General features: G+C 41.6%; 4 protein-coding genes and 1 long non-coding RNA gene across 14 annotated transcripts; 2 read left to right on the forward strand and 3 right to left on the reverse strand.

Annotated features, from left to right (window-relative positions):
* Positions 1 to 20,161: 20,161 nt before the first annotated feature.
* LOC144616005 (uncharacterized) lies at positions 20,162 to 157,460 on the reverse strand. The gene is made up of 5 exons (XM_078445098.1): positions 157,225 to 157,460; positions 90,117 to 90,189; positions 54,723 to 54,824; positions 27,795 to 27,897; positions 20,162 to 20,405 (listed from the first exon to the last, which is right to left on the reverse strand). The coding sequence occupies exons 1-5, from the start codon at positions 157,239 to 157,241 to the stop codon at positions 20,377 to 20,379; spliced, it is 324 nt and encodes a 107-aa protein (XP_078301224.1). The 5' UTR covers positions 157,242 to 157,460; the 3' UTR covers positions 20,162 to 20,376.
* Positions 157,461 to 166,554: 9,094 nt separating this feature from the next.
* Positions 166,555 to 178,840, reverse strand: SPCS3 (signal peptidase complex subunit 3). Its single transcript, XM_081795651.1, has 5 exons — positions 178,581 to 178,840; positions 177,045 to 177,120; positions 174,718 to 174,792; positions 171,071 to 171,186; positions 166,555 to 170,132 (listed from the first exon to the last, which is right to left on the reverse strand). The coding sequence occupies exons 1-5, from the start codon at positions 178,721 to 178,723 to the stop codon at positions 170,000 to 170,002; spliced, it is 543 nt and encodes a 180-aa protein (XP_081651777.1). The 5' UTR covers positions 178,724 to 178,840; the 3' UTR covers positions 166,555 to 169,999.
* Positions 178,841 to 215,101: 36,261 nt separating this feature from the next.
* ASB5 (ankyrin repeat and SOCS box containing 5) lies at positions 215,102 to 270,546 on the forward strand. 10 transcript variants are annotated; one of them, XR_014137653.1, is made up of 9 exons: positions 215,102 to 215,451; positions 257,276 to 257,355; positions 259,514 to 259,621; positions 260,929 to 261,079; positions 261,242 to 261,376; positions 263,608 to 263,799; positions 265,065 to 265,193; positions 269,528 to 269,598; positions 269,886 to 270,546. XR_014137653.1 is itself a non-coding variant. In XM_081795653.1 (9 exons), exons 1-7 carry the CDS (start codon positions 215,256 to 215,258, stop codon positions 265,190 to 265,192), a joined length of 990 nt encoding a protein of 329 aa, XP_081651779.1. In that variant the 5' UTR covers positions 215,102 to 215,255; the 3' UTR covers position 265,193; positions 269,528 to 269,573; positions 269,886 to 270,546. The 10 variants fall into 10 exon arrangements, 2 of the variants coding, with proteins under 2 accessions (XP_081651779.1, XP_081651778.1); XM_081795653.1 differs by having other exon boundaries at positions 269,528 to 269,573; XR_009615806.3 differs by having other exon boundaries at positions 215,105 to 215,451; positions 265,065 to 267,878; positions 269,532 to 269,598.
* LOC145715459 (uncharacterized) lies at positions 250,914 to 257,336 on the reverse strand. The gene is made up of 3 exons (XR_014137654.1): positions 257,253 to 257,336; positions 252,655 to 252,817; positions 250,914 to 250,979 (listed from the first exon to the last, which is right to left on the reverse strand). It is a non-coding gene; the product is annotated as an uncharacterized LOC145715459 (long non-coding RNA).
* Positions 270,547 to 272,992: 2,446 nt separating the features above from the next.
* SPATA4 (spermatogenesis associated 4) lies at positions 272,993 to 285,369 on the forward strand. The gene is made up of 6 exons (XM_060652847.3): positions 272,993 to 273,250; positions 274,092 to 274,221; positions 274,575 to 274,693; positions 274,799 to 275,019; positions 282,130 to 282,246; positions 285,143 to 285,369. The coding sequence occupies exons 1-6, from the start codon at positions 273,033 to 273,035 to the stop codon at positions 285,247 to 285,249; spliced, it is 912 nt and encodes a 303-aa protein (XP_060508830.2). The 5' UTR covers positions 272,993 to 273,032; the 3' UTR covers positions 285,250 to 285,369.
* Positions 285,370 to 288,358: the final 2,989 nt, after the last annotated feature.

A 288,358-nucleotide genomic window follows, 5' to 3' on the forward strand; every position in this document is an offset into this window, starting at 1 on the left:
ATATAATATAATATATAACTATAATTTATATAATTACATATAAATTATACAGATAAATTACATAGATGAATTATCTATCACTTATAGTGTGTTTACATCATCTATAATGTATAATGTGTTGGACACATTTACCTTGAATATTGAAAATAATGTAGGGGCGCCTGGGTGGCTTGGTCGGTTAAGCATCTGACTTTGGCTCAGGTCATGATCTCACAGCTTGTGGGTTCGAGCCCCACATCAGGCTCTGTGCTGACAGCTCAGAGCCTGGAGCCTGCTTCGAATTCTGTGTCCCCCTCTCTCTCTGCCCCTCCCCTGCTCATACTCTGTTTCTCTCTGTCTCAAAAATAAATAAAACATTTAAAAAAAAAAAAAAGAAAAGAATGTATATTCAGTAGGAAGCTCCAAGTTTAGTTTAGGACTAGTGAGTGGCTCTCATGGAGACTGACACAGAAGCCAGAGCCGAGGGCAAAGCCAAGGCATAGCACATGGTGAGAGGACACCAGCCCTGGGAGCTGGCACTTGCAGATCCCTTCTTTAAGGATGCACAAAGGACGATGACTCTGAGGAGGGGGAAGGATCTGTCAGAGAAACAGATGGAGACTCTGGAGAACACAGGGTTAAGGAAGCCAAGACAGACAAGAGTGCTGACAACGAGATACAGAAAAATGAGACACACCATTTCAAAAAGCTGAGTCTCAAATATCAAAGTGAGAGCACGTTGGAGGGGAAGGTGAGGCATGTCTGTTGGATTTGGCCTTGGGAAGATCCCCTCTGACATCTGAGAAGGTGGTTGAAAGAAGCCAGGCGTCCCGCAGGGAGGGCTGGGGGTGCCGAGAAGGGCAGGTGAGGAAGAGGGTCACCTTTCTCTGACAAAACTGATTCTTTTCTGATGAGTGAGCTCCTCTCTTCCTCAAACCCCACAGTGGAAATACTACAAAGCAAGAGCTACACTCTTACAGGGACATTCAACACACTCCTAGTCTAAGAGAGGTGTTTCTCTCCTTTCAGCCTAACAGAGGCTCTGAATGGTTTTGTTAAAGAGAAAACAGTGGTGTTTTCTTCCTCTGGAGGGTATTCAATTGGCCAAAGCCACTGCTGGCTTGTTTCTGCCCCTTGACGACTCAAACACAAGCTCCGCAAAGCATCTGGGCCTGCCCAGCCCCACGTCTTTGGGAACCACGTCTGAGCAGAAAGGGCCCAATCACAGAGGCTCTTCCTGGGTGGAGTGGGGGCCTCCTGTCATTGGCTGGGGGGGGGGGCCTGCCATTTTGGGGCAGAGCCGTAAGGACACCAACATTGGCTGGAAACTCAGAAATGACACGCAAGGAGGCACAGCTGAGGAGAAGGAGGACTTTTAACTGGGGCTGAGACACACAGTTTGGAATCCTCACCGTAAGTCCTGCAGTGAAGGCTCTGAGGTCTGTAATGGCTTCTATTGGGCCAATTTTAATTGTGGATGGGCCAGCCCCCTTAGATTCAGGGCACATCTGGGTCAATAAAGGCAGACTGTGGTATATTTCTGTTTGGGAAAGCACCTGACTATGGAGGTAAGTCTAGACAGGCCTTGACAGAGATCCATGAGGCAGTGAAAGGCGTCAGCAGGCACGGGCAGTTTCGAAACAAAGTTCTTGCTTCTTGACCTTGAAATACACGTGTATACAATACATGCATGCACAGCCCACAGCAGATGCCAGCCTCTGCAGAGGACAGCTGAGGCAAGACTGAAATCATAGACACAACTGGAGTTTTTCTATAAATTTGTGGACCCTGATATAAAGTTGCTTTTAAACTACCGGGTGGCTGAATTTCACAGGTGAATGGAGTACTTGTGAAGTTCTGTCTTTACCTTCTTGGTGTGAGCCTTTACTAAGCCCCAGTGGATCAATGATCAATTGCCCTGAATTATTCTCTCTAGCCAGGGTCAAGAAAAGGACTGTGGATTTATGAGGATGTCCACAGGCTCAAATGGAAACTGCTCAGAGCAACAGAGGATAGGTTCCAAGGTGATAGAGTTACTGTATGGGACTTTCAACGGTCTTGCTAGATTATGAGGGAACCAGGCTGAGAAACTTCCAGAATCCACAAGCAGAGGAAAGACGGTGTCCTGAGGAGCATATGGCAGAGCCCAAGTGGCACAGGCTTCAGAAGCATGCACGCGAGTTTTATCTCAGGAAAATGTTGCAAATATTTTTTCTGGTTGAAGTAAATACAGGGACAAGATGTAAAGCCATCACTAAGAAGCAAATTTCTTGGGCTTAAGCAACTCTATCACAAGAGGCAGCTGCATCAGCCACTGTGGCACAGGACTGAAAATGTGTTTCTACAAGATTCACGGTGGCTATACGACCAGAGTTCATTGTCTACACAGCACCTAAGTGCCAAGAACACAGCACTCAAAGAGGAAATGGAGATTAAGAAGCTATGCCTGGGCAGATCTCTCTACCAGAAATGGTGGGTGCATTGTACTAAATCTTTTTGCTGGAGGTTTACCCCTATTAAATTTAAATTAACAAGTCATAGAGTCTACTATACCCACTGACCAGCGGCATCTTGGTGAGAATAAAAATTAAGATTTCTAATTAAGATTTCCTTTTTTGGGGGAACCAGTACCCAAGACGCCCCCCAGTGTTCCCTGCCTCCTAGTACGAAAAACCTTGTATAATACTCTCTGTTGAGGGTATTACTGTACTGAGTCACTCATTTCTTTCTTTTTCTTTTTAGAGAGAGAGTGTGTAAGCAGGAGATGGGCAGAGAGAAAGAGAGAGAATCTTAAGCAGGCCCCCCTCCTTAGCATGGTGCCCTACAGGGAGTTCAATCTCATGACCATGAGACCATGACCTGAGCCAAAATCAAGAGCCAGATGCTTAAGTGACTGAGCCACACAGGCACCCCGAGTGACTGATTTCTGAGAAACCGATTAAGACAGAAGACAGAGTGCATGATTCAGAAGTTAGGACATAAATGACGTACAGTATCACTCTTCCTCTTCCTTTCTCCCAGACCACTGGCTCTGAGGGAAGCCAAGTGCCATGTCCTGAGGACACTCTGGCAGCCTATGGACAGGCTCAACGTGAGGTGTGTGGCCAATGGCCGGTGAGAAGCTGTCGCCTGCCTGCTGCCACATGAGTGAGTTCGGAAATGATGACTACAGCCCCGAATGGCAGCTGGACACAGCCTCATGAGAGCCTCTGAGTCCGAACCAACGAGAAAAAGTGCTCCTGGATTCCTGGACCACAGACACTGGGAGATGACACATTGGTTGTTTTAAGCTGCTAAGTTTTAGGGTGATCTGTCATATAGCGATAAATTATTGTGTCTTCTTTCATTTAGAAAGAACTGAGCTTTTACTGCAGTTTTAGGTAATATTAAACAATGAGTTCGAGGGACTTTTACCTGGGAAAAATGTGCTAGTGGGTAATGTAATTATAGACCCACAGGTTCTAGTAACTCTGTGGACTCTAGAGAGAGCAGATACCCTGTGTTAAATTAATAAAATATACGAGATCCTGAGGAAATAACCCCCATTCTCATCTATCCAGATAAATTAAGAAAAACATCTAGCAGAATAAATATTGGACATTACTTTAAATTCTAGCTTGTAACTTATATTATTAAGAGAATTAAATTTTAGGGGCACCTGGGTGGCTCAGTCGGTTAAGCATCTGACTTCGGCTCAGGTCATGATCTCACAGTTTATGGGTTCAAGCCCCGTGTAGAGCTCTGTGCTGACAGCTCAGAGCCTGGAGCCTGCTTCAGATTCTGTGTCTCCCCTCTCTGCCCCTCTCCCACTCACTCTCTCTCTCTCTCTCAAAAATAAACATCAGCAAAAGAGGGCTTCTATCGGTTTTCTGGGATATTATTGTAGTGTTTGTATATTTTATTTTTAATAATGTCAGTAAATCTCAGTGTAAAACCAGTGATCTGTTAAGTTGGACGGCACGGCTAGACATAACTTGGGATGGAAAATAGAAACAGTGAGTAAAAATGTTCAACTTTAAGAACAGCCGTGGGGTAGATTAATTAACCAAGTAGAAGACTCATTTCAGAACCTTCTCAGGGCAAAACGTACGTTTCCTATGAGTGGTGACAAGAGGATAGTAAAGGAACAGTGATTCGTCTTTGACAGAAGGTAAGGGGCGGCCTTGTGAACGTGGTTAGCAGCTCATCTCCTGGACAGAGAAACCCCCATAACCACACACAGGCTGAGAAACTAAGCCAGTTTGGTAGGGGAACTAAAACAAGACAAACCTGGAGGGTGTTAAAGGGAATGCTACGTTTCCCTCCTCTGAAGGTAGTTCCATTATCGTAAAACCTATCTCATGTCTGACCCTGTACTCTGCCCAGAGCGGATGGACTGCTTTATCTGACTGATACACTTCAAAAGCAAGCACTGGGTGGGCAAAGCCGGCCCAAGTTTCCCTCCTGAGAGCTACTGGCTCCCAGCTGTAGACTCTCTATTGCTCCTGGGGTCAGGCTTTCCCCTAAAATCGGTGGTCCCTAATGCTTTGACTGGGTGGGTAAGTCTGATTAATTCTGGACTCATTTACCAGGCTTATTTAGCCCTTACAACTTAGCCTTTATCACTTTTTGGGTGTTTCTGGTTGTGATTGTTGTTGTGTTTGGGTTTTGTTTTTTTTTTTTTTTTTTTTTTTTTTGGCGGGGGGTGGGGGGTTAAGCAACATTTTCTTTTTCCGTATACATTACTCTTCATCTGAGTTCTCAATTTGTTTTGAGCCTGGACAAGGAAGATGGCAGTTAGACAAGGAAAACCAACATGTCCATCAAAATTCAAATCACTGAAAGGATTTACCCTGCAACATCTAAAGGTAATGATACAAAATTCCCTTTCAATGGTACGTTTCCATCCCCATCTAATAATAGATGATTCAAGTGTTCACAGGATGTCCCCTTGGCGTATATATTTTCCTCGTGTACAGAGCAACAAAGAACATGGGGAAAGTGGGGTAAATGTGGCCGATCTATCCTGTAGTCACATCCAGTTTTGGAGCAGGTCTGGATGACTTCTTCCTCTTCTTTTTTTTTTTTTAACGTTTATTTATTTTTGAGACAGAGACAGAGCATGAGCAGGGGAAGGGCAGAGAGAGAAGGAGACACAGAATCCCAAGCAGGCTCCAGGCTCTGAGCTGTCAGCACAGAGCCCGACGCAGGGCTCGAACTCACGGACCGCGAGATCATGACCTGAGCCGAAGTCGGCCGCTTAACCGACTGAGCCACCCAGGCGCCCCACGGTCTGGATGACTTCTGACCCCAGGTCTGGCAAATCACAAAACCTCACTGAAGCCTGTTTCTTCCTTGCATCCACACCTTCCTGTGTTCAGGAAGGATCAGCGGCTGCTCTCCAGGGTGGATGCGAAGGCCGGAGGAGACACAGTGCCCATGCCATGTCAAGCAGGAGCGCAGTATGTGACATGCAGCCTGTGCCCAGGGTCTAAGAGCCGTGACAATTGTATCCTAAGGGCTATTTGCTTTCACTGCATAATAATTCACCAGGGGCAAAACCTCACACCATTTTTTTACCCAGAGGACTGTTACATCGTAAAGAAATGTCCTGAAATTGTGATTTCCTTAAGATAGCTTTATTCCCACCAACACTTTCTCCGTTAAGCTTGCAATTAGTGAGTCCGTAACTTGAGGCAAGTGCGAATTCACCTTCTTTCCTTCTGCTTTATGCTCATAATGTGTCGTCTGAAGGTAAGTCAAACATTTTGTCAGCTTCCACCACTTAATTTGTATGAATGTGAGATCCAGGGGCAAAGTAAGGTCAAGGAATAAAAGTCCCTGTGGATATTGCTGTAAAAAAATCTTTTAATACTTTTAATATTAGATTTGCTTGTAGAATGTCCATGGTCCAATTTAATAAATTCTGGGTTTGTTGCCTCAGTAAAAACTGTCTTGTATCAGTCCTTCAGGACTTCTTTGGATAGATTCCCTTTTTTGGTTAAATTATCCCATTAGCTGAACTGTCCACTGTTGAGAGACACTGCTGTGAAAATGAGACTTTAATAACTCTAAGTGTCTAAAATTGATCTCTGTCCCTGCATATAGATGCCAAGCTATAAAAGAATCCTTACCTCGCATCTTGTGCCCAAGGGAATCTTCTGGGCTCAACTTTCCAAAGTCGCTCATAGGTACCCTGTAACATACTTCACTTGGGCTCCTGTGTTTGCACTGATTGTATAGACTTAAATGCTCAGACATTTCCCAACTTCCAGCTTTTTCTCTTCTTCCAGCAGCTCTCCATTTCTCTTTGTTCCGTGCCCTAAATCCTCGGGCAACACAAACCACTCTCCAGACAGGTCCCTCTTACAGAGTTCCCTGGGACCACACTCAGTGTGAGGGAGGAAGTGCTTATTGAATGCGGGAAGGCTACATTTCTACCGACAAATTTCCAGCATAATGCCATTAAAAATGATAAACAACAGTACTCAAACCTGGACTCCATCGTACCAGAGCATCTTATTTGTATTTTTTTTCATTTCAAACCTTTTGCTATACGGAATGTAATAATATTTAGATTTAGGGCTTTAGGAAATGAATGTTCCCTTTCAAAGAAGGAAAATCAAACAAAAGATTTCCTCATTAAACATTAAAGAGAATATATAAAAGGAAACGTACCTGATATTGGAACTGTAATGTATTCCTTAAACTCTGAGTTACTATAACATAGAACACATTTTATATTTCCCTCGCAGAATACACAAAATCTTTTCAGATATTGAAAACAAGTCCTTGCCAGAGGTAAACTTACTCAATGGTAGAAAGGAGCTGTAGAATTATGTCAGGGGCACCTGGGTGGTGCAGCAGGTTGAGTGTCCAACTGTTGATTTTGGCTCAGGTCATGATCCCAGGGTCATGGGTTCAAGCCCCACATTGGGCTCCACACTGAGCACAGAGCCTGCTTGGGATATATTCTCTTGGGATTTTCTCTCTCTCTCTCTCTCTCTCTCTGTCTCTCTCTCTCTCTCTCTCTCTCTCTGTCTCTGTCTCTCTCTCTCTCTCTCTCTCTCTCTCTCTCTCTCTCTCCCAGGCCCCCACTTGTGTTCTCTCTCTCTCTCTCTCTCTCTCTGCCTCTCTCCTCCACTTGTGTTCTCTTTCTCTCTCTAAAAATAAAAAAAAAGGATATCAGATGCTTTCTTTTTTTTTTAATTTATTTATTTTTGAGAGACACAGAGGAGAGAGCAGGGGAGGGGCAAAGAGAGAGGGAGAGAGAGAACCCCAAGCAGGCTCCACACTGTCAGTACACAGCCCGGTGTGGGGCTCCATTTCATGACCATGAAATCATGACCTGAGCCGAAATCAAGAGTTGGACCCTTAACTGACTGAGCCACCCAGGAGCCCCGAATTATGGTAAATTTTTAGTGGTAGACTTTCCTTACAGAGCTGAGAATGCCGGCACGCTAGTTTAAATTCAATAACTTGATTGAGGTAGAATCATGGATATGGCTATGAAGCGTATGCCAATCCTGCAAGTTCCCCTCCCCCATTTCATTTTAAACATACCTGATGAATCCGAACAACAGAAACAGTACACGAGAGGGTGGTTACCAGTCAGAAAGAATCCTGGGTCCAGTCTTACTTCTCTGCTTAAAAACTCTGTGACCACTACTTCTCACTCTCTCATTGCTAAACAAGAATTAAAATAAAGTTTCTACCTCATTAGGTTGCTGTGAAAATTAAATGGGAAAATATGTAACGTAATTGGCACAGTAGCTGGAATATAGTAAGTGCTCAATACACATGAGCTCTTATCATCAGAAAAAGGGAATGTTTAGTAACAGGTTATGCTGTAGACACTGAGCAAGAGGGCTTATAAACTATCTAATTTAGTCCTGTATTGGCCATATTGAAACAAATTTTTTTTTCAGTTTAATTTCCTTTGAACACAGTTGTTCTACAAGCTCAAACATGTACACTGAATTCCTCGTGACATTTCATTTACTATGACATTCCTTGGGCTAACAGCAGGTTTTTAATCTCAAACAGATTTTCCTGCCTCAATCATCCTAAAACATTTGCTGAAAGTAGCATTAAAAGAAACTAATATAGCAACACTAACATGCTTTAGATAGAGATTTTCATCCCACACAGTGTGGGAAACAATTTTTGATCAGACCATTTTCAACCTAAGGTACATATGGAACCAAACAGATTTATTTGGGGGCTCTCGTAACAGCTTCCTTGATAACAAATTCAATCCCTGCCCGGCTTCTAAAGTTAACCAGAGGCAGTATCATTTTTCCACTGCTATTTAAGTTTTCTTTCTTAGTTTTTACTGTTCAAGATCTCGGGTCTCACAGAAAAAAACAAACTGCTTCCATTTCAACCAAATACTCTTTAATCCCAGTGGCCTAGATACCTCATTTAATTTCCATGTTTTCCTTCTGTGTTATCTTCATCCTAGAATCTTTTAACTTCGTAAAACAAGTCCTGTTTATGTTCTCTCTTTTTTTAAAAAAAAAATTTTAATGTTTATTTTTGAGAGAGACAGAGCAAGCAGGGGAGGGGCAGAGAGAGGGGGAGACCCAGAATCCGAAGCAGGCTCCAGGCTCTGAGCTGTCAGCACAGAACCTGACATGGGGCCTGAACTCACAAACTGCGAGTTCATGACCTGAGCCAAAGTCAGACGCTTAACTGACTGAGCCACCCAGGCACTCCTGTTCTTTCTTTTTAATTGTTAAATATTATCAAAACCACTCTTGCCACTGCTTTCTGAAGCTTCGTTCATGAGTCTGTTCTTTCACTTCCACATAAATATGAATTACTTTGTGAAGTCTCATCACTGTCAGTTTTTAATGTTTATTTTTGAGGGGGGGGGAGAGAGAGAGAGAGAGAGAGAAAGAGAGAGAGAGAGACAGAGAGAGAGAGAGCGAGCATGCACGAGTGGGGGAAGGGCAGATAGAGAGGGATACAGAGAATCTGAAGTAGGCTCCACCCTGTCAGCACAGAGCTAAATGTGGGGCTCGAACCCACAGTCCACAAGATCATGACCTGAGCCAAGGTCTGCTGCTCAACTGACTGAGCCACCTGGGAACCCCTTGTAACCATCATTTTTATCTTTACCCCCAGAAGTTGGTCCTTTCCTCTTAGATTCTCCTCTGACCGTGTTCTTCTCCAATCTTCCAGCTGACTCTCTAATTAATTTCTAGTGCAAAATAATTGCTATTGCTTTATATTTCTAGAGTACTTCATTTAAATCTCTAATTATGCTCCTAACACGTATGGCTTGGTATTACAGTTGGTTGGACTCAAGTTTACCTGCCCATCAGATGATAGCCCTGTTCAGTATAGCGTTAGAATCACTATACCTCCTACAGCCCCTAGCACATGATTTGAAATAACAGACACTCGTTCCACGTTATTTGAATTGAATATCCTCGTTGACATGAATATTACTGAATCAGCTCCTTATGTTTCCTGGCCACATATTATGTGCCAACCACCTTACTAGGGAACAGTGCTCTAACATAGCTAATGCTCTAACAGCGGAGTTACAGGGGTAAGCTCAACAAGCATGGTTATCGATCTCCTGGGGGTTCATGGGCATCTCCTCTGTGTCCAACTTTATCCAAAATATTATTGCAATGTTTATAAGTACCTTCGAGGTAATTAAAGGAAAGCAAATGAGGGCTTCTACATTCCAATTTTTTGTGCCAAAAATGTTTCACTCTAATTCCCAGTCTCCTCTGTAGCTGGGATCGGTCACACTGTACAGTTCCAGACAGAACACAGGTTAATAGACGAAGGGAGCTTCTGGGAAATCCTCCATTTATTTATTTAATTTTCTGCTAAAAGGGACAGGCATCAGTGACATCATTCCTTTACCCCATAACCAGCCTTGAACACGGATACAATGTCTGGAGCTGTGGTAGCCACCTTATAATGGTGAGGAAAGGACACCCTCATCCCTGGAGTCACTGCCCGTGATTGCCCAACTCCTGACTTGTAGTTGCTAGAAAATGAAACCCTCATATGCTTAAGTTGCTCTTTCTTGAATCTCATCCTCATTCACAGAAAGGCATTGTTACCCTGTTTTCTCAAAAAAGGAAAGAGTGACTCAGAGAGGCTAAGCAGAGCATCTAAATGTCTAAGTCTGTGCATTTGTTGTGCGGTATGGTGGGGCAAAGTTTAACAAGGAATGCAGAACTTGACTTTTATACAAACCACTATTCAACGGTTCCAGACGAGAAGTTGGGCAACCTGAACACTATGTATACTTTCTTATATGTTGTAACATTTTATAGGAGTTGCAACATTTCAAGCCACTCACTGCCCAATCTTACCTTTGAATCTTTCCCTTGGGGTATAATTTGTTTCTTAACCATGTTCAAATAATGTGGCCAAGCAAGGAGTGTTAGAAATACATTTCTTTGGACAGCAACATGCAGAAGGTTGAAACTAGACCACTTTCTCACACCATTCACAAAAATAAACTCAAAATGGATAAAGGACCTGAATGTGAGACAGGAAACCATCAAAACCCTAGAGGAGAAAGCAGGAAAAGACCTCTCTGACCTCAGCCGTAGCAATCTCTTACTCGACACATCCCCAAAGGCAAGGGAATTAAAAGCAAAAATTAATTACTGGGACCTTATGAATATAAAAAGCTTCTGCACAGCAAAGGAAACAACCAACAAAACTAAAAGGCAACCAACGGAATGGGAAAGGATATTTGCAAATGACATATCGGACAAAGGGCTAGTATCCAAAATCTATAAAGAGCTCACCAAACTCCACACCCGAAAAACGAATAACCTAGTGAAGAAATGGGCAGAAAACATGAATAGACACTTCTCTAAAGAAGACATCCGGATGGCCAACAGGCACATGAAAAGATGCTCAACGTCGCTCCTTACCAGGGAAATACAAATCAAAACCACACTCAGATATCACCTCACGCCAGTCAGAGTGGCCAAAATGAACAAATCAGGAGACTATAGATGCTGGAGAGGATGTGGAGAAACAGGAACCCTCTTGCACTGTTGGTGGGAATGCAAACTGGTGCAGCCGCTCTGGAAAACAGTGTGGAGGTTCCTCAGAAAATTAAAAATAGACCTACCCTATGACCCAGCAATAGCACTGCTAGGAATTTACCCAAGGGATACAGGAGTACTGATGCATAGGGGCACTTGTACCCCAATGTTTATAGCAGCACTCTCAACAATAGCCAAATTATGGAAAGAGCCTAAATGTCCATCAACTGATGAATGGATAAAGAAATTGTGGTTTATATACACAATGGAGTACTACGTGGCAATGAGAAAGAACGAAATATGGCCCTTTGTAACAACGTGGATGGAACTGGAGAGTGTGATGCAAAGTGAAATAAGCCATACAGAGAAAGACAGATACCATATGTTTTCCCTCTTATGTGGATCCTGAGAAACTTAACAGAAACCCATGGGGGAGGGGAAGGAAAAAAAAAAAAAAAAAGAGGTTAGAGTGGGAGAGAGCCAAAGCATAAGAGACTCTTAAAAACTGAGAACAAACTGAGGGTTGATGGGGGGTGGGAGGGAGGGAGGGGAGGATGGGTGATGGGCATGGAGGAGGGCACCTTTTGGGATGAGCACTGGGTGTTGTATGGAAACCAATTTGACAATAAATTTCATATATTGAAAAAAAAAAAGAAATACATTTCTTTCACTTTATCTATGGTTTGTCCTACTTCAAACGAAAGCACACTGGAAATTTGACCCACCAAGGCAAAATCAGAATGCCCCCTCTGGAAACTTCCCTTCAAAATGGCAGAAACCAATGTCATAAAACAATGGGTGGGTGTTATTCCCATAGATAAGGCCCTACTATACAAAATGCCATGTACAAATTTATCTACAGCCAAAATGTTGGTTTTCCCTCATGAAAACACTGCCCCTGAATTCCAATCGTTCTGAAAAACAATTAACCTGTCAAGTTAAAAGTTTTTGTTCATAATTTGGACTGTATCCTGCCATTGATATTTATTTTAATCTCCTACTGATTTCTGTGGGAATTCTTCTTGTAGAATTTAGGCAGGATATAGCCCCAAAGGAATTTCTGCAAAGTAGCTTCCCACTTTCAACTCTTTGTGTTTGATTTTTATTAAGTTTAGGTCATGACGCTGTATATCTAAAAATAGGTCTATAATAAAGTCTTCTATTTATAGAATCAGGCTGAAAGGTCAATGAGAACACTAAAGTCTCACAGGAACAAATACATTACAAATGATTTTTAACCATATGTTTTTGGTCCAGTTTTAAAAAAAATTGGAATATATTATTTAAAAATGTCTTTTTTACTTTATATGTTCCTAAATGTCTATCTGCTATGAGATTCATTTTTAAAATGCCCATTTAAACCATGCTTAAAATATTTGAAAAGAGTAGATATCATAGAAGATAGTCATTAAACATTATAGTAATGACAACTATAGAATTATGGAGCTTGGAAATTCTTTAGAATGGTGTAGAGTTTTTAAAAAGCAAAGTAGAAAATGATATATACAAATATTTGCAGTAACGTAAAAAATGTACCTAAATAAAGATTGGGTGTTAATAGAAATTTAAATTTTGTGTTAAACACTTAGTGAATTTTATGTCTTATCGAATTTCCTAATGTTTTGGATTTTATATATTAAAATTAAAATGCCAACAAATAATATCATTCCCCTTAAATTAATCAAATTCATGTGAACTTAAAGTCATGACAAAAACTGAAAGAAATGTGGGGTGCCTGGGTGGCTCAGTCGGTTAAGTGTCCGACTTCGGCTCAGGTCATGATCTCACGGTTCGTGAGTTCGAGCCCCACATCGGGCTCTGTGCTGACAGCTAAGAGCCTAGAGCCTACTTCAGATTCTGTGTCTTCCTCTCTGTCTGACCTCCCCCCACTTGTGCTCTGTCTCTCTCTGTCTCTCAAAAATAAATAAATGTAAAAAACAAAATTAAAAAAAAAACTGAAACAAGTGAGAGAAATGTCACTAAGAATATGGTGGTAAGCAGAGCTTAATGTATAGACTTGTCAAATCACTATGTTGTTACCTGAAACTAATGTAACATTGTGGGTCAACTATACTTCAAGAAAAGAAAAAAAGAATGTGCTGGTACGTCAGTAATTTAAAAAAAATTAGTGCTCCCTGGATCACTTCTAGAGCAACTAAGGGCATCTCTGGTCGTGTGTTAATCTTTTTTTTTTTTTTTTTTTTCCCCGGTGTCATGGAAATAACTTTAGAAGTTACAAGATACCCATAAAAGTTGCCCAAGAGAATTTTTGCCACTGCTCTGTCTACCTGATAGGGTTTTCTGTGGACCAGATGAGATGATGTTTATCTAAGCACTTTGAAAAGTACACACGAAAAGCAGCAGAGTAATTTTCAGCATTACCCCAAATATTTTCCAGATTAGATCTGTAATTTGATCTCAATTGTATAAGGAAGAAATAAGATGAAATGAAACAACTATGAAACAAGTCTCTGAAGAGTCATTGTAACACAGACTCACACTGTTCTTTGTCCCTTAAGAAGAAACAGATGCTAAAATGACTTATTATTTTGAGGGAAACCTGGGTGGCTCAGTTGGTTGAGCATCAGACTTCGGCTCAGATCATGGTCTCTCAGTTGGAGAGTTCGAGCCCCGTGTCAGGCTCTGTGCTGACAGCTCAGAGCCTGGAGCCTGCTTTGGATTCTGTGTCTCCCTTGCTCTCCGCCCCTCCCCCACTCACATTCATTCTCCCCCCCTCTCTCTCTCTCTCTCTCTCTCAAAAATAAAACATTAAAAATTTTTTAAATAAAATAAAAATAAATAAATAAGATGACTTATTATGTTGAGGTCAACCTCCAACACAGGCTTGGTTTGGGAAGCTCTGATGCTACAGAGGCAACGTCCTGGGTCCATTATACAAACTGCAGATGGCCCTCACGGAGTGGTCAGCAGACGGGGTGGCCACCAAGGCCCCTAGTGTCAGGATGCTCCCGCATGACGACGGATGTTGGAGCGAGGCTCAAGTACCAAGTCCTCGCCGCTTCCTGCCGACTGGCAAACTGTCTACCAGGAAGACCTTGCTCTGGAGCTCCCCACTGGCTGCCAGGGATTCTGTCAGATTCATCAAGGCCTGACGGCTTCTGCAGTTCGACCTCGCTTCCTCTCCCCTCTCACAAAAGCCTCCAGTAGTCCTGTTTCCATCCCAGCATCTGCTTCCCAGAACCCAACTGACTCCAAGAATAGTCCAAGAAAGATGGCAGGAGAGACATGGTTCCCAGACTGGACCGCCAACCACAGGTCGGATGCTGAGGACCCCATCCCAAGCTGTGTGTGAGCCACGCACGGACCCCCACACAAAGAGATAGCCCAATTACTAAAGAGTCACTGACGTGACTCGAGAGGCTATTCTTGTGGCAGGAAACGCCATGACTGGGGAATCTACCAAGAATTGGAAATGGCCTGCAAAAGAACAGTGGAATCAGTTGGTTGCCACTAAGTCATGGCAGTGTCCTTCCTAATGAAAAGCTGATACTATTTAACAAATAATTGAGAATCGAGTGTAAAGACCAGGGTCCTTGGTGGGAGCCTAAAAGACATCGATTTTCTCTCTTGCAAGACCATAAAAGGCCTAAGACAAAACTGAGGAGTTACATTATAGTCACTTGTCTTCAAACAGTCGAAGCCTCGGCTGAAGCAGGTCTGTCCTGCCGAGCTTGGAACCCAGGCTGGGTACACCTGGAACCCTGGCAACTGAAATGAGAATATCTGGGTAGATGTCCCTTGAGGTTTGGGTTCCAAAGACCCTTTACATTAATAAGCTTAATTTTTTAGAGTACTTTTAGATTCACAGCAAACTCGAGGGGAAAGTACACAATGTCCCCATGCATACACAGCCTCCCCCATCAACATCCAGACCCTTCTGAGCTCTCAGAGCCTACCCAGGGGAACCACCCCTTTCCAGCAAAACCTAGCCCCACTCCCAGGGAGGAAGAAAGCACAGCGCTGGTCCTCTGCAGAGCCTCAGGGGTTCTCTCATGATGTTGACCATCCCAACAGGTAAGCCACAGCATAACCCAACCAGGGACATGCTAGCTGTCCCAAAGGTAGGAAGAGCCTCTGTCACGAAGGAACTCGAGACTTAGCCAGCACATCCCAGCAGCACACTGGTATGCTGGGAGTCAGGGATTTTGTGGCTAGTCCGTCCACAAAACATCACATGGATCCACCGTATGAGTGACAATATGCTAATTTGACGAGATGAGCAAGGAGGCTTGGTGAAGACACAGAATCTCTCCAGATTGCTTTCAGGGGTCTCTTGATCAAGGGGACTGGAAACTAAGGGAGAGTTTCCTGACTTAGAGCATTCTCTTGTGATACGGGCCTTAACACCCTGCCAGAGCCCCCTGGGGAAGATCCAACCTAGGTGGTAGGAGCCATCCTAGGTGGTGAATGGTGGGTGGTGAACACAACTGAAATTCCTGAATGGCGACGGTAGATTGTGGGGAACTGATTAAAAGGCTCAGAAACGTGACCATGCTAGAGCGGTAATATTGTGGTGAGGCCAGCAAATCATTTGGTGTTGTCTCCTCCTCCCCCAACCGAGGAATGTTCAGAGTCACAGGAGACTGAGAGGCTCAAGAATTAGCTGATAACACAGGCAACAGCTTTGCTAAGAGTCAGCAGTGACTGCCCCATGCGAGCCAGGTCTGAGAGAGGAGAAGTGGTAAGAGAACTGGCCTCACCAAAAGCAACAGAGATGCTGAGGCCAGAAGCAATGAAGCCAGGGGCTTTTAAATGTGTATTACATTTATTTTTTTTAAGTTTATTTATTTTTGAGAGAGAGAGCAAGCGAGCATGGGAGGGGCGGGGGGAGGGGTGGAGAGAGAGAATCTCAAGCAGGCTCCAGCTGTCAGCTCAGAGCCTGATGCACGGCTAGAATTTATGACCCGTGAGATCATGACCTGAGCCAAAACTAAGAGTCAGACGCTTAACCACTTAACTGACTGAGCCACGCAGGCACCCTGCTAGAGGCTTTTAAACACCAGAATCTAGGAGGCAGGGGCTCACAATGATCATAATAACCATCCAGGTCACAGTGGCAGCTGATGGGGTTTGCTTCACGGGGAGGTATGGAGGTGATGAACACGACAAGGCTTCCTTAGCAGAAAGACAGATGTGCAACCAATGAGGTCACGCTCCCACATATAATCAAAAGCAAGCAAGAACGGATGAGTAGAGGATGGTCACTGCCTGTAAAGAACCACAATCCTGAGGCAGTTTTCAAAGCTGGGGGCCATTAACTGAAGAGAGAGCTGTGTCCATAGGAGGCAAAACCCGACAAAAACATGGCAAATGCATATTGTAACCATGCCTCCACTTGTTCCCCAGAAGAACCTAAAGCAATTTGCTCAGGTAACTGTTCACTGAGGAGGGGGCAATACGCAGGCATTTCAAGGACTGGTAGCCACAGGTCTGAATTGATATGGATACCCAGATGACTAAACTATCTGCTCGCCCCCCCATTATAATGGGAACATAGGGGGTCTAGGTAATAAATGGACTCCCGGAATAAATCCAACTTACAGTGAGACTATGGGTCTACAAATCTACCCGAATAAATCCAACCTATAGTGAGACTATGGGTCTAGAAATCTACCCGAAGTTCTTTTCTAAAGTTCCCAAGTAGATATTTGACTTGCTTGAAAATCAGAGTAACCTTCACAATGGGTTCGTGGGCTGTGTGGTAAGAGCTATGATATCGGGGAACTCTCCGACATCACTCCCACCCAGTCAAGAGAGTCAACAGAAGATACATGCCAGAAAAGACAACAGATTCATGCCATCTTCACAGATCTAAAAGACAGCGAGGTCCTGGTGACTATTACAGCTCCATTTTATTTGTCTGGCTGGATCCTGCAAGTAATGGATGGATCCTGGAGAATGATTACAGACTTCAAGTCATAGGCTGACCAGCTGCCATGACAGGGTTAGCATCATTGCAAGAGCAAATATGGCCTCAACTATATATCATGCAGCTAGTGACTTAATTAATACATGCTTCCTTTCCCAATCAACAATGAAGATCAGAAACCATTAGCTTTCCCTTGGAAAAAAATAAGTTACAACATTCACAGTTTTCCCCAAGGCTTTCTTGACAATCCCCCTCTGTCATAATATGGTCCGAAGAGATCTGGATTTTGTGGGTAGTCCACAAAACATTACATGGATCCACTGTATCAGTGACATCATGCTAATTTGACAAGATGAGCAAGGAGATTTCGTGAAGACACAGAATGGCTCCAGGGGACAGGGTGGCGATTCCGTGAACATTCAGAGACCTGTCCCTGCAGGAAAGATTTGGGGGCTCCAGGGATCAAGCATGTGCCAGGACATTCCCTTCAAAGTAAAAGGCAAACTGTTGCATTTTGAACACCTACCACTCGGAACAAAGGACGGCTCTAGGTAGGTGTCCTCATTTTGGAGGCAACATGGCCAATACCTGGGAACACGGCTCTGCCCATTCGTGGGGCGAGCCAGACATCGATGAGGAAGGTGCCCCACAAGCCCTGGAATTAACACCTGCAGGCACTGCAGCACCAGCTCAAGAGCAAAACTCTGTGAGGATGGGCCCCCATCTTCCAGGACAGGCTACTTACACTGAATTAGAAACTTTTATATGGCGCTGTGGACCCCCATATGAAGAGTACATGGGCTTGGGTGCAGGAGTGAACCATCATCATCCCCAGTGTTCACCCTTACAACTCTGGGCTCTACAGGGTTACGGGTCCTGTTCCTCCAAGGAGAACAGAAATTCTAACAGTTAACATTTAATAAACCCTTATTATATGCCAGAAACTATTGTTTGTGGTCTGCAGGTGCCAAACCATTTAATCCCATCAAAACATTGAGGAGTATTTACTATCGTCAACCTCTGGTTAATGTGGAAACCAAAGCACAACAAGGAATCTTGCCCAAGCTCACATACTTACTAAGTGTAAAACTCAACCACTATGAATACCAAAATTTATGACACAGTGAGTCAGATAACATTCCGCTGATACTGGACAGCCAAGATCTAACGGTCACATGAGACATTACTGTCAGGCCTTGACTATGTAGTCAGGCTCAGAGGCAAGTCAAGAGCTATTTACTTGTAGCAAAGCCATGTCATGCTTCCAAAATCATCAGAGCTCCCTCTGTCTCTCTTAGCACAGGGCCTATACAACATGTGTAGGACCCACTGAGCCAGAAGGGCCAGATGTAAGGGTTGCTTGCATGGCATCTGCACCAATTGGGGAACATTCCTGTTTTCAGGTCAAACTGGCAGTCGTTTGGAGCCACTGTATATAGGTCAGCTTCATTTTTATGCTTCATTTTTCTTTCAAAATCAAAGAGGTTTTTTGTTTGTTTGTTTGTTTTCCATTTTGAAGAGGAGCTACCTTAGATCATAGGACTCTCATAAGCTTTATGGAAGCGAAATATCCTTGCACTTCTGTGACATTTATTTTCCAGGTTGGGTACTCATGTATCTTACCAAGGGAATAGGGACCCTATGTTTCCATTCTATGTGTCAGTAGGGTGATGGCCAGGATGATGTCCTGAGCATTGATGAAGTAATTACTTATCCCTGCAGAATGACTTGGGACACAGAACCAGACAAGTGATACCACCGTGTGACAAGGCAGTGAAGATGTACAGCTGTCTGTGTCACATGAAAATAAACTTTCTGTGATTTACTGCTTTTGGTGATAGAGAAAAAACAACGTTTGTCAAATCAGCGGGTGCTAAGGAAGGGCCATATTGATTCATTCCAGTGAAGAGACCACATCTTGTACAAAATTGCAATATTGAATCCCCACTTGATTAAACTTCTGATAATCTACTGTCGTTCTCTGTGATCTATTTGTCTTTTTCACTAGCTGAACTGGACAGCTCAGAGAATCTCCACCCCTACATCTTTCAAGCCTTAAATGATATTGCAAATATTTGTAATTTCTCCAGGTCTGCAGTAATGTCTTTGATTTATTCCCATTGTGGGTGGGGAAAACCCCAGAAGCTTCCACTTGGCTGTTCTTAACAATAATAATAGCAAAACTTCCATGATTTTTGGTACTATCTATACACTATCCATACTACTATCCATAAATTAAGAAATTTACCTATATTAATTCATCTAACCTCAAAACAACCTGAGAGGTACGTGGTATTATCATCCAATTTCACATGAGGAATTATAACAGGTCAAGGAAACAATGTGGATTCTATCCGTCAATGGAAACACCTTCAGTCAATTCTTGTTATTCATGGTAGTTTATAAAGTTGCCCTTGGGGTGCCTGGGTGGCTCAGTGGGTTAAGCACCCAACTATATATGAAGGGTGAAGGATCTAAGACTATGTACAGTAAGGCTTCAGAGACAGCATTCACTGGACAAACCCCAGGGTAAAGGCAACAGCAAGTGTATGATCTTCTGTGGCCCTCTGAATTCTGGAACAGCACAGATAGATCTTACAGGACCCAACAAACAATATTAAGAAATGATTTCTGACTCTGAGACTCTTAAGCTCCATGATTAGAGAAGTACCAGCCTCAACCCTGGCATAATCAAAGGCTGATGTTCAAGCCTTATAGTTATGGTAATATAACAAAGCAGAGTATTGGCGTCCAAGTTCCCACCCTGGTATGATCAGGGACCTGGAGACTAGAAGTTGTAGCCTGAGTCTACTTTCTCAGTACTTACAAGCCTTAATTTCTGGGAAAATGTGACTAGAGCAATATCCAGAGAGATCTGCAAGAGGCTAGTCTATAAGGAATAAGGGTTAAACAGGTTAAAACTTAAAGATATTCTGACCATAAAGATCGAGGTATTTCTCTTTTCCTCTTTCTGGGTATTCTTGAGATAACCATAGAGTCCTCTGAGGAATGCTAATCAGGAGATTCAAAAAATATTATTGGGTTGCTATTGCACAGCTTTTTGTATGCACTCCTGGCTTCTCCTTCAAACAAAGGACCCTGAGTGTGGAATCAAAGGAAGGGTCGCCATTACAATTATGTCCATGCCAGAGCTCTGCTCACCTGACCTGTCCTTGCTCAGATATACAAATCAAGTAAGACCTTAATGGGCTCACCGTCTGTTTTCACCCTCAGAATCTCAGGTGATGCAGCCACCACCATGGATGGACCTTGCAGACCAGACCAGAGCACTGTGATGACCAACCACACCACGCCTGATGCCTGTTATGGTAAGCACATCTATCTTGCTTTGGGGGATTCATTACGACAACTTGGTTTCCGTCACTTCAGCAATTTACCTTATCCATTGCAATCAGGGAGTCGCTTCAATTGTCGTGTCTTCCTCCGGCGGCTCGAGCCGACAGACAGCTGGGAGCAGAGCACCTCTGAAGGCGCTCACGAAGGCTGTGTCTTCAGAGCCCTCTCTGGCCAAAGCGAGTGGGGAGAAGTGAGATGCATATGTTAAACTTACTCCAACATATTTTATCTCCCAAACCTTGGGATTTCTTTCCTGATTCCATCCCAAGAATTTTCTGCCTTCCCAGTCTGATTTGGCAAGAGCCACCTGAGACTTTATTTTAGTTACTCAACCAAACCATTATCATTACTGCCAGGTGTTAAAGCCACCCTGCACCCAGAATTCTGGCACTCGTGTGGATCGATTCAGCCCAATCTGAAACTCTGTTTCCCCTCTTTGCTCAAGCAGGCCCAGACACGTTCCCCAGATCCTTCCTGACGTGAGTCAGAGTACCGCTCCAGTTCTTTCGGTGGGTAAGTCACATCCTACCAGCCTTGACTTTGTTATCCCTCCTCCCATCCCCTGCCCCCTAGTTATGGGATCTAATTTAGTCGTATATTTAGATGTAATACCGTGTGATGAGGAGGTTAACTGGTTTCCCACTGCAATAGAATTCCCTCCAGCCGGTGAGATTCTAAGTCTTTAAACGAGGCAGGACCAGGCTCTTAGAAAGGAGCAAGGGGTTATTTCACCTGGTATGGAAAGTTTGTTTGGAGTTAGATGCCTCGATTCCTTTACTCCTCTAAATCCATCCTGGATAAGTCCATTCCACTGTCAGGAGTTCCATTACCACCACCCTTTGCCCTGGCTGTCCCGTCAGATTTCTGCAGAGGTTGTAAAGCATGCTGGTGTGGAGATCCACGGCTACAGAAACATACGGTACGGGTGCTTTTTAGCTATTTCGGTGCTCGGGAAAAAATGAGAGAATCATTTAGCAGTTGTAGGAAGCCCCCGAGATTTAGTCTGCACATTGAGTCAAGAACTTGAGAAATTCAGCTCATCGTTTTCTTTCTTTAATCTTTAATCTTTTCACTGTCGCTAAAAGCACAACAAATGCTGTCTCTTGGCAGGGCAGCCCAGCCCCTCACATCCTAGCCTTTGATGGATACCTCAGATGATAGTTGATTAAGCTGTTTACCACTGTGTACCATGGACAGTCACGCCTCCGCCCCTGGATACTATGTAGACGCCATCTTGTGCCAGAGTAGAACCCCAGGGAGTAAAGCTGAATCATGTGGAAGCATTTTGTGACCCAATAAACCCAGGTCAAGTAACTCCCAGTTTTCCGGGGACTTCGGACTACAACTGTAATATCCACTTCTAACTCCATTAACATAGTTGCATCTGGAAAAAGCAGAAACTCCTACAATGCTAGTGCCACTATCATAGGATCTCCCATAAAAGGAAATCTATCAGGAGTGTGGGCTTCGGAATCATTCAATCCCACAGAACAGGGGTGGCAACCAGGTCTCAGACTATTTGTTTCTCCTCTCCGCTTTGCACAGTGCTGGATCCATCTTAAGGCTGTTTCACCTCAAGCCTCCAGGAAGTATGCCAATAGGAATCAATGCAGGCCATGGGGGAGAAAGAGTGGCTTTCCTTGGCACTGTAAGCCTCGATCCAGCAGAATTCCCTCAGGTTTTTTGCCATGTGGACGAGTTAAAGTCTTTAATGTGCATTCACAATTATGGATTCTGCTCACAGGTAATTTTTTGCACTTGAAACAACTCTCTTTCCTCTCTGGATTTTTGACTCTGGTACTACAATAAGGCCAGGTTAGGATAAACTCTATGAAGACAGACTCTTAATTTTATAATTTTTTTTCACTGCGATGTTTCTCGTGTTCGGGAAGCACTCAATAAGCATATGTGCAATGGGTGAGAAAGACTCCCTTTGAGAAATCTTCCCTGTGGCAGCCGGAGATGCCTAAGGATAGACAATCCTAGCCGATATCGGCGGTGCTCTGGATTTTGGAGTATAAAATAATCTTTCCCTCCGTGTCATTTTTGTTAGCTTTATTTTCCTTTGCCTCTTGTGATCTGAGTGGCCTACCAGTGGCCAGGGTTTGGATGTGGATAAAAAGAAGTAAATAAAGCCTGTTTTTAGCCTAGACTCCCTTAATCTGTCTAGTTTATACAAATGAAGTCACCCAGGCTCTTAGGTTTCCAGCAAATGAGAGATTGATCTCATGCAGGAGTTGCATTAAGCTGAGACTCCAGGAACACTGAAATCCCCTGATTCCTGCCTTGGCTAGCCATGCTTCCTCCTCAAAAGACCCTGTACGTACAATTGTGGCAATGTAGGAAATACAGGACTCTCCCATTAACTAGGATTTTGTGCCAGAGTAGAACCCCAGTGAGTAAAGTTGAATCATGTGGAAGTATTTTATTTTTCCTATACTAGTTAGGTGTAAATATTCCCAAATCAAGGAGGCCCTACGCCTGCTGTTTTTCTCCCCAAGCTGGAACCAGAGTCTCAGAATTTACCATAACAATGAAAGGCAAAGCCCTTGCCCAAATGAGAAATGGAGACCGTGTTTCCTTCGCAGATAAGTCACTGCCCCTAGGCAGGTGGCTTCAGTGAGCACCCCTGCAATCTCACCAACCCAACTCTTTGCCTTTCCTCCTTAGGGCAAAGATGAGACTGGAGAAAGGATAGGGTTTCCTCCCCCCAGGAGCCAGCACAGGCCAGCTCGCAAAAGCTGAGCCCTCCACGCTGAGGACTGGAAGCCAAAAACTTAAAATAGTAAACAGCATACTCGGTTTGCAGTTTCCCTTCCCGCCGTCACCTTCGTGCACCCGGACGGATGACAAAAGGCAGCTGATGGAGAATCCGCGGGCTCAGGATTCCAGCCGCACCTCTCCTTGGAGTCACATCTCATAGGAGAGATCGATTCCCATTAAAATGTGCGCAAAACCATATTGCCGTGTGTTTGGAAATGGAAGGACGTGATGCAAGGTAGTTTTGAAGTGCCACGTCCAGCCTGTGCTCCCGCTCCTGCCCTCGAGTCCTTCTGAAAACCTCGTTATGTATAATTTCCCTCGGGCTCTGGAGTCAAGGGGAGTCTGGGGTTGTGCTAGAAACAGATGCTGAGAGAGGGACTCAAGGGCAAGTTGTTGATGTGGGACGTGACCTCGGGAGGGAACCGCAGCGCACGGAGAAGTGAGGCAGCAAAGGGGAAGATGGTGCCACACACAGGGCGTGTTAGTGACCAGGTGACTGCTGAGGACCTTCGCGGAAATGCTGCACTTCCTCTTCCTAAGGAGTGAGGAAGTCGGGCTATTTGCCCCCCAATTCCTTTCCATCAGGGCCCACAGTCTGCTCCAGGGGCATCAACTTCTCAAGCCTGAGCATTCCAGGGAAAGCCCTTGGGCGGAGATTTCCCTGAGACTCTGGAAGGAAGGTGAGGCCGGGAATGTGGACGGGAGCATCAGCAGCTCCTATTACAATATATAAACTACCCCTGGGAAAGTCCTCTTGGAGGAACACTCTTCACCAGATCAGCTCCCTAAAATCTGCGTGAAATCCTTTCTAAAGTCTTTAGAAGACTATAAAATAATAGTTATATTTTTCAATCTTCATCAATAGAATGACATTTCTTTATGTACAGTCCCTGGAGATTATCATGCCTCTTCTCATCCGTTATGAAACATATTTATAAAATGCTAATAAAGACCATCTCTGCCACGAACCTGTATTATTTTTTTATACTATTTGGTGATATGCAGCATTTCTTCTATCCCCTCTCCTGACAAAAAGGAACGTTGGGTAATATTTTTTTGAAAACTTACGACATCCCAGGCACCGTCTTGAAGGGCAGGCGTGATTTAAATCACTAAATCCTCACAATAAACCAGTGAAGGAGGGGCCTTCATTCACAGATGAGGAAAATAAGGAAATGAGGGGCTAGTTCTTAGAGCAGGAAAGAAGAATCCAGCAGGCAGGCTGGCTTCAGTACCTCCTGCGATCATCATCTCTGGCCTATTTCACCAGTACAAGGGTCGTGCCGCTGACTCTGAGTTCTGTTCTTTATATGAAATGTCACAGTATGATTCTTATACTTTCTTGAGCTCAGTGCAGTTTCTGCGAGTCACGACCACAGATGGGCATCCTTGTGACTGAAAAGTCAGCCCTGTTGTATTTGTGCAGCCTGATGTATAGTAAGGGACTTTCCCCTTGGTCCTTATGATCTATGTTCTGTTTATATTTGCCAAGGTCAACAACATCTAATCTCTTTCGGTCGGCTTTTTTGTTGGTTTGTTTTAACATGTTATGTATTAGGTCTTCCCGTTCTGTGATAAGACAAGATTACCAGAAGGATCAGAGAAGCTTCTCTCACTATAATAAGTGCTCTTAGGATGCCCAGTGCTGCTATCTTGGGCTATTCCATTTTGATGATAATAGGGCTAGAATATTTATCAAACTGCTATTTAGTTCTTACGGATGAATCTCTGGGATTAGAATTGGATTAAGAGATTTATGGGAAATGATAAGGGCTCCGAATCCCCACATTCACAGGAAGATAGTCGGCACTAGAATAATGGCAGGAAATAAAAAGGTTTTGAAGTATTGCATATAAAAAACAGAGTATCACCGATAATGTATTTCAGGAGTCAGATACCCATTATGTTTCATAAAATTTACTCATTTTTACCTTGATAACATTACTTACACTATACAAAAAAACAGAGTTGGATGCTGGGCTCTTGAGAAATGCAGTTTAATCTGAAGTGTATGTGATCCCCCTCACTAACCTATTTCTACATCCTGATAACAGAATGTGTAAACATTTTGGGTGGCCCCAGCGGTTTTCAAATTTCAAACCTTTTTGCAGGGATGCCTTGAAGGATTTTTAAAATAACAAATCCATCAGCATCCTGTTGGTTCCAAATGTTTTTGATTTATTCCCACTTTCAGACCAAAGGAACTTATCAAAACCTGGCAATCCTTTTACTTTGGACTTTTTTAAACAAATTTTTAAAAGTTTCCATGGTTATGGAAAAGGGCAGCGGTACAGTATTCTACCTTTTGCGGCCATTTTCTAAGTATAACAGGAATCAAAGTCTCCTCATTACAGAGAAGATAATGTGTCAGAAAACAGTTACTGTTTAGTTTGGGAAAAAATCAAGTAAAAAATCCAAAAGTATGGCAGCAGCTATATTTTCATAATGAACAGTGCAGTTGCTCGTCAATTTCATTCAGAAATCTTCCAAGAAACTTTCTGGCCCTTCATCCCACTTTGATTTAACCAGTGAAAGACAGCTGGGTTTATACACTAACGTGATGGGTTCTCCAAATTGTGACCTACCAGCATATCAAGGTAGGTTGTTTCTGACACCAATTCCTCCAATTTAGTTCCTATCCTTTCAAATACCATTGATTGTTCAGCCATTCACCAACAAGGCGATCCACATAATTTACGATATCAGAATTGTCCTCTGTTCTATTTCTAGTATATGTGTCCAGTGGTTTTCATTTTTCACTTTTTATCTTGCCCCTCACTTGAACAATTGAAAAATGACAAAACCATTTTTAAAATGTTTGCACTGATTGTTGTTTCCATAAGTCAGGCAAAGCCTGGAAGAAGATTCTGGGCAGTCAGGAATGACCCTCCAAATCCCAAGAAGATCAGCAAGTCAGGGAGTATTTGTCGCTACATCTGGAAGTGAACAAGGACCTCCACCTACAAGTGTGTGACAGCCGGGAGCCATCGGACAAAGGGGAGCCCCTCTGGGGTCAACCTTGTTACAAACCTGTGAACTCTGTTCATGTTTTATGACCCTGACAAGCCAAGAACTTGAGATGTCAGTTGAATGAAGGCAAGAGCAGGAATCTCTCCCTTGTCCACTTTGATCATCCTGAACACAGTTTTGTCTAATCTTCACACGCTGTTTAACTTCTTTCTCGACCCAGAGGACACAGGGCATTTTGTAATTTTAGATCTTGTTTATGGCAAATATCAAAACCTTAGTAACTGATTTAGAATCTAATGACATATAGAGAAAAGACTACCTTTTCCTCTTCATAATTCTTCTCCATAACAATAAAATGACTCATCTATTTGCATTGTTTAGCATTTTACTGCCACATTGTTATTAAGAATTTTTTTTCCAGGGGCGCCTGGGTGGCTCAGTCGGTTGAGCGTCAGACTTCGGCTCAGGTCATGATCTCACGGTTCATGGGTTCCAGCCCCACGTCGGGCTCTGTGCTGACAGCTCAGAGCCTAGAGCCTGCTTTGGTTTCTGTGTCTCCCTCTCTCTCTCTGCCCCTCCCCTGTTATGCTCTGTCTCTCTCACTCTCTCAAAAATAAAATAGAAACATTTAAAAAGAAAAGAATTTTTTTCCAACCAATATTTTTAAAATTAGCTTTAGGTTTTGATCGGGGTAGGAGACGGGTTGGTTAATTCACTTTTTGGTTTTATTATTTTGTAAGACATTGCAGAGCTCCAATGTCAAAGTAACATACAAACGTTCGGAGAAAGCAGCTCTCATTACTGTCTCTTCTTCCCTACATCCTCTCTCTTCATATGGGTGAATATGCTCATTAGTTTTTGGATTAACCTTCCATAGTTTCTTTTGGAAAATATAAGCAAGTATACACACACATGTGCACACGCACACTGATTGTATCAGAAACACTATTCTGAGCCTTGCTTTTTCATTTAATAATACGTCCTGGGATTACACAGAGCAACATATAAAGATACTCTGTGTCCCATTCTACAGGCAGGCACATATCACCATGTGAATGTACCGTCTTTTATTCAACCAGTCTCGTGATTATGGATACTGGGGTCGTTTCTTCTATCTTGCTGTTACTAATAATGCTGCAATACCCTGTGCCTGCATCAGTTGTTTGTTAATTTTCTGCCACTTCCAACCAACTTACACATATAATCTATGTGATTTGCAATTTACTCAGCAGATGATCTACATAAACCTAGTGGAACCATTTCAGAATTCGAGACAGAGATTTCACATCAAGCTTCAGAGAGCCCGTCCCACATGATAAAAGCACAAAAAGTGAAGCGGGTACAAAAAAAGCAACCAAGACTTTATGCATCTCCCTATGGGAAAACAAACCCTATGAAAGATGTGTCGTCCACAGCAGGCTGAACAGTCTGCAGATCCGATAGGCGTTAAGTAAGGACTATGACAACCCAAATGTTTAAAAATTATATTGTACTGTGATCCTTTATAATCCACCTTGCAGCAATAACTGGGAACTCAAACTGTGGTTTCTCCAATGTAATAAAAACAAGACTGAGGGACTGTGTTTAGAGAAAGTTCTGGTGATTTTTAGGACAGACTTTTGTAGATCCATCTCATCATTCTATCTCATTTTTACTCACTACCACATAAAATGGTATTTCGAATACAAGAACACAAACCTAAATGCTGCTGATGGGTCCACGTTTGGAGTTCTCTAAGAATGAAACTTTCAATTTAATTGGAGGCCACAGATGTACACAGGGGAGTGAGATTTGTAAATGTTGAACTACATCTAATCACTTACTTTGCAAAGTGGTGGGAAACTCTGAGTTGTGCTCTCCACGCCACTTCCCTGCTTCCTTTACCATCACATGCTTGTCACCCAAGACAACACGCCAGCTGAAGATCTACGAAAAATAAGCAAGATGATTGTATTCAGTTCATGGATGAGCCGATCTGCCCCACAATGTCTGTGCATCAGTACACTGGAAAAGTCGGTTAGAGCGTGGGCTTTGAACCCTTAGAGCCTGAAGTCACGAGGTGGTGATTCCAATCACAGTTTCAGCGCCTTTCCTTCGGAGAGTGACTTAGCACCTTGGCACCTCAGTTTCCTTAACTATTATCCTTATAATAGTAGTGCCTCTCTTATATTATTGTTCTGACAATTAAGTGAGCTAACATTTAAACCATTTGCTCTTGGAACAGATTAAGTGCTCCAAATTTAGCTTTTGTGAATTCTAAATTAATTATTCTGCTTAGACCCACCTAGGAAGGAAAATTGGTGGACCCCCCCCCCACATAAAGCGTATAGCTTACCAGCTTTAACCATGGGAACAACAATCTTCCAGAGTAATGTAGGCATAAGGGAGTCTAAAGACAAAGCCAGAAATTTCCCCAGGAAATAGGAAGAGAACATAAGGATGCATGGGGGAAAAAAAAAAAAAAAAAAAAAAAAGGTATTCTAGAATCTCCTAAATTCTCCAGCACACAAGATGGCCACAATCAGGTTGAACGACCAAATTGTAAGGTAGTGGTGTTGACTCACAGAGAATTAAAATGAAATTGCTATAACAGATTAGTTTAAAAACCTCAAGATTCAATACCCTTTAGTAAAATCCATTCTCTTATCTCATTGCCCCTCCCTTCCACAAACCTAATTTTGGTTTTTCTACTACATATTTCAGTATCAATGCATATATGATGTTTATTCTCTTTATATCAATGCTTTAGAGATGCTCTATTTTTCTTATTGTTCTTTTTTGAATTTAAAGATCCATGAGGGCAAAAATATTTATTCTGTTCACCACTGTTTTCTTCGTTTGTATTACTGAGGGAAATTGTTAAAAACATGACTTGTTATACACAAGTCAACTTTGGAGAATGTTTGAAATAGAAGGTGTTACAGTTACAAAACAATTAATATCCAAATATTCTTCTTTGACAATATCTAAAAACTAGAACCAGTTTTATCTCATGACCTATCTGGGCTCGTGCTGATAAAATCATACCATCAGAATCATGGGCAGCATAACTAATTGCCAGTTCTCTGTGCCAAGAACAAACCTGCAGGAAATCTGAGCAAAGCTTCTAATAACATCATTTCATAAAATGGAGGAATCAGAATTTGTTACATCAGTGTGTTGTCATCTCACTAAGTGAATACCTCTTGTCAACCAAGATATTAAATCACAAGATATTAAATAGGAGACAACAAGCCCCACGTAGAAGTAACATAATAGGTATTAAATGAGACTTTTCCTGCCTTAGAATTGCAGCTGAAGAAAACACAATCAGTCCATAAATAATCTCACACTGAGTGCTAGACATTTCTGTTGGATTTTCTTCAAAAGAGAACCAAGCTACATAATCTGTGCCCTATCTCTAGCGTTGGGTGCCATTGCCTACACAAAATATGGACCGGAAGTGAGGAGGAGAATGACCAGACGAGTGGTGCAAATGCTCCTGTTGGCCTCCCTTCTCCGTGTGAGGGGGGCTTTAGCAGAACCCTCCACGGACAGCGGAGCTGCTGCCACAGGGGAGGACACATCCCCCGCCCTCCGGGGGGCACACTGGCTGAGTTGCGGAAACCGGTGAGGAAACCCGCGAGCGTGGCTTGTGCTGCTCCAGGCGCGAAGGTTACTGAGGTCTTTTCTCTCTTTCCTTCCAGGGGGAGCTGTCCCTGTGAAGGAGCCCAAAGCCAGGCAGTCAGAAGTATTTAATCCTGACTATCAGGATCAGGATGAAGCAGGCACTGAGGATGTTGGGAAGGATGCTGATTTCCCTGAGTGGCAGGAGCTCTGTCTTCAGAGCGGCCGCAGGCTGGCAGGTGTCTCGGCTTCCAAGAGGAGATATGGGAAAACAGGAAATTAAGGCGTACTTTCGTTTTCAAGGTAATGTAAAAGGGTCCCTTTCTACCAAGAGTTTCCCCCAAATCATTTGAAAGTCCAGTTCTGTAAGAGTTGAAGAAACAACAAGCAACTGTCCTAGTCAAATTTTTTGAGTGTCAGATGTGTCTCCCTTAACAACTGAGACACAAACCTTCAAGGAAGGATGATATTGATGCACAGAGCAGGTCAAGAGGATAGCCACGGGACAAAATGAGGGCTCTGGGCCCCTAGGGGGCCAGGAGAAGAGAGGATAGTAAAAGGTATCCACCGACAACCAGGCAAAAGGTTTCTAATTTTACCTCACCTTGGTTTTCCATCTCTTTTTCCAAAGACTAAAAAGGAAGGATCCATCCACAGTTAAGAGTCGTTACTCTGTCTTCATTTTAGGTCCTTATACTACCCAAGACAGCAAGGAGGTAAAAAGTGGAGTCCATGTAGGTTTTGGGGTGCTAGCCTTTTTTTTTTTTTTAATGTTTATTCGTTTTTGAGAGAAAGAGAGACAGAGCATGAGTGGGGGGAGGGGCAGAGAGAGGGAGACACAGAATTGGAAGCAGGCTCCAGGCTCTGAGCTGTCAGCACAGAGCCCGATACAGGGCTCAAACCCATGAACCGTGAGATCATGACCTGAGCTGAAGTCTAACGTTTAACTTACTGAGCCACCCAGGCGCCCCTAATGGTGCCAGCTTTTAATCTACACCCGTAAGGAGGCTTGTGGGTGATACTAAGCCAGTTCTCTCTGGATGTGAAGGAGAAATTTTATCCCTGGAATTTACAAAAAGCTCCCTGGAATTAACAGTTGGCTCATAGTCTAAGGCTGCTTTGTAGCATGCACAAGGACACGCGCACGTGCACACAAGCACTGCTGGAGGACCCTGTGTGACTTAACACTACCCCAGTGAAAAGTGCTGCTTCTTTCTGACGCCCTCCGTCAGCAGCTCCTGTCCTCCGTAACAGAAGAGCGTTTACTTTGTGCACCTCATGGCCTTCTTGTTGTCCATACTCAGCCTCAGATAACTTTGCTTTCTCACTCTTTTCACTGTGTCTTGCTTTTAGGAAGACAGCTGGGAAGGTGTCAGCGTGGCCTCAGGCCTCAAGCTTGGACAGACGCCGGGAAGAAAGGAGAAGCAGGATCCTGGACAGAATTCCTCGCATATTCCCTTCTGAAGAATAAAGATATAAATAATATAAATATAAATAAAGAATAAAGGAGGACGGTAAAGGAAAACATATGGAGTATTAATGAGGGAAGCAGAGAAATGTGTTAATGGCAAAAAAGAATTTGCTGGTGATTGATCTAGGTATTATATGTAGCATTTTATTCTTAAATATAGACTTCATGGTTGATGCTCTGGGGGAATTTAGTTAAAAAGGTAATGATTAATGCACTCGGAATTCTGAATCTAGCTGAGGCAAGTTTTAGATAGGAGCAGTTCTGATACATACACTCAGCTCACAAAAAAGTCAAGTCCATAAGCACTGCTGAAAACAAAAGCGGGTCAGAAATATTAAATCAAGGAAAACTTCCCAGAAAAGGAAAACTTCACATGGCTCCTGTAAGCAATGGCGAACGTGCACTGGACACAGTTTCAGGTGGTGGGGAGTTTGTGGGTGCGGAAAACTCTTGACTTGCATCATCTCTTTCTGTCCTGCAGACACCCCCCCCCAAGCGCCCGTGGGCACGTGCACCCCACCGCCTGGCTATTGGGAGAGGATGAGGAAGGTGCGATCACTTTCCTCTTTCCTCCTCTGAGAACATTAAGACTCTGTACTCAGAGAATTGTAGATGATTATTAATATGTTCCATCTCTCAAGTTCTACATTTGCTTTTTACCTGGCCTTCTGAAGATGGTGCCTTCGTCCATTAAGGCCAGTCTACTGGAAGGACTGGAGGCCCTGTGTGAGGGGCAGGCTGCAGGCTGGCGGGATAAAGTACATCGCACATTTCACATCTTGCCTGCGTCTGGTCAACCCCTTAGCTTATGAATGTGTAGGGCTCAGGCAATTAACACAACGTGTTTTTATTGAAAATCAAATAGTTAAAATATTTAAAGTGAATATTAACATACCATCCTTTGAAAAATTAAAAAAAAATAAACTAAGTAAAAAAAATGGAGTTATCTCCATTCCTTTCCCATAGATTTAAAAAAATGTCTTGTTGGAACATTGCATTTTAAACTGTAATAGGCATGAATATTAGATGAGGGTGAATATTTCTCTTGGGACACAGAAGGCAGCCCCCTGTTATCACTCTCATGCTAACAAAAGAATAGCTTTAACCTCCATCATGATCAGAACCCAGAGGTAAGACGTCCCGGCTCCTAGCTCAGTAATGTATCCTTTGAATCAACTTAATAATCAACTCACGTAAATTTAATCCTGCATAAAGCCAAGTCTTATTATTAACATGCAATTTTGCTTATTTATTTCATTTCAATTGAATTTACGTTTAGACTTTTTGTTCTCAAAAGTTTCTTTAGGGAAGTTGTTTTGATTGTATCATATTAAATACTGTGATTGAAACTCTAGAAATATGTATATAGATGTAATATATCATCATATAAAGACAAATTTTTAAACTTCAGCATGAAAGAGACAGAGAGAGAGGAATTCTAAAGCCATATACTTTAACAGTGGCAGATCAGAATTGATCCAAAATGTGATGGAAAATACTGAAGAGCTGATCTGATGTTTACCTGCTGTCCTGATACAACCTCACTAGTTAAATTAATCCCAATGGTGAGATGGTATCCCCAGGCTCTATGGAAAAAGTTTCTGAGTGTCAGATACCTGTTATAATTTGGATTCATGTTTATATAATCAGATTATTCATCTGCTTTCTATCTCACTGACTTCTGTTTATTATTTTCTCTTACTTGGGAATGGGTGGAGAGAGATAGATAGATAGATAGATAGATATCTCTCTATATAAAATCATATCAAGCTAGGATTCAATGTATTTTTTGTTATGGATTCTTGCATCTACGTTAATGAAGAATACTGGATTTTTTTTCTTGTAATGACTTAATTAGGTTTTTAAAATAATTTTTTTAATGTTAATTTATTTTTGAGAGAGAGAGAGACAGACAGAGCATGAGTAGAGAAGGGGCAGAGAAAGAGAAAGAGACATAGAATCTGAAGAAGGCTCCAGGCTCTGAGCTGTCAGCCCAGAGCCTGATGCGGGGCTCACACCCATGACTACAGGATGGTGATCTGAGCCGAAGTCAGATGCTTAGCCGACTGAGCCACCCAGGGGCCCTCTTAATCTGGTTTTGATATCATAAGTATGCTGGCTTCATGAAATGGATTGGTAAATATTCCCTTTCCCTCCATTTCCTCTAAGAGTCTGTGTAGGATGGGTACTGTTTCCCCCTAACATGTTTGATAGAATTCACCAGTGAAGCCATCATGGCTTGAAGTTTCATTGTGGAAACGTCTTTATTAATGAATTCAATTTACTTAATGGGATAGGGTTCTTTTGACTTCCCATTTCTTCCTGCCACAATTTTGGTAACCTTTGCGTTTCAAAGAATTTGTCCATTTCTTCGAAGTTGTCAAATTTGTTGACGTGAAGTTGCTTACGATAATTACCTTCTATAGAATCGGCATGATCTACTTGCTGCATAGACAAACACTTAGAAGTTTAAAAGAAATCTTTGAGATCTCACAGGTCCCTGGATTCTGGGTCAGGAATTTGGAAGTGTGTTAGCTGGGTGCTTCTGGCTCAGGAACTCTCATGAAGTGGCAGTCAAGATGCCAGCCAAGGCGCGGCTGTTGGAAAGGCTGACTGGAAATGCAGGATTGGCCTTCAGGGAGGCTCACACACCCTGATTCTGACAGATTAGGACTGGTTGTTGGCAGGAGTTCCTTGTCACATGAACCTTGTCACCACGCCTCTTATTTGTGGTCACGACATGACAGCTGGCTGCTCCCAGGGTGAGCGAGCCAATGGCAAACAAGGCGGAAGACACAACGTCTTCAAGACTTGGCCTTGGGAGTCCCACTTGGTAAATTCCACAGTATTTTTTGGTCATGCTTGTTGTCTCTATTAATGTAAAATGGAAATACCCAAAAGTATGAATACCAGGATGTGGGGGTGGTTGGAGTCATCTTTGAGGCTGGCTGAGATCTATCATTCAAGATGTATCATCCCTGGTATTTGTAATTTCTGCCCCCTAATTCTTTTTATTATTTTTCTCTCAATTGGCCTAGCTAAAGGTTTCTTTAATTTTATTGATATTTTCAAAGAACTACTTTTTGGCTTTAAGTCTCTTGATTATTCATCTGCTTTCCATTTCACCGATTTCTGTTTATTTTCTTCCTTTTACTTTCTTTGAGTTTATGTCCTTCATCTCACTTTTTGAGGTGAAAGCTTCCACCACTGATTTTACAATCCTCTTCAAATACACACATTTAAAACTAAATTTCCTTTTAAGCACTCTTTTAGCCATAGCCTCCAAATTTTGTCATCCGATGTCTTTATTTTCATTCACTTTAAAATATTTTCTGACTTCTCTTGTGAGTACTTCTTCAAGCCATTCACTATTTTAAAACATGTTCTTAATCTTCAAGTATTTGGGGATTTTACTAATATCCTTCTGCTATTAATTTCTAATCAATTTCATCGTGCTCAGTGAACATATTCTGTAGTACTTAAACTTTTTAACTTTATGGTGTCTTGGTTTACGGGTAATTTACCACGTGCACCTGAAAAGAATGTGTTCTGCTACCATTGAATGAGTTGCTCTAGAAATATCAATTATGTTACATTGGTTGGTTAAGTGTTCTATATTCTTAATGATTTTTTTTTGTCTACTGTTCTGTGATTTACTGAAAGAATTATTGAAATCTCTAGTTATGATTTTTTTTTCTTTTTTATTTAGGTTATGTGTTTTGTTTGAAACTTTGTTTTTAGGTGCATGACCATTTGGGTTTGTTATTTCTTATTTATTTATTTTTTTTTAATTTTTATTTTTTGAGAGAGCAAGCAAGTATGGGGGGGAGGGGAGGGAGGGAAGGAGACAATCCCAAGCAGGCTCCACACTCAGCACAGAGCCCGATGCAGGGTTCTATCTCATGACCATGAGATCATGACCTGAGCCAAAATCCAGAGTCAGATGCTTAATCAACTGAGGCATCCAGGCGCCCCCTGATCATTATGAAGTGTCCCTCTTTATATCCAGTAATACTGCTTGCCCACTTTTTCTCCTACTAATACAGCCACTCCCCACTCCTTCTTCGTGAATAGTATTAGCCTGCTGTATTTTTTTGTACCTTTTTATATTGTAACCCTTGTATTTCTTCATATTTAAGTAGGTTTCTTCAGACAGAAAAATAGGTTGTTTTCCTCCAGTCTGACTTCTGCATTTTGCTTCTATTAGTAGCATGTCTTCATTAAAGAGGGATACCTGGACCAGACTTGGCAAACAAGGGGCAAATTACCAACCGAAAAGGTAGATCAGGCCCGAGGGATGTGAGGGCAGCTGATGGTCTGCTGAGAGGAGTCAAGGAGGTCAGGAACTTGCAACAGCTCGGGGAGGGGGGGTGGAGGGGGCTCAGACTGTGATTTCAGATGCTGGGCCACCAGCCATTCTGCAGGGGCTTGTGGAAGTGTGGAGCCCGCCAGGGGTCTCCTTGACGCAACTTCTGCCTGATCGCCCTAATCCAGGATGCCGCACCATTTTCTGTAAAGGGGCACACAGTAAGGATTTTAGAGTCTAGGGGCTGGATTTGGCCCATCGAACCAAGTTTGCTGATCCCTGCCCTAGAGTATTCCATGGTCCGGGTCTGAGTTCTGGCTTTTCATGCCCATTTCATCTGTTCTCCATCATAAAGAGACTCGCTGGAGTTATCTGCCCCATCCGTACCCTGCAGACACACAACAGCCTCCAGGTCCCCCCCTGCCATTCTCTTTGTCCTCACCGTGCTTTTGTCCCCTGCCACTGTGCTGCTGCGGGTCCGGGTGCGGGGCGGCGGCCCCCCAACGCCTCCCTCACGGTGGGCACGACGCTGCTGTCTGTTCCTGCAATTCTCTCAACTTAGGCTACTGACTGCTGTTCCTCCCAGTGCAGCTCTGCCTCAGCCAAACGCGTTCACGATAGACGAAACCACAGCATCTCGGGAACATGAGGGGAGACTGAGGAAAGTAAACTGCCGGAGGCAACTCCCTGTCAGCTTTTTAAGTATAACATGAAGGTTACATTTAAGTTTGATTAATTTTCATTGTGGTTGGAATGAAGTCTACCATCTTGCTATTTACTTATATTCTGTTTGTCATGTTTTTTGTTTGTTTCTTTTTTTTTTTTCCTGCCTCTTATTTTTTGGGGGGGATTGTTTCTGGATATCACACTTTTTCTTCTCTGTTGAATTCTTACTTACTCTAAATTTTGTAATAGTTGTTTCAAAGTCTATAGTAACCAGCTTTAACTTACAACTGTCTATATCCAAATAACATCACACTATTTTATATCTAATAAAAAAAGCTTTATAGCGATACACATCCATTGTCCATATTCCATCCTTTTGCTAGAGTTGCCATGGCTCACTTCTACCTCCACTATAAAATTCAACATACTTTGTTTGATTTAAACAATCAGTTTTGAAGATATTTATTTATTTACTTATTTATTTATTTTTAAAAATTTTTAAGTTTATTTATTTTGAGAGAGAGAGAGAGAGAACACGAGCAGGGGGTGGGGACCAAAGAGAAAGGGAGAGAGAGAATCGCAAGCAGGCTCCATGCTGTCAGCACAGAGCCTGATGAGGGGCTCAAACTCACGAACCATGAGATCATGAACTGAGCTGAAACCAAGAGTCAAACTCTTAACCGACTGACACACCCAAGTGCCCCTGAAGACATTTAAATACTTACCTACATATTAACTTCTCGTGTTGGTTTTCCAAATTTCTGTTTATCATCCTTCTTTCTCCTGAGAGAAATCCTTTCCTACTTCTTATAGCACACATTTATGAACAACACCCTCTGTCAGCTTTTTTGGTCTAAAAAATAATTTCTTTCTTTCTCCTGAATTTGTGAAAGACATTTTCATCAGATATAGAATTCTACATGGACTCTTTTTATTTCAAAACCTAAAATGATTAATTCATCAGATTCTGGCTTCCACTGTTTCTCCTAAACATTTTTATCTTTGCTTCCCTATAAGTAGCATGTCTCTTTCTGGCTTCTATATGAGTTTCCCTTCTCCTGAGTTTCCAGTTATTTGATTATGATATGACTTGACATTGTTTATCATATTTGGGATTATTTAGCTTCTTGCATGTGGAAATTTTGATCATCATTTCTTCAATTTTTTTTTTTCATTCCCCCTCTTCTAGATCTCTATATTATATCACTTCATATTTAGACACAAGTAATTTTGGCTCAGGTAAAATTTTTTAGTCTCTTTCTCCCTGTGCTTTCTTTTGGAACTTTTTCTCTTTTCATATCTTCAGTCTCACTGGACTTGTTTTCCTCTGCAATGTCTAATTGTCTAGTCAGTCCATCCAGTTGATTTTTCATGTCGGACATTATATTTTTCTTCTCTAGTAATTCCATTTATTTTTTAAAAACCCATCTTCCATTTCTCTTATTATTTGATCATGATTTTCTCTAAATCCTGGAGCATGTGTACAATAACCACTTTAAATCCCTTGACCTCTACATCTACTATCTGTCATCTCTGGACCTGTTTCTATTGATTGATTTTTCTCCTGCTTATAGTTCATATTGTCCTCCTGCTTTCCATGTCAAAAAGAATGTGACTGGGTGGTAGATATTCTTAATAAAATGATATTGCTGACCAGAATATTTTTGTCTTCCTTTAATGTGTGTTGACTCTGTTTTACGAGCAGACAAATGCTCTTCAGCGGAAAGCCACGGTAGTGGGGCTCGCCTCGCGTGTTCCTCTTTTGTCAGGGCTCACGGTCCTGTGTTGCCCATTGCCCACTATCTAAAAACAGGGTTTTGATTTTCTTCTGCATTTTTTCCATTTTTCTACCTGTTTATGGTGAGAGGGCAAGTCCTGTACCAGTAGCTCCACTGGAAAGGTTGGAGGCCAAAGTCTTAAGTGCATGATTGAGTTATGTTCTGGCTAAGTAAAACCAATCTAGTAGTCCAGCATAATACTGTACAGCCTGAAATTTGAAGATACTGCTTCATGACTACCTTTTTTTTCTGTGTTACCACAAGATTTGAAAGTTCCAGCGGTGTTTGGTTGTGAATCTTCATCTAGTCAGCTATCTACGGCAGCTATGGCATCAGTTAGCACATCCCTTCTGAGACAGGGCACCTTGGTTAAAGACCCTTTGTGACACTCATGACCTTGGGTAAGTTTTTTAATTTTTCTCTTCCCTAGTGTCCCACTATTAACTTTGGGTAATCATAGTACCCACTTCAAAGGGTTGTTCTTAGGATTAAATGAGTGTCTACATATATAGTGTTTTCTAAGGTTATTTAGCATCTCCATGCCTTCTTTTCCCATCTGTGATACTGTGATAATCATATTACCTACTTACTTCATAGGGGGTGTATTGAGGGGCAAATATTAGTTCTTGAACGTATCCATATTTTTTTTGGCATTTTGAGTTTTTCAATTTGAAATTGTCTCTCATTTTTCTGGGATGGATTTTCTCTCTTCTTTTCATATTCCTGATAATTAGGTATTATAAGTTTTTAATATAAAGGAATGGAGAATAAATATTTTAACCTTCGACAACCAGATGGTCTCGGTTGCAATTATTTGTTTCTGCTATTGCATTGTGAAAGCAGTCCTCAGTAATATGTAAGTGAATGGGCGTGGCTGTTTTCTAACAAAATGTTATTTACAAAAATCAGAAGTGGGCCAGGCTTGGCCATAGGCCGTAATTTGCCAACCGTAATTTGTAAACTATAGTTTAGTCGGTCTGTCACCTCCAACTCCATTTTAAATTCCTGGAGTTGAGAAACTGTGTCCTTACTTTGTTTGTATTTTTATATCTCTACCCAGTGCCTGGCATAAAATAAGTGCTTACTTGGTGATTTTCTTAAAAAAATAATTATTTATTGAACTCCTACCAAGCACCACAGCACCAATAAAACGCATATCCTGAGGTAATCGCTGCCTACTCTTGCTTTTTTACCCAACGAGGCAAGATGGAAAGGCCACCTGAAGAGTTAAGAAATAATGAGCCTATTCTAATATAAACAACCCTGCTGCTAAGCTTTATTTTTTTTCCAGCATTTGGGTCATTTACGTTTCCTCTGCACCTTGCAGAAGTAGTTTAAGCTCTTCACAGCCATTTTTTGAATCCTCATTATCTGGCCACATTCCCTAGACAGGACATTACAAGTTTCCTTGATGATCATTTCACTTTGAACCTAATGGAAGGGTGGGTTCGGTTTCTGGCCCTCTAAGTGTTTGAGCCAGGACAATTTGTATAACTCTGCTACGTTAATGACGAGGAAAGCGATGTCTGTTTGATGAAAAGGATATCCTGTCCCTGCCCTATCCCCATCCCCGCCTCTACATGCCTATCACGCAATTCTGCTTACCTCAATAAATACACCCTGATGGGACTTAGGTCACCAAGGTTCATCTTTTATCTTGGTTTTATAAATCTCTTCACCAGGATAGTGTAGAGGAAAGAGTAAAAAGTCAATCTCACATTTAACTCTTTTTATAGATAAAATAACGGTATCATGATGCTATAAAACGGTCATTTTTACTCAAGAGAAAGGGGGAGCCATGGCAAAACAAATTAATTTCATTCCTATCTCTGCCAATAAAGCAAGGATATTTAAACCAATATACATCTTCTGTGCATGTTCCTTTGTGGGGGGAAATGTAGATGGTCGCATCACAAACACTGAAGGCCCCTGCCCCAGTGTCTCCGTGTGTGTGTGTGTGTGTGTGTGTGTGTGTGTGTGTGCCCGCGCGCGCGCGCGCTAGTGAGAGAAGCTATAATGTAAACACACGTACAAATCATTACATCTGAATTGCATCAGGATTGGCACCACTTGACTGTCTCGGGTCATGTAAAAACCACTACTCACCCTTGTTTAAAATCAGAGCTTCCGACGTTGGCTGCAGATGAGTATTCCATGGAGAGAAGCAAACACAATGAGCTGATAGCTGAGACATTAAGGGGTGGGTGTTGATGAAAAGATTTCCTTGTATTATTTTCATTAGGTTTCCTGCTTGCCTCATCAATGCTTGATAGACCGAGGTGCCAAAAACTAGAGATTACTTTTATGGAGCATCTTGCGAATTTATTTCCTCTAAAACTTGATGATATTCACCTTAGTGATCTAACAGAACACGGTCTTTACTGCAATTGGAAACAAATGCACCGGGATGTGCGTAATCACTAAATGCCCTAGGGAAACTGGTCCGAGGCAGTCAGATAAGCTCTCGCCCATCTGTGGTCATTATCGTCCAAGTTCACACATGATGCCGCCCCGCGCCCCACCCCCCACCACCGGTGCACCCCCCTCCACCCCGTGCTGTGTTGCTACTCCCGTTACCAGTGCTCCTGAAGATAGCAATCTCTGTTTCAGTATGTGAACAGGACGTATTTCTACTTCATACTGGTGGCCCCTGCCTTCACGTTCTGTCTGTGTCAGCTCTGCTTTGCTTTCCTGGCTTCACCCCAACATCTAACTAGCTCTATTTGCTCCAAGTGAGAGTTTCTCAACTGCATCATTTTTGACATTTTGAACTGGATAATTCTGCTAGGAGGAGCGGTGGTTACCCCATGCATTGCAGAATGTTTATCAGCACCCCTGACCTCTAACCACTAAATGCCTAGCCCATCCCCAATCTGCCAGTTGTGACAATCAAAAGTGACTACACAGGGGCGCCTGGGTGGCTCAGTTGGTTGAATGTCCAACTTCAGCTCGGATCCCCATCTTAGGGTTCGTTGCATTCAAGCCCTGCATCAGGCTCTGTGCTGACAGCTCAGAGCCTGGAGTCTGCTTCAGATTCTGAGTCTCTCTTTCTCTCTGCCCCTCCCCGTCTCATATTCTGTCTCTGTCTCTCTCCCAAAAATAAACAAACATTAAAAAGTTAAAAAAAAAAAAAGTGACTACACATATTGCCAAAGTTCCCCTGGTGGGGGTGGGAGGTGAAGGGTGCAAAATTACCCCTGGTTGGGAACTTAACACTAAATAGTAAGTTGATTTTACTACAGTGGTCGCCATAATCACATAAATCCTGCCCTATATTCTAATGTAGTTTGTTCCTAAGTGAGCATTCCTTTCAATACATCATTTTAAAGATAAGGAAATGGTGGTCCAAGGTAATGAATTCAATTAACCAGGATGACACAGCTCACTGATGACAAAGCCAGGGTCAGGCCTTATTTTATTAGAGTGCTTCTTCTAACCCGGCCCTGCTCCCATTTACTCGATCACAGAGAGTTGTCAGCATAGAGGTACTACATCTTCTGCTCTGTGCTGTTCAAGCAACCATCATTAAGTAGCTAATTAGTTATCCATTCATTCATGCATTCAACAAATATTTGAATGGCTTCTTTGAACCAGATACTGTTGGAGGGTCAGGAGATATAGTAATGAGCAACCAGTCTGTCTCTGCCCTCCATAAAATAGGGCAGGTGGAGAGAAATATAAGTCTGTCTCTGCCCTCCATAAAGTAGGGCAGGTGGAGAGAAATATAAGTCAATTGCGAGAGGGGTGTCTGGGTGGCTCAGTCGGCTGAGTGCCTGACTTTTGATTTCACCTCAGGTCATGGTCCCAGGATTGTGGGATCGAGCCCCATTTCAGGCTTTGCACTGGGCATGGAGCCTACTTAAGATTCTCTCTCTGTCCCTCTATCCCTTTCTGCCACTTATCCATGCTCTCTCTCTAAAAAGAAAAAAAGAAAAAAATATATATAAAGAGAGATTGGGAACCATGAAGGGCTTTCTATTCTACTCTATTCTACTCCTATTCTACTTCTATTCTATTCTATTCTATTCTATTCTATTCTATTCTATGCCATCCATCAGCATATCTGAGAGACGAACATTCCAGGAATAGGAAAAGCAAGTCCACACAGGCTCTGAGACAGTCATGTGCTCAGCATATTTAAGAACTGGTAAGGAGACCAGTATGCCTGGAACAGAGAGAAGTGAGTGTAGGAGATGGACTGGACAGCAGCCAGAGGCAGATAATCTAGACCAGAGAGACAGGTGGTGATGTTGATTTACTCTTAAGATGGAAAGGTGATTGTCAAGTTCAGATCCCAGCTCTGCTACTTCCAGTTTATGACCTTGGGAAGTTACTTAATCTCTGTACTTAAATTCTCTCACCCTATAATGTGAGGAGATTTGACGATATTACTTGATAGGGTTGTGCGAAGTTTTAAAAGCTAACATATTCAAAGTACTTAGAATAGTGCCTATAAGTACTGAAAAGAAGTTACCAGTTATATTATTGACTGTCTAAATGATCCTTCTGGCTGCTGAGTATGAAACCAATTAGGGGTGCAGGGGTGGTGCAATGTGAAATCAAGGAAGAGTGAGGGGTTTGTTACAACAATCCAGAGTATTATAAAAGATGTTTGAAGAAACGGCCTGAGTATTCAGAGTATAGTTTGAAGATAATACCCATAAAATTACTGATGATGTAGAGTCTAAGAGACAATGAGAAGTCAAGGGTGATAGCAGGTTCTTTAACTCAGTCAGCTAAAGGAATAGAGCTACCAGTTCCTCAGAAAGGAAAGATGGCAGAAGAGACACATTTGGGACAGAGAATTTAGACAGAGAATTTGGGGGCATCTTAAGTGTGAAATGTTTGTTTGACATCCAAGTAAATATGCTGAATAGTTGATATGGTTCATAAACTGGGAGGCCAGGAGAGAAACCCAAGCTGGACACGTACATGTAGAAGCTGTCAGCATATGGGAGCTCTTGGAAGCTGTGAGGCTGGATGCCAACACCTCTAAGTAGTGGTGTGGATACACAAGGGTGGGGGGGAGCGCATGGGTGGCTCAGTGGGTTAAGTGTCTGACTCTTGATTTCAGCTCAGGTCATGATCGCAGGGTCTTGGGATTGAACCCCACATCTGGCTCTGCACTGGGCACAGAGCCTGCCTGGGATTCTCTCTCTCTGCCTCCCTCCGCCACTCACATTCACGCTGTCACTGTCGAAAGAAAGAAAGAAAGAAAGAAAGAAAGAAAGAAAGAAAGAAGAAAGAAAAGAAAGAAAGAAGAAAGAAGAGAAAGAAAAAAGAAAGAAGAGAAAGAAAAAAGAAAGAAACAAACAAACAAAAGAGAAAAGAGAAAAGGAGAGCACCAAGGGATGAGCTCAGGGCACTTAGTTATTTGCAAACTGGCAAGATAAGGAGAAGCAGCAGAGGGGAGGGAGAGGAAGGTGTGAGGAAGAGGCCTTAAAAGGGGCAAGTGCTACTCTGGAATCTAGTCGAAGGAGAGGCCCAAGGCGCAAGGACCTCCAGCTCCAGTAAGGGAAGATGAAATGTCTTACATTAGGCCAACCCTACCTTTGAGAGAAACTCTGAAAGCTAGACCAAAGATAAAAACTATCTTCTTACAAGCATTAGAGAGCTGAAAAGAAAGTGGAAATTGTTTAATCTGCAGAGATACTTTTTTCTTCTACTTATGAACGTTTGATTTTTTTTTTATTTACTAAGCCATGATCTGGGAAGAGAATCAACTCCAAATGATGAGCCCAGAATCTATGACCCCTTTTACCATGGGCAAGGCCTGACTCCGGAGAAGGTAGCTGAGAGGTTGGGAGGCAGAATACTCTCCGAAGCCCAAACCAAAGCCCAAGGCCCTCCAAGAGGAAGCCGAGTGCAGGCGAACTCTGTGTGCGTGCTCAGAGCACTAATGAGCTATGTACCAAGTTATGATTCCCACAAGGAATCCTCTCAATTTCTAGGGCTGTGCTCAATTTGTTGCTATAATCATTAATACCATATTTGGCACACAATAAAAAATAGCCTCGTGCACAAGAAGACAACATTTCTTTTTAACAGCAGGATTAAGTGACAGTAGAAATAGATCCACAGGGGCTGTGAGAGTGAATATAAAATAATTATGCTTCTGACATTCCATTAAATAAAGGACAGGATAGAGAAACAGGGCATATGAGTGGAAAACATAAAGGAAGACAAGGCACAGTTGAGGGGTGCCTGGGTGGCTCTGTTAAGCATGTGACTTTGGCTCAGGTCATGATTTTGCAGTCCCTGAGTTCAAGCCCCACATCGGGCTCATCACTGACAGCTCAGAGCCCGGAGTCAGCTTTGGATCCTCTGTTCTCTCTCTCTGCCCCTCCCCTGCTCTCTCTCTCTCTCTCTCTTTCTCAAAAGTAAGCATTAAAAAAAGTTTTTAAAATAAAAATAAAATAAAAAAGCAGAGTTGAAAAAAAGACCAATTATAGTAAAACAAATAGGTGGGTTTAATGGCAGATTAATTACAGCTAGAATTAGTGAACTGAAAGGTCAGAAGCAGTATCCAGAAGGACAAAGACATGTGAGGTTGAAACGTAGAAGAGAAGGTGGCCAGCTCAGAAAACACAGAGAGCAAGTCTAATAAACAGAGTGAGAAAATCAGGCAGAATAAAATTTGAAACCAGGCTAAAAATTCTAAAACCTTCGAAGCATAAACATAAATTGAAGCAGGATCCACAGGTAGGACAAATGTTTTTGAAGGTACACATGGGAGTATCATGCTAACATTTTTCAAAACAAGACAAAGATAAAACATGAAAAGCAGCCAGAGGGGTGGGGGGGAAATGCAACTTTTCTTCAAAGGAGCAAAAACTGAAGGAAAAGCTGACCTCTCAGAAGACACAATGGAAGCCAAGGAAAAGGTAGTGCTAAAATAAAATTATGCCACCCTATAATTTTGCCAGTGAAGATGTCCTTCAAGAATGAGCATGAAAGAAAGACACGTTCATATAAATAAAAACAATTTACCACCAGCAGAAGTACTAAAGAAATATTCAAGGGACTTGATCAGAAGAGTAAGTCCACAGTCGCAAACAAGGAAATATAAGAAGGAATACAGAGCAGGTGCAAAGGATAATGACATGGTAAATGGTAATTTAATGGCAATTAAAGATGGTAGTTGGCGGGGCACCTTGTGGCTTAGTTGCTTAAGCGCTGTGTTCAGCTCAGGTCATGATCTCACAGCTCATGAGTTCAAGCCTCGCATCAGGCTCTGTGCTGACAGCTCAGAGCCTAGAGCCTGCTTCCGGATCTGTGTCTCCCTCTCTGTCTGCCCCTTCCCCGCTCATGCTCTGTCTCTCTCCCAAAAATAAATGTTAAAAAATCTTTTTAACAAATAAAAAAATACAAATAGTAATTGGAGTGGGTTCTAAAGACAAAACGAGGAAAGAAAAAGCAGACAACAAATACAGACAACTTTTGGGGGGAACCTTTCCATAAAAGGGAGCCGAGCTGCAGTTGAAGGTAAGATCAATGAAGAATTACTTTTTAACATGGAGGACGGTATGGGATGTGTGTGCTTGTGGAAATGATCCTGCAGAGGGAAATCCTATTACGCTGGGGATGTCTGGAGCATGATGTGGATTTTGAACAAAGGGACGCCATGCAGGGCACAAAGAAGGGGTTGTCCTTAGATACAGGAGATGACCTGGCCATCAAAATAGGAGTGACAGCACATGGCTGCAGAGGCAAGTAAGTTGGTACGTGAGGATGGGACCGCGGAGGTTCTTTTCTGATTGCTTTGATCTTTCAGTAAAATAGAAAGGAAATGGAATAGAATTACCAGGCAGCACTAAGATCATCAATATAAAGTGAGACCAGCCAGCAGAACTGCATGTTTCTCTTTAATGGCCTGGATGCAAATACAAAAGAGAGGTGGATTTTGGCAGGTTTGGAATTATTTCAGATGAGGAGGGGGAGGGAATGGCTCTATAATATAACATAAACTGGGCAACGAGAGAAGATCAGCAAGGTGAGGAAGGGACGATGAAAAGCTGGTAGAATCAACAGAGTATAGAGCTGATGAATCAAAGACTCACTAGGGTTCAGGTCTTTGGAGTTGACCTGGAAACGTGTGAGGTGGGACAGGGAGAGAGGCGACCTTGACGGGAGACAAGAGGTAGCTAACCAGAATGCCAGCACGAGGGTCTAGTCAAAGCAATCAGTGAGCAGGCAAATCCACGAACCAATTACTCTTAGAATTCATCAACTTATATTCATTTAACAGGTTTTCAAATCATTCTAAAATTCAAACCTGATCGTGCTGTTATTGAAAATCCTTTAGACTATGCCTCCCAATCTCTGAACTAGTTTTCAGTATAAAATTCACCCACAGGAGGTCGGCACGAAAGTTCTTCCATTAATTGGTCTCTTCTTACTTCTCCAGTGGCAGAAATAACTTCCACCCCCCTACACACCCTCCCTGGGCTGAGTATTACGTCCTTTTGAAGTCCATCTTAGGGTGCTACTTTTTCTGAGACCTAGACCTGCAACCACGCTCCAGTGGACTGAGTTTAGACATAAGATACGAGTTTGAACACTTGTCGCTAGCACTGCACTATGATGCCTTTTCACTATTAATGGCTTCCCACAAATCAGAAGGTCTTTGAGGACATAGAGTCACTTATCTGTAATCCCTCCTCTCCCACTCCTACTTCATATATTTGGACATGAACTTAACTACTAAGTAAATGAGAAAATAAGGAATCAATGTGCATCCTACTTGAGGCAGAAACCAAGCTAAGGGTTTAGCCTTGAGACTTCAGTCAGAAATACACACTCCGTTGTTCAGGTGAGAAGGAGTCTGCAGGGGACCAGGGGTGGGGGTGGGAGGTGGGAAACAATTGTAGGAAGAAACTTACTTATCAAGGCATCTCAGTTCCTAAAAACATAGTAATATGTTAGTAACCAGTAGCCCAGTGAATGGAATTGAAAATTTATGGGTGATTCCAAAAAGTAAGTTGGCATTCAAGTTAAACAAGAAACTAGAATGTGGTTTCAGGATAGACTCTGTATAAATGTTGGTCACCTCTGATAGCTTTGCCAATATGTTAACCATTCAACATTTCTGTTCATTTTTCCCCCAATTTTAAAGTGGCTGAATTATAATCTCAGTTGTTTATATAAAAGAGGTAATTAATGTTTGGCAAGAAACTGGAAACAATGACGCTCAGCTGTACCTTTATTTAAATTCTGTTCAACATCTTTGGTTTCTATGTTTGGCTGTTTATTGGTATCTAGGTAGTTATTTAATTAGCTACTTATTTAATGAAGCCATTTATTACTGCCCAGATAGCCATAATCAAAGGCATAATACAAATAAAGTATGAAAAAGATTAAAATCAATTCATCAGCCAAATATGAGCTCCTATACAATGGAGAGATTTAATTATTTCAGGTCTGGTGTTGAGATTAGCCTGATTGACTTTCTGGCTTGGATTCAGCGATCTATTATCTCATTTTGAGATCAAATCTGGCGAGAAACAGTCATATCATTTGTTTTGCAGGCACGATGAAGGAAAGGTATATTCATTTACCTCCCATGACAAAACAATTAGTGCAACAAGATAGAATGTATTACAGTTTTTACTCATTAAGCTTCATTCTGCACTCATGTTGTGTGCTGCGTGACGTTCGAGGAAGACCAGAGTTTTGGGTTGTTTATGTTATTTAGATAGAGAGCAATTTCTTTTACATTATGGCATGCACCAGAAACCACGTTGCTTTGAAAATGCTTACCTATAAATTACAGGAGAAAAAGACTTACTCTCTTAGTTTTTTCAAAAAATAGAAAAAGGGAGAAATGTAGATGGAAGAATAATTAAAATATTACACAATTTTATGAGACTCAAACTGAAAATATCCAACATGTGGCCAAAATGTGGCCATTTAAACAATGCCTGTGTTAGCAAATGCTTTTAAAGTTCATGCAGAGTTATTTCCACTTCTTTGGCTCCCAGTTGCATATACGATGACATCTGCCCTCCTCATCATGGCATATCTGCCTTTCTTTCTTCTGACCAACACTTCTCCAGGTGTTCCCTCCTCCAGGAGCACAAAACACTCAATCCCCTCATACGTGTCCCGCCCCTTTCACGACGGCGCTGGCTTCTACTGCCCCACTCAAAATTGGAGTTATTTCCATTAAGCAGAAGAGGTGTTTCCCGAGGAGGAAAAGAGCTGGGATGGAAGTGCAAGAAATTAGGAAGCAGAAACCCAGGTGGTGGAAGAATTAGCATGTGCTGAAGTTAGAAACCAAACAGGAAAACCCAAAGGAGTTGAGCTTGATTTGAGCACATTTTATTTCATGTGAATTTAATTAATCAGAAGGCTTTGGCCCCTAGCAAACCAAACAATCATAGAATGTACGTAAGGTTGTATACACTGCAAGTGATTTTTTTCACATGCAAACCTTTAGTCTTTTTACCAGCTGGAAATCTGGGTGCACAATGCAATGTTCACGGCATGCCGTCACTAAATGAGTTGGCCAAGTTCAGCATAAATGATGCCACTCAGAGGAGAGGACTGGATTTTCCTGTAGGAATTTCTAGTAAACTGTTAGACTGAGGTATTAGGAGACCAAATGAGTGAGCTGACAGCTTTTGATCTCAGGCTTTTATCTTCAGGTAATGGCTTCAGAAACGGAGAATATGGCACGAATTGTGTCAGGAAAACGATGTGGCAGGTTGACATGGTTTTATAACCATATTCATGCACCGAGCTCAGCCGCTATGGAAATGTGGTCCCTCCCCATTTTATATCTTTCTATCCCATGTAAACCATGTCTAGAACCCAACTTACTGGATTTTATTCAAAATATATATTAACCACAAAATTTCATTATTTAATTCAGATTTATTTTTGTATGACAACCTAGCAGCTGACGGTGGGCAAGTCTATTTTTCCCTCAAAACCACTGCACAAAATGAAAAAGCTACTGACTTCTAAATTTAGGATAATTTCTTCCACAGTCACTTAAGTTCTCATTTATACTTATAAGCTCAGAAAGCTGCCCCAAACAAGTTCCCAAAGCCCTGCTACAGAAGTATTTCAAATCCATTCAACGAGGATTTCCTGAACGACTGCTGTGTGCTGATCCCGGGGTTGGATATGTCAGGAAAATACAAGGGAATTATACGCCTGGTCCTACCTTCGAAGGTTTGTTATCTAATTGGAAAGATGGAGCATATATATGGATGATTCAGTTTTATACGTGTTTATGCGTTGAGTACCAGGTGTGGGGCTGTAACAGAAATGAATGTAATGGTGTGCCTGAACAGAAGTTTAAGAGACAGGAATTTATTTCAATCTGGGGGAACTCGTAATAGAAGGAGAAAGGTGAGTTATGAGTATTCAAACGACAAAGCATCAAGTAAGATACTCTATCATTCAAAATTGTAACAGATGAGATCAAAACCAAACCAACGAAAGCCAAGAAAATGGCACAGAGTCTCCAGAAATCAAGAATGTGCCACCAGGATAAACTTGACCTAACAACAGGTACGAATGAAGTTGTAAGTGCAGGAAAACCATGTGCTGCTGGTCTTGAGATCGGTTGGAAAAAGGGATAAGATCTTAAAGATTGTAAGGTGAAAAGAGTATTGTAGAAGAGAAATTAAACAAGCACACATTACTTTAATTATCCTGTGACCCTGTCTCATAAAACACACTGAAAATGTGTGACTTTTCTGAAAAGACTCCCACTGTTCCCACCGAGTAGGAATATATTCCAGCAACTTAGCTTGAATAGTTGAGAAGGAATTTTTGTCCTATAAATGATTTCTTTCAGAAAAAAAGAGAAAGTAAACTTGGAGATTCAAATCATTTCAAGAATGGAAAAGGTATCATATAAGGCAAAGGCATCTAGGGCTGAATGCAGATTTATTAAATTGGACAAGTCAGGTTTTTAATTTGGACTCAAGGGTATAAAAACAATAATGACGATATGTACCACATGCTATTCCAATATATATATTAGGTCCTAATATATATATATATTATATATATATATTCTATCTATAATACCTACTATATTCTAATATATTTATAATATATATAATAATATATATAAAGTAATTTTAAGGGTTTAATAAATTAGTATATACTAATCCTTAATATTATGATAATAGCATTATATATTAATGTATTTATTTAATATTTATATAAACTAATACATACACATACACATATATATATTCCTTAATGTAAGTCTTGAACGTAAGTGCTATGATTACCCCCATTTACAAAGGGAAGAATGTGGTCTAGAAGCCGTAAGCAAAGTGCCTAAGGTCACAGAACTAGTATGTGTTACGACTGGGGTTGTAAAAAGTGTGATACTCCACAGTCGGCATCATGTTCTCATCCATATTTGAGCTATTGCCTCTACTGAAATGTGCCTCCCTCTCGTCCTTTAGGGTTCATCAGGCTCTGCCCACTTTTGGATCTCAGGTCAAGTTTCAGGTCCGGCATCTCCCAACTCCCACATCTGTTTCCTCAGGTGCAGCTCACATGACGAATTCTTTTCCTCAGAACATATATCAATTCATATGAATATGGTACTTTGCTTAAAAATCTGTCTCCACCATATGACTGCATTATCCATTAGTATAACACCTACCACCATAACATAGTAGGAAGTCTGAAATATTTGTTGAATAAATCAGGGAGGGAGGGAAGGAGGGAAGGAGGGAAGGAAAGGAAAGGAAAGGAGAAAAAAGGAAAGGCAGTAAGGAGGGAGGGAGGAAGTAAAGAAATGAAAAAAAGAGAAGTAAAAATTTAAACAAGGAAAGAAACTAAACATATTTAAGTTCACCCATTCTTTAAAGCTGTATACCTTCTCCAGGAAGCCTTCTGTGGTTTCCCCATCTGGAACCAATCACACCTTCCCTGTGATCTCACCTCCCTTGTACTCTCTTTCTTTTGTCTTCCAGGTCTGCTTTCCGTCCTCTTTAATTCATCCATGTCCACCTCCCTCACTATAATAAAAACCTCTGGAAACCATGAAAGCGTTCCTACTTGCCTTTCTGTTTTCCACAGTGTCTACAGCCTACTGTCTATTTAACACCAAAGTCACTGAGTTTTTTACTGAACTCAATTAACTAAGATGATGATAGCCTTCAGGCATAATATATCCTTTTCTGGACCCAAAACTTGGAAGGAATCATGATGGAGAGCCTAAAAAGAATCAATGCTTTGCTGCAGCTAATTCAGAAAAATGAAGCTCTATACATACCTTTCTTGCACATGCTATCCGACTATTGCAAAAGCCCCATTTAACAGAGAAAATGTCTAAGAAAAAAAGAGAACATGTTCAAATATGCACACTAACTACACGGTCTTCTGTCTGTAAAATACAAACCACATGCTTTTTACGTTTTCACAGACTCTGGACCCCATCAGCAACAATGAACCCAGTGAACCTGGAGTAGCCCCAGGTTGGGGATTTCAAATGCACTGCTGGTCATACACATGTCTTGACCCATACTAGGAATTCTTACTGCCTTCCCCAGAGTGGTGATGAGGTTTCAGGGTTAGCCCCAACTTTCTTACCTCATTCTTTCATGAGCCAAAGCATCTGGGAAGTAATCACCAAGCTGGGTCCACAGCCTGTGGCTATGGGGGGGAAAATCACCTTCTACTGCCCCACGTGGAGGCAAAAACTTGCCAAACCCACTAACAGGGTCTCATCAGCACCATATCCTTACAAAGTGGGCCAACACAGGCATTCTAAAGTCATTCAGCAATCTGCAGGAAATGCCATCCTAGAAAATAAGCTCATCAAAGTCCCAAAGAGAGACTAAAAATGTGGGATATTTTTGGCAGATCCTAATTGACAAATAGAATTTGAAATTATGGAATTAAGATAGCAAATGCTATACTCTATGCTGTTAGAAGTAATGTTTTCAAGAGATGACATTTTTGTCTTATTACTACCAAATTTCACCGAGGTCAGATCTAAAAGAGATCATCATCAGATGCTTGCTGTCCAAGGAACCAGGAGCAGAGCAGTCCACAGTCTGCTCTGTATCCTTTGTTGTTTCAGAACCTCCTGGCAATGGTGAATTGCTCTCAAGGGTTGTGACTGAGAAAATTGCATCCCATTCATTTTATTAGAGCGTATCATCCTGCACTTTGATCTCCCCTCCAAGGTCCAAGAGATGGAGGTCTACTGAACGAGGGGAAGGAGCTAATCTCAATCTAATCTACCCTCTCACTCAAAAGTAACCTCCCTTCCCTCAGGACCCTCCCGAGGTCACCATCACCTCCCACAAGAGGCTCTGCCTTAACTAGGGCTTATTATGTCTTTGCCTACTCTCTGTGAAGGCTACGAAGTATAATTTTCAAATGCTAAGTATGGAACATTAGAACCCTGCTTCTGCTCCAAAAATAAATGAACGCCTGGTTTCCTGGCACCTACAAAAGGAGAGTTAAAGATCGTGTGATAGTTCTAACGGGTATGCACGTGCATCGATTGATGCATTATATAAACTAGGATTAATTTAAAAAGACAATGAGAAAGGGGGGAGGAATCTCAGCTACGAACCAGTCTAATCACTTCATTTTACAGATGAAGAAATCAAGATTTAGAAGACTTGCATCTGGGCTTTCACAGCTAGCTGTGACACATGGACTAGAGTCCGTGTGCAAGACTTTGCTGGCCCCAGACTCTCTCCACAACCCTACAATACAATGCTCACTAGCAGGCTCTGCTGGCAGATAACAAGCACGTAGCTGCCGTTCCTTGAAACAAGACCTCACGAAGTACGAACTAGAGAAAGGCCAAGGGATATGTGCAAAGTAAAAGGGTCATCTGTAGCAGAAAGAGGACTGGAATTCAAGCCTACTAATTCTTGCTGTTTTTATACAGTGCTGAGTTTAAGAGTCAATATATTTGAGATAGGTGTTTGGATCCTGACAGAAGTTGTGATCCAACTCCCAACGCCCAGAATAGACAACCAGTCAGGAGAGCAGCAAGCCATACACAATGAGGTTTGTAAAGGCTTACTTCTGTTCGGTGTGACGCATGCCACACCAATTCCCTTCATTCCAAATCTTGGAATCAAGACTCTGAGAATCTGCAGAATAATTTTTCTCATTAGATGCGTGATATAGGGGCGCCTGGGTGGCTCAGTCAGCTAAGCCTCCAACTCTTGCTTTCACCTCACGGTCACGATCTCACGGTATCTTGGGTTCGAGCCCCGCGTCAGGTTCTGCGCTGACAGTGCGGAGTCTGCCTGGGATTCTCTGTGTCCCTCTCTCTACCCCTCCCCCACTTGCAGCGTCTCAGTTTCTCTCAAAATAAATAACTTAAAAAAAAAAAAAGATGCATGCCATATTACTCCCGACCTCACATTTATCTCCAGATGGCAACGAAGCACTTATTCCTATTCTCCACCTCAAATTGGGAGTCCTCCCAGCAATCTGAGAGGACTGCAGGAGGAAGAAATGGTGAATTTATTTTACTAAACGAGGAGTCAAAATACAGGGTCGCATCCTTTCCAACCAAATACAGGAAGCTTGCTTCTCAAGGTTAATAACATCCTGAAGCCCCGACTGTACTGAGCCACTTCATTTTCTGGTCCACTAAGTACTAATAAAAATTATTGACAACATTATGTTGTGGTTTATCTAAGTTTGATGCCATAAACAAGATTTTCTGCAGCGAAAGAAAAGAATGATTGTACATAATGGTCATATGTTCATGTTACAAATGCTTAATTTATGATAAACATTTATGAGCAATTTTAGGAAATACTTTCTGTGAAACAAACAAAATTAAAATTAAAAGGGTACCTTATCCTTCCCACTTCCACATACAGTGAAACCATTTTAAACTTTTCAAGAAAAGATTTCAATATACTGAAGTTAGAGGTGAATATTTAAAGTTCTTTCGGCTCAAGAACCAAAATACATAAGAATGTAAATGGAATGTTATCTAGAAATACCTCATGGTACAAACATAACTATTTAAAATTTTTTTAAATGTTAATTTATTTTGGGGAGAGAGAGAGACAGAGTGTGGGCGGGGGAGGGGCAGAGAGAGAGGGACACACAGAATCCGAAGCAGGCTCCAGGCTCCCAGCTGTCAGCATAGAGCCCAAGGCAGGGCTCGAACCCATGAACCACAAGATCATGACCTGAGCCGAAGTCGGATGCTTAACCGACTGAGCCACCCAGGAGCCCCAACACAAAACTATTTAAATAGTTTGCTATTGCATTTCGAATTTTACTTCTGAATGTAAATGAACCTGAAAAACATTTTTTCTAGTATTTCTTATATAGTTATCTCAGAATAAGGTGTGTTCTGTCAGTCTGTCCACTTGTAAAATGTCAAGGTTTAAAATGACTAGCACCATCAATATTCTTAAGGAAGATGTTTCTTTAGGTTTAAAGATTTTTAGATTTCAGTGTCATTAGATAGGAATTAAGTAACATTTTCCTGGACTGCTTGTAGGGGGAAAAAAAGTGTTATCTCCTTTTAAACTTAAAAAGTGTTGGTTGGGGGCCTCTGGCTGGCTCAGTCAGATAAGCGTCAGACCCTTGATTTCGGCTCAGGTCATGATCTCAAGGTGTGTGAGTTCGAGCCCCATGTCAGACTCTGTGCTGACAGCAGGGAACACGCTTGGGATTCTCCCTCTCTCTCTCTCTCAAAATAGATAAACCTTAAAAATAAGTGTTGGTGGTATTTGACTTTCTTTTACTTTACACGAGTTACACTTACCTTAGGTCCATTGTAGGATAGAATTCTGGTACCATACGCAAAAGGAATCAAGATTACGTTTTTAAATTCCCACATTTATCACTTATTAACATCTAGAGGGAAAATTATCTTTGGCTAAAACAGCTCCATTACACAACTGAATATTGTTCTGCAATGGTTGCTGAGTATAAAGAACAACCTTACCAGTTGCTTCATCAAGTCTGAGTTGGATCCTGCCCGTACAAGTAGGGTATGTTTCTGGGGATCTAGGGTGGCCACACGACTCTCCCGTTCAAAAGAGAATACCTAGAAAATTAAAACAATAAATAAGGGAAAGAAATCAAAAACAATGAATAATCTCTTACAGCTCCTAAAATTTCCAGGTTTTATGCTTGTTAACTTGATGCAGAGTCAAGTACTTATTCATATGGAGAAGCTTAGTACATTCCAGGAAGTGGGGACGTGAATGGCAAAGGTACTGCCTGAGACCGTGTACAGATTAAATGAGATAGCACGTGCAAGGCACAAAAAAAATACCTGGCACAGAAATATATGCAGCCAAGAATTCTTTATCCAGCAAGGCTGTCATTCAAAATAGAAGGAGAGATTAAAAAAAAGTTTCCCAGGCAAACAAAAATTAAAGGAGATCATGATCACTAAATCAGCTTTGCAAAACATTTTAAGGGGGACTCTGAGGGGAGAAAAGAAAAAAAAAGACCAAAAGCAACAAAGACTAGAAAGGACCAGAGAACACCACCAGAAACTCCAACTCTACAGGCAACACAATGGCAATAAATCCATATCTTTCAGTACTCACTCTAAACATCAATGGACTAAATTCTCCAATCAAAAGACATAGGGTAACAGAATGGATACAAAAACAAGATCTATCTATATGCTGGTACAAGAGACCCACTTTAGACCTAAAGACACCTTCAGATTGAAAGCAAGGGGATGGAGAACCATCTATCAAGCTAATGGTCAATAAAAGAAAGCTGGAGTAGCCATACTTATATCAGACAATCTAGACTTTAAAATAAAGACTGTATCAAGAGATGGAGAAGGGCATTATATCATAATTAAGGGGTCTATCCACCAAGAAGACCTAACAATTGTAAACATTTATGCTCCAAATGTGGAAGGACCCAAATATAGAAATCAATTAATCATAAACATAAATAAACTCATTGATAATAATACCATATAATAGTAGGGAACTTCAACACCCCACTTACAACAATGGACAGATCATCTAAACAGAAAATCAACAAGGAAACAATGGCTTTGAATGGCACACTAGACCGGACAGACTTAACAGATATATTAAGAACTTTCATCCTAAAGCGGTGAAATACACGTTCTTCTCCAGTACACCTGGAACATTCTCCAGAATAGATCATGTTTTAGGATACAAATCAGCCCTCAATGAGTACAAAAATATCGAGATCATACTGTGGATATATTTTCAGACCACAATGCTATGAAACTCGAAATCAACCACAAGAAAAAATGTGGAAAGATAGCAAATACTTGGAGACTAAAGAACATCCTACTAAAAAATGAATGGGCTAAACAAGAAGTTAAAGAGGAAATTAAAAAGTACATGGAAGCCAATGAAAATGATAACACCACAATGCAAAACCTCTAGGACACAGCAAAGGTGGTCATAAGAGGGAAGTATATAGCAATCCAGGCCTTCCTAAAGAAGGAAGAAAGGTCTTAGGTACACAACCTAACCTTAAACCTCAAAGAGCTGGAAAAAGAACAGCAAATAAAACCCACAACCAGACAAAGACAGAAAACAATAAAGATCAGAGCAGAAATCAATGCTATCGGAAAAAACAACAACAACAAACAAACAAAAGAAACAGTAAAACACATCAATGAAACCAGGAGCTGGCTCCTTGAAATAATAAACAAAATTGATAAACCCCTAGCCAGTTTGATCAAAAAGAGAAAGGAAAGGACCCAAATACATAAAATCAAGAATGAAAGAGGAGAGATCACAAACAAGCCAGCACAAATACAAATAGTAATAAAAGAATATTACGAGCAATTATACGCCAATAAAATGGGCAATCTGGAAGAAATGGGCAAACTCCTAGAAACATATAAACTACCAAAACTGAAACATAAAGAAAATTTGAACAGACCCATATCCAGTAAAGAAATAGAAATAGTAATAAACAATCTCCCAAAAAAACAAGAGTCCAGGGCCGGATGGCTTTCCAGGGGAATTCTACAAAACATTTAAAGAAGAGTTAACACCTACTCTTTTTAAGCTGCTCCAAAAAATAGAAATAGAAAGAAAACTTCCAAACTCTTTCTATGAAGCCAGCATTACCTTGATTCCAAAACCAGACAAAGACCCCACTAAAAAGAACTACAGACCAATTTCCCTCAGTAACATGGATGCAAAAATCCCCAACAAGATACCAGCCAACCGGATCCAACAATACATTAAAAGAATTATTCACCATGACCAAGTGGGATTTATACCTGGGATGTAGGGCTGGTTCAATATCCACAGAACAGTCGATGTGATACATCACATCAATAAAAGAAAGGACAAGAACCACATCCTCTCAATAGATTCAGAGAAAGCATCTGACAAAAAGGAAAGCATCCTTTCTTGATAAAAACCCTCAAGAAAGTAGCAATAGAAGGATCATACCTCAAGATCATAAAAATTGTGTATTGTGGGGAATAAGCTTAGGAATTCCCTGAGCTTGCACCAATGGGTTATCAAGGCATAAAGAATTAGAAAGCCACAGAATGTACACCCCCAAATTTGGGTAAGCAAGATTAGGTAAATAAGATTAGGTAAACGGGGCAAAGGCCCCCAGTATAGGACAAGAGGGGCAAAGGTCCCAGTATAGGACAAAAGTATAGGAATAGGGAATCTCAGGATGAAAACATCTAAGATGAGGTAAACAAGATTAGGTATTCATGGCAGAAATGCCCGCCAACTTAGTACAATAGCAGAAAGCTGCTTTCACAGGAAGGAAGGACCAAATTAGGTAAACAGCTAAATAGGGCTATAGACTGCTACAGGGAGAAGTTGCCCAGAGCAGAGCTAATTAGCAAAAGAAAGGTACCTTGTTGACCCTAAAGTAGCATGCTCTGTCTTTCTTGTGCCCTAGGCCAGTTTAGGTAAACAGAGGTAGTCCCTCACTCCTGCTGTAAACAACCTTCCACCTGGTGTCAGGATTTTGTTTTATATTAACCCAAACCCCTAACACAGCATATCTTCAAAACCCTCTTTCTCTCATGCCCATGAGTTAACGTTCACTATTTGATTGTCTCTTTGTGCACGCCCAACACCACGTTTGTAAGCCGCCTGATCCTAATAAAAACGGAGCAAGGACCCTTCCTTGGAGCTCTTGTCTCCTCCCAGACATTAGCCTCTCTCACATTTTTAATCCTGCATCTTGCTTTCTTGCTGGACAAGACAGAACTCCAGACCCAGAGTCTATGACAGTATATGAAAGATCCACTGCTAATATCATCCTCAATGGGAAAAACTGAGAGCTTTCCCCCTAAGGTCATGAACACAACAGGGATGTCCACTATCACCACTGTTATTCAACATAGTATTGGAAGTCTTAGCCTCAGCAACAACACAAAGGAATAAAAGGCATCCAAATCAGCCAGGAGGAAGTCAACCTTTCACTCTTCACAGATGACATGATACTCTATATGGAAAACCCAAAAGATTCCACAAAAAAACTGATAGAACTGATCCATGAATGCAGCAAAGTCAAAGGATATAAAATCAATGCACAGGAATCAGTTGCATTCCTATATACCAATAATGAAACAACAGAAACAGAAATCAAGGAATCGATCCCATTTACAGTTGTACCAAAAACCATAAAATATCTAGGAATAAACGTAACCAAAGAGGTGAAAAATCTATACACTGAAAACTATAGAAAGTTTATGAAAGAAACATAAGAAGACACAAAAAAATGGAAAAATATTCCATGTTCCTGGATTGGAAGAACAAATATTGTTAAAAAGACAATATTACCCAAAGCAATTACACATTCAATGCAATCCCTATCAAAACAACACCAGCATTCTTCACAGAGCTAGAACAAATAATCCTAAAACTTGCATGGAACCAGAAAAGACCCCGAATAGCCAAAGAAATCTTGAAAGAGAAAACCAAAGCAGGAGGCATCACAATCCTGGACTTCAAGATGCATTGCAAAGCTGTAATCATCAGGACAGTATGGTACTGGCACAAAAACAGACACTCAGATCAATGGAACAGAATAGAAAACCCATAAATGGACCCACAAACATATGGCCAACTAATCTTTGACAAAGCAGGAAAGGATATCCAATGGAATAAAGACAGTCTCTTCAGGAAATTATGTCACTGAACAGTAACATGCAGAAAAATGAACCTGGATCACTTTCTTACACCATACCAAAAACAAACTCAAAATGGATGAAAGACCTAAATGTAAGACAGGAAGTCATCAAAATCCTTGAGGAGAAAGCAGGCAAAAACCTTTTTGACCTTGGCCACAGCAACTTCTTACTCAACACATCTCTGGAGGCAAGAGAAACAAAAGCAAAAATGAACTACTGGGACCTCATCAAAGTAAAAAGCTTCTGCAGAGTGAAGGAAACAATGAGCAAAACTAAAAGGCAACTGATGGAATGGGAGAAGATATTTTCAAATGACATATCAGATAAAGGGTGGGTATCCAAAATCTATAAAGAACTTATCAAACTCAACACCCAAAAAACAAATAATCTAGTGAAGAAATGGGCAAAAGACATGAATAGACACTTTTCCAAAGAAGACATCCAGATGGCCAACAAACACATGAAAAAATGCTCACCATCACTCATCATCAGGGAAATACAAGTCAAAACCACGATGAGATACCACCTTACTCCAGTCAGAATGGCTAACATTAACAACTCAGGCAACAACAGATGTTGGCAAGGATGTGGAGAAAGAGGATCTCTTTTGCATTGTGGGTGGGAATGCAAACTGGTGCAGCCACTCTGGAAAACAGTATGAAGGTTCCTCAAAAAATTAAAAACAGAGCGACCCTATGAGCCAGCAATTGCACTACTAGGTATTTATCCAAGAGATATGGGTGTGCTGTTTCGAAGGGGCATGTGCTCCCCAATATTTACAGCAGCACTATCGACAATAGCCAAAGTATGGAAAGAGCCCAAATGTCCATCGAGGGATGAATGCAAAAGAAGAGGTGGCATATATATACAATGGAGTATTACTCGGCAATCAAAAAGAATGAAATCTTGCCATTTGCAACTATGTAGATAGAACTAGAGGGTATTATGCCAAGCGAAAGTAGTCAGAGAAAGACAAATAACATAAGACCTCGCTCATGTGAGGAACTTAAGATACAAAGCAGATGAACATAAGGGAAGGGAATCAAAAATAATATAAAAACAGGGAGGGGGACAAAACATAAGAAACTCTTAAATATGGAGAACAAACAGAGGGTTGCCGGAGGGACTGTGGTAGGGGGGATGGGCTAAATGGGTGAGGAGCATTAAGGAATCTACTCCTGAAATCATTGTTGCACTATATGCTAACTAACTTGGATGTAAATTTAAAAATAAAAATAAACAAATAAATACATAAATAAAAAGAAAATACCTGACATATAAGAGGACTGAATAAATGATAATTACAATAATCATTTTCATTATTTTTACTATTATTTCTAACAATTCACAGCAGTTACCTTCAGTTGACTAACCAGAAGGAAGGTAAAAAGAGGGTAGTTCAGTTTCTAATTTACCATTGCTCTTACGCAGTCAGCTTTTTCCTTTTTTTCTTTTTTAAAATTAAATCTATATCCCACTGGGCTTGACAAACATGCAAACCTCTAAACTTCACAGAGATACTGATCTTGGGAAGTCTTCAAGGGAAATGCCGAACAAGAGAGAACAATCTAGAAAACCCCAAGTAACTGAGATAACGAGAATTTTTGTTGAATAGCAACACTCTACCTTTTTATGGTGTCTTTCAGTTTTCCAAGCACATGCTCAAACATATAATGTCGAATTTCAGCCCACTGCAGCCCTGTGAGGCCAGCAGGCCTGCTGTCCCACCTCCATTCAGAGGAACGAAGGAAGGGTCATGGCAGGCGTCTGAACTCACCTATCTAGCAATACCCAGGAGGACAACCAGGGTCAGAACTCAGACGTTCTCACTCCTGGACTCCCCATCAAACAGCCTTTTATGAAGCACTGGCCTCCATAACTATCTAGCCAATAAAAATTAAATTAATTTCTGAGCATTTGCCAAGAGGACAGAAAAAATGTATTGTTTCCAGCCGGCTTTATAACTGGGGAAACAATGCCAGGAGGCACACAGGCATCACTTTACTGCTTCGTGTGGCATCGCTAACCTCTTTCTTGAAGGAAACTACCCCAGACGCCACAATTCTTTCACTTTTTTCTTTGAGCATGGAGTTCTAAAGGAATAATGGAAGAACAAAGAATTCTGTAGAAAAATTTCAAGGTAGAAATTTAATAATGTAGGAAATTGTTTCTAAAGAAGGTGTTCTACTCTTTCTTTTTCTGCCTTTCTCCTAAGGTAAATCCTTTCAGTTCTCCCCTTTTTTGTAATATTCATGAAATAAGGAAAATGAAAGGAAAAGGAAAAAGACTTACATAAAAGGGAGGAAAGAAAGTACAATGTGTCAGTTTACCTGAATCTATTTTCTTTTTTTTTTTAAGTTTATTTATTTATTTTGAAAAGGAGTACACATGAGCAAGGGAGGGGCAGAGAGAGAAAGAGAGAGAATCCCAAGCAGGCTCCACACTGTCAGCAAGGAGCCCGACATGGGGCTTGAACTAATGAGATCATGACCTGAGCAGAAATTCAGAGTCACACGCTTAACCAACTGAGCCACCCAGGTGCCCCCCTCCTCCATTTCCTTTTTCAATCGAGCATAAATGCAAGAAGTGGTCTGTTTCCACAATGGTAGCACAACTTGTTGAAAGTATTTCCATCCTGCTACTCACAGAACACAAACAAATGATTTCTTATTACATCTAATCTAAGAGAGAAATGACTTGTGTTCCCCATCTATTTCTCTCCAGGTCATCATATTCAGAATAAACTACCACTATTTTAAAAATGCTGAATTACCTTTTTCATTATATTACTCTTTCTGGGTTTGACTTTATCTTTGCTTGGCTACATGATGTCTCCTCCTATTTTAAATTCCCTCCCCAAGACATAACCCTAGTTATAACAATAAACAGAATCTCCCTTATTTGAAAAATTTCACAAAGGCCTAAAAGGCAAAAAAAAAAAAAAAAAAAAAAAAAAAAAAAGATTTCTCTTTTATATATGAATACATTAGGAATTGATGTCTCTTAGTAATCTATTCTGGGGGGAAAAATCACACACATTATTTAAAGGGAGTTAGGTGTTATCGCTTTGGCATAAAAGTCATCCAACTGAGAAATTGCTTCTTGGTTATCTTAGTTTCTTCAACCTATTAATTCAGTTCATTACAAGAAAATACCCTACTTATAAAAGATCTAGCATTTGAACATACTTTTTCTTTTGAGTCTTGAGAGAGACAAAAGCAATCAAACTGCTTGGAATCTTAAAAAGAAAAAAACAAGAAGGAAAAAAGAATAGAAAAAGGAAGGAAACCATGTTGGTGAAGTCAGATAGTGAAAGTAATTACTACCAAAGTATAACTGCAATTCGGCATGAAGATGAGACTTGAAATGGTCTTTATGAGCACTCTGTGGACACAAGGCTGAGAACTTCTCAGGATTTGATTGGATACATGGCTATTTGACATAAATCTGCCCTTAACATTGACGCAGCAATATATTTTTCAAATTTTTTTTAACGTTTATTTATTTTTGAGACAGAGAGAGACAGAGCATGAATGGGGGAGGGTCAGAGAGCGAGGGAGACACAGAATCCGAAGCAAGCTCCAGGCTCTGAGCTGTCAGTACAGAGCCCGACGCGGGGCTCAAACTCACGGACTGCGAGATCATGACCTGAGCCGAAGTCAGACGCTTAACTGACTGAGCCACCCAGGCACCCCTCAGCAATATTTTTTTTAAAAGACTCTTTTGTAACATCAACTCATCCTTATTTTTAAAACAAAATTTGCTATTATAATTTCTCCTTAAGCAATGTGAGTAGAGATAACACTGGAAATCTTTCCCAAAGAAATGAGATTTCCTCTCATTGTGAAGATGAAAATATTCCCTCCTGTTCATGGTGAGGGCGGGGAGATCAGTCACTTGATTGTTTCTTGGTTTTAGATATGCTTTCCAAATTGGATGACAGTCACAAACACTCAGGATACAAGACAACGATTTCCCCTAAATAGTTCCTAAATGCTAAAATAATATAGATTTCAGAGATTACATTTGGTCCTACCTGGTGAAAAGTTGCATGTTAAAGAGGAAATAACATTTAAAATGATTCCTGATTGCTCATATGAAAATTCAGCAAATAAAACTAGTCCCAAAGAACCAAACTCAATTTTACTATTCTCAGTTAGGAGACATTGTCATTAAATTGACGTTTTGGTTTTAAAATAAGATAGAAGCGGGCGCCTGGGTGACTCACTTGGTTAAGCGACCGACTTTGGCTTCCGTCATGATCTCAAGGCTGGTGAGTTTGAGCTCCGCATCAGGCTCTGTGCTGATAGCTCAGAACCTGGAGCCCACTTTGGATTCTATGTCTCCCTCTCTCTCTGCCCCTCCCCAGCTCAACTTGTCTCTCTTGCCTTCAAAATTAAATAAACATTAAAAAAAATTTTTTTTAATAAGATAGAAGCTATCTTTGCAGTAAGAAGAAACTCATTTCTGTAATACAAATAAATGCTAAAGGGGTAGTGGAGAATTATACCAATTTTAAAGAATAAGTGATATACATTACCCAAGTATAATACTCTAATTTTGGGGGGCTTGTTCTATGGCCTAACATATTACTGACCTTGGAAAATGTTTCATGTGCACTTAGAAGAATGTGTATTCTGCTGTTATTAGGTATAATGTTCTATATATAGATGCATATGAGCTCTGAGTACTTCTCTGTATATATGTGAGATTTTAATAACATTTTTCTTAAAAAGAAGGAAAAACTAGGGTGCCTGGGTGGCTCAGTTAGTTAAGTGTCTGACTCTTGATTTAGGCTCAGGTCATGATCTCAGAGTTCGTGAGTTCAAGCCTCACTTCGAGCTCTGTGCTGTGGGATTCCCTCTCTCCCTGCCTCTCTCTCTGCCCCTCCTCAACTTGCACACACATGCATGCACTCTCTCTTTCTCTCTCAAAATAAACAAATAAACTTTAAAAAAAAAAAAAAGAAGGAAAAAAGAACACTGGGTTTTCATTTAAAAAGATCTCTAATCTGCTTAATAATCAAAGTGAAAATTCAAACAACTAGATTCCTATTCTTGTCTTAAAAATTAGCAAGTTTTTTTTATTTCCATTTTTAATGAAATACCCAGTACTGATAAGAGTGCAGCAAAACAGTTATACTTCCATAGTGCTGGTAGTAGTCTGATATGACTCGTTCAAAAACAATTTGACACATAATAATTTCACTTGTGGCACAAAAGTATATTACAGTATTATTTATCAAAGCAAAAATTAGAAATCATCAAAATGTAATTCTTTACAATGATATCTATGAAGAGTTCACAAAAAAACATGGAAAAAAAGCAGTAGACATTAACTATTATTTAAAAAGAAAACAAGACTGTTAGGAAACACACACACACACACACACACACACACACACACACACACTCACACACACACAATGCATCATTACTAAACAGAGGTTGTCCCCAAATGTAAGGATGCCTCAATATTAGAAATGCTCTCCCTGTAATTCACCATACTGTAGAATAACCATATTACTCCAACAGAATATTATAAAATGTTTAAATATTTCATTCTGGTTAAGTTACCTTGTGACTTAATGTACCTATAGAAACTGGATGGTCTAATCCTTTCCCTTTCTTTGGGACCTAAACTACATGCCTAGCAAGGCAATTGAGGAGGTGAAATGGGGCCACGGTCCGACCTCAGCTTCTGTGTACTCAAACTTGATCTTCCTTGCATAAAGACTTAGCAAATAGGGGTGCCTGGGTCGTTCAGTCGGTTACACTTCCAACTTCTGTTCAGGTCATGATCTCACGCCTGGTGAGTTAGAGCCTCATGTCGGGCTCTGTGATGCTCACCACCAGTGATGCTCTGGGTGGTTAGACGTTTCTCACTGTGGGTCCACTCCCAGTTATGCAGTGTCCAAGCCCAGGTGTCTGACTTTCTTGCACATGATACGTTCTACTGAACCCTTTTCTACTTCAATTGGCTAGAAGAGAATCCGTGTTCTGCCACATAGAACTGTAAATGATACTGCAATAAACCACAAACTCCAGCAAATATCATATTTAATGGAGGAATGTTAGAACCAGCTTGTCTTAAAATTAGATATATACAAAGCAACACTAAAAAAACAAAACAAAAAAAAAAAACATTATGCTGAACAGAAAAAGTAAAAATCTTTAAAAAGCTGATATAGGGGGCGCCTGGGTGGCTCAGTCGGTTAAGCGTCCGACTTCAGCTCAGGTCACGATCTTGCGGTCCGTGAGTTCGAGCCCCGCGTCGGGCTCTGGGCTGATGGCTCAGAGCCTGGAGCCTGTTTCCGATTCTGTGTCTCCCTCTCTCTCTGCCCCTCCCCCGTTCATGCTCTGTCTCTCTCTGTCTCAAAAATAAATAAACGTTAAAAAAAATTTTTTTAAATAAAAATAAAAAAATAAAAAGCTGATACGGACTTTTAACCACGTATGTAAATTAAATTTCATGCACAGGCACAGGCACGGTTTCATTCTGACACACACACTCAGCAACATACAGCAGACATGCTGCCCTGAAGGGGGCGGAGACATTGACTTCACAAGGACAGAAAGAGGCAGACGGAAAGATGAGAGAGACAGAGAGAGGGTTGTGGTCAGCTTTCGTGCCCTCAGTCTTCTCAGTCTCATCTGTGGGACCGGGGGCAGGGGGTGGCCACTTTGCCCTGTGCCTGCTGCTGGTGCAGAGCCCAGCCACATGAGACTGACCAGCCCCCACGGGACAACACGACGGCACCTCACATCACATCCATGGCATCCTCGGTTCCAGGCCATGAGCTGCCCAGTTAACACACAGCTGTACAAAACGTTACAGCACCCGAAAGTCAAGCAAGGGGGGTAGCACCTCTGGCTTTGACCAGGAGGAAATGCGAGTTGGCATCAACTCTTTCCTTTCTTCCCCAGGGAGAAGGTTCTGAGAAACAATCACCAGCACAGCTTCCTGGACGGTATACTCTACAAGAACAAATAGTCAAATTTCTGTGCCGCCCCTTACCAGCAATTAGTAACATTTGTGGGGTTCATTGTTCATACATGGAGCCACCATTACGGATCCACCAGAAACGTGATCAAGTTAACTTCTCTACCCGATGTTCAAGAAAGAAGGAAGAGCTGGTCACAAGGGGTGAGCAGAGAAAGTAATAAGCGGTGACACAGAAAAAGATACAAAATATTGGCAGAACACAAGGCCTGATCTTAAAAACAAAACAAAAGCCACTAAGATAAATCTTCAGCAAGAGAGACAAACAAGAAAAGGAAAGAAATTTAAAAGTAATGGGATAAATGACAGATTTTTTTTAATTATGAAAGTTTTTGTGCATAATGTGTGCATAAATAAGTCCAGATAAAATAATTTCTGAAGATTTTTTTTAATGTTGAGAATCAAAAAAAAAAAAAAAAGAACAAGAGAAGCTGAATCAAAGGAAGTATTAAGGAAATTGAAATGAAAATTAAAAACTTCTGGGGCACCTGGGTAGCTCAGTCGGTTAAGTGGCTGATTTTGGCTCAGGTCACGATCTCACAATTTGTGAGTTCAAGCCCCATATGTGGCTCTGGCTGACAGCTCCGAGCTTGGAGCCTGCTTCAGATTCTGTGTCTCCCTCTCTCCCTCTGCCCCTCCCCTGCTTGCTTTCTTTCTCTCTCAAAAATAAATAATAAACATTAAAAAAATTTTTTAAAGAAAATTAAAAACTTCAGTTAGAGAGCTCTAAGACCAGACTTTTCATTGGTGAGTTCTAATTTTAAAGAACAAATAATCCTTAATTTACAGAAACAGAGAATCTAGAGGGAAAAAGTTTCCCGTATCAGTATATAAAGCTAGTCTAACTACAATAACTGACCTAGATCCAGACGGTATGCATACACATAAAATACACGATACAACTTCTATATACAAACTCAAAATCCTAAATAAATTCTTAGTCGTGCAGATTAAATAACACTTTAAGTGGAATATATCCATTTAGAATTTATTACTGGAAAACAAAGATAACTTCGTAGCAGAAAATACATTGATGTGATTCCCCATATAATTGACTACAGTGAACACAACTCTGTTAACCATCTAAATCATTGAAGGAAAAGCAGATGAATTTTTAATTCTGAGATCAGAAGAGATCTGGCACGTTCAGGGTGGCATGGCCATAGACAGATGAATTTTAATTCAACACTCACTCATGATAAACATTCTAACAAAAAAGAAAGAAAGAAAGAGAACTTTCTTTACTTGTTGTAGACTATCTGCAAACTAAATGACAAGATATCACCACATTTAATGGAAATTGCTAAAATTATTTTTCCTTAACATCAAGTTAGAGATACCAGTTACCATTGCTATTGCTCAACACATTACCAGGAATCTTAGAAAATGGTTGCGAACAAGGAAAAAGAGAGAAACGTGGCTTGATTGCATAGAAGATTGAATTGTCCTTATTTGAAGATGACCTAGTCAATGCCAAAGAAATCCCATGAGACTCATCTGGGTCTCTCAACAGATAAACTTTCACTAAGTGTAACAAAGAGTCTGCCTCCACTGTGTGGTTTCTGATAACCTTTAGGCCCGACCCCTACCTCTTCCACGTGTGGCCCGCATGGAAGCGGATAAGAAGGTGGGTAAGAAAGCTCTCGCCTGTGGTTCTTGGCGGGAGATTCCAATGAAGTGAGTCCCTGCTCCTGCTCGGGAACCCTCACTGACCAGGCTCTCACCCGGGCTCTCAACCCATTTGGGACCTGCTCGGGAAGCCTGCCCTGCTGTCCCCAGAGACCTCCAGTTCATACTTTCTTGGTGTGTGTGTGGGATCATCAGTCTCAACGTTTGAGCCCACTTTGGGGTGAGGGTACATCCTGCGTCTTCAGAGTGGTCGCCACAAAAAGGGAGGCGGACAAGACAATTATACTAATGCCGGTAGTGTTCCTTTGCACCAGCCACGGCAAATAACGAACCAGCAAAGAAGATGTTAGCAAGAACAAAAAATTTACAAAACAGCTATTACATGTAAAAGAATACAGATCGTTTTTGAAGAAAATGTTAACTTTCTTTTCAAACACACAAAAGGTCGTGCTAAGCGGAGAAGTGTATCGTGCATGGCCACGGTGTTATTGCCTTTCTCCACCAGGGGCCCCTCCTGCAGAATACAATCCGAACAGCACTCCCTAGAGCTGTGTAACATTCGGGACTCCTCATTGTGTTCATAATGGGATTACAGATATTCACTCTGTAAATCGAAAAGTGCAATGCAGTTCAAATAAAAAAATCCCTGAAGGATAATGAAGAGGAATATAATGAAGTGATCTGAAATTTACTAGGGGAAAGTAAAAGTATAAATAAAAGTCTATATGAAAAGAGGACATTGCCATCATCCTCAAAATAGCATAAGAGTTCTTCTACTTCAGGTCAAGAAGGAGTAACAGAAACCAGACTTCACTTCCTGTCCAACACAACTTCAAAAGGCAAAATATCTGAAATAATATTTTTTCAGGATATGGGACATCAGGCAACAAAGGGGTGATTCCTAAGCGCTGGGGATGAGCGAGCACTGTGCTTTCCCGGCTGGCCTCCTGAGTGAGTCTCCAGGCCACCGTGCTGGCAGGGGGCCTGGGCTGAGCCAACATTCTCCCAGATCTCTGATGACAGAACTTGGTGTCCAGGGGACCCTGGCAGCTCATGTCTTTGGGGCCGAGGGCCAGAGAGAGAGAGACAGCTGCATAGAGAGAGCAGCTTAAGTAGCTCGTGCATGTGAGGCAACTACCTGAATCCCTGGAAAGAACCATCCAACAGGATTCGAGGCAACAACATCCAGAGCTCACCCAGGGCTGGAGATAGGGCCCTGCCCACCAGCCAGAATGGAAACTGTAATTCAGGGGGCTTCAGGTGGAGTACTCAGAAGGGTGTTGCCTCGGTGGGAGAAAATAATTTACCTTAAACACTGCCTTGATCCTACCTCAAATCTTGTAAAACCAAGACCTAAAAAGATCCGTTTCTGGCATCCTAACTGTATCCCATAACAAAGGTAAATATATATATCTATCTATAGATATATATCTATAGATAGATATATAGATATATTTATTTATTATATTTATTTTATATATAGATATATATCTATAGATAGATAGATAGATAGATAGATAGATAGATAGATAGATATCCGGGAAGAGACCTTCCTAACACTAAACTTGCGGCATCTGAAACATCCACCTGTCTAAGAACCATCTTTAGAACTTCTTGAAGCATTAGATTCCCCACCCTCAAATATTCTGACTCAGTAGTTTGGAATGGTGCCCCCAGGGTAGATTTACATCCCACTTTGATAATGCCGATGCCACTCTCAGCAGAGCACTGATCCAGATTAGAAGCACTGATCCAGACCACCCTCTTTAAGCTAGGGGCTGGGATCCCAACAGGAAGTACAGACAATGGGGCGGGACTGGATGGGAGATAAGTGAGTGAGTGTGGGTAGAAAGGCTAGAGTGCCCTGCTAATGCATTGTTTCTTTATGAAACAGAGCAAAAAAATTTGGGAGGGGATGTTCTTCAACATCATCCAGCTCTTTGTTCCCTTAAGCCTTTGGGCTTTGCCACTGAGCCAAAGGCCTCCTGGAAGCAGGGCCGCGTCCCTCTTGGGTTGAAGACAGCCACCCAGCAGGACAGTTCTGTACCTGCCTCATCAAGTGGCCTTCCCCACACGTCCATGGCTCTCCTGATGTCCTCTAGGAGCTTCTGTTAGGAACTCTACATTTGGCCCAGAGAAAACTGCGAAGTGGGTCAGAGCAGTATGTCAGATCAATCTACTTCAAATTCAATCTCTTCGCAAAGTCCCCACCTCCTTCCATGCCCCATCTGAAAGTAGGTCAAGCCGCATTTTCCAAAATAGCCTATCGGAAAGGGTGACCCATCATCCGAGTCTACCTGGGACAGAGGGGTTTCTGAGACGTAGGGCATTTAAAAAAAAAAAAAAAAAAACTTATTTTGAGAGAGATAGAGATACAGAGCCAGTGGGGGAGGGACAAAGAGAGGGGGAGAGAGAGAGAGAGAGAGAGAGAGGGAGAGAGGGAGAGAGAATCCCAAGCAGGCTCAGCACTGCCAATGCAGAGCCCAATGCAGGGCTCGATCTCACAAACCGTAAGATCATGACCTGAGCTGAAGCCAAGAGTCTGACACTTAACCGACTGAGCCACCCAGGCGTCCCTGAGATGTGGGACATTGTACTTTAAAACCAGAAAAATCCCAGGTAAACTGGGACAGGTTGGTCAACTTCTGCAATAGAATTAAATGACAGAAAGTGGGTATGCCTGGAATTTGGATATAAACTTCCTCCCAATTATCAAATTCCAAGGAAGAAATTTAAGTCAAAAAAAACAAAATTCCTTCTCAAGATACACAGGAAGTATATAGCAGGAAAAAAACAAAAACAAAAAAAAATAAGCCTGAAATCATTTCTCCCAACATTTTATTCTGCCCTGCCTCAGCCAGAGGATTCTCAGGGAAGCTGGCATTTCTTCAGTACATACAACCTGGGAAGGCTCTGACTAGAACGAATGGCATCTTTCGGGGCCTCAGAAGTTGTATTGTCCAGTTTCAAGACTCTCCTGAGACCGACTTGTAAAGAATCCAAACTGGTAGTGGACTCACATGATTATCCATGAGATTATCATAGCTACCACCTCACACTCGTTAAATTTAGAGCATAAGATAATCCGGAGCATCTGGGTGGCTCAAGTGGTTGGGCATCTGACTTCAGCTGAGGTCATGATCTCACGGTTTGTGAGTTCCAGCCCCGCATCGGGCTCTGTGCTGATGGCTCAGAGCCTGGAGCCTGCTTCGGATTCTGTCTCCCTCTCTCTCTGCCCCTCCCCCGCTCATGCTCTGTCTCTGTCTCTCAGAAATAAATAAACGTTAAAAATATATATATAAGGGGCACCCGGGTGGCTCAGTCGGTTAAGTGTCCAACTCCGGCTCAGGTCATGATCTCACAATTCATGGGTTCGAGCCCCACAGTGGGCTCTGTGCTGACAGCTCAGAGCCTGGAGCCTGCTTCAGATTCTGTGTCTCCCTCTCTCTTTGCCCTTCCCCCACTCTCTCTGTCTCTCAAAAATAAATAAACATTAAAAATTTTTTTAAATAAATTTTAAAAAACCTACATAAGATAACCTTCAGACTCAAAAACAATTATCCAAGGAAAAAAAATCACAGTCAGAACCCAGAAAGTTTTGCTGATAAAGCCATAGCAGAATCCTGTAGTTACTATAGTCAAGGATGATAGCCAGGACCGCTCTGGGGTCTCCATAAGGGAAGGTATCTGTAGAAAATATCTCAGCACCAGCTTTTCTAGGAGGCCAATCATTCTAGGTCAGCCACCCAGAATCCGTGACCTGTGAATCATTTGCTGTATTAGAAGGAATCTCTGAGCAAGAGGCAAATTTTGCCCACCTGCCTTTCCCATTTCTGTGGTTAAGATCACAGAGGCACCTGGGGGGTTCGGTTGGTTAAGTGTCTGACTCTTGATTTTGTCTCTGGTCATGATCTCACAGTTCATGAGATTGAGCCCCACTTTGGGCTCTGGGCTGACATCACGGAGCCTGCTTAGGATTCTCTCTCTCTCTCTCTCTCTCCCCCTCTCTCTCTGTACCTCCCCTGCTCACTCTCTCTCTCAAAATAAACATTAAAAAAATAAAAAGGTCAACATGTGCTTACTGCCTTCCGTCTCACATAGAAAGAAGGTGCTGTTGCCATCATGGGATGTTTAGACATTTGCAGAAGGGACTGTTGGTCGCCAGTCTCACTTGAGGTGCCTTTCTTTTCCACCCATTACATTAACGCCAGCTTCTTTCCCATTTTCCTGGAAGGCGAGTGTCTCTGCAGCCCGCGGTATCAGCCTCTACACTCCTGCCGTGGTGTTTTTCAGATCCGCACCACAGTGGCTGTTTGCACGGCTTCTTCTTACTGCCGTGGCCTAAGAAACCGGCTGTGGGGTGATTCCCCCTCATCTGCAATTCACCCTCTCCATCTGAGAGAGCACGGAGGGGCCTGCCTCGAGAGCCACCGTACGGCCACCTAAAGCCCACGCTTCTTCTTCACAGCTGGCTCCTCGACCCCGCAAGCAGGCTGGGTTTGGTACAGCCGATCCAGTATTGCTTACCCAAGCTTGGCACTAGTGGTTGGAAACTAAAACCTCCCTGAGCCTTTGTTCCATGAAGGTTTGATTTCTGCTCTCACTCGTCTAGAAAAACAGCAACTTTCCTGCAGAACAGAGCTGTCATAAGATGCAATCACCTGCCAAGGTCAAAATCTCACGTAGCCTAAGATTTAAAACCATCCACCCAGGCGCAGGTAATCATGAGGCCACCACAGGGCATCAGCACAAAGTTGCCCTGTACAAAATGAGCTGCAGCAAACAGCCTTGGGCCAAGCCTACTTTGCCTCCCCCCACCGCAGGTCTTCCCATCTATGTCTTAAGTTGCCCTTGCTGCAGGAAAACCCCATCAGTTTCCTAAATTTTTGGAGGAACCCTCAAAACACTTAAAGCTCACCCACAGCTTAGAGAAGCAGAGCAGAACCGAGAAAGAAAGGATGCCGGAAATGTTTCAGCGACCTCAAGTGGGAAAGCCTTTCTTCGAAAACGTCCCCTGCTATTGCCTGAGTGAGAACAAGCGAAGGGAGGGAGGAGAAACAAGCAAAGAAATACAGGAGGAAGGGCATCTTGATGACGTATGTTGTTAAGACGATACAGTAGAGCTGTTAACGTGAGTTTTGAAACACGCAGACTTACGATTAAGAGAGTACCTGGGGGGAGGTGTTAATTAAAACACTTAAACAGTTTTCACTGTATGGATCAAACGATTCAAAGCACAAAAGAATGGATGCATCCATTTTATGTGGATTGAGAAAGGAGCTCTGAGGTCGCTTGAGCAGAGTTCAGATGGCTTTATATGGACTCCAGAAACCGGAAAGAATGGGGAAGCAGTCTCATTGGACAAGACTGGTCTGAACTCTCTTCCTCTGAGGTGATGAACAAGGGTAGTCATCAGGCGTCGACTGGCCAAATACTTGAACATTTTTAATTTTTCCAGGAAGCCGTTGCAGAAAAGGCAATGGTACAGTAATTGTACTAAATAAAAATATTTTACCTAAATTTTCTTCATGGCACAGATCCTGACATATCGTGGAGCTGTCAGCATAGAATAAACCCATAAGAAGTCTTTTTCCCCTTTGTCAGGGGGAAGGATCATTAATTTAGATTTAGTACCTGGATCATATAGGTGAAACAAAATGTTTAATTGACTGAAGCCTTAATCTTTTTTTGTTGCTCTTCATGTATTTTCTTTTTTAATTTTATTTTAATTCCACTGTAGTTGGCATACCGAACCCTTACACTCCTAACTGCTGCACCTCTATGATGTCGTGAGGATTGATCCACTACAGTTTGGTTTGTTTTCTTTTCTTACTGCTGGAGCTTAGTGGTCATTTGTCAGTGAACCAGGTACACGTGGGCTACACCTGGTGAATGTCCCGAACAGGGAGGCTTTGCACCCTGTGTTTGCTGCTCACTCGTGGAAAGGGGATTGAAAGGAGATGCCAATAAACATTCTAGAAAGGGAGCCAATGGTACAATGGGAAATGGGATTAGGCAGGATACAGGGCAGAAACAACTACTGATAACTAAAAAGCAGGAAATCATAGCCCTATGGCACACCACACACAGAGCGGAGCCCAAGCAAACTGAACACTTACCTGTGGAAGACCAAATGTTAAATGTTTACAATAAGACGTAGGAGAATATTGTCACGACTTCCAGAAAAAGATTTATAAGATGCAAGAGACTAAACAAAAAAGCAAAACTGATAAAAAAATTTTTAATTGTAATATGCATGGCTGACAAGAGATTGATAACCAGAATTATGAAGATTACTAGAATTTATTTTTTTAAGTTTATTTATTTTGAGAGAGACAGAGAGAGAGAATGAGTGTGTGTGTGTGTGTGTGTGTGTGTGTGTACGCGTGTGTGTGTGCAGGGAAGGGGCAGAGAGAGAGGGAAAGAGAGAATCCCAAGCAGGCTCCATGCTGTCGGCACACAGCTCATATTCAGAAACCACATGATCATGACGTGAGCCAAAATCAAGAGTCGGATATTTAACCAAATGAACCACTCAGGCGTCACAAGAATCCTAAAATTTAATTTAAAATTATGAATACAGCAAAAGATGGCCAATGGATATAAACAGGAAAGTCACAGAAGAGGAAACCCAATGGCCAATAAACATATTCAAAGATATTCAAACTCACTAGTTGTGGGCGATATTCAAAGTAAAAGCAAGATCATCTCTCATGTTTCACTCATCTAAGTGTTAAAAGTGCTTCACTAGGTAATATAAACCCTGGCAAAGAAAGGGAAAAAGCAACTTGCAGGCCACGTGTGATTTGGCACAACTACCTTGAGAAGCCAACTTTTAATATTCTTAATTACAGCTTGAAAATGTGCACCCAGGAAAGCTGAAGGCACACACCTCCTAAAACTGAGAAATCCTGCTTAGACTAGGAAACCTAAATATGGGCGCCCAAGGGAGCTTCAATCAAGATGGCCAATGCGGCATAATTTTCATGGGAAAGACTAGGAAAAAATTAAATGTTTATCGAGAGAATGGATAAACACACATGTGGTTATAAAATGCTACTCTACTTAGCTATGAAAATGAGTAAGCTGATCTTTACCAATCAACATGATTAAGTCTGCCTAGAATAACATATTGAGAAAGAGATAAATATGAAAAATGAAATATAGAGCAGAATACCTTGTATTCAATTTAAAATTCAAATAATAACTCTTACTTATGGATATAAATTATTAACAGTATTAACATTAGAATGCGAAGAATATTAACTTCAGGAAAGTTATTCTGGCAAGGAGAGCTAAAACTTTAATGGAGAGGGGTACAAAGGAGTTTTCATCTAGTCAGGAAAGTATTGTTTTTATTTATTTTTATTTTTCAGTGTTTATTTATTTTGAAAGAGAGAGAGAGAGAGAGAGAGACCACATGTGCATGCACACAAGCCGGGGAGGGGCAGAGAGAGGGAGAGAGAAAATCCCAAGCAGGCTTTGTTCTACTAGAACAGAGCCTGACAAGGGGCTTGATCCCACAAATCATGAGATCATGACCTGAGACAAAATCAAGAGTTGGGACACATAACCAAATGAGCCAACCAGATGCCCCGAGCCAGTAACTATTATTTTTAGAAAGACAGATATAAACGGGGGCGCCTGTGTGGCTCAGTCAGTTAAGCATCTGACTTCAGTTCAGGTCATGATCTCCTGAACCATGAGTTCGAGCCCTGCTTTGGGCCCTGTGCTGACACAACAGCTCAGAGCCTGGAGCCTGCTTCAGATTCTGTGTCTCCCTCGCTCTCTGCCCCTCCCCTACGCGTGCTGTGTCTCTCTCCCTTTCTCTCTCTCAAAAAATAAACGTTAAAAAAAATTTTTAAAAAGACAGATGCAAACAAAATTAAGGATTCACAATTGTTAAACATGAGTGATAAACAGACATGTTTATTACGTACTCTAATTTTCGGTGTATTTAAAATTTTTCATACTAAAAAAAGTGATATATTTCCAATAGTCTGACTGTGCTTTAATCTGAATGAAAAGAAAGCAGCATGTTGAGTATAGTGCATGGTTTCCACAACATAAACCAGCAATGGGGAACTGCCAGCCCGTAGTCGGACAAGGGCTCAGCCGTTATTGGTTGGTCATGATATAACGTCGACCCACAAAGTGCTTTTAAAAATGTGAAGACTTTGCCAACATTTTCAAATGGGGAGATATCCCATAAAAATCCCGATTTCTGGCTTTATCTGCAAAACCAGAAGCTAGGGCAAAACTAGAGCATGGTGCCATGGGGCGAGAGCGGTGGAGCTGAGCGGCCACAGGCCCCTTGCACGGACGGAACAGCCAGTGACTGCCCACAGCCCTGTCCATGCAAAAATGCACACTGCGGGCTGCCCTGTCACCTACCATCACACCTGCTCTTTGTTCTTATACCAAAGAGGAAAGCTAAATATCTCCCCTGGCCTGCCTCATTAGTTTTCATTACCTGTCTCTTCCTCATTGGCATCCAATGACTTGGACCCTACAATAGCTTGTAACCCCTATTTTAAAAGAAAAAGAATCATTGAACAAAGATTGGGAAGAAATACAGCAAACATTTTCACTGCTGTCTCTCAGTTATTGGATGGCCAGTTTTCAAAGGTTAAAAAGCACTGTATAAAACTGTGAAAATAACCAAAAGATGCTTCCATTTTACCACCTCAGGCCAGAGCAGAGAATGAGCATTTAGGACGGCATTCTGCCTCAGCAATTCCTCTGCCTTCGCTCCCATCACAGGAAAACTCCCACCATCACTTCTGAGCACAGTGGACCTTTTAAGATCCAGCATTTCCACCCCCTCCCCCCCAGGCCATTCCTTTAAACAAAAATCCTTTCTATTATTTCTTACTCAACTTTCAAAACTCTCACTCATGAGTTCAAGTACAAATGTTGTGTGATGCTTTTCGTGATTTCCTCTGCTAAGAGAACTTCTCTGCGATCTTAGTTCTCATGGCCAGCCATTGTTTTGGCATCTGGTACCACATGGCAAGGGGCACCTACATCATCTATTTGCGTGTGGCACTGTGCATTGGAGGACAAATCTTAACCATCACTTCATTTCCAGCTCAGACCCGCCTAGAAAATAGACGTCCAAAAAACTCAAATGAGAGGCACCTGGGTGGCTCAGTCGGTTAAGCGACCAACTGCAGCTCAGGTCATGATCTCACAGTTGGTGAGTTTGAGCCCCACAAGGGGCTCTGTGCCGACAGCTCAGAGCCTGGAGCCTGCTTCAGATTCTGTGTCTCCCTCTCTCTCTGCCCCTTCCCTGCTCACGCACGCTTGCTCGCTCTCTCTCTCTCTCTGCCCCTCCCCTACTCGCAGTCACTCTCTCTCTCTCAAAAATAAACATTTAAAAAAATTAAAAAATATGTATCAAATGAAATACAACGTATTAATAGAATACACTACATTTAGGAGACATAGGCACCAAGTTTAATCGATATTCTTCTTTCTGTGATACATGATGGAAGTTGCTTTCTTGATTAAACTAGAACATGCCTTTATATTTCCTTCTCAAATGAATGCAGGAAATATGAAAAATAAAATCATAGTGAAGTGAACATATAAAAACTCCTATTCTATGGTTTCCAGATGAGTGAGATTTATTTCATTACATTTTATTTTCAATCAAGTAAGGGTTATATGTTCTAATTTCTCCAAATCTTCATTAAGAGTTTCTCAATGTATAAAGGCTAGTTAAACATACTATTAATGATTGGGTGACGTCTTACCCACCATATTCAGTGAGTTTTAGGAATATTCCCCAAACAAAACGTACAGCAATTCATAGTCCAACATGTACAGTTTTTACCAAATCACTTTTGGGTGCAATTTAAAGGCCTGATTTCCATACATATTCCTGCCATGAGGCTGTTTTTCCTGATCCCCCAGCATGAAAAATAAGAAGTGCTACTTTATTCACTTCCTAAACTCAAATGACATGTCGTGGATTATCTCTCCATCCAGTGTCAGCACCTGATGTCTCTACTGATTTTAGTAGCTGAGCTGTTTGAGTTTTCTCAACATATGCTTTAGAGAGAATTTATCTGTTTATCAATGAGGACAGTAAGAAACAGAAGGAAGGATAAATTCTAGTAAGAACGATAATTTTATGTTTGACCCCACAGGGAATAGCATTTTTCCTTCCTATCCATATCATCAGAAGACATATATCTACCTTTACATTTAAATTATTTAAAACATTTGGAATTTACTAAATTTAGTAAAGCTTCCTAACTGTTGCTATAAATGTGACAATATCATAAACATAAATAAGTAAATAAAATATGAATGAACGAATGAATGAATGAATGAATGAATGCAAGCCATTAGTTCTCACTGATTGCCTACCTGCATGAATGCATTTTGGTCACATTTTGCAGCCCTCAGGAATTCACTGTAAAGCAGCCTTACCAAAACATGACAGATGCCTGGTTAATACACTTGAAAGTGGACTCCAAAATGTTAGAAATACAATAGGCAAGAAGAATGCCATGCATGACCTCAAAGCCAAAGATGATCGCGATGTGGGCCAGAAGTAGTAAAAATTGCATCTACACTGCCTGATCCAGCGTATGGTTACTGGCAATCATCCCAGGTTAAAATTCTTTACCATGACCAGAGTCAAAACATCAAGTAAATCGAAACCTGAAGCATTTGTTAATAAAGAAGAAAGAAATATGTTTCACCAAACGTGGCAACAGCACTGATGAATGATTTACACTCAAGCATCTTGCCATCCGAATTATCACGCTGTGTACCAATCACAGGGAGGGGGAAAGAGCACTAACTACTCAGGGGTCATCCTTGCAAGGTGCTCACTTTTTTTTTTTTTTAACGTTTATTCATTTTTGAGAGACAGAGTGTGAGTGGGGGAGGGGCAGAGACAGAGGGGGACATAGAATCCAAAGCAGGCTCCAGTCTCTGAGCTGTCAGCACAGCGCCCAATGCGGGGCTCGAACCCACAGACTGTGAGACCGTGACCCGAGCCTAAGTCAGACACCCAACCAACTGAGCCACCAGGGGCCCCAACAAGGTGCTCACTTTTGAATGACATGTCTGCTACACAGGTTCGCTGACACAAAGTTTTAAAACTCTCTATTGAAAGTATAGATATTCTTAAATGCCCTCTAAAAATAGAGTCATTAATTAATAACACTGCCACATATCTTATCTACTTAAAGGTTATATGAAATACCATACAGCTGGTATGCTTTGTATATCATCAGAATTCTCTGGTCTTCCATTTAATATGCTTGGGCAGAATCACCTAGTTAAACATATGTTCACAAGGGAGCACAAACCACAGAATTATCCACAAACCAGGAGGATAATGTTCTTAAAGCATTCAGAATGGGGTAATGACCAAGAGTAAAGTTCTGGAACCAGATTTGCTGGTTTCAACTGGCTCTGATCTTTCTTGGCTGTGCTATCTTTAAGAGAGTTATGTGTTTGGCTTTTTCAACTGAAAAACAGCACTAATCTAATAAGGCTATTGAGAAAAAATACCACAGCAATGAAATTAACAAATGTTTAATTGAAAGCCTATTAAAATTGTTTAAACAGAAAAATCATGAATATGCCATTAACTTTTTAAAAATTGGGGACTTAGATTCTTTTTACTTATAAGAAGTCCTATATATAGGGTAATTTCCAATAAATAACCATGATTTTTTAAAAATATCTTTAAAAAAATTTTAAGATTTTATTTTTTATTTTTATTTTTTTTAACATTTATTCATTTTTTGAGAGACAGAGATAGAGCGTGAGTGGGGGAAAGGCAGAGAGAGAGGGAGACACAGAATCCGAAGCAGGCTTCAGGCTCTGAGCTGTCAGCACAGAGCCCAACAACACGGGGCTCAAACTCACAAACCATGAGATCATGACCCGAGCCGAGGTTGGACACTTAACCGACTGAGCCACCCAGGCACCCCAATATTTATTTATTTTTGACAGAGAGAAAGAGTGCGAGCAGGGGAGGGGCAGAGAGAGAGAAGGACACAAAATCTAAAGCAGGCTCTGGGCTCTGAGCCGATAGCTGTCTCCTATGGAGACACAGGACTCCAACCACGAATGGTGAGATCATGACCTGAGCCGAAGTCAGACACTTAACTGAATGAGCCACCCAGGCACCCCTACAAAAATCTTAATTGGTTATGTGTTAAATAAAATTTTGTCACCAAATAATCTCATAAGCAAATTTAAAAACTATTCCCAAAGCAAAAAATACTGTTTTTAATGCAGGATGTGGGAGTATTTTAACATGGCTGAATATCATGAGGATTATAGGCCCTAAAATCAAGCATGCCTAGAGTTTATGAAAGTTTAAAAGGCTCAGGAAATTTGTTAGAAAATCATGCAGGAATCCAGGCGAGAATATTTGGCCCAGAGAGATGGACAATGTACGTAATTCTTCATCCAGTTACTTCATTGTTCACCCCCAGTATACACGGATAGCGGTATCTGAATTGTTACGCACCCCCCGCCCCCACCATGGGAACCAACTTTATCAACTATGCCTTTATGTGCAGCTGAGTTTGCCTAAATATAGTCTTACAGACTCTATTCAATTCCAGAGTTACTTAGGTCAGCACCCTTCTCCCCGTCCCTTCGGTGAAACTACTTAATACATTTGTAATATAGTTAAATTATCTCAAGACATTCTGTATTTTATTCTGAGATCCTCCAACTTCCAAAATGATTTTGTAAAATTTGCATACACTAAGGCTCCCTTTCTGTGCTGTTAAGTTCTGAGTTTTGCCAAATGCACAGTGTCCTGTACATACCACAATTAAAGTATCCTACAGAATAGTTACCATTCTAAAAACAAACCAAAACCAAACCTTAGGCTCCATTTACCGAAACCCTCACACTGTGACCCTGTGGCAACCATGGACTTTTTTTTTTTCCTATCTCTATAGTTCTTCCTTTCCCAAAACATATAATGAGAATTATTCAACACGTGTAGCCTTTTCAGACTGGCTTTTTTCACGGAGCAATACGCATTTAAGGTTTACTCATGTCGCCATGGCTTAATAGCTCATTTCTTTTTATTGCTGAATAATATTCATTGCATGGGCGTACCACAATTTGCTTATCCACTCACTTGAGGTATATCTTGGCCTCCAGGTTTTGCAGGAAGATTTTTGTGAGAACTGACGTTTTCAAATCAGCTGGACAAATACTTAGAAGAGTATGACTGCTGGATCTTAAGGTAAGACCGTTTACTTTGTATAAAACTGCCAAACTGTCTTTCTTCTAGGGTGTCTGTACCACTCTGCATTCCTCCCAGCAATGGATAATGTTGCTGTTGCTTCAAACCTCGCCTGTAATTGTTAGGGTCAGTGTCCTGGATCGCGGCCATGCTAAAGAAGCATGTGGTGGCATCTTGTTCTTTTGTAATTTCTTGTTGTTGTTGTTCTTTTCTTGTTGTTCTTTTGTAATTCTCCAATGAAAAGCAATTTTTAGCATCTTTTCACATGCCTAATTTCCATTCGTCTGTTTTCTTTGGTGAGATGTCTTTGCAGACCATTCGCTCGTTTTTTGATCAGGTTGTTTGTGTTCTTATTGTTCACTGTTACGAGTTCTTTGTATAGTTTGGATGCAAGCCCTTTAGCAGATCTGTGTTTTGCAAATATTTTCTCCCAATCTCTGGCTTGTCTTCTCATTCTCTTAACAATCTCTCTCACAGAGAAAAAGTTTTTTATTTTAATGAAGTCCAACATAGTAATTGTTTTTCTTTCATGGATCAAGCTTTGGGCATTGTATCTAAAAACCATTGCAAGAGCAAGATGCAAGGTCAGGTAAACTTTCTCCTATGGTCTTCTTATATAAGCTTTAAAGTCTCGCTTTTTAAATTTAGGTCTCTGATATATTTTCAGTTAATTTTGGGGAAATGTTGAGGTCTGTGTCTTGGCTCATTTTTTTTTTTTTTGTTGGATGTGCAACTTTTCATTGTAAATTATGTCCTTCCTCCATTAAGCTATCTTAGCCCCTTGGTCAAAGATCACTTCATTGTGTTTCACTGCTCTGTACTTTTACCAATACTACCCTGTCTTGCTTACTATTGCTTTGTAGTAATTCTTGAAATTACTGTTCTGTTTTCTTCACTATTGTGTCGGTTAGTCTAGGTCTTTTCACTTCCCACATAAACTTTAGAGTAAATTCGACAATACCCGCCAAAGAGTTTGCTGGGATTGGGATTAGGATTGCACCGAATCTCTTCATCAGTTTCACAAGAACTGACATTTTAACAATCTGATTCTGCCAATCCATACACTCTGGATATGTTTCCATTCATTTAGATGTTTTTTTTCATTTTTTTCATCAGAGTTTTGTAGTTTTCCATGTATACATATTGTACATACTTTGCTAGATTTACATCTAAGTATTTCATTTTGGGGGGTGCTATTGTAAAGTATATTGTTTTAATTTCAAATTCCAAAATTGTTCACTGCTGGCATATAGGAAAGCAAATTACTTCTGTACGTTAACCTTGTATCCTGTGAACCTACTGCACTTATTTCTTAGTTTGAGGAGATTTTTTAGTCAATTCCTTGGGATTTTCTATATACACAATTGTGCCCTCTGCAGATGAAAACACTTTATTTCTTCCTTTCCAGGCTGTATACATTTTATCTCCTTGTATTTTTGTAGTAGCCAGGATTATCAGTATTATGCTGAATAGAAGTACTGAGAAAGGACATAGTTGCTTTATTCTTAGTATTAGGGGAAAGCATCCAATTTCTCATCATTAAGTGCAGATTTTTTTTTGGTAGATGTTCTTTATCAAGCTGGTGAAGTTCTTCTCTATTACTAGTTTGCTGAAAAATTTTATAAGGAATGGTGCTGGATTTTTTTCAAATGCTTTTTCTGCTTCAATTGTTATGACCGTATGATTTTCCTTTACCTATTGATGGGATAGATTACATGATTGATTTTGAATTTTGAGCCAGCTTTGCATGCTGGGAATAAATCCCACTTGTGGTATATGCATTGCTGATTTGCTTTGCTAATGTTTTGTTCATTTTACGTCTATGTTCATAAGAAATAATTGTCTTTAGTTTCCCTTTCTTGTACTGTCTTTATCTCATTTCGGTATTTAGGAAATGCGAGCTTCAAAGTTGCTCAGGTCAATCACTTTCCAGTATTCCAATTAGACATGTATTATGTTTGTAATTGTCTCAGAGTTCTGTTCCATTTTTTTCTCCCCATCGCCAATTTCACCCATGCCTCCATCACCTCCCCGTGGGAACCATCAGTTTGTTCTCTATGCTTAAGAGCCAGTTACTTGGTTTTCCTCTCTCTCTCTCTCTCTCTCTTTTTCCCTTTGATCATTGTTTTTACTTCTTAAGTTCCACATATGAGTGAAATCTTACGGTATTTGTCTTTCTCTGGCTGACTTTTTTCACTTAGCATAATACTCTCTCACTCCATCCACATTGCAAATGGCAAGATTTCATTCTTTTTTTTTCTTGGCTGAGTGATATTCCACTGTATAAAGTGGATATACCACTTCTTTATCCATTCATCAGTCAATGGACATTTGGGCTGTTTCCATAATTTGGCGATTGTAATAATGCTACTATGAATATCAGCATGCATGTATCCCTTTGAGTTAGTATTTTTCTATTCTTTGGGTAAATACCTAGTAGTACAATTGCTGGATCACAGGGCAGTTCTATTAATAGCTTTTTGAGGAACCTCCATACTGTTTTCCAGTGGCTGTACTAGTCTGCACTCCCACCAAGAGTACCCCTTTCTCCACGTCCTCACCAACATCTGGTTTTTTGTGTTGTTAATTTTAGCTATTTTGACAGATGTGAGGTGATATCTCACCTGATGATGAGTGATGTTGAATATCTTTTCATATGTCTGTTGGCCATCTATATGTCTTTTTTGGAAAAATGTCTATTCATGTCTTCTGCCCATTTTTAATCAGGTTATTGATTTTTTTGAGTGTTGAGTTTTAGAAGTTCTTTATATATTTTGGATACTAACCCTTTATCAGATATGTCATTAGCAAATACATTCTCCCATTCCATAGGCTGCCTTTTAGTTTTGTTGGTTGTTTCCTTTGCTGTGCAGAAGCTTTTTATTTTGAGGAGGTGCCAATAGGCTTTGTTTTGTTTTGTTTTGTTTTTTGCTTTTGTCTTCCTTGCTAAAGAGACAGATCTAGTAAGAAGTCGCTGCACCAATGTCAAAGAGGTTACCGCTTGTGTTCTCCAAGATTTGAATGTTTTCAAGTCTCACATTTAAGCCTTTCATCCATTTTGAGTTTATTTTTGTGTATGGTGTAAGAAAGTGGTCTGGTTTCTTTCTTTTGCATGTTGTTGTCCAGTTTTCTGAACACCATTTGTTGAAGAGATTGTCTTGTTCCCACTGGACGTTCTTTCCTGCTTTGTCAAAGATTAATTGGCAATATTGTTGTGGGTTCATTTCTGGGCTTTCTATTCTGTTCCATTGAACTCTGTGTCTCTTTTTGTGCCATTACTGTACTGCTTCCATCACTACTAATATAAGTAATATAAGTTGAAGTCTGGAATTGTGATGGCTCCAGCTTTGCTTTGCTTTACACAGTTGCTTTGGCTATTCGGGGTCTTTTGTGGTTCTATACAAAGGGAAAGATATTCCACACTCATAGATCAAAAAAACAAATTTTGTTAAAACATCTATACTACTTGAAGCAATCTACACATTTAAGGCAATCCCTATCAAAATATCAATAGCATCTTTTACAGAGCTAGAACAGTCCTAAAATTTCTATTAATTTATCTTCTATCAATCTCACAGATTCTTTCCTCACCTGTGTCTAGTCCACTAATGAACCTATGAAAGATATTCTTCAAGTCAGCCACAGTGTTTTTATTTCTAGCATTTCCTTTCGATTCCTTCTTAGAGTTTCCATCTCTTCTTACATTACCTAGCTGTTCTTGCATGTTGTGTATCTTTTTCCATTAAATCTTTTATTGACTGTAGTTATGTAAAAAAAACTTGCCTGATAATGCGAACACCCGTGTTCTAGCGGCATCTGGATCCAATGATTACTTTGTGTCTTTGGACTGTGGTTTTTCTCTTGCCTTTTATCATGCCTTATAACATTTTATTGAAGCTCTGACTACATAGAGAAAGAGCCTATCAATTCTCAGAGTTTTATGACTTGAACAAGCTGAGAACTACATGATAGAGAATAATTCCCTTCATTTTTGTGTGTAAAAATACAACTCATGGGGTGCCTGGGCAGCTCAGTTGGTTAAGGGTGAGGCTCTTGATTTGGGCCCAGGTCGTGATCTTGCGATTTGTGGGATCAAGCCCCATGTCAGGCTCTGCGCTGACAGTGTGGAGCCTGCTTGAGATTCTGTCTCTCTGACCCTTCCCCACTTGCATGTGTTTGCATGTGCCCTCTCTCAAAATAAATAAACCTTTTAAAAAATGATTCAATAATAAAAATTTTAAAAAATACAAGGTTCCCAAGGTAGGAGTAATAAGAAAACAAAGTATTATTTGAGTATCTTGAGTAATTAATGTAAATTCTTAATTAAAAGGCATTATCTCCCACATATGTTCAGTTTGTGAAAAGTTACCTTGCTGTAATAATTCATTAAATAATTTTGACAATACAATTTGCAATTTATGAATTCATTCTAACACCAGGCAAAATAATATGTTTTTTTTAAGATACGGTAATTGAAGAGCAGACCTGTCTAGAAGCAGGACTAATTAACACAAGCTTCAGACAAGGCAAAGAAGACACTCGTGATTTTCCTTTAGCTTTTCTAAAACATAAAGACTTAGCTCTATCCACTTATATAACAGAGGAAGCTAATAATTCCAAATCTGACACGGGACACATGTCTCACACTGTATGTTACATGAATAGTATTTGCAATAAAACAGCCATACAAAAGATTACTTTTTAATTTTGTACCACTGTGCAAACCACTGCACTTATTTTCAAGGCTGATTAGATGGCATCGGGGAGAGCAGGTGAAAAGGAGCCTACATGTGAGCATTCAATTAATGTAACTTTTATTAAAAGAACATTATGGTGGCAGAATCAAACCCCCAACTGTTCTCTGTCCTCTCGAGCAGATAAAAAGGAAAAGAAGCCCTACTGTTTAGAGGGAGAAGATCCTGTGGATAGTCCATCACTATTTTGCTTTTGCTCAGTATTTTACATTACCAGCAGACTTCCTAACAGTAGTCTTTGAGAGATGAAAGCAGACTCTCACTGGGAATTCCACACAAATGGATTAATTTGTGTCGCCATTTTTGGCATGTCGCCATGGATACGGCCATCCGATGGCCTCGGTGCAGCTGTGGGTTGATTGACGGTCCATTCACAGCACAAAGCTTTACAAAACCAGTAACATGAAAGAACACTCATTAGTGGACAAAGACCTTACTTACACGTTTGGGTGATGCTTCAAAGACTGAATGTTACCTCTCAGTAAATCTGACCTTCCTATCAACATCACCAATGAAAGTTAAAACTACACCACGAAAGAATATATTCAAATATATTTATTTGATGCCTAGCTTTATTTCGCTTTGCCTCAACTCTGGCTAAATGACAATGGAATTGAAAACAAACCTAAAAGGGTCTGTGTTACAAATCTTATACTTTCTAAAAATTAAAAAAAAAATCAAAGAACCGAAAACCATTTCGCATTATAAAGCTAGAAACTGGAATATACTTAGAGCAATAAAAGGTAATAATTCCCATCATTTACTATAAAGTGGAAAATCTGCCTTCTGCATGGATAGCATATTGGGAAATGCTGACATTTTACACTGTCACAAACACAAGAGTTCAAAGATGCTGTTTCTTTCTCTGTAATTAAACTTACCTCATGAGACTCCAAAGCTGCGTTGGGAGGGAAGTACCCCACTCTTATGTACTCAAGGTAATTCTGTCAACTCAGGTTGATCACTCCAGGTATCTACTCTCTCAATTCAGGAAGCTTCCCTCCCCACATGACCAATTCTCTTTTCCCAGGGTGTGATCTGGGATCCCGAGGTGGCTTATCCATTGCCCCATCATCAAAGGGAAGGAGACTCTCTTACACTCACCATGCCCTCACTGGCCTTCCAGACCCATCCCCCCGGCCTTGAGCACTGGCCCTGTCTTGCTGCCTCCTCACTGATGTTGACATCCCTACCTGGCATCCAGTCGTTAGGTCCATGTTTCAGCATGCCCCTCAGCCTCTGTGCCAACCCTCTGTCTGTCTGCTCAGCCACTTTGTATACTTGTTGGGGTGCTCAGAAATGTGTACCTGCTTTCTGCATGGTGCCTCATCAGATGGGTAAACTACACGCAAAGTTGATTTTGACACTTTGATGTTCTTTAGCTATGAGTCTCCCTTTATTTCTATCAAAGGGCCAGAAATAACAACTCTTTCAGGACTTTTAGCACTCAAGATCCCTGCTGTTTTCCTTGGAATCCGAATCAAAAGACATCGTTTGGCATGTTACCCATGTATAATGTAAGCTAATCCATCAACATGACAGCATAAATGAAAATGAGATCCTACTGTCCTCCCCACTGCTGACAATTTCAGTAGGATTTACTATTCTGTCCTCTTTTTTTTGTTAGTGTTAAATTAGGCAGAAACACCAAATCAAAATCAACATTTTTGAATTTCTCACTTAGAAATATTTCATGTGAATTAAAATTTTAGCACCTGAGTGAGAACACTGATCAACTGAGAAATGTAGGGATATTTGCCCACATTTGTGCAGGTGCACCCTAAATTGAAGAATTCTTTGTTAAAACAGTCTGATGAATCTATCCTAAAGCAGCAAAATTAGGTAAAACTAATGTGAATCACACATGGGACTATGTCATGTAGGTAAAATGTGGATCTGGATGAGATATAAAAGATTTATGTTCTATGTCTTTTTTTCTATGTTGCTATTTATAAGCTATCCAAGTTCATTACTCTGGGGTATACAAGGACACCAGAGAGGAAGGGGGAAGCAGCTGGGGAGTAGAATCCAAGCGATGAAAAGGAAGTAAAATTAATGAGGGGAAAAAAAAAACTCCGAGGTGAAAGAAACCTCATAGCAAAATAAAGAGTATCAGGTACATTTCCAAAAGTGAGTAGGTAGTGGGCAACACAGAGAAATGTAGTTTAATTGTCTGGTTTGCACCTGTTGAAAAAGCTGGTTTCTACCTCCTTTCAGATAATAATGATAATATCAGGTCTATTCCTTTCTCCTATATTTGTGTTTGAAATTCAATGGTAGTTAACTTTGAGATGATACTTTGATCAGGAAAGAAGAAAAGAGCCTTTGTATTCAGTTTTCTGTGAAGCCTCAATCCTAAACCTTTGAAAGTGAACAGTGGCCAGAGAGAGGGCAAAAGTCCCGGGCCTTAAAAATATTAAATAACAATGAATAAAGACAAAATGAACGACAGCCACTTGGGAAAGATTATTTCATTTATGAGAATCATTGTTATAGACGGAGAGGTAGTAGACACAGGGTTTTTCTCGGGCCTGATTTTTTAAATACATGCAGTTAGGGAACAGAAGTGAATGGGGAAATTGGTCTTAAAAGAGAATTAAGCCGAATCTTTAATTTTAATAAACCCAGAGTCTGGGAATCTCTGTGTGTCCTTTAAAAAGTCTTAGTTCACTTTTCTACATCTTAAAGCTCTTGAGTGCCAAACACATTTCAAGCAAAATAAAAATTGAAAAATATAAATCCCCGGGGAGAAAGTTACAAATTAAGTATAGAAATATAGTGATCTATATTAATTTTACTCCTGGAAATTTCTGATTGTTTTCACCTGTAGTAAAGGAGCATTTTAGTTATTTTAAGCTTTTAAATCTATTTGTCCAAATGAACATTATGAAAATTCTTTAAGACCTTGCATGTCATTTATCAAAACAGAACAGATTGATATCTGGCTGCAATATCAATACTGACTCCCTAATGTCATTAATTTATTCACAACGAACATGACCACATTATTGACTGAGTTTGTAATTTTAAAGATAATTGTAAGAAAAATTTTAGAACTGGTTGATGGCAACCCCTTCAGCAGTCAGGAGACAATAAAATATAAAATATAAATATAAATTGAATAATACAATTCCATGGTGACCTATATTCATGAACATTTTTTAAGTTAAAAACAAGGATTTTAAAATGCTTTGCCAATATGGAAGGCTTATGGGGGAAGAAGGCCAGTTACAACCTGAGAAAGAGCAAAGGTGAAAAAGAGAAATGTCACTCGCCGTCACAGCCGAGGGCAGGGATGGGAACTGACGATCTCAATTGTCGTCAGAGTGCCTCACCTCCATTAAAATATCAGAGCAACAAACTTCTCAGAAACGCCCAATTTATATTTCAGAGTACAATAATACACATATGATACAATTGAGGGGGAAATTTGACATGGAGTTTTTAAACGTAATCGTCCGTAAGTAATTACAGTTTATGTCTCTGTAGAATTCTACTCTCTGCCCTACAGTTTTCTCTTAATTGAGTACTTGGCCTTTTAACTTTGAACTTCACAGTTTATTTCTTTTTCTCTGCCAGTCACATTTTACTTCCTATTGATTTTTTTTTTTAAAGCAGCAACTATATTTAGTCCAGATAGAGTAACAGGGACTAACTTTTCTTGAGTAGTTACCACGGACCACACACTCTGCTCCAAGCTTCACATACTTGATCTCACTTGAACCTGTACCTGGAGTGTTAGTATCCCTTTACAAATAAGCAAGCTGAGACCCAGAGAGGTTAAGCAATTTGCCCAAAATCTCGAAGTTGATAAATGGCTGAGCCAAGACATGAATCCATTTTGGTTGTACTTAGCACTTTCAGACAAAACTCTTCAATGTTCTAAGAGCCTTGTTGCATGCTCTATTTTACTAATATGAGTCTACGACTTTACTGATAAACAGGTTTTCATACATTGAATTTTGGCTAAACTAAATGTGACTGATTTAGGCTAAAATAAATCTGAAAGTTATTTTTTAATCAATTGAGGTCAAAAGGCAGCAAGGGAGAATTTTCTCAAGAGGCTTTCAAGTATCTGGGAGCTAAAATGTAGAGAAATGTAAGCATACAGCACTCAGGCTCAGAGTGAACCCAACAGCAACAAAGGGAACACACCTGTGCTGACAGCGCGTCCTTCCCTTGGAGCCAGGTGGCGGGGAAGAGGGTGTCATGATCTTACCCTTGCCCTTTTTCAGTTTTCTATTCCTGCTCAAGTCTGGACCACACTCACATCTTGCCTTCTCTATTCTCTTTCACGACACTGACCCAAAGCAGGAACACAATTTTTTCTCTCTACTTCCCCAAGCATTACCCGAGCCCACTGTGTGGGACAGCATTTAACACACAAGACGATCAGAGAGGGTCGGCGGGGTATAGCTGATGTCCTAAAAGCGAGAATGATGGCATCCTCTGATGCAGATCAGCTGCATTTCCAAGCTCTTTTCCATTCCTTACTATCCAGCAGAACTACGAGGGCCCCAATGAGTTTTCTATGCTGAAATCAGCCAGTGAGGTTCCTTTCTGCCTCCAACCTTCTCAGATCACACTTACCTCCCACTTCAAGCTGCTACAGGGCATCATTGTGCTCAGGGCAACCTGCAGAGGGGATTCCAGAACACTTTGCCTGAAGAAAACAGATACAAGGAGCATTAATTTAAATGTCAGCCACATTTTACCAGAATGTGGTCAGATGTGATTTAATCATAATAACAAGAGAGAAGAATGCATTTCAGGAATGGAAAGATAATTCAATATAATAATCACATTTTCTTTTTAAAAATATCAACAGAATTAAAAACCCTCCAGAATAGACTGGAGATTAGTGGTCAACAACAAAATTATATATAAATAAGTAATTCAATGCTGCTTTTTAAAAAAACTGTTTAAAAAATAATAGGAAATAATACCAATAAAAGTAGCAACAAGAGATATGAAATACTTAAGCAACAGTGTGCAGAACTTCAGTAAAGAAAATTAATTTTATAGAGGGACTAAAAAAATGCACCAAGTAAATTAAAAGACCATGCTTATGCATGGAAAGATTCAGAGGTATGAAGATGTTCATTTCCTCACCGTGACTCTAGAATTGGAATGCTCTATCAATCAAATAGCAAACAAAGGGTATTTATTTTTTCTGGTGGTTTTTCTTTTTTATTTACAATGAACATAATTTGATAATTCATATGGAAGACATAAGTGAACATATATTTATGTGAACTCCTCTGCAAGATATTAGAAATAAACAGAATGACAGAATGAACTAATGAACAGAAAAGATAGTTTCGACTCTTATGGAGTTTTTATTTATAGTGTGAGAGATAGAAAGTTAAAAAATACACAGATAGGGGCACCTGGGTGGCTCAGCCAGCTAAGTGTCTCACTTCAGCTCAAGTGCTGATCTCACAGCTCACGGGTTCTAGCCCCATGACAGACGGTGCTGACAGCTCAGAACCTGGAGCCTGCTTCACATTCTGTGTCTCTGTCTCTCTCTGCCCCTCTTCCCTCTCAAAAATAAACATTAAAAAAATTTTTTTTAAAGACACAGATGAAAAAAATTACAGAATGTGATGTATAAACAGGACACTAAAATAATGGATCAGACCTAATTGGACAATAAAAAGCTCCCTGGGAAGTAAACTTTAAGCTGTAACAAAGAACATCTAAAGACAGATATGTACATCTAGAAAGACTGAAAATATAGACCGTAATGTTAAGAGTGGTGAGAGATATTAGTCATGTTTTCTTCTTTACATGTGTTTAAAATTTCTGTGATAAACTTAAAAAGTTCAAAGAAAAAATGATTCATTTTTTTTTTTTTTTAATTTTTTTTTCAACTTTTTTATTTATTTTTGGGACAGAGAGAGACAGAGCATGAACGGGGGAGGGGCAGAGAGAGAGGGAGACACAGAATCGGAAACAGGCTCCAGGCTCCGAGCCATCAGGCCAGAGCCTGATGCGGGGCTCGAACTCACGGACCGCGAGATCGTGACCTGGCTGAAGTCGGACGCTTAACCGACTGCGCCACCCAGGCGCCCCAAAATGATTCATTTTTAAAATAACTTGAAACCAAAGACCATAGCAACTGTTGTGAGTTTTTCTAGAAAGCCCTTTATAGAAGCCATTGGCTGAACATCTATTTATTACTCCAGTTTCTTTTATTTTAAAAAATGTATTTAACCACTGAATGGATATAGATACAGATGAATGAAAGCCATTTTCCCAGAATCAGTGTTCACAAACATACTCCGGGTACTTTGAGTACTGAAATACCTACAGTCTTCATTTCAGCAATTTATATAATCATGTTCTATTTTTATTTTTTTTTAATTTTTTTTAACATTTATTTATTTTTGAGAGAGAGAGAGACAGAGCATGAATGGGGGAGGGGCAGATAGAGAGGGAAACACAGAATAGGAAGCAGGCTCCAGGCTCAGAGCCATCAGCCCAGAGCCCCACGCGGGGCTCGAACTCATGGACCACGAGATCATGACCTGAGCTGAAGTCGGACGCTTAACTGACTGAGCCACCCAGGCGCCCCTAATCATGTTCTATTTTTATATAAAATTGGTGAAAATACAGAACATTGATATTTACCTGATTTTTTTAATATTATTTTAAATTTCATGGTGGTTTTTTTTTTTTTTTAAGTTTATTTGAGAGAGACAGAGTAAGCGCACGCAGGGGAGAGACACAAAGAGAGCTAAAAGAGAATCCCAAGCAGGCTTGGACTGTCAGCACAGAGCCTGACATGGGGGCTTACGTCACAGACCATGAGATCATGACCTGAGCCCAACACTCAACTGAGCTGACTCAACTGAGTCAGACACTCAACCAACTGAGCCACCCAGGCACCCTTCATGATGTTATTTTTTAAAAAAATCCATGGGCCAGTTAGACACTAGAAGAAGTTCTATTAGTCTCTTTTAATTTATTACTTAATTTCATTTCTACTGATGTTTTTTTCAAATTATTTATTTTAGAGAGAAAGAGAGAGCACGTGTGTGCACATGTGGAGGAGGGGCAGAGAGAGAGGGAGAGAGAGAATCCCAAGCAGGCTCTGTGCTATCAGCACAGACTCTGGTGTGGGGCTCAATCTCACGAACCGTGAGATCATGACCTGAGTTGAAGTCAAGAATCAGATGCTTAACCGTTAACTGAGCCACGCAGGTGCCCCAATGTTTTTCATTTTTATAGGTGTTCTGAATTCATTTTTTTTAATTTAAGGAAAGTATGGCAAGAAGAACACACCTTTCACAAGTTAGAATAAACTGGAATTATTGTTGATTTCTAGTATCTTCTATATCTAATATCTAGCCAATGTGAGCCCACTTACCCATTTTTTTCCTTCAAAATATGGAAAGTTTAAAATACTGCCATGTAAGATATAAAGATAATTTTAATAAGCATTTTGATACCTACATAAACTGCTCTGGTTTAAAGCTTTTCATTGGGTAATACTGAAATCAGTATAACTATCAACAGATTTTTTTTTATAATTTACAATAATTTTTTTTATAATTTCTCAATCTGAAATATACATCTTTTTGCCTTCCAAATGGTGCCTTCCAAATGACTATTTTTAAAGACGGTGAATTATTTAGATTTCACGTTATACTAATATCTCTTCAGACATAATCTCCCATTAAATAACTGGTGAGCCTTCCAAATAAATTCAATGAGTTAAATCTTAGACACGATAAATAAATTTCAGCATTAGAAATGCATGAACCCATCTAAGGTCTGCTTCAGGGGACTGTTCTAGAGCAGTAATTGGCAAGTGGTATGAAGCAATCAGTTAGACGTTCCCAAGAGCAAGTAGGAGCGAAAGCACTGTGGTCCTGGCTCAAGGACACCCCAGATGCTCAAACCATCATGAGCAGAGTCCACTTTGTTTTACATGACACTTGTATACTTCATCAGGAGAAGGGCTAATCAACATGCAATAGCTTTTATTTCAACATTTAATGCTTATACAGGGTAAGTCACTGGTAGCTCTTCCAAATAGTTTCTAGGACAGGGAAGAGAAGCCAGAATAAGCAATGCAAGCCTGTTGCCCAACCAATGACCTTTATCTTGAGCTAGAGTTACTTTGTGATGTAGATGTTAGAGATGGTTCATTTCATATGTGACTTCAATCCAAACCAGCTCCCTAAAATGAGGTGAAAATGAAACTTGAGATTCCAAAGAACCAAAGGAGGAGCAAGATATAATGTGTGCTACTGCTAAATGCTGTTCAGTAGAGCTATTGGCAGGATTTTAGTTTTCTCCTTTGGTATACGTAGGGGCTCACCTTCTAAGAGCAAAGTAGAAAAAAAAACAAAAGACCATGTGGCATTTATATCCAAATTCAAATATCTTCCATTCATATTTGCAATTAAGACTCTCAACAAGGATCATCAATCCCAAGAGATGAGAGAGTTCTATCATGAGAGACTTAACTGCCAGTGGTTATCCTTTAAGATCTGGAACAAAAATTGTCTTTCAAAATCCTCGTGCCAAATGATACAGAGGGAAGCAGCTGGCAAAATGAGGTAAAGAGCACAAAAGAGCTTGCCGGAGATGTGTTGTTAAATTTATTGATACTTTAGTTTGAATCTATGATCTACAAACTTGCCCAGTTATCTTAGCCGTTTTCCAAGTCAACAGAACCTCAGATGGTCTTAACTTAGAGCTTGCACCTCCTCTGTCTCAAACTTTCTGGAAAACATCTGGAAAACATCAACATCAAGCCCTCAACCACAAAGCTTCATACAGGGTGTGAACATGACAATCACTTCATAGGTATGTGTTCACTAAATCTGGGTCCCCTGTGACCCCATTTATTTTGTTTGCTTCTTTAAAGATTTGATGGGGAAAAATGGATGAAAATAGGAAAAAATATCCCTAGGGTATTATTTATTTTATTCACCAAAATAGATAACGGAGAAAAGAAGAAAAATTGTAAATGTATCTCAATCTCATTTTTTAGGAAAGGAAAGGTCTATCATACTTGATCTGTGAAGGAAGCATTGGATTTAAAGAAGCAATATTCTAGGAGAATTCACAATTCTCCTTCCCATCATGCCTCATAGCAAACTATCTACAAAGCATACTGAAGGAAAAGAGAGGCTTTATAAATAGGGTGCCTAAGATTTCATCTGCCTGAGAGAAGGCTTACATATAAGAGGTAGGTGCTTTTAAAAAGGAGCGAATCAATGTACACATTTGGGTTGGGAGGACAGACAAGATGTGGACAAGAGGGTAACCTGGTACTGAGAACTCAAGGCAAACATACAACGGATGAGAAACTCCTTAGTACTACAGAAGGAAGTATTATCAGTGTTTTGAAGCATTTGAGGAACCAATACATTCTCTTAAAAACAACTGAGAAATCAAAGCAGACTAAATGTCAGTCTAATCTGGCACTTTCTAAATGGCAGTTGCTCTGATATCCACCTCTGTCTCCAAGAAGTACGTATTAATTATAAATCCACCTATGGGGTGTGGATTTACTTCTCATAATGTTACCATGACATATGAATCTGTATCCCCGTTTTTTAGTTTATTTTGTTTTAAAGCTTATTCAGAGAGAGATAGAGAGAGAGAGAGAGAGAGAGAGAGAGAGAGAGAGAGAGAGAATCCCAAGCAGGCTCCACACCCTCAGTACAGAGCCCAGTGCAGGATCCACCCCACAAGAGCCACAAGATCGTGACCTGAGCCAAAATCAAGAGCCGGTCACTTAACCGACTGAGCCACCCAGGAGCCCTTCCCCGTTTTGAACGTGGGGAGACCAACATTCAGTGTCAATATCCTGCCAAAAGCCACATGGCTGCCAAAGCCCAGGCTGACAACAATGGCCGTCATGGCCAATTATCAAGTGTGGCTCCTGAAGAAGGGAAGAACAAGAGGAGGTCGCAGCAGGAGGAGTGACAGAAGAATGTGGATTATTACGTGAGGGACCTTGGGTTCGTCTCAAGGTACACCAAACTACTTTCCTTCTTAGGAAAACAGTGTGCTCGCTGGCTTCTGCGTTCTTTCTCAGGATTGCGTGCTCTGCCTGGAAAATACCTCCTCTACCTTTCCACTTTCTCTCTTCACCTGATAACTCATGCTCAGCCCCTCCTTATTTATTTTTTTATTTTTTCATCCCTTCCTTTAGAAGGCCTGGACTGGCGCTCTGGGGAGTGTGGTACTCCCATGAGCTCCTGCACCACTGTCCCCATGCTTGTCCTGGTCACACACTCACCAACCACGACTTGGTGTCTGTTCGTACGTTTATGTACCTCTCTTGGCCATGAGCTTCTTAAGAGCAAGAACCGTCTTTTTCACCCCGTTGGCCACAGAGCCTCATTCAGTGCCTGGGACATAGGACGAGTTTTTACACACAGAGTTGTAGAAAAAGACAGTGATAAGATAAATAGGATAAAGATAAATGGGAAGAAGTAGACTCAAATGATATGATATTGTCAAATGATACGAAATGGTACGATGATGCTATCGAGGGCAGGCCAGGTTTAGAAAGAAGGGTAAGGATGCATTCCTCCACGGTTCCGAGACTACAGGATTGGCTTTGCCTTCTGAGGGAGAAAGGGAGAGCACGAAGGACCCGGCAGCAGCTCAGGAGAGCCTTGCTCAGCAGAGTCTTTGGTGACACAGGTGAAGCGGGAGTTCTGGAAGACTGTGCCTTACTCTGAAGAGACTTCCCATTATACTCAGAATGAAATTGGAGTTTCTTACCATCCTCCCGTGGCCCAACATGATCTGCCCCTGCCCGTTTCTCCAGCCACATCACCTGTTTTCCATCCTCTCACTCCCTTTGCTCCAAACGCTGTGATCTTCTGGCTATTTCCAGAACATGCCAAGCGTATTCCCGCCTCAGGTCCTACAGGGTTGGCTGGCTCCATTTTTACATTCAAGTCACCCCCTCCCACAGAAGGGCATCTACAAGGACACTGTGAAACGTCTCCTCCCACTCCCTAGTACTGGCATGCTCTTTCCGTGCAGACTCATCTCGAAAGTTCTATTATTTGTTGGCTGGTTTGACGATGTACTTGAATGTTAAGCTCCAGGAGAGCAAGTGCTGACTTTTTCACTTTTGGGTCCCCAATGCCTGGTGCACAGCACGTGCTCAATAAATATCTGTGAATAAATGAGTCATCCACGATCCTGCACTTCAGTATTACAGCATTATCAGTAAGAACGGATAAATATGAAAATAATAGCTAATAATAGTTAACACATGTTAGGCTACTATATCCTGGGTGCTGTTTTAAGTGTCCTATGTGTATTAATACATTGAGTCTCCAGAAAAGTCTGTCATTGTCCCAATTTTGCACATGGAAACCTAAGGCCCTGAGGGTTTACAGTGTTTAGCATACAGTATAATGTACCTACCAGGTAATGTTGAGATACATAAACTGATAGCATCTGGTTTTCTAACTGATCACGTGACTTAAGACGCAGTTCTTAAAATTCACTGCTTCCACATCTTCGATGCTACCACCTCGGAGGAAACTCTCACTCTGTCTTCGGGATCTAGTGCCTATCTCGCCACCACCGTGAAGGGGTCCCCTGCAGCACCGGATGGGCCACTGTGTCTGCTCCCAACAGAGCCCTCCACATACATACCTGTGTTAGAGCTCAAGAACATTTACACTGACCCTGCGTGTTTACCTGGCTGTCCCTCTGCTCAGACAGAATTCTCAGAGGGCAGGGATGCTGTCTTTTGGCCCTGCTATCATCCACGCCTGTGACAGCACCCAACACAGAGCAGATTCTCAGACAGTGTTTACTGAATCAATGCCACCAGTGTTCATCAACTGAAAAATTGTTTCAGTGCTTGTTCCTTCAAACGGACTCTCTAAGTGTTCACTAGTTAAATATGTTTTTTAAACAATCTCCAAATGATTGAGTTTTGATAAAGTGGTGACTGTTTGGCTTTTTGTTAGGGAAAAATCAGGTTAATTCAGTCACATATTTCAATTTTAGTCACGTCAGAGACAGGCAGCTTGCAAAACAGATATGCACCTTAGGAATGTACATGAATTTGACTTTTCCTTAGCCGTGCTATTCAAAGCATAACCATGGGTTTGAGAGTCCCTTTATATATAAGTAGTAGCTCATTTGGGTACTTTTCAGCTCACTCCTGTAATACACAATTAGCTCGGTCTACATAAGAAACCCTCTAGCAGTTTCACATTGGGATTTGGTTAAGCAGATAATCTAAAACAGTGGATGTTTTCCTAAGGCTTATCTGAACCATCCAAAGCTCTGGAGTTGACTACGCTGGGCTAGAAATCTTAGAAGGAGAGGTGTTCTCATAATATTTTTCAACACAATTTGTTTCTGGCTTTGGCCAAAAACAATGTAAGAGAGATCTGTCGACACATTAAGGTCCAAAGTTAGATTTAAAAAGAGAGAGAGAGAGAAAGACTTGGAGGCTAGGGGGAAAAAAAAAAAAAAAAAACCTTTGAAATTAAAAAGAGTTCCATCCTGGCTTGCAGTTCAAACAGCAACAATAAAACCACAACACAAGTGGTAAACGCACTGGACGTTCATTCTTTACTTTAACAGATGATGGTGTGGCTTTCTTTCAGCTAGGACCGGGGTCCGTTCAGTCTTCCCCTGCCTCTGGCGAAGTCATCTCAACTGAAGGACTGGGAGGCGATGAAAAGGTACCCAGTGCAAGGAGGGCAGCTTATAATAAGAAAGTCAATAACAGGAAATAGGAGGTGTTCACACAAGCATTAAAAGGTGCCTTAAGTGTGAACTTGGCGGGGGGGAGGAGTGAAAACAAAGCAATGGCTGAGGCCAAAAAGCAGACTCTTTGGCCCTGTGGAGGAAAACTCTGCCCGCATATTTGAAATAGGCTCATTTTTCAATGTCAGGCCACTGTAATGGAACCCATGTTCTAGGAGCAACCGAGGAAACATTAGGTACCAGCTGGGCTTGAACGTAGACTCCAGTTTGCACACCTACAGATAATTTCACATTTCCAAAAGCATTGCCGGTTCTTTTATTAATATAGGAGCTATTCTGCTTTCAGCATTCAGCGCAGCGAAACACAATTTAATTACCTAAATTTGATGTATTCGATACTTGCTTGGAGCGGACTAGATTTCCAGGAAGCTCGCGAGACCCGGCTCCGGCTGCATCGTGTAGGTACGCGGTTCCGTGCAAACTGGAACATAAATAAAACCAGAGTGCACAGAACCTGTATGAGAAGAGGAAAACAACAAACCCGTCTAGAGTCAGCCACGGAAAAGAGGCTCAACCGTAATGAGGCTACCGTGTTATCCCACAGATGCTATAGTGTAAAAATAACCAAATGGAGCAAATCTTTGGTGCTTCCCTTTATTTTCCGAACCAAATTGGTATCGCCCGCCACAACGATCCACCTCCTTCATTGGGCTAGTCCTGTGTTTCGGGCAGTTCCCTACATGACAGCCTGTCTTTCAAAGAACGAATTTCTATCACCCCAGGAAACATTCAAAAGACTCTAGGAATGATTTTTTTCAATAGAGCTCAGAATCACCTGACTGGAGCAAACGCGTAATATCTCAAGGCGGAGAGGGAGAGAGGGCGAAGTCGCTTCAGAATGTTTCCGGGGGCGGTGTCTGTACTTGAATTTTTCGTAATCCCCCATATTCACACCATAACTGTAAGGCTGTGCTTGCCCCGAGCTCTCAATAAACCCTTCCTTTTCCACAGTTTGTAAAATATTCCAAAGGAAACCAAATACAGTTACAAAGGTGCATGTGGACACCCAAGTGGCCCATTCGTGATATGTGAAGCTCATTACTGGTAGTGGAACTGGTGGGGAATTTGAAACCCATTTACAAATGTTCAGAATTATCTTAGGAGGAGCGAGAACCTTATTTGGGCTGAAGCTGTCTGAAACGAATAGGAAAAGAGAGGCTCAACAGCTATTTGTGCATCTCAACACATTCCAGTCCTGGCCCGGTTGGGTGCAGATGTCTCTCTCTCTTCTCACTGAGGGGGACCAGGGGAGTTAACGGAAAACAGTGCAGTAATGTTCTACCACCTGCCTGCCTTTCTTCACCAGGAGCAGCAGAGAAGGTTAAAAAACCTGTTTATGGTTGAAAGATTTCTTTCTAGTCACACCACACCGCACATAAAGCTGTGACTCCCACAGAAAACTTGCTGCTGTTTTCCTTCCTGTGTTCTTTTGAACCCTAAGAGAGTTGGCAGCAAGGGTGAAGGACACAGAACTATTACCTCGAAGACAGCAAGGAGCTCCAGGGGGACGATGCTGCATGGAGCTCCTTTCAGAATGCAGACAATAATAACTGGGGTCTGGGGTTGCCTGAGAGCCCAGACCGCCACCCATCATGCCAAAGCCATGGCAATGGACACGCTTCTGTAGGGAATTTAATCTGGGCCACACGTAGGAACAGGTCAAGTCCGGTTATGCCGGCAGTCTGTCTGTCCACAGCCACACGGGATATGAGGCATCTGCTGCTCCCTCATTCCAACAGCAGTTTGGGGATTCCCAGAATAAAGAACTATGTCATTACAATCCTGTGGTGTAGACAGAGGTGTAGGATGCCATGACTAATCCAGAGCCATCTGTGGACTTTCTCTCCTCTGCATCGGAAGCACCTCTGGGAAGCCCCTGTCTGATGGGCACAACGGACAGCAACTGTTCCCTTCTCTGACTTTCTGGATCCCTGATGCTCCCCTGACAAACACTGGTAAACAAAATCAAGCAAGGACTCGGCACGCAGGAGCTGTGAGAGGGAGAATGAAAGAAAATGAGGTGAAGACGAGATGTTACACCAATAATATCCTGATAACTACTTTCATGACAATTGCAATAAGGGCCATGAACAAACTTGTGAGGCCGGCAAAGCAGAGCTCCCATACTCTCCATCACCCACTCAGCACCCATCATTCGGCACGTGACTGATTTCTAGAGGTCATATATTTCTGTGCCTTTGAGAGCTCTCCCTAATCTTTCTGGGTAGACTGTAAGCTCACGATAGGCAGGGATTTGGCCCACGAGACTACTTATCTAGCAGACAGCCTTGTCGTAGCCATTCAAAAACACATGATGGTTTATTTTGAATGACCTGAATCACGTTCATGAACACACTTCTGTAAGAAAAAAGACAGGGAGATCATTTATAGCCAAGGTCACTGTAGCTGCTGCGTACCTTGAGTGACGCTGCTGAGGAAGGACAAGTGTTTTAGAGGCACAAATCTCTACACCCCCCTAGGCCACTAGGTGAAAAGTGTGGCAAAAGAAAATGGAAAGAATTAATTTCCAAATTCTCCAAATCCTCCACCTTCTATATTTCTAAACGAAGGGACCTGCCGCTGAGAGCCCAGAGTTCAGCAGATATCATTCGGGAGCCATCAGGGATGCCAGGGTAACAGTGGAACCAAGCAGAGGGTGGAAAGTTGCTTTTTTTCCCACAAAATGAGGAGAGAAGAATGAGGCTGGGGTAAAGGAATGCTGGGGATGTAGAGAAAGGAGACACGGCACACCCAACTCTTTGTGCTAAACGTCTCATACAAGTGATACTTTAAAAGAAAAGCAAGGAAAACAGGATGTGCCTAACATCCAGGGAGTTTTCATAAGACAGAAACACCCAGCTGGCAAGATGGGCTTTTACACTCACTGCTTCAATGGAAGCAGGAACTGAATCAGAGGTAAATCCCTCCTCTCACCCTCCATCCACCCACATCACTACTTCTACTGGGTCTTCCCATCTTTGTCCGCAGCCTCTGCCCATCCTGTTCTCTCAACCCAAACTGACTGCTGTGAGGACCATTCAATCAGGATCCTACTTCCTGCTGATTTATCTGAGGAACTGTTTATTGTAAAGGTGGCAGTGACTAATGTGCCCCTGAGATAACCTATTCTCATTCTAATACGAGCAGGAAAGATCCTACCGCCCAGGAATAACCATAATGTGAAAGTCCTTGGAAAGGTGAAATTTGACCATGAAGGGCTCCCCACACTTTTCACACCCCATCACACAGCCAACACCTGCTTCAACTATAATGCGCAGCTCTGACTACCTCATTCACCAAAACTCCGCACTGACTTTCTCAGGTTCTTGCCAAGCATGTTGGCAAAGCCCCAAATAGTGCCCTAAATCCCCGAGCCACCTTTCAGCTGCTAGAAATAATGCTTCTCTTCTCCTACAGTATAAAGAAGATTCTGTTCAGGAATCACTGTCGGTGAGTATTCAAACTTCATGCAGATCAGTCACGTTTATTCTGCACTTTGCTCTCTGATCAAAAAACCTGACAACAACCACAAGAATTTTCCATAATTCTGGCTACAAAGCTCTCCAGAAATACAGTATCTATTAAGTTGGCTTTTGGAGTGTAATATCAGAAAGAGCAAGTCTTTTTAAAACCACAGAGAGAATAAAGTTGCAGAGTTTGGGATTGTCGGGGCAGAGCTCCAGACTCCCCACCGGGTTCAGCCCTGTAGTAACATTTGTTCCCCTTTCCAACTTGGCTCGTAACTACTAAGACCTTTTCTGCACACAGAATGTTTATCGTTTTTCTCCCCCACTGTTATTCATGATTGAACCAGCTCTACAAGGCAGGTGTGGGAAATGAAATATTACTGAAATATAAGGTGATGATAACCATTAGATTCCAAGCTAAATTTTCTAGCCAGGACTTAAATCATTTAAACTTCATACAATTTCAGAGACTACCTTTTTTTCTTAAGATAAAAAGAAAAACACCCGGTGTGTTACTTGGTGTTATTTGTGTGTTATTTTGTGTTATTCAAACAGAAGGAACCAGAGGAAATTACCTTTGGGGGGAAGGATAAGTAGTTATATATTTTATCTGTCAAATCCAACTATTCCTTGTAAATCCTGAAAGGCCACTGCTTTTTTCTCCCCCTCCTCTTCTGGTATTGTCTCTTTTGGGTATGTCCAGATGAGCAATTAGAATATATTTCAGTTCTAGCCTAACTTCCCCAGATATCAAGGAGGTGGTAGTGTCTCCTTAACATAACACCATTGCTTATTAATTAAAATGGCAACAAACGTTTAAGAGTTCCCTTGATGATTGTGCAAAATAAAGGCGGATCTTGGGCCATCAACGCCCTCTCTAGTGAGGTAAAAACGAACTTCAGCACCAAGAAGGAAAACTGAGATGAAGAAAGGCAAAGATCTCATTAAGGCAAAAATGTGATCCATTTGCTTATTTCCCCTAGAAAGCAAATAAATGCCAGTTAGGAGAAGATGATTGATCCTGTACACCAAGAACTTGACCATGACAGTCCTGGTACATTTGTGATGACAGCTGTAAGTACTCATTAATGTGTACCCTCTGTTTCTGGAACCACAGATTATTAGAAAGATAAGGGAGATTCTCGGTGATTCGCAAACTGTGTTCTAGCAAAACTAGGATTCAGAGGAGAATGTTCTGGACCACTTCGAGGCTCAGGGGATAGTCCAAGAAGGCAGGTCACCCCTCTTCCACATCATCTCTCCTCTGACCTGCTGTATGTGTCATGCAGTGGCCCCTTGAACAATGCCCGGCACTTAGTCGGTACTCAATAAATATTTGTTGACCAACAGAATAAACAAATATTTGTGAAACGGAGATCCCACTTAGGACTGAAGACTCATAGGACCACGGCTAAAAAAAGAAAGCGAGAAAGAGGAGAAAAAGAAAACATGTGAAACACCGTGCTGAAGTTCAGGGCCCTGAGGGGTGAATATCTTGCCCGCGGTGTATAAGTCACTGTCCACACGCAGTCCCAGCCTCCAGACCTTCAGCTCCTGATGGCACACTGGGCTGTCCGCCTCTTCAGAGACCTAGAGCCCATGTCATGAGCATGCTTCGTCACCTTTGTTCTGCTAAAGAAGCTCCAGACAGGCCTCTATCTACATCTTCCAAACCTTGACTCAAGTAGTTAGTAACAGAACTACAGTCAGTAATGCATGAAGTTAGTAGGCAAAGAAATTATCGAAATATACTGGTTGATGACCATAATCCATAAATCTCTCGGCTTAAGTGAAACAAGAGGCTCTACAAAACCAAAATCGTGGTTCAGCTGCCTTTCTCGCACTTCAGCTTCTTTTATCTCCTCGTTCTCTAGTTGTAGGAGCAACGGGCTAACCCTCTTGGAACAGAGCTTATTCGGGAGATTTCCATTCTGACTCAGAGAGGAAATACCAGGAGGATCATGAGGGAGTTGGCTCTTGAGAGACTTCTACCCAGGTTACATACCGCAGGGAAGGAAATGTGTTGGATAATATTCAGAAGACAAATAATACTAAATTATGGGTGTTTACCAACATAGATCCCGTTCAAAATAATCTGTTAACATTTGACTTTTAGTTAAAAAACTCTTTGCTATAAATTCTGTAATCTTCATCCTTCTGTACCATTTTCCTTCAAATATATCCTTGTCTTAATTAGGAATTAGTTCATATTAAATGATCTGACAGTGATTACCATTATACAAATGCAACATTAGTCATTAATTTAACTAAGTTGCTAAGGGCCCTAATCAGTAATTCATAAACATGCTTTTTTGTTACATCTCAAGCTATCACAATACCAGCATGATTATTAGCAAACAATTAACGTGGATGACTCTTGGAGAATCTTAAGTAAAAAAAAGAAAAAGTTGTCATGACTTTCTTAAAACTGGATATGAAGCATGGTTTTTGGATGCCAGAAGCTTTAAACGCACTCATATTTCCTCACAACCGAATGTAATTTTTTTAAAAAGTTTTATCATGCAAAAAAAAAAAAAATAAAAATAAAAAATAAAAAATAAAAAAAAAAAAAAAAAAAAAAGAAAATGGGGCGCCTGGGTGGCGCAGTCGGTTAAGCGTCCGACTTCAGCCAGGTCACGATCTCACGGTCCGTGAGTTCGAGCCCCGCGTCAGGCTCTGGGCTGATGGCTCAGAGCCTGGAGCCTGTTTCCGATTCTGTGTCTCCCTCTCTCTCTCTGTCCCTCCCCCGTTCATGCTCTGTCTCTCTCTGTCCCAAAAATAAATAAACGTTGAAAAAAAAAAAAATAAATAAAAAAAAAAAAAAAAAAAAAAAAAAAAAAAGTTTTATCATGCAAGAAATACTAGTGATGAACAGTAGTTCCTAGATTTCTAAATATTATAAACAAAATAAATTGGCCTACTTTGCCACTTAAATCACGTAAAATAACAGTAAATACAAAAGGAAGTAAGCTTTTGGTATTTTAGAGCATGGGAACACAAGTTACGACCTAGGTAACCTGCAGGTAGTGTTGTCACCAAATTACTCTTGTTTGTGGATTGTGTATCTTGGCTAGACAACTTCTGAGAAGAGGAAACTCCACTTTACCTCTGGATCCAATTTTCCAGCATAATGTGCTAGTACAAACTACACCAATGTTGACCTCACCCAGTGCCAAGAAGTTCAAATTATGCTATTAAGGTTACAACAGAAACATTTGAAATTGCTTGGGAGAGGATTAACTAGTTTGTCTCTCTCTTTTCTTTTTCCTCAACAGAAATGAGAACGACCTTCTGCTATTTTCTGGGTTTTTATTAGGTATCAATGAAAATGCAACAACATAAGATAGAACTTCACACATAATCGTTGCTGTTAGCTAACATAACACGACCAACCCAGGAGCTAGGCAACAGCTCCTATGCCAAGTCCTCAAGCAATCCTGACACAGAGCGGACTGTGTGAAAATCAGAACACTTACTTCAATGAAAACTCATAGACTTTACCTCTCCAGTCCCCACCCCCCACCCACCTGGCTTGGTTTTCACAGGATTATGTGTATTAAAGGAATTCTAAACCCATCTGCAATCAGAAGTATCTAATATTGGCTAATCATTCATCAAACAGGCCTCCCGCCCAATGTCATGGATATAATAGTGCACGAGGCAGAGTCCCACCCTCGGGTAGTCTTACCATGTGGGGACAGTGTGAGCCACAGAGGGGAGTGTGTAAACTTAACAGTAAATGAGCAATTCCAAGAAAAGAAACATGTCACCCAACTTCGGTTCTAAGAAAAGGGACAGGTAAGTGGGAGCAAGGAGTGGGGCATTCCATGGGAAAGTGACAGGGTAAGAGAAAGCCTCAGGTTAAAATGGAGCACAGGATTAAAAATAATTTGATATGGCTCTAGATAGAAGTGTGTGTGTGTGTGTGTGTGTGTGTGTGTGTGTGTGTGTGTGTGTTGGGGAGGGCATGATGGAATCACTAGAGTCGAAACGAGGGAGCCACACCACTAAGAGCCTTGGATGAACTTTGTTTTCAAGACAATGAGTTCATTGAAAGAATTTAGGTAGGAAAGAAAGATAGGCACGTCTGCATTTGGAAAGATAATTCTAGAGGCAGGTAATGGGTGATCTGTCTTGCCTGAGAGGCCAATTAGGAAACTGCTAGGAGAGAGAGAATAGTTCAACTAAAGGAAGGTAGTGATAGAGGAGGAAGTGAAGAATGGGCCAACTGAAGGTCAAGATGCATGTCCTTGACAGAGTTTCAGGTTGTCTGCACATCAGGCTAATAGAGAAGGACAATTCAAGGATAGAACTTCATTGTACTTCCTGGGCTTCCATGAATGTCAGAGAAAGAGCAAATCTGTGTGGCAGGAAGTTGATCAAGTCATCAAAAAATCAGTAGAAAGTGAGACTTATTAGAAGGTCAATGACACCTTTAGAAAATATTGATAGAATTTAGAGAAATCACCAACTCCTTATTACTATTAGAAAAGAACATATTAGTAGTGAATTATTATAATAGTTATAACTGGGGCTCCTGGGTGGTTCAGTCGGTTAAGCAGCCGACCTCGGCTCAGGTCATGATCTCACAGTTTGTGAGTTCTAGCCCCACGTCAGGCTCTGTGATGACAGCTCGGAGCCTGGAGCTTGCTTCAGATTCTGTGTCTCATTCTCGCTCTGCCCCTCCCCTGCTTGTGCTCTGTCTCTCTGTCTCTCAAAAAATAAATAAATAAATGTAAAAAAAAATTAATAGTTATAACCAATATCATAAAAACAAAGTTTTTTTGATAATGTTATTTCCCTCCCCCTCACTTTTTCCTTATCTTTAGTAGTCTCAATACTAATCACTGGCCATATTGATCTTTCCACCACTCCATCGGACCTTTGGAGCCTCAAATCTCCAAGATAATTACCTTTTCAGATACGAAAAAAAAATCATACATTTTGCCATCTAAAGTACTCTGAAAGGATTAAATTTATGCAAGTATGAATAATCAGATCAACAAGTATCTTATATCTTTATATCCTGTGGTATACTCTTATCTTGGTAGTTAACACTGGACTCCTGGCCACAGAGGGTCTATTAAATGAGGTTTGAGAAAGAAACCAGGTCCTGTGAATGTCAGTCACTACCAGCATCATGTATAAGCACAGGTTCTGGAGAAAATGGGATGTGAGAAGCAATCCCTGAATAATCAAAGTCCACCACCTTTCTCTGCATCAGCAATATACTAACGTATCAAAAAATAAACAATGCAAGTTAGATGCTTTTTTGAGTACCTACAAGTTACACAGTGGTACGTAACATGTCATAGAACTAGAGCTTTTTCTTTCACCGGGGAGTCTTTTCTACCTGCCACCTACAGCAAGGAATTTTAAAATATATATAAAGAAGGCAATCCGCTTAAGTGGTATACATATACAGAATGTTTGGTATGTAACAAAGATGCCTCCGGGGAGTAAGATAAGGAAGACGTGTGACCCCCATACGCATGAGAAATTCAGTTCAGTGGATAATAACAGACGCCCAACGACAGTTTGTGGGCTCGTGTGAAAGCAGTCCAGAGGTAGGCACGCCAGATCCGGCACAGTGCTCAGCAAAATCATCCATGGCCCTGGCTCCTTCCGTACCCCCTTTTCCATCCCCAAAGTCCCAGGTTACCTGTGGGAGCCAAAGCCATAACGTGGGAGTTCCAAGCAGGAATAAGGAAAAGCACAAGTGAGGGGTGCCTGGGTGGCTCGGTCAGTTAAGTGTTCAATTCTTGATCTCAGCTCAACTCATGATCTCACTGTGAGTTTGAGCCTGCATCGGGCTCTGCGCTGAGGGGGTGGAGCCTGCTTGGGATTCTCTCTCTCCTTCTCTCTGCCCCTCCCCTGCCTGTGCTCTCTCTTTCAGAGTAAATAAATATTTAAAAACTTTCACAAAAAGAAAAAGCACAAGTGAGAAATACAGCACTCCGTGCCACTGAGTCCTTTTCTTGCAAGTGGTTATGGACTGTAAGGGAGACCCATGCAACTACTCCTGCTGACATCTCAACCAGCCACTCCTACCGGCAACACCCATGGAGGCTCACAGGTGGGGAAGAACAGTTTTTAAATGCTAAACAAAAAGGAGTGTCCGTGCAGAGTTCCAAAATTCACAAAAAAACATCACCTTTCAGAGTGGAGGCAGAGTGGAGGCAGACTCTCAGATGACAGAAGCTCAGACACCAGCTCCAGCAGAACTGCTCTAGGAGACATCCTTCAGACGGAAGGGAAATGATACCCGTGGGAACCGGGAACTTCAGAAATGAAAAGCAAAGGCCACGGAGATGGTAAATATCTCTGTCAATGTCATAGACTCTTTTTAAGTTCTTTAAAATATGGATGATGGTTGAAAGCAAAAATCACGTGTGCTTTCTACATGTGTAGATGTAACACACTGCACACAGCAACGTGAAGGGGTGCAGACAGAGAAGCCCACGGGGTAAGATTTCTACTGCTAAAATTCTAAGTGGATGTTGCAAAGTAGAGTGTGCATAATCCCTACAACAACCTCTGAAAACTATGCAGGTTACAAAACTCAGTAGATAAAGTCAAATACTAACCAGTATTCGGATGCATTGATGTTCTGTATTGTCTTCTGAATTATTTGGTGAAATTCTTTCTTCCCTAGTGACTGGTCAAACTTGGGTCTTAAAGTGAAGGAAGAAAGCCTAAACTCTACTTAAACATGCTTAAGGTGACTTACGCACAGAGCAAAAAAGTCAGCAAGAGGTGCAAAGGGTCATTCCTTGTAGCTAAGGTTTATAAGCTCAGGTACAGAGAATGGGACCTAGGTTTCTGCCTATTTTCAGATATGCCTACAGAAACTAGGACTCATACGTTGGTTGGTTTGATGTCTCATGGCCTAGGCTCTAAAACTCTCTGTATTTTTGAGACTCTTACATACTAAGCCTATTACTGACAGAATAATCTTAAAGGTCCAGAGAATCACCCAACTAACTTTTCCATCCTCTGCAATGCCTTCAACAAGCCCTACCCGCTTCCAATGGCTGGAACCATCACCTTCAACCTTTAAATCCCGAGTGACTAAAATTTCAAATCCTCAGTGACTCTTTTCTGCCTTTACCCCAATATCATGGCCCCGTGTTGGTGGCATTCATTCTTATTTCTAATTCTAAGTATTGTGTTTACCTTTCTTTCTTTTTTAATTTTAAACTGATTCCAGTACCAGAATACCAGACCCATAACAACAGAAACCCAGTCTGTCTGGTCCCCCCTTATATCCCTGACACCTAGCACGCAGTGTAGCATTTAGCAACATACACGTTTGTTGAGTAACATTAATCTCATTGGATTTTGACATTAAAACAAACATTTGGTATTCCTTCACATGGAGTCATGATCATTCTATGCTTCCAACTTCTTATAAATTAATTTGATATCCTCATTATTAAGTCAGTTCTATCTTCAACAAAACCACAAACTTGTAATTCCTATGGTTTTTATTCCTTTTTTTTTTTAACTCCAGGATCCACTATGTTGTGAACCGTATTTTGTCTCTGCCTGTAAGTTTGACACAGCATCTGACAGGTAATAGGTATGCTGTACATATTTACTAAAAAGAAGAAAAGAAAGCTAGGAAGATTGTTAGTTATACTCCATTGATTAGGACATATTATTAAAGAAACAGTATTTTTTATTTCAATGGTTTATTGATTACTAAAAAGTTTTCATTAAAAACAACATTTAATAATGACCAACTAAGCTTTTCACTGTGGTGGTTTTTTTTAACTACCAACACATATTTGGAGGTAAAAAAAAAAAAAAAAAGTAAAAAAAAAGTGTGCACTCAGGGGTTATTAAAAGAAATACTGACATGTCCTACAATCAAAGAAAAGGATGCATCTTAGAAAATCATGTTCTGCTTTCCCTTATTTTATTCTGAAATAAGTATCTAAATGCCTTCCACATATTTCCATGGTGATTTTTAACTGTTTTTACAGTGTTTATCCTCAATCCTTTATCACTTTTTGTGACTAAGCTATTTAAAATCACTTTAGATGTGGCAAGTTAATCTGGCTATCACAGACGAAAGCCCACCATGTCTCGTGTATCTTGAAAGTGAGATGTCAAGTAAGAATATCAGTCCTAAGTATTGTCAAGCCTAGAAAATTGGTGCCTCACTGTCTGTACCTTATGTCAACTCAGGCTGAACATAATGACCTTGATACATGGAGTGAGACGGAGATCCAGGGAAGAAGAAGGAGTTCCTGAGAAACAGAGCCATGTCCTTAATCAAAGCCCTTACAATACTGAAATACAGTAAGAGTCATGAAACCACATAGATATGTCCCTGGCATACCACATGACAGTAAGCCACTTTGGTGATGTTTTAAATTAGGGACTTCAAAGAAATCTACATCTACAATCACAGCCAGTTTACCAAGCGTCACACTTTTAAATTGAAAGTTGCTAAGACTCCTTGTATTTTAGTGAAATCATGTGAGTTAAGAGCTTCATAAATTGTAAACGAAAGTATATTTTATAGTTATTTTTAATACTCTCCTTTGAGTTTTAAAGATAAATTTGTATGTACATCTTTATATCTCTGCAGCAGAAATACAGTTTATAGTATACTATAATCCCAAGTGGCATTCTAGAAGGTAATTAGTTGAAGACATGATCTATTTTAACCGTAATGAATAACAGTTCATTACATTTTTTCCTTTAGAAAAAATACATAAATCAACTATGATATTAATGATTGGCTACTTTTACCTGAGAATATATTTCAGTGGCAACTATATTCATATCAATCTAGCTTATTTTAGCTTAAGTTAAAACTAATTAAATTAATTTAGTTGGTGCGAATTAGGTTATGATCAGTTTGTGCTGGTGAAGTGCTGTCTCATGGGTGGAGAAGACTTTCTCTTCCTAAATAATGGTTTGGGTTCAATGTCAACACACAGGAGTGAGTCACAGCATACTAACCCACGAGAGATATGTCACATAATGTTAGACCATCATTTTACAGACAGCAGACACAAACCTGGAAATTAAACTCTTTCCCCAAAGCCACATCCAGTGAAAATAAACTGCCAGAGCTCCATAGGGGGAAACCGGGAGATCGAGATCTTTCTGAGGGCCATCGGAGATTTCACCTAACGCCTCCTGCTAGGGCAGAGCATGCCAACTTTGGCTGAGAGTGACGACCGCATGGGGATTCTGGTCATCATGCAGATTCGAATTCAGTAGGTCCTCGAGGGGGCCAGTTCTTAAATGATGGAGGTGCCCCTGATCTGTGGAACACACTTTTTAAGGGCCAGGCCCAGGGTAAAAGACAAGGAAATTCTCTATCATTTTCCCGAATTTTCTGGATTCCCCCAGCTCCCGTACTTCTGAGCAGCAGGTCAGTAAAGGCACAACTTCTACAGCCTGAACACAGAAAACCTTTGAAAAGGAGGAATTGGATTGACTTTAAAGGGGTCACCAAAAGAAGACTGGACATTTCCAGTATTTGTCTTCTCTAGGAAGAGAATGTTTCTATTCTTCGATCTGCCAAGATTAAAAATTTACTCAGGCATGGAAGATGCTATGAGGACACATAGCTACAACTGAACAAATCCTTTCCCGTAGCTGTTTCCAAGTAGGAATGAACACCAGAAATATTTAATTCACACAATTCCATTGGATGCCTTTTCAGAGTCTTGCTACTGTAAGTACAAAAGTAATACCCATTAGGCTAATTCTTTAAAATGTGTCCTGAAAATCCATTGTTAAACCCTCCTCGAGCCTGTACATGCGGGTGTTGTGTTCCTAGAATCAAAGTGCTTATATAGTGAAGCTACTAAGGTAAATAATTTAATTTTAGATTAATGAAATGTATTTTCTCAAACAAGATACAAATCTGACGTTATAATGGCAGTAATATGGAAATACTTGAAGTAGTTATAGCAAAAATACCTTGTAACCCATGTAAAAGAAATTTTAACTGTACACATAATTTCACGAAAATTTGTTGCCCCTTTACCTTATCAAGTCTACATGTTCAACAGCAGGAAAGTCACATAAATGTCTCTGAATGTTGGCCTTTTCAATTTACATGAACAGTATTCAAAATTCAGAAGAATGGCAGAAGTCCTCACAGATTCAGCATTTGGTGTCTATGAAAGCAGACACGTTTGGCAATCACTCCTATGAGCCTTAATGTCTGAGCAACCATGAGAAGGTGTTCCTTTTTCACTTAAGTCATTAAGAATCTATTACACTAGGGCATTTTAGAAATGGGAAATTAGGAATCATTTTCTTTGCAAGTGGCAATAAAAGGAAAATAGTTGATTGCTGTTGATTAAAGAATCCATAATAGGGGCGCCTGGGTGGCGCAGTCGGTTAAGCGTCCGACTTCAGCCAGGTCACGATCTCGCGGTCCGTGAGTTCGAGCCCCGCGTCAGGCTCTGGGCTGATGGCTCGGAGCCTGGAGCCTGTTTCCGATTCTGTGTCTCCCTCTCTCTCTGCCCCTCCCCCATTCATGCTCTGTCTCTCTCTGTCCCAAAAATAAAATAAAAAACGTTGAAAAAAAAAAATTAAAGAATCCATAATAAAAAAATGTTTTCCCCTTCTTTCAAAAAGTGGTATCTATCTCAAAGAGATACTGCAGGCAGCACGGGTAAAGGTCACTTGCTAGGCTTTTTTTTTTTTAATGTTTATTTATTTTTGAGAGAGAGAGAGAGAGAGAGAGAGCACAAGAGGAGAAGGGACAGAGAGAGAGAAGGAGACACAGAATCCAAAGCAGGCTCCAGACTCCGAGCTGTCAGCACGGAGCCCGATGCAGGGCTCGAACTCACAAACAGTGAGATCATGACCTGAGTCAAAGTTGGACAGTTAACTGACTGAGCCACCCAGGCGCCCCTATTCTTTCATTTTTTTTAAATGTTTATTTATTTTTGAGAGAGACAGAGGGCACAAGTGGGGAAGAGGCAGAGAGAGAGAGGGAGACACAGAGTCCAAAGCATTGCTAGACTTTTACTTGAGACATGAATCCGATACAGTTACAGCCACCAGCTTTAAAAGTCACACACAACTGGGCACCTGGGTGGCTCAGTCGGTTAAGTGTCTGACTTTGGCTCAGGTCATGATCTCTCAATTCGTGAGTTCAAGCCCCACATCAGGCTCTGCAGAGCCTGGAGCCTGCTTTGGATTCTGTGTCTCCCTCTCTCTCTCTACGCCTCCCCACACTGTGCTCTATCTCTCTCCCTCTCAAAAATAAACATTTAAAAAAAATTTTTTTAAGTCATATGCAATCCCCTAAACATACACTGATTGCATTAACTTCAACCTAACATCAAACTTGGTAAGTACAAATTGAAAAGAAAGGTATACATTTCTACCAAAAAAATAGCATACAAAAGCTAGACAAAATATCTATCAGAAAGTCTATTTTCTGATACCAGAAAGGCCCAAAAAACTTTGAAGGAGACTAAAAACACCACAGTGCCTACTTTAAGATATTCTTTTGAGGTAGAACAATTTATGGAGGGATGCCTGGGTGGCTCCGTCAGTCAGGTGGCCAACTCTTGGTTTTGGCTCAGGTCACGAGCTCGTGGTTCCTGAGTTCGAGCCCCACATTGACCTCCACGCTGACAGTGTGGAGCCTGCTTGGGATTCTCTCTCTCTCCCTGTCTCTTTGCCCCTCCTTCTTTCATTCTCTCTCTCTCTCTCTCTCTTTCTCTCTCTCAAGAAATAAACTTATGGGGGGGGGGGTAGGGGAGAGGGGAAAGTAGGTGATGGGCATTGAGGAGGACAGCTGTAGGGATGAGCACTGGGTGTTGTATGGAAACCAATTTGACAATAAGTTATATTTAATATAAAAAGAGGGAAAAGATAAACTTAAAAAAAACAATTTATGGAGAGAAAATATAAAATAAATATATGGTCTCAATTATCAATGACCGCATAACAAACTACCACAAATTAAGTGGCCTATAGCAACAGCTGTTTTATCTAATCCTCAGAATTATGTGAGTCGGGAATTTGGGTGGACTCAGATGGCAGGGGTTTTTTCCCCCAGGTTTACTGAAATATAATTGACATACAGCACTGTGTAGATTTCAGGTGTGCAGTGTACTTCCTTGGGTGATATATAGCATGAAATAATCACCACGGTAAGTTTACTTAACATTCACCTTCTCATAAAGATACAAAAAAAAAAAAAGATTCCTTGTAACGAGATTCAGGATTTGCCGTCTCCTCTTCTTACGTACCCTGCACACTGTGACCTGTGACCATCATGCTGTGTGTTATACCCCCAGGGCTACTTACTTTATAGCCCGTGGTTTGTGCCTTTTGGCCACCTTCCTCCTAGACCCCCTTCCCTAACCCACCACATCTAGTAACCACAAATCTGATCTTTTTTACATGAATTGGGGGGGGGGGGAGTTTGTGTGTAGATTTTTCTTCCTTTTGTTTTCTGACATTCCACAAACAGGTGAGGTCATGAGGTGTTTCTCTGTCTGACTTCTTTCACTTTGCATAATGTCCTCAAGGTCCATCCAAGTTGTTGAAAATGGCAGGATTTCCTCCTTTTTATGGCTGAATAATATCCCATTGTGTTGTTGTACTACATTTTCTTTATGCATTCATCCATCAGTGGACGTTTAGTCTGTTTCTAGGCCTTGGCTACTGTAAATAATGCTGCCCTGAACGTGCGGGTGTAGACAGCTCTCTGACAGTGTTTTCCCTGGCTTCAGATCTAATCCCAGAAGCAGAATTACTGGATAATACGGTCGTTCTTTTTTTTAACTTTTTTGAGGAACCTCCATACTGCTTTCCATAGCAGCTGAAACAATTTACATTCCCACCAACAGAGCACGGAGGTTCCTTTTGTCCACAGCCTCACCAACACTGGTCACCTGTTATCTTCTTGAGAATAGCCATCCTCACAGGTGTGAGGCGGTACATCATTTTGGTTTTGACCTGCATTTCCCTGGTGACCGATGATGTCCAGCATCTTTTCATGTACCTGCTGACTGTTCACATACCTTCTTCAGCTGGCAGGTTCTCTCCTGATCTCAGCCGAGGAGCTCCTGGAGATCTAGCTGCTCACGGGGTCGGAAACGGCCTACCCTACGTATGCGGCGGTGGATGGAGTCTGTGAGCTGGGCCTGTCACTCCACATGGTGTCTCCTCCCTGAGAAAACCATTTGAGGCTTCTTCATACGGCTCTTCTCAGGATTTAAAGAAGTCAGAAGCAGCAGTCAGAGTTCTGCACCCTCAGCTTGAAAGTGACATGATACTTCTGCCTCACTTTTCAGATGAGAGCAAGGCGCAGGGCGAGTGCAGAGCCAAAGGGCAGGAAAACAGGTTCCACCTCTTGACAGAAGGAGGGACAATGTCCTATTGCAAAGGGGCTTGCACCCAGGGATGGGGGCAATGACCACGTTCATCTTTTCAAGCATCTAGTAGTTACATGTTCAAGCAAATACGTCAGAAGAAAGCGTGACACCGGGTCGGACTACAAAGATGGCAAGAAGTCCCTAAAGCAGCCCCAGAAGTAGGCCAAGGAGGTAGATGAGGAAGGTGAGGCATTCTGCAGAAACAGAAAGAGGAGAAGAAGAAACTGGAGGAATTCAGAGCAAAGCCTCAGGGGAAGGGCCCCTGGCTCTGGGGCGGAATTGAGAAATCTGGCAACTGCTAGCGGGAATGCAAACTGGGACAGCCACTCTGGAAAACAGTATGGAGATTCCTCAAAACACTAAAATAGAACTACCCTATGACCCAGCAACTGCACTACTAGGCATTTATCCAAGGGATACAGGTGTGCTGTTTTGAAGGGACACATGCACCCCCATGTTTATAGCAGCACTATCAACAATAGCCAAAGTATGGAAAGACCCCCAAATGTCCATCGATGGATGAATAAAGAAGATGTGGTATATATACACAATGGAGTATTACTCGGCAATCAAAAAGAATGAAATCTTGCCATTTGCAACTAGGTGGATGGAACTGGAGGGTATTATGCTAAGTGAAATTAGTCAGAGAAAGACAAATATCATAGGACTTCACTCATATGAGGAATTTAAGATACAAAACAGATGAACATAAGAGAAGGTAAGCACAAGTAATATAAAAACTGGGAGGGGGACAAAACATAAGAGACTTTTAAATACAGAGAACAAACAGAGGGTTACAGGAGGGGTTGTGGGAGGGGGGATGGGCTAAATGGGTAAGAGACATTAAGGAATCTACTCCTGAGATCACTGTTGCACCATATGCTAACTTGGATGTAAATTAAAAAATTAAATTAAATTAAGGTGCCTGGGTGGCTCAGTCGTTTAAGCATCGACTTTGGCTCAGGTCATGATCTTATGGTTTGTGGGTCTGAGCCCCACCTTGGGCTTTGTGCTGACAGCTTAGAGCCTGGAGCCTGCTTCAGATTCTGTGTCTCCCTCTCTCTCTGCTTCTCCCCTGCTCACGCTCTGTCTCTCTCTCTCTCAAAAATAAATAAATACTAATTTTTTTTAAATATAAATTAAATTAAAAAAAGAAATCTGGTAAAAGGTAAGATGTTCCTTATGCCTGGGGCAATGGTGACCCATAGTTTTTTTTTTTTAATGATTCTTTTTTTTTTTTAATGTTTATTTTTGAAAGACAGAGACAGAGCACAAGCAGGGGAGAGGCAGAGGGAGAGGGAGACACAGAATCTGAAGCAGGCTCCAGGCTTTGAGCTGTCAGCACAGAGCCCAAGGCGGGGCTGGAACCCACAAGCCATGAGATCATTACCGGAGCCAAAGTCTGATGCTTAACCGACTGAGCCACCCAGGCTCCCGGACCCATATTTCAATTCCTGTTTAAATATCTGGATTCCTGCCACCACACCTGTTGCCACCTAGAGCTAGAATGCAGTGCTGTCTTGGATCCTGTTGTACACTTAAGAATAAACTTTTGTAAAAGATAAATACATTTTAAGAGGATAAGAAAAAAAAGAAAGCATGATGCTATGATTTATTATAAGAAATATATATTTGGTCTTACAGATACAGAATTCCTGACACTCTTGGAATGTCTTCAGAGGAGCTTGATAAAGGTGTCTTTTGTTGTGCTAATGAGCTGATGGGGTGGGGGGAGTGCTTTAGGACGGGGGCTGGTTACCAGGGGAACCATCCCAGTGATCAGAAGGCTGGCACTTTCAGCCCTACCCCGGACCTCTGGAAAGGCAGAGGCACTAGAGGTGGAGTTTAATCAGCAAGGAACATTCAATTAATCATGCCTAGGTAAGGAAGCCTCCAGAAAAAGGATGAGGCCCCAAGAGCTTGCCATTACTGAACACGTGGAGATTCAGGGAGAGGAGCCCACTCAAAGAACAGGGAGCTCCTGACCCCTTCCCACTTAATTCGCCCCATGCATCTCCTCTGGGTGTTCCTGAGTTCTATCCTTTTGTCATAAGCCAGTGACCTAGTACATAAGATGTTTTTCAAGTTCTGCGAGCCACTCAAGTTAACTATTCCCCAAGGAATGGGGAATCTCCCAAGTACAACCAGATGGTCAGAAGTACAGGTAACAACCTGGACTTGGGATTGGCATAGGAAGTCGGGGTAGGAGGCAGACAGAGTTGCCGGACAGAGCCCCTAACCTGTGGCATCTGACATTATCTCTGGGTGGATAGTGTTAAAATTGAGTCAAATGGTAGGACCCCCAGCTAGTGCTGTGGAGAATTCCTTCGTGATGTGGGAAACCACACACACACACACACACACACACACACACACACACGCACTCACTTACTCATGACCCTTGCTGTAACTGGGTCCAGAACCATAATTTACAAAGTATCAATGTTCACCTGTTATGGTATGTCCATGTGTACATATCTCTTATAAACGATATTGTGAGGTATATGGATTGTATGACACAGTAGGAGTAAAAAACATACCTGATAGGAGACTAGCAAAGCAATACAGGACCACTCCAAATTTCTAATTCAGACCATAGTTTTTTGTGTGTGTTAGAGAACCCAAGTGAGAATGGAATTCTATTGTACAATGTATTAGAGCATCATGTATTTCATTGTATTAAGGCAATAAATATCCTGCTACAAAATTATATTATTATATAGTAACACACACACACACACAGCCTTTGAAAGACTTAAAGAAAAAAGATGCTATTGAATGATTACAGGCTAACCCCTCTTGCCACCATATACCCTCTCCCTTTCCAAACTCAAAGACTATTAATTTTGGGGTGTTTTTTCTCACATATTAAAAGTAGATGTGGAGTGACGGCCAAGTAAGAAGAGGAGCAAATCCTTCCTTCAAAAAAGGAACAATACAGCTAGGCAAAAGTAACCCAATTAAATATTCATATACTCTGGAAACTGACCAGAGGCATACAATAACCAGAAGCATTTTTGCTTGAAAAATTCCTGAACGTTAGGTCAAAACAGTAAAACTCCATGGCATCAACAACAACAAAACAGAACTTAGACCCATATCTCACGCCATCCGCAAAAATTACCTCTAAATAAACTATAGACTTTAATGTAAGGGTCAAAACTAGAAAAATTTAGGAATAAAACACAGAACACAATCTCCACAATCTTTACTAAAGGAAAGACTTTTTAAACATGTACCAAAAGCACGAAACATTTTTTTTAACTTGTTAAATTGAACTGTATCAAAACTCTTAAAAGATGCTCAAAATAGAGTCCATACGTATGTCACTATTAGGACAGGAAAGGCTCCCGAGTAGGAAAAATATTTGCAAATTATATATCTGATTAAGAGCTAGTTTGAAAAATATATAAAAATACATCTCAATGATAAGAAGAGAAAAACAAACTATTAAAAATGGGCAAAAGGGGGCGCCTGGGTGACTCAGTCGTTAAGCATCCGATTTTGGTTCAGATTATGATCTCACAATCCCTGAGTCTGAGCTCCCTGTTGGGCTCTGTGCTGACAGATTGGAGCCTGGGGCTGCTTCGGATTCCGTGTCTCCCTTTCCCTCTGCCCCTCCCCCACCCGCACTGTCTCTGTCTCTCTCTCTCCCTCTCTCTCTCTCTCAAAATAAAACACTAATAAATTTTTTTTTTTAAAATAGGGGTAAAAGATTTAAATAGGCATTTTAGCAAACAACACATACAAATGGCCAATAAGCACATGAAAAAAACTCAGCAACATTAGTCTTTGGGGAAATGCAAATTAACACCATGAGACATCACTACGCACTCCCTAGAATGGAAACAAAGACAATAACAAGCATTGGCAACGATGCGGAGAATTTGGAACCCTCACACACCGCCAGAGGGGATGTAAAATGCTGCAGCCACCTTGAAGTAACTTGGAAGTTGCTCAAAATGGTAACCCTACGTCCCATCACTCAGAAATTCCACTCCTATCTAGGAAAAGTGCTGACATATGTCCATTCCGTGCATGCGAACGCTGACTGCAGCACTGTACGTAATAGTGAAAACACCTGGAAACTTCCCAAATGTACAAGCAACGAGGGCACAGATGAGCAAATGTGGTCTGCCCATGTAATGGAAACCGTGCAATGATGGAAAGGAACACACTAGCGGGACATGGTACAAAACGGAAGAACCCCGAAAACCCTGTGCTAAGTGAGAGAATCCAGACACATCGTATGACTGAAGCCTACATAAGATATGATTCCATTTATATGAAGGGTCTGGAAAAGGCAAATTTATAGAGAGAGGCAAAGCAGCACCAGCCTGGGGCTGGGTGTGGGCCTGAGGAGTCAGAGGTGAGGTTTCTAACAGGAGACTGGAGACTTGACCTGGTGATGGAAGCATAACGGTAACCCCTCTACGTGGGTTCGTTTACGGTAAATCAACTGCATGTCAATAAAGCTCTTTAAGAACTATTTTCAACGGAGGGTACAGTATTCATCTCGAGCACTCCCTCGGTTTTAGGATCTCTCTCTTCTCAGACACACACACGAGCACGCACGTATGTCTCAGACACACACCAGACCACGCACGTATGTCTGGTAAAGCCCAGACATTGAGGGCTTTACCCAGCCTCCCTCTCAGATTTTTTTACATCTCTTCTCATTCACATTATTCTCTACAGAGTTCACACGTAGCAGATTCTTTCCTAACTTCTTTCATTATGCCATTGCCTTTGAAGCAAGATCCTTCTCTTTTCGAGCACCTAAGACTTTCTTCGTGATGTTCTTCTCAAAGAAACCAGCTTTAAATAATCCACTTGACATCAAGCTTTTAAGAACAAAGAAGAATGTTCTGTATGACATTAAATTTATAGAACTGAATTCGTTGTTTCATGTTCCACAGCCTCTTCATGGATATATGTGACATGTTTCAATTAAAGTGACAACAATTCCTTGCGTGCACCTTGGCAGTATGCAAGGGAAGTCTAATTTAAAAGCAGAAGCTAAAGTAATAATTAAATACCATCTGAGGGACGCGTGGCAGCCTGGCCTGCACGGACTCAATCGTTTCGAAACGACTCTTTATTTTTTTTAAGTTGATCAAACTTTTTCGTTAAAAGAGTGTCATCTGTGATCTTAATACAGTACTCGTCCAGAAATTATGTGCCCCCGGTTCACAAGCGGCAGCAAGTTGGTCCTATTCATACAGTAGAGTCTCATAAAGATAGTGACCCAGGGGTGCCTGGGTGGCTCGGTCGGTTGAGCGTCCGACTTCGGCTCAGGTCACGATCTCGCCGTCCGTGAGTTCAAGCCCCGCGTCGGGCTCTGGGCTGATGGCTCAGAGCCTGGAGCCTGCTTCCGATTCTGTGTCTCCCTCTCTCTCTGCCCCTCCCCCATTCATGCTCTGTCTCTCTCTGTCTCAAAAATAAATAAACGTTAAGAAAAAAAAAAAAAGATAGTGACCCACCTGCTTTTAGCAAATGCAGGCAAATGGGAACTCAAAGTCCTAATTTTTAAAGGAAACATCAGCAGTGGAGGAAATTTTAAAGTATCATTAATGTGTTCCTACAGAGAAAAAATACCGAATAGGAACTACGTGTTTAGGCGTATATCTTCACAAGTTTGTCAGTCAGACAAAGGCAATCACAGTTCTCTGTACTCTATACCTTTCTCAAAAAATTGTAATAGCACTTAAAGTATTGGCGAATTAAGCAATGAGAAATTACACAGTTTCTCACTCTGTCTAGTAAGTATCACCTAACTTCCAAACCAAAAACTTCCCAAGACAGTTACTGATTCTGGGTACACCGTTCTTCCCATTTTATCGTAAAAGGCGCCACGAACTGACGCATGGAAAACTAGTTCTCATCACAGAAACTCACGCAGGGTCAAGGAAACCTTTGTAGACACAACCATCTTCCTCTGCACTTCCGAACAGATGCTTGAACAGGTTTCCACACTTGCCAAAAAGGTCAGATACGTCTCAGGAAATAAACTGGAAATGTTCCATCGTTGCGGTTTATCAAAGCATAATACACCAAGCTGATGGGATCACGGCATATTTTCCAGTGTGTGTAAAATACACTGTTGTTTCATAATCATCGTTTCCATAGCTAGCAACAGAGCACAAAGTATGAACTATGACCCTAGGTCTTAAGGCAAAAGCAGTTAGTTTACCATTAAGAAGACTGTATTCTCTTTGCAATGAATAAGCAGCTGAGTACTGCTGAAAACTTTTCAAACGATCTCAACTTGGGATGTAACATTTGTACACTCCTGGATTCCGGGCGGGTTGGGTCTGTATTTTCTTGGGTAGGAAGTCATTCTCCTCAAGCTACCGTGTTTCACTGCTGTTATGTGCACCATATGCCAGAGGAGCATTTTCAGGTAGTTTTATAATGCATGTAATATAGGTATTCTAATGATATGTCAATTTCCTCATCACTTGCAGATAAATAGGTTACTTAATTTTGAGATTCACAAGTCTAAAAGTCTATGTAACCAGAATTTCTACTTCCTTTTCTTTTTGTTTATGTAGAGTATATAAATATTCTCATTACCTTTCCTTCACTTGCTTAAAGATTTTCTCAGTGTTTTATCTTGTTGCCCACTGATATTTTCTATTTCAAATTAAAAGTAGGTAGTTGTTCGTCACTGCTAAAAAACAAAATTAATAGCAAAGTCACACGGTACTCCTTTGCAACTTGTTTGTTAATTGCAGAGGTGAGAGGTCATTAGGCTGGAAGAAAATATGAAGTACAAGAATGTCTCCGGTCTGCCTCCCATCACAGCACCCTGAATCTTAACTGCACCCGCCAACGGAGTGAGCAAGACTAAGCAGTATGTCTACAACTTTGTGGGGAAAACATGACCACATTTTTGTACCACTCTGACTCACAAAGGCATTCCCACTTTCCCTTTTAGTGTTGTCGGGAGTTTCTATTCCTAAAAATGAAGCTAGTAGGCAGGCGTTACACGGACAACCATCCCCTGGTCCATGGGGAGCCATGGAATGGTGGGACGTGAAGCGAAGCTGACAGATGATAAGGAAAGCGAGACGGATAAGCAGATGAACAGACAGGCAGGGTGTTTTGAGGGTTTGCTAGTGCTTGCGAATAGCAGTCCCACTGTACATATTTAACTTGGGCTGAAAGTAAATGAATCATAAACAGAGGTCGTGAGAAATCAGCTTCTTGGTCTATAGTCATGCTTAAAGAATAACAAACCAAAAACAGTGGCAGTGACGTGGCTTTCGAGTATCATAAAATTCCCTCACAGAAGGGGAAATGAAATAAAAAAAAAAACAGATCTCAAAGGGACAGCATCCTCAATAAAACTAGTAACAAGATGCCACCAAAGCCTCCAAAGGTTGAGTGGCTAGGATGGATCCCAGGCCTGTGTGTGACATATGTCCTATCATATGTGATATATTTATGATAAATATATATGATCATATACTGGGATCAGGAGCTACACGGAAGGAGAAAAAGGAAGAGGATTTCTGTTGATCCCATGAACCACATTTCAGAAACTGCTTTAAGATATTCATCTCTAAAAGAGGAAAACCACAATCTGAATAGAAACATCCACGAACATTTGTCTGCCGACAAGTTTGAGGACAAAGGGTGAAGACAGTAGAAATTTGCACGGACTCTCACACTTACAGGCTGCAGCCCCGAAGATTCCAGGCAGTCTGCATTCTTAATAACTAGAAACTCACAAGCAAATCATCCTTTTATTAGTTCAGAGCCCACTCTGAGGAAATATTGCTAAAAACAGAGCCCAGATTGACGAGGCAGGAACACTGGTGATACAGAAGAGAGAGAAGGTCCACACACTCCTGAGGAGAGATCCTGAGGAACCAGATCTCAGAAAGCTTTTTTCTTTTGAATGTTTATCTTTGAAAGAGAGACAGACAGAGAGATAGAGAGACGGAGAGACGAGCACAAGCAGGGGAAGGGCAGAGAGAGTGGGGGGACACAGAATCCGAAGCAGGCTCCAGGCTCTGAGCTGTCAGCACAGAGCCTAACACGGGCTTGAACTCTCAAACGATGAGATCATGACCTGAGCCAAAATCCAATGCTTTACCAACTGAGCCACCCAGGGGCCCCTCAGAAAGCTTTCTTTAGAGCTAACTGCAAAGGCAGCTATTACTTTTCATACCTCACAGCACAAACGATGAGGGAACTCCCAGTCATCGAGGGTAAAATGCCCCATGCTCAACTCACAGCCATCACCTTAAAACCTTTTTTCAAAAATATAGGAAAACCATCTCAATGAAACATGAACAACAGAAAGGGATGTCAATGATCACTATACTCACAAAGCAAACCAACAGAGAAACCGTATAACTGTGTCTCAAAATTAGCTAAAAAGGCATTAAGAAAATGACCGAAGTTATGACTGAGCTGTATAAGTCCTAAAAAGAAAATCCTAAGAATGACACAACTGGACAAGAAGAAGTTAAGGTACAACAGGGAGATCAGGAAAGGAAACAATTCAGAAATAAAAACTAATAAATAGAGTATTAGAAACACACAAAGACAGACTGCAGAGAATATCATAAGAAAAACAGAGGTTAAAAAGAAGGCAATTGTTCTAAAAATCAAAAGTATAAGATACAGAAAGAGGTTTGTGGGAAAAACGGTAAATATGGAAGATGCCACAGAAGATACATCATCTGCAAGAAAGGAAATTAGAGAACAAAAAAGTTCAGAAGACAAGAAAAGGACACTGGGGGGACCTCGGTGGCTCAGTTGGTTAGGCATCCGACTCGATTTTGGCTCAGGTCATGGTCTCATGGTTTGTGAGATTGAGCCCCATGTCAGGTTCTGTGCTGACAGTGCGGAGCCTGCTTGGGATTCTGTCTCCCTGTGTCTCTTTCCCTCCCCTGCTGGCTCTCTTTCTGTGTCTCTCTCAAAATAAATAAACATAAAAAAAAAAAAAAAAAAAAAAAAAAAAAAACCAGAAAGGGACATTGCACTGGGGAGATCAACTAGGGACAGCGAACAGCCAAACATACCCACATCATTCAGTTGGGCCTTAGGAAAAGAAAAATTCAAGGGTCCCTGGGATGCTCTGTTGGTTAAGCATCCGACTTCGGCTCAAGTCATGATCTCACAGCTCGTGAGTTCGAGCCATGTTGGGCTCTGTGCTGACAGCTCAGAGCCTGGAGTCTGCTTCGGATTCTGTGTCTCCCTCTCTCTCTGTTCCTCCCCCATGCGTTTCTCTCTCTCTCTCTCTCTCTCTCTCTCTCTCTCTCTCTCTCAAAAATAAATAAACATTAAAGAAAAGAAAAGAAAGGAAAAACTCTGTAGACATTCCAAACAAAAAGAATATATAATTTGTAAAAGAAAGAAAAATAAAATAGCCTCAGACTGTTTCACGTCAACATTTTGTGCCAAAAGACAATTTTTAAATTCTGAGGGTGGGGTGGGGAGGAAACCATGAGCCTAGGATTTTATACACAGCTAAGTGAACTTCAAATGTAAATGCCAAATAAAAATAGTTATAAACATTCAAGAACTAAGGGGTTATTGTTCTATATGGTCTCCCTGAGAAATCTGTAGAAAAGGAGACTCAGGCAATAAGTAATTATCAAGATTCCTCGTAAAAATAGATAGCCCTGAACATATATAACTGTAGAGCACAGTTAATAAGGGCAAAACATTATAAAATTGTACATGCTTTAACCATGTGCATACAAAACTAACAAAAATGAAATTATGGGATTATACATGGAGAGTAGGATACACTTCACAATTGCCTCCTGAGAATTAGATGAATGTCTAACAATCACGTATAAATCAGACATTGCAAGAGAAAAAAAATGATGAGATGTCACAAATTTCAATACTGATCATTATAAAGGACAATAAATAGTCACTGGAAGGTGATTCATGAGGCCAGGACTGCAATCAGGAGCTTCTCTGTTCAAGTACTTTGTTTGGTCGGGTGTGACTGCACTGTGACATAGTGCCTCCCTTTTAGGAGACAGTTACTTTTAACGCTTTGTTATTTTAACTTCTGCTGTCTCTTTTGAACATAAATACGGAATGTCCCTCATCTGTACCAAGAAGATCCCATCAATGGCACTGATACCCAATTCTCCAATCAAAATGAAATGTGATTTGGGAAGCTCCTGGAAGAGATTATGGAGTTAGTTATCTTATTCAGCCATGCTGACTTAAAAAAAAAAAAGAAAAGAAAAAAGAAGAGTTAGAAAGAAAAAGCATATTTGCGTTACTTATTTTTCCCCAATACGAATCCTGAAAGATTTTTTTTTAATTTTTTTTAAACATTTACTCATTTTTGAGAGTGAGACAGAGCATGAGTGGGGGAGGGGCAGAGAGAGAGGGAGACACAGAATCGAAAGCAAGCTCCAGGCTCCGAGCTGTCAGCACAGGGCCCGACGTGGGGCTCGAACTCACGGACTGAGAGATCATGACCTGAGCCGAAGTCAGACGCTCAACCGACTGAGCCACCCAGGTGCCCCAAGATTTTCTTACTTTGGACAATCCTCCTTCCTGGTTCCACCTTCAATTAAATGGTGACAATTTCTACATGATGGACAACTGTTAAAATGCTGCCCTTGAAAAAGTTGACATACTCCAGGACAATGAGCAAGTCATTTTTATCAGTACTTAAATATTTCATTCAGTACCCAAGAGCCTCACAGGATCATTTCAGGACCATATGCAAACTTGAAACCCAGAGTTTGCTTTGAATATTACTTATCTACAGAAAAGAACTATCAATAAACTCTAAGGATACCTAAAGCAACAAATACTTATCTACTGTGATAACTGGACACCCGGTCCTGTTCACGTCACAGGCATTATGAACAGACCATATGCCGCATTCACAGTCTTTCCCCGGAAACTTACTCCACAGCAAAAAAGCACAGGATCTCTTGCAAAGAATTTCTAAAACTCCCAAGGGGCTATCGACAGAAAGGTTCATTAAATTTAGTCATCAACTTGCCTGTCGTTTACTCATGAGACTACTTAAATCTCTTCTTTTTCAGGCTCACTGAAAAATGGCTAATGACTATTCATGTGGTCCCAGAGAAAAATTTCATCTGGGAGAAAGAGAAGGCAACCTCTACTTGTCATAACTGAACAACACAACCTTCACCGGTAGGTGAAAAACACCAACAGGGCTTCAAACCTTCAAGAATCAGCTCTTGAAATCAAAAATGCAGGAAGAGCTAAGTTTTACATTTGTATTTTTGAGCTTAGATTTCAAGCAACTTCGGGGCCCCTGGGTGGCTCAGTTGGTTTAGCGTCCGACTTCCGCTCAGGTCATGATCTCTCGGTCCATGAGTTCGAGCTCCGCGTCGGGCTCTGCACTGACAGCTCAGAGCCTGGAGCCTGCTTCAGATTCTGTGTTTCCCTCTCTCTCTGCCCCTCCTCTGCTCACACTCTGTCTCTCTCTCAAAAATAAATAAAGATTAAAAAAAATTTTCTTTTTAATTTCAAGTTTTTTGGAAAACACTTCTGCCTAGTTAAAAAAATTATTTCTAAGAAAAAAATCTTAAGGTCTTCCAGGGCCAGTCCTTAACAGCGTGTTTATGGTCCTCACACTAAAATACTTTAACTACATCCTCTTCAGGCTGCCAATAATCACAGAACATTCAAATTGCTAGAAAGTCCTTATAAACACGTACATATGCTGGAAAAGATCTCTGGTCTTACTTCTATCCAAATCGATTTCTATCCAAATACCTAATCAAGTAAATTATTTGCCATCTAGTACATAATTCCTCTTCAAATTTGATTTAATCTGGGTTTTCTTTCACACAAAACCCAAGTAAAATTGTTCTTTTATACAAGGCAGTCTTTATCAAGCTCTTTTTATTGCTAAACCAGGGAACTAACTGCAAAATGAAGCAAGGTTTAAACACGTATTTCTTTGTTTACTCTTAGACATCGTGGTGGATCCCTCTGATAAATAATACTAGGAAAAAAAGAGACTTCGGTCTGAAAAATATTAATCAAAATTAATTAGCTGTCTAATATTAGGTTCAAAACAAACATTAAATAACATAAGACAATGTGAGAGCCATTTCAGGAAAAACAAACAAGCAAACTATCTATAATCTGGAGCCCTGGTAATGAAGTCTGAGTAAAATAAGTCTTAGTAAGTTTTAACATTTTTTGTTCTTTTTACCAACTTATCTAACAGCATTATGGCCACAATGGTGGCCTTATGAACTGAGAATAGCTGATATATCGTACCATAAATGGAAATATAACCAGATAAACAGATTATTTGTACTTACACGTACACACATATATACATACATACCAAATGTACATTTTTAAATTTCTAGAGCTGATTTGGGGTCTCAAGCATTGCTGTCCTTTTGTTTGGACCTACAAATATGTCTGCTGTGGCTCTCTTCAAGCACCAACAGCACGGTGGGTTCACAGGTGTAGGGACTGGCTGCTTTGGGCACACCTAGTAATTTTACATTTTTAAATCTCAAAACTATGAAAGATCTCAAAGATTAATTGTTTACCAGTTCTCTACAAATGCCAGTTACATTCAATTCTAACAATAGGCCACGAGAGAGCAAATGTAGTGTCTGTTAAGCAAGTTGGAAGTAATCAATTTATAGCAAACAAACATGGTCTTCAAACAAAACCAAATAATGTAGTTACCATCCCTATACTATTAATAATTTCAATGAGCCAAATCAGTTACACTGCTATTCAATGGAGCTCTGGGCAAAAATACCATTTGCATAAAAATGTATTTGTACAAAGGAAAGAATTTTTAAATTAATTTTAAGGTATCACACTTAATTTTTTAAAACATCAGATTGATTCATTTCTTAAAATTATAGCGAAAAGAAATATTTTTTGGCAATGTCAGTTTAGTATCTGATGTCTCCCCTTTCCATGCCTTTGAACTTAAAAACATGTTGGGGTTTTTTTGTTTGTTTGTTGCTTTGTTTCGTTTGCAGGTTAGGCTAGATATATTGAAGCTAAAAATGAGAGTATGGCTGATTTGTGTTGAGTGTGCACATATACACAGACAAAAAGAAAGCAAATGGGAAAGAAATAAAAGAAATATTATACATGAACTCTTAGGTTAAGGATTTGGTTTTAGTTTTCATTCTGATGAAACAGTTTTATCTGTGGAAACTTTGGTCTGGAATAGATTTAATTATTACCAATCTTTTCAAAAGATGGGTGTAAGACTTATGAGCATGTGTCATGCTCTCATTTTTTAATGTTTATTTATTTATTTTGAGAGAGAGAGAGAGAGAGAGAGAAGGCAGAAGATGGGCAGCAGAGTGGGGGGGTGGAGAGGGGGAGAGAGAGAGAGAATGAGTCCCAAGCAGGCTCTGCCCACTGCCAGTGCAGAGCCCCACGCAGGGCTCGATCTCATGAATTGTGAGATCACGACCTGAGCCGATATCAAGAATCAGATGCTGGGGCGCCTGGGTGGCTCAGTCGGTTAAGCGTCCGACTTCGGCTCAGGTCATGATCTCACAGTTCGTGAGTTCGAGCCCCGCGTCGGGCCCTGTGCTGACAGCTCAGAGCCTGGAGCCTGTTTCGGATTCTGTGTCTCCCTCTCTCTCTGCCCCTCCCCTGCTCATGCTCTGTCTCTCTCTGTCTCAAAAATAAATGAACATTAAAAAAAATTAAAAAAAAAAAAAAAAAGAATCAGATGCTTAACTGACAGAGCCACCCAGGTGCCTCATCCTCTAGTTAACGGGGGAGTGATGGTGAGTGATCAACAGATACCAAGCGAAGACCGAATGGTGTACTGCAGAGGTTAGCAACCTTTCTCTGCCTAAGGACACATAGTAAATATTTTCTTTCGTGGGCCGTCTGGTCTCTGCCACAACCGCTCAGCTCTGTCACCCAAAAGCAGTGACAGATGAGACATAACCAATGAGCATAGCTGTGTCCCCATAAATTTTGCTTATGGGCACCAAAACTTGAATTCCAAACAATTCTCACATATGATGAAATATTATCCTTTCAATTTCTTTTCTGTAATTTAAAAATGTAACAACTGTTCTTAGCTAACAGCCTATCCAGAAGCAAGCTGCTGGCCTGGGGCAGTGCAAAGAACATTATGTAAACTGAACGCCCGAGTCTGAGCTCTCCACTCTGCTACTGAGTGAGATTACCTCTCTGGGCCTCAGCGTCCTTATCTACAAAATGAGAGAGTTGAGGGGCACCGGGTGGCTCAGTCAGGTAAGCATCTGACTTGAGCTCAGGTCAAGATCTCGCGGTTCATCAGCTCAAGCCCCATTTCAGGATCTGTGCTAATAGCTCGGAGCCTGGAGCCTGCTTTGAATTCTGTCTCCCATTCTCTCTCTGTCCCTCCCCCACCCACCCTCTGTCTCTCTCTCAAAAATAAATAAAAACATTAAAAAAATTTTTTTTAAATGAGAGAGATGAAAAGTCCTTTTTCAGTTTTAACATTCTAGTGAAATCATCACCCCATAGTTGATATTTGGTAGCAATGATTGGTAAGATTTGTAATGGTATTTTATAGTTAACAAAGTGTATTTGTGTCCTACCCGATCCCATCCTCAAAATTTCCTGCGATGTACAGTTTTACCAACTTTTCAGAAAAGGAGATGGGTTGCTAAAGAAATGTCCCTAAAGTGGCTCCTGGGTGGCTCAGTCGGTTCAGCGTCCGACTTCGGCTCAGGTCATGATCTCACAGTTCATGAGTTCGAGCCCCGCATCGGACTCTGTGCTAACAGCCCACAGCCTGGAGCCTGCTTCGGATTCTGTGTCTCCCTCTCTCTCTGCTCCTCCCCCGCCCATGCTCTGTCTCTCTCTCTCCTTCAAAAATAAATAAAACCATTAAAAAAAAATTTTTTTTAAACGTCCCTAAAGTCATACAACAGCTGGCAATAACAAACTCCTGTCTTAAACCCAGGCCATATCAAATTCTCATCACATTCTGATACTCTGAGAAAATCATCCTTAAAAGCAACTCTTCAAGTTATTTAACACTCACGTTTTCAAAATTTTTTATCACCTTGGGAAACCAAATGAAAATCTTTCGATCGAAATTACTATACTTCTCTTACCTTTCCCAAGACACAGAATAGGATTCTGAGAAGAAGCTAATGAGGTCTAAAGAAAGAAAGGGGAAATTAGCTGGAATAGTAATAGAACATCTGTGTCTCATCAACATAGCTTGTAAAATTAAGACACTGGTAGCCGACACCCACATTTCAAGGTGTAAGTATTACATTTAATTTTATATCCCCATAAATACAATGCTTATTTTCAATTCACCTACCAACATAATGGTTATATTCTTTATGTAAAGGTGGTATCATCACTAAACAGAAACATCAAATCTCTAAAAATTTTGTACTGGGTTGGATGAAGAAAATCTTTATTTTAGACCTTTCCTCCATGCTTGACTCTTGACTTTCAAAAAGCTACAAATACTCTGTGGGCCTGAGTTTAGCCACCAGATCCTGAGAATAAAAGACTGTATGAAGAAAGGGTTTATAACTACTTGGGGTGAGAATGTAGAGTAAACTGAAAGAAAATAAGCTTGTAATATCTTAACTTTCTGATCTAAACTATGGATAATTTAAGTTTTTGTGAATTATGTACATTCATTCAGAAATTATTTTGAATGACTTGCTTATCAAGTATCATTCTAGGTCTTTGGGATAAAACACAGCTTTTTCCCTTGTGAAGCTTATTTTTTGTTCGTGGAGACAGAGAAACAAATAAATGAAACATGATATTCCAGGTGGCAGTAAGGGCTATGGAGAAAAACAAAATAGGTTAAGGAGGAAAGAGCCAATGAAGATGGGGCTGGCCAGACAGGCCAGGCAGAGAGAACAGCACATATAAAGGCCCTGAGGCACCACATGCTTATCAGATCAAGGCACACCCAAAAGGCCTACGTGGCTGGAGTCAACAGTGCAAAGGGGCAAGTGAGAGGAAATGAAGTCAGACAGGGTTCACTCTGCTTGATGGAGATCCTTGAAATCTTTCTTGCAGAATAATATCATCATCTGACTTGGGTTTTGAAAGGATCATTCTGGTAGTATGTGAAGCATACCCTATAAAGAGGCAAGGCCTGTTATAGGGATAACAAGAAATGACTGCAAAGGCCCAAGTGAAAATTTATGGTGAACTGAGAAAAAGTCACAGCAGAAGTTATACGTGGTGGCCAGGTTGTCCTGGTCATATGTCAAAGGGAGAACTCTCATAATTTACCGAGAGTTTGGTTGTGGGAACTGAGGGGAGTCAAGAATAACTGAGTATTTTGGCCTGAGAAACTCAAAGATAAATATGACTTTCAGACACAATGGGAGAGTGTGAGTTTATCAGACTGGGGGTAGGGAGATGTGTACAAATCAAGAATTCGATTTTGGGGGCACCTGGGTGGCTCAGTCTTTAAGCATCTGACTTTGGCTCAGGTCATGATCTCACAGTTCGCCCCTGCGTTGGGCTCGAGCCCCACATTGGGCTCTGTGCTGACAGCTCAGAGTCTGGAGCCTGCTTCAGATTCTGTGTCTCCCTCTCTCTCTGCCCCTCCCCCATTCGTTCTCTCTCTTTCTCTCTCAAAAATAAATAAACATTAAAAAAAAAATTTTTAAAGAATTCGAGTTTGGACACACTACATTGGGGAAGCCTATTACACATCCAGATGGAAATGTCAAATAGGCAGTTGGATATGAGAGATCCAAGTTCAGGAGAAGTCCTTGAAAAATGAGTCCACCTAGGAAGAGAAAAGATAGACACGTTAAATCCTGTGGGATGCACAAATATTGAGAAGACAAGAGCAAGAGAGACTGAAGAGAAGCAGCCAATGAGGCAGGAGGAAGAGAGAAAACTGTTCTGGAAGCCAGGTGAAGGACATATTTTAAGAAGGACATGTATCATATCCAACACCACTTAAAGGCTGCATACAATGAAAATTAAAAAACTGACCACCAGGTTGGCAGCACAAAAGTCTCTGGCAACCTCAATACAAGCTGTTTTAATCCAGTACAGAGACAAGAACCTGATTGGAGTTGGTTCAAGAGAGAAGAGTACAGGAAGCGGAGACCCTAAGTATAGGTAACGTTTTGGAGGAGATTTTCTGCAAAGAACAGAGAATTAGGGTGGCAGGTTAAGAGTCTGGGGCATCAAGGGCAGGGGCAGGTTCTTTCAAGGCGGGAGCTATTCTAACATGGTTGCATGGGAAAAACAGTTAATGCAAGAGTGAAGGGGAGATATTTCAAGAGAGTGATGCTAGAGCAGGTAACGGGACGGGGTACAGTGTACAGGAAGGTCTGCCTTAGGAGGACAGAGTACAGTCAGGGTGATAAGAAGGAAGAGAATATGGTAGATGGTAGACACAAAGGAACGGTGGTGGATACAGTCATGGGAGAGCTTTTCTGACGGCTTCAGTTTCCTTAGGAAAATACATAGCAAGATCATCAATTGAGAATAACTGAGGAGGAGGTTTGGGAGTTTGGGGGAAAGCTGTGGAACAATGGCCCAACACAACAGGAGAACAAAGGAACTGGGGAAATGTAGTATGTTTCCTGGCAACACTTAAGAGTCCACTGGGGACCTGTGGTCATTAATACATTTTTTAAGGTGTTGTGATAGTGTGCTTTCCTCCAGGCTCGGTCAAATTCTCAAGTACAAGGGCAGAGCATTCAGAGTAAGATTTAAGGAAGAGCGAGGGTTTCCTGGGATAGCACTATGCACGGGTCAAGGTCAACGCGTTGGAGTTCCCGGGGAGGTCACTGAGTTGCTGGAGTCTTACACATTTAGGGACAATGAATGGGAAAGATAAGAAGTAGTGTTCAGAGGATGAGATCCTTGAAGTTAAGATCATGAAGGGGACAGAGATGTTGGTAATAACAAATTCTAGAGCTTAACCATGGAGGTGGGTGATGGAGGATGGAGAAACAGCTGGCTGGAGAGCAAGGCAATGAGGGTGAGAGGCCATCGCTCTCCAGTTACCCAAACGGCAGCCCTGAGGCTGGCAGACGGGAGAGGACACCAAGAGCAAGGGGAGCCCGTGCGACCCTTTGGCTGTCCTGATTGTGCAAGGACCCACAGAAAATGTTGTATGGGAAACAGGCATAACTCTGTGGGGTTCCTCTTCTGTCATGTCAGTGGCACATTCCCACACATGGAATCCTGTGGACACCTCCTGGCAGCTATGAGAGAGGGAGTAAATCTACAGTAAAGTCAGAAAAATACACTGTATCTAGTTATACGACAATTTTGTCTGAAGTTGGTCCAAAAGATTATCTCCTCTGACTCACTGGGAGGCCTTTGTCAGGGAAGAACCACAGTGAATTCATCATCATCACCAAGGACATGCAGTAATATCAGGACAGGGTCAGCTTTCTCTTTTGCCTGATCAGTTACCTCCCTTGTCCTTCTTAGAAAGAAAAGAAAAGAAAAGAAAAGAAAAGAAAAGAAAAGAAAAGGGGAGGGGAGGGGAGGGGAGGGGAGGGGAGGGGAGGGGAGGGAAGGGAAGGGAAGGGAAGGGAAGGGAAGGGAAGGGAAGGGAAGGAAAGGAAAGGAAAGGAAAGGAAAGGAAAGGAAAGGAAGTGGATCTGGGTCTTTTTTTCAGTTCTATCGACCTTCATTTCCAAAACCCTAAACAGAGAGAAGGTGAAATGTGGATGAAAAGTGGTATATGGACTGCTTAGCAAAAACCATGATCTATGCATTAAGGAATAGAGGTTTAAAAAAAAGTTCCTCCTGTGCCAACTAGCTCACAGGATAGAGAACCTAGTTGCAGTTAAAACTGAGATCTTATCTAATGTCTTTCACACCCCTCCATCTTTACTTAACATCACACCATGAATTATTTTGTCAAGACAAAATAACTTGCAAGAATATAATTTTTAATATAGTATGCCATAATTAGGACACACTGCAATGGCACAGCCAATTATCCTACTGCTGAGTGTTAAAGTTATAATTTCATAGTCATAAATGACACTAACGAGAGAAATACTTTTATACAAGTCTGTGTCTGCATTTCTCATAATTTGCTTTAAATAAATTCTGGAAGTGAAGTATATAAAGCATTTTAATGAGGATTCTCATCTCTGACCCTCTCTGTTTCCCTCTCTCTCTCCTTCTGTCTCTCTCTCCATCTTTCTGTCTCTGTCTCTATAGAGAGAGGATGGATGGATATTCAAATTGCTCTCCAGTAAGATCAGAGCTGTAGCGAAATCTCACCAGTAATATATAAGAATATCTTCTCACTATTCTGATACTCCCTCATAGAAACTAAATATTAAATTTAAAAACTGTCTCATTGTTTTAAGAGTACAGAATATTTTTTAAAAATGTGTTGGCTGAGAAGATAGAGGTTGTCAATAATTATGTACCCATTAGAAAGTGGTAAGCTTACGGGAGAAAGAAAATTGTTAGAGCACATGTGGGTAGAGCTAAATGAAGGGAGAAGCAGACAATGAAGCCGAAACGGAATTAATATATAGCAGTGATGGGAAACTTCATCCATTCGGCAACTTGACAATGACTTATTAGCTCAAAGCTGAACACCTATCAAGGTCTGACCTTGATGACATTCTTCATTGATCTGAAGTCAGAAGCAGCATGGAGGAGACTGTCATATCAGAATTAATTCTAATCAACAGGGAGAAATACATTAGCAATGGAAAAATTGCCATGAGACAAAAATAGGTAAGTCATGTCAGAGGAATGGAGAAAGCTTCCTTTGTGTAATTCTATGAGGCAGACCTCACACACAAAGGAGAGGATTTGATTCTTTGGTTGTTTCTTAAGAAAGATGGATTAATAGAGTTTGAAAGCTCTAAAAATGTAATTATCTAGGCATAACTAATTATTCCAATGAGGTACAAACTGATGGGTAAATGAAAAAATACAGGAGTTCCGCACGCTGTTCTCAGTAAATTAAGGTCATAATAGATGCGTACAACATCAGGAAGATTGAGCACATTGCCAAGGACAAAGCCATCGTACAAGCCATGTAAGATTCTGGCTTGGACAAATCAAGAAGGTAAAATCCCCAAGCTAGCTGTGGGCTTATACTACGCGGTGTTAAGAAAAAAACAAGCACAAAAGGGATAAACCCTACTTGAGATTTGTGTTTTGAATGATAATGGATAATGGAAAGAAATAAAACACCTCTTGGATTTTTATTTTATTTGGTTGCTCTCTCACCTTTATAACGACCTTCAAAATGCAGAGAACAAAATATTACTAAGAAATAATCAATAATTTATTCCAGCAATGCCTGCTAAAACCATTAGGTTGCGGGATGTTGGGGAACAGGATATTTGCAAAGTGTTAAGGGCCCTCCACAGATTAATTACATAACCTTTACACTGGAGACAGGCAGAGCTCACACTTTAACAAAAGGGCCAATCTTTGAATTCTGGGACATCCTGATACTACATACCTAGTTTTATGCTTCAATATATGCCAAAAATGCCTAATCTAAATATGAAGAAGGTTTTAGAGATAATTCCCAGTTAACAGAAAATGTTAGAGTTAGAAGACCCAATTGTAAAGTTTAGGATATTTTACAAAAAATAAAAATAAAAAATAAAAAATAACCTGATATCCCTCAAAATCAATGTTATAAAGGAATTTAAAGGTGGGGGGTAAATGATCTCGACCAAAAGAAATACAAATAAAATACACACACTTGATTGGACACGGGTTCAATTTTGACCACGACAAGGAACTAGAAAAAGAAAAGGAAACTACACCCAAAGTTAGCAGAAGGAAGGAAATAATAAAGATTAGAGCAGAAGTAAATAAATAAAATAGAGACTAGAAAACAATAGAAAAATCAATGAACCTAAAAGGGGCTGAAGGATGGAGGGTGTGTGGAGATGCTGGCCAAAGAGTACAAAGTTCCTATTATGTGGGATGGGAAAGTTCTGGAAACATTTTAAATTTTCTGAAAGAGTAGATCTTAAGTGTTGTTAGGACAAAAAAAAAAAAAGGTAATTATGTGAAATGATGTAGATGTGAATTAGCTTCATCATGGTCACCATTTCACAATTTAGATATCAAAACATCATGCTGAACATCTTAAATACACAGTTTTTAACTTGTCAATTTCATTTCAAAAAAGCTGTAAAAGAGGTTAGGAAAAAAGTAACTGAAATCTAAAACAGGTTAAGATGATACTATTCAATTTAGATGCTATAAATTATCAAGTCTTCTCATTCAAATGAATTAGACCCTAATACGTTCAAGGAACAACTAGTGTACTTTGTGCAATCAAGGAAAATGGCAAGGAAAAATAAAATATATAGTTTCAATTAGCCAAAAGTGAAGGGTGAAGTAGAAGTTCACGTCTGCAAATTATGCATCAGTAAGCTTGACACTCATCTTGGTCACTTCACAAAACCAGTGGTAAAGGGTAAAATACAACTACTCTAAAAAGGAAATCATGATTATCAGGACTTAAGGTTTCACTACACAGAGAGGAGTCAAATCAATCGTTTCTGATTTAGCAGATTAAAAGACTTGATCAAATGATCAAGGGGGTTTTGTAGACATATTATATCTGGATTTAAGTAAGACAGTTTATAAATTTATCACTTTGAAAAATGTTTAATTTGTTTAATGTTAACATTCAGCAATCCAACAGAAGAGGAGAAGCCAGCAAAGGAATCTAAGGAGTACTGCATGAACTAAAAGAAAAACTGAAGAAAATGGTGCCATGGGATCCCAAAGAAGAGAAGGATTTCAAGCAGGAAAGAGAGAACAGTTGTGCCAAATGCTTCTCAGAAGGCTGGCAAGATGAAAATCAAGTTAAATCTAGTTTAAGATTGTAGTCACTGGTGACTTTAATACAAACCATTTCATCAAGTGGTAAGGACAACTGGCCAAGGGAGTTGGGTCAAAGTGATTCTAAAAAGAAAGATGGAAAAGTAGAGACAACAAACATAACCCTTTCAAAGCATTTACCTAAAAACACAAAGAGTTGGAGAAGGATTTTTGGAGGGGTACCGGTTTTTTTTGCAAGACTGACCTTGAAGAATGTTTGAATGTTAACAGAAATTATTGTGAGAGACAGTGAAATCAATGCTGTAACTTAAAAAGGGAATGAATTGAGCAGCAGGTTCCATACATACCAAGAGGAATGCAGATCATGAATGGAGCAGTCAATATAAGTATCAAATGTATGAGAAAGAAGGCAGCGTATGAGGGAAGAGATACATGTATGTTGGTGGATTTGGTAATTTATTTTTTAGATAACCTTGAAGTTAGGTCATTAGTTTAAAATTTGGAAAGAGGCAGAAGTAACTGAATATAAACGGAAAGAGCTGTGAAACAATCATCTGAAAGGATGAGCAAAAGGTAAATTTTAAAAATCTCAAAAACACCCAAAAGTGGGGTTTGGAGCCAAGACATGTTGTAAACAGTGGAAAGACTATCTAAAATATGGCCAACTTCTCATCAGAAGCAATGGTGGACAGAAGACAGTGGTACAACATCACTACCATGTTGAAAACTCAAAACCACCAGCCCCCAAGTCTGGATCAAGCAATAATACCTTCAAATCCAGGGTGAAAAATAAAGCATTTAGAGATAAGCAAAAGTTGAGCACATTTGTTACCAGCCAAACTACACTACAAAATACACTAAAAGTTGTTTTTCAGGCAGAGGGAAGCTGGTACCAGAAGGAAGACTGGAACTAGATGCTGGAGAAAGGAATGAAAACCACAAGAAATGGTAAATCAGTAAGTAAATATCGATTTTTTCCCTTCTCAATCTCTCTAAAAGACAAGTCTGTTTACAACACAAGGCAGCATCTGGAGGGCAAGAAGACAGAGGACGATAAAGATTGATGACATTAACTTCAAAGAATCCTTAGTATGAAAGAGGAAGGACAAAGATGACCAGGAATCGGCAAGAAGGTGAAAGAAAAGTAGCTCCCTCTATTCGTTTTTCCAACAGAAAGCTTTTATTGGTAGGGGCTGTCACTTTCACAATTACGATAAAAACATTACTATATCATGAAGCACCAAGCAAACATAATAGAATCCCCAGTGTAGAACTGTTACAGATTACTCATCATACACAGTTCAATAAAACTAGGAACCTATGTAATATTTAAATAACAGACTCCAACTAAAGATTTTTAAATGATACAGGATCAGGAAAAATGGACATGAAAATAAAACACTTTTAAATTAAATATTACATAGCATACTATGGAAATTTTTTCTTCCTCAGATTCGGAAAGAATTCCACTTAAATACCAACCATAGAGCCATTTTGAGGGCCTTTTCCCCCTAAGTTTTCCAATTTCTTTCATAGCTGTTTATCATTTGACTCACATTTTTTGTCTTGATTCAATGTTTATAATTTATATTTTTGCTCTAAAATTATCTGTTGAATCCAGATTCTCATGTGTATTATATCCAACTTTATGTCACCTTATTTTAAAATTTGTTAGTTCATTTATTTTTGTTCTTTTTAATTTACTATTGAAAACACTTAAGCTGATGGATTTACTTCTTAACAGGCCTATGATAATAATTCATCCAGTTTCCTATATAATACTGAAATCTCTATCTACTGCAAAGATGGATTGATAGGAGGTTGGGAAACAAACAAAAAAAAAGGTTTTCAGGAGTTATTTCTATAAGTGAGACTATGGTCTCCTTTACCCCCAATTCACTTGAATGAAAGATCTACTTGGTCAAAAATATAATCTCATTTACAGCTATACTGCCAGTAGGAGTCTGATAAATATTTGTTGGTAAGTGAATGAAACAGAAGAATAAGATAAGATGTATTCACGGAGGTACCAAAACAAATGAGAACCTTGAACTGATTCTTGAAAAAATTCGCCATCTGTTTGGTGGGAGAGGAAATGAATGGGAAAGGGCAAAGAAGTAAAGAGAGCAATATTCCAGGGCAGAGGAAATCAGAAGGTCCAAAGGGAAGAGACAGCTCGGTGCTCTCCCCTGCAGGTACACGTGTACAGCTGATGTGCAGATGGGAAGACAGAGCTCATGGAAGACGAGTCTTCATCAGCAGGCAAGTCCTCATCCTGAGGGGCATTTAGGACACTAATGATTTTGGGTTTTAGGCAATAAGCAATAAAAATCTAATAAAGGGTTCAAAGGAGCTGTGCGGCATGAGATTCATCCCAATATATGCTCTCTTAGAGGTGTAGTATCCGTGGTGACACAAAGCTCAGACTGAAGTGAAACCAACCTATGTGCCAATTCCAGCCCTCGCAACTTATCCTGAGTAAGTCACTTAACTCACAGTAACTAGATTCCTCATCTAAATAATGCGGATAACAACTCTTGAGACGAACAGTGAATTCAAAGAGCTTAGCACAATGCCAGGCATATATACACTATATGTTTACAGTTTTCATTGGTATGAGATCTCATGTCAACAAAAGCTAAAGTGCACTGGGTTTGTCCAGCAAGATTTCCCCCACCTGAATTTATTCGCAGGTTGATTCTATACACAGACCCTTCCCAATGGTGACAATTGTCCTTCCTCCTTCAGTTCATGTCTCAACTCTTCTTTTTCTCTTACTCCTGGATCTTGAGCCACTCCCCAAACAAGGTTAAGAACTATGCTCTCATCAAAAGCCAATTCAATTCCTCCTTGAACCCCCTCTACCTGACCCACCTCTACCTTTTAGCCATTTCCACTCTGTTTTCCTTAACTCTATTATACTGACCACAAAGGAAAATCCTTTCATTCTTAAGCTTTTGTTTACTGAAGGACAAACCTTTCTCCAGCTGATTTTTGGGAAACTTCACTTTCCCCTGTAGACTCTCCTTTTGTTTTCAAACTCTCTCAGAAGTCGCAAATTTACCCACATCCTCCAAAGCCTCAGCACTTTTCCTTATACTGTCTGCCATTTTCAGACTCTTGTTTCAGCACACTGAATCAATAACCCTCCTTTGGAGCGAAAGTAGGTTTCTTGGGGGCTAGGACTCCTGGTTTATGGTCTTCCCTTCCTAGGATCCCTCTTGGTGATTTCTGCACCTGTGGGAATGAATCACGCAAACCCTGGTGTGGTACTTCCCAGACATCTTCTATATCAGTTCTCATCACATCTGTGGCCCTCACACATCACGTGGTAAGCCAGGGTCGTCCTTGTCAGAACCTCCACCTACAATGGCATATTCTGGTATTACACCCTGTAAGAATAATCCCAGACGCTAATTTCTGCTCCCACTAAATCTACTCTTTAAAAAAATTTTTTAATGCTTATTTATTATTGAGAGATGGAGAGACACAGAGCATGAGCAGGGGAGGGATAAGAGAGAGGGGGAGACACAGAATCCGAAGCAGGCTCCAGGCTCTAAGCTGTCAGCACAGAGCCCAACCCGGGGCTTGAACTCTCAAACCCTGAGATCATGACCTGAGCCACAATTGGTTGCTTAACCAACTGAGCCACCCAGGTGCCCCAGCACTAAATCTACTCTTGAGCTTCCACTCTTGGATGCTTTCCTATCCTCTCAAGAGCTCAATCTCTAGTCTTCCTTCTTTCTTTAGCCTGGAAACCACAGCCCATTATTTCAAATCTACACACAAATAACTTGTGAATGAGCCATCATCTTTTGACCTGACCAAATCACCATTTCATATTATTCATCTGAATGAAATATCTTTCTTCTTCATTTGGCAAGCACCACCTTGAGTTGGTTACAACTCAAGGAAAGTATGATTTGAGTATAAGTATAGGATTTTTAAAGTTTAGTTCTCACTAAATTTTGACAAGGATGTATAAGATGTCAGGAGAAAAGGTTCAAGTAAATTGTGTGTTGCCTTTTTACTTGTCTTTCTATTTAACTTTTTTGAGAACTTTTTAGGGGCAATGTAGTATATTTGACTGTAAATATAGTCTGGCATTCTCCATTCTTTCACTGAAGAGTTGATCAGAAAAATCAGAGAACTAAAAATCAGAGGGATTTTTAAGGCATGATAAGAAATTTAACCCCACGGTTGGGTAAATTAATCTGGAATATTAAATAAAACAACTCCAGGGGCACCTGGGTGGCTCAGCCGGTTAAGTGTCTGACTTCAGCTCAAATCATGATCTCACCATCTGTGAGTTTGAGCCCCGCATCGGGCTCTATGCTGATGGCTCAGAGCCCGGAGCCTGCTTCAGATTCTGTGTCTCCCTCTCTCTCTGCCCCTCCCCCTCTCGCACTCTGTCTGTCTCTCTCTCTCAAAAATAAAATAAAAACATTTAAAATTTTTTTTCTAAATAAAAAAATAAAAATAAAACAACTCTAAGTGAATTCTATCTTAAACCAAAGTGTTAGCTTTTATCAGTGTTTACTGAAGATGTCCTTAGGTGAAATAGAACAATTAAATCTTAATCTTGGCATATTTGTAGAGTGTATCTTATATTATTCATATAAATTTATGGCATCATATTTGGGGAGGGGAGGACAGTGGGTACCCATCACACTAGATATTAAAATAAAGGACTGCATTTATTTGGGGGTACTGTAAATCAGATCAGTCACACAGAGTATTAGGTCACATGAGCAAACCTAATTTAAAGATTACAGAAAACTAATAAGGCTCTTTTTGGTAGATGCACAAAAACGCTGAAACAAATCCTGCTAAAAGGATTTGATAAATTAATTAAAGCCGATTTGAGGATTACAAAATTTCAAGGCCACTGAATTTCACAAAGACCTTAAAACAAAATATAATCTAACCTTTAAAGCCTTAGCAATAACAGTTTTCAGCATGGTTTTGATTAAACCATCCCTTTCCCTTCTTCCATTAAATAATCAAAATTAAGAAGTGACTCACTATAAGTCATGCAATGCCTTTTACGGATGCTTAATGTAATCTGCACTGGATCTTTGGATTTTACATAACGTTACCACATCCAGAGGTGACGATACAGCTAGCTTAATTTGGCTCCGTGGAAATAACACAGAATTAGGTCTCTAGTCGTGACTACTCAATTTGCCTTCAGAAGGGCACGTAGGCAACAGAGATGGATACAGAGAAGGATACAGGAGATGAGCATCTTTCATGGTGACCAAGTGGACATCAGCCATGTTAACTGACCTCTCTGTGTCTCCATTTCCTCATATCTAAAACTGTTTCCAGATGACAAATTGTTTTGTGGATATAATGAGCTAATATGTTATAAAGATCCTACTGGCATATAGAAAGTGCTCTATAAAGGTTAGCTGAAAGAAATGACCTTGGCACAAGGAAAACTACATCAGGTCACAAACCTGGATTTTAACCTCATTGTTAGGCACAATTGCTCTGCAGTAAAACAGTTGTATGTTCACACTGATTTTGTCATTTACAGGCTGGGTGACCTTGAACATGACATCTAATCCTTCTGGGCCTCTTTTTCTTGTGGAACTTGGAACATAACAAATTCTTGATCCATAATAGTAACAGTAGTAATAACAGCATTAACCCAAAGTCTCAGAAAGAAGCCATCAACATGACCAACTGCATTTAATTTATCAGCCACTGGAAATTTCTAAGCTTTAAAGACGTTAAGTCTGCCCTGGGTTCTAATTAAGTCCCATACCCATAAGACTTAGTCAACTGTCTGAAAACAAGACCCTGCAAAAGTGGTCTTGCTGAAAGAGTAAGAGAATATGATTACTAAGGGGAATATTAAGAAGTTATCTCGAGGCACCTGGGTGACTCAGTCAGTGACTGAGTCAGGTCGGACTTCGGCTCAGGTCAAGATCTCACTGCTCGTGGGTTCGAGCCCTACATCGGGCTCTATGCTGACAGCTCAGAGACTGAAGTTGGCTTCGGATTCTGTGTCTCCCTCTCTCTCTGCCCCTCCCCCATTCATGCTTGTTCTCTCTCTCGCTCTCTCTCTCAAAAATAAATAAATATTAAAAAATTTAAAAAAAAAAAAAAGAAGTTATCTCATATAACGACCAGATAGGGGATATAGCTAGAGCACTGACAGGAAGAAAGACACAGTCTGTCTAGCGGAGAGAAAACTGTAAAGTCTAATACAGCACAGTTGTTAGGATGGTCGCAATAGGGCTCCCGTTGTCTCCACTCGGAACGTGAAGTACAAAGATATGCTACCACTGTGTCTTCACACTACAGTAATCAGTCAATGAAATCAATTCTGCCAAAGAATAATGACCTTCATAAGGAAGTTCAATCCAAGTTTTTAACAGGGCAAGTCAGCCAAAATTGCTAAAACAATGTTTCCACTCCACTACTGCTGTAGTCACACGTGTAAATGCATAGTGTACGTGCATATTGGGGCTACTAACTTTAATGTTTAAAGCACATGACTTTGGACTTACACTTTTTAAGTTTATTTATTTATTTCTGAGAGAGAGAGGGAGAGAGAGAGAGAGAGAGAGAGTTGGAGGGAGCAGAGAGAGAGAGAGAGAGAGAGAGAGAGAAAGAATCCCCAAGCAGGCACACTGTCAACGTGGAGCCCAATGCAAAGCTCAAACCCACAAACCATGAGATCATGACCGGAGCTGAAGGCAAGAAGAGCTGGCCACTTAACTGACTGAGCCACCCACGTGCCCCAATCTGGACTTTCAATTAGATGCATTTCAGTGAGAAATCCAACATGTAGAAATTTTTTAAAAATCATTCTTCGATATACCAAGATTTCTATACTACAGTATTCTAAAAATCAAAATGCGGACTTTAAAAATAGTAGCACGCTGCTGAGTCTGCCAAAATGTTCATGTTGTGATACATACCCTTAGGGAAACAGTTGGAACAGCCTTACGCCATTACACTAATCTACTGAATCCACTCATAATTGTTAGATAAACAACTTAGCTTTACATTAGATATGGGAGATGGGGCGAGTAATAGATACTTTGAAAGACACGGAAATTATTTTTCAGGATTATTACAACAAGAAAGGGTCTGAGCTAAAGAGAAAATACAGTACGCAGGACCCATTTGAATTATAAAAATCGTGTAATTACATGAAATGGTTATTTAACGTACAGCGTTTTATATTTATATCCCTTTTCCCCTCCATGATACTTAGCACACTAACTGGTGTTTACGGTACCCCTCAGAAATATTTGAGGAGGATGTGATATCAAGAAGTGCATTCTTGTGTGCTCAGACCAAGTCCCATAGAAGAATTATATGGAATCTATTTTAATGTATTTCAATACAGAAAAAGATAAAAATCCAAACAGTCATAAACATGGAAGTTCATCCTCAGGATACCATCTGAATTTGGAGGCTTCAATAAAAGAAGCCATGCATGGAGAAGGTCATCCCCAGGCAGCAAAAACGTGGCACACGTTGTTTACAGCCACTGGACCAGTGGAGATCCAGCCTCCATATTGGCTGAAAATCACTTTGTTTTCCTGCTAGTGGAAGCTCGGCCTCCAGACAGCAGCCGCTACTTTCAACTCATGTATTACAATCGACTAAGTATAGTCAATAACAAGAATTCTAATATGGCATACTCAGTTCTTACTATGCATCAGGAAACGCACTTTTCCTTAGAAGGAAGACTCAGGTCATGACTTAAAAGCAGAGGCAATAGAGTTAAACCACGCGGGTGGCCAGCCTGGCTCCATCATTTAGTAGCCGTGCGACCTCTCCGTGCTTCGGTTTCTTCCTCTGTACACCGCACCTAATCACAGTACCTACCTCGTAAGTTTGTTGTGACGCAGTGCTCAGTTACGTAGGAAGCTGAATGCATAGTAAGGTCCGTCTGCAGAGCCTGGAGGTGATCAAGGGGCATCAGTTTGTTGCATGGGAAACGTATGGATGGAGCTTAGAAATGTATCTGGGCTGAAGTATCCACACCTGTGCGTGTGAGGCCTCTCGTGGTGGGGGACAGAGCCGAACACGAGAAAAGAAGTCACAAGCCAGAGGCCGGCTCCAACACCTGCCGTCCCCTTTCCAGCCCAGAACCTGGAGTGGTCCAAGAAGTTTAAACTCAGACCTGCACGGCCAAGTCATAATGAAGGTGACTTGGTTAAGATGGGAGAATAGAACATGTTTTATGTAACAGACCGTTAGCTTGGTTTATAGTTTCTAGATGTTTAGCCAGACATTATGTGGGCCTACCTGTACGCTTCTACTCCAGACCCTGCTAATGTTAGGGGAGGCTAAATAATACAGATATAAAAAATAGTAATAGGGGCGCCTGGGTGGCGCAGTCGGTTAAGCGTCCGACTTCAGCCAGGTCACGATCTCACGGTCCGTGAGTTCGAGCCCCGCGTCAGGCTCTGGGCTGATGGCTCAGAGCCTGGAGCCTGTTTCCGATTCTGTGTCTCCCTCTCTCTCTGTCCCTCCCCCGTTCATGCTCTGTCTCTCTCTGTCCCAAAAATAAATAAACGTTGAAAAAAAAAAATTTAAAAAAAAAAAAAAAAAGAAAAAATAAATAAAAAATAGTAATAAATAACAAAAAATAGAGCCACAGCTGAAACTAGAATCATTTCTCTCTTCCTCTCAAAAGAACTAAGGAGCTCAGTACCACAGAGAGAATGCAGTGACACAGTAATAGGAAAACGGCAGGGGAGACCCGCATCCTTCTTGATGGTGGGTTCAACCCAGGCAGACAGGCAGTCTCGCTCCTAAGTCTCTCTGATCACTGTGAGATGATGAACCTGAGAAAGATAATTTTTCAAAACTCTGCTCTCTGGTACGACAGCTACCATATTTACTAGAAAATAGATGTCTCCAATGCTAGGCTTTTTCCTAATGAGACCCATATGCAGAAAGGAGAGAAGGTTGGCCACAGAAAAAAAAGCTCTACTTGTCAAGGCACAGGCCCCCACGCAGAAAGCCTGTTTTCACTTTGCAGCCCAGTGAGATGTTGACTTTATCATCAGTAGAAATGCTTGTGAGCCAGGCTGCGATCTCAGAGATCCGGGGTGGAGGACGCCGGCACACAGAGGGTGTAGCTTCGTCTCCACACCAACAAGGAAATCGCCAGCGTAGACGTGGGCTGCATTGTTTTCCAGCCTGGCAGCTTCTCTTATCAGAAGCCGGCAAGCTAAAAAGCAACGTGGGAGGTCTCCGAAGGCTACCTCTGTTCAGCAAAGCAAATGCCATATCAGTTTGGTTTGTGTTATAGGGATGGGCAGTGTGAATTATAATGAAGCTGAGGGCTCTCTTGCTCCTTAGGAAAAGGAAAAGGAACTGGACCTGTGGGGCCTTTGTAGGAAAGGAAACTGCCAGTGAATCCAATCGGCACAGAAATCAATTTCTCACGGCCATAATTCAAGGAAACGGGGCAGTATGTAATGACGTGAACGCTCATTTTGCTTTTTAAGATTTGAACTTTCTTCTTGGCTACCATACTATGTTTCAAAACAGCTGGGATGTTTTCCTCTCTCATCTCCATCTACGAGCACTTTTGCTAACATGGGAATCTGTGAAACCCAGACTCACAGCATGACTCATTACTATTGTCCCCTTGACTTTTCTCACCAACTCATCCTGCATCATTTCCCTTCTCTCAAGAAGCAAAATCAGTGAGGAGAAAAATCAATGTTTTAAAACATACGCTGATCATACAATGAGAAATATACCAAGATACATTCGCTAATTTTGCTTTGACTTCCCACTAGCCCATATTTGGAAATTCATACACAAAGCATGTTCAAGTACAGAACTATATTATTCATGTAATAAAGCAATTAGTAAATTTCCATTGCTTCCCCCCCACGCCGATACAGCTAGAAAAAGAAGTCTATGGATTTTGTTTTCTGATTTATATTTCCACCAAATGTGTGTCCTTGAGTCTTTTTATATATCTGCTATGAAGATAACGGTTTAATGCATTTTAAGGACCAATGGCAATGTTATTAAACATTATTAAGTATTTTTAAAAATATGTTCAGAATTTGAAGAGATGGGAAACTCCATGTAACTTTTTTATTTGACTGGACAGAGTATGACAGCTCTGACTTTGGTCGGATCAGCAGACGAACAGCAATGCTTAGGTTAACCCTTTAAATACAGATACCAATGTTTTCATGGCACCTTTTCAGAGAAATTCAGGGGCAAAGATGTAGCACTTCACGTCATGTGATGGAAAAGAGGGGAAAACAGCATCATACTCTGGTCATCAGATCAAAATCTCTATGAGAAAGATGACACCATGACAGGATGTGGAGACACAGAGGGGATACTACAGAGGTAGGACTGAGGACTCTCTTCTAAACCAAACTCAATGCAGCAATGCAGAATAGTATGGAATCTAATCCATGGAATGGACTTAAGAAATCAGTGATGAGACCTTCTCATGTGACAAATGAGCAAACCGAGGACCAAAGGTTTCAGTACCTTCAGCAAAATGGCACGGAGTGGAGGAAGCCTCCAGACTTTGGATTTCAAGGGCAAGAGCCCGTGCCTCCCTGTCCCACTGTCAACAGTGTTAATAACATACCATTAAGTATCCATTTTTTAGGTAACAAAATCTTAGAATGAATAACCTTATCAGCGATGCTTTTTCTTAGGGCAGAGAATTTATAAACACAAATCAGCATGACATCCCATCCATTTATTGCCAGTTCTGGGTTTCCAGGACAGAGGCAGCGTCTCGCACAAGAAAAACGCCTGGACCGAGCAAGAAAGACCTCTGTACTGTCAATTAACCAGTCTTTCAGTCATGACAAAATTATTTGAACATTTTTTTTTTTTCATTTTAAGTTTCTTTGAGACAGAACACAAGCAGGGAAGGGGCAGAGAGAGAGGAAGAGAGAAGGTCCCAAGCAGGCTCTGCACCATCAGCATGGAGCCCGAGGTGGGGCTCGAACTCACAAACCTGGAGACGTGAACTGAATTGAAATCAAGAATCCCACACTTAAAGACTGAGCCACCCAGGCACCCATATTTGGACTTTCTGAGGTTCAGTTTTATCATGTATATAATCATGATAAAGATCACATGACCTGCAGACCTTTGTGAAAATTAAATCTGGTGACCAAAATGGAAATACCAAGCCCTGTGCCTGCCACCTAGGAAGCGCCCACATGTAACACAGAAGATGAGGACATCACACCTGACATTTAAGTGGGGATATAATGAACTTTAAAAAAATAAACACCTAGAGGAAAATTCCAAACTGTTAAACAAACACCGGCATTTTAGTAGTGTGGTGATAAAAACGAAGAAAATAGAGACTGAAGACTTTTTGGACCACGACAACAAAAAGAATGAGTGTGGGGCAAGGCACTGAGTCCGTGGAGAAGACGTCCTCAGCTGGAGATACAGTATGTCGGCTGGACTTGGCGGGCAAAGCTGTCCCAGGCGTGAGAGAAAGACCAGAGCTCAGAGGGGCAGACGTGGACAAGAGGAGACCGTCGCAGGCCCAGGAGGAACGAGGAGGACAGTAGTGGCAACCTGTGGATCTGCCGCAAGAATCTGCAGCCCGGTAAAGGCCTTGAGTGCCAACCTGAGTGGTCTGCACTAGATCGCAGAGCAGAGGAATAACGGAACAAAACCAGCGATTTAGACACAAGCCGCCTGGCCATCAAGGGTGTGATGGATTATGTTAAGAAAACAATCTTCGGGCGGGTGGAGAGCAGGGACAAAGGCAGTTCAATAATCCCAGAAGGAGCGGATGTCAGCCTAAACTAGGATGATGGTGAAGAAGTCCAGCTTCTGGCCAAAAACCTACGTGCGATCTTTCGAGCCTGACCATAAGCAGTTGTAAATAAAGGCTCTACCGGGCTGGCCTCAGGGGGAGAAGCCACCTTCCCTGCCCCAGGCTGGGGGGTGTGGCCAGTCTCGAAAGGGAGGTGCCCTCAAGGACTCGGCCCCCTGGCCAGACTTGCTTTGATGCATATCTGCAGTGTGAGCCCAGGGCCCTCCCTACAGAGGCCTCTTTGTGCAAGGCTTGCCACTGAGGCCTTCCCCTGGCACCTCTGGGGGCAAGGGGTGTGCCTGGAGATACATCGTTCAACGCTGACTCAGTAGCCAGAATTTTCCCCCGGGTACCCCTGCCCTCCCCATGCACCCTCCCATCCCCCCTCTCCTGGGCCCACAAAGTGGCAGGTGTCTTTGTTCGGGAGTTAGGACACAACCCCCCCTCCTGTCTGGGAGGGTACATCTGGTCCTCACCCAGCGCTGTTCCGTGGGGGGGAATTTTCCCAGTGCTTCTCCTACCTCAGAAAGTGATTAAAAGCTCGCCTGGTACTTTCATTTGGCTTGTTGTCTTAATTGACTACTCCAACACCTGGCAGCTCAGCTCTTGACAGGTGGCACAGGGAATTAAAAAAAAAAAAATGTTCAACCTACAAGAGACCCTAGTTATAATTGCCATTCTTGTTTTTAAGCAAATCTCCTACATTCTCAGTCACCACAAATGTAAACTATGTTTACAAAACATTAGAGAAGGCTTATTAGAATATGAAAATTAGCTTTAAATTCTTGCAGCAATGATCAGAGCAGTATTTCAAATGAAATATAAATTGCTAATGTATATGCAACGTACTAAAAACCAGTACTTCCGGTGGGGACTAATCTGAACAAAACTTTCACGTCACTAGCATCCGTGATGCAAATTGAGAAGTCCAGAGATCTCTAACCTACCGCATTTCAGAAACGTTACTGAAAAATAATAAACTATGTGGACCTAACGTCTCATACAACTAGGACGATGATGAAGTAGCTGACATCTATTTAAGATCAGAGATGGGGGTAGAGGGTGAGAAGTGGGTTTATTTCCCTGCACTGTGCCCATCGCTGGCATTGAATATTCAAGTGCATGCAGAAATCAGGGCGCAGAGATACCGGGCGCCTGTTGTGGCTTTTTGTGAAAATACTGCCGCAGAGCGATTGCCAGAGAAGCTCACCTTCAGTGTTTCTGCAAGGCTAGCAGCTCGTCTCCGGGATGGGCTGCTCGCTTCCCCTAGTGCCTGAGTCTCATGGCTGAGGACGCGGTCACTCCTACAGCGACCAGGTGTGAATGAAGGAGGGACAAGGCTCTCGTGTTCTCTTCCACTTTGTGAATTCTGATGCATGCATTAACAAGTGACATTTAGGATGGAGACTCTGAGGAACAGGTCTTTTTGGTCATGTCGGATGTAAGCTTTTTACAATATAACCGTGTATTTTCCCACTCAAACTATTGAACTGTACCACTTTTCAGAACGTGATCAAATCGTTGCTTCGTATCACACTTTGTTGTTTTCCTAATGTGATTACTCGGGCACCTTTTCTGTCACTGACCGTTTCCTGCTGAATACTTATTTAATATAAAGACCTTAAAACTGGCTTTTTGAATTTTAAAGCTATACTCAAAGCCATACTCAAAGCTATACTCAAATTATACTCAAAGCCAAAGAATCCGGAAGAAGTAAAACGAAGGAAAACTGGGTGAGCTTTGTTTTTCTGGTTGCAAAGGGCCCGTAGCCAGTGAGGATGTAGGTGAAGGGCAGAAGCAGGTTACACTGATCCCCTGGGAAGCTCACTGTACCTCCATCAGGAAGGGTCACCATTTATGAGCGGAGACAGAATAGAGCATTCACAAATCACTAATCCCTATGAAAAGGACAAAGCGGGATTTAAAACCCAAAGTTTGAGAAACATCTAAGGACACGTGAACTTTTGCATGTAATGTATTTTCTTTTACAGAAACCATCTTTCACTTAGAAATGGGAGAAAACCTCCCTCATGTAAATTAAGCTTGTTTCACTCTGATTTTGTAAAATCTGCCCTAATCCAACAAGCCCTATGCCGGCACCAAGGGCTGGATATAACGAATGCTTGCTGCTGTTGTAGGGATGATTTCAAAGCACATTGTTAGACACACATCTGCACAAACATACACTGCCAACTGCATGACTTTTTTATTCTAAGCTACAGAATCAAACAGCAACCTCGCACTGACATCCAGGAGTGAACTGCCTTTCTCATGCACGTACAAATTATTTTGCCACAAATTTAAATTCCCTGCCTGCCTTCTGTGTTTTCTCATTTATTGCCCAGCTATACATTTTGGAAACTGTGATGGAGATTTTTTTTTTTTTTAATTAAGTGAGAAAATAAAAATTCATCCTTGCTTGAGTACAAAATGCCTCAAGTTCCTTGTAGGCTAATGGGGAGGATTATTATTGTTACAGTTCAACAAACTCGTCACTTTGACACAACTAGAGGTGATTTCTCCTCAGCTGGTCCTAGGCAGGCGAGAGGAAGCCCAGCCCAGCTACAGACAATGACTGACACCTGCTGGATAAGAAGAGCCATGAAAAGCAAAAAGTTCAAGCACGCAAATGCTGACAGTTAACCATTCTAGAATCCATCCATGTCTATGATCTGTAACACAACCAGGCTGGTATAAATCCTCAGGAATAAAAGGGTAACGCGGTGTCAGGGGAGGGAGACAACGCGTGCTTCTGTGGTGTTGCATTAGGGCAGGTCCAATCGAGGGAGACCCAGAGCAGTTAAAAAACCTCTGTAAATACTGTGTTTCTGTTGCCTGCAACTTTCTATATCTTAGTGTTGATTTCTTTAAGCTAATGGGTTCCCATCAGCTCAGCTCTGCCTGGTCTTTGCGAGCAATCAAATGATCTTTGCAAATCTAGGACCAAGAAATTAATCAGAATCAATCACTACAGGGCTCAAAGTACAACGTGGTCCCCAGCTGGAGAAATCCCTGTCACCAGACTTTGTTCGTCCATTGCTTCAACTGGGCTTTCAAGCTTATTTTCCATCTTAAAAACGATTTCTTAATGAAGTGAGGGGATGGCTACTGAAAGCCTACCGTGTCGTTTCATTTAGGCTGCACTACACTCCCAAGAAGTAGACATTTTTCATTTCTTTTATAGATAAGCCAAGCCAAAGATGTGCGGGAACTTGTCCAAGATGACACAGGTTGTAGGAGGAGTAATTAATGCTTTGGTTCTACCTTACCGCAAGATCGGAACTTTTCACTGTGCAGACTGGTTCAAGGGACATGATATTTTCGTATCTTCAGGTGCCGGTACCATTTCATGCCACCTTTTAACTGTGCAACTTTTATTAACGATAATAAGGATTGTCCATAAACACTAATGGGAGACCCTGATTCTTTATTCACAATCTGGTTCTGCATTTGGACACTGTCTATGAGCAAGTACTTTGTAAAGACCCGCAGACCATTAAGACTGTATTTAACAAGGAAACGAGAGCCTGTCTTGGGTACGCCTGGGTGGCTCAGTCGGTTAAGTGTCCACCATCGGCTCAGGGCATGATCTCATGGTTCAAGAGTTCGAGACCCACATTGGGCTCTGTGCTGATGGCTCAGAGCCTGAAGCCTGCTTTGGATTCTGTCTCTCTCTCTCTCTCTTAAAAATAAATTTTAAAAGAGACACAGAGAGAGCCCTCCTTTCCTTCCTCTCCCAAGTACCCATTTAACATGTACTCTGGATCTCCAGTTTCTTTGCTTGTACAATGACTGAGATGGATTAGGTAATCTCCTAAGATTTCTTCTGAATGTATATTCACAGCAAAGAAAAACAAGCTGAGCTGTCAGGTTCCTTATTACGCTGGAATAACACACTCAGAGAATCAATAGATACTACACTCCCCATTCAGTAATTGAAAGGAGTACTGTTTATTTTGCAGAATTTTTGTTTTTGTTTTAATGTCTTATGACAGTTGAAGTGAAACTAAGTACTCAGAGGTAGTCTATTTTTACATACAAACATAGCCACTCAGGATGTTTTCTCGCCTGGTATAAAATTTGGAAAATGGAGCCCCTAGTCTTTCAGTGGTTTAGAAATGCTTATTCCACCTGTACAGGAAAATAGCTATGATCAAAACTTAACAACACATGTAAAGATGACCCAAGAATTATGTTTTATAATAAAGAGATAATTTCTGTAAGTTACAATAAAAATATCAAATATAATACAAACATCATATCAGCTCTTAAGAAGTCAACTGTGTTTTCAAATTTCCAGGGGCTAAAAATTTTTATCATTTTACCTCCAAAATGGGAAACAGTGGTCTGGACATCGTTTTAAATATTAACGTAGAAGGGAAGAGTAACACAATATAAATGTGTTCTATAATTACTCAAATTCTTGCATTAAATATACAAGGGGTTGAATCTTGAACTCAGATAGTACCATCTAGTGGAAATCAACTAAAAATGCTAGCTTTCTTTTGCTATTCCTCCCAGTGGCTAGCTAACTAATGCAGTGGTCAAGGATCGGAGGGGATCTCCATGCCATAGGTAACAAAAATGTTGGCAACGAAAATGTTACTTGCTTAAGAATAATTTAAACTGACTTATGAAATATGCTGGACAGAAAGTTCTAAAAACATAAAAATCTGTGAGCTTATCCTTAACAGTCTCTCATACAAGATGCTGATAGATGTTCTCACAAGAGGTGAAATATTATGTGTGTGAAGTGTGTGCACACAAGTATAAATATGTTTATACACACACACACATATATATGTATGTATATTTCACCCATTCATTGGCAATCATCCTTTAGAGTTGCTTTTATTCTCTATTTCTGCCACTGTACATTTACCCAGAGCAGTCTTGTGCAAACCCCTGTGCTTAGCTCAACCTTCCGTGCACTGACAGCCAACCGAGCCCAGGGTTACAACCACCTTTCTCTTTCTTGCTGCTGCTGATGTTGCTTCCTGAATCATCCAGGACACCCGGTTCACGCTGCATTCACTTCCCTATGGTTCCATTTGTGCTACCGTATTAAAAAGAAGCCCCCTCTGATGCAATGTGGCTCTCTAATTCCCTTCGAAGCTAACTCTGGGTATTGGTAAGACCGTGTTTGGTGAAGATGAAAAATTGGCTTCTTGATAAAGTGGCACCAGAAAGAACAGCCCCTACAGGAGCGAGCAGACTCACTCCGTATCCCCGACAGCAGCCATGGTCAAGATTAAAGAGAATATAGGTCTATGGGAGTTTCAGACCTGAAAGTTGGCTGATAACTTCATACTGTTCTGCATATATAGGTTACAAATAATTCTCCGACTCTGATTACAGAACTCAGAGCCTCCTCTACCTCTCAGACTCTCTTGGATTATGAGTAAAAAATAAACTGGGCGTCTGGGTGGCTCAGTCAGTGAAGCGTCAGACTTTGGCTCAGGTCATGATCTCACAGTTCATGAGTTCGAGTCCTGCACAGGGTAAGCTCAAGCCTCCCTTCGGGTGAGCCCCATCTCTCTCTGCCCCTCATAAGATTCTCTCTCTCTCTCTCTCAAGCCTCCCTTTGGGTGAGCCCCACTTCTCTGTCTCTCCTAAGATTCTCTCTCTCTCTCTCTCTCTCTCTCTCTCTCTCTCTCTCTCTCTGCTCCTCACTCACTTGTGCTCTCTCTCTCTCTCTCAAAAAAAATTTTTTAATAAATGTATATTGTTATTAAGCAACTGAAAATTGGGGGTACTTTGTATTTTGGCATAATCCAGACAACCCTGATAGAAACAAATAGTTAAATATAAAATAAATAAAGCAACTCCTAAATCTACTTCACTGGGGAAACAAGCATACCTTAACATGATGCAAGCAAGGGAGCGAGGTATTACCCAGTCTCTGTGCATCAGGCAAGCCCAACCTTTCCTGAGGAAGCTGTGTATGCTGAATATGCCTGCGACTTTCGGACACAGTGACTGAACAAGGGCCCCAGAGTCCATGGATATTTAACCTCTCTGACCTCTCATTCCTGCCTTGCTTCATCATGTACCTGCAACATATTTCTGCTTGATAATAAAGATAAATATCCTCAGTCAAGAGAGTAACTTCCTCCCAACATGTGGATCCCAAAAGGGCCAGGTTCCTGTTTCAATGTTCAGTTCAATAGAACCATCTTTGTTTCTTTGGGGGGTGGCGGGGGCTGGGGGATGCTTATTTCTGGAGTGTAGGGCCTTTAGAGTAGAGCAGTGATGAGAAGGACAAGAAGCACCCCAGGTCATTAGTGTAAACAGGAAAGATGGCCCCTTCTGCATTCCTAGACTCTGATGATGGCCACGAAACACAGCACCACCTGCTGGTTCCGAGTATGTATTGCATCCTATCAGAAAGTACCACCAGCTTGCAAATGTTGCAGGTCAGGTGACTCTATAAATTAATCTTCATAAAGCCATTCCACCATTATAAATGACCAGCTATTCTGGATATGCTTATTTTATTGCACAAAAATCAGCCTTACTTCTTTTGCCCTAAAACAACTTCCTCATTCAGAAAGTGTGTCATAAATGATACTAATACTGCGAATTAGGCATTCAGAAAATTCACAGCTGGTGTCAAAAAACACCAGTCTGTATTCAAAATAAGTTTCCATTCCAGCAACGGCAAATCCCTGCTTTCTTCACCTTAGAAGGGGTCCAATATAACCAAGTGACCCCTAGGCGACAGGACTGCCCCCCATTTTCCTTGGCATAACATGATATTACGGGTCGACCATCCATTGGTCAGTGCCACTGGGACTCTGAGTAGTAAGCAGGGGTAGTAACCACTTCTCGTGTGGCAAGCACGAGGGATCTTTGTGGTTGAACCCATGAAAACCCGCCATCTTTGCTAACATGGCCACTTTGTTCTGAACCCATTGAACAAGAACCAGAGGAGAGAAAAACAGAACCTAACATCTGTAAGACACTTGGTCATTAAGACCTATGTCTTCAGTGAGAGCCCTTCAGTGAGCATTTACTTGAGTCACTAACGTTTTACGTTCTTGGCACAGTCTTGGACGTCCTTCCACACACTGTTCCCTAATCTTACCTGCCACCTATTCTCCAATTTTACTCCTTCCAGGAGCTGATCGAGCATCCAAGCCATGAGCAAGTCCCCAAGAATTGGTGTACATCCATACCTCTTGCACCCTCTCCATCCAGAGGAAGTACATCATGAGAGTCACTGAGATTTCCTCCTCCATCATCCCAAGGCCATCTCTGGGTACCCTAACGCTAAAAGCCTATCACTCCTAACTGATGCCAGAATGTCGTGTAGGACCATCTAGAAGCCAAATTCAAAAAATTGTTCCCTCTGGTAACTCAGTATAGGTCACAGATGTGGACTGAAAAAGGGATGGATGGCAGGGAGCTTATTGGTTCATCCAGAGCTTGTATGAGCCCATATAATCCCTTCGGTTTAATGTTGGAGAACTGGAATGGCTTACGGCTTCACGGATCAGAAAAAAACGTATTTTATGAGGTTTCCCTCAAGTCTTACAGTTACCTGGTATTTCAAAGCCTGATAGTAAGCCAGGAATTATTCTGAAAAGAGTATTTGCTTTCTGAAGAGAGCAGAGTTTTGCTCCAAAACCCCAAGGGCATTCACCCTAATTCACCTACCAGAGCCAACCACAGGCTCCACACGGCCCCCCGACCAGATGCAGACTCTCACGGCCCCACCGGATCCACCAGGACGTGTGGCGGAATTGCTTGCGTAGCAAACTGGGCAAACAGAAGGATCTTCTTTTATTCTGGGCCACATTCAGAGCCATCAGCCCTGGAATTACTGGTTTACTGAGTATTTGGATTGGAGCGGCACCTAACTACGCTATATGTTGTCTCGTAAACCAAAGATGCCCAAGAAGAGAGGGTGCTTTCCCAGCGGCAGTGGATACAAGGGGCTACTGTGTGCCTTTCACTTTAGAAGTGATATACTGGGGCACCTGGGTGGCTCACTTCGTTAAGTGACTGAGTTGATCTTGGCTCAGGTCATGATCTCATGGTTCGTGGGATCGTGTCAGGCTCTGTGCCGACAGTGCAAAGGCTGCTTGGGATTCTCTGTCTCTCCCTCTCTCTCTCTCTCTCTCAAAATTAAAAACAGAAACAAATGAAAAAACTTTAAAAATGACACATTATCATGACCCAGATTTCTGAACCCATGGACACTTCACCATAGTGGCAGTTCCCAGAAATTTGGGGGGGAAAAGCTCCCACCCTCTAATATGCATGTATACGAATAAGCTGGTTCACAAAATCCTATCAACATAATGTCACCAAAGTTCTAAATGGGTATTATCCATCCTGTAAGACGGTGATGTAAGGAGGCTCCCTGCTGACTAAATCATAGCAGGAAAAAACAGAAAACACGGATGCCCAGAAGCAAGACAGTAAAACTTACTTTACTGTAAAAGCAAACTTCTGGCTTATTGGGCACAAGAGAAAGAGAAAAATGCGCTTACCAGGTCAACAGCTCCATAAAAGTTGCCAAGGACTGTTTTCACTCCAGCAAAGAGATTCCTGCAAACTTGATTTGCCATCGGGTTGAACCACATACCCTAGGAGGCTCTCCTGCCACAGTACAACTAGATCCTACATAAAGTAAATAAATGCACTGTTTGCACTCACTGTTCATGAGTTCGAGCCCCGCGCCGGGCTCTGCGCTGACAGCTCAGAGCCCGGAGCCTGCTTTGGATTCTGGGTCTCCCTCTCTCTGCAGCTCCCCTGTTCACTTCCTCCCTCCCTCCCTACTCTCAAAAATAAGTAAACATTAAAAAAAATTTAAGATTTGGAAAATAAACATTTAAACAAGAAATCTTCTTAAAAATTAAACAAATAGGGGCGCCTGGGTGGCTCAGTCGGTTAAGCGTCCGACTTCGGCTCAGGTCATGATCTCACTGTCCATGGGTTCAAGCCCCACGTCGGGCTCTGTGCTGACAGCTCAAAGCATGGAGCCTGTTTCAGATTCTGTGTCTCCCTCTCTCTCTGACCCTCCCCCGTTCATGCTCTGTCTCTCTCTGTCTCAAAATTAAATAAATGTTAAAAAAAAAAAAATTTTTTAATAAAAATTAAAAAAAATTAAACAAATAAATACATGAATAGATAATGATGGACAGCAGCAGCATGTAGGTCACAAGTAGGTGAACAGCTAGTGTTCGTAGATCGCATACACCTGCCACTCTCCTAGATGCTGGGACTACAGCAGTAGACAAACACCCCCACCTCTCCTGGAGCTTACGTTTTTTAGACCTTATATTCCTAACTATTAATTTATGAATCCTAAGAATTTGTTACATATGCATGGTACTATTTCAAGGTTTACATAATTCTTTTAAAAATCAGTGAATTAGGGGCACCTGGGTGGCTCAGTCGGTTGAGCGTCCGACTTCAGCTCCGGTCACGATCTCGAGGTCCGTGAGTTCGAGTCCCGCGTCGGGCTCTGGGCTGATGGCTTGGAGCCTGGAGCCTGCTTCCGATTCTGTGTCTCCCTCTCTCTCTGCCCCTCCCCTGTTCATGCTCTGTCTCTCTCTGTCTCAAAAATAAATAAACGTTAAAAAAAATCAGTGAATTAAAAAATTAGGATCACCTGGGTGGTTCAGTCGGTTAAGCATCTGACTCTTGATTTTGGCTCAGGTCATGATCCCGTGGTTTGTGAGACTGAGCCCTGAATCACTGGGCTCCACACGAAAGAGCAGAGCCTACTTGGGATTCTCTCTCTCTCCCTCTCTCTCTCTCTCTCTGTGTGTTCCTCCCGTGCTCACATGCACACACTCTCTCAAAATAAACTTTAAAAAAAAAATCAATGAATTAAAAATTAAATAAAAATTAAATACAAGAAAAAGGCTCAATCCAAAATAACACAAGAGAAAAAATAAGCAAAGAAATAGATTGTCCTTACGGTACAAAGAGAACAAGTCCAAATACGCTGACATTCATATAATGACCAATGAAAATTGGATTTTAAAACCCGTCTTAATCTATTTAGCGCCTGGGTGGCTCAGTTGGTTAAGCGTCTGACTTTGGCTCAGGTCATGATCTCACAGTTTGTGGGTTCGAGCCCCACACCGGGCTCTGTGCTGACAGCTCAGAGCCTGACGCCTGCTTTGGATTCTGTGTCTCATTCTCTACCCTCCCCCAGTTGTGCTCTGTCTCTCTCTGTCTCTCAAAAATAAATAAATGTAACAATAAAAAATGTTTTGAAGAGATCTCTCTAAAACATCAGGACCCCAAAAGGATGAAAGTAAAATGCTTGCATGCTATTTACTGTAGGGCCACACCATCTACTGTTCTAAGTTTGTTGTTCAGACTGCCCAGAAAATACCGTATTTTGCATACTGTTAGTGGGTCTGTTTTTACTCGGATTTTCAGTGACCTCTTAAAACTTCCTTGTCTTAAAGAAGAATAAACAAAAGAAAATAAACAAAACTTCCTTGTCTTGTTTCAGTGAGAGGGGATTTAGTGGCAAGGTGCACACACATGCGATAAAAACAGATTTATTTCTGTTAGCCCCTCTGAAAGATGGATAATTCTTTTCTTTGACACTGGTTTTTGACTCTGGGCTCAGTTCATGAGATTAGATACTGCTTTCCCTTACCTCAACACTCTCAAAGGCTTTATCAATTTCCATGTGAGGGAAAACTAAATGCATTGACAAGTGCCCTTTCTACAGGTAATTTTTCTTTACACACTTGAGCCTGTGAACCTGCCACAGCGATCCCATACAGCGCTCTTGCTTTCCCCAACGACACCACCAGAGGGCACCAAAGCTCCAGCAATCAGCAGAAGACCAGCCTTTGCGAACAGGACCATCGCCAAGGAGTCGATTTTTCCACAGCCTTGCACCTGAACACAGCTGCGCAAGGTGAAGAATTTCCACTTCATGAGGGTCCTATGAAATGCCAGGGCATCAAGGCGCAGAGACGGCACCGAGCCCAGTGCCCTGAAGGCTCTTTGCGAAATGATTTGGCCCTACAACATTTTCCTGCAGAGAAGTTAAATTTTAAAACCAAGAAACTCGGAAAAGCGCCTTGGTGAAGATGACTTCCCTCGCTAGTGGTTTTACAGGTTCAAATGAATAAAAACCGTTTGACTTAACGTAGAAAATTCTCCGCCTGTGCCGCCTCGCTTAAAGAATTCACTGAAGCCGCGAGGCAGGGATACATTGTTTCTTTCTCCCATTAAACTTCGTAGAGCTTGTTGGGCCTGGGTTCCTCCCACTGCCAGTTGTGGAAGATGTTACCAGGAGGCAAACCCGGCCCCAGGGACCGTACAGGGGACCTCGTTGTGCTGGCACCCGGCCCAGTGGACTCAGTCCTCCCCAGTACATGCACACCCGGGGGGGAAGGGTGCTTTATACATTACGCACAGTAAGAGACTAAGGACAATAGCTAATGATCACACAGGACAACGAGAACCATCCTGTTAAAGCTATGGGACCGTGACCTCTTTCTCGCACTCTTACTACACTCACGCCTGCTGCTGGATAAAACACGCCTGCAAGAAGGGAGTGACGTCAGCGTTTGACGTAAGACTGACATCCTGACGCTCGGCGGGAAGGCGGAGCCTCTGCCTCAATCCCAGGGTCCCCTCCCTCCTCCTCCCGCGGCGAAGGGGAGGCTTCTGATTTCCTACTTAGTAAGGGTGAGCACCCCGGGGGCGCTTTCACAACCTGTTAACAGTGTTGCTGCCGGTATAGGTCATTATCGATCGGAAAGGTCATCGAGGATTTTGAGTAGATACATGGCAGGTGGAGAGAAACACCATGAGGCCCTGACTTAAATAAAAATATTCAGAACCTGATGGAAAGTATGTTAATACTGGTTTCATTGAATTTGTTATTGCTGTGATATAACCCAGGGTGAAGAGCTGGTGGTTTGTGAACTGTCAATCTTTAAGTTACAAACTATAAGTCTGGGGCGCCTGGGTGGCTCAGTCGGTGAAGCGTCCGACTTCGGCTCAGGTCACGATCTCACGGTTCGTGGGTTTGAGCCCCGCGTCGGGCTCTGTGCTGACAGCTCGGAGCCTGGAGCCTGCTTCGGATTCTGTGTCTCCCTCTCTCTCTGCCCCTCCTCTGCTAACAGTCTGTCTCTCTCTCTGTCTCTCTCTCTCTCTCTCAAAAATAAGTAGACATTAAAGAAATTTTTTTAAGTTACAAACCATGTGGCATAGAAGTGTTTCATGCTCATAGTCTCCTGATGAGGTTTGCAACGCGTTGCCTTGACGATGACCACTTCCTGGATACCGACCTACGGTGTTGCCAGAGGATTCTGCGGTTCTCGTAGCGGTCCTGGTAGCAAGGACGCTGTTAAAATTTTCTGAGCCCTGTGCTCCCAGAAGGAGGCAGTGGTTGAGACATTTCACTACCTTGGAAGTTCCGGGAAGCTACTCACTTCCAGGGATCACCTCCCCACACACTCCGAGAACCCAAGGCTGCCTCTTGATTGCCTTGTTTACCTCTATAAAATGCCAAGTCTTCTTCCTCTTTGAAACATCCTCTTGCAGAAATGAATGTTCTCCCAATCGCAATGGCCGGGAGAACCTCATCTCCTTCATTGTCTGGCACATTTTGTCTTGCACACCTCCTTCCAGCCAAAGGTCTATTTCTTGATTTTTTTTTTTTTAACCTGGTCCTTCTTATTTTGCATGGTTAAAATGAGGGTAAATGTTTCCATACTTTTCATGACCACTAATAAGCTAATCTGACTGAAGAAATTGGTCTTTTTCCATCTTTACTAGAAAAACACCGAAGCAAGACTCACCGTTTTGCATCAAGTGAAATAACGACATAACTTGTTCTGTAATTATATGTACGAGAGAGAGAAAAAAAACTACGTCTTTGCTGAGAGACTTTAAAGTCTGTGAACTGTTCGATTCTGTCCGCTCAACTCCCCCACATGCCCATTTCAGAGAAATACTAAAATCCTGCTATACGCTCCGAATGCTAGAAGGTTCTTTTCCACACATAGTTATTTCTCACAGCAAGTCTGAAAGAAGGTTCGATCATTCCCATGTTTCTGAGGAAACAGCTCAGCCTTCGTGGAAGATGATTCAAGCTCTCGTGTAGATGCCAGGGTGTGAATATTGGCTCCACCAAAGACCCTCATGGCCTCGGGGAGGCTGCTCGCCTATCTCTCAGTTTCCTTGTCCTTAAACTGGGAACGATAATCCCTCATGGGGTTGTTGTGAGCTCATTTAACAAGAAGTATATGCGAAGCACACATACTAATGCCAGGCACCTACAGCTCGCTCAATACCAAGCATTCTGCGTGGGCAAGTTGCTCTGCTACAAAACTAATTATGACTTGCCCCAGTTCGCAGAGCTAGAAAGTGACAGAACCCGAATCCAAACCCAGATACTTCTGACTTCAAAGCTGGGAACTCTTTGTTACACGGCACTCTGCCAAAGCTGACAGAATGCTTGGGAAGAGTCTGAAGTAATAAAAGAAACACTCAAACATCCGACTACATTAAGAATTTGTATTTACCAAGAGACACCATGCAAGGAGTGAGAGGGGAAGCCAGAGTGAAATACATGTGAGTAACAAAAGACTGGGATGGAGAATATCTAAAGAACTCTTTCAAGTCAATGAAGACAGACAAGAAGAGGGGTGAGGTTGGAACACGCACTGTACAAAACGCATCCAAGTGAGCAATAAATACCTGAGAAGAAAGTCAAAATGATTACACTTTCACCATCAGGAAAATGGAAATCAAAACCAAAGTGAGACACCACTGGACATCCATCAGCCCGGCAAGCACCAACATCTGTAAGACCAAATGTAGGCGAAGGGTAAGCAAAGGGGTCTCACGCTTGAAAAAACCATCTGGGGAAAGCCGGGGAAGAGGTAGGAGAGACGAGGATGTGAATCCCCCAAGACTGAGAACATCCCAGTCTTAGGCATATATGTTAGAGCAGTGGTCTTCAATCGGAAGGAACATGAGACTCTGCACAGGACAGACTGCTCCACGCAAATCATCAGCTTTGCACTTTTCTAACCTGACCCGGCTGACAACGGGCCTGACCTTGAGGTCCTCCTTGACCAGCTTCCCTTCGCAGAGGAAACATGGACTTTACCCAGAATCTTACTGTAGTGCATTGCTGCCAGGTGGAAAACCCTGGGGGAAAGAGAGAATTTGACAACTCTTTTAATAAAAGCACCGTCAATCATGACGCCCCCATCTGAGACGATTTCACTGAGTTATAATTATTTAGTAATGATTTATCAAATTTTCTAATATATCTATATTTTGACTGTGTACTGTTGGTAGATGGAAGAGCTTTTAAACACTTAGGGGGCACCTGGATGGCTCAGTTGGTTAAGCGTCCAACTTAGGCTCAGGTCACAATCTTGTGGTTCGTGGGTTCGAGCCCCACGTTGGGTTCTGTGCTGACAGCTCAGAGCCTGGAGCCTGCTTCGGATACTGCCTCCCTCACTCTCTGCGCCTTCCCCACTCAGGCTCTCTGTCTCTCAAAGGTGAATAAATGTTATCAGTGAATAAATCAATAAACAAACACACACTTAGAACAATGGGGTTACAGAAAATTTTATGTACATATTTTGACTACGAAGAAGCGTGGTACAGTTACCAAAGATTTTTGAAAATATTGCTATCTGTACCGATACCCGTTATGATAAATTTTATTGGGGAAAAGGAATGTAAGTATGATTTTAAGCAGAAGAAAAAATAATTAAACATTTTACCATTAAGGAAGAACTTGGTCATTAGAAATAAAATAAATGTGACTATCAATCATATTTCTATTCCATTTGATACATTTAGCTACATGTCTTACAGTAATACACCAGTTTGTACTTTAAAATTTTATTATTTACACGATGCCAAAAATTACAACCTTTATACTATTTTCACAAGATGAAAAATTTTAGATGTTTAATAATATTAGCAATTCTTTTTCACCCCATAAATCTTTGATGTGCAACCAAAAATGTCTGAAGATCTCTTTCCTAGAGAAACACAAACCCACCAGGCTACCTGTGTGAGAATACTCACAATGTCCATCAATAGAACAGGTGAAGAAATTATGCAGACTATGGATTGCTATGCATTACTATATTACAATTATTATTACACAATGAAAATTCAGCATAAACTATAGCTTCCCACAAAAACATTAATGAATCTCTCAAATTTACTGAGCCAAAGCAGCAAGACAAAAAAAAAAAAAAAAAAAAAAAATTCCTATGATAACGTTCACTTATGTTCATAACCAAGCAAAACTAAATTATATCGCTTAGGGATGTGTGATAAATTATGTCATTACTCCCAAGAATTCCCTCCCCCTTCCTCTTAAGAGGATTACGAAGTGCTTCTTGAGACTTGCATTACTTCCTGATCGATTTTACATTTCCACCCTTTTGACTTTAGGTCGAAGGCTTTGCCATGTGACATGCCTGAGCTGATTAAATGAGCAGACACGAGGCTTGTCACATTCAATCAGAGGCTCCAGGAGGTACTGAGAAGTTCATGCAACGCGAGCCTGCTTGGCAAACTGAAAGATCAAGGTGGTCAATGGTGGCTGTGTGTGTAGATGTGTTATATGCTGCAGTGCTTTCAGTGAAGCAACGTTTGCTTAGGCTCCTTGTATGGAAGCCATGGAGGCCCAGTAGCTTTGATGGGCTCTCAAGTGTTCAAAGTTACCCGCACTTAATAGTCTGACTCCCAGGAATCTCTTCCAAGTCCTAAAGGCATGGAGAACACTAGATCAAAGTTGGGCAAGAGCTGTGAACAGCATTCACTAAGAGATCTTCTGTGTATTCGAGCAGCATTGAGTGATGCAAACAGCAGCAACCAGGGAAGAAGGAAATCAGTATAAACTGGGTACCCCTTCACCGAAACTTAAAAAATAAAAATCACTCTAAGGAGGGAGTACTGGGTAGAAAGATTACATTTGTCAGGGAATTCTAATGCCCGATAAGTTTTAAAACCTAACTCTTAAAACCTAATATGCTCACTTTCAGAAAACTCTGAATGCCTACACAGTTTAAACAAAAAAATACAGAAAACGCTAAAACGTTATGTGACACTTCTGGGCCAAGCTAATTAAGCAGCAAGATTTCTGCAGTTTCCCCCACCCCAGCCAGCCAGGTGGAAGGGCTGTGGGCCTCCCTCCCTCCCCCCACCCCGGGATGGCTGTCATGAGATGGGACACACCTGGGCCCTTCAATCACACCTTCTGGAAAACTGCCTGACCACCTCACCTCCTTCCCACTTTAGCTTCCTTAAGGCAGGAAATGAACTACTCAAATTTTGAGGTTTCTCTATGACAACAGTTAGTGGGACCTGAATTAACGCAGAGTATTTGAGCTCTCGAATGCTGAGATGAGAGCAGCGAGCAGGTAGCCATCAGTCTCTCCCAACATCATAGCGTTGGTAAAACATTACTTAGAGGTGAACGTGATTCCCAGAGGATTTCAGGCCCTCCTGGTCTCGGCAGACAGGGTAATACAACAGCGGGGGTCTTAGCAGCAGGGGCTGCAGCAACGGGACAGGCCCCCAACTTCTCAAACAAACGTGGGGGGGGGAGGGGCTCTGCTAACGGGATGCAGTGCCCTCTACGCCCAAATGCCCTTGTTTTCGGATTCGCATCTCAGAACCCTCCTCCTCTCCACTCCTCCCACTCCCACCCTTCAGATTTGTACTCCCCTCCTCTCCCAGGCAGGTTACAGCCCTTCCGAGCCCGCAAGGGAGCGGGGCAAGGGGCGCAGAAGTGGTGGCCGATAGAAGAAAAGAGCAGAGGCTTTGTCTCACGGATCCCCTGCCAATCAGCACGCTTACTTTTCTCCTCCCAGATGCCTGCTGCCAGCTACACTCAACAGATGCGCCAGCGGGATGTGCGGGAAGCGCCCACGTTCCAGAAAGGAGATGCCTCGTCGCTACTCTCACGGGGGAGGGGAAGGCCCAGCTGGGAAGCTACTTTCAGCTCCAGGTCTCTTCAGGTAGAACAGGGCACACCTGCCAAAGCTATGCACTCTTCTCTCTGCAGGAAGAACTCAGGAATCAGGCGACGGTTTTCTGAGCCCCGGATTCTTGCTTTAACCTACGACCTGGCGAGTACAACACAGATCTAAGCACTGAAGTCCTGATGCGGGGTGGCCCAGGTTTGAAGAAAACAAAGCCAAAAGCTGGCCTGACCTCTCGTATCCTCCCAAATAACATACGCTTAGGCTTTAAAACACAAGTCCCCACTGAAGTCAGCTGATTTTCTATCCTTGAGGGAGTTGCTTTGGCTGAGTTCCCTGGGAAACGTTCTGTTTTCTTCGAAACTCCTATCTCTTCTCAGGTAGATAAAGGATAGATAAAAAGTGGAATTTTCCGGAAATGCATAGGTTCAGTGCAGCCCCGTGAGCCAGACGTGTTGAGGGCTGGGGGCCAAACCGGTGCAGGCTCGGCAAACCAGACCTTGACACGGAGGCACCCGCATTTCCCACCAATTTCTTCAGGAGCTAAGCACGCATCTTGCAGATTTTGAGTCGGGTCTAGGTTGTGGTTTTCTCCTACTAGAGTAAAGCACTTTCCAGATCACTCTCCTCCTTCACTCACTACCCCTTGGCTCGCTCACGATCAAAAGTGAGGGCTGGGAGAACACGGCTCACGGAAGCAGGAGGAGCAGCATCCCGGCCTCCACTCAGCAGCCTAACGGGGCTGCAAGGAAACAAGACTCACCCCACGTCACCGGGAGCTCAAGAAGGGAAGCCGGCGGCACTCACCAGGCAGGGAGAGTGTGGGCAACAAAGCAGCCCCCGCGGTTTGGCCACAAAGACAAAGGACTTCATTCATCATCCGTATTTATTAGGCGCCTGTTCCGTGCAAGGCACTGTGCTAGGCGCGGGAAAGATACAAAGACAAATCCGACAGGACTGCTCTCAAAGAGCTTACAGTCTAGGAAAGGAGCATACAGTGTCTGGAGAAGATATTTTAGATGTAAATAACCTCCCCCCACCACCCACCCCACAAAAAGAAAAAAAAAAAGAAAACTTAAGTTTACTCGACTTGGCTTCATTTTCTTCTAGTTCAGCAGCTTGACATAAAAAGCATGTATCTGAAAGTCTTTTAAAATGCACACTTTTACTCGTAAACAAAATTCATCTTCATTAGAAAAAAAGGCTGTTTATTGCAATTACGAAAATCCTCAAACATATCTTCAGTATTTTCATGAATTTTTTTTCTTACGAATCTGTTATTTGTAAAGTAAACAATTTCCTAAATCGCTTCAAAACGTGCAACTTTTGAAAGAGACCTCTTTAAACCCACTGGCAGTCACACAGAACATACACAGGCTCTCTACTAAAAGCAAAGTGTCTGAAACAAATAGGTGTTGTTTTACTACCAAAGTTCACAGCTTACGGTTTTTCTCCCTACACTCATCTCACGTCAATTCACAATATTATAAAATAGCACCTCCAGTAACCTATACCTCAAAGACCCGAAGCTTTCAATCACGAAGCTTTAGATAGAATATTGGGGGAAAAATGTCTGATACAACCTTAAAGACCCATCTTCATGCTATTACTAAGCCGGCCAGACCCACCAAAGAACTGTAAAACAATTCCAAAATAGGAAATTTACAATCACCCACTTTCCCATTACACCCTTAGGAATCTCTGAAGTGTCAGTTTTCTGTTACTTTCCTTTAAGCATCAAGAAACCAAATGTAATCAACTGGGGAAATAAAAAAGCACTGACAGAGCTTCTCTAGGCTAACCTGCTACAGAAAAGGACGATGTGTGCGAACTGCAAATTACTTGGTTTCTAACCAGAATTCTTTTAGGTACGTTTCTTGCAATCGTTCTCCTTTCCCAAGATCCTCTCTGGGCTCAGACATTTCTAACACTTAGGTTTCTGTTCAATCTGAAGCCTTGGACTTTGTAAGACTTCTTGAAAACACAGACACTAAGGTAGATGATATGCTGATCAAACTGAACACAAGGCCATCTGTTTTCATGAAGAATCACGGTCAACCAACAAAACCGTGTGACCCAAAAATGAGTTCCTGAGACAGAGGTTTCTTATTCCCACGTTGGAGCATTCTTGTCCTGAGCAGTTGCCCAAAGTTCAGTAGAAACCAAAACCTAACCATTGTGCTACTGGGATCTTTCTGCTCCTCTTCCTCACCAAACTCCCAAGAAGCGGGCGAACTGGTCAAATAAACTTCAACTCAAGTAAACTTCAACATTTGTCTCCGGCAACCTAGCACATGCGCCATCACAGAGGTGTAGGGAACCACCACACGGGCGCCTGCACCTGGTTGGGCCCGCCTTCACGAACGCACCCTGGGTTCAGCCGAGACACCTACGGATACTACGCTTCCACGTGTAACATCTGTACAAACTATAGGAAGTTAAATTTTCTGGGTACAAAATCTAACAGAAACAAAGTCAAATCAGGAGGAACAGTTGTGTGTTAGTCTTCTGGTCGCCTTCTTGTCGTCACATTACTAAAGGGCTTTTCTGTTCAGTCTCTGCTGAACAGATACCACGCATTTCAGACTCCTGTGGTTATAAAAGAACCACTGTTTAAGTTAAGGACTCTCCAACTCCGTCCTACAGGTAAAGAAACCGAGACCCTGAACAGCTGAATGAAGAAGCTGGGGGCCACACCCACTCTGGTACTGGTGATCGGACACCTGCAACCTTTGACACAAACCACGGGATCACACACAGTGACCGCTAAAACCAATGTAAGGAAATGGGGAGGTGTTTCATAGGAGGTAAATGGAACAACTGTTAGCTTAAACCTATTCTTAGAAAACATTAGCCCTTTTTGGTTACTGCTGAGAGTGTAACTACAGTGTCTGGTCTTGCTTTTAAGGGTAATTGATTTGTACTTGCTTCCTTGAGGACATTTATTTGTTCACAGTAAGAAAAAATCATGTTAAATATGATCATATATTCATCTGTGTATTACTCTGCATTTAAGTTATTTCTATATACATTTGGATTCTTCTACTTTTCACAAAGTAAAATTAATTTATGCAGAGAATGAAACGAGAGATCCTCTCTGTAGAAGTTGTTGGCAGCCTGAAAATTAGTCACTTCCATACAGGATGGGAAACTGCTTTAAGGAGAGGCCGAAAGAGGGTCCAGGGTCACAGAAAACATAATGAAAATTGTAAGTGAATTCTGATTAGCCGGTAATCAGAGCTACAGGAGAAAGGACAGGCTTAGAGATAATCTGAGGGAACTTTTAACTCCCTTCCTTGCTAGGTAACCGCAAAGCAATTCAATAAACTTCCGGGTGTCAGTTTCTTCATCTGCAAAGACCTAACATTCGAACTACTTACCTCATTAGATTATCGAGGAGAACACACAGTAAAACATAGGAGAGTGCTTCTAAGTGGAAAAGCACACCAACAAATACTGATTATTACCGCAATAATTATTAAAATGTGGACCTACAAAAAATTTTAAATAATTACCACTCAGTGGCACGAGGCATGCTCACGAAAACAAACTTAACTCAGAAGGTAAACCATGCAAACGTTCTCAACTTTCAATGGCAATGCTAAAAGTTCACACAAAGATATAATACAAAGGAACAATTTTAGAGAAAGCACTGAGACACACATATTTGGTTGACTTAAGAGACTTTAAAGTGAGTTAGAATGATTTCCAGCTTATAAAGAGGTATTTAGTCTTTAAGTGGAGAAGGTTGCTCGTCACCTGTAAGAAAACCAAGCATCATGGGGCATTCCTAAGACAAATGGAACAAAATCCCGTCCCTCTTGGCTGTTTTATAAACCAGGTGTCTCACAAATAACCATCTTAGTGCTTCCAGTAATGAGACACACCCTCAAAGAGAATGTCCGCTTCTGAATCACATCCGATGTGAACCTGCATGAATGCAAGGCATAAAATAGCATTCTCGTAAGTCCACAGGCACCTAAAAGTTTTAACAACTCTTCATGCTCACTTTCTATTCCATAAAGAATCATGGACATACAGGGAATATCTCCAAGATAAATTTGTTACAAATCTTTATTATGTAGTTGTCTTATTTTTATAATACTCCACTCTGGTGGCCTTCTTTTGTGTGTGTTTTGTTTGTAAAATTGAGTCTAAATAGCACATTAACCTTTCAAATATGCCTTTTGATGTTAGTCTTATGCCCCCCCCCCAAAAAAGTAACAACCGAAAAACAAATGAAGATACAAGGGAAGAGAAAAATGAGATATGATTCATTAAGTATAAAAATATGTTGCTTCAAATTCAGAATAATTTAATAACTCTTCGTTATTTCATATGTATCTGGAAATGGGACAGATACATGACCTGATCCTGTCACAAGAGGTAGAATTCCAGCATTTGGTACAACGTTCCAAGACAGGGTTAAAGTGACATTCCTGTTTCCCCTATAAAAAGATATAATAATAAACGGATGTCAGCAGAAACATTTTTAGTTCAAACAAAACATTTTAATTCAAGCACTGAGGCTCAAATACTATAGAACTAGCTATTTGCAACTGGAACCCTCATCTATCAACAGAAGTTTTCTCGTCTTCTGAAATCCCAGGGACCCGCATTCTATTTGCAGGCATCCCATGATGACCTACCTAAATTCACTCAGTTACAGTTATTAGAACCACCAGCCAAAAAGCTTAAATGAGTAAAACACAGAGAATATAAAGAGATTTGAGCTAGATGTCAGCAGGCAATGATTTGCAATCTAATTCTATCCTTGTCAAGATTGTGAACACATCACAATTTCTCACGGCTGGCAATTTTTCGTCTGCAAAACCAGAGCTTTGGTTAAAACAGCTCTCCCCTAAAATCCTTTCCAATGTTTACTCGCAGAGCTTAAGAGCTAAAAATGACCCCAAAAGACCAGCCATTCTAATTCCTTCACTGGGTGTGAAAGGAAACTGAGGTTCAGGGAAGTTCAGAGAAGCACAGCAAGAGCCCTCAGTGTCACCTCCTGGATGGATGCACTATTTCTCCATTAAGGGTCCCCGAGAACTTCCCTCCCCATGTTCCATAAGGAGCCCCCTGCCAACCACAGTCCTACCGCAGGTGGGACAGCCCAGGCCCCCTGCGCACTTGGGACTGGAAGCATCTGAGGGCTTTCTGAGCGTGACTGGGGTTCACGTACTGCAAGAAACTGTGTGCTTTTCCTAAATCCCAGTTACTGTGACAGGATTTCTACCCAATCCTCTGGTTTGGTCCGTATACTTTTCTTCTTTCTCAACTGTCCTCTTTGTACCCTCTAATCTTTTTCTTTAAAATAAAAAATACTTTACATCGTTCTCTCCCCCGCACAATTACAAGTAAAGAAGGACAAAGAATTGCTCACTTGAGGCCATTTCCATCGTCAAAGAAAAAATATTTTGTTTTCATATCTTTCAACAGCAGCTTTGGATTATCACCTCGCAGAACAATCTTGTCCCAAAGGACTACTTGGTTGAGAGCCTACATTAAAATGAAAATGAATTAGACAGCTCATCAGAAATTCACCTCTGCACTTCAAATTCAAAGCAGTGCTAAGCAAATAGTTTAATTTATATTAATAATACAACTTTTGAGGGAATTGCTAAAATCTTAAAGCACACAAAATAATAACAAGAGGACACACATAAGAAGTTGAGCTTTGCTGGGACAAAAGATGATCTCCCAGGAAATCACTGCTTTTGCTAAGGCAACTGTCATTTAGGGCCCCCACAGCTTATTCCGAGGGTGTAGACCTACTCGCTCTCCAGAGAGAGGCCCTTGGAGACACAGAAGGGATTAGAATCCCTGGAAGGAAAGCATTCTCGTAAATCACCTCCCCTGCCCAGCTCAGTGTGGACTCTGCATAGTGTCAGGGAAACTGAGGCAACTATTCCTGGTCCGTCACACTGTTAACAGGGGTCACTGCAGACAGATTAGATCATGAATATTTATGTATCTCCAAGGTCTTTAAATTATCGAAGAATCACTGAAGAAATGAAGCCTTCTAAATATTTTTCCCTTAAATTAACCATAGGCACATCATTGTTTCATTTATGGCAACATTCTAGAAGCCAATTCTTTGAAACCGCTATTTTGACATATCAAAAGCAAGTTCTGTTTGGAAAATGAGGGGCATAAAATGAAGACAAAACACATTTGTGATCACTACTAAATCCCAAGACATCTGTTCTTATAAAGCTATTATGCATTATTAGCCTGGGAGGCCAACTGCCAGCATGTGGGGACTGTGCTCACTAAAAAGGAATGTGGAAGTAATTTCTAAGAGGTTTCAAATCTTCACCATAAAACCGCGAAGATTAAACAGAAACATCGAGACTGAAGAACATACAAAGATATGCCGAAGTGAAATGACATCTTATATACATTTATTCATTCACCAAAGCAATGATGTGTCAAAGTTCCAAGTTGTATTAACTTACTAGTCACACTGGGGTAAACCAGAATTATGAATATGATTTAGGTACACCTGTCGCCAAGGTGACACATAAAATTGGATAATTTGTTGAGACCTGTAGAATAGTATGTGTGTATACAGTCATTACTCTTACCTTCAGAATAAGTTTTTCTAAATGACCCTTCTAACATTTTGTTGATTCTCAAGGACAAGGACCAAAACTCATCCAACCCAATAATCCGAGTGCCTAACAAATTTTATGGTATAAAAGGTATGTTCAAAATAAATGTAAAATGAATTGAAATACGAAAAATTGCAGTTAACTAATCAAACCAATCAACAGATAAAGTTGATTAATTTTTCATCCCTTGAAAGGAAATATAGTTCAAATAACATACAGAAGTAGACTCATCTCTAAATACGAATTACCTCCAGACTGTATGGTAACAAACACGAGAGTGACTTAGGTGAAATAACAAAGAAGCACATTTTAATTCCATGGATTTTACTTTTGTATTTTAATTCATTTATCACAATCATTCACTTGACACTTTCAGGGGATTTCTGTTTTAGTGACATTCCATACAAATATCTCAACCCTTACTCTTATCTGCAAAAAAAGCTCTAAATCAAAATGGACCAGTAAGTTTCAATCTACAAATTAACAATTTTAGCAGTGTTTTAACCTAGTAGTTTAGTAGCTTTTCATTACAAAACTTCTGATAAACTCTAGTTTATGATTAGAAAGATTACTTTTAAGTAAATAATTGGTGAATCCCATACAACTCCAAAGCAAAGGAAAATATTTCCCAACAGACAAATGTTAACTGGAGATATACGGCTTGGTAAGACTATCAAAATAGTTCACATGAGAAGAAAAATAGAAATATTTAGATGGATTTTAAACTGATCTGACATGATTCAAATATTTGTCACCTTTACAGTTTTTAATTACATACATGGGTAATGAGAGCCGTAAATACAGCTCACAGAGTTTGTTGATTCACATACCTTTCTCCAAAGCTGTGGAAAGAAAACTGGCCTGAAGAGTGTGACACCCGAGCAGCAATGCCTCACCCCCATTTCCTCGTACACCCAGCATTCAGCAACATCCTTCCTGACCTTATCATTGGAAATGGTCTCCAAAGATTTTCGATCACAAATTATTTTGAGCACAAACCCCAAAAGATGCATTTTTATTTACAAATGATGTGCACAGTACACATTACTACTTTCGGATGATATCATCACTGACAGTCAAGGCAAATTTGCATTTCAAATAGTATTCCTGACCAATGTTGAATTTTCTCAGCCAACTTTTTTATTAGATCTCAGCTCTCTCTTTTTTTAATCCACTGTGGCTAAGCAGCTCCCAAGAGAAGGAAACCCACCAGCTCTGCCCCTTTCCTGTTGCTTACATGTGGTTGAACCATTCACATTTTCAACCTGTGATTCCTTTGCAGGAATCTTTTCGACCATTTTTTCCATTTTGTGAGGATTCGTTTATTTAAAAATAGATAACATCAGAGGAACCTTGGCGGCTCAGTGGGTTAAGCAGCCAACTCTTGATCTTGGCTCAGGTCATGATCTCACGGTTCGTGGGCTCAAGCCCCATCCATATCGGGCTCTGTACTGACAGCATGGAGCTTGCTTGGGAGTCTCTCAGTCTCTCTCTCTCTCTTTCTCCCTCCCTCCCTCTTTCTGCTCCTCCCCTGCACGCTCTCTCTCAAAATAAAAGTAAACTTAAAAGAAATAGGTAATATCACCCACTCAATTGGATTATACTGCACCTTACAAAATGCTGAAAATGAATGAATGAAGAAATGCAGGCAGTGTGGTCAACCTCCTGCCCGCTGAATTCATCTTCCTCCAGGGACGCTGCATGTTGTAGGAGACACGTAATCACCTGACTTAGGGACTGAGTGTGAATATTAACGTCAGCCCGTATTGCAAGTATTAGTAAAGCTTCTTTCCCTTTTATTTTAAACAGAGAAACATACAGATCAACTTCTTTCCAGTATGGCGCGTGAGGAGCTTGGAAGCGGCCACTCCATCCGAACAGCCAGTAAAAAGCTAATGAACTGAAAAACTGGCAACTCTTCCTAGATCCGTAAGAGAGGAAAAAATGGCTCTGAACGGTTTTCCTTATGGACTGCCCCGTCCGCACCCCAATCAGGGGACCACAATACTAGAGAGCTACAGAAGCAGAAAAAAGACAGAGGCTACCAAAGGAGATGTTTTCTTAGTAGAATCACCTCTCCGCAGGCCTGTGATTTTTACCAAACTCCTCAGGTCAGATACTCTGAATATATACAATTTATATTCTTGGAGCACCTGGGTGGCTCAGTCGGCTGGGCGTCCCACTCTTGATTTCAGCTCAGGTCATGATGTCCCTTTTCGCGGGATTCTAGGGATTCTCTCTCTCTCCTCTCTGTCCCTCTCCCGTGTGCTCACGAGCACACACACTCTCTCTCTCTCAAAATAAATAAACATTTAAAATAAATTAATAAATAAATAAAATCAGGTTTTAATAATCTATTAACTAATGAGGTTTTAAAGACCTATTAAAACTTAGATATGTGTATATATATACTTACATTATTTTTTGTTGAATATTCTGCTGATAAATAAAGAAACAATTGCTTAACATTCCAATCAAATATGTTCTCTAGATGTAAATAAATTAAGGAATATATAAATCATGAGGCAGCATACCACTTTTAAACCACTCTTGTTCATAATTATCCACAATACTAATACTAAAATAGAAAAAAAGGAGAGGTGGGCCAGAAACATAGTGAGACACTAATTTAGTAAAAATACATGATATGTATATATATATATCGTAAAATCTAGCTCATTTCAAAGAAAAATATATCAGCAAGATTATTAGCATTATCACCCCACACCTCTAGGCATTACTAGCTGAGATTCTTTGGTTAATAATAACAGAGCAATACAAAATTTAGCTTTCTGTGACATCGACTAAGCCTAAAAGAAAGAGGATTTAATCCTTCAAGCACTTTCGATTCCATGGATGTTCTAAAGGATAACCAGCCCTCGCCATTTATATTTACTGATAAGCAAACATGAACTAGCTCATGTTAATTACACGAAGTATAATAAATTGTCCACGTTGCTTTTGGACACATGCCAGCAGAGATCAAAATGTCTCAATCCATGAAGTGCTTTGGTAAGAATATGCAGTTGAATACCAATTTGATTTCATCAGCCTATCAGAGTGAAGAAAAAAAAATTCATGAGGATTCAACACAAGAGCTGTGTCACTGGGAAATGAACGGAGTTAATGTTTGCATTTTTATTAAGTATTATATGTAAATGGTGAAGTCTTTTCATTATGTGCATTTTCATACCGACAGCAACACATCTATTTCATTCCACGTTTAGACATGTGTATCCGCTAAGAATCACACTACTGCAGGAGAATGGAGAAGTCTAGGATAGCGCTTTAGAAGAAAGGGCACAATTTCAAGTGTAGCAGCAGCATTAAGAAAATCTGACTTAACTACAAATGAGACTGAATATGTACAGTTCTTGAGAGATCAGGAAATTTCACTGTAATTCTCCAGGTACACAAGCTACTACTTTCACAAGAGTCCAAGCTCCTTACTAGTTTTAAAATGACGTGAAGACTCAAAAGCAGACATACCAAGTTTACCATGGGACTGTTGTCACGGTGCACTCTATTTCCTGAAAAAGTGTCTAGAGAGCTAATTCTTAGTCTCTTTCTAAACTCAACATTTTATTTCTAAAAAGTCCAGTTAAAGTAATTCCATGGCAGTAAAGAGCCGTATCAGGTAAACTCTCCGGGAATGTTATCTGCTTCGACAGACAGGTGCTTTACCCAAGTTCAGACAGTGCCATCACCAGAGCCAATTTTAATACCGAGGTCTTAAAGAGCCAGGTGACTGCACTGGAAGGGGCAGGGAACAACGCTACCGAGACCCTAGAAGACTGGATTGGCCAAAATGAACAGTTTCCAAAGGTAGAAACTCAAGATAAAGAGAAAATATTAAATCATCCTCATTTTAAATTAACTCCTTTAAATATTAAGATTTTTCTGACTCCTATGATAAAAGTACTTATAAAAAAACGATAATGGCAAAATGCTCATACAGTTTACCAATGACCATTCTGATAATGATCTTCTAAACCTTAAGAGATGCCAATTCACTTTTTTAACCTAGGTTTCTCTCTGCTACTGTAAAATATGGATATTGTACTTGGGACTGTACATAAAATATTCCATCTACGTATATCTGCTATCGTAAAATATGGATCCATACTTGGGATTGTACGTGAAAGATTCCATCTACATAAGCTGAGCACTGGTAACATCTTTCTTTCTGTAATCCAAACAACCTGGTTTTTTCTTTCTGAAATACAGATTCAAACTCTCTTACAGCTTTCAATCTAGTTAATGTTTCTATGAACAATTTAAAGTAGGTTCATAAAATGATAACTGAAGAATCCAAAAATAATTTTTTTTCAAAGTGTGAATGAAAAGGTATGAAAACTCTTACTAATAGAAACATAGAAACTCAAGGGTGCAGATGTTTATCTTGAGAAACTTAACAGAAGAAGACCATGGGGGAAGGGAAGGGGGGAAAAAAGAGTTACAGAGAGGGAGGGAGGCAAACCATTAGATAGACTCTTAAATACAGAGAACAAACTGAAGGTTGGTGGGGGGTGACAGAGAGGGGAAAATGGGTGATGGGCATTGAGGAGGGCACTTGTTGGGATGAGCACTGGGTGTTGTATGGGAGCCAGTTTGACAATAAATTATATTTTTAAAAAAAGAAACTAAAGTATGGCTGATTCAGGAGATAGTCAAAAATCACTAAGCAACATGTGTATCATTATACAACTATAAAGAAAGCAATAAAACATTTTCTTAAAGGATATCAGCCGTTATATCAAATGTAATGAATCCCAGATCACTTCTTTCTCTAGGTCCAGTGAAGTCTTCTACATTTTTTCTAAAAATAAAGACAAAAGTATTACCATCCTTCAAATATAACAGCACACACAATTCGCATAATTCCATAAAGCTGGACGCACAGGTGCAACAGCAACCCCAGAGAGAAACAAGTAAAAATCAGAAAAACCTGTAAGTGTGAAAACAGGATAAAAATGTTAATCTAATACAAAATGCGGTATTTCGCCATATTCATATACCTTAACAAAGAATCCCTAGCGGGGTGTAAAAACTGCTCAAAATGTAAACACTTGCTGTAAAGCACTTCGATAGCATGGGTAGAAGGTTCCAGATGACTACAGGTGGTGTGGAAGAAGCTAAGATAAAGTGATAACCACTGTTGTTTATTGAGTGCTTATTATGTGTCTGGGCCAGGTGAAGAATATATTTTCTTTACGATCTCAATCCTCGCGCAACAAGCCTACAAGTTGGGTATTATTTCCATTCTAGACAAAAGGAAATTAAGGTCCAGGATGGTACGAAACTTGCTCAAGATTAACACCAGCTAACAGTTCCTGTGTCTATTTGAATCTAAAACACAGTATCTAATAAACTGCAATAGAGGAAAAAAAGGGGGTGGTGGCGGGGGTGGAGTCTGCGATTAGAGGACTGGCTTGCCTGCGACTCTGACAAAGAAATCAAGGAAACTGACGTTGAAGAACGAGAGTGAACTTGATGCAAGATGGAACAGAGAAGAGGTGAGAACCGGGGGGGGGGGGGGGGGGGGGGGGGGGGAAGCAACGTATCCAAGAAAAAAGTGCCAGAGAACCAACATTATGAAGGAAAAAAACCCAAAAGCATTCACGAAACGACAACGTCATTCTGGAATCCCATTTTTGGCATTTTCGCCGATTTATTCACGCGGCGGACTTCGACCACCTCCACCACGCCGCATCGGAGAGCTGGGACGGCGACCGCGCTCGGCGCGTCCCGACCCCTCCTGCCAACTTCAAAGCGGCAGCAGGCGTGCGCCGCCGGCTGAGGCAGGAAGGACAAAAGCGGCGGGGGGCCGGCCCCGCGCGCTCACCAGCGGCGGGGCGGACCGCACCGGAGCCCGGGCGAGCGGGCGGCGCACCGGGCGGGCTGCGCGCGGCCGGCGGCGCCGCCGCTCTGCTGGTGTGTTGCTCCCTCATTGGCCAGGCGCGGGCGGGGGGAAGTGAGGAACAGGAAGGAAGCGGAGGCACTGGCCTGAGTAACACTCAAAATTAAAATTTAAGAGCAAGCCCGGGAATTTGCGGCGGAGGGGTGGGAGCTCGAGGGGAAGCCGGGAAGCCCGCGACGTCCACCCGGGCGTCCGCCCTCGGCGGCGACGGCCGCTCGGCAGCGGGGAGGGTGGGGGCGGCCCCGGACGCCCTGCCCCGCGGCCCCCCCCCCGCCCCCGGCGCGGCGGCCCGGCCTCGACGCCCACCCCGGCCCGGTCCAGGCGCCCCGCCCCGCCGGCCGGGCCTCGGCCGCACTCACAGCATGATCCGCGAGACGTGCAGCCGCACCGGGACGCTCCGGTCTTTGAAGGCGGTGGTGATGAAGCAGCCGAAGGTGAGCGCCGCCATCACGCTCAGGGAGAAGGCGAACAGCGAGTTCGCCCGCGACAGCACCGTGTTCATCGCGACCGTCTGCCCCGAGCCCCGTTCCACACGCACACGGGGTACCCCGTTCCGGCCGCGGACCGGCTGCCTGCGCCCGCGCGCGTTCCGGGAGCGCGCGCCGCCGCGGCCCCGCCTCCTTTCCGGTCCTCCGGCGCGCGCGCGCGCCCGCCTCCCGGGACACACCCACCCTCGCGGCCTATCGCCTCCACCAATCAGCGGCGAGCAAGGGTTTCGCTACGGAAGACCCGCCCCCTGTCCTGGCTTCCTCTTCTTTGGCCGCTAGGCTCGCCCAGCCTTCTTTCCCGGTCCTTCGGTGTGGTGGTCCGAGTGCTGGTATTTCATTAATTTGCGCTTGAAACCAGCAGCAGAACAAGTTCGTTTGGAGTGTGTTCTGAGGCTGCGCGTTGGAAGCAGCACTTTACAAAACTCTTACCCTTTGTCAAATCGGGTCAAAGTTACAACAGTTTTTGGGAGGGTATGGGACAGAAAGAGTGGCCGCCCGGTTCCCCAAAGCAGTGTGCCTTTACTTTACTTTCCACGTCAAACCTCAGTCCAGTTCCCAGTAATGCTTTGCCTTACAACTGCAGCTAAAGCTATTTCTGACGGCTAAGAGCTGCTGCTACCAATTTTAAATATTTGCATTTTAACGTGACATTTCCCATAACTAAAAGAATAACCTCACGGGGTTCTTAAGATCAAAGGAGGTAATTACTGTGGGATTGCCATACAGCACAATGTATAAATATTTTATTTTGCTTTTTAATTTATTTTTGAGAGAGGGGAGAGAGAGACAGAGACAGAGCACGAGCGGGGGAGGGGCAGAGGAGATAGATACAGAATCTGAAGGAGTCTCCAGGCTCCTAGCTGTCAGCACAGAGCCAGATGTGGGGCCCGAACCCACGAACTGCGGGATCATGACCTGAGCCACCCAGGCGCCCCTTAATGTGTAAATATTTTAAATTAGCAAGCCACCGATATGTCACGGCCCTGAGTCTTGGCTCTGCACTCCGGATCTTCATTCCCGGGCCCTCCTGTCTCACACTTGCTTTTTGAATCTGGCCATTCAGTCCACTGTGTTTGGTCTGCCTGTGTGCACTGGACTATATCCCTGCATGACACGTTAGCTCATTTGTTGACAGCAGCCTGCTCCTCCTGACATATCAGACTAGTTTCTTGAGTGTCCTTGAGGGGCTATCAGAAATTATACCAGGGGCGCCTGGGGAGCTCAGACCTCTCAGCGTCTGACTCTTGATTTCAGCTCAGATCATGATCTCATGGTTGGTGAGTTCGAGTCCCTCGTGGGGTTCAGTACCGATAGTCCGAGCCTGTTTGAGATTCTCTCTCTCTTCCTCTCTCTCAGCCCCTCCCATGCACGCTCACATGCACTCTCTCTCTCTCCCCCTCAAAATAAATAAATAAACTTAAAAAAAAAAAAAGAAATTATGCCACAGAACATTGGTTTCTGAGGATCCATACCCCACCCTCCCAAGGAAAATGAAGATCCAAAAGCCCTTCCATGTTCCCTAGGCAATCAAAGACATCCAAATTTGCTGGGTGTCATTGAATAGTCTATGCAATTAATATCCAACTTCTCTGCTCATGTCCCAGAGACACTACACTTTCAGGAAAGAGAGAGGCTGCTAGTGAAGCCTGTGGCATTTTCTTAGTTGAAGAACCTCATCAACTTTTCTCTCTTTCTGGCCCCCTCTGACTTCACTCAGAAATGCACTGTTGAAACTATGTCTCTTACATGCCAGTGCGTACATCTGGTCACTGGAAAACCCACACACATCCCAGGGGAGCTAGTCCCAGCTGAGCAGTCCACCTCAAGGTCGGCTTTGGGGAATTACCCTGTTATAATATATTCAGACCCTTGAAACTCTAGAGTACGAGCTGAAAATTCAGACCATGCAAGGTGAGGTTCTTTAACTCATTTGAGTCACCTTTATCACAGACAGGTTTCCAGATAACCATCGGCAAACAAAGCCAGCCACATCTGGAATGGAAATAAAAGGGGGGAATGGTTATGGGAAGGGTCAATACAACAGGTCTGAGCCATCTCTCGTTAGAAGTACCGCCTGCGGGCTTGGCCCTGGGCTGGCATCGAGAAAATTGGCTGGCAAATAATTCTCCGCACTGATGTAAAACTTCCCCTAAATTATAAGTGACTCACTGCACGTAAACTGTTGAAACAAGGTGGCTGATGCCAAACACCTGCTTTATTTGGGGGACTCTGGAATTTTGGGACATGCCAGGCAGAGGGTGCCTAGATGACCATCCCCACGGGAAAACCCTGGGCACTGAGTCGAATGCTTCCCTAGTTGACAACACTTCACCTGTGCTGTCCCAACCCATTATTGGAGGAGTTAAGCACATCCTCTGTGACTCCTCTGGAGAGGACTTCTCCCCATGCACGTTTTCCCTTTTTTGTCTCTACTGTGTGATCCTTTTACTGCAATATGGTCTTTGGCTGTGAGTATGACTATGTAAGTCCTGTGAGTCCTTATGGCAAATCAGCAAACCTGACGGGGTCGTGGACACCCCCAACACAAAGACTATCTCCTGCTTCATAAATTTCCATATGAAGAATGTTCTTAAGGATTTCTACCAAAATCCAAGAAAACCTAGCCCCATTCTATTCTGTAAGGGAAAGAGTCATAATTTTTTTTTTTTTTATCCTAAGCCTTTCTAACGTGCTCCATCCTTAGTTCCGGGCGCTAAACTGCCTACGTGTTTTGACGGATTGCACCTTGCATTTATTCGGCCTGCCCTTTGGATTCCTTGCCTTCTCCCTTCTGTCCCCTCTGTCCCCAATGCTCGTGGCAGGCCCTGTTCTGTTTACTCATGTGGACACATTTCTCTGAGCTCTTGACCTTGAGTTACCCGCTTAATGTTGATTTTCGCAACCCTCTGCTTTTACACGTGTCCACAGCACCGGATGGGAAGATGTTTTCACTACTTGTTCTTAATCATTGAGCCATTCAGTGTCTTCATCAGCTCATCTGGCCTCCCTGGAAGGGGAACCAATCAGGCAAAAGTCATGATCTCAGTCAAGTATATGCTTTGTGTGGATCTGTTACTTTCGTGCTCCTTATTTATGTATGTAAGCTGAAAAGAATTTTAAATCAATATATAGCAGAGGTTAGAAAACTCTGAGTAATACCTAAAATTACCTTTTTTTCCCTCAGACTTTTAACTACGGAGAATACCTGATAAATTAAACATCCATAAGCAACAATATTATTCCATCTTAGTAACTTACAAAGAAGGAGTAAGAAAATATCTGAATTCTTCATATCCTTACTTTGAAAGGTCTATTCTGAAAGAAAAAAAATTTCAAGAGAATGTACTAGATTTTAGCTCCTGAATGCTGGAATATGTTTAAATTTTTTGCACTCTTACACTTCTGTGAATCTTTCGAGTGGAAGGAAGTAAGAGGTACCATTCAAGCGATGTGAATATACTACTAAAACTGAAATTCTTGAAGCACAAATTCTGCTTCTGTGGCTTAATCATGTGTCACATTGCAGGGGTCAGTCATAAGTGACTGGTATTCGAGAGCAGATGGGGAAGCAAAAGACTTATGACCCAGCCTCAGATCTGTTAACAAATGCTGAGAAAATCATCTTGCCATTTACCCTGATTTTACCGCAGAGGCAGGCAAAACCCAGTGCCCCAAGGGTGTTCCCAGGACAGTGGTGATGCAGAAAACACCAGCATAGGAGATGTGAGTTACACATAAACTCTTAGGGGGTCTTTCTGCATTTAAGTTGCTAATTTGTTTAAGATATGCTTCACTCTAAGTTACCATAATTAACAGTCGGTAATTTTTGTGACAATTTTCCTGGGAAAGATCCCAAGTGATTCCTGACACAAAGATCCTTAGAAGGAAGCAGTGAATAGATCGTGTCTTCCTTCTCTCGAACAAGATAAAGAGCCAAAACTTTAGCCAGTCTACAAGCTGTGTTTCTTCACTTTCTGTCTTCCTTGAGCTTTTTGATACAGATGTGGATACAGAGCCCTCTCTGTACTTGACCTTGCATTTCCCCTTCCTCCTTTCAGCTTAAGGTGAACTTACAATTCTTCTAGAATTATAAGCCTAAAATCAATGTTTTTAAAGTAAGAATTATTATGTGTGTAACATCTTATAACAGTTATTTAACAGTTTGGGGAGAGTTGCTGGAATAAAACATAGATGACAGATATTGGGGGATCTATCTTGACCATTTACCTTAATTCTTTCAGAAATAATTCTTGGTAAATCTTTTCTCTAAAGTTGGGTTTTCTGGCCACGTAATCTTGACATATTACATGTACTCACTAGGCGTGATTCTGATTGTAAGAGAAGAACCCCCTGTTGGGGAACTTATAATAGAGGTAGAACTCAGGCCCTGGGCAGGTAAGTGGTAATTGAACAAGGTGTGTCCGTGCAGGCTATAGAATGTTCGTAGGCATTCAGGGCAAGACTCCCAGGTCCGAAATTGGATAGTCAGGCTGAACTCAGAGGTAGAGACCATGGCAGACTGTCAATCCTGTCTAGGATGGGGACGAGAGTGGAAAGGGGATATTGTAATTTGAGGCTACCTCTGGCTGAGAAGCCACTAAGGGGGGCGCCTAAGGAGCGAAGCTGCCATAGCTGGGTCCCAGATCCCATATGTCCCACTCCAGGGCACAGGGGTATTCATACACTGATAATCTTTCTTACCGCCGTCAGGATTGTCTAAACACCTGCAGAGTTGACCCTGTAGGTTATAGGGAGGTGGGTGGGAGGGGCACGTGTCCCAGCCTCAAGGAGCTCGGAAACAGAAAACCAGAGGGAGAAGATGTGGTGAGACAGAGGGCTGACATTAAATGCCTGTTTTTATTTTCTGTTTTAAAACAAAATATCCACGATTCTGTGAGGCAAATGAATCACATCTCAAAAATTTTATAGAAGGATAATTACAAATCTAAAAAATAATCCTACAGGTAAAAAGTGAGTTGTTTTGGGGGCGCCTGGGTGGCTCAGAAGATTAAGTGTCTGACTTTGGCTCAGGTCATGATCTCACAGTTCGTGGGTTCGAGCCCTACGTCGGGCTCTGTGCTGACAGCTGGGAGCCTGGAGCCTGCTTAGGATTCTGTCTCCCTCTCTCTCTGCCCCTCCCCCCCTCTCAAAAGTAAGTAAACATTAAAAAGATTTTTTTTTAAATGAGTAGTGTTAGGTGCCTGGGTGATTCAGTCGGATAAGTGTTCGACTACTGCTCAGGTCATGATCTCTCGGTTTATGAGTTCGAGCCCCATGTTAGGCTCTGTGCTGACAGGCTGGAGCCTGCTCAGATTCTGTCTCCCTCTCTCTCTGCCCCTCCCCTGCGCTCTCTCTCTCTCTCTCTCAAAAATAAATAAACATTTAAAAAAAATTTTTTAAAGAATTGTTTTTAACTCAGCTATTCTGTGGACTTTATCAAATGTTTGAAACTTCAATTCATTTGCATCTGTAATAGTTGAGTTACTCATAATCATATGGTGAGTACTATCTTAATGCAAATGTTAATTCTGAAAATTTTCAAACTCAAATAATTTCCTATTATTGAACGATTCCAACTACTCATTCTGTAGAACATACAGCAGCCTGTAGCACAAATCTTTTCCCATGGATTAAACACATGTTGCTGCTTGCATTGTATAAACTACCCGTCGTAACACCTGAATCACGTAGGCACTCAGTAAAAGATAGCTACTCGCATTGGCCCTGCTAAAAGTCAATTTTCATCGAAACATCGATTTTGAAAGTAAAGACTACTTGCTTTCAGTTGTCGTGGTTACACTTTTTCCCCGAGCTTCGGTGTAATAATCACATTTAACTAGAACAGAGCCTTGAGTTACATATTGTTTAAAAATTAATGCCACGGGTTATATGAAGAAACAAACAGTGAGTGTACGAGACAGAAAGATGTTAGAGCTACATTTCCGAGTGGAATGTAAGTGACTTCAGAGATCACCTGTAAATATAAACATATCAAGTTCATTGTTTAATGTATTTGCTATTACCAGAAGTAAAAGAATGACACAAGGTTTGGGGAGGAGGGGAAGAGTAAGCAATAGAAAACTCGGCCAGAAACACGCCCTCAGGGGCAAAGCCCTGGGTCTAAGAGCTAGATGTGAATAGCCCTGCCACCTGCAGATAAGACATCCTGCCCTCCGCTGCCTGGGAAGGCATTGCTTCAAGGTTGCAATGTGACAGCATCGGAGGTGGTTAGAAGCCCTCTGGTCCCATTTATGCACTGAAGGCTCAATATTCAAATCCGAGGTCACTGCCAACCCTACAAAACAAATGTTGGCTGTAGCTGAAAAACTGGCTTATGGCAAAAAACCTAAGAATACAGGAAAGGCTGATTCCCCCACGCTGTCCTTCTGCATCACTTCACGTGGCTCTAGCTCTCTCTACCTTTAGAAACTCTCTCTGAACAAGGCTTATTAGTGTCACTTTATGGCACATCTATTTACAAGCCTATTGTGTGCCGAGCATTGTGCTCACCCACTTCATCTCATTTCCTAGAGCAAAACAATTCCAGTCCCATAGCTCCTGGCTTACCGCCCCACGGAGGAGAGTGACTTTAAACAACAAATAAATGATTGGAAATTCGTGTAAGTGCCGTGAAGGCAAAGAAGAGGTTGAGGAGAGAGATTGTAAAAGAGGCTGGCTGTTTAGGAAGGCCTGTAGGGAATTCTTCCAAGCTGCCTTAACTACAAGAAAGGGACCGTGAACCAGAGTGGTTTCACAGTAAGGACATCTCTCCTCGGACCCATCTAACTCCTTCGAACCCACAAAGAGTTAGAGCTTCATGCTGGGGGATTCGGTGCCCAACCGTGTCCTCAGGAGCTTGGTTCTTCTTTCTGCTCTGCTGCCCAAAGTGTCTGTTTCCTTCTAAACCCGGGTCTTCTTAGGATCATGTCTCAGACAACATAGAAATCTATCTTTCTCTCATTTAGCGATGGTTGCAACTTGAGGATTAGTTGCATTTCCTTCACATGAGAGGGAAAGAAAAATAAGCTTAGAGACTAACTTCTTCCCTTCAGGCTGAGCCACCTTGGTAGAAAGACCGCTAGTTTTCCAGCAACATCCATCATGCTCAGGTTTCGGCAGGGCACTGGGCCACCGGGAATAAAGATTACATTTCTCATGTTCCCTTGTGACTGTGTGTGGCCTTGTGACTAGGGTTTAGCAATGGCAGGTAAATGGGGGTAATTTGTGTAATTTCTGAGATCTACTCTTCCAGGGAGGGAGTACGCCTTTCCTGGTCCCGTCTTCCTTCCTGTGGCTTCAGTGTGAATATGATGGCTGAGCATCTCCAGGCACGTGTTGAAGATGACCAGGCAGGGTGCATCCTGAGTGCTTGACACCCGTGGCAGTAGCGGCCGTGACTGTCCCCCCACCCCCTCACTGTTTAGCTTGCTCAAACCACCTCTGAGCATGTTTTGTGCTACCTGCGTGCAGCGCCCAGGGAAAGCACTGTCCCTAAGTCACTGGCCAGAGAGAGCAACGCCATGTGCCGATGGGCTCATTCAGTCAGTGCTCTTCCCCGGACTAAGGATGTGGTCGAGAGTTCCCGAGCGCAGGGGTCGCATGAGGTGGGGACAGGATGAAATCAAAGAGTGGTTAGGAAGGAGGAAGCGGGGAAGATTGCTGACCAACTGACCAACAGTGACCACTACCGATTAGTGACCCAGGCCAAGAGAGAAGGGCTGGATCACGCGGCGTGAAAGTAGGTGTGGGGTCTCCGAACAAGAATCGGCTTGGATGTGGATGTGTTCACAGAACTGAAAGAAAGTCAGTATGATACATGAACGGGAGAAATGACGTAAGACAAGGCAGGACCCTATTGCAAAGCTGTATCCATGTTTGCCCAGGACTGTCCTGGCTTAACCTGTCGTACTAGAAAAATTGAAATAGTATTTCCTTTCACCTTCCAAAATGTCCTGGTTTGGGTAATAAATCCCAAGAGTATGCTGTAGATACAGCCCATGTGAAAGAACTTGGACTGTATTCTAAATACAGTGGGATGTGGTCTTTATCCTTGTTCTGTCTTAGTAGAGACATCAGGCTTTCACAGCTGTCCCAAACTTCATGTTCTGGCTCCTCCCCAGGTCAAGCTAGAAACTTTTTCCCGAATTGGCTCCCAAGGTCATCTAGCCTCAGAGAACAGATAAAAGCCCCTCCCTGCCTCTTCTGAGCCACGTGACATTTCCTACAAGATTGCTTCTCTCAGCCTAGATTTCTTTTTGTTTTAATAAATTTTTAAAGTTTATTTATTTATTTTTGAAAGAGAGAGAGAGAGAGAGAGAGAGAGAGCGTGAACAGGGGAGGGGCAGAGAGAGAGGGAGAGAGAGAATCCCAAGAAGGCACCACACTCGGCACAGAGCCCCATTTGGACCCCCGTCTCACGACCCTGGGATCGTGACCTGAGCCAAAACCAAGAGCCAGATGCCCAACCGACTGAGCCACCCATGCGCCCCATCTTAGCCTAGATTTCTAATCCAGCAATACGACTATTATATAAGGAATCTGTGTTGTTGGAAAACCTATTTCTAGGTTTGAAATATTTTTGCTTATCAGAATGGAACTACCATACAGTCTAGCAATTCCAGCTCTAGGTATGTATCCCAAGAAAACAAAAACACCAGAATGTGCACTCCTATGTTTATTGCAGCATTATTTACAGTAGCCAAGATCTGGAAGCAACCTAAGTGCATTCAGTAAATGAAGGCATAAAGAAGGTGTGGTATGTATATACAATGGAATATTACTCCGCCATAAAAAAAGAGTGAGATCTTGCCATTTGTGACAACGAGGATGGACTGGAGGGTAGTATGCTAAGTTACACGAGTCAGACCAAAAAAGATAAATACTGTAAGATTTCATTTTTATGTGGAATCTAAAAAACATAATGAGGGGCGCCTGGGTGTCTCAGTCAGTTAAGCGTCTGACTTCCGCTCAGGTCACGATCTTGTGGTTTGTGAGTTCGAGCCCCACATCAGGCTCTGTGCTGACAGCTCGGAGCCTGGACCCTGCTTTAGATTCTGTGTGTCCTTCTCTCTCTGCCCCTCCCTCAGTTGCGCTCTCTCTCTCTCTCTCTCTCTCAAAAATAAACATTAAAAAATTAAAAATAAATAACATAATGATAAGCAAAAAAAACAGAAAACAGATTCATAGATACAGGAAACTGTTGATTACCAGAGTGGGGAGGGGTTGGGGGGCGTGCAAAAGAGGTGAAAGGGATTGAGAAGCATAAACTTGATTTTCTGAAATGAGTAAGTCAGGGGGATGTAATGGATAGCACAGGGAATATAGTCAATAATGTTCTAATAACGTGTGGCGACAGATGGTAACTAGATTTGTCATGGAGATCATTTCATAACATAGAAAAACATCTAATCACTGTGATGTACGCCTGAAACTAGTAGGATCTTGAATGTCAACTATACTTTAACTTAAAAATAATGATAAATAAGTATTCCTGCCTCTGGCACTTCCTACCTTGAGACTGATCTTGTAGCCATCCAGTCTGCTGAAAATTCTTCTGTCTACTTTTTGACCTTGGACAGGTTATTATACATTCCCTGAGTCTCTTTTCTGTATCTGTTTCTACATTTACTTGTAAAATGGAGCTGTTACCCGATAGGGGCTGTATGAGTCCTATAGGGCTGCCATGACAAAACTGGATTTTCTTATGGCAACTGGGTCTCTCAAACAACCAACTGGGTGGCTCAAACAACACACGTTTATTTTCTCACAGTGCTGACGTCTTTACGCCCAAGATCAATGTGTAGTCAAGGTTAGTTTCTGGGAAGGCCTCTCTTCCTGGCATGTAGATAGCTGCCTTTTTTTTTTTTTTTTTTTTTAATTTCTTTTTTGAGAGTGAGAGAGCACAAGCAGGGGAGGGGCAGACAGACAGGGAGAGAGAGAATCTCAAGCAGGCTCCATGCCCAATGTGGAGCCCAACACAGGGCTTGGTCTTGCAAACCGTGAGATTATGACCTGAGCTGAAATCAAGAGTCAGGCACTCAACCGACGGAGTCATACAGGTGCCCTGAAGGCTGCCTTTTTGCTGTGTCCTCCCACGGCCTTTCCCTGTGTGCCGAGAGAGCGAGAGAGATCATGTCTCTTCCCCTCCTTGTAAGGACACTGTTCTTACCAGATTAAGGCCTCCCCCTTGTGACCTCTATTAATCTTTATTACCTCCTCACAGGCCATATCTCTCCAAATACAGCCTATTGGGGGTTAGGGCTTTGACATATGAATTTTGAGAGAGACATAATTCAGTTCATAACAGGGTTATTATGAGTAACAAATGAGATACTCCATGAAATGAGATACTTGGAATAAAGTTTTATATTCTATATTTTGATATATTTTAGGATATAGAGAACTATAGAGATCTCTATGTATCCTAAATTTAAATTACAGTGCTCAATAAATGTTATCGACTACCATTATGGTTATTATTTGGGTTTTTTCCCCCCTAGGACTAAACTTTTTCATTTCATCCCTGCCCATCTCCTCAACTCAATCTTTGTGTCAAGGTTGTGTCCAAGCTCTTAGCCATTAGGATAATCATGTACCAAACGGACTTTGATGAGTCATTCTTCATCCAAATCAATGATTCGGACATGTAAAATTTGGCATTGCAGGTTATGCCGTCTGGGGGAGAACAAAAACTTAGAATACGAATACGAGGTAGTTGCTTTATTGCGACCAAGGTAGAGTACAGCAATATATACAAAATTAACTGGGAAGGAAACGGTGTCTTTGACACAAGTCATACTGAGTTTTACTTGAAATAATAATCCAATACAAGCAGCAATAACACTCAGGATTATTGGCATGATCTGTAGATTCAGAAAAGGAAAAGCCCTAACTTTGTATCTGTGACTTTGGAAGAGCTGACACAATTATGATATATGCAATTTTGCTATTTTATTATAAACTCTATTCATCTTATTCATCATCTCCGGGTTTTAAATAGTAACTTCTCGCAAAGTAGTTAAATACTATTTTAATTCCCATTAAATATATTGCAGATTCATTCCAAATGCTAGAGCAGATAATCTTGTGCCTCCAATGTAAAGTATAAGAGCCAAGATATTCTAGAGCTATGGTTCCCAAATGTTGCTTCATGAATTGGCTATATAAAAGAATCATCCAAGATATGTGTTTAAATATAGTTCTCTGGGCCCCACTGAATCAAATCTCTGAGGATGATATCCCGCAGACCTCTCCCTCAAACCAGGCCTGTTGGAGGGTCCTAGCTTTGTTAACAGCTAAAGCTCATGACCCAACGTGAGGAGTTAGGTGATACCCTACCTAGCATATTGAGTTGTAACTCCTGATTTTCTTGCGTTTTCTAAGTGTTTCATGGAAAATAATTTGAATCCTATCCATAATTGCTGTTTATGCTCTTTTTTTAAATATTTATTTTTGAGAGAGAGAGAGAGAGAGACAGAGACAGAGCATGAGTGGGGGAGGGGCAGAGAGAGGGGGAGTCACAGAATCTGAAGCAGACTCCAGGCTCCGAGCAGTCGGCACAGAGCCCGACGTGGGGCTCAAACACATGAACCAAGAGACCATCGCCTAAGCCAAAGACGGACACTTAACCGACTGAGCCACCCAGGCACCCCAATAGTTATACCCCTTAATGAAAGCCAACCCAGTGCCAGAAACACTAAAATTGCTGGAGTTTATACCTACAGCTGGACACACGCACTAAACTTCTCTACAAATTAGGTAGGCACTTACTCAGCGTTGCGGCTCACTGAAAAATAGCCATGATCAAAGCATGTTCAGCAATGTAAAACTATCGAATCTCCACATGGAATATTTATTTGGGATCCAAAGTACTCTGGAATGAGTAAGAGGTAGTGGGGATAGATGCTTATTCTCTAATTTGTTGCACGCTATTATCGGGCTTCTAAGAGAGTTTTTGGCTGCTTCAAATGTTTACCATTTTATGAGTCATTTTCCTGCTCACTTTCATAATGCATTTTCAGATGTGAACTAACCACTACTATTTTCAGTAGAGCTATATTTAGTATAGATCTCAAAATGAGAAATACCTCTTAGTGCCTGTCATAGTTGCCTAAGTAAAATCAAAATATTTAATGATATCAAATGATGGAAGGCAACTTTTTAGATAATGTGGTATAAGAATAGCTAAATTGTCATTTTTATTTGTAGCCTACATTCAGCCTACGTAATGCCTTTGTTCAGTCAATGTGTTATGAGAATTAAATAAGATAATGTGCCTTTAAATTATTTGGAAACTATTATATATGTGTACATAGTTATAACATATAATATATTAATATATAAAATATATAATATCTATATATTCAAATGCAATACATATCTATCTATCTAAATGTAAGCTAACAGAATTATTATTCCTTAAACATAATTGTATATTATTAGAGTGGTCAAAACAAAACATAATAATTTTTCAGTTAAACCAACCATATTAAGAGTAGGAGTCTGTTTTGTAGGCCATGAAACACTAGTTTGATGGTTGCATTGTGTGTTTTTAATATCTGACTATTATGCCAGGGAGATTTTGTCTCTATAGAAGATTTGCTTTAATGTGTTATTGCTACCTAAAACAATAATGTTTGGTAACAAAGATAGCAGGCAAATTCCCCACTACAATTGAAAGGACTCACATAGAGCCTTCTACCAGAGACTATAGTAGATGGCGTCCCAAAAGCTGCTTTGGAAGATACTAGAATGAGTGACACCAGTCAGTTTGCATCTGCAAATTCATATGCACAGAGAACTCTAGGAGCAAAGAAAACAGAAATCTCTAATAACAGAGATATGCCAAGCTTTCCTACTAAGGGTGGTGCCCAACGTCCCATGAAAAATACCTCACTGTTCCTGATTTGACTAGGAGTAAATTATTTGAAGACCAGTGGAATTACAAAAGAAGCATTTCACTAAACTATCAGTCATATTTAGAGCTGACACCCTATAAATCTCTTGAGCAGAGACGCTCTCCAGTGAGCTTGAATGATCAATTATACTTTTATTGAGTGAAAGTAACTTTTTAATATATGACTTTGCCAAAAGGCAATTTATCACCTGGTCCATTACTGAAGATAGGAATGAAGATTCTCAAATAATCATTATTCATAAGGAACATTCTATCACAAGCATCTGCAATTCTTTGGTTCTTTTTTTTTTTTTTATTAGTTTAGTGGTCAGTATTTATTATGCAGTGAAAAATTGAATACGTTGATGATGGAATCGATACAGCTTAATCTTGAATGAAGATTTTGTAGTGTTAATTATGGTGGTTATCTGTCATTGATGTCTACCTAAATTTTTGTCAATGCTCTCTCCAAATGGTGATAGTTGTCCACATTGTGCATTCTGCCTCCCCAGTGCAAAACCTAAGAAACTACATTTCCCGGCACTCCTTGTTGCCAGAGTACTGACATGTGACTTAGATTTCATTAATCAGATACGTTTTAATGAAGCTCTGATTTGATTGGCTACATAAGAAAACAGGGAACTGACATCCATACTTTCAGGCATGAGTGTCCCTGAGTTTGAGGGTGAGTGAAGCCACTTCTGGAATCACAGCATAGACAGCGTAATTTGGGTCGTCACTGATGGCCGCAGTACCTTCTAGATCACAGTAGAAACATCATAGGTCTGAGGTTAGGTAAGGTAGCTGCCCCCTTGACAGTTCTTCCTGTGCTATTTAATTTTTACCTTCTTTTATTCTATTCACTCACAAATGCTTACCTCATATAATTCCTATTTAAAGACGTCATTTTGTGGCATCGGGTTTATCAATACCAGTCTTTTTTGCTGGAATGTCAAGCCGTTATTGACTTCTGAGCCTATCCTGGTATATTATAATGAACATGAACCATGTTTTCTTACTTTTTGGTAATTCAGTTTACAGTATTTAAGCTCAGCTTAGTTTCAAAGTGCCAGATGGCAACTAATCGCCAATAATTTATTAAGCAAATTTCATGTAATATACAGAACTAGAATATGGAAATCATAAACAGAACTAGAATGTGGAGATCATAATCTGGGGCCATGTTTTTAAATGTATACTGATTACATATTTCTATGGGGATAATTTTCTAAAATGATGCCCAAATATCTTGCAAGATGCTCAGCACTGGAGTGTTTTCTCAGTAACACTCCAGTGTTTGTTTTACACAGTTATATCCAAGCTTCGGGAGGCAGTGTTGAATTCCGGTACCCTGAATTTTCTGGTCCTGCACATCCAACATTTTGCTTTGCTATCGCTTTGGTGTTACTTTTGGATGCCTTCTTTTCTTTCCTGACCCAGTTAATCACCAAGTTCTCTCAGTTCTACCCCTACAAGCCTATGGCGTTCATGGACTTTTCTCAATTTTTCCTTCCACTGCCCTCGCCACGGCCAACCCCATCTCCACCGGACTGCCCTCTGATTCCCCGCCTGCCCTGACTCTATACACACCGGCTGAAATTACCCTCCCTTGCTTTTATTAAAGCCCTTCGATCGCTTTTGTGAGCGTCGGTCATGGGAAACCGCACTAAGACGGACTCGGGAGGTTTCGGCAGGGGGAGCTCTCAGGCCCCATCGCCCTAAGTCCACTGCAGACCCAACCGGAAGAGATGAACTTCACCTCCCACAGACGTGACCTTGCACGCGGAGGCGACTCCACTCCCTCAGAGGGATCCCCGGAGGACCACAGCTCCGCCGACGAGAAGCCACGGCACCTCGATCCCCCCGTAGTTTCCTGCCACGGACTTGGCGAGGCACCTAACAGCCTTCCCGGTGTACCCCCTTTCTCCCTAAAAAGGCGCGCCTCTCCTTCGTTCCCGCGACTTGCTAGGGTTTGGCTGCAGCGGGTCTGTCCGGGAATGCGATTCTCTTTTATTCCCGAATAAACCCATCTTCTGCTGGTGAGATAGGGGCGGTTTTACTTTTCAGGTTAGCACTTTTCATCCAGTTCAGAATAAGCTCCGACGCCCTAAGATGTGGCACTTGGGGCTCCTCGAGCAGGAGTCTGGGAGCAGAGGGGTGTAGGAGGGAGCTCCAGGGCAAGTGTCTGTCGGGAGGACTGACAGCTGCAGGTGGTGAGCAGGCCGCGGGGTCGCGGGGAGATCCCCACGGGCAATCGATGGCACGTGGCCGCGCCCACTGTCCGCGGCGCGGAACCAGTGGCCCTCCCAGCGCCTTGGTGCCAACTCGTGCCGGACTTCCCCTCGGGCTGCAGGCACAGGTCCCAGAAGCCACAATATTCGTTGCCACAGGACCCCGTCCCTTCCCGCCTGTGCCTGGAAGACTCCACGTGGCCGGCTGTCTCCCTGTCCGGGTCTCCGCATCTATCACGCTCTCCAGCAGCTGTCCCCTCCCTTCCCTAATTATGTCTCACCCATTATCACCGTTATTTATTTTTTGGTCGCATTTATGTCCCACATTGCACTCATCACAGTGTGTGTCTTTTAAATTGTTATTATTCCGCTTCTCCCCAGGAGTATAAGCTCCGTGACAAAAGGGACACCTGTTTTGCTCACACCTGTCTTGCTAATATGTCACATAGTGCTGGCACATAGCAGGCACTTAATACGTTTTTATTGAATGAATGAGTATAAGTCTTCAGCGCGTTTTTGCACTAGGGAAGCTTCCTGATCGCCTAGCGCAGACTGATCAAACTGGCTGGCCGTGTCTCAGTCAGAGGCTAAAAGCTGCGGTAACAATTTTAAAACGTCAGTGACTTAAAACTGCAAAGGATTGTTTCCTGCTCGCCCTGTTGGTCCCTGCGGGGGAGATGGGAGGTCCGTTTTGTATCGTCTTCGTTCAAGTTTGCAGGCTACACGAGGCTTATTTCTTTGCTTCTGTATTCGCCCAGGCAAGAAAGAGGGAACGTGCTGAATGATGCACGGGCACCACAGGCTTTTTGCTAGAAGGGACACACATGTGCTCACATATCACTGATCACTGATCAAAGCAAGTCACACGTTCGTGTTCAGCCCAAAGACGATGGCAAAGGTCAGCTTTGGTCTTACAGGGTAAGAAGACGATGTCAAAAGAAAATGTCTACTCAATCTGCTTGCAGCAATAAACTCAAGTTTTGCCCTTTGTGATGAAATTCTATTTTTATCTCTGGGAGGTCACATTATGTATGACACCTCTGGGTACATTACAGAAAATTATTAATGAGATGCCATCATGTGGCAAAAGTGAGCCTGCTTGACATAACCCATCACTGATGCTAAAATCTATGGAAAAAAATAAGGAACTTGAGAAAACCCATTGATATCTGAGAATCACCCCAACAGGAAAAAAGAAAACCTGCTTTGTGAAATACATTTGCAGGGGCGCCTGGGTGGTTCAGTCGGTTAAACATCTGACTCTTGGTTTCAGTTCAAGTCATGATCTCGCAGTTTCGTGAGTTCAAACCCCACGTCAGGCTCTGTGCTGGCAGCACGGAGCCTGCTTGGGATTCTCTCTCTCCCTCTTTCTCTGCCCTTCCCCCACATGCACTATCTCTGTCCCTCTCAAAAATAAGTAAACTGAAATACATTTGCCAAATTACTCCAAGAATGCCTAATTTTGTCTCAAAGCTGGATTGTAACAAACAATGATTTTTAGCATTTGGATTGCCAGAAAATGTAGTTTCTGGCATTATTTCTTTTATGCCTCAATTGAGTTTAAGGAGTTTGTGGCAAGATTCTTTTCCAAGTTATCATCCATCGACTCTGTGTGTGTGTGTGTGTGTGTGTGTGTGTGTGTGTGTGTGTGTTTGCATGTGTACTGACAGGGATATGACATGCATTTCAGGGATGCTGTAGTGATGATTAACACTAGTAATACATCAAAGCAACTTTAAAGTAATTATTAAAATTACAAGAATTATTACAGTACTGTCTTACTAGAAATGCACAATATTGTTGCCATTAATTATAACAATAAGTAAATTAACGATGGAGCTATCCCTATTAATGAGTTGTTCAAGGGCAAGACAGAAACATGAAAGAAACAGATTAAAAACAGAGTTTGATATGTAGGTGTGCAGTTACCGGAAAGCGTACTTGGCTGAAGGAAATTTAAATGATAATTACAAGGTCACCTCACACAATTATCCAAGGCCTATAACATAAATCTGATTATCACACTTCGCCAGACATTTATTGATGAAACAAATCAACACTCCACTAAAACTAAATGCATCTTGGCCCAGCGAGACATTAACTGATAAAGTCAGCATCATGAGATAAAGCTGAAGAAGTAAAAAGCCTCAAGACTTTATATATAAGACAGTTTCTAAAATGGAGTGTTGCGAGGTAATTAATTAATGCTCAGTACAATTAAACTATTGAGTAAAGTTGCTCCCTGTTTGGCAGAGGGACTTGATTATGGTAATTCTTTGCTGTCAATCTATGAGGATGTATTTTTAGATCTACATGCAGATGTGAAAGAGAAAAATGGGTCAGCAACTGACGATGGTCTTTATGACTCATAACCAGTCAATAAATATCTTTTTTTTTGGTTTTACTAATCATAGCAGTTTTAAGAATTCAAAGGCTACTCTTTATCTTCTCGACTTTCTTTAAATAACGCTCATTTTTATGTTTATCCTTAGGAAACTATAAATCAAAATTGGGGCATCATTTCCATTGAGTAGTTTGAGCCTATTGAGTGTGTTTTGTTGTAAGAGAGAGGAATGTAGGTTCCATGAGGGCAAAGACCATCTTATTCAGCACTGTATTCTCAGTGATTATTGGGGGAAAAATGCCTCAAGTATTTTTAACTAACTTTGTCAGAGGACTTAGGCATAAATATTTTAATAAGTATTATTGGCTTATTGAGACACATAAGGCTTTTGCTTCATAGTTTCACTCTGTTTGGAGAACGCCCTGAAAAAGTAAAAAGAAAATATTGGGCATAATTTCTCTGCTATCCTGCCAATCTAAGAACTCCTAAATGTTCTTAACATTTAACATTGAATCTTTGGAAGGGAATACTTCTCCTGATGCCTTTTTTCCTAGGTGCAGGGACTCAAGGGATCTCGCTCTCCAAAGCTTTATTGACTTCCCCTCTTTACCATCCCTGCACTGAGTGACAAACCCGATTGTCAGGTGTGGGGAGAAGAATCCGGACATGCTCGTCTCCATTCGATGTTCTTCTACCTCTTAGGAACCAGCCTTCTACCAGAAGGAGGCAGTCTCTGCTATTCCCCCGGGAGCAAGCTCTTCCCTGCCTCGGGAGCAGTCTGCTTCGGTCCAGAACTGCCACCAACTAGGTGGATACATTTTCCGAGTTCTGACTGATAGTAGAGACAAGACTCAAATGGATAGTATTCTGCAACCTAAGCTTTACTGGTAATAAAGGTGATATTTTGACCTCGTCTTTGCTATCATTTGTCGTCTTCCTGTGGGAGGGATAAAGGTGTTAATTATCGAACCCCCTCAGGACTTTATCATTGGTTACATTCGCCAGAATCACGGAGAAGTAAGTGAAAAGGAATAAAACCTAACATGGAGTCATCAGAGTCTGGGCTTGGGGTTTGGACTTGAAAATGTTTTCATTTCTTCTAAAATCTAAAGAAAATAGAGACAATCCACCTTGTCTTTATACCAACGCAGTCGTAAAATCTAATTTTTGGTATTTTAAAATATTTTTTATTTCATAGAAGGGGGTCCCAGAAGGCAAAGTGCCCAGGGCACACAAAAGGCATAATCCAGCCCAGCTTGACGGACCAGAGAAGATTTTATTAAGCTGGGCAGACGTCTCCAGTGGTGCCGTCAGCTTTTCCTGCCCTGACCGAAGTCAAGCTGGCTGTGGAGAGGTTACCCCGATTGGCACATGCAGCGTATGGCCTCTCTATTCTGTCCACGGATCGGTGCCCGCCCCTAATAGGGGCAGACTTGCGAGCGTGCCAGGCTCTAAGCCAACAGCCCTCGCACAGCGTCTTTCTGAAGCAACAGCACAGGGCCATCGGCAAAGGTGCCATCTCAGGGTAGAGGTTGCTACAGCTCGCCCTGGAGGTACATTTGCAGGTACATTTGTGGAGCGTGGGGCCTCGGGGGTTGCTAAGGGGCCAAGAGCTGGAATGAGGGTTCGTGATAGAGAAATACATCTCACTGTGTACCGCCCTTTGATTTTATTATTTTTTCTCTTTTTAATGCTCATTTATTGTGAGAGAGAGAGAGAGAGAGAGAGAACTTGAGAGCATGTGCACAACTGGGGAAGGGGCAGAGACAGAGAGAAAGAATCTCAAGCAGGCTCCGCACTATCAGTACTGAACCCCACGTGGGGCTGTATCTCACCAACCATGAGAGCATGACCTGAGCCAAAATCAAGTCAGACACTTCATCGACTGAGCCACCCAGGTGCCCCTGCGTATAGACCTCTTAGATCTTAGAAGGCAGAATGTATCTATTGCATTTTGAATGCAGGGTAGCTGACTGCTTTGCTCCCACAAAACACTAGTAAGCTTCTAGAATTAAAATTGGGATGCCCCTGATTCTTTTTTTTTTTCTTTTTCAGGTTTTTATTTAAATTCCATTAGTTAACATACAATGTAATATTAGTTTCAGGTGAATTTAGTGATTCAACACGTCCATACATCACCTGGTGCTCATCACAAGTGCCTCCTTAGTCCCCATCACCTATTTCACCCATCCCCCTTCCCCCCTCCCCTCCCCTCTGGTAACCATCAGTTTGTTCTTTCTAGGTAAGAGTTTGTGTCTCAGTTTCCTTTCTGTTCCCCCCATGTTCGTTTATTTTAGTTCTTAAATTCCACATATGAGTGAAATCATATGGTATTTGTCTTTCTCTGACTGACTTATTTTGCTTTGCATCGTACTCTCTAGCTCCATCTATGTGGAGTGACAAAATTTCATTCTTTTTGATGGCTAAGTAATATTCCTCTGTGTGTGTGTGTGTGTGTGTGTGTGTGTGTGTGTGTGTGTACATACATACATACCATACCTCCTTTATCCATTCATCAGTCAGTGGACACTTGGCTTGTTTCCATAATTTGGCAACTGTTGATAATGCTGCCATAAATATCGGGGTGCATGTATCCCTTCAAATTAGTATTTTTGTACATTTGGGTAAATACCTAGTAGTGCCATTGCTGGATTCTTGGCTAGTTCATTTTTAACTTTTTGGGGACCCTCCACCCTGTTTTCCAGAGTGGCTGCCCCAGTCTGTATTCTCACCAACAGTGTAAGAGGGCTCCCCTTTTTCCAGGGATGCCCCAAATTCTCCACTTCGGTGCAAGCTGGACTGTGAAACAGTAACCTTGAATTCATGTGGCTTGTCCACAGGATCAAGTGTAAAAATATTCAAAGAATCAATGGATAAACTTCAAAATAATGTGGTAGAAATCAAAGTGGGGGAAAGAGTATCGGGAGAAATTTATATACACCTCCCTAAGCCTCTCCGGGAACAGGCATTAAAAATCCCAAAAGCAGCTTTCGGTTTGGGGATTTATTGATTTTCCAGTCAGAACAAAATGTAGAGAACTTGATTACTACTTTCTTTGAGATACAAGGTTCTTAAACTGTGGCAATCCTGCAAGAAAAGACAGTGACAGCAGCCTTTGAGGCGAAAGACTGAAAATACCTGCTTACGATGGATGGAGCGTGGAGGCCCTATTAGCATAGAGAGCTCACACACAGCACTTTAAGGGCCAGAGATGTGACACTGTGAAGAGAAACGCACATTACAGTGTTCTACAAGATGGGAAGAAAAGCACCCCAAATAAGACGCGATGACTGGAGCTATCTCCACTGCAAATTTCAAATCTTACAGAAAAACTTCAGTGTCACAGGTACCCCTCTCTGAGAGAGGAGATAGTATCATGAGTGGGCTTTTCCCTGCAGATACAGTAAGTTCCTAGGTTCATGGCACCCAAATTGAGCTGCTACTGAGACACCTCTTTAAGTTCACAGCTGTGGGTGCTGTACAATTGGTATTTTTTGATAGTCAATCTGGTGAAGATAAAACCCAGATTTTTTTTTTTTTTCATCTACTCTCCTACGCTCAAATATGATTTTCTGCCATGGCTTTTTGGCAATACTGATACTGGATTCTAGAAACGTAATTTTTCCCAGGATAATTGCCAGGAGCAGGGAATTGGTTTGTTTTCTGCATTTGTTGGGCATGGGGCTAGAACTGTTGATAATCTTATCCACGCCCTATCTCTTTGAACTTGTTGATCCGTGAAGAATATCAGAGACTTGGCATTGAGCTAATGGGACTTTTGATGCCCTGAAAGTATTCCAAGGGAGGACCCGGGTCAGGGCTGTCGCACGAGTTCCAGCTGTACCCCATTCCCGACAACTGCTCCGACTGGGCTGAGCAGAATGAGAAATTAGTAAAATCATGTTCAGATCTTAATTTATCTTGAGATCTTTCTTTCTCTTCTTTCTTTCTCTTTCTTTCTTTCCTTCTCTTTCTTTCCTTCCTTCCTTCCTTCCTTCCTTCCTTTCTTCCTTCCTTCTTTCTTTCCTTCCTTCCTTCCTTCCTTCCTTTTTTACTTTGAACTGGAAAGTCACAAGAGCTAATGATTTTAATTTTAGACTCCAACTCCTTTACATGGACATGCTAATGGGTCCAGTCCCTTTTTAAAACCTGTAAAGTCCAACAACGTATTGAAAAATGCGCCGAACAAATGTGCATCTTAACAAATTATTATGAAGTGGTAACCCAGATTCAAGAAATAGGACATTGCCCTTCCCATGTACATTTTTTTGTCAAGCCCCCTGCCCCAAAGCTAACTACTAACCTGGTAAACGCCGCCTGGCCGTTCTTCATTACACGCTCACGACCTAAGTGTGTATCCCTAAAAACAATGGTCAATTTTGCCTGTTTGTGAACTTCCCATAAACGAAATTATACAGCGCGTTTTTGGGGGTAGAGGGAATCACTACCTCGACGTGACGTTCGTGGGAGTAATACAGGCACAGACTGCAGTTTATTTTCATAATGTGCTAAAGGCCCGGTTCACTGATGATTTGACTGAGCGGAAGCCAGATGGTGTCCATCGGGTGGCTGTAGCTGTTCAGCCTCAGTGTGCCCATCGCAGACGCCAAAATGGATGTGGTCTCTCCACTCAGTGGGTCAATTCAATCCCACTCTTGTTGTTCCGGCCAACCCTCCCCTGGATGAGCCTCATTAGCTCCTTTATGGATTCTTGGGCCATGGCCAATGGCCTAGCCATGTGTTCTGCCACTTACAGGCCGGCATCCTGGCAAATGTGACGCTCCTCTTTGAGGCCGCAGATGATGGAAGCAAATCATGCTGGTAAATGAACCGTCTGGGTCACGGATGTAGATGCCTGTCATACAGGCTCATTCCGGTGAGCCCCACTCAGGCTGCCCGTCTCCAAACACTGCTGCCCGGATCCATCATCGCACCCAACGCGGCAACACGTGGACCATAACACAGTGGGTGAGAGTGAAATACTCTTGTCTTTCTGCAGAGGCTGACCCTCCATCGGACTTGTGACTCCTGTCCGAAGTTCACTCATTTGTCCCCCAGGTGGGGAGGCTGCACGGCCTGGGGCGTGCCCCACCCCCTCCCGCCAGACTGACCACATTAGGGCTTTGACCCCCTCCTGGAGCCATCAGGGGTGCTCCACCACTGGTCACATTTTTTTTTTTCTGTCGATGTTATTTTCTGTTTGTCTGGTCCAATAGGCTAACCACCGTGGCTCTTGAAGCTCCTCCGAGCCACGTGTTGGGCTTTCTGGGCCATTTTCAGTCAGTCTCTCAATGGTGTGCTTTTTATCACAAAAGCTACACCACAATAGATGCGCAGTCGAAGTATTTGGTGAAGCTTCCATGCCCCCCCCCCCCCCACCATCTACCCACATCTGATCCTGTTGGAACAGCTTCCTCAGAAATAAACTAACAAAGGGGCACCTGGGTGGCTTTGGTCTTGATATCGGCTCAGGTGGTGAGTTCGAGCCCCATGTCGGGCTCCATGGGGACAGCACAGAGCTGTCCCTCTCTGCCACTCCCCGCTCCTTCTCTCTCTCTCTCTCCCTCTGTCTCTCAAAAGAAATAAATAAACATCTAAAAAAGAAATAAATTAACTAAAAAAATTCTGACTTTACCTGTCACACTTCTTCCTGATCCACACACCCGGGTGAGGCAGACTGGTCACACGGCATGTGGCTGTCTCCAGAAAAGGGCCATCCTCTCCCAGCTGCTTCCTGGCTAATAATCAGAATGAAAGGAGTTGGTGGTTACACAGACACATTTCCCCCCGATCATTCCTAGGCATAACGCACCTTCCCCTCCACTAACGATCAGCCTGGTGAGTACTCTGAGAGGAGAAGACAGGATTCAGTAGGCAGAGAGGGAAAGATTAGGGCTTGAGGTCCCTGGGTGGGGAAAAACACCTATTTTGAAACAATGCTGGGAGTGTCTGATCACAGCAGGTCCCCTCTGGCATAAGGTTCCTCTTAAGACTGTAACAGACCCCACCTACTCCCCCCTCAGGTTCCCCTCTGGAATTTGACAAAAGACCTAAGTACGGCCATAGACCACCCCTCATACAATGGAAACGAGCCGATCAGAATGGGCAACCCAGCACCCAGAGCTATCAAGCCAATAAGGGTAGGACGTGAGCAGGAACAAGGGGGAAGGGAAGCGGGAGGCCCGACCAGAACCTTATAGAACAGGGACCCTTGCCTTAGCCCTCGGGCATGCACCGCATTCACTGTCGAATGCCCCCTCTCTGTAAAGAGAGCGTCCCTACTATTCTTCCTTTCTGATCTTACACTCTAATAAACTTCTGCCTGCTGCTCATTTTGTGCCCACCTCTTCATCCTTTGAAGCAGCGAGACAACGAATCCTGGCTATGGCGGTAAAAAATCCTGCCACAGTACTTCCTTCTGGTGGCAGCCCACCCGGAGTGGGCCCATGGATATTCAAACTTAATTCCAGTTGAGCCACCCGGGTGCACTTCATTTTGTGGAGTGACAGGACCCTAGATCACGAGGACGGGGATGACTGGTTGTGGACAGTGCTTGCCACGTCCCCACTACAAGGCCCACGTAGGCTGCACTTTGAGATGGAACAGGTTACTCTGTGCTTTGCAAAAACTCCCTCATCCCTATTGTATCTGATGCTTCCGGACAGAAGGTCTGAGGGTAAGCAGAGGATAATTGAAAAAAAAAAAGGTGTGAAGTTTCGGCTATTAGAATGGAGTCAGACCATCGTAAGGCAGGGGAGGGGGAACACCTTACACCCTGGGAAGTGCAGGAAGAGAGGGAAGTTGGTAATCTTTGCCCCAGAGCCTTCCTCACGAATAAAAATGGCCTGTTTCAACTTTCCCAAACTGCCGAAGGCACTTTCAGCTTCATGGATGGCTGGTCTGGGGCCTCCAGCCGCGTGTTTCTAAGCACAGTGTGATCACAGTGTGATCACCATCCCCTTAACCGTAAGTCTGCTGGAAACAGTAGGGGATGGCTTCGACTCCTGTACCTCCCTGTCAATACCTCTGATGTCTTTTGTATTCCCACGCCCTGTGGCCATCACTCAGTTTCCCATGGGGTGGGTGATTGCTAGCGGTTGTGGTACGGACAAACTGGACAGGTTTCATTGATCATTCTCAGACAGTCTCCTCAAAAGTAAGGACCAGACTCAATTATCAAACTAAACTGGGAACCCTAAGACTTAGCAGCCATTGGGAGGCCATGTTCAAGGCACTGGCTACCTGAGTTCCCCTCCCCTCAAGTAGTGTAGGGATCACTCGGGGGCTGCCCAACAATTAGAAACAATGATTTCTTTCCAAGGGCACCATGGGAATCCTTGGGGTGGTACAATTAGTGTAGAAGCCACGCATTCACCTGGCTCCCTCCTCAAGTCAGAATGGGTCACACTTAAGGAATGAATTGGAAAACACCACCAGTAGATCACATAGCCCTCAAATTGTAAGCAGAATGGGTTAGGGGTCCCCAGAGGAAGCAAGATGAGATGTAGCTTTCTTCATTTAGGAAAAGTCATTTCAGGCCCTGGCCATCTTGTGATCTAAGTCTGACTGGCACTACATGCCCACGCCATGTATCTCACAGAACTTCCTGGGACTTGCATGGAAATTGTGGAGGAATAGATTTCAGTAGTTAATGAGTTTAAGGGAACGAAAGAACATAAGAACAAACAGCCACTATCAGGCCAGGAGATAACCTAATCATACCAGGGGCAATAAATCAGTGGTAAAACTCCGACTGCTGTTTTAAAAGCAAAGATTGACCTTACACACATTCTTGAGTTTTCTTTGAGGGATTTAAATCCCTTTGAGCACTCAAACACCAGACCAGTTGGAGCCAGAGAACTGATATTGACCCTTGCTGACCCTCACGACTCCCATCAGCTAAGACCTGGACTCTGTCACCATAGGTGATTTTTGCCCCAATTCCATGCTGAAGTCCCCATTATGTAAGCCCCTTCATGAATATGCATGCACTGTTAGCTTAAAATTTCCCCAGTTTCATTGTTTAAGGAAACACTGCTTTGGGAAATATTCCCAGTGTTCTCCTTTACTTATTACAAGTAAAACCCTTCTTTTTCCAACTCTTGGCTTGGTTGTGTCTTTTGCTTTGACAGCTACCAAGAGGCAAACCCAGTTTCGGGTAACAAGATGACTGCAGAGATCTCTCCAAAATGGGGCTACCCTTGATTACCTGGAGATGCTCCCACAAAAATGAGAGACTCCTTATTTATGCATAGTCTGAAGGTAATTTTCCCTACAACTGCTTTGAAAAAAGATGGTTCAAAATTTGTCTCTAACTTTAGCTAAAGTGATCAACAAAACTACCTCCGCACAAGAAGTCAGGCATTCATGGCTTACAGGAGTTTTTCAGCTGCTTGGGTCCGGGACTCTAGAGGGAATGGTTGACATCGGTACTGCAATATTTTCCGCATCCCGCTGCTTGGGGTCTTGTAAATAGTAGCCTTATTCACATGTTGTGTGAGAGAAATTGGATGGATTTGGTCCCAGCCTTTGTCAAGGTTTCCGTTGAGTCTTCAGGTCAGTCATAGTGGCCGAAAGAGTGACGTACTCTTGGGAGAACCAGCCAGAAGCCAAGATGGTATAGAAATGAAGGGTGAAGATGTTGGCATACAATTTTCCATGGGTCTCTTGAGTCTGTGTTCTTCTTCCAAGCGGAGGTACTTGCTGCTTTTTCTCTAGACTCTCCTTTAAAGGACGTTTGTATAGTAAATAGCCTTGGGAAATAGAGATCAATGTCTTTTTTTGGAGCAGAGGGCAAGTTTGTGCATAGCATGATATAATGATAATAGTCTCTCTTCAGGGCGAAGTTTAGTCCGGCTTACTGCCCATCACAAAAGATTTGGACTGCTAAAGCCTGGAGTCCCTCAGCTGTGACACAAATCCACTACACGTGCAGCACATACCTGGGCCCCTCTGTGTTGTCCCTGAGGGCCTTGGAGGCAAGAGGAATTGATGCAAATACTCTATTCTTGTCCCCTGACCGGAAATACAGTCTTTGACCCAGGAGGCTCATGTGGTGATGTCAGCAGCCAAGAAACTACGGCGGGCTTATTTATTACATGGCAAGTCGAATAATATCTCAGATCCTTCATAGTTCTGGATGAGGAGGATTTTTTGTTTTTTTCAATTAGCCTGCTTGGGAGTCATCGGGCTTCTGGAATTTGTGGATGGATGTCTTTTATTAGTTTTGGGATATTCTCAGCTGTTATCTTTCCAAATTTCACTTCTGATCATTCTCTCTTTCCTAACACCTTGATTAAATATATGTTAGATTTTCTAATTCCATTCCTCTTGTGTTTTCTTTTGCCCCTTTCATCCTGGATGGTTTGTACTGACTTGTCTTCAGATGTGCTAACTTTCTCTTGGTTATATCTAATCTGCTGGAACACCACCTAGTGAGTTTTTAATTTCAGGTACTGTGTTTTTTAGTTCCAAGACATCTATTTTTTTATATTTTCTTTTTAAATCTGTGATGTCCTTTTTAAAGATCCCAGTTTCTTGCTGAGATGTTGAAGTTTAACTTCTATCTCTATCAGCTTAATATAATACCTGACACATACTACGTTTCACTCTTTGAATACCTATGGGTCTGTTGTTTGTGCTGGTTTCCGGTCATATTAATACATCTTTTCGTGCTCCCTTATTTTTGAGTGAGTGCTAGATACTCACTCATTTTGAGTGAGTGCTAGATGAAGGAAAATCTTATCTTGGCTTCACGGACCTCAGCGTTAGGCATGTTTAGGTTTGTTTATCTTTGCAAAATACCTACAGAGCCCCCTACTGCCTTTGGAGACATTACCGTCTAAGGCCAGGTGGGGGAGCTCGCCAAAGCACACTACGTGGAAAGGTCACCAGGCCAAGCTGAGGCAATTTCCAAGGAAAACGAAGCCAAAATGTCAGGAAAAGGCTGAGGCCTGAGAATGGTCAAGACAAGGAGGGAATAGAAAACGCTGAATTAATGCTGAGGTTGGTGGTCCAATGAAGGCTTCTCTTGACTTTTTGATGATTTCACATTCTGGGCATCTGACAAAGAAAAGAACAAAACAAGTTGCATAATTTCGAGAAAATCTATTGTTAAAAACTGGATAGCTAATCGGTTCCAAGTCTAGACTGAGTCAGCTAATGTTTCACGCGTGAGAGCAAGGACCTCATCTGCCCTGTTCAGCACTGTGTTCCAGTGCCCAACAGAGGCCGGTGCCCAGTGCACGCCCAGGCGGCAGGGGTTGAACAAAAGAGGCTTTTCTTGCCTTGCAAAACCGAGGAGGCGGCTGTGGATACTTAGCAGTGGGAAATTGGAATTCAGTTCTTGCCGGAGGGCGAGCTTGTTTAGTATCTTAGAAAAGGCAGTGAAATCAGAGGCTCACTAGGTAAGACGTCGCCTTTCAAAGGAAATCAAAATCCTCATACACCTTGACCGGTCTGGGACGGATCTAGTGTCCTGTGTTACAGGTAAGAGGACAGGCTCGGGGGTCAAGGAACTTGCCCAAACGTGGCGGCTTGCGACTAGAACCGCCGGGCCTTCCCAGACCTCGCCCTGGCACTTTGCACCCACCGCCTTGCCCGGTTTATCCCCGGACGTACATAACGTCAGCTGTTAGACACTCATCACATGACATGGCTTTCAGTTGGCCAGACAGCTTCCACTGTTTTCAAACCCCCACTTGGTCAACTTTAGTTAGTTCGTGGGGCAGGTCCAGGGTCCTAGTAACATATAACAAAATACGTTTTGCCTTTACTATTCTTACTATCATTGCCATCACGTCACATCTTCCGGTAAGATTTTACATTTCTGGTACCTTCATTTCTTCACGCAGGAACCATGGATTCCAATAGGAGATCAGCTTTATTTCTAAGACTCAAAGTACCTGCTCTCTTCCCTGTGTATCCAAAACTTTTTTTTTTTCTCCAACTTCCTCAGTGTAATATTAATTGTCTTGAGACGTGTTATTTTGTAACTTGAATGTCTACGTTACGCCTTGAAAACTCAAACCAAAAAATAAAATCCCACAGAAAGCCAGAAATGTCATCAGTATGTCAAAACTTCGTCACGAGCCTGGGAAAATATATAAATTATTGCGAAATATTTGTGATGAACAAATTTTTTCGGAAGTTATAGCTATCCTTCATACCTTGAAACAAAAATGTATCCTTTATTTTGTATCTAACATTGGTTATGAATACCGGTTGTAGAAAAGGGCACACTGTCTAACACTGGGGGGAATCTGTTAGATTTATTTTGTATAAGGAGACGTCTATTGTTGATAGACAGGATAGTACTACTGGAAGTTGGACATTCAGTTTAAAAAGCACACAGCAAAATTTTAGTGCCTATTAACAGCGGCCACTTCGTCTCCGCTCATCATCTCACGGTTCGTGAGTTCAAGCCCCACATTGGGCTCATTGCTGTCAGCGCAGAGCCCGCTTTCCATCTTCTGTCTCCCTCTCTCTCTGCCCCTCCCCCGCTCATGCTCCTTCCCTCTCTCTCTCTCTCTCTCACTTTCTCTCTCAAAAACAAAGAGGTAAATAAATGAATAAAAGAAATCATAATAATGTAGTTAATATTTGCTGAGCTCTTCTCATGCAGCATTTAAACCACACATCAAATGAGAGAGATGCTTTTATAATGGGGCTCATAACCGCAGGCAAAAAACAGATTTGAAAAGAGAGCAGATAAGGCAGTACCTATGTGGTCAAAGAAGCTGTAATCTTAGGATCCTAACGGCGTCATCCACAGACTCCAATTTTATTAGCCAAATTGGCCACAGCCCAGAGAAATCGATACCCTTTACCTCTTTGAAGAAATGATACTTATTAATTCCCAAAAGCGTATATATAGAAATGCTTGAGGCAACACTGGTACCTCATCGTACTTCTAATGTATCCCCTGCCTTGGCTCTTCAAAACGAGGCCACGGTGAAAGGCTTCTTTTTAAGTGGTCTTGAAATAGATGGTTTGTCCAAACGAGACGGGTAGAACAAAATCTTAGTACCAAAGACGTGGGTGAGGCCCATGAGCTTTAACTCGGTGAAATACGCAAGTATTTAGCCAAAGACTATTTATAACCCAAACATGGCACAAATGTGTGCTGTTAATCACAAGATGGGATAGATGCGGGGGGGGGGGGGGGGATAGTGAGCCAATGGGACGACATGAACGTTTCAGCTCTAACCTGTGAACAGTGACGCGAGAAGAACCGTAGCAAAAACAAAACAAAACAAAACACTGTTGGAATCCCAACACTTCACTCCAAGAGGTGTAATCTCGTGCCAATTACTTAGGCTCTTCAAGTTTCTGTGTCTTCATTTGTTGCACAAAAGGAATAATGATACCGACGCCTCATCATTCTTTGTGATGCCTCCAGAACATAGAAGCGTATCAGGACTTTTTCTGTAAAAGCGAGGGAAACCTCAATTCAAATTGGTTTAATTAACAACAACCAATTTATTTCATATTCAGCGGCTTCCGGTGCAGCTGGATCCAGGTACGTATTCAAACGAAGGTGCCAGGATACCACGTCTCCAAATCTGGAGAATGCTCTCCTTTGAACTGGTTTATTTCCTAGATAGGCCACTTCCTTCCCAACTAGGTGCTATCCCCTAACATCTTTAGGTTTAGATCTTACTCTCTTGACTTACCCTGCAGAGTTTGGCTATCTTTCCCCAAGCCCCTGCAGAAGTCCCAGAAATACCCTTCACTGGCTTAGTTCAGTCAAGTGTTCTTTTCTGGAACCAGGATATTAAGTGCATGGACGGATCCTCTAAAGAATGCTGGGTTTACAAAAAACAACAAACGCACAACACACAGCAAAGAAAACTTCATTGGACTACATGAAATATCTAGAACAGTACACAGTAGGCATCAATAAGGGTACGGTACTTTAACGATAGACTCTACTTTTTAAGCCCTCACTATGTAGAGCTACCAGCTTCCGGCCAAGTTTTGCAGGGCCACAGACACACATGCACGACTACAATCTGTTTGACCTAAGGCAGCCTCTAATCCGAGGTGACCACAATATGTGACCTTTACCATGACTCAATTTTTAGGATAGAGACTGTTCCAATTTTCCCCAACAAACCTGGGTAAAATCTAAGTCAATGATAACTTGATGAATGATATTTGGGGGTTTTTTTTGTGGATTATCTTAATGCTAACAAAAATTACTCTTCTGTTCCATTACCCTGGAAGTATGGGTCAGGGCCAAAACCAAGAATGTATTCCTAAGTAGTACAATCAGACAGAATATAATAGGTCTCAACTAAACTGTTCCCAACTAAAAGTATAAATAATAATTAGTACACTAATTATAATCTCTATGACAGTTTACCCTTCATTGATATTTCTTTGCAAAGTGTCTATTTCCCTGAGTACAGCTTTTGGGTAACTGAAGATCAGCTAACTAAACAGAACCTACTGAAGCGAGATAAAGCTAAAAGCAGGTATCAGTTCTCCTTAAGGATTTCAACTTGAAGCGCCTGGATGACTCAGACGGTCGAGCATCTGCCTCTCGATTTCCCCTCAGGTCATGATCCCAAGGGTCGTGGGATCGAGCCCCACGTTGGGTTCTGTGCTGAGCTTGGAGGCTGCTTAAAATTCTCCCTCTCCCTCTCTCTCTCTGTGTCCCTCTGCCCCTCCCTCTCTATGCCTCTCTCTCTCCCCCTCTGCTCCTCTCTCTCTCCCTCTCTCTCTCAAAAAAAAAAAAAAAAAAAAGATTTCAACTTAAAGTGTAAACATTTCAGGTTTTATTTCAAATTCCCATGTATTCTAAACATGTAAAACTCCAGTGTATTCTAAACATCGAAGAGATTCATTTGTCCTTACTTTTTCTCATGAGATTTCACAAAAATGAAAAAATGAAGGTTATATTTTCAATGGTATTTTAAGCACACCAGGGAGCTTTTATCTCACCAATATCAATTTGCATACTTTGATCCTTTTATCAGCCACCATTGACTGTCACATCTATGGACAAAAGACTTTTCTCAGTTTGCATGTAATGTGTACAGATGCTCCTCAGAAACCCTCTCCTGGGGCTGGGAAGGTGCCTTGCTGTTGCACTGACTATTAGCAAACTCGCTGTTTGAATTTATCCCTGTAGTTCTGTTTTTTGGAATATTAAGAATAAAAAATGTCAATCAGAGCCTTCAGATTTCTACCAGAAAATAAGGGATCCGATTTTTTTTTTTACATTAATGATCATTTCAATGGGCTGACTGTATTTCTTCTACATAAAAATATTTATGCTGAAGTTTATCAACTGGAAAGCACTAGGAAGAGGCTTTTTGTGTGTGCGTCCCAATGACATTTTCAATCTAATAACTTGGATCATACTGCAGCTAAGTCAAAAGAGGTTAGTTCCAGAATCTCTGGAAATGAGATCGTTCTATGAGAATTTAAAGGGTAATGTGGTCACATTTGAAAGTCATTATCATATTCAGCATCCAAATGACATGAAATTGAGTCTCTGAAACACACCAAAAAAATATCAATTCACGTAGTTCCCTGAGATGCTAAGGGTTGGAGCAGGAGACATGACAGGAGGGGGGGGGGGGGGGTCCCAGGGGCAGGCCACAGAGATGACTCTCCTTAGACACCTACATGGGGGAGGGGCAGAGAGCCAGGGCCTTAGAAGGGTGACAAGAGGGGGAAGCCAAGGAGCCTGCTTTGCTTTGGAAGTTGCTTTAAGGATTACTCCTTAACATGAGGTCCCCATTCCCAGCCCATTACCCTTGTTGAAACACTGAGTTCAAAGTCTCCAGGGAACTTCTTGGCCAGACCTAAGATCCTTTTTTAAGCCTCATTCTTTTCGTTCTTAGTCATTTGACCCTGTTTTGAACACTCAGTATTTCTTTTTTTAAGTTTATTTACTTAGAGAGAAAGAGAGAGAGCGAGCACAGGGGAGGGGCCGAGAGTGACGGAGACAGAGAATCCCAAGCAGGCTCTGCGCTCACAGCGGGGCTCAAACCCAGGAACCGTGAGATCATGACCTAAGCTTAAACCATGAGTTAGACACTTAACCCACTGAGCCACGCAGGGGCCCCGAACACTCGATGTTTCTAATGTACTCACTCTCCAGTACCCTACTCCTTGGCCTCTCTCTCTGCTACTTCTCTGTTATTTTCATTGGTTCCTGTAACCAATTCTTCACCTTGAATAATCCCCCCAATATTAGCCCAGTCATGACACATTCTCCCTTTCCCTTATTCACGTTTGTTGAGCTCACACAAGATTCTGTCTCATATAATCATCAGAACATGTATCCCCTGCCCTACTAGCTCAGGTACTAATTTAAGCACCTGATTAAATACAATCACAGACTGATCTCTTCACTGTGTGTGAATCCATGTGACTTTGTCTCAGTCTCTGTGTGCGTAAATCGCATTGGCTCATTTCAGATTGGAAACGCCTAAAAACAGAAAATATGAGTGGTAACTTGAGCACATAGTTTAGGGTCAGATCCATGTTCAAACAGCGCTGTTACTCATAATGAATGTGTACAGGTCACCAAAGCTCTCTGAACCCAAGTTTCTTTATCTTAAAAAACATTTTTTTTTTTTTTTAATTTTAGAGAGGTGGGGTGGGACAGAGAGGGAGGGAGACAGAATCTTAAGCAGATTCTGAGCTCAGCAAGGAGCCTGATGTGGTACTCAAACTCACAACTGTGAGATCATGACCTGAACTAAAATCAAGAGTCAGGCTCTTACTGTTAAAAACTGAGAACAAACTGAGGGTTGATGGGGGGTGGGAGGGAGGGCAGGGTGGGTGATGGGTATTGAGGAGGGCACCTTTTGGGATGAGCACTGGGTGTTGTATGGAAACCAATTTGACAGTAAATTTCATATATTAAAAAATAAAAAAATAATAAAAAAAATTAAAAAAATAAAAAAATAAAAAATAAATAAATAAATAAATAAAAATAAAAAAATAAATAAATAAAAAAGAGTCAGGCTCTTAATCAACTTAGCCACCCAGGAGCCCTCCGATTTTCTTCATCTTTAAAATGTAAATAACAATAATAATGAGTGTGAGAGAGAATAAAATAGTAAACAAGAAGATTTATATAAAACATGTAGCATATACTGGATTTTCAATAAATCACTTCCGCCTGCATTTTTTTTTAATTTTTTTTTTAATGTTTATTTATTTTTGAGACAGAGAGAGACAGAGCATGAGCAGGGGAGGAACAGAGAGAGAGGGAGACACAGAATCCGAAGCAGGCTCCAGGCTCTGAGCTGTCAGCACAGAGCCCGACGCGGGGCTCGAACTCACGGACCGCGAGATCATGACCTGAGCCGAAGTCGGCCACCTAACCGACTGAGCCACCCAGGCGCCCCCCGACTGCATTTTTATTATCTCTTGTATCATCCATTCTAGAAACACAACTGTTGAGCTCAATTTTGGTTTGATTGATTGATTGACTGAAACTAACAAGATGAAGACAGTCGGGATGTACTGGGCTAATCAACCAAATATCATCTCAATACCACATCATCTCAACATGGTCAATAGCAAAAGTATTTAGACACACAATACGTTTCATGTGTCTTCCAAATATTAATAAAGTTATTCATGGTGTTATATAAAACGGTCTATAATGTGAAAGACACAACATTAGTTTCTATTTGATGAGTTCACTTACTATGAGTTATTTTTATTTAGCCTTAATTTTTATTTGGTGGTTACTTAGGGATGGTAAACTTTTCCAAAGGAGAGTATATTCTAATGCAAAAAATAGAGGTAGAGATCAAGAAACTCATTAAAATAAAACCTGGCATCTTGACAACAAATGCTACATATTGGTCAGTAATATTTTTCTCCTACTAAAACCATAGGAATCTAAATTCAGTGCCCCAGTGAGGGCAGCCTTATTTAAATAAACGTATTCCTCAACCCAAAAGAATCCAGGCCCCTGATTAGCTGATGTGGAGATAATTATTTATAATAGCACTTACTGGTAAAGAGGAAGGAGTGAAACCTTAGATGCACAGTTGGATGTGGCTTAGGCGGGTTTTACTTCTGATTCTAAAGCACCGCAGTGGAAGTCAGTGCAGTGACTCAGAGCATTGTGATGGCCCAGCTGTCCGTGGGCGCGTCTCTCCGGGTGCGGTCACGCATGAGTCCCCATGCCAGAGGGAAGACTAACTGGAAGGTGATCGTCATGTAATGACTTAACTGACACTGTCTTACTACCAGTGAGAGAGAGGAACGTTTGGTTCCTTTCTCTTCCATACCTCGAAGTGTATTTTCATTGATTCCCAAAGTGCACGTGAAAGGGCACACCGGGTCCAAGGAACGGCCACCCACACGGTCTAGTTCTCTGCCTGTGAAAACAATACCAGCTCATGGAGAGCTCAGTCGTTTCTTTCTAATGTGTTGACCTAATTTATTTTTCTGGGAGCCACTCGGTCACTGGGGAAAGAAGCCTGCTTCATTGGGCACCTTTATTTTACAGCAATGTCTCCTCTGTCTTAGGAATGTTTCATGGTAGTAACTCCAATCAGATAAGATAACCAGCATAAAAAGCATAGACGAAGGCAGATAAGCATGGAACACTTACCAATATGTGCAGGCATCCGTGCGCTCCTTTATCGAATCGATCCACTTCTATTCAGTCTGTATGTTAATACGTGTTATCCTGGAGCTTCTCAGAAGGATTGGGACGCATACAACGCTGAACAATGACCAAACCTGGTCATAAAAATGTATGAATAGGGGCGCCCGTATGGCTCATGCCGGTAAGCATCTGACTCTTGATTTCGGCTCGGGTCACGATCTCACCGTTCATGAGTCGGAGCCCCCAGATGGAGCCCCCAGATGGACTACTGCTGACAGCTCAGAGCGTGCTTAGGATTCTCTCTCCCTCTCTGCCCCTTCCCAGTCGTGCTTGCTCACTCTCTCTCTCTCTCTCTCAGAATAAATAAATAATTTTTTTTAAGTATGAATAAACTCCCTGTGTAATGTGTCATTTTTTATTTTGGTGTTTTCTTTTTGACTTAGGTGCCAAAAGGTTGCCACTCTACATTATTCTTCTTAATAATTTATGCTATTTGTCTTTCAAAAATATAGCTTGCCTAAGAATGCCCTTAGAGCTACTTGCAATTCATTCACAAATTAACTCAAGTTAGGGTTAAAGATTACAGGCCTGAAAAAAAAAAAAAAGAAAGAAAGAAAAATGACAGGCCTATGTGGTTTTGCTTGTTTTCGGACTATATAAAACGCTTATGTTTATCTGATAGGTCTCTTCATATGCCACCTCCTCCAAGAAGTCTCTTCTGACTCTTCCCTAGGAGGATCAGGCCCTTCCTCTTTGGGCTCCCGTGATGTGATATTTATCCCATACCCCTGTGCCCCTCTAGACTACTGATCCTTATGGCCCCATCATTACATTCTTCTTTGTCTCCCCAGCGTTCAGCAAAATATCTGACACCTAAGTAGGTGCTTAAAAAGTGTTCTCAAGACGAATGAACAGTCTAAAATTATGACTCGATGGCCTTCCAATCTGTCCATTTATAAGAAAAAAATGTTTTTCTGATAAAGTGAAAGCGACATGGTTAGCTAATTGATGAGGGGTCCTTGAGATCACGCAGCCACGGCCTGGAATTCACGGACTCAATTTCACCTTCCTATGATGAAAATCGTCTACGTTAACAGCGGGAACCGCACGCGCGAAGTCTTCGGAGCGTTCGTGACCGTTCGACGCCGAAAAAGGACATCATCTGCAAGCGGATTTCAGCGCCTGGGTTTTGAAATCGGGAGCAGGGCGGCGGGGGGTCGTTCCACGCGGAGGACGGAAAGTCAGGAGCCGGGCGAGCGGGCGGAGCACGTGGTGCGTGCCCTGGCCTCCACCGAGCAGCGTCAGGCCAATCGCAGTGTGCGGAGAACTTTTACGGACGGTATAAATATTTTGAGCTCGGGGCATCGTGACCAGCTGACGCTTTCCTTCCTCCGGACCAGCTGTTCGGGAGCATCCGGAGGAGAGCCGGGCACGGTTGAGACTCGCAGCGCCGCGGACGGCCCCGCAGGGTTCAGGTGCGGCGATGTCGCTGTTGGAGGAGAGCCGGCCGTTTGCGCAGCAGCTCTCCAATGTCTACTTCACCATACTTTCGCTCTTCTGCTTCAAGCTCTTTGTGAAGATCAGCCTCGCCATCCTCAGCCATTTCTACATCGTCAAAGGCAACCGCAAGGAGGCGGCCAGGATAGCAGCTGAGTTTTATGGAGTCACCCAAGGCCAAGGTATGTTTACGATAACGCTCTGCCGTCTGCAGCGGAGGCTAGTTATGCTCCAGCCGCGGCCCGAGGAAACCTCGCGTGTTTGCTTTAGGGGCCGCTTCAAAGCCCACTGTGTCGTTAACGTCCCCCCCCACCCCCACCCCCGACCCCTTACCAAAACATTCCTTAACCTCACGGCTCCAGGAAAAAGAAAATCATTTTGCCGTGCAAAGGCCTGGGTTCATAAAATCGGGGCATCCCGGCCAGAGAGATTAGTGGAAACCTACCATGGAGGATATATTTCTCTGTTAAAAAAAAAAGAAAAAAGAAAAAAACCCCAACTCCTGAAAACCTTAAACATTGCATTGGCCGCGCTGTAATTCTAGAGGCTTCCATTACCGATCGTACTTCACTCGTCCTTTAACACGTCCCCGGATTTTTATGATTTTTAAATCAACTCTTTAGTCGATTGTGAAAGAGAGAAAGGTGAAGGTTGTATTTGTTTTCCACAGCGTTTATTTGGCCAAGATTAGAAAATAAAACACGGCCTGTGGAATACTAGGATTTACGGCGTGTGTTTTTCTGGAAGGAGCTGTCATTGCTTTGCCCCAGTGTGTAGAAACTTGATTACAAGGGGATAGGAACATGAATTAACAAATTTTTTTGTGTGTAGCCAAGGACATCTACCCACGTTTCGCAGGAAGAAACTGAAGTATGAGACCAAACGAGAAAGTCATTTTAACCACAGACTTTAAAGGTTGTAAAACCATTTCTATTCTATTGGACTGATATCCTATACAGTAAAACAGTTGTTTTGGTGAGCTTCGGGGTGACATTTTAATTTCCTTACAGCCTTTTGATTAATTTCTGGTTTGAACATCATCAGGCAAGTATGCACACTTTAGACCCCAGATACCTCTGAAGTAGCTTAAATTTTCAGAATCCAAATGTACCATCAAGGAACGAGAAAACTTAGTTTTTTAAAAAAGAGCACTTAGAATGCAAAGTCTGCCTTCTTAACATCTGCTTTTCTACCTTTTCCATTTGTGGAATACTTCATTTTAGAATCTAGGTTACTCTGTAGGTACGTGGAAAGCTGAATAAAGGTAGAAAATCTTTTTTGGTATGTGAGATGGGTACGAAGTCTTTTTTTCCCCGGGAAAGAGTGTTCTTATGCAAAGTGAGAAATTTATGTACTCAGTTCAAAGTGTGGAAAATCTAAACGCCAGTATGAAACTCACACAAGAAGATGGGCTCCAGAGGGAACAGGCAGCACGTAATTCCTTGCCCAGCAGCCCAGCTTTGGACCGGCTGTAACTATTTAAATGTGGCGCACGCTGTGTTGGTAAACGGAATATTTTGTTTAGAAAGCAGCAAACATAGGAAACTAGATTTGAAAACACAAACCGCATTTCTAGATATGAGATTAAATCGATCATACACGATCGTAAGGTGATACAAGTTCTTCTCATGGCAGCCTGCAGCCCATTACTTGCTAGTCAAATCTTGTCTACCTCTTACGAGAATTGCTGAACATAAAAACGTGAAATATTGGCTAAACATCTACACTTTTTGTGTAGATGTGTAGAGAAAGCTACGGTAGCTCCTTTTTGTCCATAGTCATAAATAAGTGGAGACAATTGTCTCCTCTTTAACCTCATCTCAGTGTGCTTATGCCAGAAGGTCACAGGAATATAGGACAAGCCTTCCATGTTCCCGTCTAGTTTTATGAGCCTGTGTGAAGATCTGTTAGAACTCTAGGATCATGTCCCTAAAAAAGAAAGAAAGAGGGGCGCCTGGGTGGCTCAGTCAGTGAAGCGTCCAACTCTTGATTTCGGCTCAGGTCACAATCTCACGGTCTGTGAGTTCTGACAGCACAGAGCCTACTTGGCATTCTCTCTGTCCTTCTTCCTTCTCTCTCTCCCTCTCTCAAAAATGAATAAACTTTTTTTTAAAAAAAAGAAAGAAATCAACACTCATTAATGGAAAATCTTTTCCTGGGAATATTAATTGGAAACCTAAGGTTTCGAAAAATTGTGCTTTGTGTTGTTTTAATATTATGCCGAGTTAACAAAATTCTTCTTTCTCATATCTTGTATTAATCTATAAATAGAATATATCATTATAATTTTTATTCAGTGCAAGCATAATTCGTCTCCCAATTTTATTGTAATATTAGGAGGATAGGCAGGTACCTAGTGAACTTTTTTTTTTTTTTAACAAACTCTTGATCTCCTAATTCTAAGAGTTAATTTTTCTTTGCCTAGGAAATTATTTATTTCTCCATCTTAACATAGCTCTTCCTTTTACTTCCTACAATCAGACTATTTTTATTTTGTTTGTATTTTTATAATTAACTAATCAAGCTTAATTATCTTCATTTCATCTAGCAATTTCCTCCTGCCTAGGAAAGATTATCACCTTCATTCCACTTTGAATTAGGCTTCTCATTCCTACTTTCAAGACTTAGCCAGATTGTTCCCCAACATTTCTTTTTTTTTTTTTTTTTTTTTTAAATTTTTTTTTTTCAACGTTTTTTATTTATTATTTTTGGGACAGAGAGAGACAGAGCATGAACGGGGGAGGGGCAGAGAGAGAGGGAGACACAGAATCGGAAACAGGCTCCAGGCTCCGAGCCATCAGCCCAGAGCCTGACGCGGGGCTCGAACTCACAGACCGCGAGATCGTGACCTGGCTGAAGTCGGACGCTTAACCGACTGCGCCACCCAGGCGCCCCTGTTCCCCAACATTTCTGACGGAGAGTTGCCAAATTCCATGAAACACGAGATGATGTATGTATTTTCATGTCTTTCACAACCACAGAGGACTCTGTTGACAACATTCTGGATGTCCTCCCCACGAGCCATAGTACTTTGGTATGAAGTAAAAAACTTGTGTCTTACTAGATGCTGTTGCAAATCAGCTCATTGTATTTGAGCAATGCAGGGTAGAGTTTTTTCTTCAAGTACTTTCCAGTCAGGCTTGGGACCAGGGTATGATTACACAACAAGAATGCTGAAGGCTAAATGGCAGATGAAATAGCTTAAGATTCTTTCCTTCTTGATCTCTTTGCGATGCCAATGAAATTTACAAATCTGCCTCTTCATCTTTTGTACTGAAGACTTTTATCAACTCCGCCATCGCATTGAAGGGACCTATTTATTGTACTTTTCTATATAGCCACCCCCCCATCATTGTAGCTGTTAAATGTCCTGGTTGCAATTTCTAAAATACGAGACGACTAGTCTATTTTTAAAGCTAGCCCTATACTTTGAGACTAACAGTGAGGCTAACAGGAGTTGAAAGATGTTTTCAGCTATGGTATGAAACAATACAGACAGCCAATGAGGGTGTGGGGGAGCACAGTGATTTTACGAAATCACTCCAAGGGCCTAGAAGAAGCCATGAACTACTAATGAATGCCCCAAGGACACGTCAAGAGACGGCATCTCTCTTCTGTTAAGGGTAATTCTATCTATTCTATTTCACAGTCTATCTTAGGCTCTGAAGAAAGTTCAAAGGTTTTACCTACTAGCGGATAGGGCCAGTTCTAAGCACGTGTTTTTGAACACCTTTGGTAGGAAGGCACTGAGAAAGCAAGATATAAAAAAGGCAAAATGTGGGGCACCTGGGTGGCTCAGTCAATTAAGCATCCAACTCTTACTTTTGGCTCAGGTCGTGATCTCACAGTTCGTGGGATCAAGCCCTGTGTGAGGCTCTGTGCTGACAGCATGGAGCCTTCTTGGGATTCTCTCTCCCTCTCTGCCCCTACCCCTACTTGTGTGCACACATTCTCTCTCTCTCTCTCTCTCTCTCTCTCTCTCTCTGTCTCTCAAAATAAGTAAACTTAAAAAAAAATGCAAGATGTATTTTCTCCACCTGCTGGTAGTTTATTCTAATTGAGGAGGCTGATGTTGAGTTGACCCCAGGAACAAGTGGAAACATGGATTAGGGGTGCTCATAGAATATTAAGAAACAGTAGATTTAACTAGAGCCAAGGTTCATATAGTAGGAAAGTGATAATAAATTGGGCACAGATATGAAAGAATTTTTTAAAAATTTTTAAAAAATGTATTTGAGAGAGAGAGGATGGGGGGGGTCAAGGGGCAGAGAGAAGGGGAGAGGGAGAGAGAGAGAGAGAGAGAGAGAGAGAGAATATCCCAAGCAGGCTCCACACCATCAGCACAGAGCCTGATGTGGGGTTCAGACTTGCAAACCATGAGATCATGACCTGAGCAGAAATCAAGAGTCAGACTCTTAACTGACTGAGCCACCCAGGTGCCCCACAGATACAAAAGAATGTGAATGGCAGGTTAAGCAGTTCAAACTTAACTTTGAAGGCACTAGGACTCACTGGGAGTTTCTGCTATGAGTGAAAGGGGGAAGTGGGAAAACACATGTATAGAACCTTAACCTGAAGTACGTGTGCATGTAGTAGCGATCTTTGGAGTTGGACAATGAGACAGGCTTGAGGGACGTAAGCCAGTTAGGCTCCTGCCTTGGGGAGATGTGGGGCTAGACTTGCCCGGTGGTGGTGGCGTGAACAGAAAAGAAGAATGATGATACAAATAAATAAAAACAAGAAAAAAGAAACGAATCCGATGACACCTTTAAATGGCACTGGCAGAGAGGGCAGAGGTTCCTTTAGGGTAACTGTTTGTCTCCCAGAGTTAGACATGGACGCATCTAAAGGAAACGTCTGTCATTCAGCAGAGGGACTGATGAGCCACGGAGGTGAGCCTGCAGTTCCCAGCCAAAGCCACTGCAGGGGTGGGGGGTGGGGGGGTGGACCCCTCGCTGCTAGGTGAGTCTTCGGGGTCACTGCTCCCTCCTGTGAGACATCAGGGTAAATCAGGAAGTGGTGGAACTGGAATCTGAATCCTGGCCTTCCATTTGAGTTACGTAAGACTTCTGTTCCATTTTTTCATCACCAAATGACCTTGCGATTGTGATCTGGCTCTTCCGGGAGGTGTGTCTACAGAAAGAGAATGGGCTGGCTTGCCCCCACGGGTGTTGTGCTCTGACACTCTGCTTCTTGTTGTAAATTAACATATTTGGATCTTGACAGCAGTCTTTAGCGTTTTGTGCTCTTTGAGTTCTAAGCCCGCCTCTGGTGTGTGCATTTCCTCCAGCTTTGCTGATGGATCGGGCTGCTGAGGGTGCAAAGCCACGGACCGGATTTTGCACCGTGGAAAAATTCACCAAAGTAATGTCTCCCTGTGAGGCCGCTTGGAACACAGTCTCGTGACACATGCAGACTCTTCAGGGACTGCTTTGTGTTCTTACGATTTCGTGAATTTGGTTTTAGGGTGACCATTAAGCATGCAACCCTTTTTTTTTTTTTTTTTTTTGACGTATCTATTGTTGAAAATAGGCTCCAGTGTCCATGCGCCACCAAAGGCCAAATGGCAAAAGTGCCGGAATCTTGGAGAACAACGTCAGCTGGGTAGGAAAAGCAGCTAGAATTTTATGCAATGTAATGTCATGTTTTCCTCCATCAAAAAGTCCATCCTAGGTTTAAAAACAGCTTTAGGAATTTAACTATACGTCAGATGCCAACAACTCCAGCAGCAGTAATCTTCATCTTACCTGTACTCAAGGAGCAACTTATTCTGTGTAGCTTTCGGTGCTGCCGTGTGGATCGTGTGTGGGGTTAGTTATGTTAGGAACTTCCTCAGAATCTCAGCAGTGAAAAATTTCAAGAGGCAAATCTGTAGGATGACTTCTTTCATGGAGTGCATTATATAAAGGTGTAAAAATACCGTGAAGATGTGACAGCTTTGGGCACATTTTCTATACTTAGATGGAGCTCCAGGTAAGAATAACTTGAATCAATAGAACTGTTATCTGTGACAAAAGACACGACATTATAATCAAAAGTGCTACAAAAAAATTTGAAGCAATTTTCATTTTGCCCAAGCTCTACTATTTTTTGGAAATGTCAGAGCACTTTTCTGGGAAGAGACCATTATAATACTGTGAATTAAAAACGGAATCTGAGAACAAAGTTCCAGGTTCACAAAGACTGTCGTGTTTTTAATGTTAGCATCTTTGCTCTTCCTCTGTATTTGGAGAAATGAATGGAATTTTGGAATTAAAGAACTTGGCCTACTCATAACTTCGCGAGGGGTTGGTTTTCCTAGGAATATTCTTCTCGTACCTTTTGTTTCCCTCTCCCTTCCTTAGGTCATTCGATTACTTGCTCCTTTATTACTTACCGTGTTTACTGGGCTAGGCATTAAGGACAAACTGTACGAACACACCACGGTCCCTTTCCTAAAGGTGTGTATAGTCTACTGGGAGACAGATTGATAACCGAGTAGTTTAAAAACGTGGGATGTGCTATTTTACAAGGCTAAAGAAGATCTTGGGGAGCAAAGAGGCAAGAGTGTAGGGATAAGAATAGTTCTGCCTGGGACATGTCAGTTACATAAAGTTATACTAACAACACGCATTTTCTGTCCCATAATCATGCATGTATCCTTATTTTTAATGCTCAAAACCATCCAAATTCCCCAATTTCACTCCCCCATTCACTGTTTCATCTTTCAGTCTATTATTATTATTATTATTATTATTTCTGACTCACATATCTCTTGCCTAAATTTTTACCTAAAAGCCCGAAGTTTTATTGTTAAAAGAACGTGTTTTTGGGGCGCCTGGGTGGCTTGGTTGGTTAAGCGTCCGACTTCGGCTCAGGTGATGATTTCACGGTCCTTGAGTTCGAGCCCCGCGTCGGGCTCTGTGCTGACAGCTGAGAGCCTGGAGCCTGTTTCAGATTCTGTGTCTCCCTCTCTCTCTGCCCCTCCCCTGTTCATGCTCTCTCTCTGTCTCAAAAATAAATAAACGTTAAAAAAAAAATTAAAAAAAAAATAAAAAAAGAATGTGTTTTTAGGCAAGAATAAGTATGTTTATTATTTATCCACTAAGGCTTTTGAAAAATAACAGGTATTTTAGTAAAAAATTTCAAAATGAATTTTGCATATATTGATAGGAGGCATTGTTGTAACCAGTTCTATAGTTTTTATATAATAAGGACAGTTGAAGAATAAAAAGTAGGTCTGGACCTTCTGTATTTGAATTTACTCTTTTAGAAGATGGTAAGTAAATGAAATAAGTTGTTTCTTGTTAATTGGCATAACTGATAACAGTTGTGAATTTAAATCAGTTCAATAAGTACTTGGGCGCCTATTTCTGGCCCAATGTCCTTGCTACATGCACATAGATGAATACATGTGTCTGTATATTACGTACGTGCACCTACAGAGAGATTTATATATTTACCACATGTGCGGCATGACTTCCCTTATGAGCAAAAGGAGACTCGGTGATGTGGGGCCAAACGGCACATATGTAACAGTCAAACAGCAAGTAAGTAGAAGTCCATACGGTGCTAAGATAAAAACAGTTCAGTTCCGTAATGAGTGTTTTCTAAGGAAGTCCCCTGAGAGTATCAGGCCCTTCATCAAGAAGGTGGGGCTTGAGCGTCAATTTCAGAGGCAGACCGTATCTCGTTATGCACGAGTGGCAATGACACCAAGCTGGAGATAAGCACAAAGAGGACGTTTAGAATGTGGAACTAAGCTGGCCTGGTTCATCTGGGGCAAAGCTTGATGGATAAATGTTAGATAAGGATTCATAGAGGGGCCATAGTTGGTGCCAGTGTGAACAGTAAAGGCACGTCTTCTCAAATCAGACAGCCACAAGTAAATAGTTCTAGTAAGAGCTTTGTGCTGCCTTGACTAGATTCAGGCTACACAAAAAAGAGCCGTTCCCTAAGGATGGAAATAATTACCACCGGAAGTATTTTACAGAATCCTTGGTGTAATGAGTTAATATGTCCCTATGTGTACTTCACAAACTCCATCTCAGAGAAGACAAGATACCTCCTCCTCGTGGAATCAGCAGGACACGTCTTCGGAGTGGCTCTCTGGCGATTCTGTGGATTCCGGCAACAATTTAGCACATTAAGCTCATTTTCCAACCTAGGGAGAAGACAGGAAGGTTTGTCCGCAGTGATAGATGAACCATGGCATTGAGAGCAGGTGGGGTATTTGGAAAGCCTCTTCATTTGAAACCACCCTCACAAAGTTGTTTTTTTTTTTTTTTAAAGAAGAGTTTGCTTATGGAGTCCGTACAACTTTTGGCATTTCTTCTCTACCAGCTGCGTGAAGAACAAATCATTCATTCTTTCCAGCCTTTTCTCAGCAATGCTACAAAGGAGACCGTTGGCTTTTAAGACTGCAGATGCCCACCGGATAGCAGATCAGGGAAGGAGAGTCTCATAAATTATTAAATTGCCAATGCTTCCAGGTGGCCTGTGATTAAACCAGTCCACTCTGTGAAATTTAGGTTTGGGGACAATCTATTAGAATGATTTTTTTTCTGAATCTTCTAATTCTCCATCAGTTACTGTGGGGCAGATTTAAAAAAAAAAAAAAAAAATCTGCCCTCTAAGTAGATTTAGGAGTTTTCTAGAAGAGCCTGTGGGATGGAGAGGCTGTGTCAGCGTGCAGGGACAGGGTTCCCGGGGGGGCCCCTTCTTCTAAATGGGACAGCCCTACTTTTATGAAGTTTCAGAAGGTGGACATTCAGAGGAATTTTTCTTTAAAGAAAGGATAAAATGGTGTTTACAAATAAACGGTGTCCGCTTGTTTAAAATAGGATGTAGGTCACATTCATCTTCAGGGAACCTAACCCCCTCATAAAATGAGTCACAACTGAGCAACCTTTCAGCATTCTTTCCTAAGGATCAGAACAACGGTAAACATTTTGGGCGCGTCAGGAATGTGGGCAAGCATGGGAAGTGGCAGGCAGCCATCCCGTCTCCGTGAGGGCAGCTAAAATTTCCATGCCACCATTACCTACTGAGCAAAAAAGAAACATTCAGAAACACAGCCACTCTTTCCAGAAGGCTGAGAGTCTTAAACTATGGGCAGAGGACAAACAAACTGAAACGTGATACCAAAGTGCCATTCATGCTCTTAAATAGAAACGCTGGCTTAGTCTCAGTCATCAAGTGTGCAGCTTGGTTTAAATGAAGACGGACGGTGAGAGCCATGGAAGTTAAGGCCCGCGGAGCCTCTGCGCCCTCATACTGCCACGCAATTCCTTGTCAGTTGGTAGAGTCGACTGCTACCAAAGCGTGGGAGGAAGCTATTCTAAAGAGTTCCCAACACACCACAGCGGCAGTCAATAAGGAGCACGTAAGTTGTGAGTCTGGGGGGAACGGAACCCCTTCGTAACAACCAAACACATCTCTGATGATCTACTGAGGAGACTGATGAGCTCCGTCTGTTTTCCACACCACCTCATTCACTAGAGTAATGATGATTCCTATCATCCATCAAGGGCAAGTAATACAGAACGTTCAGCACAGTGTGGAGCACCAAATGAATTTCTGAATTTGGAAGCTTTGGGTCTGACTTCCCTCTGTATCCGGAATGGGGAATTAGGAAAAGGAAAAAGTGCTAGTTCCTTCAGAGTTCAAACCCACAGGATCACACAGCTGTTGAGTCTGGGAAGGAATGAATATTTCTTCATAGTGACTGTCCAAGAAGAAAAAGGACGCTAAACAAAAATGTGAGCTTTGTTCTCTCCATTCCACCATTATGATGAAATTGCTCATCTGGTAAAATCTAGTCTAGAAGCCAAGTTTTGTGGCTACTTACAGTCACTCAAAGAAAGCAACAAACTAAGAGTGATTTGGGTTGGAGAGACTATCTCCTGTATAGAAAATATTAAGTCCTGAAACAATACTTGTATACCTAATTGGCGTGATGGTCTAGGAATGTGGAGGAAAGGGGAATCTGTCAAAATGCGCTCGATGTTTAGGGCCTGTTGGAAGTAATAATATTTTTTAAAGGAATTTTGATTTATGAAAATTAGATGCAATATTAGAGATTTTTATAATCATTTAAAGATTCGTTTTAAATAGCACACACAAATGACCACAAACCTGGTTCTACAGCATTGTAACAAAATATTTTGATTATTAAAAAAAAATAAGAGTTCTGAAGGACAAGGGATTTAACTAGAAGGAAAAGAAAAGAAGTTTGTAATTAACCTGAGGCTCAAAGAGGCAAACATGATTCTTGCCAAATACTTGGATACTGAATTATAACAAGACTGCAGAGAAATACTGCTGTTATTTTGGAGAAGACAATTATACTTCTTTACTAAGCGAAAAGTCACTTGGTCTTTGAAATAACGGCCAGTGGCACATAAGAAAAACAATGCCTTGGATATTGAAGAAACTCAGCAAAGACTAATGGAATGAAGAAAATACCTTAAATCAGGGGGAAATGGAGTTTCAAATCCCATTACAGATAACAGTGGTTTAGCCATACATAAATTATTCTGTCATGGTTCTAGCACCTTCCAGCTGTGAGATCTTAGGAAAGTTGTTTAAAGTCTGCAGCCTCAGTGTCTTCATTAGTAAAACAGACAGAATGATATTTATTTCAGAGGGTTATTGTACATTTTCTATGAGATATACTTTACTTAAACCATTCGTCACAGTGTTGTGGACTATAGTTACTCTGTAACAGTGAGCTCTTTGTACGCTACTTTACAGTTCTTCAAAAACGGTACAAAACTGCCCACAGTTTAGTAGCTCAGAGAGGCATCAATAAAAAAAAGATAGTGAAATTATAAATTTTTTTAATGTTTATTTGTTTTTGAGAGAGACAGAGACAGTGTGAACAGGGGAGGGGCAGAGAGAGAGAGAGAGACACAGAATCCGAAGCAGGCTCCAGGCTCCGAGCTGTCGGCACAGAGCCTGACGCTGGCCTGAACTCACGGACTGTGGGTTATGACCTGAGCCGAAGTCAGATGCTTAATAACTGAGTCACCCGGGTGCCCCATGGTGAAATTATAATAAATGGTGTTTGCTGAACAGTTGCTGTAAGCACACAGTAATGCTTGGGCATTCTGCCCACCGTCGCATTAGCTCTTCAGGTAGATGGTCTCAGAAACTTAAGTGGTTGGCTTTATTCACGTGTTTATTTAAGAATAACCAATGGGAGGGCGCCTGGGTGGCTCAGTCTGTTAAGCATCCGGGTCTGGATTTCGGCTCTGGTCGTGATCTCACAGTTCATGAGTTTGAGCCCTGTATGGGACTCACTGCTGTCAGCACAGAACCCGCTTTGGATCCTCTGGCCCCAGCCTCTTTCTGCCCCTCCTCCACTCACTCGCTCACTCTCTCTCAAAAATGAATAAATATGAAAAAAATGAATTACTTGCAGACATTTCTTCTGCCATCTTACTCTGTCAAAGGAACTCTTGTTGACAGAAATCCTTCAGACGGGAATGTTCCTGGGCCAACCTGCTCACGGCTCTGCTGTAGGAAAACCTCACCTTTCCCGCATAGGCATTGCTGTAAAAGCACAATGGCATATCACAAATTTCTCTTTGTTTTTCTGGAGTGAGGGCCATGGAAGGAGCTGAAGCTGCTTCACCTCCAAAGTATCACAGCACCAGCTACTAACTTTCTCTGCCAAACTTTCTTGCCCTTTTATTTTCTTTCCTCTTAATCCCTGGCAGCTGAGAAGGGAAGACAAAAAACAGTAATGACAACACTAGCCGTGAAGGGCTGAGTCAGTTCATGGAGGGATTCAGCTTTTTTCCTTTATTTTCTGTTTCTCTCTGCCAGCCGGCCTCTCCAGGAAGCAAGCAAAACATAGGTTTTCACTGGACATATCTTATAAAAAGCGTTTGTTTTTCTTTCTCATGAGAAGGGAGAAAAATAACCCTTTTATAAAAAAAAGAAGCAGATTATATCTGGAAATAAGGACGCAGGATTATTTCATAGACTCACTGAAAAAGCTCAGAGCCTATCAGTATTTTAAATTGTCTGGGGCCCTGTGCACAGGTTTGCAAAATATCCCTCCACGAGCTTCCTGGAACACTTGCTTCTTTATGAGGTTAGTGCAGAGGTTATCTGAAGGTGGCTATGCCTCTGTTGAGAAAATAATAAATCACAAATAATGATTTTGTCTTGCCTCTTAAGTAAGAGACCATTAAACTGTATACGTTATAACCTGGGAACAAAGTAGCGACATAAGCCGTAGGGATATGAAGGCTGTTAGTTGCAAGGTCTGAGGGACCAGTTGCTGTCCTGCAATATATATGGCCCGGCATGGACCTACAGTATACATGGCCCGGTGTGGACCTCAACCTCAAATCAGAAATGAGGCCTTGCTACTGAAATTTGGCAGGAATATGATAATGGACAAAGAACTTTCTCAAAATGGAATGTCTAACAGCGATTTCCCTAACTGGAGAACAGCGTTTTTGAGTAACAAAGCAGTGTTTGACGACCCCGACATTTTCATGAGGTGTCTTGAGTCTAGCCTGGTTTGCCATAGGCTGTTTAAGGAATAATGACACCGCTACGAAACTGGCCTTCTGTTTCATGAGACGATAGACATCAGTTCCATGTTATAATACAGAATTGTAATGTTCTAACACACATGCTATTTTTCCTAATAGCCATATCCTAGGTGCTTTTGAAGCTTTAAAACTTGGTAAAATACCGATATATATATATTGATATATATATATATTGATTGATATATATTTATATATATATGTGTGTATATATATATACACATATATATACCAATCTATATATATATATATATATATATATATATATATATATATACTTTGTGTGTGTGTGTGTGTATATATATTTATATATGTATATATAAAGAGAGAGGGAGAGAGGGGCACAGTTGTACTTTATAAGTTGGGTACAAAACAGCTCTTAGTAAATCACTGGATTTTGTCTTACCATGTAAACTTGTCACTTAAAGGAGTTCCTTTGGAAAGAAACTATTTATTTTGTAAGTATAGATGTTTCATATACCACATTTTCTTAAATTGAGATGCTTTCCTAGTAGATATTATGTGGTTAATGTTGGAGAAGGAGGAGAAGATGAGAAATGGAAAAAAAGTGAATCTCTTGTTTCTCAAATTCCCTGTAATTGGACCTAATAGGGGTGGTTAGCACGTCTCTTGACCTTTTCTATTCCCAGCTTTGACTCTGCGTGACCTGTCTTACACTTTCTGATGATAATATGGTCTATTTTTCTTGTAATTCACTAAGTCTTTCCATACATCCTATCCCTTGTCATCCTCATAACTGTCCTCTACAAAGTCGATGGCGTTAATGCTTCTTTTGCAAAGAAGGAAACAGTTGAAAATGTAGAGGAACTCACTCAAGGTTCCTGATCTAGTTAGAGGAAAGTGAAAACATGAGCCCTGGCATTTTGATGTTGCTTCTGACATCACTCATCCTGACCATTTTGTGGGATTTTGTTTCTTTGGCTTATAGTATGAAGCAAGTAGTGTCCTTGTTCCGGAACTATCTCTGCTTCTGGTTTCAGCCTCTCTTTCAGGGTCTTTGAGATAATCCCGGCCAGACACAGAATCCCTTAGTCCCCTGTGCTGCTCCCCACCACGCCCCGCCCTCACCGTCCATGGGATATCCTAAACAGATTCAACATTGACTTTGCCACCAGGTTGGTTCATTACCAGCCTGTAAGCCTCTTGGAGACACAGATTCGTGTCATCCTCGGAGCCCAGAGAAGTGCCTAGCATGTGGCAGGGACTCAAATAATCAAGGAAGGAAGGAACAAATGAAGGAGGAAAAAAGGAAGGTAGAAAGCAGGAGGATTCACAATCACTCAAGTCCGTGGATTTTATTACCACTTTCCACACAGGCTTTTGCGTATTCTTGTCAGGCCTCTCCCGGTGGTGTGGACCCATATGGACACTACGTATATGTTCACGGAGAGGCTCTGGGAGTTAATTCTCAAGGAAAAATGAAGACAGAAAATCAATACTGTCCAGAATCGAAATCTATAACAATGCCCTCCACTCCTTGTCCTTCTGAATCAGACTTACTGTCCCTTTTCCCTGGTTCCTTTTTACCTCCTGGATTGCCACTAACTGTCCTCCTTGAACAAAACAAACCCTTTCCCTTGTCTCTTTTTCACTGACTCGTACAGCGTACCTGTCTTCAGGTATCTTATTCATCATCGCCTACGAACCCAGACCGCTTCCCTTCTGGTGAGGGATGCTATCTGTTTACTCTTTGATTTTCCACCTTCAGGGAATGCATTTTTTTTCTTAAAATTTTTAACTTTCTGAGCCAAACTTCAAATATTACTAAATGTTCATCCTTCGTTCATTTTAAACCGGGTGCTCCTTAGGGCACCGCGAAGCGTGTGTCACAAACAGAAAACACCCGAAACGCCATACGTCAGAACGATAACCGAGAGGAGATGACTCTCTTGTCTTCTCTGAAGGAGGTCAGAAAATTGTCAAGTGTCAGAAGGTGTCACGAGAAGGGGTTTGGCTGACGTAAAACTCAGATCAGTACATGCTGGGAACAATACCTCTGGATGTTAGCTCTTCACCCTTCAGGCCTGGGCCCCAAATTCTGCCGTGTCTGTTTTAGTTACCAAAGTGGTAGGAATGATACACATAAAACATTTTTTTTTTTTAATCTTGCTTTTGCCCATCACGCAACTGGCTTCTTTGTACCGGGCCGGCTGAAGGATTGCAGGGGGCAGGGGGATTGGTTTATGTCGGTGTCAGGATAAGGAAGCACAAGGGCAAAACGGAGCAGTGGCCCTTACAGCCAGGGGTAGACACAGATTGGACAGACACACAAGGACAGAGCGGCCCCTGGGACACCGGAGCTGGCCCGCCCGGGCGTACGTGAGGCTGCCCGCTCACACCGAGCTCGAGTTGAGGCCAGCACACCTGGGACTCCTGACTTTCTGTGCTTCCTGCTCGAAGCCCTGCTCCTCCAAGTGCGTTCAACATGGCAGACACAGACGTCAGCGCGCCTCTCCCTTCAATGTCAACGTAAAACCCGCAGCTGCTGCCGACGCCTGACCCTTCCGTGAACACACGGTTCGCGGGGGTAAAACCATTTGTGGCTAGAACTATGGGGAGGAGAAGGATCATGTGTAAAATTGTTCTTACGTTAAGTCCTTGTCCGTGGCGCGTATCAGATTTTCTCCCCAGCAGCTGTCGGGCTCAGACTAGAGAACACGGGTTGCCCATTTCATTCCTTGTATGGGTTTGTGGACCTGTGTAAATTTCAGGCTGTCAGTCGGCAGGGACAGAACGTTGTAACCAAGTGGGGAAAGAGAAGGAAGGACGAGGAAAGTGTCGTTTTATGAGAATCTGAGAGCAAACAGCAACTCCGGTCTCCGTCCGACGGCACGGGCTGTCCGGAGCCCTTGCGATCATGAGCTCATTTAGCCCTTACAGAAACCTTATGGCGTAGGGGCCAGAGGTCGTTAGATCTGTTTTTGCCTTCCTGGTTTTATGCTCACCGGTTTCGTGTGTCTGCCCACAATGTCGAAGGCAGATGGAAAGAACACTGGTGGGGAGCGGACAATCCTGGCTGGTTCCCGTCTTGCTTCGCTGGTAATGTGCTGGATGACCTTGAGGGCAGCACCTACCCTCTCTGAACTTCGGTTTCTGTACCTGCAAAATCAAGAAGTTAGACAAAATCAGTGGGTTTTGAAGGCTTTTTTTTTTTTTTTAAGCCACTGACATTTTCTCTGATGCTCCAGAGGCTCAATTTAGCCGATAGAGTGGTCGCTGTGCTGTCTGAAGGCAGAGCCCCAGGCTTTGCCCGCACGCTCCACGGTGGGTCTGCTGGCCTCACGGGGCTCCTTTGAAACCATCCGTCAATCACTGAAGTCCGTGGGATCTGAGTCCTCTCTTCGTTCCGAAACACTATGATTCTTTCATGTTATTTTGCCTGTTGGTGAATCATTTTTGACCAGAGGAGTTTTCAGCACAGAGAACCCGAGTTACCTTTTGCAGAACATGGAGAATGTGCTCAACTGAACTGCTCAGAACTGTCATGAGTCACCGCAGAACACATAATGACAATTATTTTAGAATAGTCCCTGTGGTCTTACAGACAGACATGCTTTCAGTGAGTCACTTCAGGGGTCCCCCAAAGTCCCCTGAAACATATGGTTAGTGACTTTCCTCTGCAGCCACGCTGGGGTAGTGCTCTGTCCCGTGGTCCCCTCCCTCTCCCTGGCTGGCATGCACGCTTGCGGTTCGAAGAGAAAGCCCGTGGGTCATCTCGGGGACTCTGTCCCGGAGAGGCGAACGGGTAACGTTTCTGCACGAACGGGAGAAGAGCCTTACTGGTCTCATGCACGGAGCAGACACTCAGCAGATTCAGGCAGGCGGGTGAGCAGGGGGCCCCCCGGGTCCTGCTGCTCGCAGTGATGGGAGCCAAGTGCGACCCTTTCTCTTATTGGACCGTTAGGTTTGCTGCTAGCCCCCTCCTCTACTTAAAATCCTTTTGGCTGGCCTCCTTTTGTTGATTAGTATTTTTGTAATCATAAACTACATCAGGAAAAAAAAGAAACAGAACACATTTATAGACATTTATAAATGACTATGAAGCAGATGGGCACCTGAGTGGGCCAGTCAATTGAGCATTGAACTCTTGATTTCTGCTCAGGTCATACATGATCTCTGAGTCGTGGGATCGAGCCCCGCATCAGGCTCCACACTGAGCATGGAACATGCTAAGATCCTCTCTTTCTCTCGCTCTCACAAAAATTTTTTTAATAATAAAAAAGTAAAAGATTGTATAGTAGACACCTGTTTAACCACCATCTACATCAAGAAATAGAACATCCTAGAACCTCAGAAGGCATCCAGGTGTCCCCTTTCCATCCCGAACATCCTATTTTATTCTGACAGGGGGTGGGTGGACAGAGGGTGACTACTTTTCCGGTGATCATCTTCTTGTCTTTCTTTAAGGGCTTCATTGCCCTGAATATACCTCAAGTAGAGACAGTTTGGTTGAGCCTGCTTTTAAATTGTATATAAATTGAACCATTCTTTAAATATATGTTCCTGGTTTACTTTCTTCACCGAACAGCACGAGAGAAACATTTATCTATGTGTATCTGGAGTTCATTCATTTTCAGCGCTGTAAATTCCAAATTTGGCTTAACCAGGAATCATACGGAGATAAACATTGAGTACACGCAAGTTTGTGCAGCGCTAGGAGGAGAATCGCCAGGTCATACAGCATGTATAACTTTGGCTTTTTAGTTGGTGTTACACTGTTTTCCAACGTGATTTTATCTACAGTGAAACCCGCAGTGTATGAGAATTCACAGTCCCTCCCATTACTGCTAATATGTGGTATTGTCCATATTCTTAATTTTTGCCAATCTAGCGGGCACGCAGATTATGTGGTTTAATACAACCGTGTGGCTTAATTTTCATTTCCCTAATAATGCCATTTTCATATGCTTATTGGCCATCTGTACTTCCACTATTGTGATGTGTGTACCAAATATTTTGCCATCTATTCTGTTAGGTCTTCTGCCCTGTTTTTCTTGGATTTTAGAAGTTATTTATATATTCTAACAATTAAATCAAAAATGAAAAAAACTTAAAGATACTACTTACAAATATCTTTTGTGGCTCAGCTTCCCACTTTTTATGGTTTTTCTTTTGGCGAATAGACGCTCTTTATTTAAAAATACTCAAATTTAGGGGTGCCTGGGTGGCTCAGTTGGCTGAGCGTCCGACTTTGGCTCAGGTCATAATCTCGCGGTCTGTAGGTTCAAACCCCGCGTCGGGCTCCGTGCTGACAGCTCAGAGCCTGGAGCCTGCTTTAGTCTCCCTCTCTCTCTCTGCCCCTCCCCTGCTCATGTTCTGTCTCTCTCTTTCAAAAATAAACATAAAACATTAAAAAAATTTTTAAATGGTCAAATTTATAAATATTTGCCATTTCGGTTAACACTTTTTATGTAATTTACTTTAAAAATTCCTGACATACTTCAAGATAATGAAAATATTTTTTTCTTTTAAATTTATTTATTTATTTTTGAGAGAGTGCCCTCACCCATATGCACACAGGCATGGGGGAGGGACAGAGAGAGAGAGAGGAAGAGAGAATCCAAGTAGGCTCCGAACTGTCAGTGCAGAGCCTGACGTGGGCATCCATATGGGGCTCGATCCCATGAACCATGAGATCATGACCCGAGCCGAAATCAAGAGCCCGACACTTAACCGAGCCATCCAGGGGCCCCCGAAAGTATTTTTCTGTATTTTCTTCTTAAAGCTTTCTTTTCAAATTATCCATTTGCAAATGACCTTTTGAGTGGTAAGCCCTTTTTTCCAAGTGGGTAGCCAATTATATTCCTCCCAGTTAGTAGGAAGTCAGTCACACATTCTGTCAACCATGGTCACTGCCGCAGCCCTTCTGTGTAAGTAGAGTGTCTGTTCATACAAAGGTCTGTTTATGGGCTCTCTTCCTGGGTACATCTCTCCAGACCTAAACCACACTACGTTGGTTTCTACCGCTTTCAAATATCTTGATACCTGGTTGGACAAGCCTTCCTCTCCCCCTGCCATTTTGTTCTGTCTTCTCAGTGGCTTTGGCCATCCTCAGTAATTTGTAACTCCAAATTTTAAATTTTTTTTTTCAATGTTTTTTATTTTATTTTTGGGACAGAGAGAGACAGAGCATGAACGGGGGAGGGGCAGAGAGAGAGGCAGACACAGAATCGGAAACAGGCTCCAGGCTCCGAGCCATCAGCCCAGAGCCCGACGCGGGGCTCGAACTCACGGACCGCGAGATCGTGACCTGGCTGAAGTCGGACGCTTAACCGACTGCACCACCCAGGCGCCCCTGTAATTCCAAATTTTAGAAGCAACTTCTGTGGTTCACAAAACACCTGTCGGGTTTTTTGTTGTGATTCATTTAACCTGTCAATCATTTATTACAAGGATATTCATATCTTTGCAGTACTTGCCCTTCCAATGACTAAACATGATATATTTCCCCATTCATTCAGGTTTTCTTTAATGTCTCTCAGTAAGGTTTTATTATTATCCCCTGAGGAAGTCTTACATATTTTTGTTGAATTCATTCCTGGGTATTAAATTGTTCTATGGTACTGTGAAAAGTGTCTTGTTAAATTGTTTCATTTTCCATCTCTATACTGTAGGCGTAGAGAAATATAATTAATTTTGATATATTAATTTTATACTCAGCAAACTTGCCAAACTTTCATTAATTCTAATAGGAGTCTGTAGGTGCTGTGGGGGTTTTTTAGGTAGAAAATCATATTATTTGTGACTAATGCCGGTTGTGTTTCTTCCTTTCTAATTGTTACGCCATTCTTTCTTTTTCCTGAGTTATTCTGTGGATTAAAACCTTCAGTACAGTGTTTGACGGAGGGGTGATAATTAGTGTCTGTTTTTAAATTTTTCCATTCAGAGGGAAAGTTTTCAACATTTTGCCATTAAGTATAACGTTTCCTGAAGGTTTTTGTTTCTTTGGTTTTGTAGACAACCTTTACCATTTTTAAGGAAGTACCTTATTATTTTTGTGACGTTAGCTGAGTGTTGTTCTGTCTTTATTAACCCAGCAGTTTCTAACTGTGCATACATCTGGGCATCCTGTTTACTTAAGGAGCACTTACTTCTGCAAATGCATTTTTTTTTTTTAGCATTCCTCATATCATCAATGATGGAGTTCACATTTTCGCCTAATTATCAGTACACAGGGCCCAGACTCCCCTCGTAAGTGACACACTGACATATTCTGTGGTTGTGTCTGGGGCAGTCATACTGGTTTAAACTATCTGATCTTTCAAAGAGTCCATCCCTTACTTCCTGGACCCATGGAATGCACCTGCCTGCTAGATGGTCTGGAAAATTATTCTTTTTTAAGATGAGTTTTTTTCAACTTTTAAAAATCTTGTCTCAGAAAAACCCGATTTAGCAGTGTCATTCTTCCTTTCTCCTATTACATCCTGGCCCATCAACTGTCTTCAGAGTGCCCATAAAAGGTTTAAATAACCATTATTAATTTTTTTTCCTTTTTCAAGTTTTCATTTAAATCCAAGTTAGTTAACACACCGTGTAATATTAGTTTCGGGTATAGAATTGAGTGATTCATCACTCACATCCAACACTCAGTGCTCGTCACAAGTGCCCTCCTTATTAAATCTATGCCAAGGTCAACTTTGGGATCTTTCTGTGTTTTATTATGTTTGCATAGTTTTCTGTAATATGCTTTATTGCTTCCAGGTAATGAACTGTGGAGTAATTAAGGTGATCTGGAAACTCCTGACAAGCCAGGTTCAGAGGACAAACTATAAGGAGGGTGGTGGCTGAAGCGAGGCATGGGTCATTTTCACTGAAGTGACTGTTCAGTTTGGCTGTTTTCACTGGGTAGCAAGAGAAGGTTGAGGTGTATTAAAGAGCTAGCCAGTTTTCGGGAAAGACTTTTTCTCTGCACTGGATATGAGGTCTTGTTTCTAAAGAGAGGTTCTAGGTATAAGTCATATATAGTAATGTAGAGTGATAATTGGCAGGTAATGATTAGCAATGTATGTATTTTGTGCTACAGATGTCAGTAGCTATGGACGTACATGTGGTTTACAGCTGGTACCCCAGGGAACAAGGGAATTTGTGCTTTGGGGTGTGAGACATGTGTCCCTCCAAACTTGTACTTGAAATATGTCACTTCTGCAGACAAGATAAGGTCTATAATTTTATTCCAGCTTTCTTTAGTGTTGGAGTTGGAATAAAATAATAGGCCCAGAGTTAAAAAAAATACAGTATATAACTTTCAGAGGAGAGTAGGGGAAAATGGAATTATAAAATTAATCAAACCAAAATAACTAAAGAAAGAGAACAAAGAAACATAGAAAAGGTGGGGAAAAGACAAAGTACAGAACTAACATGGGAAAAATAAATCTAACTATAAGTAACTAAATAGATCAGTAATTTAAATAATAATTTTAAATAAATAAGTTGAGTTCTCTTGTTTAAAGATAACCATTTTCAGATTTGTTAGGTAATAGCCAGCAATATATATTTTTTAATGACTCGTCTAAAAAATAAGGATTCAGAAAAGTTGAATAGACCCAAGAGAAATATTACCTGCAAGTGTATCACCATATTAATATGGGATAAGACTTACAGGCAGGGGCACCTGGGTGGCTCAGTCGGTTAAGCGTCTGACTCTTAATTGCGGCTCAGGTCATGATCTCATGGGATCTTCGTGGGATTGAGCCCCACATCAGGCTCCACACCGATAGGCTGGGATTCTCTCTGTCTCTCTACCCCTCCCCTACTCGCATGCTCTCTGTATCTTCCCTCCCCCACTCTTTCTCTCCCTCTCTCTCTCAAAAATAAACTTAAACAAAAAAAAAAACAAAAAACAAAAAAAAAAACTTCCTCCAAAACACATCCAAGAGCAGAGGATATAACCTGGGGTGTCTACCAAGCATTATAGGTAGAAATATTTCTAATAGGTGAACCATGACAGCAGAGAAAGCCAAGGACAAGTCCCCAGCTCCTTTCATGGAGTTAGTAACCATTACATCTAGTGGCTTTGTACCACGTCAGCTTAGTTATGCCAAAACTGCTTCCCAGGATTCCCTTTCTAGTGTTGGTCTGGGTTGGGATTGGGCAGAGGAGAACTTTGTAGAACATCGGATGGCAGAGTAGAGGAGCTGCCGCTTTTACAGTCCACGTTTGTGCCATCCTGCTTGTACATGTCACTGGTCATCTGGCAATGTCAGATCTACAGCTAGTTCAGCTCCCTCCAGGCTGTCCACTTGGGTTCCAGAGTCCCGGGCCAGCTGTGTGTGCGTTCTGGGGTGAAAGGCACCAGTTCTCCTCCCGGCACCAACATCCCTGAGGAGACAGGGATGTCTACCCCAGAGACAGACAAACTCTGTTCCAGGTTTTCCTCAAGTCTTCAAGTACACCTTTGCTCTCCCTAACTTCACATTCGGCTCTTGTTACCATGGTCAGCCAGACAGCCTATGGTAACTTCAAGCCCAGCACACCTGCAAAGACAGCAGCCTCACAGAGATTCTTAACCTGCAACTACAGAGGCAGGTTAACTAACTGCTACAAAAAATTCCTCATTCTAGAACATTCCGAGTGATCAGAGTTTAACGGATACGTTACTCAAACTTGAAAAAGTCAGTAAAGGAAAGGCAAATTAGAGGAAGTCAATCTTACTCATGAACATAGCTACAAACATCTTAAATAAAATATCAGCAAACCGAATCTAGCGTGAAGCATCAGCTTTCTAAGAAATTTTTATGATAAGGGTGCCTGTTTTAAATAACATCCTGGCCCATAGATTGAGCGGAAAGATAACACCCTGTTACGAGATACAACCTTGCTTTGGCAGAAGTACACAATCAAACCTGCAAAAATCACCCTGGGATTATTCTGAAGCAAACCCAGACATATCACTTAATCAGTAGAGATTGGACGATGCCAGAATGGATGTAGAGAGAACAGTTAGTATCTGTTACAGTACAGGAATATCCAGTAGCGTGGTCTAAGCCTTTGACCCAAGGGTGATGCTATTGGAGATGAATGAATATGGACATAATCAAAGGAAACTGGGGAAGAAATTTGGCATGGTGAAGCAATGGATCAGCTTATGCATTTGAATGCCCTGGGCTAATGGCAATTAACTTTATCAAGGGATTTTCAGTGTAGACACTAAAGTGCATTATTGCGCATCTAGGAATTGTCATTCATTTCTTTGTCTGTTAAACGGGCACTTACCTAGGGAAAAAGGAAGTAAAATTCAACTGAACAAAGCTGTACTCAGGGACTGTCCAAATCATCCAGCTTCATCACCCCTGGTAAAACCTTCCAGAACCTAAGGACTGTTGATAAGGATATTTGAGAGACTTCTATGTTTCCAGAATAATGCTGCTTGCAATTACAGTAAAACCTTGGTTTGCGGGCATAATTCTTTTCAGAAACATGCTTGTAATTCAAAGCACTCTTATATCAAAGCGAATTTCAAGGACCGTTGGCTCAGCTGTGATCATGTGACATTGGGCGTCACGTACTACTCGTATTGCAAGACATCGCTTGTTTATCAAGTTAAAATTTATTAGAAATGTGTGCTGATCTTGTGGAACACGTGCAGAGCAAGTTACTTGCAATCCAAGGTTTTACTGTACTTCAAAATTTGTAGCTTCTTTCCTTCTCTTTTAAAAAATTTCTCATTTCTAATATTTTAAGTATTTTCTCATTTTTTTGTAATTTTTATGGGAAAATGGCTGATCTGTTATATATCAACCAGCATTTCTTTCTTTGTGACCAGTAGACTCACCTCTGACACAAGACAGACATTGTTGGAGTCCACAGCTGTTCTAGTCTGCATTTTTTGTTGCTTAATTTTTATTAGCTGATTTTCTTTGGTTGGTTGTTTTATTTTGTTTTGCTTACAAAGTAGCAAAGTTATATCCAGTAGACCGAGAACTGTTTTATATACACCATAGACACTGAGCAACTAGTCAACCATGAATATTTGTGGTGTTTACCAGTAAGTGAATGCTGGAGCATTGTGTGTTTTTAATTTGCTTTTGAACTTTACTACTAAATGGAAAGGCAAGATTTGATGAAAAAGGCGTGAATGACGCATTTATATTTACAATTCTACATTGGCCAGGATGATACCGTAAAAACTAACATTATTCGAGGGCTAACTGTATACCAGGCATGGTTCTGATTTATATATTAATTCATTTAATTCTTACAGAAATCCTGTGAGGTAGGACTGTTATCCCATTTTCCAGATGAGGAAATTGAGGCACAAAGAAATGAGGTAACTTTCTCAAGGTAACACATTTATCGTTTGCCCCCTCTGGGGTATGGACCCAGATTTGGTCATTTGAGGGCAGTATTGAGGCCCCTAACTACTACTCTGTGTTGGAATGAATATCTCTATTAGAAAGTGGATCTCCTGAGATCTGTTAAGCCAAGTGTAGATATGTTGCTGATGTATGTGGAGTTGGGAAACAATAGTTACATCAGTGGGAGTTTTAAATATTTTAGTTCTGTTTATTATGGCTGAAAAACAAAATTAGAAGTGTATATACCTTCTTGCACAAATATGTTCAACAGAAGTCTGGAGAAATGTTGAATCCTGTTTTCAAAGACAGAATTGGTATCTTTGGCTAGATTCTCTGTATTTTTTTCCTTTCTCAATGGCATCTTCTACTGTAATGTCGTTTCTTCTTTATTGGGAATCACTATTTACCGCTTATTATTTATTTAACTTCAGTGAAAATTGTATGCAAATCAGATATTTTGTGGACACTTCTTGAAGTTAAGGGGCATCACTGCAACCTAGAGATGGGAACTTCCAAGATTGTCATGACTCTAAGAGTCCCTGATTCCTGGACATACAGAGGCTTCTTAGACAGTGAGTGAGGTTCATGTAATTCTGAAATGCTATGTAGAATTTAAGGTTCAAGCAGTTGGCGACTGTCTTTTCATCTTTGTGTACCCAGGATACAGCATCTAGTAGACACCTAGGAGATACTGAGCGAATGAATGAATGAACGAATGATATTTTATCAACTTACTCCTTCATTATGCAACTAGAAATTAATATACTTCAGTAGTTTGAGTTTATGCTAGCCTTTCATGGTTTAAAATCTTAGGGATTTTTAATTTAAATTGTATTTTACTTTTTTCTCTCCACATATAGGGATTACTTGTGCCTTTAAGAAAATCATGTACATCTTTTGGTACAGTGAAAAATATCCCAAATCCAGGGACATCTTTTATTTTATAATGTTGAAAATGATATTTTAACTATTTTGAGAAGATTTTAACTCTCAGTACTAATACATATTTGAGTATGGTAGAAATCACCCGTAAGTGACAGCTAACAGAGAATTACTCTTCACTGTTAAGTTTCCTGGACGTTGGGGACGGGTACGTTTTCCTCAATAGAAGCCCCTTCCATTTTGTTTCAGGATCTACAATAAAATGTTTTGTGCAAGGGTATAATTTAACCGGATTTTATATTTACGCTTACACTTAAAAAAAAATCATACCAAAACAAGTTGGTAATATTGAAAACACCTCCTTACGTAATATTGATTCTCAAAGTCTTGCACACCCAGGCTGATAAAGTATCCACTGTGGTTAGGCACTGTGTTATACGTGTGGCTGTGTCGTCGTCCTAACCGTATATTCTCTAATTGCGATTTTTCAGACCCCTGGGGCCTTACCTAACCACTCAGTTGCAACTAAGAGAGGAGCTGTCCTGGACCACAAGATGTCACTCTAGGTCTCCCAGCAACCTTTAGAGGAGCAGCGAATGACCCTTGGACAAAGGTTAACTGTTAGATAACAATCACTCTGCTTTTCCCCAAGACACTCATGTCAGGTTTGCCCTCAGACCTCAACTGCCCTCACTCCCCATCACTAGGCCAACAGAGTTAGGTACTCATGTTTCAGTAAAATAGAAGAGAAAACAAAATGGAGCGACAAGAGTGGGGCTCAGAGACGACGTTTCTGAGACACATGTACGTGTGGCCTGGCAAAGACACCCATGGCAAAACAGCCTCCCAGAACTGAACAATGCCCTGTTCCTGATGAGACTTTGCAAGGATGGAAATTTGGCAGTAACAGGTACAAGGGAATCTAACATACCTGTGTGATGATTTAAGAGGAAGATATTTTCTTGTACTTCACAAGCCATTGGTACTTTAGAGAAGACAAACATTTTCTTTTCAGGGATGGGAACCTTGACGTTTTTAAAAAGACGTTTAGAAAGCAGAGAGATCACAGACTTTGTCCTAAGAGAAAGGAGGTAAACACGATCAATTTAGGTATTCTTCTAGAAGGCAATTTGTGAACGGAGTTGTTCTTCGAAAAATAAAGATTGCCAACATGTATTTGATGGTATATCAGAATGACTGCGTTTTGTATGATTATGATAGTGTAGTTCTGATCACCAAGAGTCTTCATCTTTTAGAGGTGTGGACCGAAGTATTTATGGATCAAATGGTATAATGAGGTTTGCTTCAGAGTGATGCTAGGAGTGGGGTAGGATGGGTGACAGAAGGAACAAGACTAATTGCGAGTTGCTAACTGTTGAATCGGGTGGTGGAGAGCGTCCGGGTTTAAAACATTCCATAGTCGTAAGTGGGGGAAACTGCCACCTGGATCCGAGCGGGCGTCTGTTCATCCTGACCTGTTTCCCAAGATTCAGGTGGTAGCCCAGCACTGCCTTTTGGAACCAGGGAGGTCCTGCAGTTTGTGATTGGTTGTGCGAGCCAAAAAAAGTTTCCATTTGTGTCCCAAATATAATTTTAAAACTGTCAGAAGTTGATCCCACTATCTCGTTTTTCAGAATTTCTTGAAAAAGTTTATTCACTCCCAACGGTGTCTTGGATGATTGTATATAGTTCTAGCATAATCCCTCTTAGATTTCAACTTCTCATTTTGAAATTTCTAAGGTACTCAGATTGCTCTCCGGTAGAAGTGCCTTTAGCTTTTTGATGATTTCCAGTGCTCTTTGAAATTTTTCCAGTCTTCACAGCACTTTTTCACTGAGGATTGGCAACCAGCCCAAACATAGGTCCCCGACTTTTCAGACACATCAGCGTTGGTTAAAATGGGAATAGAGTGGCCCTGTTTCGTTTCCTTTATCCTTCCTAAAAGATGTAGAATTTTACGTTAGCCTTTGTGGGGAGTAGTAGTATGTCATCTCTGATCCCTAGTGAACTCACATGCTTTTTCTGAGGCATAGTAATGCAGAATCTGTTATCTTACTTGGAATGTAATTTTTATTATTTCCAGCAGCGTTGTATCGAATACTAGTTTACTTTAAGACTTCTGCCCAATGATATCCTTCAGCCTATCCAGTCCACTTTTACATTGACACAAGGAAAGATGCTAGATTCTTCTACATATCCAGATGTTTCACAGTGCGCTCATGTTTACATAATGACAGACATCCAGCATTCAAGTGATTTGGTCCGAAACACATTCACTTCACTGTGCATTTTTTAAATGAAATCACACAGTTGAGCTACTCCATAGATTTAGTATTTTGTTCCTTATTTTTTCCACTAAATTAATTGTCACAACATTTTCCTTCCATTTCCTGCAGTCGTTTCTTAAAATTACTTTCGCTTTGGATGCGCTGAAAATTTGTGAAAGAAGTGATTATTATTCCCTTAGTCCATTTGATTATATGTGTGAATTATTATATGTATTCTGCAGGCCAGCACACATCTGAGTTAACTACGTGTGTAGTTATGATGCGATCCCATGGCTTGTTTTCTCCCCGATGGCTTGTTTTCTCCCCACGGCACTGGAAATTTATTACCCCCCCAACGGACTACAGAAAGCCTTCTTGAAGTACTGATGCATTCTTGTGAATGCCATTATTCAAATCACTCTTTAACTTTTTTTGTTTGCTTTGAACGCCCACTGCTCAAGAGGTACAGTGCTAGGTCTATGAAATAACAGAGGTATGCACTCTGATCACACAACCCAGAGGGGACAGCCATGGAAATGATGACGATATCTGGTGTCCAAAATTTTTTAAGAACAAAAATGATCCCAATTCTCACAATAAAGCCTCCTATATTTATCTTGCAACAATAAAAGTACAAAGCCAAAAAGTCAAAAGCGTAAAACTGAATTTTTTTTTAAACAAAAAATTAGTATTTATTCTTACCGTGCGGCTTGTATAGATCAGCACACTCCCCTGTGGCCACCACCTGGGGACAAAGAACCTACAGTTAGTGACAACTGGACATGGAGAGGGAACGGACTGAATAAGCCCCTTCATCGACCACCCGTCAGCCTTCTCAAACCCCTAGGAATGTGCCCCCCATACAGACTGCCTCAGCTGAGTTGGCCCTGAGCTCATTTTCCTGGGAAGGTGTGGCCTCCTTTGTGGTAACGTAATATGCGTCCAGCTCATATACCCTTGCCCTTTGTATGTCAGTCATAGAATCCCAATCAAAGAATGGGATCAAAGAATGTTAGAGGCAGAAGACGGTCATCTTATCCAAGTTCTTCATTTTACAGAAGCGGTATCATTAAGCTGCTTGCCTCAGATCACATAGTTCGTAGGATTAAAGCTTAATTCAAGATAAGGAAAAGATACTGGTGTTTATTAGCGATGACTTGGAGGTAAATACTGGCAAGGTAACCTGGCGGCAACTATTAACGGGGTAGCGCATGGGAAATAATTTTACGCATGAAATGTTTTTGTTCTTACCCAGCTTGTTATCTAAAGGCAATACCCCAATAATTTTTTTTCCGTATATGCCAACAGAAGGTGGAGTCTAAAAAATAGTGATAAAAAAGTAAAGGGGGTAACAGACTCTATGACCGGTTTTCATCAAGACAGATCTCAATATATTAATACTGTGTAACATGACCGCCAGCTCAGTTAATCCCTGGAGACCAACCATGTTTCCGTCGCTGCTCTTGACTCAGTCATGGACAGCGTACCCTGTTCTAACTTACATGCCAGCAAAAAATACGAGGCACAGGTGCGGTTTTTCCTCTCTACTCTGCTCTGCCTTTTAGGGTGAAAGATCTGTTGTACTTAAATTGACCGCTGACGCCTTTTGGCCTAGAAATGACCTCCAAAAAAATGACAATAGTGAGCTGTGCCTATATAAATAATAACAGGACTGTGATTTTGTAGGGAAGCCAGTTCTAAAGTTAGATTCTTACGAAACGAACATGAGCTACGTACCAGCTGACCCTAACGCACAAACACTGTTTACTCCCGAGGATGAAGAAGAAAGGCTAACCACTCACTGATCACAACAGAGCTTTCTGGCTCTACCGTTCTGTCTGTAGCTGTTTTCAAGGGGCAATTTTACAGGGGATTGACTTGTCAGTAATTCAAATAGGCTTTCATATTTTAAACGTAGAATTCATTTCTGTTCTGCTTCCCAGTAGGAAATACACATTTTTCCTTTCTGTATCGTGCAAATAGTTAAATACTTCCGGCCGCTGCTGAGTCTCCACTTTAAAAATAGAAAATGCTACGGCGTTTCTGGCCCATCCCCCACCTGCTCCTTACTAACCCCGCTCCAAGTGTTGCTGAATAGAGCTCAGTATCCAGGCCATTCTCCAGTTAGCACACAGGAATCTTTGTGAAAGTCTCAAGGGAAGGAAAAAGTAGTTGGAAATCCAGTCGCTGGTATTTCTTCTGGCTAGAGCAATTGCGCTTATGATACCTGGTTGTCGCAGACAGAAACGTCTACGACACGATGCCCGCAGATATTGCTGTCGAAACGGACTGCGTACAGCAGATCCTCACGAAAAGAAGGCTAGCGAGTGTAGAAGAACGTTCTACTAAACGAAAAGCTAGCTGGGCTATTCTGACCAGTCAAGGTTAGTATAGCGGCCATTGCAAATCCGTTGGTATCCTGCCGTAAACGATGTTGACCTGTTTTTCGCAAATACTAACTTTAAGCTGTGGGTGCTTTCCAGAACGCGGGTTCTGAAATGTAAACGTATAGCATGGCGAAGGACCGCACTGTTTTCACTTGTTACTGTATGGACAATGCATCTGTGGACCCATTTCTATGACTGTAGATTAACCCCAACGGTAAACTCTTAGCCTCTGGGTTGTTTACCTCTCTGTTTCAGCAGGTGCTTCCAAGTTGGTATGGAAACAAAGAAAGATGCTGTTAAGCAGGAAAAGACTGTTCACAAGCCATCAAAGATGAACATTTTGAATCACTTAAATTGGACCAGAACGTAGGAGGGTGATGGAGGCAAGAAAATGAATAGAATGGGTTCCTTAGAATACGCTGACACAAAGTTATTAATTTTAGGAATTAAAAAATGTGAAATGTATAAAGGAGAATGAGCACAGTACCAGAGGGGAGCTTTGTGAGGAGATTAGTTTTAAAAAGAATACTCTAAATGTAAATTTTAGTGGAACACCAGTATGGTCAATAATAGACCTAACTGTTGGGAATGCAGACTCGAAGGTGACCCTCGTTCCAGGAAACCTCTATTTCCAAAAATGCTGCAAGACTTGCATTTACTGTGTAATAGATGAAATCTGAGAATACTACTGATAAAGTATTACAAATTTTAAAAATCTAAAAGAATACTTTTAAAGAGGATGAAATACTACCACTTCTTTAAAAGAAGAGAAAACTCCCTAATGCTTCCTCCCCAGCACACATTGCCTTTCAGTTACTTTTTAACTGTACAATTATCAATAAAAATTAAGGATAGATTAGCATGAATAGAAAGTAGTTGACTACAAAGAAGACAGTAGCCAGCAAGTGTTTATTGAGCGATTACTGTGTGCTAGGCATTGTGTTAGAGGTTGGAAAGCAGTAATAAGTAGTCTCATCATTTGCACGGTCCTTAGATCCAGGAGGAATTTAGGCAATTATTGTAGAATAAAGAGCATTTTGTTCCTTCTTCAGTGAAGACTAAATTACCTAAATATGCACTTGGCCACAGGTACGAGCAGCATACAAGAGTTCGGCAAGGTGGCTAAAAACAAACAAAAAATATTAATTCAACTGGATGAGTCTCACACATTTTCACTTAAGACAGACTCCAGAGAAAGTTGAAAATAAGCTGTAAAATTATATTTTAAAATCTAATTTCGTGTAGAGAAAATAGAGTTTTACACAATTTTCCTTGACATAGTTTAAATATATTAAAAATAAAAAGGAAATGTCCTATGCTTCAATAAAAAAAAAAAAAAGTCTTGGCAAACTTTCATTAGATTTAGCTTCAAATGTTTCCAGCACTGTTAATGAGAATGTAAACAGGCCCATTTTGCTGAAGGTAATTTGATGACATATATCAGAATCTTAAGAATTTACTCTAAGCAGATTAGACACATCTACAAAAATAAGAAATAGTATTAATTCCTCAAAACTAAAGGCCACCTAAACATTCAGTAGGAGAGTAACTAAATAATGGTATACCTATACAATGACATATGCATTATAGCCATTTAAAGTGTTGTAGAATTATATCTATAAAACAAAAAGTTAAAAATAATCTGAGCAGTATGGTTGCATCTTGATTAAAAAGTGTGTATTTAGAAAAAAATTAGGAAGTATATACAACAAAAGGTTTGGTTATATTTGGAAAGCAGCATTGTGATTTTTGGTTTTTGATTACAGTGTATTTTGATTTTGATTGACAATGTATTTATTGTCTTATGTAATGTCCCACTTTTATAATTGAATAAGAGAGTACAGCTATTGTTGCTACTATTGCAAATATACATATTATTATGTGAGAATGTAGACAACAGTTCCACGGTTCTTTTTCATTTTTAGAAGGTAACACTTCTTAGTGTGTTTAATTAGTTTGTTTTGTAGTATTTATTATGGATCCATTATGGATTAACAGCCTACTAAGTATACTGTATCCTCTGTGGTTGAAGAGAAAATATTATATGATAAAGTTTCACTGAACATTCAAAAGGACTGAGTTTGCTTCCTGGATTTATCAGGTACTGATTTTAACTTGAAGCAAAGCATTTAATCACTGTCTCAGTCTTCTTGGGCTGCCGTAACAAAATACCACAGGCTGGTGGCTTAAACAACAGAAATTAAGTTTCTCATAGTTCTGGAGGCTTAGAGTCTAAGCTCAAAGTGCCCACATAATCAGGTCTTGGTGAGAACTGTCTTCCTAGCTTATAGTTGGCCACCTTCTCACCATATGCTCATATGGACTTTTCTTGGTGCATGATTGTGGAGATAAAGATCTCTCTCTTTTTATAAGTCCACCAACCCTATCAGATTAGGGCCCCATCTTCATGACCTTGCCTCCCCTTAATTACTTCCTAAAAGCTCTATCTCCAAATATAGTCAGCCACATTGGGTGTTAGGGCTTCAGCGTAGGAATTTGGTGGCAGACAAAATAATCCTTAGTCCACTTGTGCTGCTATAAAAAAAAATACCAGAGACTAAGTAGCTTATAACAGAATTTATTTCTCACAGCTCTGGAGTCTGGAAGTCCAAGATCAAGGTGCCCGCACAGTCATGTTACGTGAGGACCCTCTTCCTGGTTCATCACTGGCACCTTCTCACTGTGTCCTCCTGTGGTAGAAGGGCTCGGATGTCTCTGGAGCCATTTTTATAAGGGTACTAGTCCCCAATTCATGAGGGTTCCACCCTTATGGCTTAAATATTTCTCAAAGGCCCCACCTCCAAATACCATCACATTGGGCATCAGGATTTCAACATAGAACTTTATCATTTTAATAATGTCCCCTCCCATCCTTTTCTTCGGCTTTGTGCCAAGGTGGGAGCTGAATGCCAGTGCACTAGGGAGGTGCACTTGGCCTCCAGTCCCCAGGCTTCCTGCTGATGAGCCTGCTGGGCGAGCCATTAATCCCTTGAAACAAGTTCAGCAAATCTTAAAGCTTAAGATGTAAAGCATGCAACTTTGTCCTGAAGGTGGGGACACAAGGGCGAGGGCCCCTCTCTTCCTCTGCCTGTCACCTCTCAGGGGCGTGGCCAAGGCCTGGACACTGGCATCTGGTGCCTCAGGACCAGCATTAAACACCATCTCTATGGCTCTCTGCCTCTCCTTCCCTCCATTCCTTTGCCTCTCCCCTCTCACACCTCCCTACTGCCTCTCTATCCTCCTTTCTCTTGGCTATCTTCTCCTCCCTCTACCCACCCTCTACCCTCTTCCCCCGCCCAGTGTCTAACTCTCTATGTAAGGGAAGCTACCACTTCTGCTTTTTGGACTTCTTAAGCCCCAAGGATCAGAGCAGGCAGACCATTGAAGCAGACAGCCACAAAAGAAGGAAAATTGAGCTGGGGGAGATGATCCAAAAAAAGAAAAAATCGGGGGAACACGTACAAGAGTCCAGTTTAACATAAGCATGGGGCATGTGAAGGCAAGTAACAGAAGATAAAAACAGAAGGTCTGATCCACATGGCAGATAATCTTTTATTCTAGGATGGGCATGTGAGTGGCGAGCCATTCAAGGTTTTGAGCCTGAGAGCAACACGGTCCTAAAGGTGTTTTCGGGCTCACAACAGCCACTCGCTGTTGTGTAGCCCGACCATGTGTGCCCAGCATGGGGTGTGACTGCCATGGAAACGGGGGCCTTTTCTAATTTTCCTCAAGGCACCTTGTGGGCTGGCTGGAACTCTAGGTGCTTCTGGAAGTTTAATTCAATGACAGTATTACGGATGGTGGGAGAGAGATGGGCATCAGGAAGACCATCCAAACTGAATTCAAAAGGAAGTGGACCATACTCAATTCATCTTTGTGTATCTCTGGCATCTAGAAGGGTGAAAATTGCTTAGAAGAGCACCATAAACGTTTAATAAATGAACAAATAGTGGGTGAATGTGAAGGGCAAGATTACTGCTTAAGGAAATACTCTTAGGACTCATTGATGGGGGGGTGGGGAGTGGCTTGGGGCAATGGAAGAACCAATGAATTTAGGAGTCAGGGCCCCCAAGCTCTAGAGCATCATGTGATTTTGAACATTTATTCATCAACGAACATTATTAATGGGCTAAGTATCGGGGGCATGGCAATGAATAAAATACACCAAGTCCTGCTTTCCAAGATCTTATATACTAGCGGCAATTATAAGAAGAAAAATAAAGCAGGGTAGACAGAGAATGAAGAACAGGACAGGGAGGACTTCTTAGAAGATGGCCAAGGAAGGGCTCTCTGAGAAGGTGACGTGCCAGGGCAGAGGAGAGGTCACAAAGAAAGCCATGTGCGTATTTCACAAAGAGGCACGGCAGGCAGAGTGAACAGAAGTCCGTGAGGTGTGTTTGAGGAAGAACAGTGAGGCCAGTGTGGCCGATGGAAGGGGTCGGAGGTAGAACCTGAGATCAGAGAGGAGCCTGGGGACACTGGTGGCTCACGACGACGACCACTTGTTACTTTGGGCAAGAAAGGAAGCCACTGGATTCTCCGTGACTTAAAAAGAATCATTTTGGCTCCTGTGGTTACAACAGACCATTGGAAGGTCACAAGGAGAAGCACACAGACCAGTCAGCAGGCTCTTGCGGCACGTCGGGTGAGGGAAATCGTGGCCGGTAGTGCAGCAGCAGCAGTGAGGCTTATAACAGCCAAGGTCTGGATTACGCTGGAAGGCGAGAGGCGGGAGACTCACTGGTATCTGCCTGTGGGATGTCAGGAATAGAAACAAAGGATTACACGGAAGCTTCCGGCCTCACGGCACCTGGATGAGTGGCACTGTCAGGAAGTGACAGGAGATCTAGGAGGAGTCTGGCGCGAGTTCAGTTCTCCACGTGAAGTGGAAGTGCCCACTTAAATACCCAAGTGGAGAAGCTGGAAGAGCCAGCTGGAAATTTAAGTCTGGAATTTAGAGGCGAGAGCTGGTCTGGAGATGCAAATTTGGGCTCATCAACACGCGAATAATATTCATACTGACGGGACTAGAAGAGATTCCCCCTAAGAGCGAGTGTAGGCAGATGCTAGGAGTCCGCTGGGGTTGAAGAAAACTCACAAAAAAAGAAGTACTAAGCCAATAATAACTAACTCCCTCCTTGCAGAGGAGCATATGAAACAGTGACCATGTATGAAGTTTCCTTGAAAATGGTTGGGCTTACATTTAAGACCGTATTATTAGGGCCAGGTGATGGGGGGACGGTATTGTTTAAAACCATACAGAAGCAAAAAGAAATAACTGGTTTTGAGAGAAAGGTGACAAGTTTAGTTTTAGAAATGTATCGAGATGATTGACCTAGGTGAACATCCAGGAGTAAATTTCAGAATTGGCACAAAAATTTTTGGGAAGCCCAGGGAAGAGACTTAGGAGATAATTGTCCCTAAATTTTGACCATTCTCTATCTATTTATAGCCCCCTACAGATATCTAAGTAAGAGGAGCTAAAGCTTCATAACCTTAAGTAAGTTAAGTTGTTCTACCCTCCTGTTTAGAACAGGTCGCAAAAAGCTCATGGGGCAGATATTTGGAAATAACTGTTGAAAACGGAATTTGGATCGTTTTTGACAGATTTCAAATGTGTTTGGTACTATGCTAAGTAGTTCACATTCACTCCAACCCTGTGATGTATAGAGATTTATCCTTCCCATTATGGTTGAGAAAACTGACGTTCAAGAGGTTAATTACTACCAAGTTCACAAGTAGGATCTGGGCCAGAATTTGAACTCAGATCCATCTGAAGATGCCCAGCGTGCTCTGCCCACAGCCCCAGTGACCAGTGACCAGTAATTGGAACGACTAGATAGTCTCTTCCAAGAGCATCACTGTTACCTGAGCAAGGCCTTACAGTCTCTTTCTCTCTTGATTTTGGATATTCATGGATATCATAGTGAAATCTCTGCCTCCACTTTGTTAGAAATTCAGTCTTTTTTTTTTTTTTTTTTTTAATGTTACTTACTTTTTGAGAGAGAGAGACAGAGCATGAGGGGCAGTGGAGGGGCGGAGAGAGAGGCAGACACAGAATCTGAAGCAGTCCCCAGGCTCTGAGCTGTCAGCACAGAGTCCGACGCGGGGCTCGAACCCACAAACCACAAGATCATGACCTGAGCTGAAGTCGGATGCTTAACAGACTGAGCCACCCAGGAGCCCCAAGTCTTTTTTTTTTTTTTTTTTTTAATTTGAGCTCAACCCCAGCACTTTTTTCATTTACCTGTTGTCTTTTTCTGTTCGGGACCAGACACTGTCTTCTTAGGAGATAATGACGGGATCCTAGACTGTGAACAAGAAACCAATTAGAGTAAGTTGCATACCCATGCAATTCACCACTTAGACCTAAAGTTTCCAAGGCACAGCTGTGGCTGGTGGTTTTCAGACCTGGACGAGATTTTTCTGAGGAAACTTTCAGAGAGGCAACAGTGATGGAAAAAGAGGACAGTCTCAAGCTTGGGAGGGACTGGTTTTAACAGCGTAATGCTTCCCTCCTTGTCAGGCATGTTCTCATGGGTTTATGTAGCTCTATTTATGTGGTTAAACAGAAAAGTACACCATCAAGGTCAGTAAATGCCTGGTGATTTTTTAATTATTTTGTAAACCCGTGAGGAGGGATGGGCCAGATGTTGAGCCTGAAGCTTATCTTCATTTTGGGATCTTCTTTAAACAAAATAATACAAAATTACAGAGTCTTAGAAAGTGTCTGTGCAATGGAGGGGTCCTGAACTTAAGTTTGCACTGGCTTCATGGTAAATCCACTGCCATTTTGAAGAAGATAGTTGATTTAATGCTTTATAGCAAAGGGAGTTGTAAAATGCATTAACATTTGGTACCGATTCATATAGGAAGATGTCATTGCTTCCCATCTGTCCTTATAATTTCCTGTTTGAAATAAGTGTCCTGACTTTCCGATTTTGAGACCAACTGAGCAAAGTGGGAGTGACCCAAACACAGAGAGCCCTCTGCACCATTGCCAGTGCGAGGTTAGCTCTGGAATGAGGCTACGTCCTACTTCCGCACGTGGGACTAAGGAGAGCCAGGCACAGACTCTTTAAGAAGCAGATTGGTGTCATCATCGCTATGGGTAGAGCTCTCATTGTAATGCTTGGAGTTTATTGCAAGGCACATACTGTAAAGAAAAAATTAGGTAGGATAAGCAACTTCTCAAAGAGGAATGATCGGTAAGAAAAGGCAGTTTTGAAAAATAAATCCGATTTTAAAAGCTGTTTCGTTTTGGGTGGTGAAAAGTCATGTTACAAGGAGCTTAGAGGTCCTTAAGATGGCCGAACAGAGCTAGCAAACGACAAGCGAGTTTTTGGTTTTTTTTTATGTTGATAAAAGAAAGATATGAGTCGGATTTACCTCAACAGTGGCTGGCTTGAAGTGCCATGGGGAGATGGCGATTTAGGTACGGTATGTATACACTCTTACCAAACCGTATTTATCTAAAAAAGAGAATGTTTTTGCTTTAGCCATGCGATGTTTACAGAACAGGGTAGGCTCTCTCCCGGTAAATTATATACCAGATGTCTGGGGACTGGTGTTGTTTCTAAATATAGTCAAGTTACTAATGTGTGGCACAGCGCGGCCTTCACAGAAGGCACCCGATCAGCCTGGCGAAACTTACAGGTGTTTTGTAAAACTAATTTTCACACTGATTCATCCTAAAGAGTTAAAGTGGACACTTAAAAAATCTTAGCTACCCAGTTAAAGTCTGACAAGATTGTAAAGTTCCTGAACTGTTGTATATGAAGCTATGTGTAATTTTGCTTGGTTTTGAGAGAAAGTGTGTCAATCGTTCTAATATAAATATAGCATGTCCATGTTGAAAGGGAAGATATTTTATACACAACACAGCTGAATGGAAATTTGCAGTTGCCGAATTTCAGATTGTGAAGGCAGGAAATACGGAGGGGTGGAGGCTTAGGTCAAAACAGGAACCGGAATCTGATCTAGTACCTGTGATTCTCACACGTTATGGATTAATTTCAGAGATTCTTCTCCAGCATTACCGGGAATGAAGTGGGGTCGCTTGGGAGTTAAGCAAGCAGAGTTCACACAAACAAGGTGCCTCGAGTCCCATGCACGTGCTATAGGTCACTCCTTCGTTAGATGGACATACCTACACTTCAAAAAAACGTAGCACGAGCTGTTGTTTGTTGGCTTAAATACATTTATAAATCCTTCAGTTGCTTTAGTTTATTAAACTGATAGCACTAAAAATTATTTTAATGCTGTTGTTTATGGTTCGAGTTTCTCTAGTTTTGGAAAACAATTATTTTTCCCTAAAATTCCTACAAGAAGCCCCCCTATTTACCAGTTTGTTTAGCAAAGACCACCAGGTTATTATTTATAGAGCAGGCTCTGTACTTGCTCATTCCCAGTCCCCCCCTCAACCCTGTCTGACTGTTGCTGGTGCTTGTCCCATTTTTGGTGGAAACTGAATCTTGGAAAAGTTAGATGACTTCATGGAAGCCACTGTCCTCAACTGGGATGCGAATCGTGGCCTGCCTGGCCCCTCCGTCTCTTTCCTCCTGAGCTTCTGTGCTCTAGCTTTATCTGTGTCTCATTTAATTCTCCTGCTCCCCGCCCCTCCCCCAACCTTCCACCCACTCCCCCATCCCCAGCCCAGTTCTTGTAGGAATAATGGCAGACAGCAGGGGGCCCATGCTTGATCTCTGCCTGATGGGCCAAGAGATTCCTCATCCAGCATATTTCCAGTGGTTTTGTAACTGACCTCCCACCACGCTGCCCTGTAGATTGTGTTTCACTCCCTTGTCATGCCTTTGGAGGTCATGTAAATAGAAACAGTACCAAAGAGACATAGGGAAAACCTGGCTCAGCTTTTTTTCTCCCCACCATAATAGACCTAAGTCTTGGTGAAAAAGAAATTGAAGGTGCCACAGAAAGCTGTGTGACAGTCTGGGGAACAAGTGGTGGTTGGGGTACGGGGCGGTACCTTCAAATACTTCCATTTCTTTATTTTGGTCCTTCTGTTGCCTGTTTTCTAAATGATCCTTTTCCTTTCTTCCCCCCACCGCCTTCTTTTATGAACACCAACCAGCAATGCTGAAATTGTTCAGAAGTATAATAGAACGATTTTGATGGGAAAACACATAAGTTTGCAAAAGGGGGATATCAAATTGCCGTCAGCTACAAATATTGTTTGCTTTGCTGCCCCTTAAAGCGGCAGCTCTAAGGGGCTCTTCATAAATATACTAGATATGCCTCTTCATAAATATACTAGATAGAAATGAGCCCGAAATGAACCCAAAAGGCTATTTCTCTAAACTTTTCCCAATCTCAACATCTGGTTAATTGCCATTTAGCTAGTGACAATGAAAGAATAGGCAGCAATAATGAATCGGCATCATGTAATTCAGCATGTATCTTTTAGAGGTAAATTAAGGTAATGAATTTATTGAGCCAATATACAGGAGAGAAAACATGATCATTACAATCATTATAAATACTATAAATGATTATTTAAATTTATATATTTAAGCAAGGATTACTTAAAACTTTAATTTACTACTGCTCTTCTGAGCAAGCTGAACTTAGTGATTTCACATATGTGATCTCTTTGAAAAGTTGTTATAATTTCCTTATTTAAATCTTCACAATGAAATTGATATGTGTTCTTAAGTTCTCCAGAGTTTCACTCAGCAGTCAAGTTTACTTTAATGATAAAACAAACGTGTATGATTTTTATTTTTATTTTTTAAAGTTTATTTATTTTGAGCAGGGGAGGGGCAGAGAGCGAGGGAGAGAGGGAATCCCAAGCAGGCTCCTGACTGCCAGCACAGAGCCCGATACAGGGCTCGATCTAATGAACCGTGAGATCATGACATGAGCTGAAATCAAGAGTCGGATGCTTAACGGACTGAGCCACCCAGCTGCTCTGATGTGTATGATTTTTAAAGCATCAGGTTTCACCTCAGAAGCTGAAACTCAAAACATAGCTGTTCCCCCAAATAATATTATTTATGATGGCGACTTTGCACTTTGCTTAGCAAGAACATAACGTTCTAACTTCTTAGAAATGATTGCTTTGTCACCAAATATTATCCTATCAACAAATATTTATTGCTGTGCATTTCAATCCTACTTTTAATATATAATAGGAGTGTTGCACACGGGAAAGAAAGAATGCCCAAAAGCTAATAACAGTAAATCTTCTTTCAGTTGACAGCTCAAAGAATTGGATGTCTGGCTTGCTAATCTTCTGAATAAGCAGGAAATAATGCTGGCTGGAAAGGGAGAACAGAGCAGTGTCATAACTAACTCCAGTTAGATTATGTAGCTCTCTTTAAATGATGTTTCTTTTGGCTCTCATTTCTCACCTTTAAAATATAACTAATAGGGGTGCGTGGGTGGCTCATTCAGTTAAGCGTCTGACTCTTGGCTTCAGCTCAGGTCAAGATCTCAGCGTTCATGAGATGGAGCCTTGTGTAGGGCTCTGCACTGTCAGCGCAGAGCCTGCTTGGGATTCTCGCTGTCCGTCTCTCTCTGCCCCTTCCCCACTTGCACTCTCTCTCTCTCAAAAATAAATAATTTAAAGGAAAAATTTAAAAACTAGAACTAATAGTTGTCTATGCCTCGGCGAGTGTGAGGAGGAAGGGGGATCATGCACGCGGTGCTGGCACAGGTGTCCCACGTCCCACCGCATGTCCCACGCGGCGCAGGCTGGGCATCGGCCACCATTACCGTTACTGGTACATCAGGGGTAACAGGAAGAGAAGCTGTGCCCCCTCGCCCTCGGGATTTGTGTCTTCCACAACATCCCATAATATCACTGGATATAAAAAAGACTGATGATGGGCAGTTGCCTTCTGCCCTCTCTACCACGTTCACTCAGTCATTTCATGAATCCCGTGATATGTGGCCCACATTTTATTCAGTGAAATCGTTTGGACCTCCCTTACGGTGTTCTGGCAGAGTTCTTCTGTGAGACCATAATTGAGGAAGCCTGGGTCCATGTGAGACTTCTTTAAAGGTATGAAATCATAGGAGCAATGACGTGTTTCTAAAGTACTACACCTTACCGCGTTTCGCCTAATTTCCTGACCTATTCAGAAAGCTTCAGACATGCTTTTCATAAAATGTCTGTTTCTAACAGCTAAGTGACTTTATTTAAATTGTACTAGGACTGATCAGCAGGGTTTTTAAACATTATTTTTGTTTACTGCATCCTGTGGATCCTCAAAAGGAGGAAGAGGGAGTAGACAAGAAGACAGATACTAGCGAACATAATCCCATTACATCAGGAAGGCTCTCCCTCTAGCTAGCAGTGCTTCAGCTTATCAGCCAACGAGACCCCTTAAAGGAATGTTTCTCTGATTGGCACGGTCTGCATGTTTAATCACTGAAAAACCTCCACGGGTGATCTCTGGTGTAGATTAAATAGAATCAACCATGCTGATCCTGTTTAAATTACAAGAAAATCACCGGGCACCAAGCCGGTATCATATAAAACCACCTGGGTGGACCACAAGGGTGGGAGAGATAGGGGTGGTTGGATGCCAGTTGGCTCTGGGGGAGAGAAGGACATGTGGATTTCCACACGGGAGGGCACTGATTTTCTAATGGGAGGGGCGCATAGGCACGTAAGAAGGGGGAACTTGGGGGACAAGGTGGGTCAGTGCCTTTTTCTTCAGGATGTAGGGTCTTCAGAAGGGGTTGCCGACCACTGGTATGTGGAGAATCAGTGACCCCCGAGGGAGTCATTCAAGGACCCCCTTGGCATTATCGGTACCATTTCAAACATCAATGATAGTCTGCTCCTCCCAAGCCGCGACACCCCTTTCGAGGGCCCACTGGGCTTGTTCGAGGGCGCAGGACATAGGGGTCAGCTACTCATTCTCCTTGGCAACCTGGCATAGCCCCTTTACACCTCAGGGCAAACTGTAAGGAGAGGACAGTCTGGGGGTACAGAGAGAGGGGGGCATGGCAGGGTGGGCGTAGAAAGCAGAGAGGTGGGGTGCTCCTGCTGCTAGCCTTCCTAAAAGTGCCCAAAAAAGATTTTTGGGGGCGGGGCACCCAGGTGGCTCAGTCCGTTAAGCGTCCGGCTTTGGTTCAGGTCACAATCTCACGGTTGGTGAGTTCAAGCCCCACATCGGGCTCTGTGCTGACAGCTCAGAGCCTGGAGTCTGCTTTGGATTCTGTGTCTCTCTCTCCCTCTCTCTCTCTCTCTCTCTCCTCCCATTTGCACTCTGTTTCTCTCTCTCAAAAATACACAAACATTAAAAAAAAAAAAAAAAGGTTTTTGGAGTTCTGAGAAACCATGAAACAGGTGCTTTTGGGGCCTATCTAAGGGAACTTAATCCTCCCCTTCTTTGGAAGACAGTTCAAAAGGTACAGCAGTTCTGGGATAGGAAAGTTCCAGAACATGCTTTATAGCCCTTGGCATTCTGAAACTGCCAGGCTGGATCTTTTAGACAAGAATCAGACTTCCTGGTATATGGTCAGGTGTCTCAGTCACCTTGTTGATCACAGACTCTGAAGAGTGTGTATTTCACAGGAACTGAGTGTGTCTGTCAGGGTTCACTTCTACTCACAGATCTCGTCTCTTTTCCAACAGGTTCCTGGGCAGACCGGTCACCACTACACGAAGCAGCAAGTCAAGGTCGTCTTCTTGCTCTGCGAACACTGCTATCCCAGGTGACGTATTAGCTACGGCTGGAAATACATCCCTGTCCCATGACCGTAGAACATTAACTTTCAAAAGTAATCAAAGAAAAAAGAATAAAGCTGCTTAATAAATGCTACCAGTCTTTTTTTTTGTTTGTTTTAACCCCTATATCAGTCAGCTCTCTACTTTGCATTTAGCTTTGAGATTTCTTTATAAATATTTTGGTATAATCCTATGTCTTAATATATCGAGTTTCTCGTACAGTATACTTGCTCACTGAAACATATTTCAGCAAGAAGTCACTGGACGTATATATTATTCATTTAGCACTTCAACTATGCTTTACTCTATACAATGTGTGCAGCTAATTGCAGAGAAAGTTTGGTCACAAAATATCCAAAAAGGGATAATCAGAGCAGATGCCCAAACAAGCTTTTTTACATTAATCTGTCCTCTGTGATGGCGAATTACCCATGAACGCTACAGAGCGATCACTTCTCTCCCTGCCCACTCCTCAGACTCACCAGAGGAAAAATGAAAAGCATAGATTCCTTACAGAAACACAGAGTCCTCTGGCTTAGCCTGCGCGTTGTTAAAATTGAATGACGTGATTCAGAAGCACACCCAGATCTGGAAGTCATTGTCCTGGTGCTTCCTGGTATCCGGGAGAAAGGGATGCTCTCGGGTGGCTGTGTGGGAAGGAAAGGCAGTGATGCCCAGGTTCCAGGGCATGGCCTTGGGTTCTTAAAGTGAATCACAACCTTCCTGACCTTCCTTTTTTCATCTATAAAGGGAACATGTAGGACAAGCTGCTCCTGTAGGGCTGTCCTGTGATAACAGAGTGACCATTTTGTTTGCTCATCACTTGATGGGGGGAAAAAAAAACCCACCCTGAGAAAAGTCAGTAATTTTCTGAACATAACCCACTCGGTCCCCCCAACCACCTACAGAAACCATCACGCAGTTCTTTGAGAGGAGAGCAGTCTCAGGATATTTTTCGACATGTATCTCATACACCCACACGCCAGCCAGGAAGAGTCAGAGGCTGCCCCCAGAGCCCGATGGGAAACAGAATCCAGACCTTTGCAGACGCTCGGCCACCTGGTCACCCCGGCGGGTGGCAGTTAGGAATTAGCTCCTTCAAGTCTGACTGCTGGCTAGACAATTCGAAATCTGTGAAAAGATAACTTAAGGGATCTAAAAAGTTGCCACCTGCTAGTGACAAAGGTTGGGGGTGAATCTTTTCTTGCCTTCATTTTAAGATTCATCCTGGTATTACAGGCCATGGCAGTGCGTCACATTATGGGGGTTTGGCCACGAAAATCTTCCTCTTACAGTGTTTAGTATGATGGTCAATAGACAGTGAGTTACCAAAAATAGCAGGAAAGCACAGAATCTCATGTCCTAATATTTAATTAGTTTAGTCTGACATCATTAGTTTAACTGGAATAAAGTGTTTTATTGGTTTTGATTTGATTTTTAAAGTGTGTACTTGGTTTTGATTGGATAGTAAAATAAGATGGAACTCTTGCCATATGTGGGGCCCTGTAACAATAATTGCTTTACATACATCATGCTGTTTAATTCTCACGATGACCCTAAAACTTAGAGGTTAAGGTGCTCACCCAAATTAAAATAATTACTGCATTCTGGAACAAGGCTTCAAGCCCAAGTGTAACTGACTTGATGATCAGAGCTCTCAACCACAAGAATAGAACCTAGTCACTCCTATCCAGTGACAAAAGTTCACAACATGGCTCACTACAGTTTAGAGTATTTTCCCCCCAGTCTGGGCTAACCTGTAATTTCACAGCCCCAAATCAAAACAAGTGACCCGGCCTATCAACAGTCTCCACTTCTACAAAGTAAAAAAGAAAACAATAACAGTAATCAAACCAATTCATAAAGACCACAGAAAGTTAAGGAGGCGGAATTTTATGAAAACATTCAGAATCTACTAAACAAAACAATTTAGCCGCTACAGGGTTTAGATACGGTGGTGGTGTTACAGTATTGACGAGTTTTGACAACGGACTGCCTCTATGGCGTCTGAACTGGCCTCGCCTGCTGAACTTAAACCTGCCTCCCTGAGTCTTTGGTCTTTCGTATCACTCACCAATGACCTTTATAAAGATGATTTCATATACTTTCTTGCTCACCTTTCGAAATTATTCATGTCGTATTTAGGGTTACAATGTAAATGCAGTTACCATAGACCACATCACCCCGCTGCACGAAGCCTGCCTTGGAGACCACGTGGCGTGTGCAAGAACTCTGCTGGAGGCTGGAGCTAATGTAGGTACCGGTTAAAACCATTAATCACTTCACGTCTACTAAGATAATCGCACAAAGTTCTCATGTTGCGTTTCTTTCCTTAGTAGTTTTCAAAAATTGCAGAATAATAAGAAATCACTTTGCTTCAGTGTTCTCAGTGCACTCCAAGAAGGATTTCTAGTCATTGCAAAAATGGGTAGCATGCTGACCTGAGCCGAAGTCGGACACTTAACTGACTGAGCCACCCAGGCACCCCAGGATGTTTTTCTTTAGATAAATTCTCAGAAACACAATTTCCCATTTCTCTGATTTACCACCAGCAAGGTGACCTCACCACAACGTTTGTCACCGTCACATTTCTGGACTTTTTTCCTAGTTGAAAGGCACCTGACCGTTGAATTCGTTTTTGTTTGACTCTTGAGTATGTATTGATTTTCATGACTTTTACTAGCTGCATGGCCACTCTTGTGACTGACTCATCTACCACATCATATTTCTGTTTAACTCTTCACTTTTAAAAGCTTTGCTTAATTGGTGCAGCCACTCTGGAAAACAGTGTGGAGGTTCCTCGAAAAATTAAAAATAGACCTACCCTATGACCCAGCAATAGCACTGCTAGGAATTTACCCAAGGGATACAGGAGTGCTGATGCATAGGGGCACTTGTACCCCAATGTTTATAGCAGCACTCTCAACAATAGCCAAATTATGGAAAGAGCCTAAATGTCCATCAACTGATGAATGGATAAAGAAATTGTGGTTTATATACACAATGGAGTACTACGTGGCAATGAGAAAGAATGAAATATGGCCCTTTGTAGCAACGTGGATGGAACTGGAGAGTGTGATGCTAAGCGAAGTGAGCCATACAGAGAAAGACAGATAACATGTGTTTTCACTCTTATGTGGATCCTGAGAAACTTAACAGAAACCCATGAGGGAGGGGAAGGAAAAAAAAAGAGGTTAGAGTGGGAGAGAGCCAAAGCATAAGAGACTGTTAAAAACTGAGAACAAACTGAGGGTTGATGGGGGGTGGGAGGGAGGGGAGGGTGGGGGATGGGTATTGAGGAGGGCACCTTTTGGGATGAGCACTGGGTGTTGTATGGAAACCAATCTGACAATAAATTCCATATATTGAAAAAAAATACATAAAAAAAATAAAAGCTTTGCTTGTTGATGCATATGAGCTAAATATCCTCTGTTATATTTACTGCACACATAATCACAAATCCCAGTGATTTCTGTTGGGTCGTAGAACTGTTTGAAATGCCTAGCGTTTAATCTCGTACAGCTCTGTGACTCTCGTTGCTGAACTCTGGCTTGGTTTAGGTAAACGCAATCACGATAGATGGTGTGACTCCATTATTCAATGCGTGCTCACAAGGCAGTGCCAGCTGTACAGAACTTCTTCTGGAATACGGTGCCAAACCCCAGCTGGAGTCCTGTCTTCCTTCTCCCACACATGAGGCCGCCAGCAAAGGTGACTTAGTTATGGGATTAGGTGACAAGGGGAGGAAGTCCCTTTAGCAACGTGGAGTGCTGCATTTTGCTTTCAATGAGTAACTGCAGGGAACAGCATGAGGTGAGGCGCAAGGAGGTGGGCAGTGTCGAGAGTAAGCTCCTCTCTACTTTGTGTTGGCAGGCCATCACGAATGCCTAGAGATACTGATATCCTGGGGCATAGATGTTGACCAAGACATTCCTCATCTGGGAACTCCTCTGTACGTAGCTTGTATGTCACAGCAGTTCCACTGCATCCGGAAGCTTCTTTATGCTGGTAATTTTCTTTAAAACCTCTCTCGTTCTGTCTGTACACGTAAGCAATGATTCAGATCCATATTTATGTCTCTGAATAAACTGTGTAAAGATATCTCCCTGCTAAAAATGTTCTTATTCTAAGCATTGTTGCGTGTAAGTACATAACCCATAAAAAAAGGAATTGCATTCTTGATAACTCCGCTTTATCTCACAAGTCCTAAAGTCCCCCTTGTAAAGATCATACAGTGTAAAACCTCAAGGTTGATATAGTGTTGCCAAATATGTATTTCTTCATGAATAAATCCATCACAAGGAATTTGAGGGGCAGTAACTGCTTAGCTACCTTGTCTTCTACCAATCATAAGAGCTCACGTGCTCGCCCTGACTTTGTCCTGTCCCATTTACCCACAAAGACTTAACGGCTTTTTGTTCTAACTTGAAACAAACCTATTCCTCAGCGTTCAGTGTTAGCCTCCTGAAAACTTGTCCTAATCTTTTGAGACCATAATGCTGTCTCCCCCTATAGGAACAGGAGCTTTTTTTTTTTTTTTTAATTTTTTTTCTTAATATTTGTTTTTGAGACAGAGACAGAGCATGAACAGGGGAGGGTCAGAGAGAGGGAGACACAGAATCTGAAGCAGGCTCCAGGCTCAGCTGTCAGCACAGAGCCTGACGCAGGGCTCGAACTCACGGACTGTGAGATCATGACCCGAGCCGAAGTCGGATGCTTAACTAACTGAGCCACCCAGGCGCCCCAGAAACAGGAGCTTTTAAGGGTGTGGATTATGTCTTTTTTCCCATCATCTCCTTTCCCTACCACAGCGCCTCCCACGTGGTAGGTGCTGAAAATACACATAAAATGAGTAAAAGGATTTCCATGCTTTTTACTGTTTCTGCCATCATTTGGTCTCTGATACGCTCATAATATCTTAGCTAAATTATAAGCTTCTTGCAGGGAGTTTCTACTTCGTTAGTTCACTCCCGTCATATCTGTTAAGTCTTAAATATGACTTCTGCTAATAACCGTTGACACACTATTATTTTCTGGCTGTGATCGCCCACGAATTTATAGAACTAGAAGAGTTTCTTCTTTGTTGCCTTTTTTCTTCTCTTTTCTTTTACTTTGCTAGGAACATTATTATTTCCACCAGACATTTTATATTGGGTAAGAAAGAGAATGCTGTTGGTAATTGTGGACTGATTGTTATTATCAGGCTCTGTCCTCCCATAAAACTAACATAACCAATAGAGTTTATGCTTTCTCCATGGAGATTTTGTTATGGACTGTCATTCTTTCACTAAACATTGTGTATTTGGTGAAAGAATATGAAAACAATTACATTTATTGAAATGTGAAAGTAGCAGGAAGGCCTAAAGGGACCCTTAAAATGTACTGCTTCTCGTAAACATCGTTAGTTTTATTGATGGTATCAGAAAGCAGAGTTGAAAAGGACTTACACATTTTTACCGATAGATATTTCTTGGTGTCATAACCACTTAGGTACTGGGAAATGAGATTGCTCTTTCCAGTATTACACAGTATTGATTCATTGCACATGTATTGAATGATCACCATGTGCCATGACTCGTACTCAGATAAAATAACTAAGCAATAAATAATTTAATAGGTAGGGTGGTTTTTTTTTTTTAATGTAAGATTTTTAAAAAATCTACTTTGCACATGGAAATACAATGTGCCTTTCTACTTAAGAGGCTCAATGCCTTTATATATTTATCGACGTACATTGTATGAGAGAGAAGTGACAGGAAAGTCCGTGCACATTTTCCCCAAACAGCTCACACGTCTAGATTCATGAGTTTTCCAGGAAACACGAAGAGCTCTATTGCCTTAAAATAAATGAAAAGAATATGAGCAATAAACTCTTGAATGATCCTAAGCAATCTCAACCATGATAAAAACAGGTATGAGTGGGCCTCATCATGCTCTATTTGTAATACCAGTTAATATGATTACTTTGGGGGCTTTAAAGCATTTAAAAATATTTTGTATTATGGGCTCTTTCAAGCATAGAGAAAAATATTAGAGAACAAACGTGCACTCTCCATCTATGTGTGTCAAGTTTTAATGTGTACATTTGAAGTGTGTGTGTGTAAGGGGGGGGCGGGAAATAACTCATTACAGACAGAGGTGAGGTCCATTTGGCATCACCCTTTTCTGCGTGCATCGAGGTAAGTGACTGGTCTAACGGTTTTTGTTTAGATTTCTCATCATTCCTTATTTACACGTAGGTGCCGATGTACAAAAAGGCAAATACTGGGACACCCCACTGCATGCAGCTGCCCAGCAGTCCAGTACGGAAGTTGTAAACTTACTGCTGGAATTTGGAGCCGATATCAATGCCAAAAATACAGAGCTTCTTCGACCTGTAGATGTAGCCACTTCCAGCAGTTTGGTGGAAAGATTGTTGCTTCAACATGAAGGTAGGAATACTTGTGGGCACTTCAAAACACAGGGCGCCTGGGTGGCCCAGTATGTGGGTCCTCTGACTCTGGATTTCAGCTCAGGCCATGATCCCAGGGTCTTGGGATAGAGCCCTGCATCGGGCTCTGTGCTGAGGGTGCAGCCTGGTTAACATTCTCTTTTTCCCTCTGCCCCCACCCCCAGCTTGTGCTCTCTCTCTAAAAATAAAAGAAAAAACAACCAAAAAAGAAAAAAAAAAACCCACAAAAATACATTTGCCTGAAATCAATGCAAAGTTAAAGACTTTTTGTTGACATGTAAAATGATACTGGCATAACATTTAAAATATTTTTTTGAAGCAGATGATTTTTTAACTTAGGTTCTATCTGTAAAGAAGATAGCACAATGATCTCAATTTTCTTTTTTTTATCTTACCTAAAGTCTGTATATGTTTGGTTAAGTTAAATGTATTCAGTTTGTTTGACAATATGCAATATGTAGTTCTGTTTAATATCTGCTGATAAATATTTAGAAACATGCCCCCTTTTCTAAGGGCACATGGCTTCTATAATGTTATAGAAACAGAATCAGGAAATACTTTCATACCTAAGACTTTTGTTATTCAAAAAAATTTTTAATGTTTATTTTTTGAGACAAAGAGAGAGAATGTAAGCAGGGGAGAGGCAGAGAGAGAGAGAGGGAGACACAGAATCCGAAGCAGGCTCCAGGCTCTGAGCTGTGAGCACAGAGCCCGACACGGGGCTCAAACCCGTGAGCTGTGAGATCATGTCCTGAGCCACAGTCAGATGCTTAACTAACTGACTGAGCCACCCAGGTTCCCCAAGACTTTTCGTATTTTAAAACAGAATTTCTTAAGCGTGGCTCAGACACTATAATAAAATTTGTTTTGGCTTAACTAGTAGACCTAATTTGAGAAAAAGATACAACTTAAAACTTTCCCCCTTTAGTGCCTAACATTATCGGGTCTTTTGATTTACATGTTCTTCGAAAAGCAGAATTTATTTCTGAGGCTTTACATGCAATAACAATTTCATAAGCCTCAGGATTATAATGTTTTAAAGAACCCATATGGAATATACCACAATTACAATAAGAGCTTATAAATAAAAGCCACTGAAATGCTTACGTAAATGTCTCTAGCACAGCGGTCGCACCACCCTACTTTACCTCAAAGCACTGAAGCTTATGGTTTGTTTTGTGCATCTTACAACATATAAAAATCCATTTGGATTTTAATTAACAAATGCCTTCCTGTCTTTTGCAGCTACTCCAAGCAGCCTTTGCCAACTTTGCCGACTCTGTATCAGAAACTACATAGGGAGGCCGAGACTGCACCTCATCCCCCAGCTCCAGCTGCCAACGTTGTTGCAGAATTTCTTACAGTACCGATAAGGCAGGGAAGTAATGCTAAATACTTGTGAAATCAAAACATTTCTGTCTCATCTGCATAGTGAATATTTCATAGTAAAATATGCTAAACACAGTATGTAAGAGATTGTGAGGCCCTGGGGAAGAAGTGAAATGTCAGTTTAAATTTTAAGTGTACTACTGTTTTACGCATTTTTACTGTTTTTTTTTTTTTTTGGACTATAGCATATTTAAAATATCTATATATCATTAGCTCTTCCCATGTACCCTTTTTGGTGTAGAAAAAAAGAGAAATTTTCATTTCAATGTTTCTTTTTATGAAAAAAAAATGTGAACTCTTACTGAAACTACGTACTTTAAAAGGCCTCCATTCTGCCAATAATGCATTAACTTTTAAATTTTAGCTGCTGTAATTGGTGATCTCTGTGTATTTTTTACATTAATGCAAAATACGCGTATGGTTTAGAAAAGAACAACTACTACCCTTTTTGAAATAAAGATGGCTGTCATTGACGAAACCCGCCGCGTCAAACGTGCCCTTGTCATTATAATCATCAGTTCATCAAGAAAAGATAAACTGCCCCCTCCCTGCACAGATCTCACTAGTCACTTTGCCACCTTAAATGTCCCCGTTCCAGAAACGGGTTGGACTAAGGTTATGGCTCCTTCCATCTCTTCCTGGGATGGTCGGAACCTTACACCTTTGCTAAGACTATTTTAAGACTTCCTCCTTCTCCAGGGTAGCCTCATAAGGCCTCTCTACAGTGCTTTTGTACGAAGCACTCCAGCCTTCTTCCATCCAGAAACTGTCACTAGCTGGTGGTACCTACAGACGGAAGACCATGAACTTCACACCCAGTTGCGAAAGAGGCCCTTCCTGGGCCATGCTTCAGGGATCAGGCCAGTCCAAGGCTGTGGAAAACAGAAGATAAAATCTCCTTCGATTGTGGGGTGTGCAAAGAAAAGGAAAAGGCTGCGCCACTTAGCAAACTTAGACACCTTACAAAATTTACCCCATACGTACACCCTACTAGTGCTGTTTCCAATCCTTCTTATGCAAAGCAAAGGTTGAGGCTTAGACCGTGTTAGCAAGGGGGTATAGCGTTACAAAGTAGTGTCTTCGGCAAGGTTAATACTGTGTTTATTTTCTTCTGCCTTAAACATACTTTAGCGCGGTATAAAACATAATAAAACAAACTGTGTCTTCTTTGTAATTTAGACTAAGTTTGAGTCTATTGTGGACTGAGAAATAAGATAGGATACTTACTATAGTGTAATATAGAAAATGTTTTGATGAGTTTTATAAATTTATCAAAGTTTGATAAAGTATTTTGACTACTATTTTAACAAGCCCAGGGGCCTATTTTTTCCTTTCTTCTCGGTTCTTGGCTGAATTTTGGATACCTACGGGAAATAAACTATTCTTGAATGTAACCCCAAAGTCACTAAGATCGCATCGTTAAGTCGTGTTTAGATTTTCAAAAATAGAAATAAGGCTGTAGCATGTGTTGTTAAAAAAATGTTTTCTGTGTGCCTAGAGACTTTTAAATGAGGCTATTCTACTAAATAGCTCAGCCTAACAAATTTATAATGTCCTCATGAATAATGTGCATTTAATTGTTTAATTATAGAGTAACCTCATTACATATAATTGGGTATTCAGACTGCTTTTTTAGTAAAACAGGTGTTGACTAGTATTTTCCCTGAGCTAGACATATGTAGGCTTAGGGTGTAAGGTAATATAATTCGTCCCTTTTCACTGGGCTTGTGCCAATAAGTACACATCAATATTAAAATTAAAACGGATACTTTAAAATTTTAGTATGCCGATACCTTTTATCTTTGCTTGGGTATGATTGTCTTATCGAAGAAGTGTTCTAATTTAACTGTATCATATGTTTGTTAATATGTTAAAGTGTGACTATTATCACTGGAATAAAACACTTTTTTTTTCTGTTCTAATTAGTATTTGGTTTTATAACTGAAGGTAATGGAGAATAAGATTCAGTTGCCCTAATTTTTTTCAACATTAGTTTCAGATCACTGTATTATGGGCATTAGGAGAGTAGTGCAGACTGAAACAGATACTTTGAAGGCTTTCTAATCCAAATCTTACTGTGTGCACGCACACACACACACACACGCACACACACACAAAGATCTAAGGACAAAATCCCACAAAGGCAAAGACCAAGCAACACCAAACTATTTGACATGAGATTAAAGTACCATGAAATTTTTTTTTTGTTTTGTTTTTAAAAAAATTTTTTTTTAACGTTTATTTATTTTTGAGACAGAGAGAGACAGAGCATGAACAGGGGAGGATCAGAAAGAGGGAGACACAGAATCTGAAACAGGCTCCAGGCTCTGAGCTGTCAGCACAGAGCCCGATGCGGGGCTCGAACTCACGGACCGTGAGATCATGACCTGAGCCGGAGTCAGTGGCTTAACCGACTGAGCCACCCAGGCGCCCCTAAAGTACCATGAAATTAATTACTGTAGTAAGGCACTGCTGAAACATTTATTTTGTAGGAAAAGGTATTTAATTTCTCCTCTTGTTTTAGCCACAAAGTATATTTGATGTTTCCGAAGAAGTGAACAGAGACACTATGTGAAACATGGCCCCTTTGGAAAAGAAGGTCTAAATGTACTGTGTTCATTGCTCTGTGATGGTCTTGAACCCAAGTGACTGTGACTATCTGTTTACAAAGTAACTTTATAAATTATTCTCTCTCCCGGATTAGTCTCACTTGTTTACTCTAATTTTTCAACTTTCTTATTCTAATTATCATTTATAATTAGTTTATTTCAAGGCCTGCCTTCTCGCTTAAAAACCTAAACAATCATTGTCATATTTTTCAGTGTTGGTGGCAGGAAATTTATTCAGAAAATTGAGGTGTAGGGCACCTGGGTGGCTCAGTTGGTTAAGTGTCAGACTCCTGATTTTGGTTCAGGTCATGATCTCAACAGTTCATGGGATTGAGCCCCACATCTGGCTCTGTGCTGACAGTGCAGAGTCTGCTTAGCATTCTCCCTCTCTCTCTCTCTCTCTCTCCCTCCCACTCATGCATGCTCCCTCTTTCGAAAATAAATAAATAAATATTTTTTAAAAAAGGAAAAAAGGGGAGCCTGGGTGGCTCAGTCAGTTGAGCAACTGACTTCGGCTCAGGTCATGATCTCACGGTTTTTGAGTTCGAGCCCCGCGTCGGGCTCTGTGCCGACAGCTCAGAGCCTGGAACCTGCTTCTGATTCTGTGTCTCCCTGTCTCCCTGCCCCTCCCCCACTCATGCTGTGTCTCTGAAATAAACATTAAAAAAAATTTTTTTTAATAAAAAAAAGAAAAAAAAATTGAGTGAGTTATTACCCCTCCATCTGCTCTAGGACCTTAAACAATTCACTTCAGCTCTCGAGGTCTCAGTTTTCTCCTTTTTTAAATGATAGGTATCTTCCCATTTTGAGTAGTATGCTCAAATTCAAGGAGTCTTTTAATAAGTAACTTTTGAAATTCAGATACTTTTTTTTTTAATGCTTATTTATTTTTGAGAGAGAGAGAGCGAGTGATACACAAGCTGAAGCAGGCTCCAGGCTCTGAGCTGTCAGTACAGAGCGTGATGTGGGCTCGAACTCAGGCACTGTGAGATCATGACCTGAGCCAAAGTCAGATGCTTAACCAACTGAGCCATGTAGGCACCCCTCAGATACATTTTTCAAAACATTTTTGGTGTCTAAGAGGCTTACCTTATAGATACTAATTTTACAAAGCACATATTCAGGCGTATAAAAGCCAACTTTATTCTTCTTGTAGAACTTCACGTTTATCGCGAGCTTCCCTTTCACCCAGTGAAATCTGGCCACTTTGGGGTAAACTCATTCAATTCGGTGCTTTCTCAGTCTCTCAGGTACACTCTTCAGATGAGGCCTGTTAATGCCAGTCTTTTTTCTTCCCTCCCCATTCTTTCTGGGGTAGCATCTGAATTCCAAAAGATTTTGTGAAACCCACTTTTCGGTGGGAGTGTTCACTGGCCAGGGTGTGCCCCCGGAAGACTCCTGTGTCAGAGGAACGAGTGTTTGCGTCAGGAGACAGATCACAAAGGGCCTTTTACAGGGAAGCTCCCAGTGGGAAAGTCAGAAAGCACACTTGATTCTCCCTCAACTACTCTTGCCTCCTTGCCTCTGCCCCTGCTGTTCCTCTGCCTGGAACGCTCCGCCTGCTACCTTGTCATTGCTGTATTCGGGCACACGCTGGCTACAAAATGACTCCTCCCCTTTGAGTTGCAAGTAATCTCCCTGTTTGAGAACGGTTTGCTCCTTGTTGAGCAAAACATCCTTGTGAAGTAAAGCTCCCTGAATTTTCTCTCCGCAGGCGATCCATCAAAAACCACCGACTTTGATGGCTATCTGGCTGGTACGAAATTGGTGGATCTTACAGGGTGACTGTGGATTAATGCAGACTTCATCAGGCAGTAACTCCAATTATAGCCATCCCCCCCCCCCCCTTTGACATCTCTTTACTGGAATAAATCACCACAGTCCTAGCAAGTGTGATGCCATTACCCATCTGGAAAGTACCTTTCCCCTCTGTCACAATCTGCAAGAACCACCAAAAGTAGTTTGCTTTCATAGTGCACGCTCACGATCTTGCCGTAGGGTCAAATCCGTTTTCGTGCTTTCTGCCGGAAGACAAGCCAAGGTTTCTAAGTGTCTTCACATTCCACAGAACATCACGTGTGCACTCTACGGATGATGCCATGCTGACTGGACCTGGATCTTGATGCCTTAGTAAGAAGCAGGTCAACTAGTGGAAAAGGGAAACCTCACTCCACCTATAAAGCAACGGATCCCTCAGCATCCAGTCGGGAAGACGGAAGTAACTACACAATTTAAACAAGAACTTAATCTAAGGAAGTGGTTAAACAGATGCCGGCGAACTGAAAAACTAAAATGGGGCCATCAAATTAACAGAAATAGACGATTCAGGAAGCAATTGCTCGTGCTAGAGAACACAGTTAAGAAGTGCGGGCTGTAAGAGCCGAGAACTCGAAGGGAAACTTCTATGGACTGACTTTTTGGGGGGTGAGAGTACACAGCTGGAGCCAAGGCTTCGGAAGCTCAGAGTAAAATCCGGGACTCTTTAAGGAGGGCCGCTTCTCAGGGCTTGGTAAACGTCTGAACCGTTAAGATGAAATCTGCTCCAGGAGAGCCAAAGAAAGTTGGAGATCCAACCACCTGCCCCTGCCAGGTTATGCTTTGTTGCTGCGGCAACACCCCTGCAAATTCATGTGGAAACAGCAAGCGCCTTTTCCCCTCCCTTTCCTTCCTGGCCTCCCTCTAGCTCTCCCTATTGGCAAAGTTTAATAAAGCTTTCAGCAAAGGAGAAATCACATTGTGGTGATAAGACGGGCTAAATATAGAACGTGTTTGAAACAGAGATGTATCTGCTTATCAACTGGCACAGTTATTACGGGAAGGCTTTAACCCTTAGCAAAACTTTGCTCAATGAAGCCCCAATCTGTAGCCCTAATCAAGCTCCTTAGCTGTTACCACCTAAATCTTGGGTTAGCACTCATGCTAAAACCTAAACACTTTCTCTAACCCAAATGAGTTCGTTATTTCCCAAAACTCATAACAAACTCACATATCGGGACGCCTGGGTGGCTCAGTCGGTTAAGGGTCGGACTCTTGATTTCGGCTCAGGTCATGATCTCATGGTTTGTGGGTTTGAGCCCTGTGTTTGAGCCAGTGTGGAGCCTGCTTGGGATTCTCTCTTTCCCTCCCTCTCTCTGCTCTCCCCTGTGCTTTCTCAAAATAAATAAATAAACTTAACTTAAAAATCCTTACATATCACAGATTATATCATCTGTACTTTTGTTCACAGTAGTCATTCCGTGTGGAATTGTCCCCATCCCCCCCATCCCACAGATTTCCATGATCGTCTTAGAAACAACTTATTCTTACTGAGATCTTACTATGTACTGCACACCCTTCTAGGCTCTTTGCATATTTAACTTTATTTAATCATTAACACAACCCTGTGGGGTATAACTTATTTATTTCCACCTTTTAAACATTTTACAACTTGCCCAAAGTCACATAACTAATAAAAAGTAGAGCTGGTCCTCCAATGCCTGTCATAAACAATTTAAAATATCGCCTCATAAAATCCAAATCAAATGTCACCTTCTCTGAAAAGACTCCTAGAGTCCCTCAATCCAAATTACATGCTTCCTCCCCGATATATTTTTACCATGCCGGAGCTTTTCAGTGTACATGATCTTTTCACTGGTATTTATATCTGTGCACCTTCTATAAATAATCTAGTGCCCAGCTGCCTAATAGAACCCCCTGCGATGACAGCATTGTATCTGTGCTGTCCAACATGGGCAGCCAGCAGCCACACGTGGATATTGAACAGATGAAACGCAGCAAGTGTCACTCATGTTATTCTATTTTATTTAAATTTATATATAAATAGCCACAGGTGGCTAGGGGCCACCATATTGGATTGTGAAGATGGAGTGAGTAACACAGTACAGAACAGTTACTCATTCGTGAAAAACTTCACTGGGCAAAAAGAAAACACTTCCATAGCTTCGTTCTTCTCTTTCAAACCATATACAGACTCACACTGACTTACTTTATTATTAATTTTCTAATGTTTATTTATTTATTTATTAATGCTTTTTATTTGTGTTTGAAGGAGAGAGAGAGACAGAGCATTAGTGGGGGAGGAGCAGAGAGAGAGGGAGACAAAGAATCCGAACCAGGCTCCAGGCTCTGAGCTGTCAGCACAGAGCCTGATGCAGGGCTGAAACTCACTAACTGTGAGATCATGACCTGAGCTGAAGTCGGATGCTTAACTAGCTGAGTCACCTAGGTGCCCCTAATGTTTATTTATTTTTAAGAGAGACAGAGAGAGCAGGGAGAGGCAGAGAGAAGGAGACACAGAATCCAAAGAGGCTCCAGGCTCGGAGCTGTGAGCACAGAGCCCAACTTGGGACTCGTACCCACGAACCTCGAGTTCATGACCTGAGCCAAAGTCCCAGGCTTAACTGAGCCACCCAGGCATCCCATGGTTTGCTTTATTAATAAATCTCTATATGAATAAACATGCCACAAAACATTATATAGCTTCACTATCAAACTCTATCCCATATTTTATCTTGCATAATATGCATCTACATGCCACACTGGTGTTTTTTTGCAAAACTTTTTGAAGGATTTTAACAAATCTGTTGCGTAGTTTATAACTGTCGATGCTACACTTTTTTTCCCTCTGCATTGTTCACTGATAAATCCCAAGTAACTAGGTCAGTGCCTGGCACATACTAGGGACTCAAATAATTGTTGAATGAATGAATCATCTATACCAGGGCATCCTTGTGAAATGGGAAAACTTACAAATTTTTATAAACAATGTAATAACTAAGGAAATAGGTTAAGTCTGTAGATATTAGACATTTATTCATTTTAATTTCGAAAATTTTTTCTTTGGCGTTTTGGAGCAAATACTCTACCATTTCTGATTTCTAAACAAAAACTGACCTTGTCTTCTGGAAGCTTCTCCCATCCTCAAAATGCTTGACCGACAATAGGCCTTTGGCTGGGCTGAATCCACAATATCTAAAAAGTAAATTTGGAAGGACAAAGGGTTGAGAGAAGACAGGCTAAGTACAACCAAGATTGGGGCCAGGAATCGCCCCAGACCAGAGCGTCAGCTCTGCAAACTGGGGAGCGCGCGAGGCCCAGTGCCCGCCCCCGCCGAAGCCCCGCCCACCAACGGGCCCCGCCCAGCCGCGCTGAGACCCCGCCCCCCCCCGAGGCCCCGCCCCACCGCGGATGCTGCCATAGAAACCCAGAAAGCGACATGGCTGCCGCCGGCCTCGGAGGAAGGCTTTTGACACTGCCGGCGGCAGCCCTACCCAAGTCACCGTCACTTTCGCTACAGGCAGCAGCTCCCATCCGAGGGAAGCCTAACAAATATCTGGTCTATCCGCATCCACCGAAGAGCTCCCGCCTGTCCCCGTCGGTTCTGCGCTGGCTCCAGGGCCTGGATCTCACCTTCTTTCCTAGGAACGTCAACAGGTGCAGGAGCAAGCCGCCTAGACGGGGCCTGAGCGCCCCGGGGACCCGCCGACCACTCGGCTGCCCCGCCTGCCCCGCCGCGGCACTGGCGCAGACGGCCTACTCCCCTGGTTTAGGTTTCAGACCCCGACCCCCACCCGCTCAGCGCTCGGCGCGCGCGCGCGCGCGCACACACACCCCTTCTTTTAGGGAGCGGGCCTGGAAAATACATGACGAAGCACTCACTTATGCATTTACCCGTTCAATCATCACATTTTCGATTTAAGCTAATATAGAATGCCTTGGTGACTACAAAAAAATACTGATAGTCAAGGCTCTTTCTTTAGAGACACTGGACATTAACAATCGTGGGGATCAGTTTATCCTCTGGATGGCATCTAGTTTTTCCAATCAGGGACTGGAAAAAAGTTGCTGCTGAACTGCAGCCACCCTGAACGTAACGGGCGGTTAATATCTGCTCTGGGAATGCGAACTAATTTCCATAAATATGAAGGCGATGACTTTTTTGCAAAGACTCTGGTTTACTAATTTCAATATTCCTTAATAGAGACATGCCTGAAATTTTCAATGTGCATCGGAATCACCTAGGGATCTTGTTAAAATGAAGATTCAATACAAATTAATAGTTTGGGTTCATAAAAAGAACACGAAAGCCTTTAGTGTGTATCTAATCTTATTAAAATTCTATTCCATAGCAGGTCTTCCTTAGAGCAATGATCCAACAAAACTAATTTTATGTTATTTGCTGTCAGTGTGGAATATTAAATTGGTGTTAATTGATTATAAAACAAACTGTAAAAGTAACCACATTTTATTTCATTTCTTTAATATTATGGCTCAGGGATTTTTCAAATGGCTTCCTGATTGCAGAAATATTCACTATATATTACCCCAGGGACCTTAAATTGTCATCCTTTGAAAATGGAACTTCTTTGAAAGTCAAGTTGGATAACTGGGCACAGTTGGAGAAGGTAAATTAGCAGTCATCGACTTTAAGAAGTTTGTGTTTTAAATGGTGTACTCCTGATGTCGTGGATATCTACACACACGTGCGTGTGGCTGTGCCACGAAGCTGGCAGCTTGTTTCCGTGTATTAAAATGAAGGTTATTAAAGTTTGTCAGGAGTCACTTATGAAACTCATTTCAAATTGGAGTAGGATAGAATGGTTGCTTTTCTTGCTGAACGCTATTTAATAGTTAACATGTTAAAATTAAAAACTATTAGTTGAGAGACAAAAAAAAGGGGGTTAAGGTGAATACAAAGTAATTGAAGATTTTTACGTAACTTCTTATTAATGAAAATACCTTCTTTCTACTATTAAAGTTCCTGGCAAGAAAAAGACTTAAATTACCTAAAGAGCTAATCCATGGAACAATTCATTGCAAAGCTGGAGTACCTGAAATACTAATACAAGAGGTTTATACTTTGCTAACGCATCGAGAGTAAGTCATTTGGAATCTTCTAGCGATACAACTTAAAATGAAAATTTGGTAACATAAATCTCATTACTAAAATATGGCTTGTCAACAATATTTTTTTCGTTCCAGAATTAAAAGTATCCAGGGTGACCTCGTGAATTTCACAGACTACAGTTACCAGATGCGTCTGCCCCTGGTTCCTAGCTCTACAGCTTCCAAGTCGATTAAAGATAACATTAGGTCGTCAGAGATAAAAAGCAATCCCAACACGCTCAGCAATGAACTTAAAATAGAGTTCCTCTTCCTTTTACAAATGTTGCAAAGAAAATTAAGGAGAAAATTGAATCCAAGTAAGTTTTCCTTGGAAATAGTCAACTGAATTCTTCCCAACGTAGTGAGGCTATGCTTGAGTACAGATGAAAGAAAAGTTGACCACTGTCTGTCCCAACTCTGCTTTTTCTATCCCTGGTTTAAAGGGAAAGTGGTTCTCTTATGCTTAGCAGTGGAATGATTTATCATCACTGGAGTGGTTTACGGCATATTTTTTTAAATGAAAGCATAGGTTAACTTAGTATATTAACACTTCTCTTTTTAGAAAAGAGTGACTATGTTCACATAAAATTCTGTGGGAAGTAAGTTCAAATATCAAGCTACTAAGGAAGATGAGAATATTTCAGACTTCATCAGGATGTAAGTACTTTAGGAAAAGCCTGGATTACCATGATTTGCTCTAGATGATTTCCAGACCACGGTCATGGTTGTCCTGTAGTAGCCTCGGTATGTAGACTGGGTACGTAAGGTAAGGCAGATGGAGGCAACCCACGGCAATCTTCCAGAGAGATCACTGAAATAAGTCTCAAAGCATCCAAAGCGTTTGCCATCAGAGGTCCAACAGATGACAAACAAAATAAGTGAACTTTCTTTCATTGTTGTTGCTTTACTAACACTTAACTTAGGACACCATTGGTCTCAGAATTCTATAGTCCTTGATTCCAGACATTTAGTGACTTCACCATGACCGTGGCACTAAAACCATTCAAGAAAGAGGCAGCTGTAGGTCAGTAGGATTTCTCCCTCATTTGAACCCCCATTTTCTGAAGAAAAGAGCCATTTTCTCTCTAGTCTCTGGAAGGAAAGGAGAGCAGTAACTGTAACTTGCCCTCACAATGTGAGTTGGATATTTCGGTTTTCATCCTGTTGCTCTGTTCATCTTCCACTGCCTATCATTTTTTGTTTCTCTTCCTTATTTGCTCTTACTCATGAATTTGTGAGTAGAAAAGAACTGAGGTCATTGATCCTGTTGTGGAATTATATAGTCAAATTCTTTTGTAGGTTTTTAAACACTGTAATTCTGCTGTGATTCATTCATGCATATAATGTAGATGTACAACTTTAAAAAGACAATGAATAAATATTTGTGTATCACTGCATAATCTACGATGTGGAACATTACCCATAGCTTTATATTCTCCTGGTGTCCTGCTCTTACCGCCTTCTTCATACTTGCCTCTGAGAGTAACCATTGTCCTGCAGCCTTTGTCATTGCCTTGATTTAAAAAAGTTTGTTTATGCGCACGACTTACGTTCTTAACTTCATTCATATGTATTTCTTAAATGAGAAGATTTTATCAAACTCCGTACTAGGTAGAATGTCTCCCATGTTGTTCATGCCCCAATCCCTGGAACCTGTGAATACGTTGTATTACATGGCAAAAGAGGCTTTGCAGAAGTCACAGACCTCGAAATAGGGAGTTTATGCTGGATTATTCGAGCGGATCCAGTCTAATCACATGAGCCCTTAAAAGCTGAGATAGTTCTCCAAGTGGAGTCAGAGGAGTGCAGCAGAAGCAGGAACGATTTGAAGTGTGGGAGGGCCTCAACCTGCCACTGCCACAGAGGCCACCTGGAGGGCACAAGAAGGTGAGGGCATGGCCTCAAACAACTCTCAGGGACAGCCAGCAACAACACAGATTTTGGACCTAGAATTGCAAGGAGCCAAATTCTGCCAAAAACATGAATGAGCATGGGAGAGGATTCATCCCTAGAGCTTCCAGAAGGAATGTGGCCCTGCTAACATCTCGATTTCAGCCTGGTGAGCCTCTAAAAAGAAGCCCATAGACTTCTGTACTGTGAGAGTAAAGATGGCTATTGTTCATAAGCCACCAACTTTATGGCAATTTGTTATGGCAGAAATGAAAAACAAACTTCATAATTAATACTGTTGGCATCATGAGGTTATAAAAATATTCTCCTATCCTTACCTTGACTAAGGTTTAGCCTTTCCATTTTTTAAAACTTTAATTCCAGTTAACACAATGTTCTATTAGTTTCAGGTGTACGATTTAGTGATTGCTTCCATACAACGCCCAGTGCTCATCCCAAGTGCATCCTTAATCCCCATCACCTATTTCCCCATCCTCCACCCACCTCCCTTCCGGTGACCATCTGTTTGTAGTGAGGAGTCTCTTAGTTGTTTTGTCTTTTCTTCCCCTTTGCTCATTTTTTTTTTTTAAATTCCACATATGAGTGAAATCATATAGTATTTATTCGCCCTTCTCTGGGTGACTTATTTTGCTTAGCATTGTACTATCGAGCTCCATCCATGTTGCAAACGGTAGGATTTCGTTCTTTCTTATGGCTGAATGATAACTCATTGTATGTATGTATATATACACGTTATGTTTATATACATATAAACATACACACCATATCGTCTTTGTCCATTCATCCATAGATGGATTCTTTGGCTGCTTCCATCATTTGGCTATTGTAAATCATGCTGCTATAAACATCGGGGTGATGTATCCCTTTGAATTAGTATTTTTGTAGCCCTTGGGTAAATATCTAGTAGTGCAATTACTGGATTGTAGGGCAGTTCTACTTTTCACCTTTTGAGGAACCTCCATATCATTTTCCAGAGTGACTGCACCAGTTTGCATTTCCACCAACGGTGCAAAAGGGTTCCTTTTTCTCCACATCCTCACCACCACTTGCTGTTTCTTGTGTTTTTTATTTTAGCCATTCTGACTAAAGGTGTGAGGTGGTATCTCATTGTAGTTTTGATTTGCATTTCCCTGGTGACGAGTGGTATTGAGCATCTTTTCATGTGTCCGTTGGCCATCTGGATGTCTTCTTTGAAGAAACATCTGTTCATGTCTCTGCTCATTTTTTAATTGGATTGTTTTTTGGGTGTTGAGTTGTAGCAGTTCTTTATATATTTTGAATACTAACCCTTTACTGGATATGTCATTTGCAAATATCCTCTCTCATTCAGCAGGCTGCCTTTTAGTTTTGTGGACTGTTTCCTTTGCTGTGCAGAAGCTTTTAATTTTGATGTAGTCCAGAGTTTTTATTTCCCTTGCCTCAGGAGATATACCTAGAAAAATGTTGCTATGTTAGCCTTTCACTTAAAATAATTTTTCAACTTTACTGAGGTATAAGTGACAAATAGAAATTATATATATTTAAGGTGTAACACTTGGTGTTTTGATATACATATACATTGTTCAATGATCACTGCAATCAAACATATCCATGTTCAGAGCGCCTGGGTGGCTCAATCAGTTGAGCGTTTGACTTTGGCTCAGGCCATGATCTCACGGTTCCTGAGTTCAAGCTCTGAATTGGGCTTGCTGCTGTCAGCGCAGAGCCCACTTTGGATCCTCTGTCCCCTCTCTCTGCCCCTCCCCTGCTCAGGCTCTCTCGCTCTCAAAAATAAACATTAAAATAAAATATCCATCTCCTCACAAGGTTGCCATTTTCTTTCTTTCTTCCCTTTTCTTTTTTCCTTGCTTGCTTGCTCTGTGTAGTGAGTACACTTAAGGTATACCCTCTTAGCAAATTTCAGGTACACAATACACTATTAGATGCAGTCCATGCCATACATTAGACCCGCAGAACTTACCCATCCTGCATAACTGAGACTTTGCACCTCTGATCTGCATCTCCTCACGTGCCCCACCACCCCATCCCTAGAAATTACCATTTCACTCTCTGCTTCCAAGAGCCTGTTTTACATTCCCCATAGAAGTGGAAATGCAGTATTTGTTTTTCCATGTCTGGCTTATTTCTCTTAGCATAACGTCCTCTAGTTTTATCTGTGTTGTTGCAAATGATAAATTTTCCTTTTCATTTATTATTTATTCATTTTGAGAAAGAGACTGTGCCAGTGGGCAGGGGCAGAGAGAGGGGGAGAGAGAGAATCCCAAACAGGCTCCTCACTAACCATGAACCGTGAGATCACAACCTGAGCCCAAACCAAGAGTTGGAAGCTTAACAGACTGAGCCATCCAGGCACCCCCCTAAATTTCCTTCTTTTTAAAGGCAGATTAATATTCCATTTTGAGTGTGTGCATGTGTGTATGTATACATGTATGACCGTACATATACAGTCATCCATTTTTGGACATTTAGGTTGTTTCTGTATCTTTGGCTAATGTGAATATTGCTGCAGTGAACATGGGGATGCAGATATTTCTCTGAGATACTGATTCTGTTTCCTTGGGACATATACCTAGAAGTGGGATTGCTGAATCATACGGTAGTTAATTTGGGAGAGAATCTCCATATTGCTTCCATGATGGCTGTACCAATTTACATTCCAGCAACAGTGTAGAAGGGTTCTCTTTTCTCTCACATCCTCATGAACACTTTTTATCTTTTGTCTTTCTTGATAACAGCCATTTTGACAGATGTATGATGATATATTATTGTGGTTTTGGTTGCATGTCCCTGATTATTGGTCATCATTAGTGATGTCGGGCACCTTTCATACACCTGTTTGCCATTTGTATTTATTTTGAGAAACATCTACTTAGGTCCTTTGCCCCATTTTTAATTGGGTTATTTGCTTTGTTCAGTATTGAGTTGTATGAATTCCTAATACGTTTTGGATATTACTTCCTTATAAAGTATTGAACACTGATGAAGGAAAGAAGACACAGATAAATGGAAAGACATCCCATGTTCATGGATTAGAAGAATTAATATTGTTAAAATGTCCATACTACCAAATTGATCCATAGAGTCAACGCAAGCTCGCAAAACTGAATGGCAGTCTTTACAGAAATAGAAAAAACAATCCTGACTTCACATGGAATCACAAAAGAACCTGAAAACCCAAAGCAATTCTCTGAAAGAACAAAGCTGGAAGCATCACACTTCCTGATTTCAAACTGTATTAAAACAGTAAGGTACTGGCATAAAAAACAGACATGTAAACCAATGAAACAGAACAGTGAGCCCAGAAATAAATCCATGCATTTAGTCACCTGATCTTGAATAAGGATGCCAAGAACACACAATAGGGAAAGGACAATCTATCTCCTCAATAATCATGCTGAGAAAATTGGATATCCACTTGAAGAATCTCACACCCCAAATCAAACCCAAATGGATTAAAAAACTTAAACATGAGACCTGAAACCATATAACTGCCAGAAGAAAACACAGGGAAAAAGCTTCTCGGTATTGGCAATGAATTTTTGGAAATGACATCCAAAACACAGGCAACAGAAGCAAAAATAAATACATGGGGTTGTATCAAACTAAAGTGCTTCCTGCATAGCAAAGGAAACAAGAGTGAAAAGGGAACTATAAAATGGGGGAAAAATGTTTGCAAAGCATGGATCTGATAAGGAGTTAGTCTCTTTTAAGATCTTAATTTGAAAAAAAAAAAAGACCTTAATTTGTCTGCAACTGAAATGGAGAACCAATGGTCTCAGAACCATTTTTTGAATAGTCTGTTCTTTCCCCACTGATTTGTAGTATCCTTATTTCTCAAACTTTCCAAGTTTCTGTGTATATCTGGGCCTGTTTCCTATATATATATATAATATATATATATATATATTATATATATATATATTCTAGCTGATTTTGTCTAAATGTGCGCAACTTTATCACCCGTACGATCTTAGTTACTATGGCTTTATAGCAAGTGTTGGCACTTGGTAAACAAGTCCTGCCATTTTTCCCTCTATGAAGTATCCTATTGCATGGACCTATTTATTTCATTCACCGTGACTTTTACTGTTAGGAATTCAGTAGTACTGCCTACTGCTATATTTGCATTCACGTCTATCATGGTATTTTGTGCTCTTTATTCTTTTTCCGTTTCTTGTTATTGTTTCACCTATCTTTTCTTCTTTTGGATTGATTGGATTGAATTTTTTGTAAAGACTGTCTCCCCCCACCCCCCAAACTGACTTGGAAAATTTTAAATTTCTACTCTTTGTAGTGCCATTCTAGAAATTTTACCACGCAGACTTATCCTCGTCTAAAATTAATGTCTTTACTCTTTTTCCAACTATAAGGACCCTAAAACACTGGCGGCTCCTTGTCAGCCCCTTACCGCACTTCAGCATTTTAGTTTTGTCAAGTTACCTTATTTCTAACACCATAAATCAGATACGATTATTTTTCATACAGAATGTTTGCTTATAGTCTATCTCACCATCACTGTCACTCACTGGTTCTCACTGGGATTTCTAGAGCCAAACACAAGTATTCTATTTAATCTTCTAATTCAAAGTCCATCTTTGCACAAAGTTAACCTGTATCTCTCTTGTCCTCCCGTGAGCACACTTTCTCTTTAGCCATGGATCACCTCAACCCTTCAGATTCTGCAACAGTATTCTGTTATCACCCATCCTGATCTTTGAGGCTGCTGATTTGAAGCTCAAAGTCATGAACTGTGATAATTATAGTTCTGAGGATGCTGCTGACCAGAGCTGTATTTAGCATGAACAGGGTCTGGCTGATAAGTAGAAATAACCTTAGACTCTTCTTCAAGCTGCAGAGGAGCAGTAAGTGATCTTTAGAAGCACAGGGAAGTTGATATCCAAGTGTGATAGATAGAATTATAGAATTAGTTAATGAGAAATAGGGGAAACGAAGAAATAATTTTAAGTCACTATTTTTAAAGCATAAATAGGTTTGCAAAACAGATACTGCATGTTGTTCATATGAAATATAAACAATATTTAAGAAATCATTTAACCTGTGATGACAGAAGTCAATACAGTATTTTCTTTTTAGGATACTGTGTAGGAGAGACAAGCAAGGGATTTGGGGGTTACTTACTAGTAATGTATGATCTCTTGACCTGGGTGATGGCTACCCCAAATGTATTCATTCCAAAAATTCATCAAGCTGTAAACACATAATTTGTTTACTTTTCTGTATACATATTATTACTGAATAAAAACTTATCAAAAAAACTAAGAACATAGTCTTTAAAATAACAGGTTTTTTTGAAATAACTTTTTTAAAGCCACTATCTTGTGCATCAAAGATGTGAAAAATGTGGGGAGAAGGTTAATAATCTTCATATTCACACCACTCTTAAGAATATGATAAAACAGATGTCTAAAGAATTTGCCTAATTTTTAAATTACAGTGTCTTATTCTGGCCCTGGCCGTAGTGATTTTCTAACAGTTTTTGTGTTCCTATTTCATAGAATGGTTTGAGGTCAAACCAACAGTGGGAGAACTTACTCTTGACCACCTTCCGACCCATGGCTCTGGGTGCAAACATAACTCCATGATTTCAAGGGAAAGAGTTGCTCCTGTTTTACGTGAGTTTTGTTACTGTGGTTTTATTCTTAACTTTTTACCTGGGAACTGAACCTTTTGCTGCTACTTGGTTCCTTAGAATTTTTTTAAACAGTGAAAATGTTGGTCTAGGCATTCAGTCTAAAACTGTGTATTAGGCTGGTGTCGGCATGCTCTGGGTAGGTGGAGGGGCCACACAGTCTGCTGAGTACCGGTCACATTGGGGAGGTTTCCAAGCCAGATTCCCCCCACCCCACCCCAACTAAAGGACCCACTTCAGCTCTGATTTATCTTTAAAGAGGTGGGTCTGAAACAGGTGAAGGCCAGTGCAGAGCTCAAAGCTCAATTCTCTACCAGCAGGTAAGGAATCAGCCCTAAGGCAGATACTGATACTTGCATACTTGTATTACAACAAGCCCCTACTTTAAATCCTGGGAGTTCAGAAAGTGTTTACAGCATAGCAATCTAGAGCCCATAAGCCAAAATCAGTCTCCCACCCTGTTTTTGTAGAGCCTGCAAGTTAAGAATGGCTTTCACATTTTTAAATGGTTCAAACAGTGCATCAGAAGAAAAATGGTATTTTCTGATGCACGAACATTGTATGAAGTTCAAATTTCTATGTTCATAAAGTTGTACTGGAACACAGCCAGGACCATTCCGCATGCCATGTCTATGGGCTGCTTTTACGCGACAAAAGCAGGGCCGAGTCGCTGCCCACAAAGTAGGTTTAGATTTAGTGAATAAAAACAGATATAACCAATAAAACCAATAATTACGGGGACACGTTGAGGACATACTTTCATTGAAAATTATTCATTGCTCATCTGAAATTCAAACTTAACTGAGTGTCCATATTTTGTTTTTACTGTCAGGGCTCTGATGGAAAATATTAGGGGACCTGTCCTACAAGGCAGGATTCCTAAAATGTTAAGGGTTTCATGGGGGGTGGGGGACACAGGCCTTTGTTTATATAGGGTCTGGAAAAGCAAAGTTAACAGATTCCTCCTTTTAACCTTGTGACTTCTCAGAGCCTTTAATATGCTAATACTCATTGTAAACAGTGAAGAGGAGAGGTACCCAGGGAAGTGTTTTCCAAACTCTATTTGAGCACACATCACTCTTAATTTGGCTTTGTTTTGCTAATGGCCTGGTAGAACTACCATTTCTAAGAGCACACTTTGTAATATCTAGACATTAGAACAGTCCATTAAAAGGTCTAACTCATATGCTTGAGGCATGGTACTCAGCATGACTCAACTCGACAGAAGTGAATAATAACGTTTCTATGGGAAAAAAAAATAAGTATCCATAGTTTCACCTTCAGATTCTGGGAACACATCCTCTCCTTCAACCTGCCTCAACCTTCTTCCAACAGTGATGCCTGCAGGGCAGGGAGAGCTCCAGCAGGTAGAAGCTGTGACTCCAGGGCAGAGGCTGGGGGACGGGGGGGGGGGGGGGGGGGGGGGGGGGAGTGCTCTGCTGGTTCCCTTGCTTGCCTCTTTCCCCTTATGACTACTTGGACCTGCCTGGGGGTGGGAAAGCACAGGACCATTTGCTTCGGGACCTGCAATGAGAAGGCGGGAAGAGGAATGAGATGTTGCAAGGCCTCCTTCCTGCATAAGAAACAGATGCAAAGTGTCCATATATGTGTGTGTGTGTGTGTACACACACACACACACACACACGATGGCTACTGATACTTGAATAGCTGAAGAACATTCCTTTATCTTTCCAGAAACATTTCAAGGTCACAAATGAGTTTTGAGAAAAATAATGCTCTCATTTCGGATCACAACTCCAAGGAGAGCGGAGTCCTGCTTTCACGACTGTAATGACGTAGCAACTGCTGCACGTGACTTCTCCCCCATTTTATTCTCTCCATGCTCTTCTACGAGTCCCCCTCACTTCAGTGGGCTTTCTCCATCCTTTCCAAAGTGGGTGATGGGCTAAGCGAGACATCACCAGGACAGATCAGGATGGGAAGAAACATGCTTTTCTCTCTCTACTTCTCTCAATCCTATTCCAGAAACTTGGGTCCTCTTAGTCTGGGCACAATGGAAATTAATGAATGGTGTGCAGCGGACTTTGGTAATTACATGGATGAGAGCTGTTTTGCTAGATTTTATTTTTTCCAAATTAATTCAAGGGATTCCATCTCAGTTGTTTCTACTGACAGAGCAGAGTGTGTAGGTCAGGTCAGCTAACATAATGGGCGCGAGTGGAAGGAGGGGAGCAGAGCTAGGCCGCAGGTAACACGGGATCCTATGTTACCATCTAAGATTGCGCGGCATGTGACGGCACCAAATCCACAGGCTGTTCACCTCGAAAGCTTCTAATTCTCAAATAGGGTGGCAAAAATTAACTGTAAGATAGGTTGTTGCCTTTGTTTTTTTCGTTAACACTGAAGTCCCTGCATATGTTTACCTAAACTTAGCATCCAGTGAACTCGTGGGCCAAGGGAGAATACGTTTCTTAGCTGCCACTGGTCCCTCACATGAGAACTGAGCGACCTGGAAGGTCAGCCAGTTTGGACGCTTCATTGCAATCAGAGTTCCAGAAACTAAACTGCGAATTATGTGTATTTGCCAAATCTCAGCACTGTTAGAATCGAGGCCTCAGCTGCTTTCTGAAACAACATCTAAAAATAGTTGAGTCATATTCAGTATCAGATACACCGAACTAAGCCCCGGGTATTTTAGGCACTGCTAATGGCTTTTGGAAGTGGGGGGCATTCCGATTTTTTATTTACGGCCACTACACTGCGTGCTTTAAATATTCTACTTACCAGGCATGTAGATGAACCTGTGTTCAGACTGTTGCTGATCCTTGTGCAAGTTCCGTATGTTAGAAACACTGATCATCGCGCAAATGTTTAATAACCACAAACTGATTTTAATGTTGTTTATTTAAATATGCCAGGAAATACAGGTACTGTTGGCAATCCACTTAGAAGAATTCATGTCAAACAAGCCGGAAAATATTCTTTTGAATCTGCTATGAACCCTATCACAAACACGAAAAAGTAACCTTGAAAAGCACGTGTCCAATGGCTTTGAAGATGTAATGCAGCATCTCCTGCCATCCTAGAGGGTCTAATCACCTGGTTGTGGGTATATAAGTAAATTAAAGCGATGTCTTATCCATAATTGGGCTCAAAACGTGTTGTTGTTTTTTTTTCAATTCAACAACCACGTATTAAAACACCTATGCCGGGTACTGTTGAAAATGCAAAATCAACAGAGAAGGAGCAAACATTATTTTAAAAGGTACAGTTAAACATAATTCACCATGACAGGTAAAAGTTTTCTCTCATCAATTCTGTAGCAATGGTGGATCTGCTTTGTTATGTTTTCCTCATCAGAAATGAAAAGAGCTACCACTTTGCCTGATATATATTTACACATCACATGCACTCACAAACAATGCATCCCGAACGGTGATTATCACACGTTGGCCCGGAAAGAATACTGCCCACCCCCATAAATAGCTAGACTTAAAACATTTTTAAAAAACAGGCATCGTTCTTCTTGTTGATAGGGAGCTGTGGGAGAGGAAAAATTGTGCCTCACTTGGAATTTGGTTCAGGTGTTTAGCAAACCATTTAGCTCAACTGAAAAATTTCTACTGGTTGCTGCCACTCCCCAGAATTTTAGTGGAGGGAAACCAGAGTTGGCCGATATCTTGAAAGATGGATTATCTTTCATGCATTCTTATAATTTTACATTCACATTTGGAAAATTTTCTTCAACTGTAATTAGTCATGTTGTTACGCTCTCTCATTAACAGTCTCATCCGACTTCCAAGATGAGCATTACTAATGCTGGATCCTGAGACACACACGCCAATCTCCAGCTAAACTCTGTTCGTTGTTTTGCATTGCTGAAGGCTTGGCTTTATTAGAATTTCTATCTCCAAAGACTTCTGTGTTTAATTTCACATTTTGGGCAGGTAATATTTAGTGAAAGAAATTAAAGAGGGCCCACATGAAATAGGATGGCTTCTTGGGAGTGAGTGTACAATCTAGTTTTATCTGAGGTAAAGGGTATATAGTTTAAATGCATACCTTAAGCAGCTACACATTACCCATCTGTTACCTTGCATTCTTTTAAAAACAATTTTTTTTACGTTCATTTATTTTTGAGAGAGAGAGAGAGTGCGAGCAGGAGAAGGGCAGAGAGAGGGGGAGACAGAATCCGAAGCAGGCTCCAGGTTCTGAGCTGTTAATACAGAGCCCGACGCGGGGCTTGAACCCACAGACTGTGAGATCATGACCCGAGCCGAAGTCGGACACTCAACCGACTGAGCTACCCAGGCACCCGTTACCTTGCACTCTACTGGCACAAATCTAAAGTAGAAAATTATGAGACTAATTTTTAACCCATAAAATATAGTTCCTTAGGAAGGGGCTATAGAAGCAAGTCTTTGGAACCTCAGCTGGGGAAAAGATCCAGAGAAAAGGATTTAAATTTGGGTAGAGAGTCATACAAAATGTTTCTTTATTCTTCTCCTGACTGTATGTTCAATCTCCTGAAAAAGCTGATCACTCACCACTGCCTATGGTAAGTTCTCATGACTCCTGTGGGGCCTCTGGAGAGCAGTGGAAAATACGAAATACACTGTATGCTTCATAGTGAGCAAATAAATGGAGGTAGCAGGTATGGTCAAAGTAGGTAACTTCAAGAGCTTCAGGAAGATGAGTTGTATAAAGAGAGGCCAACACTACAGGTGTATCTTAAGAAGGCCATTTACTTCACAAAGGATCTTTGGCAGAAGGAAGCAAGGAGCTTTTCTAGGAGCAACAGCAGCTCCTCCGGGAGCAGAACCTTTTCAATCAACTGGCACAACACTCATCAGGGACCGGATGCCTCTGTGATACGCTGTTTGCATTATTAGTAAGCTTTTCCCCTTTTATGCTAATTTTGGGGTTTACTACAGTCAGTATTTCTTACAAGTGGAGAATCATCTTCCTGAAAAGCCTAAAGAAGTGATTTTTCTAGGTTTCCAAGTAAAGTAATAACACAGATGAACAGCTCAGCCCTTCACACCTCTGATGATTCTGGCCCAGCATTTATGGAGAGACCGTGTTCTCTCAATGGCATATGTGGGGACAAGACTGATGCTCATTTTAGCGGTTAACTCTGTCATATCTGGTTTTAACTGCAGTGTTTCCTGAAATTTAGGGGACCTGAAATACGTACATACAGACATACAAATCTCGATAACTACATGCCATATCATAGCACTGTCATATGGCTAACTAAATTTACCAGAAGAGTACTTTTTGCAATTATTTAGGAATAAATGTTTCAAAGATATAGTGCAATAAGCACTTATTAAGAATTGACCATAAAGATATCTTCTGTATTACTGCTACACTAAATATAAACCCAAAATTTTAGAAACAATTAGGGAGGCTTTTACTATATTCAGAATGCCTTTTGACTTAAGACCAAAAAAGTGTCAATTTTCCTATTTTAAGGACAACAAAATACAAGTCATTGCTTTAATGCAACCATGTTCCTGAACACCTCTGGATGATTTCATGGAAAAATCTATGTGTGTGTGTATACATATACATATATACATATATGTATACACAGACATATATGTATATACACATATATGTCAATTTTGATTGACATAAAAATCATATTTCCCAAGACAGAACTCATTTTGATGTTGCAATTTTGTTAACCACCTGGTACTTTCTATAGACAAAATATTTTTCCAATGCTTTCAAAACCATTATCTAAGGAGACTTCTTTCCCAAAAGCATATGTAACCTTGCAAAATAATTTGTCCATGTTATCAATAATATAGACATCTTCTTATAGTAAAATAAGCTAATATTAGTTGTTTGGGTTTTCATGCATAGGAAATGTAACAATGGAAAACCTTTTATAAATTTAAAAAATTGCTTTGTTTTTCATATTAAGGCACAATAGATGCAGACTGGCATGGTCAAATGACATAATTCTATGAAGAATTAATAGTTACAATTAATACTAAGGTACAGAACATTATAGAAGTCAAAGAGTAATAGAATTCTATTTGAATCAATTCAATTTAGATTTTAGACACAAATTTGGTTCCTCCTCTATTATGTTCATGTGCTAAAGAGTTATATTTTTTCAG

The sequence above is a fragment of the Panthera onca genome, chromosome B1, assembly GCF_046562875.1.
Source record: "Panthera onca isolate mPanOnc1 chromosome B1, mPanOnc1 haplotype 2, whole genome shotgun sequence".
Lineage (NCBI taxonomy): Eukaryota > Metazoa > Chordata > Mammalia > Carnivora > Felidae > Panthera > Panthera onca.

What these genes read in the sequence shown, in the direction of transcription:
- LOC144616005 (XM_078445098.1), bottom strand. An exon ending in CAGACTTGATGAAGCAACTG is followed by an intron (nt 27,898 to 54,722) that starts GTAAGGTTGTTC and finishes TATTTTTCGTAG; the next exon opens with ATCTTCAGCTGGCGTGTTGT. An exon ending in GTTTCCCACCACTTTGCAAA is followed by an intron (nt 20,406 to 27,794) that starts GTAAGTGATTAG and finishes CGCTTTGGCCAG; the next exon opens with AGAGGGCTCTGAAGACACAG.
- SPCS3 (XM_081795651.1), bottom strand. Translation starts at nt 178,723, where the DNA reads ATGAACACGGTGCTGTCGCGGGCGAACTCGCTGTTCGCCTTCTCCCTG. An exon ending in CACGTCTCGCGGATCATGCT is followed by an intron (nt 177,121 to 178,580) that starts GTGAGTGCGGCC and finishes CTTTATTTTTAG; the next exon opens with AAAAAATGTAGAAGACTTCA. An exon ending in AATATTCAACAAAAAATAAT is followed by an intron (nt 171,187 to 174,717) that starts GTAAGTATATAT and finishes ATTTTAATGTAG; the next exon opens with GCTCTCAACCAAGTAGTCCT.
- SPATA4 (XM_060652847.3), top strand. Translation starts at nt 273,033, where the DNA reads ATGGCTGCCGCCGGCCTCGGAGGAAGGCTTTTGACACTGCCGGCGGCA. An exon ending in ACTGGGCACAGTTGGAGAAG is followed by an intron (nt 274,222 to 274,574) that starts GTAAATTAGCAG and finishes CTACTATTAAAG; the next exon opens with TTCCTGGCAAGAAAAAGACT. An exon ending in AAGGAGAAAATTGAATCCAA is followed by an intron (nt 275,020 to 282,129) that starts GTAAGTTTTCCT and finishes CCTATTTCATAG; the next exon opens with AATGGTTTGAGGTCAAACCA.
- ASB5 (XM_081795652.1), top strand. Translation starts at nt 215,256, where the DNA reads ATGTCGCTGTTGGAGGAGAGCCGGCCGTTTGCGCAGCAGCTCTCCAAT. An exon ending in TGGAGTCACCCAAGGCCAAG is followed by an intron (nt 215,452 to 257,275) that starts GTATGTTTACGA and finishes CTTTTCCAACAG; the next exon opens with GTTCCTGGGCAGACCGGTCA. An exon ending in TGCGAACACTGCTATCCCAG is followed by an intron (nt 257,356 to 259,513) that starts GTGACGTATTAG and finishes TGTCGTATTTAG; the next exon opens with GGTTACAATGTAAATGCAGT.